The 283,941-nt window shown below is 41.5% G+C and overlaps 21 protein-coding genes, 5 long non-coding RNA genes and 1 pseudogene across 27 annotated transcripts; 16 read left to right on the forward strand and 11 right to left on the reverse strand.

The window, feature by feature from the left end:
* The first annotated feature begins 3,661 nt into the window (after positions 1-3,661).
* On the forward strand, positions 3,662-6,934 carry LOC141003615 (B-cell receptor CD22-like). Its single transcript, XM_073475010.1, has 6 exons — positions 3,662-3,740; positions 5,035-5,295; positions 5,394-5,654; positions 5,773-5,866; positions 5,980-6,046; positions 6,228-6,934. The coding sequence occupies exons 1-6, from the start codon at positions 3,662-3,664 to the stop codon at positions 6,303-6,305; spliced, it is 840 nt and encodes a 279-aa protein (XP_073331111.1). The 3' UTR covers positions 6,306-6,934.
* Positions 6,935-10,180: 3,246 nt separating this feature from the next.
* Positions 10,181-18,168, forward strand: LOC141003744 (B-cell receptor CD22-like). The gene is made up of 8 exons (XM_073475190.1): positions 10,181-10,240; positions 12,099-12,447; positions 12,577-12,795; positions 14,131-14,400; positions 14,671-14,940; positions 16,167-16,427; positions 16,526-16,786; positions 17,981-18,168. The coding sequence occupies exons 1-8, from the start codon at positions 10,181-10,183 to the stop codon at positions 18,166-18,168; spliced, it is 1,878 nt and encodes a 625-aa protein (XP_073331291.1).
* Positions 18,169-20,631: 2,463 nt separating this feature from the next.
* On the forward strand, positions 20,632-33,682 carry LOC141003788 (B-cell receptor CD22-like). The gene is made up of 8 exons (XM_073475255.1): positions 20,632-20,691; positions 21,854-22,202; positions 22,332-22,550; positions 23,785-24,054; positions 25,232-25,492; positions 32,380-32,649; positions 32,914-33,174; positions 33,618-33,682. The coding sequence occupies exons 1-8, from the start codon at positions 20,632-20,634 to the stop codon at positions 33,680-33,682; spliced, it is 1,755 nt and encodes a 584-aa protein (XP_073331356.1).
* Positions 33,683-34,600: 918 nt separating this feature from the next.
* LOC141010517 (uncharacterized) lies at positions 34,601-36,079 on the forward strand. Its single transcript, XR_012180190.1, has 3 exons — positions 34,601-34,651; positions 35,661-35,806; positions 35,997-36,079. It is a non-coding gene; the product is annotated as an uncharacterized lncRNA (long non-coding RNA).
* A 3,310-nt stretch (positions 36,080-39,389) lies between these two features.
* On the forward strand, positions 39,390-50,754 carry LOC140996521 (B-cell receptor CD22-like). Its single transcript, XM_073466949.1, has 12 exons — positions 39,390-39,577; positions 41,914-42,282; positions 42,412-42,630; positions 42,764-43,105; positions 43,338-43,565; positions 43,948-44,217; positions 44,459-44,719; positions 46,109-46,369; positions 48,839-48,920; positions 49,026-49,077; positions 49,811-50,052; positions 50,203-50,754. Exons 1-12 carry the CDS (start codon positions 39,523-39,525, stop codon positions 50,276-50,278), a joined length of 2,457 nt encoding a protein of 818 aa, XP_073323050.1. The 5' UTR covers positions 39,390-39,522; the 3' UTR covers positions 50,279-50,754.
* A 235-nt stretch (positions 50,755-50,989) lies between these two features.
* Positions 50,990-68,437, forward strand: LOC141003836 (B-cell receptor CD22-like). Its single transcript, XM_073475309.1, has 11 exons — positions 50,990-51,014; positions 53,569-53,925; positions 61,599-61,817; positions 61,895-62,248; positions 62,988-63,188; positions 63,275-63,541; positions 63,834-64,088; positions 65,880-66,140; positions 66,283-66,364; positions 66,475-66,535; positions 67,967-68,437. The coding sequence occupies exons 1-11, from the start codon at positions 50,990-50,992 to the stop codon at positions 68,165-68,167; spliced, it is 2,283 nt and encodes a 760-aa protein (XP_073331410.1). The 3' UTR covers positions 68,168-68,437.
* Positions 68,438-79,424: 10,987 nt separating this feature from the next.
* LOC141003923 (B-cell receptor CD22-like) lies at positions 79,425-82,011 on the forward strand. Its single transcript, XM_073475404.1, has 7 exons — positions 79,425-79,503; positions 79,776-80,036; positions 80,135-80,395; positions 80,764-80,845; positions 80,947-81,007; positions 81,331-81,515; positions 81,645-82,011. Exons 1-7 carry the CDS (start codon positions 79,425-79,427, stop codon positions 81,733-81,735), a joined length of 1,020 nt encoding a protein of 339 aa, XP_073331505.1. The 3' UTR covers positions 81,736-82,011.
* Positions 82,012-83,171: 1,160 nt separating this feature from the next.
* On the forward strand, positions 83,172-94,276 carry LOC141003949 (B-cell receptor CD22-like). Its single transcript, XM_073475440.1, has 11 exons — positions 83,172-83,253; positions 83,354-83,432; positions 84,289-84,637; positions 84,764-84,985; positions 85,765-86,034; positions 92,274-92,534; positions 92,772-93,032; positions 93,261-93,518; positions 93,779-93,866; positions 93,984-94,041; positions 94,190-94,276. Exons 2-11 carry the CDS (start codon positions 83,373-83,375, stop codon positions 94,274-94,276), a joined length of 1,914 nt encoding a protein of 637 aa, XP_073331541.1. The 5' UTR covers positions 83,172-83,253; positions 83,354-83,372.
* An 839-nt stretch (positions 94,277-95,115) lies between these two features.
* LOC141005532 (uncharacterized) lies at positions 95,116-96,549 on the forward strand. Its single transcript, XR_012179876.1, has 3 exons — positions 95,116-95,193; positions 95,294-95,367; positions 96,417-96,549. It is a non-coding gene; the product is annotated as an uncharacterized lncRNA (long non-coding RNA).
* A 22-nt stretch (positions 96,550-96,571) lies between these two features.
* LOC141003977 (B-cell receptor CD22-like) lies at positions 96,572-100,815 on the forward strand (the record flags this gene model as incomplete). The annotated part of the gene is made up of 8 exons (XM_073475482.1): positions 96,572-96,773; positions 96,913-97,122; positions 97,764-98,033; positions 98,214-98,474; positions 98,751-99,008; positions 100,195-100,276; positions 100,376-100,436; positions 100,732-100,815. Coding segments are annotated over exons 1-8 (1,428 nt in total), but the record flags the coding sequence as incomplete, so codon positions are not given.
* A 3,099-nt stretch (positions 100,816-103,914) lies between these two features.
* LOC141004016 (B-cell receptor CD22-like) lies at positions 103,915-119,998 on the forward strand. The gene is made up of 11 exons (XM_073475520.1): positions 103,915-103,969; positions 104,513-104,857; positions 105,009-105,236; positions 107,033-107,302; positions 107,796-108,053; positions 118,132-118,401; positions 118,582-118,839; positions 119,102-119,183; positions 119,301-119,358; positions 119,495-119,592; positions 119,690-119,998. The coding sequence occupies exons 1-10, from the start codon at positions 103,915-103,917 to the stop codon at positions 119,579-119,581; spliced, it is 1,911 nt and encodes a 636-aa protein (XP_073331621.1). The 3' UTR covers positions 119,582-119,592; positions 119,690-119,998.
* Positions 109,320-111,906, forward strand: LOC140998491 (uncharacterized). Its single transcript, XR_012179436.1, has 4 exons — positions 109,320-109,410; positions 109,529-109,583; positions 110,674-110,840; positions 110,991-111,906. It is a non-coding gene; the product is annotated as an uncharacterized lncRNA (long non-coding RNA).
* Positions 119,999-120,827: 829 nt separating the features above from the next.
* LOC141004040 (B-cell receptor CD22-like) lies at positions 120,828-129,403 on the forward strand. The gene is made up of 9 exons (XM_073475540.1): positions 120,828-120,879; positions 122,627-122,971; positions 123,170-123,400; positions 125,189-125,458; positions 125,949-126,206; positions 126,680-126,931; positions 127,868-127,947; positions 128,876-129,042; positions 129,193-129,403. Exons 1-9 carry the CDS (start codon positions 120,828-120,830, stop codon positions 129,260-129,262), a joined length of 1,725 nt encoding a protein of 574 aa, XP_073331641.1. The 3' UTR covers positions 129,263-129,403.
* Positions 129,404-131,885: 2,482 nt separating this feature from the next.
* LOC141004089 (B-cell receptor CD22-like) lies at positions 131,886-142,194 on the reverse strand. Its single transcript, XM_073475589.1, has 12 exons — positions 142,153-142,194; positions 141,772-142,108; positions 141,434-141,655; positions 138,316-138,585; positions 137,566-137,823; positions 136,823-137,092; positions 136,061-136,330; positions 134,787-134,877; positions 134,614-134,668; positions 133,515-133,634; positions 132,214-132,371; positions 131,886-132,063 (listed from the first exon to the last, which is right to left on the reverse strand). Exons 1-12 carry the CDS (start codon positions 142,192-142,194, stop codon positions 131,994-131,996), a joined length of 2,163 nt encoding a protein of 720 aa, XP_073331690.1. The 3' UTR covers positions 131,886-131,993.
* A 1,487-nt stretch (positions 142,195-143,681) lies between these two features.
* LOC141004165 (Fc receptor-like protein 5) lies at positions 143,682-151,282 on the reverse strand (annotated as a pseudogene).
* A 948-nt stretch (positions 151,283-152,230) lies between these two features.
* LOC141004175 (B-cell receptor CD22-like) lies at positions 152,231-159,817 on the reverse strand. Its single transcript, XM_073475680.1, has 10 exons — positions 159,793-159,817; positions 159,028-159,372; positions 158,680-158,898; positions 157,107-157,376; positions 156,357-156,614; positions 155,552-155,821; positions 154,080-154,331; positions 153,101-153,125; positions 152,941-152,995; positions 152,231-152,401 (listed from the first exon to the last, which is right to left on the reverse strand). Exons 1-10 carry the CDS (start codon positions 159,815-159,817, stop codon positions 152,231-152,233), a joined length of 1,890 nt encoding a protein of 629 aa, XP_073331781.1.
* A 4,211-nt stretch (positions 159,818-164,028) lies between these two features.
* Positions 164,029-164,955, reverse strand: LOC141005259 (uncharacterized). The gene is made up of 4 exons (XR_012179847.1): positions 164,882-164,955; positions 164,722-164,782; positions 164,257-164,426; positions 164,029-164,092 (listed from the first exon to the last, which is right to left on the reverse strand). It is a non-coding gene; the product is annotated as an uncharacterized lncRNA (long non-coding RNA).
* A 719-nt stretch (positions 164,956-165,674) lies between these two features.
* LOC141004249 (B-cell receptor CD22-like) lies at positions 165,675-169,418 on the reverse strand. The gene is made up of 6 exons (XM_073475688.1): positions 169,319-169,418; positions 167,934-168,203; positions 167,028-167,288; positions 166,491-166,751; positions 166,135-166,392; positions 165,675-165,703 (listed from the first exon to the last, which is right to left on the reverse strand). The coding sequence occupies exons 1-6, from the start codon at positions 169,416-169,418 to the stop codon at positions 165,675-165,677; spliced, it is 1,179 nt and encodes a 392-aa protein (XP_073331789.1).
* Positions 169,419-173,992: 4,574 nt separating this feature from the next.
* Positions 173,993-186,384, reverse strand: LOC141004275 (B-cell receptor CD22-like). The gene is made up of 11 exons (XM_073475700.1): positions 186,348-186,384; positions 185,640-185,939; positions 185,221-185,442; positions 184,570-184,839; positions 183,230-183,490; positions 177,645-177,914; positions 176,698-176,955; positions 175,630-175,711; positions 175,470-175,530; positions 175,005-175,174; positions 173,993-174,849 (listed from the first exon to the last, which is right to left on the reverse strand). Exons 1-11 carry the CDS (start codon positions 186,382-186,384, stop codon positions 174,783-174,785), a joined length of 1,998 nt encoding a protein of 665 aa, XP_073331801.1. The 3' UTR covers positions 173,993-174,782.
* LOC141006456 (uncharacterized) lies at positions 179,187-181,376 on the reverse strand. The gene is made up of 3 exons (XR_012179920.1): positions 180,642-181,376; positions 180,468-180,541; positions 179,187-179,211 (listed from the first exon to the last, which is right to left on the reverse strand). It is a non-coding gene; the product is annotated as an uncharacterized lncRNA (long non-coding RNA).
* A 5,127-nt stretch (positions 186,385-191,511) lies between the features above and the next one.
* On the reverse strand, positions 191,512-197,722 carry LOC141004348 (B-cell receptor CD22-like). Its single transcript, XM_073475787.1, has 10 exons — positions 196,695-197,722; positions 196,521-196,594; positions 194,908-195,264; positions 194,559-194,774; positions 193,633-193,920; positions 192,677-192,934; positions 192,329-192,416; positions 192,154-192,211; positions 191,918-192,015; positions 191,512-191,820 (listed from the first exon to the last, which is right to left on the reverse strand). Exons 2-9 carry the CDS (start codon positions 196,573-196,575, stop codon positions 191,929-191,931), a joined length of 1,407 nt encoding a protein of 468 aa, XP_073331888.1. The 5' UTR covers positions 196,576-196,594; positions 196,695-197,722; the 3' UTR covers positions 191,512-191,820; positions 191,918-191,928.
* A 314-nt stretch (positions 197,723-198,036) lies between these two features.
* LOC141004357 (myelin-associated glycoprotein-like) lies at positions 198,037-206,109 on the forward strand. The gene is made up of 8 exons (XM_073475799.1): positions 198,037-198,064; positions 201,714-201,820; positions 201,917-202,058; positions 202,862-203,077; positions 204,538-204,888; positions 205,081-205,308; positions 205,439-205,708; positions 205,832-206,109. Exons 1-8 carry the CDS (start codon positions 198,037-198,039, stop codon positions 206,107-206,109), a joined length of 1,620 nt encoding a protein of 539 aa, XP_073331900.1.
* A 2,653-nt stretch (positions 206,110-208,762) lies between these two features.
* On the reverse strand, positions 208,763-229,929 carry LOC140993611 (complement C3-like). 2 transcript variants are annotated; one of them, XM_073463099.1, is made up of 44 exons: positions 229,824-229,929; positions 229,725-229,742; positions 229,605-229,640; positions 229,219-229,263; positions 228,308-228,497; positions 227,854-228,019; positions 227,663-227,733; positions 227,339-227,430; positions 227,140-227,222; positions 226,956-227,040; positions 226,169-226,271; positions 225,712-225,826; positions 224,870-224,985; positions 224,583-224,726; positions 224,046-224,261; positions 223,738-223,938; positions 223,053-223,208; positions 222,675-222,804; positions 222,136-222,204; positions 221,067-221,348; positions 219,430-219,676; positions 218,526-218,611; positions 218,172-218,311; positions 217,531-217,740; positions 217,234-217,294; positions 216,897-216,980; positions 216,609-216,812; positions 215,899-215,974; positions 215,498-215,660; positions 215,039-215,152; positions 214,742-214,895; positions 214,350-214,513; positions 213,820-213,975; positions 213,594-213,653; positions 212,933-213,023; positions 212,788-212,839; positions 212,432-212,519; positions 212,190-212,279; positions 211,879-211,984; positions 211,527-211,616; positions 211,360-211,443; positions 210,705-210,785; positions 210,365-210,512; positions 208,763-209,457 (listed from the first exon to the last, which is right to left on the reverse strand). In XM_073463099.1, exons 1-44 carry the CDS (start codon positions 229,901-229,903, stop codon positions 209,313-209,315), a joined length of 5,292 nt encoding a protein of 1,763 aa, XP_073319200.1. In that variant the 5' UTR covers positions 229,904-229,929; the 3' UTR covers positions 208,763-209,312. The 2 variants fall into 2 exon arrangements, with proteins under 2 accessions (XP_073319200.1, XP_073319208.1); XM_073463107.1 differs by lacking the exon at positions 229,605-229,640.
* A 779-nt stretch (positions 229,930-230,708) lies between these two features.
* yju2b (YJU2 splicing factor homolog B) lies at positions 230,709-235,745 on the reverse strand. Its single transcript, XM_073474329.1, has 10 exons — positions 235,690-235,745; positions 234,652-234,692; positions 234,491-234,544; positions 234,309-234,391; positions 234,038-234,093; positions 233,885-233,945; positions 233,603-233,745; positions 233,058-233,230; positions 232,524-232,662; positions 230,709-232,043 (listed from the first exon to the last, which is right to left on the reverse strand). The coding sequence occupies exons 2-10, from the start codon at positions 234,652-234,654 to the stop codon at positions 231,541-231,543; spliced, it is 1,215 nt and encodes a 404-aa protein (XP_073330430.1). The 5' UTR covers positions 234,655-234,692; positions 235,690-235,745; the 3' UTR covers positions 230,709-231,540.
* Positions 235,746-235,799: 54 nt separating this feature from the next.
* LOC141002918 (transcription factor IIIA-like) lies at positions 235,800-237,035 on the forward strand. Its single transcript, XM_073474342.1, has one exon. It carries the CDS (start codon positions 235,877-235,879, stop codon positions 236,939-236,941), a length of 1,065 nt encoding a protein of 354 aa, XP_073330443.1. The 5' UTR covers positions 235,800-235,876; the 3' UTR covers positions 236,942-237,035.
* Positions 237,036-247,791: 10,756 nt separating this feature from the next.
* Positions 247,792-251,688, reverse strand: wdr83 (WD repeat domain containing 83). The gene is made up of 10 exons (XM_073470946.1): positions 251,542-251,688; positions 250,765-250,875; positions 250,295-250,415; positions 250,075-250,180; positions 249,850-249,898; positions 249,601-249,727; positions 249,415-249,482; positions 249,141-249,249; positions 248,575-248,689; positions 247,792-248,356 (listed from the first exon to the last, which is right to left on the reverse strand). Exons 2-10 carry the CDS (start codon positions 250,865-250,867, stop codon positions 248,201-248,203), a joined length of 954 nt encoding a protein of 317 aa, XP_073327047.1. The 5' UTR covers positions 250,868-250,875; positions 251,542-251,688; the 3' UTR covers positions 247,792-248,200.
* Positions 251,689-251,839: 151 nt separating this feature from the next.
* On the forward strand, positions 251,840-256,127 carry wdr83os (WD repeat domain 83 opposite strand). The gene is made up of 4 exons (XM_073478825.1): positions 251,840-251,968; positions 252,843-252,948; positions 254,013-254,110; positions 255,710-256,127. Exons 1-4 carry the CDS (start codon positions 251,916-251,918, stop codon positions 255,774-255,776), a joined length of 324 nt encoding a protein of 107 aa, XP_073334926.1. The 5' UTR covers positions 251,840-251,915; the 3' UTR covers positions 255,777-256,127.
* The last annotated feature ends 27,814 nt before the right edge of the window (positions 256,128-283,941 follow it).

Raw genomic sequence — 283,941 nt, forward strand, 5'->3', positions numbered from 1 at the left:
CAGTACTTCTCATGTATGTGATCGACCTGCTGATTTAACAGGCGTGAGGAGAAGCTATGAGTTTAACAGCAGCAGCGAGTGGATTTGTTGTCGTCCTTCTCTCTGTTCAAGGTACTGTACGTCTACATTTATACTGTAAGACTGTTAGCATGGTGGGTTTTATAGTAAAGACTTGATGTGTGATGTCATGCAGTGTGATGTGATCCCTGATACACCAGACATTCACTTGTCTTTCTTTATATTGAAGTCTTTACAGGACAACCAGCACAGAGCTGGGTCTGTTTTTTACACCTGAGACATCTCTGTACACTTCTACCTTAAACTTTATAAACTGCACAGTTAGAGACAGTAACACTGTGTTTGTGTGGATGTACAGTGACTGTACATACTGTACTTTAACAAAGGAACGAATCGCTCTGAGGAACTTCCTCAATCAAACTTCCTTCAAACTCAACTTGAGCCTGCGTTCGTATGTGTTAGAGGCTGGTCGATGTGCTGCGATAGCATAATTAACACAGGAACCAGAGTTAAAAAATAACACGAGTCGTTATCATGTCTTTCACGTCACAAGAAATTAAATACTGTTAGAGTCACAAAATGAATAATAAGTGTAAGTCACAAAAATGCACATTATTGCATAAAAAATGGGATTAAAATCAGTGTGTAAAGTGGAGGCATTACCTGCATTTCTCTACAGCTCTCATTCACACTCTGCAGCAGCCTGACCACAGGAAGATAAGCAGCCAGCAGACACTTTTTTCATGCGTCACACACTTCTTATAAGTACTTCTCTCTTAGTACTGTGTTAAAGTACACAGTGTCAATACATTGTTGCTCCTTCACTGAACTTCACTTAAAGAGAAACGTGTGATACAGAATAAGTCTAACGTACCGTTCTAGTTAAGATAACAGAGACTGCCCAAAAACCTGTTGATGAATTTTCATTCATCTGATTAACACAGGTGAGAAAGGAGATTCAGGAGACGTGATGCCTTACGTTGAAGTATTTAATGAAGCTCCATGGAGGAGAACATAGCTCAACAGTACATGTAGTGAGACAGTCTTTTGCTTCACCAGTGCTGAAGGACACTTCCTGGTCTCTGACTATTTAATCCTTCATTGAATACTGCTTGTTTAAGTCCCGTTGTAATCGATGGAAGAAGATGGATTTTGGTCGATCATGAAGCTGGTGTGTTACTCGTATGAGATGTAGTGAAGGTTAGTGAAGACCCAGGAACCTCTGCACACACAGAAGCCTGTGACCCCGAGCATGACCTCAGGGTAACTCTACCTCCTCTGTAAGCAGAGTGGGAGATGTATATAGAAAAATATACTACTATGAACCTATGAGACTGAACATGTGGTGACTGGTTTGTATGAAGAAAGCCACAGTATTTTGGGAAGTGTAGCTTCACAGACTGAAGCTCCTCCTCTACAGTGAAAATCTGTCTCCTGATGATGTTTTGAGTCTGATTGTAGTTTCTGATGTTCTCTGTGTTGCAGTGATACAGGGTCAGGATGACTGGGCAGTGACATACAGCTCTACTGAGATCTGTGCCTTAAAAGGATCAACAGTGGAAATAAGCTGCACATACACATACCCATCCAGAATAGATGGTGGTGATACTGAAGTTAAGGAAACATTCTGGTTTACTAAACTGAGTGGAAATCAACCTGTGGATCTGAGTACAGACTCAGATTATCAAGGTCGTGTTGAGTACAGTTGTTATGAGAAGAGCTGCACTCTGAGAATCACAGACCTGAGAGAGAGCGACTCAGCTGAGTACAAGTTCAGCTTCATAACAAACCAACCAGGTGGGAGATATACTGGTTCACCTGGAGTCACTTTGAGGGTCATAGGTAACATTTTCATTCATATTTTAATTATTTCCAAATGTTCAACATCTAGACAACAATAATATAAATGTGTTGTGTGTGTATGTTGACAGTTTGTCTAAAATAACATTCTTGTTCCTTCTTCACATCCAGATCTCCAGGTGAAGGTGAACGGATCCACACATTCTAGCTGGAGAGACCTGAAGTGTCACAGCAGTTGTCGTCTACCTGATCGTTCTTCCTACATCTGGTACATAAGTGGAGAGAAAATTCAGTCACAAACATCTTCTACTTATTCAGTCTACATTAATTCTACAGACAGTTTTTCCTGTGCTGTTAAAGGACACGAGGATTTCCCCTCTCCTCCAGTGTGTGAGTTTACTACACTAACATAACACCATCTGATGGAGTCTTATAACTACATGTAGTTTAATATGGAGACCCTCATTGTGACTCTTCATCAACTCTGGTTTAAAAATGATCAAAATTTTGTTTTATCTTTCAGGTGTCAATGATCGACCCTGCGACAGAGTGATTTACACTGACAGGAGCATCTGTGCCTCCAAAGGCTCATCAGTGGACATTTCTTGCACTTACAGTAGTGATGAAACTATCACATCTAAATTCTGGTTCAGTCCTGATCATAGATATCAATGGCAGAGTCCTTCACAGCCTGAGGACCTTAGTGAAGACTCCCAGTTTGCAGGTCTTGTTCAGGTCCTTGAAACAGAGAGAGGACGCTCCACTCTGAGAATCACTGACCTGACAGAGAGTGATTCAGCTCAGTATCGCTTCAAATTCAACACAACAAGCTTTGAATGGATCAGTAGTTTACCTGGTACAACTCTGACTGTCACAGGTACTGATGAACACACACTGATGTAAAACATCAACATAGTAATTTAGAAACAGTGAACATGTTGAAAATGATGGATCATCATGAGTTTGTGTAATAATGACTGTTGTGTTGGCACTAATGTTCACTGCTAGTTCTAGGAATAGTAACTGTTGTGTTGTCGTGTGTGTACATCTATCACTGATTTCTGTCAGAACCAGTGATAATAATATTGTTTCTTGTTCTCATATCCAGCTCTGCAGGTGCAGGTGACCAGAACAACAGTCCACCAGTCTTATACTGAGGCAGAGCTGAAGTGTCACAGCAGCTGCAGTCCAGCTGGTCGTCTTTCCTACGTCTGGTTCAAGAACGGACAGAAAGTCACAGGGGTGGAGACATCTTCTTTTAAAGGCCGGGTTTATCCTGGAGACATCATCTCTTGTGCTTTGAAAGGACATGAGAACTACGGCTCTCCTTCAGTGTGTGAGTTTGATCCACTGTATCAGGAAAAAGACATGCATACACACTGGCTTCTGAAAGTTGTAGATGCAGCAGAATTAAATGTATCTGGATAAAGTTAAACTGCTACAACTAGAGGAGCCTTTGTAAGAGAAGCAATATTCACACTGTCAGGACTCTGCAAACAGGACCTGAACACAACCAGCATGTACAGTATGGATAACAATGTGTAAAGGTTTTGAAAATTACAAATTATTAACAGCTTGTTATTGACTGTTCCCATTATAGTCAACAATATGGACAGCTGCTGTGATAATGGGGACAATCAAAAAGAAACAAAGACATTTTAATCAAAATAGTCGTTTTTTTGTAATATCTTAAAATAATAAATGTCCGTTTGTTCTCCAGATGCTCCAAAGCTTCCCTCTTTGTCAGTGAGTCCCTCTGCTGAGATAGTGGAGGGCAGTTCAGTGACTCTGACCTGTAGCAGTGATGCTAACCCAGCAGCTAAATACACCTGGTACAAGAAGAATGGAGATCCAGACCTTCAACCTCTCAGTAAAGAGCCACAGCTTGTCTTCAGCTCCATCCAGTCCACTGACTCTGGAGAGTATTACTGCACAGCTGAGAACGAGCTGGGGAGGAGGACGTCTGAATACTTCTCTATTAATGTGACATGTGAGTGAAACAGTTCATTTAAAAATAACAGATTAAATGTGTCCAGTCTTTGCAGGAGAAGATTTTACTGTCATGTCTACGTTCTTGTGCTCCTCATTCTCAGTCTGCTGTAATTCACTGAGCAGCTCCAGGAGACTTGAGGAGTTTTATGCTGTTTTGGGACCCAGATTCAAACAGTGCTACACACAGCTGTTCACACTTCATGGTTTAAATACTACACAATCTATTGTTGTAACACACTTAAAGGAATAGTTCACTCTAGAACAAAATTCAGTCATTATCGTCTCACCCTCATGCTGATGAGAAGTCCGGTGTAGTTTCTTATTCCTCAAAGTGCAGCTGGAGACCCGCGGGGCTACCCTCAGGCAGCAATAATCCATATAACAGGCGTAAATGGCGTCCGAGATGAAAAGGTCCATAAAACTACACAAAAACTTTGTAATATTCCTCCATACTGCTCGTCCTCTGCAATCCAAGTGTTCTGAAGTGGCGACATCCAGAGTTTACTCGAAACGATGTTATTTAGTACATTTTTCTAGCCTAAACAGTCACTATACTATATTTTCCTGGAGGCACGCTCCCGCGTGCACGTGAATCTCCCTCACAACCGATTGCACTACGGAAGCCACGCAAGACAAGATCAACGAAACTCGTGATAGATACACACGGGTATTTACTTCCAGCTGTGAGTTTCAAAGTTTCAAATCACTAGTGCAGGCAGATCCCTCTTGTGTTTGTGTGTCACTCGGTCGCTCACAGCTGGATGTAAATACCGGTGTTTATCTAATGCGAGTTCTGTTGATCTTGTCTGGCGCGGCTTTCGTAGTGCAATCGGCTGTGAGGGAGACTCGCGTGCACGCGGGAGCGTGCCTCCAGGCAAATATAGTATAGTGACTGTTTAGGCTAGAAAAATGTACTAAATGACATCGTTTCAAGTAAACTCTGGATGTCGCCACTTCAGGACACTTGGATTGCAGCGGACGAGCAGTATGGAGGAATATTACAAAGTTTTTGTGTAGTTTTATGGACCTTTTTGTCTCGGACGCCATTTACGCCTGTTATATGGATTATTGCTGCCGGAGGGTAGCCCCGCGGGTCTCCAGCTGCACTTTGAGGAATAAGAAACTACACCGGACTTCTCATCAGCATGAGGGTGAGTCGATAATGACTGAATTTCATTCTAGAGTGAACTATTCCTTTAACCTATTCTCTTAATACATCTCTAGATGCTCCAAAGCTTCCCTCTGTGTCAGTGAGTCCCCCTGCTGAGATAGTGGAGGGCAGTTCAGTGACTCTGACCTGTAGCAGTGATGCTAACCCAGCAGCTAAATACATCTGGTACAAGGAGACACAAACACTGATTCAAGGACCAGAAGGCGTCTATCATTTCTCCTCCATCAGCTCTGAGGACAGAGGGATCTACTCCTGCAAGTCTGAGAATCAGTATGGAGAGATCAACTCTTCATCTCTATTTATAGACGTCCAGTGTGAGTAACATCAGGAAGTCACTTAGACTGACAATGAAACTAAAATAAAATGTTGACTAATATTGATTAGTTGTCTCTCTGTACATGTTCTCCTCCAGATGCCCCAAAGCTTCCCTCTGTGTCAGTGAGTCCCTCTGCTGAGATATTGGAGGGCAGTTCAGTGACTCTGACCTGTAGCAGTGATGCTAACCCAGCAGCTAATTACACCTGGTACAAGGAGAATGAAGACTCACCAAAAGCATCAGGACAGATCTTCACCATCACTGACTTCAGAGCTGAACACAGTGGGAATTATTACTGTGAAGCCCAGAACAGAAGAGGATGTCATAACTCCACCTTACAGCTGACTGTTGTGGCAGGTGAGACACTAACTGGTTGATTAACAGACAATAACACCTGGGAAACTGATCAATGAATCAAACCCTACGAGTGAGGTCCACTACAGTCCATCTAATAACTGTCTATCTCCATTTCCAGGGAGCTCAACAACAACAACGATGATAAACATCATCAGGTTGACTCTGGTGGTTGTGATGTCGGTTCTGCTGCTTCTGTTTTGTCTGTGGATGAGGTGAAACTACAAACATTAATCAGTTCCATCACTGATCTGTTACTCTGAATATTTACTTTCATGTTTTTTGAATTTTTAATGAACATTTGTGTTTGTTTGTCAATTTGATTCAGGAAGAAGAAAACTCTGAGCTCCATCACTGAACCAAATGAACCCATAGAGACTATGGAGATGAGAGAGGTATTGGGCCACAGTGACGAGAAATTAGCACATTTACTGTAGATGTTTTTATAACAAAGATCAATTTCAGGAGACAGTTCTGCTTTAAACATGTCTGAGTTTGTTGTCATTTAAAATCTGATTGTATCCACGTTCCATTTATGAGGCCTTTGACTCTCATCTTGTTGTCTCTCCCCATCAGTTGGAGTCTGATCCTGATTACGCCAACATCTCACCTTTGAACAGAGAAACTGCAGCATGTGGCAGAAGTTATGAGTAGCATGCAGCTTTATGTTTACCTGTGAAGGTACATTACACATGTTAAGTATTATACTTGGTATGCAACAAGCTATTTTATCTTTTAATGCTTATAATATAACATTTTATTCTAATGCAGTAAATTGCTTTGAAGAAATACTGATTGGCCTATCACACCACACCTGTCCAGGCAGAGAAAGACATGTGGAACAGGAAGCACAGTATCTCACAGCATGTACATTATATATTAAAACACATTGAAATGTAACATGAGCCCAGCTCTATCACACTCTGTAGCTGTAACTTTTTCAAAGTATTGCAGTGGCTGATTTAAATAAACATCCAGCCTCCAACAACAACTCTGTAGTTTGAACATTGTTTCAGTTCCCTCTCTGTGCTGCAGAGGGCGACAGTGTGCAGAAAGTTTTGGATTTCAGCTTTAATCAAACTTTTTTTGTGTTTAGTCTTCAGAATAAAGGTTTTATTTACCAATAATGGACACAAATAAAATGCAAATCAGTTTGTTTTCTCTGACTTGTTCCTTACTTTCTCATTATTTGTCCATTGATGAAACTGAATGTGATAAACTTTGATGCTCACCCTGAAACAACAAGGAACTGTTTGATCAAATAAAGCTGACTTACCTTAACTAATGTCATGACCCTGAGTCATTGTGTTTGTATTTGTTGCTGATCTGTCTCTCCTCCTCAGTGTGTGTGTGTGTGTGTGTTTCTGATTGAGAGCAGGTTGGACCTGCTGATTGGCTGGCTCAGCTTGATTACTGACACAGGATTGGTCAGAGGAAGGAGACCTGCTGGCTGACTGCAATCTCCTTCTCCACCAATCTTCCACTTCCAACATGGACCAGTGTCGAGTCTGACTAGTGTTTAGTTTGTGATATGTAATCCAGTTGTGAATAACTCAGCTGCAGTACAATCTGGTACATCTGAAGTGTTTAAATAGACAGAGAGCAGTAGCATAGTAGGAGGGAGAAGCCCTTTTTTCTTTGATAACCCTTTTCTCCTGTTTATCCTGATTTTAGGAGTTAGGTTAGATTTTGTCTTTTGTTTATATTTTTGATCTGTGGCAGGAAGTTAGGGTGACAGATTCTTGTGTTTGTTGTGTTGGCCTTGTTCTCTCTCTGAAGCAAAATAAATGCTACTTTGAATGTGACTCCTCTGTGACACTGGCTTTCTCGGGAGTGAAAAGAATGGGGAGACACGCATCATGTTTTGTCTTGGGTTCCCCTGGACCAGCGGCGTAACATGATTTGGGGGCTCAACCGTTCTTTTCTTTGTCGATCGTCGTCGTGAATCGGGTGAGTTTGGTTAATCTTTATGTCCTCATCTCTGCTTGTTTGTTTGGCAGTTTTTTCTTTTGTGGGAGTTTAATTTAGAGGACTTTACTATTAATCCGTCTGATACATTGAAGAGATGTAAGAAAGCTGACGTAATTTTGATGTGTCGGTGCCTGTTAATGCTAAGAAGCAGTGATTAAAGGAGCTTCTGTGTGATAAGCTGAGTGAAAGGAGCTTGTTTGGTGAGCCAGCTCCTATAGTGGGAGCTGAACCGGGTGTACTGGCTAGTATTCCTGCCCCACTCCATGCCCTCCCTGTTTAGACTGGTATGTCTACGGAGCAGCTAAAGTTGACTCGGTGCAAAACCGGGAGTTGGAGGTGAAAGCCATGCATTGAAGGTTGGAAGCTCTTGAGATAGAGCGGCGAGCTGCTGCAGCAGCCAGTCCCTCAGCTACACAGTCACCCTCCCAGGCGCCCCAAGACAGCTTTGATGTTAGCAGGCACACTGCACTATTTCCACCTTTCAAAGAGTCCGAGGCAGACTCGTATTTCAACGCATTTGAACGCATCGCTGCTACGTTAAAGTGGCCAAAAAAATGTGTGGTCTCTGCTCTTACAATGTAAGCTAGTGGGTAAAGTCCAAGAGGTGTGCACGTCTCTGTCAATTGAGGACAGCCTGAATCACGACACTATGAAAGCCACCGTCCTTCGTGCATACCAGTTAGTCCCGGAAGCCTATAGGCAAAGATTTAGAAAGTGTGAAAAAACTGCCACCCAAACGTATGGGGAGTTCACGAGGGAAAAAGGTGCGCTGTTTGATAAATGGTGCCAAGCCTGTAAAGTTGAAACCTTTGAGGGTTTGCGTGAGCTCATACTGATGGAAGAGTTTAAAAAACGGCTTCCTGAGAAAATTGTTGACTCTTGCTGAAAAGAAAACACCTGGATGAGGAGCATTTTGTGTCATCCGAAAAATGGTGCAAACATCTGCATATCAATGTGCATTCAACAGCCTCTGTCATGGTTTCATAGTCATTTCCTGTTTTATTTTGAAGGTCTCTCCTCATGTCATATTTTGCTTTTCACTTCCTCCCTCTCAGCTTGTTTTCCTGTTCACCTGTTTTTGAATTGTTAATCAGTCCCTGTCTATTTAAAACTGTGTTCCCAGCACTTCTTTGGTTTGTACTTTATTTAGTTGTTGTATTTTTTTGTACTTCTTTAATTCTTGTATTGGCTTCTGCCTGCTCCTCCTGTTTTTCTTGCTTTTTGGATTTTGTATTCAGACTTCAGCTTCGTTATTAAAGCTCGCCTGTTGTTCTTTACCCTGCCTGCCTCCTGAGTGTCTTGTGTTTGGGTCTTCACCATTTTTACGACTCGTAACAATACCAACTGACCAACAATGGACCCAGCGGACACAGAATCTCTGGTGGAGGAGCTGAAGAGGTACTGCTTAATTTTTTAGACTGAACTCAATCACAGTTTCTGCGGACTTTAAGCTCAGGCTGTTTTCCTACAACTTAATCGAAAAAGACACTCTGCTCAAGACCAAGGCTGTTGGACCCACAATTTGCAATTACTGACTTCACTAACAGCCTGCTAACCTCCCGCCTGCTCCAGCTCCTGTCTCAGCTAGCCACCCCCTGCTAGCCTTGCTTCCTAGCACCGTGGAGGTCTCACCGTCCGGCCCCATGGAGGGTCTGCTGCCCTGTGGTTGCGAGTCTCCCCTGTTGATGCAGGTCTTGTTCCTGGGTCAGTCGACGCCTCTCCGGCCCCTGAGTTTCCAATCCCTGCTGACTCACCAACAGACCCCCCAGAACATCATTCAGCAGCCTTCTGTGACACCCAGCGACACCTGCCTCATGCCATAGTCCCGGTACCCAGTTTCCAGTCTCGGGTCCTGCTGCCATGTTGCCTGCCTCCTTCTCTGGTGTCCAGCTGCTAGGCTCTGGCGTCCAAGGGCCTTCAACGGTACCAAGACTCTGGTCCTGGTCTCCAGCTTCCCGAGGGCTTCCAACTCTGCCGCTGGTCTCGTGGCCTCCAGCCCGTCATGGTTTGATATTAAAGCTTGCCTCTTGTTCTTTACCCTGCCTGCCTCCAGGGTGTCTTACGTTTGGGTCCCCACTATTGTTGCTACACGTAACATCCAGTTTATTGTCTTAACTATACCTCACACACACTCTGATGAATGTCTGGTTTAGGCTTTTTAATTTAATCAAAGCTCAGATTAAAATCAAGGCTGACTGAACCTTTGCTGTCCTGCTGCCTCGCCTTTGGAACAATATCACATTTAGTGTTCAGTTTGCTGATACGTCCATGTTTTACCTGCATTGTTTGTAAAGCAACAGTAAGAATCATTTCTTCATTTCATCTTGAGGGTTCACAGGCGTTGTCTTTTCATACATATTAATCAGATAAAGAGGAAGGAAGCAGCCAGTTAACACCTCGATGTGTGTTTAAGACAAGTGAACCAACCAGAGAGAGACAAACTGTCTCGTGACCACGTCCACCCTCTTTATTTAGAAGTGTTTGGTGAGATGAACTGACATTCAGTACTTCTCATGTATGTGATCGACCTGCTGATTTAACAGACGTGAGGAGAAGCTATGAGTTTAACAGCAGCAGCGAGTGGATTTGTTGTCGTCCTTCTCTCTGTTCAAGGTACTGTACATCTACATTTATACTGTAAGACTGTTAGCATGGAGGGTTTTATAGTAAAGACTTGATGTGTGATGTCATGCAGTGTGATGTGATCCCTGATTCACCAGACATTCACTTGTCTTTTTTATATTGAAGTCTTTACAGGACGACCAGCACAGAGCTGGGTCTGTTTTTTACACCTGAGACATCTCTGTACACTTCTACCTTAAACTTTATAAACTGCACAGGTAGAGACAGTAAAGCTGTGTTTGTGTGGATGTACAGTGACTGTACATACTGTACATTAACAAAGGAGAAATCTGAAGAGAAAATCTGTTAAATAAAAAGAATCACTCTGAGGAACTTCCTCCATCGTTCAAACTTCCTCCAAACTCAACTTGAGCCTGCGTTGGTACGTGTTAGAGGCTGGTCGATGTGCTGCGATAGCATATTTAACACATTAACCAGAGTTCAGAAATAACACCAGTCGGTATCATGTCTTTCACGTCACAAGAAATTAAATACTGTTAGAGTCACAAAATGAATAACAAGTGTAAGTCACACAAATTAACATTTTTGTATAAAGAATGGGATTAAATGGGTTTATAAAGTGGAGGTGTTGCTTGTAGTAATGAAGCCACAGAGAATTATCACCCGACTCCAGTTCCTGTCAGCTTCACTGAGTTTTTTTGTTTTATTTTTCTAACTTAATTATTTTAGTTCACTCTCAGTTTTCTCATCAGCCTCGTTTCCTGCTGCAGCAGCTGTTTTCAGTGACAAATCCCTAAAAACCAACTGTACACTACCTGCCCAGCACCAAAAAACAAAGTTAGCATCTGGCTGGAGACCAAAGTAGAGTATTTAGCTGTTAGACAGATATTTCCCTCAGTATTTGTGAGTCTTTCTTGCTTCAGGATAAATTTGTCAGTGTTTTCTATCTGTGAGAAAAGTTGCTCACACCTCAGAGTTCTGCATTTCTCTACACATTCACACTCTGCAGCAGCCTGACCACAGGAAGATAAGCAGCCAGCAGACACTTTTTTCATGCGTCACACACTTCTTATAAGTACTTCTCTCTAAGTACTGTGTTAAAGTGCACAGTGTCAATACATTGTTGCTCCTTCACTGCAGCCTCTGTGTGATGTCCGTCCTCAGTGCTCTCAGAGATCATGTGCACATCTTTCACTGTTACTTTGCTTTAAATATTCTACGTACCGTTCTAGTTAAGATAACAGAGACTGCCCAAAAACTTGTTGATGAATTTTCATTCATCTGATTAACACAGGTGAGAAAGGAGATTCAGGAGACGTGATGCCTTACGTTGAAGTATTTAATGAAGCTCCATGGAGGAGAACATAGCTCAACAGTACATGTAGTGAGACAGTGTATTGCTTCACCAGTGCTGAAGGACACTTCCTGGTCTCTGACTATTTAACCTGCTACTGAATACTGCTTGTTTAATTCACGTTGTAATCAATGGAAGAAGATGGATTTTGGTCGATCATGAAGCTGGTGTGTTTCTCGTATGAGATATAGTGAAGGTTAGTGAAGGCACAGGAACCTCTGCACACACATGAGCCTGTGACCCCGAGCATGACCTCAGGGTAACTCTACCTCCTCTGTAAGCAGAGTGGGAGATGTATATAGACAAATGTACTACTATGAACCTATGAGACTGAACATGTGAAAATTCCTTTACAAAACCGTCTGAAGGCTGCCTTTGCTCGCCCACCCCAAACACAAGTTTGTATGAAGAGAGCCACTGTATTTTGGGAAGTGTAGCTTCACAGACTGAAGCTCCTCCACTACAGTGAAAATCTGTCTCCTGATGATGTTTTGAGTCTGATCGAAGTTTCTGATGTTCTCTGTCTTACAGTGATACAGGGTCAGGATGACTGGGGAGTGACTTACAGCTCTACTGAGATCTGTGCCTTAAAAGGATCAACAGTGGAAATAAACTGCACATACACATACCCATCCAGAATAGATGGTGGTGATACTGAAGTTAAGGAAACATTCTGGTTTACTAAACTGAGTGGAAATCAACCTGTGGATCTGAGTACAGACTCAGATTATCAAGGTCGTGTTGAGTACAGTTGTTATGAGAAGAGCTGCACTCTGAGAATCACAGACCTGAGAGAGAGCGACTCAGCTGAGTACAAGTTCAGCTTCATAACCAACCAACCAGGTGGGAGATATACTGGTTCACCTGGAGTCACTTTGAGGGTCACAGGTAACATTTTCATTCATATTTTAATTATTTCCAAATGTTCAACATCTAGACAACAATAATATAAATGTCTTGTGTGTGTATGTTGATAGTTTGTCTAAAATAACATTCTTGTTCCTTCTTCACATCCAGATCTCCAGGTGAAGGAGAGCAAATCCTCAGATCCTAGCTGGAGAGACCTGAAGTGTCACAGCAGTTGTCGTCTACCTGATCGTTCTTCCTACATCTGGTACAGAAATGGACATAAAATTCAGTCACAAACATCTTCTACTTATTTAGTCTACATTAATTCTGCAGACAGTTATTCCTGTGCTGTTGAAGGACATGAGGATTTCCCCTCTCCTCCAGTGTGTGAGTTTACTACACTAACATAACACCATCTGATGGAGTCTTATAACTACATGTATTTTAATATGGAGACCCTCATTGTGACTCTTCATCAACTCTGGTTTAAAAATGATCAAAACTTTGTTTTATCTTTCAGGTGTCAATGATCGACCCTGCGACAGAGTGATTTACACTGACAGAAGCATCTGTGCCTCCAAAGGCTCATCAGTGGACATTTCTTGCACTTACAGCAGTTTTTACATTATCAAATCTAAATTCTGGTTCAGTCCTGAACGTTCTCATCAGTGGCAGAGTCCTTCACAGCCTGAGGACCTTAGTGAAGACTCCCAGTTTGCAGGTCGTGTTCAGGTCCTTGAAACAGAGAGAGGACGCTCCACTCTGAGAATCACTGACCTGACAGAGAGTGATTCAGCTCAGTATCGCTTCAAATTCAACACAACAAGCTTTGAATGGATCAGTAGTTTACCTGGTACAACTCTGACTGTCACAGGTACTGATGAACACACACTGATGTAAAACATCAACATAGCACATTTAGAAACAGTGAACATGTTGAAAATGATGGATCATCATGAGTTTGTGTAATAATGACTGTTGTGTTGGCACTAATGTTCACTGCTAGTTCTAGGAATAGTAACTGTTGTGTTGTCGTGTGTGTACATCTATCACTGATTTCTGTCAGAACCAGTGATAATAATATTGTTTCTTGTTCTCATATCCAGCTCTGCAGGTGCAGGTGACCAGAACAACAGTCCACCAGTCTTATACTGAGGCAGAGCTGAAGTGTCACAGCAGCTGCAGTCCAGCTGGTCGTCTTTCCTACGTCTGGTTCAAGAACGGACAGAAAGTCACAGGGGTGGAGACATCTTCTTTTAAAGGCCGGGTTTATCCTGGAGACATCATCTCTTGTGCTTTGAAAGGACATGAGAACTACGGCTCTCCTTCAGAGTGTGAGTTTGATCCACTGTATCAGGAAAAAGACATACATACACACTGGCTTCTGAAAGTTGTAGATGCAGCAGAATTAAATGTATCTGGATAAAGTTAAACTGCTACAACTAGAGGAGCCTTTGTAAGAGAAGCAATATTCACACTGTCAGGACTCTGCAAACAGGACCTGAACACAACCAGCATGTACAGTATGGATAACAATGTGTAAAGGTTTTGAAAATCACAAATTATTGACAGTTTGTTATTGACTGTCAGTTCCCATTATAGTCAACAATATGGACAGCTGCTGTGATAATGGGGACAATCAAAAAGAAACAAAGACATTTTAATCAAAATAGTCGTTTTTTTGTAATATCTTAAAATAATAAATGTCCGTTTGTTCTCCAGATGCTCCAAGACTTCCCTCTGTGTCAGTGAGTCCCTCTGCTGAGATAGTGGAGGGCAGTTCAGTGACTCTGACCTGTAGCAGTGATGCTAACCCAGCAGCTAAATACACCTGGTACAAGAAGAATGGAGATCCAGACCTTCAACCTCTCAGTAAAGAACCACAGCTTGTCTTCAGCTCCATCCAGTCCACTGACTCTGGAGAGTATTACTGCACAGCTGAGAACGAGCTGGGGAGGAGGACATCTGAATACATCTCTATTAATGTGACATGTGAGTGAAACAGTTTATTTAAAAATAACAGATTAAATGTGTCCAGTCTTTGCAGGAGAAGATTTTACTGTCATGTCTACGTTCTTGTGCTCCTCATTCTCAGTCTGCTGTAATTCACTGAGCAGCTCCAGGAGACTTGAGGAGTTTTATGCTGTTTTGGGACCCAGATTCAAACAGTGCTACACACAGCTGTTCACACTTTATGGTTTAAATATGACACAATCTATTGTTGTAACACACACTTAACCTATTCTCTTAATACATCTCTAGATGCTCCAAAGCTTCCCTATTTGTCAGTGAGTCCCTCTGCTGAGATAGTGGAGGGCAGTTCAGTGACTCTGACCTGTAGCAGTGATGCTAACCCAGCAGCTAAATACACCTGGTACAAGAAGAATGGAGATCCAGACCTTCAACCTCTCAGTAAAGAACCACAGCTTGTCTTCAGCTCCATCCAGTCCTCTGACTCTGGAGAGTATTACTGCACAGCTGAGAACGAGCTGGGGAGGAGGACGTCTGAATACATCTCTATTAATGTGACATGTGAGTGAAACAGTTTATTTAAAAATAACAGATTAAATGTGTCCAGTCTTTGCAGGAGAAGATTTTACTGTCATGTCTACGTTCTTGTGCTCCACATTCTCAGTCTGCTGTAATTCACTGAGCAGCTCCAGGAGACTTGAGGAGTTTTATGCTGTTTTGGGACCCAGAATCAAACAGTGCTACACACAGCTGTTCACACTTTATGGTTTAAATACTACACAATCTATTGTTGTAACACACTTAAAGGAATAGTCCACTCTAGAACGAAATTCAATCATTATCGACTCACCTTCATGCTGATGAGAAGTCCGGTGTAGTTTCTTATTCCTCAAAGTGCAGCTGGAGACCCGCGGGGCTACCCTCCGGCAGCAATAATCCATATAACAAGCGTAAATGGCGCCAGAGACAAAAAGGTCCATAAAACTACACAAAAACTTTGTAATATTCCTCCATATTGCTCGTCCGCTGCAATCCAAGTGTCCTGAAGTGGCGACATCCAGAATTTACTTGAAACGACGTCATTTAGTACATTTTTCTAGCCTAAACAGTCACTATATTACATTTTCCTGGAGGCACGCTCCCGCGTGCACGCGAATCTCCCTCACAGCCGATTGCACTACGGAAGCCACGCAAGACAAGATCAACGAAACTTGTGATAGATACACACCGGTATTTACTTCCAGCTGTGAGTTTCAAAGTTTCAAATCACTAGTGCAGGCAGATCCCTCTTGTGTTTGTGTGTCACTCGGTCGCTCACAGCTGGATGTAAATACCGGTGTTTATCTAATGCGAGTTCTGTTGATCTTGTCTGGCGCGGCTTTCGTAGTGCAATCGGCTGTGAGGGAGACTCGCGTGCACGCGGGAGCGTGCCTCCAGGCAAATATAGTATAGTGACTGTTTAGGCTAGAAAAATGTACTAAATGACATCGTTTTGAGTAAACTCTGGATGTCGCCACTTCAGGGCACTTGGATTGCAGCGGACGAGCAGTATGGAGGAATATTACAAAGTTTTTTTGTAGTTTTATGGACCTTTTTGTCTTGGACGCCATTTACGCTTGTTATATGGATTATTGCTGCCGGAGGGTAGCCCCGCGGGTCTCCAGCTGCACTTTGAGGAATAAGAAACTACACCGGACTTCTCATCAGCATGAGGGTGAGTCGATAATGACTGAATTTCATTCTAGAGTGAACTATTCCTTTAACCTATTCTCTTAATACATCTCTAGATGCTCCAAAGCTTCCCTCTGTGTCAGTGAGTCCCCCTGCTGAGATAGTGGAGGGCAGTTCAGTGACTCTGACCTGTAGCAGTGATGCTAACCCAGCAGCTAAATACATCTGGTACAAGGAGACACAAACACTGATTCAAGGACCAGAAGGCGTCTATCATTTCTCCTCCATCAGCTCTGAGGACAGAGGGATCTACTCCTGCATGTCTGAGAATCAGTATGGAGAGATCAACTCTTCATCTCTATTTATAGACGTCCAGTGTGAGTAACATCAGGAAGTCACTTAGACTGACAATGAAACTAAAATAAAATGTTGACTAATATTGATTAGTTGTCTCTCTGTACATGTTCTCCTCCAGATGCTCCAAAGCTTCCCTCTGTGTCAGTGAGTCCCTCTGCTGAGATAGTGGAGGGCAGTTCAGTGAATCTGACCTGTAGCAGTGATGCTAACCCAGCAGCTAACTACACCTGGTACAAGGAGAATGAAGACTCACCAAAAGCATCAGGACAGATCTTCACCATCACTGACGTCAGAGCTGAATACAGTGGGAATTATTACTGTGAAGCCCAGAACAGAAGAGGACGTCATAACTCCATCTTACAGCTGATTGTTGTGGCAGGTGAGACACTAACTGGCTGATTAACAGACAATAACACCTGGGAAACTGATCAATGAATCAAACCCTACAAGTGAGGTCCACTACAGTCCATCTAATAACTGTCTATCTCCATTTCCAGGGAGCTCAACGACAACAACGATGATAAACATCAGGTTGACTCTGGTGGTTATGATGTCGGTTCAGCTGCTTCTGTTTTGTCTGTGGATGAGGTGAAACTACAAACATTAATCAGTTCCATCACTGATCTGTTACTCTGAATATTTACTTTCATGTTTTTTGAATTTTTAATGAACATTTTTGTTTATTTGTCAATTTGATTCAGGAAGAAGAAAACTCTGAGCTCCATCACTGAACCAAATGAACCCATAGAGACTATGGAGATGAGAGAGGTATTGGGCCACAGTGACGAGAAATTAGCACATTTACTGTAGATGTTTTTATAACAAAGATCAATTTCAGGAAACAGTTCTGCTTTAAACATGTCTGAGTTTGTTGTCATTTAAAATCTGATTGTATCCACGTTCCATTTATGAGGCCTTTGACTCTCATCTTGTTGTCTCTCCCCATCAGTTGGAGTCTGATCCTGATTACACCAACATCTCACCTTTGAACAGAGAAACTGCAGCATGTGGCAGAAGTTTTGAGTAGCATACAGCTTTATGTTTACCTGTGCAGGTACATTACATATGTTAAGGATTATACTTGGTATGCAACATGCTATTTTATCTTTTAATGCTTATAATATAACTTTGTATTCTAATGCAGTAAATTGCTTTGAAGAAATACTGATTGGCCTATCACATCACACCTGTCCTGCTAGAGAAAGACACGTGGAACAGGAAGCACAGTATCTCACAGCATGTACATTATATATGAAAACACATTGAAATGTAACATGAGCCCAGCTCTATCAAACTCTGTAGCTGTAACATTTTCAAAGTATTGCAGTGGCTGATTGAAATAAACATCCAGCTTCCAACAACAACTCTGTAGTTTGAACATTATTTCAGTTCCCTCTCTGTGCTGCAGAGGGCGACAGTGCAGAAAGTTTTGGATCTCACCATTTTTGCAACGTGTAACGGTACCAACTGACCAACAATGGACCTAGCGGTCCCACTGTCCAGTACCATGGAGGGTCTGCTGCCCTGTGGTTGCGAGTCTCCCCTGTTGACGCAAGTCTTGTCCCTGGTTCAGTCGACGCCTCTCCGGCCCCTGAGTTTCCAATCCCTGCTGACTCACCAACAGACCCCTCAGACCATCATTCTGCAGCCTTCTCCGACACCCAGGCAGACCTGCCTCATGCCATAGTCCTGGTGCCCAGTTTCCAGCCTCCAGCCCTGCTGCCATGTTGCCTGCCTCCTGCTCTGGTGTCCAGCTGCTAGGCTCTGGCTTCCAAGGGCCTCCAACAGTACCAGGACTCTGCCCGTCATGGTTTGATATTAAAGCTAGCCTCTTGTTCTTTACCCTGCCTGCCTCCAGAGTGTCTTATGTTTTGGTCCTCACTTTTGTTGCTACACGTAACATCCAGTTTATTGTCTAAACATTAGCTCACATACATTCTAATAATAATAATACATTTATTTTATATAGCGCTTTTCAGGATACACAAAGACACTTTACAGGTTAAAAAGCAGAATGATAAAAACAACACAGTAAAAATACAAAAAGAGAGAAGTTATACATTAAAAACAGTTTTAAAAAGGTGAGTTTTGGTTGAGTGTTTTGAAGGTAGTGAGGTCTGTACAGTCTCTGATGTGTGTGGGGAGGGAGTTGCAGAGGGAGGGGGCAGCAACTGAGAAGGCTGTGTCACCCCAGGTCCGGTGCTTGGTCCTGTGTGGTGGAGTGAGGAAGTTTGCGTCGGAGGAGCGGACGGTGCGGGACGGGTTGTGGCGGGCTTTGTAAGTGAGGAGGTGTATTTTGAATTGAATCCGTTGTGAGACAAGGAGCCAGTGGAGTTTCTGGAGGACGGGGGTGATGTGGTCACGGGTGCGGGTGAGAAGGCGAGCAGCAGAGTTCTGGACGTATTGGAGTTTATTTAGGCATTTGGATGGTGTGCATAGAGGATGCTGTTGCAGTAGTCAATTCTGGAGGTGATGAAGGCGTGGATCAGGGTTTCTGCAGCAGAGAAGGAGAGTGATGGGCGGAGACGGGCTATGTTCTTGAGGTGGAAGAAGGCAGTTCTGGTGATTTGATTTATGTGCTTTTGAAAAGAGAGGTTGCGACTGTGTGGGGAGGGAGAGAGGGTGGCGTTGTCTAGGGTGAGGCAGAAGTTGTGAGCGGTTTTGATGAGGGATTTGCGGCTGATGATGACCATGTCCAATTTGTCGCAGTTTAGTTGGAGGAAGTTTGTTTGCATCCAGGATTTGATTTCAGTGAGGCAGTTGGTGAGTGTGGAGTGGGTGGCAGTGGTGATGGATTTTGTGGAGATGTAGATTTGGATGTCGTCAGCGTAGCAGTGGAAATGGAGACCATGACGGCGTATGATGTTGCCAAGGGGAAGCATGTATAGGATGAAGAGGAGTGGACCAAGCACTGAACCCTGTGGGACACCTTGGGACAGAGGAGCAGTGGAGGCGGTGCAGTTGTTGATGTGGACGAACTGTTGTCTGTTTGTGAGATATGATTTTAACCAGGAGAGGGCAGTGCCGGTGATGTTGAGGGAGGATTCAAGGCAGGAGAGAAGAATGGAGTGGTTGATGGTGGCGAAAGCTGCAGTGAGGTCCAGGAGGATGAGGATGCTGAGGTGGCCGGAGTCTGCAGAGAGGAGGAGGTCATCAGTGACTTTAAGGAGGGCTGTCTCTGTGCTGTGTTGAGAACAGAAGCCGGATTGAAAAGGTTCAAAGAGGTCGGTGGAGATGAGGTGGGTTTTGAGTTGAGTGGCAACGGTGCGTCCCAGTGTTTTTGATAAAAAATGGAGATTGGAGATGGGCCAGAAATTTGTCATAATGTCAGGGTTGAGTCCAGGTTTTTTGAGAATGGGGGTGACAGCTGCCAGTTTGAGTGACTGAGGGACTGAACCAGAGCTGAGGGAGGAGTTGATTATTTTTGTGATGAGGGAGGAGATGGCTGGAAGACAGTTCTTGACCAGGTGGGATGGGATGGGGTCCAGGGCACAGGTGGGGCTTTTCATTTCTGCCATGATGGTGGACAGGTCCCTTGGAGACACAGGGGAGAACTGAGACAGGGGTTGAGAGGTGAGGGGGGGAGGGGGTAGGAGAGGTGGACAGGTTGCTGTAGATGTTGTCGATTTTTGTTTGGAAAAATGAAAGGACGGAGTTGCATTTATCGGTTGTGAAGGATTGGAGGCGTTGTCAATGGGAGAAGAGAGCTTTGGGGTTGGTGGAGCCAGAGGGAATGAGGTGGGAGTAGTAGGTGGAGCGGGTTTTGGTGAGAGCATCCTTGTATTGCTGAAGATAGTCTGTATGAATGTCTGGTTCAGGCTTTTTAATTTAATCAAAGCTCAGATTAAAATCAAGGCTGACTGAACCTTTGCTGTTCTGCTGCCTCGCCTTTGGAACAATATCACATTTAGTGTTCAGTTTGCTGATACGTCCATGTTTTACCTGCATTGTTTGTAAAGCAACAGTAAGAATCATTTCTTCATTTCATCTTGAGGGTTCACAGGCGTTTGTCTCTTCATACATATTAATAATATAAAGAGGAAGGAAGCAGCCGGTTAAGACCTCAATGTATGTTTAAAACAAGTGAACCAACCAGAGAGAGACAAAATGTCTCGTGACCACGTCCACCCTCTTTATTTAGAAGTGTTTGGTGAGATGAACTGACATTCAGTACTTCTCATGTATGTGATCGACCTGCTGATTTAACAGACGTGAGGAGAAGCTATGAGTTTAACAGCAGCAGCAAGTGGATTTGTTGTCGTCCTTCTCTCTGTTCAAGGTACTGTACATCTACATTTATACTGTAAGACAGTTAGCATGGTGGGTTTTATAGTAAAGATTTGATGTGCAACAGTGCACAGGTAGAGACAGTAAAGCTGTGTTTGTGTGGATGTACAGTGACTGTACATACTGTACTTTAACAAAGGAGAAATCTGAAGAGAAAATCTGTTAAATAAAATGAATCGCTCTGAGGAACTTCCTCCATCGTTCAAACTTCCTGCAAACTCATCTTGAGCCTGCGTTCGTACGTGTTAGAGGCTGGTCGATGTGCTGTGATAGCATAATTAACACAGGAACCAGAGTTCAGAAATAACACCAGACGGTATCATGTCTTTCATGTCACGAGAAATTAAATATCATTAGAGTAACAAAGTGCACATTTTTGTATAAAGAATGTGATTACAATGAGTGTGTAAAGTGGAGGTGTTGCTTGCATTTCTCTACAGCTCTCATTCACACTCTGCAGCAGCCTGACCACAGGAAGATAAGCAGCCAGCAGACACTTTTTTCATGCGCCACACACTTCTTATAAGTACTTCTAAGTACTGTGTTAAAGTGCACAGTGTCAATACATTGTTGCTCCTTCACCGCAGCCTCTGTGTGATGTCCGTCCTCAGTGCTCTCAGAGATCATGTGCACATCTTTCACTGTTCCTTTGCTTTAAATATTCTCATGTAAACCTTAATGATTTGTACATTTCTCCATACCTCTGTTGACTTTCATGAACCACAAATACCACTGAAACTTGATTTACAGTATCAACCCATTTTTAAAACAGACCTTAAGAGAAGTTAAGAGTTAAGATAACAGAGACTTAGTTAGGTTAGTGAAGACACAGGAACCTCTGCACACACAGAAGCCTGTGACCCCGAGCATGACCTCAGGGTAACTCTACCTCCTCTGTAAGCAGAGTGGGAGATGTATATAGACAAATGTACTACTATGAACCTATGAGACTGAACATGTGAAAATTCCTTAACAAAACCGTCAGAAGGCTGCCTTTGCTCACCCACCCCAAACACAGGTTTGTATGAAGAGAGCCACAGTATTTTGGGAAGTGTAACTTCACAGACTGAAGCTCCTCCACTACAGTGAAAATCTGTCTCCTGATGATGTTTTGAGTCTGATTGTAGTTTCTGATGTTCTCTGTGTTGCAGTGATACAGGGTCAGGATGACTGGGGAGTGACTTACAGCTCTACTGAGATCTGTGCCTTAAAAGGATCAACAGTGGAAATAAGATGCACATACACATACCCATCCAGAATAGATGGTGGTGATACTGAAGTTAAGGAAACATTCTGGTTTACTAAACTGAGTGGAAATCAACCTGTGGATCTGAGTACAGACTCAGATTATCAAGGTCGTGTTGAGTACAGTTGTTATGAGAAGAGCTGCACTCTGAGAATCACAGACCTGAGAGAGAGCGACTCAGCTGAGTACAAGTTCAGCTTCATAACAAACCAACCAGGTGGGAGATATACTGGTTCACCTGGAGTCACTTTGAGGGTCACAGGTAACATTTTCATTCATATTTTAATTATTTCCAATTGTTCAACATCTAGACAACAATAATATAAATGTGTTGTGTGTGTATGTTGACAGTTTGTCTAAAATAACATTCTTGTTCCTTCTTCACATCCAGATCTCCAGGTGAAGGTGAGCGGATCCTCATATTATGGCTGGAGAGAGCTGAAGTGTCACAGCAGTTGTCGTCTACCTGATCTTTCTTCCTACATCTGGTACAGAAATGGACAGAAAATTCAGTCACAAACATCTTCTTCTTATTCAGTCTACTATAATTCTGCAGACAGTTTTTCCTGTGCTGTTAAAGGACATGAGGATTTCCCCTCTCCTCCAGTGTGTGAGTTTACTACACTAACATAACACCATCTGACCATCTTATAACTACATGTATTTTAATATGGAGACCCTCAGTGTGACTCTTCATCAACTCTGGTTTAAAAATGATCAAAACTTTGTTTATCTTTCAGGTGTCAATGATCAAACCTGCGACAGACTGATTTACACTGACAGAAGCATCTGTGCCTCCAAAGGCTCATCAGTGGACATTTCTTGCACTTACAGCAGTTTTTACAATATCAGATCTAAATTCTGGTTCAGTCCTGAACGTTCTCATCAGTGGCAGAGTCCTTCACAGCCTGAGGACCTTAGTGAAGACTCCCAGTTTGCAGGTCGTGTTCAGGTCCTTGAAACAGAGACAGGACGCTCCACTCTGAGAATCACTGACCTGACAGAGAGTGATTCAGCTCAGTATCACTTTACATTCACAACACAATGGTTTGAATGGAAGAGTAGTTTACCTGGTACAACTCTGACTGTCACAGGTACTGATGAACACACACTGATTTAAAACATCAACATAGTACATTTAGAAACAGAGAACATGTTGAAAATGATGGATCATCATGAGTTTGTGTAATAATGACTGTTGTGTTGGCACTAATGTTCACTGCTAGTTCTAGGAATAGTAACTGTTGTGTTGTCGTGTGTGTACATCTATCACTGATTTCTGTCAGAACCAGTGATAATAATATTGTTTCTTGTTCTCATATCCAGCTCTGCAGGTGCAGGTGACCAGAACAACAGTCCACCAGTCTGATACTGAGGCAGAGCTGAAGTGTCACAGCAGCTGCAGTCCAGCTGGTCGTCTTTCCTACGTCTGGTTCAAGAACGGACAGAAAGTCACAGGGGTGGAGACATCTTCTTTTAAAGGCCGGGTTTATCCTGGAGACATCATCTCTTGTGCTTTGAAAGGACATGAGAACTATGACTCTCCTTCAGTCTGTGAGTTTGATCCACTGTATCAGGAAGAAACACATATACACACTGGCTGCAAATTGCAGACAGACACATGTGTAAAGTAGTAAAAGTACAAATCATATTTATTGGCTGTCAGTTTCCACCAGGAGGAGTCTGACCAGGGACCGCTCCATGATCAGCTCTCTACACAGCCACTGTGACAAATAGAGACAATTACAATAGAAACAGAGAAAGATACATTTCAAACACAACAGTCAATTGTCTGTGAAAACATATTCTAATGTTTCATTATTACATGTTCATATCTCCTCCAGATGCTCCAAAGCTTCCCTCTTTGTCAGTGAGTCCCTCTGCTGAGATAGTGGAGGGCAGTTCAGTGACTCTGACCTGTAGCAGTGATGCTAACCCAGCAGCTAAATACACCTGGTACAAGAAGAATGGAGATCCAGACCTTCAACCTCTCAGTAAAGAACCACAGCTTGTCTTCAGCTCCATCCAGTCCTCTGACTCTGGAGAGTATTACTGCACAGCTGAGAACGAGCTGGGGAGGAGGACGTCTGAATACATCTCTATTAATGTGACATGTGAGTGAAACAGTTCATTTAAAAATAACAGATTGTGTCCAGTCTTTGCAGGAGAAGATTTTACTGTCATGTCTACGTTCTTGTGCTCCACATTCTCAGTCTGCTGTAATTCACTGAGCAGCTCCAGGAGACTTGAGGAGTTTTCTGCTGTTTTGGGACCCAGAATCAAACAGTGCTACACACAGCTGTTCACACTTCATGGATTAAATACTACACAATCTATTGTTGTAACACACTTAAAGGAATAGTTCACTCTAGAACAAAATTCAGTCATTATCGACTCACCCTCATGCTGATGAGAAGTCTGGTGTAGTTTCTTATTCCTCAAAGTGCAGCTGGAGACCCACGGGGCTACCCTCAGGCAGCAATAATCCATATAACAGGCGTAAATGGTGTCCGAGACGAAAAGGTCCATAAAACTACACAAAAACTTTGTAATATTCCTCCATACTGCTCGTCCGCTGCAATCCAAGTGCCCTGAAGTGGCGACATCCAGAGTTTACTTGAAACGACGTAATTTAGTACATTTTTCTAGCCTAAACAGTCACTATACAATATTTTCCTGGAGGCACGCTCCCGCGTGCACGCGAGTCTCCCTCACACCCGCTTGCACTACGGAAGCCACGCAAGACAAGATCAACGAGACTCGCGATAGATACACACCGGTATTTACATCCAGCTGTGAGTTTCAAAGTTTCAAATCACTAGTGCAGACAGATCCCTCTTGTGTTTGTGTGTCGCGAGTCTCATTGATCTTGTCTGGCGTGGCTTCCGTAGTGCAAGCGGGTGTGAGGGAGACTCGCGTGCACGCGGGAGCGTGCCTCCAGGCAGATATAGTATAGTGACTGTTTAGGCTAGAAAAATGTACTAAATGACGTCGTTTCAAGTAACCTCTGGATGTCGCCACTTCAGGACACTTGTATTGCAGCGGACGAGCAGTATGGAGGAATATTACAAAGTTTTTGTGTAGTTTTATGGACCTTTTCGTCTCGGACGCCATTTACGCTCGTTATATGGATTATTGCTGCCTGAGGGTAGCCCCGCGGGTCTCCAGCTGCACTTTGAGGAATAAGAAACTACACCGGACTTCTCATCAGCATGAGGGTGAGTCGATAATAACTGTATTTCATTCTAGAGTGAACTATTCCTTTAACCTATTCTCTTAATACATCTCTAGATGCTCCAAAGCTTCCCTTTGTGTCAGTGAGTCCCCCTGCTGAGATAGTGGAGGGCAGTTCAGTGACTCTGACCTGTAGCAGTGATGCTAACCCAGCAGCTAAATACATCTGGTACAAGGAGACACAAACACTGATTGAAGGACCAGAAGGCGTCTATCATTTCTCCTCCATCAGCTCTGAGGACAGAGGGATCTACTCCTGCAAGTCTGAGAATCAGTATGGACAGATCAACTCTTCGTCTCTATTTATAGACGTCCAGTGTGAGTAACATCAGGAAGTCACTTAGACTGACAATGAAACTAAAATAAAATGTTGACTAATATTGATTAGTTGTCTCTCTGTACATGTTTCCTCCTCCAGATGCTCCAAAGCTTCCCTCTGTGTCAGTGAGTCCCTCTGCTGAGATAGTGGAGGGCAGTTCAGTGAATCTGACCTGTAGCAGTGATGCTAACCCAGCAGCTAACTACACCTGGTACAAGGAGAATGAAGACTCACCAAAAGCATCAGGACAGATCTTCACCATCACTGACTTCAGAGCTGAACACAGTGGGAATTATTACTGTGAAGCCCAGAACAGAAGAGGACGTCATAACTCCACCTTACAGCTGATTGTTGTGGCAGGTGAGACACTAACTGGTTGATTAACAGACAATAACACCTGGGAAACTGATCAATGAATCCAACCCTACTAGTGAGGTCCACTACAGTCTATCTAATAACTGTCTATCTCCATTTCCAGGGAGCTCAACAACAACAATGATGATAAACATCATCAGGTTGACTCTGGTGGTTGTGGTGTCGGTTCTGCTGCTTCTGTTTTGTCTGTGGATGAGGTGAAACTACAAACATTAATCAGTTCCATCACTGATCTGTTACTCTGATTATTTACTTTCATGTTTTTTGAATTTTTAATGAACATTTTTGTTTGTTTGTCAATTTGATTCAGGAAGAAGAAAACTCTGAGCTCCACCACTGAACCAAATGAACCCATAGAGACTATGGAGATGAGAGAGGTATTGGGCCACAGTGACGAGAAATTAGCACATTTACTGTAGATGTTTTTATAACAAAGATCAATTTCAGGAGACAGTTCTGCTTTAAACATGTCTGAGTTTGTTATCATTTAAAATCTGATTGTATCCACATTCCATTTATGAGGCCTTTGACTCTCATCTTGTTGTCTCTCTCCATCAGTTGGAGTCTGATCCTGATTACGCCAACATCTCACCTTTGAACAGAGAAACTGCAGCATGTGGCAGAAGTTTTGAGTAGCATGCAGCTTTATGTTTACCTGTGCAGGTACATTACATATGTTAAGTATTATACTTGGTATGCAACATGCTATTTTATCTTTTAATGCTTATAATATAACATTTTATTCTAATGCAGTAAATTGCTTTGAAGAAATACTGATTGGCCTATCACATCACACCTGTCCTGGCAGAGAAAGACACGTGGAACAGGAAGCACAGTATCTCACAGCATGTACATTATATATTAAAACACATTGAAATGTAACATGAGCCCAGCTCTATCACACTCTGTAGCTGTAACATTTTCAAAGTATTGCAGTGGCTGATTGAAATAAACATCCAGCTTCCAACAACAACTCTGTAGTTTGAACATTATTTCAGTTCCCTCTCTGTGCTGCCGAGGGCGACAGTGTGCAGAAAGTTTTGGATCTCACCATTTTTGCAACGTGTAACGGTACCAACTGACCAACAATGGACCTAGCGGTCCCACTGTCCAGTACCATAGAGGGTCTGCTGCCCTGTGGTTGCGAGTCTCCCCTGTTGTCCCTGGTTCAGTCGACGCCTCTCCGGCCCCTGAGTTTCCAATCCCTGCTGACTCACCAACAGACCCCTCAGACCATCATTCTGCAGCCTTCTCTGACACCCAGGCAGACCTGCCTCATGCCATAGTCCTGGTGCCCAGTTTCCAGCCTCCAGCCCTGCTGCCATGTTGCCTGCCTCCTGTTCTGGTGTCCAGCTGCTAGGCTCTGGCTTCCAAGGGCCTCCAACAGTACCAGGACTCTGCCCGTCATGGTTTGATATTAAAGCTAGCCTCTTGTTCTTTACCCTGCCTGCCTCCAGAGTGTCTTATGTTTTGGTCCTCACTTTTGTTGCTACACGTAACATCCAGTTTATTGTCTAAATTGTCTAATTAGCTCACATACACTCTAATAATAATAATACATTTATTTTATATAGCGCTTTTCAGGATACACAAAGACACTTTACAGGTTAAAAAGCAGAATGATAAAAACAACACAGTAAAAATACAAAAAGAGACAAGTTATACATTAAAAACAGTTTTAAAAAGGTGAGTTTTGGTTGAGTGTTTTGAAGGTAGTGAGGTCTGTACAGTCTCTGATGTGTGTGGGGAGGGAGTTCCAGAGGGAGGGGGCAGCTACTGAGAAGGCTGTGTCGCCCCAGGTCCGGTGCTTGGTCCTGTGTGGTGGAGTGAGGAAGTTTGCGTCGGAGTTGCGGACGGTGCAGGACGGGTTGTGGCGGGCTTTGTGAGTGAGGAGGTGTATTTTGAATTGAATCCGTTGTGAGACAGGGAGCCAGTTGAGTTTCTGGAGGACGGGGGTGATGTGGTCACGGGTGCGGGTGTGGGTGAGAAGGCGAGCAGCAGAGTTCTGGACGTATTGGAGTTTATTTAGGAATTTGGATGGTGTGCCATAGAGGATGCTGTTGCAGTAGTCAATTCTGGAGGTGATGAAGGCGTGGATCAGGGTTTCTGCAGCAGAGAAGGAGAGTGATGGGCGGAGACGGGCTATGTTTTTGAGGTGGAAGAAGGCAGTTCTGGTCATTTGATTTATGTGCTTTTGAAAGGAGAGGTTGCGACTGTGTGGGGAGGGAGAGAGGGTGGCATTGTCTAGGGTGAGGCAGAAGTTGTGAGCGGTTTTGATGAGGGATTTGCGGCCGATGATGACCATGTCCAATTTTTCGCAGTTTAGTTGGAGGAAGTTTGTTTGCATCCAGGATTTGATTTCAGTGAGGCAGTTGGTGAGTGTGGAGTGGGTGGCAGTGGTGATGGATTTTGTGGAGATGTAGATTTGGATGTCGTCAGCGTAGCAGTGGAAATGGAGACCATGACGGCGTATGATGTTGCCAAGGGGAAGCATGTATAGGATGAAGAGGAGTGGACCAAGCACTGAACCCTGTGGGACGCCTTGGGACAGAGGAGCAGTGGAGGAGGTGCAGTTGTTGATGTGGACGAACTGTTGTCTGTTTGTGAGATATGATTTTAACCAGGAGAGGGCAGTGCCGGTGATGTTGAGGGAGGATTCAAGGCAGGAGAGAAGAATGGAGTGGTTGATGGTGTCGAAAGCTGCAGTGAGGTCCAGGAGGATGAGGATGCTGAGGTGGCCGGAGTCTGCAGAGAGGAGGAGGTCATCAGTGACTTTAATGAGGGCTGTCTCTGTGCTGTGTTGAGAACGGAAGCCGGATTGAAAAGGTTCAAAGAGGTCGGTGGAGATGAGGTGGGTTTTGAGTTGAGTGGCAACGGTGCGTACCAGTGTTTTTGATAAAAAATGGAGGTTGGAGATGGGCCAGAAATTTGTCATAATGTCAGGGTTGAGTCCAGGTTTTTTGAGAATGGGGGTGACAGCTGCCAGTTTGAGTGACTGAGGGACTGAACCAGAGCTGAGGGAGGAGTTGATTATTTTTGTGATGAGGGAGGAGATGGCTGCAAGACAGTTCTTGACCAGGTGGGATTTCATCTTGAGGGTTCACAGGCGTTTGTCTCTTCATACATATTAATAAGATAAAGAGGAAGGAAGCAGCCGGTTAAGACCTCAATGTATGTTTAAAACAAGTGAACCAACCAGAGAGAGACAAAATGTCTCGTGACCACGTCCACCCTCTTTATTTAGAAGTGTTTGGTGAGATGACGTGACATTCAGTACTTCTCATGTATGTGATCGACCTGCTGATTTAACAGACGTCAGGAGAAGCTATGAGTACAACAGCAGCAGCGAGTGGATTTGTTGTTGTCCTTCTCTCTGTTCAAGGTACTGTACGTCTACATTTATACTGTAAGACTGTTAGCATGGTGGTTTTATAGTAAAGATTTGATGTGCAACAGTGCACAGGTAGAGACAGTAAAGCTGTGTTTGTGTGGATGTACAGTGACTGTACATACTGTACTTTAACAAAGGAGAAATCTAAAGAGAAAATCTGTTAAATAAAATTAATCGCTCTGAGGAACTTCCTCCATCGTTCAAACTTCCTGCAAACTCATCTTGAGCCTGCATTCGTACGTGTTAGAGGCTGGTCGATGTGCTGTGATAGCATAATTAACACAGGAACCAGAGTTCAGAAATAACACCAGACGGTATCATGTCTTTCATGTCACGAGAAATTAAATACCATTAGAGTAACAAAGTGCACATTTTTGTATAAAGAATGTGATTACAATGAGTGTGTAAAGTGGAGGTGTTGCTTGCATTTCTCTACAGCTCTCATTCACACTCTGCAGCAGCCTGACCACAGGAAGATAAGCAGCCAGCAGACACTTTTTTCATGCGTCACACACTTCTTATAAGTACTTCTAAGTACTGTGTTAAAGTGCACAGTGTCAATACATTGTTGCTCCTTCACCGCAGCCTCTGTGTGATGTCCGTCCTCAGTGATCTCAGAGATCATGTGCACATCTTTCACTGTTCCTTTGCTTTAAATATTCTCATGTAAACCTTAATGATTTGTACATTTCTCCAAACCTCTGTTGACTTTCATGAACCACAAATACCACTGAAACTTGATTTACAGCATCAACCCATTTTTAAAACAGACCTTAAGAGAAACGTGTGATACAGAATAAGTCTAACGTACCGTTCTAGTTAAGATAACAGAGACTTAGTTAGGTTAGTGAAGACACAGGAACCTCTGCACACACAGAAGCCTGTGACCCCGAGCATGACCTCAGGGTAACTCTACCTCCTCTGTAAGCAGAGTGGGAGATGTATATAGACAAATGTACTACTATGAACCTATGAGACTGAACATGTGAAAATTCCTTAACAAAACCGTCTGAAGGCTGCCTTTGCTCGCCCACCCCAAACACAGGTTTGTATGAAGAGAGACACAGTATTTTGGGAAGTGTAACTTCACAGACTGAAGCTCCTCCACTACAGTGAAAATCTGTCTCCTGATGATGTTTTGAGTCTGATTGTAGTTTCTGATGTTCTCTGTGTTACAGTGATACAGGGTCAGGATGACTGGGGAGTGACTTACAGCTCTACTGAGATCTGTGCCTTAAAAGGATCAACAGTGGAAATAAGATGCACATACACATACCCATCCAGAATAGATGGTGGTGATACTGAAGTTAAGGAAACATTCTGGTTTACTAAACTGAGTGGAAATCAACCTGTGGATCTGAGTACAGACTCAGATTATCAAGGTCGTGTTGAGTACAGTTGTTATGAGAAGAGCTGCACTCTGAGAATCACAGACCTGAGAGAGAGCGACTCAGCTGAGTACAAGTTCAGCTTCATAACAAACCAACCAGGTGGGAGATATACTGGTTCACCTGGAGTCACTTTGAGGGTCACAGGTAACATTTTCATTCATATTTTAATTATTTCCAATTGTTCAACATCTAGACAACAATAATATAAATGTGTTGTGTGTGTATGTTGACAGTTTGTCTAAAATAACATTCTTGTTCCTTCTTCACATCCAGATCTCCAGGTGGATGTGGGCAGATCCTCATATTATGGCTGGAGAGAGCTGAAGTGTCACAGCAGTTGTCGTCTACCTGATCTTTCTTCCTACATCTGGTACAGAAATGGACAGAAAATTCAGTCACAAACATCTTCTTCTTATTCAGTCTACTATAATTCTGCAGACAGTTTTTCCTGTGCTGTTAAAGGACATGAGGATTTCCCCTCTCCTCCAGTGTGTGAGTTTACTACACTAACATAACACCATCTGATGGAGTCTTATAACTACATGTATTTTAATATGGAGACCCTCAGTGTGACTCTTCATCAACTCTGGTTTAAAAATGATCAAAACTTTGTTTTATCTTTCAGGTGTCAATGATCAAATCTGCGACAGACTGATTTACACTGACAGAAGCATCTGTGCCTCCAAAGGCTCATCAGTGGACATTTCTTGCACTTACAGCAGTTTTTACAATATCAGATCTAAATTCTGGTTCAGTCCTGAACGTTCTCATCAGTGGCAGAGTCCTTCACAGCCTGAGGACCTTAGTGAAGACTCCCAGTTTGCAGGTCGTGTTCAGGTCCTTGAAACAGAGAGAAGACGCTCCACTCTGAGAATCACTGACCTGACAGAGAGTGATTCAGCTCAGTATCACTTTGAATTCACAACACAATGGTTTGAATGGAAGAGTAGTTTACCTGGTACAACTCTGACTGTCACAGGTACTGATGAACACACACTGATGTAAAACATCAACATAGTACATTTAGAAACAGTGAACATGTTGAAAATGATGGATCATCATGAGTTTGTGTAATAATGACTGTTGTGTTGGCACTAATGTTCACTGCTAGTTCTAGGAATAGTAACTGTTGTGTTGTCGTGTGTGTACATCTATCACTGATTTCTGTCAGAACCAGTGATAATAATATTGTTTCTTGTTCTCATATCCAGCTCTGCAGGTGCAGGTGACCAGAACAACAGTCCACCAGTCTGATACTGAGGCAGAGCTGAAGTGTCACAGCAGCTGCAGTCCAGCTGGTCGTCTTTCCTACGTCTGGTTCAAGAACGGACAGAAAGTCACAGGGGTGGAGACATCTTCTTTTAAAGGCCGGGTTTATCCTGGAGACATCATCTCTTGTGCTTTGAAAGGACATGAGAACTACGGCTCTCCTTCAGTCTGTGAGTTTGATCCACTGTATCAGGAAGAAACACATATACACACTGGCTGCAAATTGCAGACAGACACATGTGTAAAGTAGTAAAAGTACAAATCATATTTATTGGCTGTCAGTTTCCACCAGGAGGAGTCTGACCAGGGACAGCTCCACGATCAGCTCTCTACACAGTTACTGTGACAAATAGAGACAATTACAATAGAAACAGAGAAAGATACATTTCAATCACAACAGTCAATTGTCTGTGAAAACATATTCTAATGTTTCATTATTACATGTTCATATCTCCTCCAGATGCTCCAAAGCTTCCCTCTGTGTCAGTGAGTCCCTCTGCTGAGATAGTGGAGGGCAGTTCAGTGACTCTGACCTGTAGCAGTGATGCTAACCCAGCAGCTAAATACACCTGGTACAAGAAGAATGGAGATCCAGACCTTCAACCTCTCAGTAAAGAACCACAGCTTGTCTTCAGCTCCATCCAGTCCTCTGACTCTGGAGAGTATTACTGTACAGCTGAGAACGAGCTGGGGAGGAGGACGTCTGAATACATCTCTATTAATGTGACATGTGAGTGAAACAGTTCATTTAAAAATAACAGATTGTGTCCAGTCTTTGCAGGAGAAGATTTTACTGTCATGTCTACGTTCTTGTGCTCCACATGCTCAGTCTGCTGTAATTCACTGAGCAGCTCCAGGAGACTTGAGGAGTTTTCTGCTGTTTTGGGACCCAGAATCAAACAGTGCTACACACAGCTGTTCACACTTCATGGTTTAAATACTACACAATCTATTGTTGTAACACACTTAACCTGTTCTCTTAATACATCTCCAGATGCTCCAAAGCTTCCCTCTGTGTCAGTGAGTCCCTCTGCTGAGATAGTGGAGGGCAGTTCAGTGACTCTGACCTGTAGCAGTGATGCTAACCCAGCAGCTAACTACACCTGGTACAAGGAGAATGAAGACTCACCAGAAGCATCAGGACAGATCTTCACCATCACAGACTTCAGAGCTGAACACAGTGGGAATTATTCCTGTGAAGCCCAGAACAGAAGAGGACGTCATAACTCCACCTTACAGCTGATTGTTGTGGCAGGTGAGTTATTAATTCCCCAACATGATCATTTATTGTTTGTGAAACCTTTGACAAAACCAACCCAAAATCCATTGTTTTTCATGATAAGCCGTTTAGGCCAGAAATACATACTTGACGTACGTATGTAGACGCCTGTATGACTTTCTGTAAAAGTATGTTTGTATGTAAAAGTGAGTATGTATGTATGTATGTATGTATGTGTTAGGCATCAACATTGTCACAGGTCTAGGTTTTATCATGCAGGTAGTCAGAGGGCTAGGACAATGCCTCAGGACAGATGCACCAATTTTGTTAGCAACTAAACTCATGGTGCAACTCATCTTTTTCCATAACATTAACTATAGTCCATTCTAACATTTAAAAAGAACGACAACACTGAATTCTGCATAGGTAACATTAGAGTTATCTAGAACACTCTTAAATACAGTTTGTCTGGCTTTCAGCCCAAAACGCATTGCCTCAAGGCATGCTGGGGAAACTCCGCCCACCTATTCCTCAACTGAGTTGAGTGTCAATGTAACCGGATGTATGATGATTACGTTGGAGGTTATTAACCTGAACCGGTAGTTGCTGCCACAATATGGCGCTGTGGGGATTTAGCTACACGTGAAGGAGACAGCCCTCTGACTCCCTGCATGATAAAACTTAGGCCTGTGACCATGTTGATGCTGAACTATTGAGTACATATATTCTCACTTTTACTTATAGACATACTCACTCTTACATACATACATACTCAATTTTACATATATACATACTCAACTCGCACAAATATGCATTCTCACACGCATATACACTACTGAGAGTATGCATGTATGTGCAAGTGAAGTATTTATTTTTGGCCTTAACGGCTTCTCATAGATTTTGCGCAACTTACAGTCACGTTTGGATCCAATAACTCCTGTTACTTCCAGTGTTTGTGCTCTGTCACTGTTTTCCAGCTACATGGAAGTTACCAGTTGCTCTCTCAACCACTGCTGTGTTGCTGGTCTTCATATTTCTCTTGGTCTTGTTCTGCATCAGGTGAGCAGTTCAGTTTCTCTGTGATTGAATTTACTTGCATCTTAAAGGAAATACTCACATATGTACAATGAAAGAGTTATTGGCCCTCTAGTCCCTATGACATAAAGCTTGTTTTAAGAAAAACATGTGTTGAAGTACCCCAGTAGCTCAGCTGGTAGAGCGTGCGCCTCATGTACAGAGGCTGCAGTGGTCCTGGGTTTGAATCTGACCTGTGGCCCAGAGCCTTTCAAAAAGTGGGCGGTCACTGCATCGCTTGAGAACAGCGACCATTTATTCTCTCAATGTGCATTTGAGCATTATATGAATGTATGAATATGAACCTATCCTGTAAAGTCTGTGATGAGTTAAATTATTCATTTGTTTCTCTGTTCGGACCTTTTATCCTCTCGTCAGAAGAGTGAGTTCTTCACAACACCAGTCTGAGGCTGAGGAGAGACCAGACAACAGAGCACAGGTATAAACAGAAACATGCATTTAGACAGAAAAATAATCAGTCAATGAAGATCTTTCTCTTCTGATTAAAATTCCCTCCCCAAAACTACGTAGTGCTCCTTTAAAGACCATACAGGACTCCATGTATATGGTTGTAAATAATGTGTTTTGAATGAATATTGTGACCTCTGCTGGTGAGCAGCAGGTAGTGCAATAACAAAAACAAGCTTCAGGATCACACACGTCTGTGTCTCAGCAAATTAGGCTGAAAACTCTCCACTTTTTATTTTATTGAATGTTGATTTGATGCAACAGCGCAGTAAATGTTTTATTTACTACCTTAAAGGGCCAGTTCACTCCTGTAGTTGTATTTATCCATCCAGATTGTTTTGCTGTGAGTAGTTGAGTTTTGGAGTTATCAGCCGTAGAGATGTCGGCCTTCTCCCCAATATAATGGAACTAGACGGCACTTTGCCTCGACCTTGTTGTGAACAGTTTCATATGGGAAATATTTTTTTATCACCGTACAGAAGGAAGCATGCATCTACTCAAGCTATCACCAGGACACCATTAATGTTTACATCCAGCACTATCATGACCATGAACCTCTCATCCATAAGTAGCTGCCTGATTCTGTCTGCGCTGTGATTCGATTGGTGGGTGTAGTTCAGTAGAAAGAATAGAGAATAGTTCCTACATGAAACTGCTCACAACAAGGTCTGTGGATTATCTTGAGTAACCAGCTCATGATTTCTGGAAAGAGAGATTGCAGTTGTTTTTTTGTTTTTTTTTGGCACACAAGCCAATTATCTTGCTCCATTATATTGGAGAGGAGGCCGACATCTCTACAGCTGATATCTGCAAAACCCTGCAACTCACACCAAAACTATCTGGATGGATGAATAGCACTACAGGTAAGACAACAAACATGTATTTCTGATGTTGGGGTGAACTAAACTGTCCTCGTCAGCTGTACTTCAAGAGTTTTGAATACATGGAAAATATAAAAGCACTCTTGTCCCTGTGGCCAGCAGAGAGAAGAGCTTCACTACGGCAGCGTACGATTCACAAGGACCCAGGCAGACGCTCTCTACTCAAACTTCAGCCCAGCTCGGCCCCACAGGAACGAGGAGGAGAGTGTTGTATACGCGAGTCCAAACTTCATCAGTGCCTCAGGGTGAGCAGCTCCTCACACAGGAGAATCTCTGCTGCTGTTTGAGTTTTAATGAAATACACATTAAGTTTGAAGGCTGTTGCATGTGTCTGTTGTATTCTAAACTGAATTTCATGATTTTTGAGGTTTCTTGTTAATTATTTTACCATTTTTATCAACAAACTATTTTAATGTCTGTTTAATTACTTCACAGAACAAACCATCAAGCAGCTATGGAGGATCCATCTGCACTGTACAGCAGAGTTATCAAAAGCCACCGAGTGTGACGACAGCATGGATCTGTGGGTTGTATTGATGGATCTTTTCTTCACTGATGGTTTGACTAAGAACGCAGCGTTGGGGCAACATTATTTCATTTATACCTCATTTATATTAATGAGGGTAGACTGAACATTAGAAACACCTCTCAGTGTAACACATGCAGTTCCACACAATGACCACAACACCTTCCTACAACTGTTACTGCATTGAAATCTCAGCTTGTTATTATTAACTGTCTATATACTGCTGTATGTATTATCTATTTTGAAAACTGTTTGTTAAATTCATCACATTTTCGTCATCCTGCATGGAAAATAGCGAGTAAGACTCAAAGAAAAAACTCACCTCTCTGACAGTATGTTGGCTTTGGCCCTTTCACTGTTGGGGGATATCCTTGACTTTTATTGACCTCTACTGGTGATCAGTAGGGATTACAATTTCAAAAAACAGACATGAACTCAGACATTTGCAAATACTGCAAATTCCAATTATCAGTTATCGGACTCTATGATTGCTAATATTTGGTATCGGCTCTGAAAAAACTACATCAGTCGGCCCCTAGCCTCAACCCTGCAGATGTTTTACTATATTGTAATTTTGTGTTACAGGCCAATAAAATCTTACTTACCCACTCTAAGTACTTGAATACATCATTGTCTGTGCTATGTTTACTCTTCAGCCAGACGTGGGTCCAGTGTGCAACAACCCTTCAGCTGCAGCACCTTTACAAACCTGTAGTCACCTTTACTACACCAGCATAAGCTTCTCTAAAAACCAGGAAGATCTTCTCTACTCCAACATCAGCCTAGCCTTGGACCAACAGATAAAAACCTGAAGAGGATGAGGCTGGTGTGGAGTACACTGTTTTTCAACTTTACGAGTTCCAGTGCTTCCCCAGAGTGAGTCCATGAGAAGTTTGAAACGGTCATTATTGCAGCATAAAGGCACCTGTAAAAATCAAACATACATGAAAAACAACAAACTTCTCATACCACCAACGGTTTATCACAAAGGTTTAATCGGGCCGAGCTAAGGATGTTCTCCCCCGTCTCATAATACCAATTTGTGCACATTCATTTCTCTCTGTATAGTTTAACTTTAACACAGTCTTTCTTTGCTCTGCCATTTTTTGAGTTTATCTGTTTTTATCATTAAATATTGTCAATAATCCTAATACTGAGTAAGTGTTTGTTTGAATGGATTTATTTTTTTCTTATTGTTTAAACTGTGGTTTTGTGTTTTTTAAGCCTGGGACTAATTCCTAAAAGTTTTAACCCTCGGGCAATAGTCTGTTAAACTGAGGTGATTGCACTGTTTTATGTTGTTTAAATAACCTGATATTTTATTGAATAAAGATATTAAATTAAAGAATTATTTCCCCAGCTGTCAACAGGTTCATGCAACGCGTTTAATGTGTGAATTATTGGGGAACCAGCAGGGCAAAGGTCCTCTAAAGGAAACCTAAGCACCCCTGAAAACAAAAAGTTAAACTTCTGAGGTTGCGTACTGGCACATAGGGAACCAGCGAATCAGAAATATATGTGGGGCCCAAACCACAATAACATTTTAAAATCAGTTACCTCCGCTTCACTGTGTGAGAGTACAACTACAGTATGTGGTTCACATGATGTTATCTGGTGGTTAATCAGAGGTTAAAGACAGTCATGTTTACCCTGTTTTTACTTGCTAATCCTTTGTGATTTATCAACCAAATTGATTCTGATCAAAATGAGGTTTCTTACTGTTCAGATTCAGACTCACAAGACTGCTACTTTAAAACTGTTTGGGTGCTTCCAACATGCAGTGAGATGTGCCAGGTAATTACACCCAGAAAAAAAACTGAAAGGTGAAAATAATAAGTGTAAAACAGGAAAATAAAAGGTACTTGTGTACTGATGTGTAATTGGTGCTGAGTGCAGAAAACAAAGTGTGGTGCAGTTTTCAAAATGTATCATGTATACTCGGCATGATTATATGGAAGTCCCTTAACAGAAACACTGCTGCTAACGATCTAAAACAAAAAGGTCTCTTGGCAACAAGATCCAACAAACAGCAAATGTTGAAAAAAAAAAAACCCTGACTTCTTCTTCTGAGGATCTGACAGGAAATAGAAAATCTACAGCCTGCACTACTCAAATGTACCACCAGAGGCAGTATAACTAACTACCTATGACCTGAAAAGTTATTTTATGTTCACATCTTCACCTCCAGATGCTCCACAGTTGTGTCAGTGAGTCCCTCTGCTGAGATAATGGAGGACAGTTCAGTGACTCTGACCTGTAGCAGTGAAGCCATACCATCAGTGGAGCGAGGTTTTTTTTTGGTTCAAATCAATTATGTTTGTTACTGTGCAACACATACTTTACCTAAATGCTAAATCAGTCACAACAGAGGGCAGACACAGTCTAATGGACCCAAACATCCAGTAACTCCGGACTGAATTATCTAACTTTCCACGTGATCATTGTCACAGCTGCACCGAGATCAGGCGTCAGAGAAAATCGCATGGGCGGTCATGTGCGCCCTGTTCATCCTCGCCTTCATCCTCATCCTCTTACTATGGATTAGGTGAGCTGCTCTTTACCACTATATTTATGTTCACTTATATTCATAATTCAGTCATTTGTTTAATGTAAATATTAGTGGATTTGATTCTATTTTTCATCCATTCTCATATCAAGAAAATACAGGCTGGGTTAGGGTTAGAGGTTCAAGAATGTATCTAAACTTCATGCTACATGTTGTATACACCTTTTATAACATACGTTTTTTTCACTTGTGTTAGCAACATGGCAAACCTCATAATAAAGTTTGTAAATAAATCGATGCACTAGCATCAATAAAAAGCTTTTGTTAGCAGTCATAGTCATAGTGTGATAGTGAGCATGTAAGCTTGCTGTTAGCTTTAAGCTCAAAGTACAGAGGTAATACACACAGTCGTCAGCTGTCAGGCAACAGTAGTGGTGAACAATTTACAACTTGACTTTCTGAACAAGATTTTTCAAACTGGGAAGCAAAACTGTTATAAGATTTTCGCTTGCAGTCCTGCCCAGACCACAGTTATTACAAGAACTGGGGCTGTGAATAAATTTGACCTCTTTTAGTTCCCTGAAATCATCTTCTCAAAGTGAAAGAAGACCAGGCCACAAATTGACCCTCTCTGTAATTTCCATTAACTATATTTTAAGAAATGATTCCTGATTTGCGAAACAACAGTAAGAACAACAGTAAGAATCATTTCTTCATTTCAACTTGGGGACTTACAGGCATCCGTCTGTTCATGCAAATTAACGACATAAAGGGGAAGGAAGCCAGGCTGGCTTTGAACACTTCGACAATACAAACCACACAGAGGAAAACTGTCTTCAGAGACCACATCCTCCATTTTTTATTAAGAACTGTTTCTTAAGAGTTACTGCGAGTATTTCTCATGAATGTGATCGACGTGAGGAGAAGCTATGACTTTAACAGCAGCAGCGAGCGGATTTGTTGTCTTCCTCCTCTTTGTACAAGGTAATGTACGTCTACATTTATACTGTAAGACAGTTAGTACGCCCAAGACATTTAGAATACGTTTTTGAGTAAACAAAAAGATTTGATGTTTGATTTGATGTGCTGCAAACACTTGGTCTTTTTACACCAGCAGCACCTCTGTACACTTACACCTTAACTTTGTAAACTGCACCATTGAAGACAGTAAGCATGTGGATGGATGAAATGACTTTATATACATTAACAAAGAAAGAAACAACTTGTTATCTTTAACTTGTTAAAGTAAATTTAGAGGCCAGTTGCTTTAGGATGGCATAATTACTGCAGAAAATACAAATTATATAACATGAGTCGGTTTCAGGTCGAGATAAAAGACTTCCTGTTGGTGTTGAACTAATGAATATTCATTATCAGACTCAAACTAGGATGCACACGTTGATTTTCAGTTGACAACTGCGTGATATTCGGTCTGAACTGAACTCCTTTCACCCTCTTTTCAACCAGCTGACATCCAGTCACAACAACATCAACCTGTCACCAAACAAATTTGAGTAATACTGTTGATAATTAGCTCCCAATGAGATTAGGGGTGTGTTACAGTAAATTATAGACCAGATATCTTTGAATATGTCACATATTCAGTGCCAGATGCTGCAAGTTGAGTTTATTGGTTTGAGAACAGATTTGAAGCTCTGAAACTGAGGTGGATACATCTTCATCTGACTTGTGTGTGGTTGTCTCGACCTTTGACACCATAAGTCAGATGTTTAATCAATGATCTGATGCCGTTAACCTTTACCTCATACACAGCTATATATTTGTGCGCAGTATTTTAGGTCTGTTTGTGTTATCTACATGTCACAGTACATGCCCACGCCTCTGTGTTCTGCTTTCTCTACAGTTTCCCTTCACACTCTGCTGCAGCCTGACCACAGAAAGTTAAGCAACCGAGCAAACAAAAGTCTAATATTAAACCTTCAGCTTTTTTTTTAATCCTGTGTTAAAGTACATGCTGTTCCCTTACTGCACCCTCAGCATGATGTCCTGCCTCAGATTAAAGATATGATATGCAGGAATTCTGTATCAACGGTGCAATACATAAGAATTAGTCACCTTGAATTTACACTATCAGCAAATAGGGGTAGCATATCACCAGAATAACTGCTTACTGCTACTAACTGTATCCTTTTTTTAAAATACATCCATGACTGTAGCTGCTACTAGCTTGCTAGCTCAGTTAGCTGTGAAGCTAGCCGGACTACCTGCGGAGTGTTTGTGTTTACACTGCTTGCACAGGAGCTTTGAATTGATAAGAGATAGAGGTTAGCTGGTTAGCATGCTAGCTATAGTAGATATCTCTTCAACACAGTCCATAAACGTCTTTGTCAAAATGTCAAAATTTGTATTTCCTCACAAACGGTTGATAATTTTAGTTAATCTTTGATGTTTTACACTAAAATTCTTACATGTTGCACTTTTAAAATGTCTGAAAACAACTTGGTCTTTGTTTTATATTTTGCTGAATTGTATACTTAAATTATCCAAAATGTTTCTAGCAATGTTCCCAGAGACATTCACAAGTTTACCCATAGTGAGGGTGCATTTTATTAGGACGCAGTTGTTGCTTCAGGGTTAAGGAAGTCAGCTAACAAGACAAAATTTAAGGTGTATAAAACTTTAAAACATTACCTCGTCTGTGAACGTTTGTCCCTAAATCATGTCAGATAGATTTTCATCAGCAGTGATGGTTGTTTAATGTTGTGTACGCCACCTCTACCGATCACTGCTGCAGTCAGGTTGATAAACAGGAGTGAAGATAAATCCACTTTTTAATCCAAAAAAGTTAAAAAGTAATCTCTGAGCTCTCGTCCCCTCGGCGACCGTCTCTGGATCAGAGCAGAATCCGATGTGACTGTTTATTCTTCAGGTCTGGTTTGGCCTCGACTCCAGCCGGCTGTTAGAAGCTGAGCAGAAAAACTCCTCCCCACAAAACACTCTGCAAATATCTTGTTTTGTTTAGATAGCAGTGAAAATTACATATTACATGCAACTCACAACTTGATTTAAAGCATATACTCATTTTCAAAACAGACATTAGAAAGTATAAGAAAAACACGTGATACAGAAAACGTCTGAAGCTCAGTTCTAGTTAAGATCACAGAGAATAGAGTAACACAGTGCGAGTTTTTCTAAAGTTTGCTCACGCTCACTTTCCCAAACCATATTTGTACTAAAAGATTATCTTTGCCTCACACTGACTTAAAGTGTGATGGCACGAGATCCAGAGTAGTTTAGGAAGTAGTCTTCTAATGTTGTTTTGAGTCTGATTGTAGTTTCTGATGTTCTCTGTGTTACAGTGATACAGGGCTGGGATTACTATGGAGTGACTTACAGCTCTACTGAGATCTGTGCCGTAAAAGGATCAACAGTGGAAATAAACTGCACATACAGATACCCATCCAGAATAGATGGTGGTGATACTGAAGTTAAGGAAACATTCTGGTTTACTAAACTGAGTGGATATCAACCTGTGGATCTGAGTACAGACTCAGATTATCAAGGTCGTGTTGAGTACAGTTGTTATGAGAGATATTATAAGAAGAGCTGCACTCTGAGAATCACAGACCTGAGAGAGAGCGACTCAGCTGAGTACAAGTTCAGGTTCACAACAAACCAACAAGATGGGAGATATACTGGTTCACCTGGAGTCACTTTGAGGGTCACAGGTAACATTTTCCTTCATGTTTTAATTATTTCCAAATGTTCAACATCTAGACAACAATAATATAAATGTGTTGTGTGTGTATGTTGACAGTTTGTCTAAAATAACATTCTTGTTCCTTCTTCACATCCAGATCTCCAGGTGAAGGTGAGCAGATCCTCACATTCTAACCGGAGAGAGCTGAAGTGTCACAGCAGTTGTCGTCTACCTTATCGTTCTTCCTACATCTGGTACATAAGTGGAGAGAAAATTCAGTCACAAACATCTTCTACTTATTTACTCTACTATGATTATGGAGACAGTTATTCCTGTGCAGTTAAAGGACATGAGGATTTCCCCTCTCCTCCAGTGTGTGAGTTTACTACACTAACATAACACCATCTGATGGAGTCTTATAACTACATGTATTTTAATATGGAGACCCTCATTGTGACTCTTCATCAACTCTGGTTTAAAAATGATCAAAACTTTGTTTTATCTTTCAGGTATCAATGATAAAATCTGCTACACTGACAGAAGCATCTGTGCCTCCAAAGGCTCATCAGTGGACATTTCTTGCACTTACAGCAGTTATCAAACTATCAGATCTAAATTCTGGTTCAATCATGAACGTTCTCATCAGTGGCAGAGTCCTTCACAGCCTGAGGACCTTAGTGAAGACTCCCAGTTTGGAGGTCGTGTTCAGGTCCTTGAAACAGAGACAGGACGCTCCACTCTGAGAATCACTGACCTGACAGAGAGTGATTCAGCTCAGTATCACTTTAAATTCACAACACAATGGTCTGAGTTGAGGAGTAGTTTACCTGGTACAACTCTGACTGTCACAGGTACTGATGAACACACACTGATGTAAAACATCAACATAGTACATTTAGAAACAGTGAACATGTTGAAAATGATGGATCATCATGAGTTTGTGTAATAATGACTGTTGTGTTGGCACTAATGTTCACTGCTAGTTCTAGGAATAGTAACTGTTGTGTTGTCGTGTGTGTACATCTATCACTGATTTCTGTCAGAACCAGTGATAATAATATTGTTTCTTGTTCTCATATCCAGCTCTGCAGGTGCAGGTGACCAGAACAACAGTCCACCAGTCTGATACTGAGGCAGAGCTGAAGTGTCACAGCAGCTGCAGTCCAGCTGGTCGTCTTTCCTACGTCTGGTTCAAGAACGGACAGAAAGTCACAGGGGTGGAGACATCTTCTTTTAAAGGCCGGGTTTATCCTGGAGACATCATCTCTTGTGCTTTGAAAGGACATGAGAACTACGGCTCTCCTTCAGTGTGTGAGTTTAATCCACTGTATCAGGAAAAAGACATGCATACACACTGGCTTCTGAAAGTTGTAGATGCAGCAGAATTAAATGTATCTGGATAAAGTTAAACTGCTACAACTAGAGGAGCCTTTGTAAGAGAAGCAATTTTCACACTGTCAGGACTCTGCAAACAGGACCTGAACACAACCAGCATGTACAGTATGGATAACAATGTGTAAAGGTTTTGAAAATTACAAATTATTAACACCTTGTTATTGACTGTTCCCATTATAATCAACAATACGGACAGCTGCTGTGATAATGGGGACAATCAAAAAGAAACAGACATTTTAATCAAAATAGTCGTTTTTTTGTAATATCTTGAAATAATAAATGTCCGTTTGTTCTCCAGATGCTCCAAGACTTCCCTCTGTGTCAGTGAGTCCCTCTGCTGAGATAGTGGAGGGCAGTTCAGTGACTCTGACCTGTAGCAGTGATGCTAACCCAGCAGCTAAATACACCTGGTACAAGAAGAATGGAGATCCAGACCTTCAGCCTCTCAGTAAAGAACCACAGCTTGTCTTCAGCTCCATCCAGTCCTCTGACTCTGGAGAGTATTACTGCACAGCTGAGAACGAGCTGGGGAGGAGGACGTCTGAATACATCTCTATTAATGTGACATGTGAGTGTTATTTGTAAGATAACAAAGTTCTTAAATCGGTGTAATCTTTGCAGGAGAAGATGTTACTTTTTCTTGTGCTTCTAATTCTCAGCTGTAATTTACTGAGCAGCTCCAGGAGACTTCAGTTTTCAGACTGAACCAGTGCCTCACACAGCTGTTCACAGTGTATGATCCAAATAGCATATGTGCTACTGTTATAACACATTTAACCTAGAATAATCTTTCAACACATCTCCTCCAGATACTCCAAGACTTCCCTCTGTGTCAGCGAATCCCTCTGGTAGAATCATGGAGCGCACTCCAGTGACTCTGACCTGTAGCAGTGATGCTAACCCAGCAGCTAAATACACCTGGTACAAGGAGAACCGAACACTGATTCAGGGTCCAGAAGGCGTCTATCATTTCTCCAACATCAGGTCTGAGGACAGAGGGATCTACTACTGCAAGTCTGAGAATCAGTATGGAGAGATCAACTCTTCATCTCTATTTATAGACGTCCAGTGTGAGTACAAAATATTAGAAAATTATTATTAGTACTACTCAGACAAAATGTCTTGGGGCCCTTCTTTTTCTGAAAATGGGCAGAAACTTAAACCCATGCACAAACTCCTGGCACACATTTTAGCAATTTAGATAATGTATTCGTGGCACAGTGCTGCCAGTACTTCTCAGGTCTCTTAGTAGTTACTGTAGCCTGCTAGCTAGCTTTGTAGAGGCAACAATGGTCTGCCTGAAAATAATTAATCAAAATCAATGTTGTGCCCGTCCTAGCTCATGGTAGTTTGTGCCTAAAAACAGGCTTGTAAACAGAAATTCCTGATTTAGCTCTCTTTTGACCACCAGATGCTCCAAAGCTTCCCAGAGTGATTCACTCAGCTGAGATAGTGGAGGGCAGTTCAGTGACTCTGACCTGTAGCAGTGATGCTAACCCAGCAGCTACTTACACCTGGTACAAGGAGAACCAAACACTGATTCAGGGACCAGAAGGCATTTATAATTTCAAATCTATGAGCTTAAACGACAATGGGATCTACCACTGCAAGTCAGAGAATAAATATGGCTGGATCAACTCGAAATCTGTAACCATGAATGTCCAGTGTAAGTAGAAAGCATTGCAAATCACTTCTGCATTCAGTGTAATTAAGAAACATGTCACAAAGGGTTAAAAGGACACTTTAAAAAAAAAATCATAATCACCATTTTAATACAATTGTCTGTGCGTAACTTGTAAGTCACTTACCATCAGAAAAGCCAGTTTGTAAAATAAACTCTTACCGAAGCCAGACGAGAGAAAAGTGATCACAGATTTTCCATCGAAGAAAGCTTTCAGTGCCATTCTTTGCTCTTTTTTTTAATTAAACATACTCTCCAGCTCTGATATAACTGATGCTATAGCTATCGCAAAGCAAATCCAGCTGACCCACAAAGTCCATGCTGGCCGTGAAGCGATACCTCTGCAGAACAACAAGACTGTAAGAAGTACAGGGCAAAATCCAGTGTTCAGTTCTGTAAAAAATCACTTTTTGTGTTCTTCAAATCAGACAGTGATTCTTTGTTTCTGAGCTGCAGCAGAAGGATAAATCCTGTTGGTGACCACAGTTACTCTGTTACTGTGATTCGGTCACATAGTGTTCTGTTGACAAATCTCGGGGGTAAAATCAAAACATTTTTCAACCTGATATTGTAATTTTGTGTCCACATGGTGCTGAGAAAGGTAAAATGTTTTCCCAGGAGGAAAGCAACGCTTCAGTCCAGTTTCCCCCAAAGTTGAGGGTTTCAATAAATGTTAAGAATTAAAAGCCTTGCTAACTAGATGAAACAGTTGATTGTCAGTGTTAACATCTTTTAATCTTTGTAATATTTAATTAATGCATGTTCATTTCTCCTCCAGATGCTCCAAGACTTCCCTCTGTGTCAGTGAGTCCCTCTGCTGAGATAGTGGAGGGCAGTTCAGTGAATCTGACCTGTAGCAGTGATGCTAACCCAGCAGCTACTTACACCTGGTACAAGAAGAATGAGGACTCACCAAAAGCATCAGGACAGATCTTCACCATCACTGACATCAAAGCTGAACACACTGGGAATTATTACTGTGAAGCCCAGAACAGAGGAGGACGTCATAACTCCACCTTACAGCTGATTGTTGTGTCACGTAAGTCATGCTCATTAAGCTAGCAACACACCCAATAACTTCCACATTACTTTAACCATCCAGTTAAACAAGACAATATCAGTATAAGCCTGCTTTAGGTTCAATTAGTTCTGCAACTTAAACCTCCGAGCTGAGTCTAGATGAAATAGGTTTTCAACGCAGACACATTTGCAAATCAAATGCAGTATGTTTGCCCAGAAACTCTTTTCCTGTTGGTTATGGTTACCCAGATAATATTTATTAATTCAAAGGGCCCAATCCACTGTTTCTCCACTTCAGGCTTGGATATGCTGACATTCAACCATCTTAGTGCACCTTGGACATCACAAACAAATAAAGGACTATTAGGCCTTTTTCACTGGCAGTTCTGGCCATGCCGAGTCAAACCGAGCCGCGCCATTTTGCATTTCCATCACCAGCTTACCATGCTGAGTTGAGCCAAGCCGCGTCCGGGATGGGCCTTCTCCAGAGTAGATCCAAACTTGACATCTTGCGACCGTGGCTGACCAATGACGACTCCCCTTTCTCCATCAAACGAGCCTGTGTTATGAGACTCAACCGGAGACAAAGGTGGTTTGTGTTTAGTTTATCTCCAGTGTTCAGATGTCTGCTGTATGGTACTGTTTCACCGTGTTCGCTTTCAGCTGTTTCACTGTCGTGTTAAGTTGCTGCTGGTGAAAACCCAGCATTTCCTGATTGTGCTGCTTCATAATAAAAGCTTTAAAATAACCAATTAACGGAGGAGTTTCATTGTGAAGAATTAAAAGGGAATTACATGTAGTAAGTAAGTAATGGAGCTTTTTTGCTGTAGTGCTGCAGGGAGGAAAAGTGTTTACTGCCCATGCACCTTCAAGCAGGTAGCCCTGTTGTAAAGGAAATGCAAATCCCTGCCATGCTGGACTAATTTTGAGTCAAGCCGAGTAGAGCCAGGCCAGCAGAATGTAATTGAAAAATGCCAAATATCATCTGCAAAAAGCAGAGATGCAATCTTGATGTCACCATTGCAAACACTGTCCATCCCTCTCATGGGCCAAGGGATTCTGTTCATGAAAATTGCAAATTGAATCACTGACAAGGTACGACCCTGGAAGATCAACACCCCCCCCCATTTTTGCCAAGAATATGGGGTCTCATTTCTGTCATGCAAGAACCAAATGACTTGCAGAAGCAGCCCTAGCATCCCATACAACCACAGTGCCACCCAAAACTCAACCCAAGGTACAAGATCTTCTCCAGTTTCACAAAGTAGAATGAATGGGCAAACTCCTGGAACCACTTCAGAATTCCCTGCTCCTCTCTTGGGACAAAATTCTTATCACCCCGGTTTCTTACTGCTTCTCCTGAATCCAACATTCGCTGGAGGAATTGTCTTGCCAGCACCCTGCAAAGGCTTTAAGTCTGAACGCACACACGTTTTTGCTCAAAATGGGAACCGTCGTCTGCGAGGCCACAGGCAAACTGAAGTGGCTTGTCAACCAACACAGCAAAACAATATTTAAGGTAGTCCTACCCAATAAGACTTAACCACAACTACCTCACTGACCTTTACCAGAAAAATGGCTTCCCACAAGGCTTCCAATTCTGCTTTGTCTGCACATGGTGTTTTGTTTTGGTTCCTCAGAGTTTTCCACTTACCCAGTCAATGTCAGCACTTCCCCTTCACTTCTGACAGCAGCCTGGGAAAGGGCCTGCCTCCATTCAATTCCTCTGATGTTTTGCCAGAATCTCTTTGAATCCTTCTCCAGGATCCTTCCATAATCGTGCATGACCACAGAGGCCGCCGTACTACCGGCCTCCTTATACTGGTACTTGTCTGCCGATTCAGGACTCCCCTCGGCTACCAAACCGAATAAAAGGCAATTTATTTTCTGCTCTGTGACATCCTTTACTGCAGGTGTCCACTATCAGGACCTTTGCAGTTGTTGCAGCCTCAGCCAACACAGTGACCTTCTGAACAGAGCTCTTAACATCCTCTGCTTTGACGTGGCCAATTTAGATTGCATTTCCCCAACCTGTCTTAGATTCCTCTGGAGATGGGAGCCTAAAACCTCACCAAGATGTACCCAGTCTACCCTCACTACACATTTGGTTTTCCCAAGATCTGTCCAGCAGCTTCTCTTGTCAAGTGATCCCCCTCAACACCAGGGTGGCTTCAGCTGACCTCACAAGTTCAGGATACATGGTCAAAGATTTGATAATTTGGCTACAAAGTCAATCATTACTTTTTAGCCTGCCTTGCAAAATTGTTTACATCAAACATACAATTAGATGTTGTTCAAGCATTGTGGACCACCAAGATATTGGCACAAGAGTGTTTGTGGTGTTTGGCAAAAACCAAGTTCACATGAGTAATTATTGAGAGTGCTTCTGTCTAAAGATGTATTATTTTGTTTTATGATATTTATGTTTATCAGTTGCTAATCAACTCAAAAATCTGTGATTCCATAATTAATTGTCAGTCTTTCCCAGGTTCAATGAAATCAGTAGCTGCTGGATCAATCACTTCACTTTTTCTGGTTATCATATTCCTCTTTGCCTTCTTCTTGATCAGGTGAGCAGTTCAAGTTTACAGATTTACATTCAGAAATGCATCTTCAGTCCAGTCAGTTGTTTTCATTCGATGATTCATTTGCTTGTTCATAATCCCCCTATCCAGACGAAAGAGGTCTACGAAACGAATAGCGGAGGGACCAGACAACAACGCACAGGTGAGTCCAATTTCAAATCCAGCGATGATCGTGCTTTGCCTCACTTTGACTTCAAGTCTCGTCTTGTGCTACAAAAATGTTTTTGAGTTTGCATCCTTTGTGTGTTTGTCTTTGAACATGTGTCGGTATGTTTTTTGTTGGTACGGATGGATGGATGTACACTGGGTTCTGACTTGTGCGCTTTATTGTTTCTGTGAAGCACTTTGTAACTGTGCTATACAAATATAATAAAGTTGTTGTTATTATTATCATTATTATTATTATTATTATTATTATTATCAATAAACTAAACTGTCTGTCCCCATCACCCTTTCTTCTTCCATCCTGTTCATTTCCATTTGATAAACCTCTCGGCATATGTATGTGTAGCACCCTTGTTTTTCTTAACGCAGTCATTACATGTCATTAATTGTAATAACTCTGAGGGTGATGGCTGTGTGGCCTTGGCCTTTCACTGCTGGGGGATATCCTTGAATTTTATTGACCTCTAACTGTGATCAGTAGGAATTACAATTACAAAAAACAGACATGACCTCAAACATTTGGTTCACATTGAGGCTTGGTTCCAAGGCATGAATTAATGTCAACTCCAGAAATTTGTAGCCCCTGATGAAGTATTTTGTCACTAGCCACTAGCCCTACCCTGAATTAAGTGTAGACTGATTACCAGCCTGGTAATCTTTGTAGCTAAGTACTTGAATACTGAATGGTCTATGCTATGTTTACTCTTCAGCCCAACGTGGGTCCAGTGTGCGACAACCCTTCAGCTGCAGCACAGAGAAATCCATCAGAGGAGCAGGATGACCTTTACTACGCCACCGTAAGCTTCTCTAAAAACCAGGAAGATCCTCTCTACTCCAACATTGGCCTAGCTTATCCCAAAAGACAAAAACATGAAGAGGAGGAGGAAGAAGAGGATGAGGCTGGTGTGGACTACACCTTCGTCAACTTTAAGAGTTCCAGTGCTTCCCCAGAGTAAGTCCATGAGAAGAATGGTCAATGTTTTTACTGCCATCACTTTATTGCTGTTGCGTCTGTCTATTTTAAACCTGGTCTTAATTAATATTTTGAGTTAATTTATGAGTTCATAATTCATTCATAAAGTTTGTTTTTTTCCATTCACAGATTAAGATGTCAAGAAGACTCTGTTGAGGATCCATCCGCTCTGTACAGCACAGTCACCAAAAACCCAAGAGTATGAACACAACAGAATCTGTGATGTTTACTTCACAGTGTTTATGTAGGTGTCCACAGTGACATTAAAATAGTTTGTTATCGACTGTCCTGGTCATTATTGCAGCATAAAGGCACTTGTAAAAATCAAACAAACTTCTCATATTACCAATGATTTATCTCAAAGGTTTAATCAGGGGCTCATAATACCCTTCTCTCTGTATAGTTTAACTTTAACACAGTCTTTCTTTGCTCTGCCGTTTTCTGAGTTTGTTTTTATCGTAAATATTGTCAATATTTCTAATACTGAGTAAGTGTTTGTTTGAATGGATTTAATTTATTCTTATTTTTCTTACTGTGGAATTGTGTTTTTTAAGCCTGTGACTTATTTCTCAAAGTTTTAACCCTCGGGCAATAGTCTGTTAAACTGAGGTGATTGCACTGTTTTATGTTGTTTAAATAACCTGATATTTTATTAAATAAAGATATTAAGTTAAAAAATTATTCTCCCGGGCTGTTCCAGCTGTCAGCAGGTGTTCAGTGTTCAAATTATTGGGGAACCAGCAGGGCAAAGCTCCTCTAAAGGAGACCTAAGCACCCCTGAAAACACAAAAGTTAGACTTCGAGGCATCTCATAAAACAGATGAATTATCATTCATTCCCTCAGGTTTGTTAAAATCATTAAGTTGAGTGGATACATATAGCTGTGTATCATCTGCATAGCAGTGAAATTAATATTATGGTTCCTGATGATATGACCCCAGGTACGCAAAATAGAAAATCACAACGGACCCAATATGGACCCTTGGGGAATGCCACAGGAGAAAGTGTAATACATTTCTCTGAATTGTAGTGGAGTACAAGTATAAATTAGAAGAAAATGAAAATAATCAAGTAAACCACAAGCACGTACAAAAGTGTATTTAAGTTCCTTTGCACCACTGGTAGTAACCTGGGTTATTTCTAAAGACAAAGGGCGTAATCTCATTCTAAACAAATCTCAATACGTATTTTTAGACCAATCGAGTTGCCAGCTGCAGTTGTCACACCCTCTGCTCGTCTCAGCTACAGATTATATAATCAGAAACTGTGACTTGGAGGATGTGAAAGCATCTTTATTTTATTTTTGTTTATGCAAAGTTGTGGCTTGAGTACCAAAAGGCCACTCTTTTTAGTCTACAGTACATTAGGAGGTTCATGCGTAGTTAAGAAAACAGCCAAAGCAGTGATTTGATCTGGGGAAGTACAGACATCCAGCTGTTTTTGCATGTTAATAATGTAAAGAGGAAGTAAGCCGGATTGGCTAGTATCAGCTGTCTTGTACAGCTGCGGAAACCACAGAAGACCCATGTCTTCTTTCAGTACCACATCCTCAAGCAGAGCTGATGATTCAACTCGCTGATATACTGAGCAGTATCTAGATGTTGTAACAGACAGAGATGAGCGGAGCCGCTTTGAATTTAAGAGCAGCAGCAAGTGGGTTTGTTGTCTTCCTTCTCACTGTGTCAGGTACCGTACATCTACAGCTATATTTTAAGTTATCTAGCACGATTATTGTAGCTGAAAGACTTTACGGAAGGGTGTAAGCAAAATATACTGAGTGATTACCAGTAATTTGTCACTGGATTACCAATAAATTTCATGTGATATTTACTCTTCAAACCCTACAACACCGATATTTCTTCGATATAAAAATGTTATTTAAATTTTTTTATATTTGGGCGGAAATGTTTCTTATTTATCTAAGGTTTTCCGTGTATCTGAGCACACAGAAAGCTAAAATGTCATGGCAAAATCTGTCTCCCCTCTGCTCAGTTGGTTGGACTGAATGTATCTCCAACAGTGGTTAAATACATGTTCCAGCTAACTGTGGAACAGTGTAGGCTACAAACACATGGCAGCCATCTGAATACAGCACCATCTGTTAATGGTGTCATAATTGTGAAATCATGTGTAATAACCATTTATTGCATAATTATTTCTTTAATTAAATCATAGTGGAAGTGGAGCACAACATGCCCAAATATAATGTAATATTTTGCATTTGTATTTTAATAAAGTACATGATGATAAATAGTAGATTATGCTGACTTTATTTGAAGGACAACAAACAGGATGAAATAATGAAGATGTCTGCCTGTCCTTAATTAATTCTTAGTTGATTCTCTTACATTCCTGATAGTTCATGAAGTATTTACATGAATGAATCCATGCTTTTCCATGCAATAACTGTACGTGCTGGTGTCAACATCTTGTTATAAAATCTTGCAAGCAGTTAATGTGAATGTGTTGTGAACTCAGTGTGCCCCTTCTGCAACATGATGTTACCAACATGATGTCAGTGAAGAGTTTCACATCCACATTCTGCATTTCCCTATAGTTTCACACTCCTGACCTGACCACACGCAGGAAACAAACCACACTGTCTGTTTTTACACACCGCACCCTTCTCATAATTAATATTCTGTTCCTTCTTTTCTACCAGTAAAAGTGAATCGAAGTTTCGATGTATTCCTGTCCCTTCACTGCCCCTTATTTTAAGCATGATGTTGGAACTTTTCGCAGCCTTTTATCTGGTAACAGAACTGGGTTTTTTTTGGAATACATCAAAACATTTTGCCGCCATTTTTCTGGTGACAAAAGTACAAATTTTAGTAAGACGTCTGGACATTTTGCAGCCGTCTGTCAGGTGACAAAAGTGGATATTTTTAGCAAGACGTCTGGACTTTTCCTGCCATTTTTCTGGCAACTACAACAACAATTTTTTTGCGAGATATCCGGACATTTTACAACCATCTTTCTGGTGACAGAACTGTGTATTTTTCAGTAAGACATAGGGACATCGTGCAGCAGTCTTTCTATCAACAAAAGTTGGCAAGATTTGACAAGACATCGGTAAATTTTGCAGCCACCTCTCAGACGACAATAGCAGGTATTTTTTTTCATGGAGCTGTCTTTCTGGCATCAAAACCGTTATTTTAAATGAGATGTCCGGACATTTGTTTAGAGAGATGTTGAGATATTTTAAAGCTGTCTTCCTAATGACCACAGTTTCGTTAAACAAGAGGATGTAACAGTCATTTTTCTGGCGACAGGTATTTTAACCACACCCTAAACTTTTTCTAACCTTAACCAAATGGTTTTAATGCCTTAACCTAACCAGACCTTAACCATACTCTTGTCACAACATAAAATTGAACTGTAAAGATTCAACATAATCATGGTTTGTAAAAAAAAGTGCAGTGCCAACATTTATTCTGACAATTGGGTGTTGTGTTATGAGTCTGATTGTAGTTTCTGATGTTCTCTGTTTTACAGTGATACAGGGTCAGAATGACTGGGGAGTGACTTACAGCTCTACTGAGATCTGTGCCTTAAAAGGATCAACAGTGGAAATAAGATGCACATACACATACCCACCCAGAATAGATGGCTGTGATAGCACAGTTGAGGAAACATTCTGGTTTACTATATTGCAGGGAAATGTGCCTGTGGATCTGAGAACACACTCTGGGTATGCAGGTCGAGTTGAGTACAGTTGTTATGAGAAGAGCTGCACTCTGAGAATCACAGACCTGAGAGAGAGCGACTCAGCTGAGTACAAGTTTAGATTCATTATAGACCAAGAAGGTGGGAGATATACTGGTTCACCTGGAGTCACTTTGAGGGTCACAGGTAACAATTTTTTTGGAAACAATGAAAGTTAACTCCAAAAATTCAACATTAGGAAAGAAACTGTGAATCACAGTGTGTCTAAAATCACATGTGTATGTAGCCCGGGAATTAGAAGCACACAGGACACACTTACTGGGGTTCTTGTAGCCTTCTTATTTATTTCACATCAGTTGCAAAAAGGCTTATTTGACTGAATTTCTAAACTCAAAGTCATTCGTTCTCATCTGAGACTTTAGAGAGAACCGAAACCAAAAGCATAAAAAGAAACAAAATAGCATAGGGGACAAAATACGGCAGTGGGCTATGAAGGTCTACAGAAACAACAAAATACACACGTCATTAAAATCATGACACGGTCACATTAACTCGAAAATGTGCATTCAAAATATTACCACAGTCACTTACACGCCACGCAGCGTGGAACACGGGAGCTGGAGCTTCCTGAAGCTAGTCGTTAGCCCCGGTCGACGGCTGGCATGCTACCCTCTGAAATAAATCACCAATATCTCTAAATGAGACTATATTGTCACATTCTGTTATGGCGTCTCTTACAATGTGTGCGTATTTTACCTACCAATTGAACAGAACAACAGTCTCCTCTGTTCGGCGAGACATTTCAGGCACTTGTGGCTCACATTCAGCAGAAAAGACAACAATAACCCACAATGCACCTGGCGGCTAAACCAAAATGCGCCCAACTGAACCCCAAAGCAGCTCAATGCTGCCACCTTGTGACCACTTATTTAACTCACTTACATTTTGTTTACATTTACATTTGAAATATGACATTTAAAAGAAAGAACAAAAGAAAACAAAAACACATTATAGTACATTGGAATACATTCACCCTTAAGTGGAAAATTACACTTATGATTAATTTACCACCCGGCTACATGCTCCCCTGCAATTAGTCAACGTCCTCGGAGACTACAAAACATTAACTGACTCAAATGCTCCCTGCAATGCCTTTTCAAAGAGAGCAGTACCAAGACTTGTCAAAACCTGGGAGACCATGTCGGTGCTGACTGAGACAGCATTACAGGCTGACCTTGGCCAATTAAAGGGGTTTGGATGAGACCCTGCATTTGCCCGCTTGCTACGCCTAATAGCAGGTGTAGGTGCATAAGCTTTACTCCCAGCTCTGCTAGCCATGCCTGTTAGAGTGGGTCTTTTCCCATCTTCACCAATGAGCAGGTCACTGTCACTAACGTCTGAATGAACATCATTGTTTACACACTCTCTGTCACCATTTCCCATATCTGCCTGACCTCCCTCAGGTTCTTCACTGTCACTGTCATCCAAAGGTGTTGTCACAGGTAAATTAACCCTGTCGGCGACGCATGGCAGCTTTGGTATCTGCATAAACTGAGGAGGCAGGATTTCTTCAACAACAACAAACTCTGGGTCAGGGGACTCAGGAGACACGTCTTCAACTACAGGCTGTGTACTGACATGTGACCTAGTTTTGGTTCTGGGTTTGGGAACTGGTTTTGCACAAGGTCTCAACTCTGACCTATGAACTCTTTTGACGGGACCTCCTTCCAGAGGTTCAACAGTGTGTGTAGTTCCCTGAATGTCAACTACCTTGTAGACTGTTGGACTCCATGCATCTTGAATCTTATTTCTCCCTGAGGGTCTGTGACGTAGGAACACAACCTGACCAATGTCTATAGGAGGACAATACACTTTCTCATTTTGCAGCGCAATTCTCTCAGCTGCCTTCTGCTCTGAGTACTCTTTGGCTCTCTCATGTGCCTGTCGGAGTCTCTCCTGATGAACAGACAACCAGTCCTGTTTACGGTCTGACGTACACTCATGCCCTAATAATGCATCAACTGGGAGATGTGGCTGTGTACCAAAAAGCAGAAAATAGGGCGAGTACCCTGTGGTGGAATGAGGGGTAACATTATAGGCATACACTAATTCAGGAAGATGCTCTGGCCAACGCCTTTTCTTCTCCGGAGGAAGTGTCCTCAACAAGTCATGTAGGGTGCGGTTGTATCTTTCACACTGAGCATTTCCCTGTGGCCTGTATGGAGTTGTCCGTGTCTTTTTGACCCCATAGAGTTTGCACAGCTCTGCAACCACTTCACTCTCGAAATTTCTGCCCTGGTCAGAATGCAACCTCTCAGGGACACCGTACTTCATGAACCACTCTCTGAGCAGAACTTTAGCTGTTGTATCTGCTTTTTGGTCCTTGGTAGGATATGCCTGTGTGAACTTTGTAAAAACATCAGTCACAACTAGAACATTCTCACGGCCATCTGAAGCTGGTTCTAGCACTGTAAAATCAATAGCCACCACTTCAAGCGGTCGGGAGGCTAGAAATGCTTTAACTGGAGCCTGGATTTTTGGCTGAGGCATCTTTGTCAAAATGCACCGCTCACAGTTTTTAACCCAGCTCTCAACATCTTCATAAAGCCCAACCCAGAAACATCTCCCTCTGAGCAGGTTCACAGTACGTTCTATGCCCTGATGGCCCATGTGGTTGTGTACACTCTCTAAGACTTGGTCTCTTAGACAACCAGGCACGAGTAACTGCCACACTTCACCATGACGTGGATCTCTGATTACTCTGTACAACAACCCTTCCTTTTCCTGTACACGACTCCACTGTTTCAACAGTCTTTTCACTGAGCTAGATAGGACTGCTCGCTCCCTAGCAGTAGGCTTCCTCCCCTGATCCCAAAATGTCCTGAATTCTTTCAGGGTGGAGTCACTAGCCTGAAAACCTATCAGCTCCTCTCTGGTAAAACCTGGAAGTGTGGGTGTGTTACCTTGTCTCGTGCTTATCTCACCTGATCCTGACTCCATAGCACAGATCTGTCTCACCTTGTAACACTCAAGACTTTTAGTGACAAGATCAGAATCTAGAACTGTCCCTCTCTCCATCAGGTTACACACGGCAATACAACCATCAAAATCTGAATCTGGATCAGTTTCAGGCTCCCCTGCAAACTCCTGCCTAGAGAGGGCATCTGCGGCGGCGTTGCTACTACCAGGACGGTACTTCACTTCAAAGTCAAAAACAGACAGTTGAGCTACCCACCTCTGCTCGATAGCGCCTAACTTGGCTGTTTTGAGGTGGCAGAGCGGATTGTTATCAGTCAGGACAACAAATTTCGCACCCAGCAGGTAACCTCTGAACTTCTCAGCAATTGCCCATTTTAAGGCAAGCAACTCTAACTTCATACTACTGTAATTCCTGTCATTTTTCTCGGCCTGGCGTAACCGGCGGCTAGCGTATGCTATAACGCGTTTGGCGTTACCCTGCTGCTGATACAATACAGCGCCTAATCCGTGCTGACTGGCGTCTGTCTCAACTATGAAGGGCTGTGTGAAATCAGCAAAACCCAAAATGGGAGCAGAGGTAAGTTTTCCTTTTAACTGTTCAAAAGATGACTCACACTCTTGTGTCCACATAGCGCCAAAGTGGTGAACTGCTTTTTTTGTTTTCTTTTCACCTGAACATTTGTTGACTAAGTCGTGCAGCGGTGCAGCAATTTGTGAGAAACCTTGAATGAATCTCCTGTAATAACTACAGAAACCTATAAAGGACTGCAGTTCTTTCACAGTGGTTGGGACCTTCCAGTTGTTAACAGCGGAGACCTTGGACGGGTCAGTCCCCACACCTTCCGCTGACACCTGATGACCCAGAAACTTTACTGACTGCTGTAGGAAAGCACACTTTTGCAACTTCACTTTAAGGCCTGTCTCTGCCAGTCTTTTCAGCACGGTTTCCAGTCTCTCCAAATGTTGCTCAAATGTCTCTGAAAAAACCAAGATATCATCTAGGTAGACCAGGAGTATCTGAAAAATGAGATCACTCATAGTGACTTGCATAAGTCTTTGAAATGTAGCCGGCCCATTACAAACACCAAAAGGCATTCGCACATATTCATATAAGCCAAACGGTGTAGTGAAAGCTGTCTTACTCATGTCTCTCTCATGCATGGCCACCTGATGATACCCGCTTGCTAAATCTATTGTTGAGAAGAATTTCGCCCCCCTCAACGCATCAAAACTCTCATCAATCCTTGGTAGCGGGAATGCATCGCGTCTCGTCTTGGAGTTAAGTTTTCTGTAGTCGACACATAGCCTTAGACTACCATCTACCTTCCTCACAAGCACTATCGGCGAAGCATAGGCACTGGAGCTTTCTCTGATAACTCCTTTTTTCAACAGCTTGCCTATGTGTTCCCTGACTTCACTGTACTGTGTGGGTGGGATTCGTCTGTATGGCTGTGTCACAGGTATGTCGTCTGTGAGATGAATCTCATGTTGCACTTTGTCAGTGTGGCCTAGATCTACATCCTCTGTTGCGAACACAAAAGAATATTTCTCCAGCAGCAAAGCCAGTTGTGCATGCTGTTCTGGGCTACCACTTACATCAAGCTGGTCGAGGATGGACTGTACATCTGTGGGTGTTTTGGGATGTTTGTCGATGCTCACTTGTTCAGTGTCTGCTGAGATTCTCTGGAACTGTATCTCACAAAGTTCATCACTTTTTACACTGTCTACATGAGTCAAAACCCCTAGCCTGATCCTTGGCTTCAGCCAGATATCTTCATCAGACATGTTCATGACTTGGACAGGAAACACATGACTTTCAGATGAAACTAAGGTAGGTACAACAACCAAACCTCCAGGCAAGGGTGCACTCACAGGCTCCAGCAACATTAAAGGGCCATGTTCACTCACAGTCCTAAATCCCCTTGCCATGACTGTGGCAGCAGACAATGCAGGAACGTGGACCATCTCCCTACTCGCCACTCTAGCAAAGGAGAGCCTGTCTGTTACAGTTACTGCATGAAGATTATTGAAAGCCTCTCTCCAGTTCGAGTCAAGTTTACTCTGTAGTGTGGTGTCAAACTCAGTGTGTACGAGCTCTCGACATTTTTTGACAACATTCATCCCTATGAGACCTGGAACAGAGGAAGAGTGTGCAGAATCCTTGACTATCAGGAAGCCTCGCTCTGGGATAGTCAGACCCATTACCTCGACCTCAAGTTCTACATAGCCCATATAGGGTATGTCTAACCCATTTGCTGCAGTGATCTTTAACCACTCAAATGCAGGATGAATGTCTTCACTTTTATCTGACAAGTGTTCCCTGAAAAAACTCTCAGAAATTGTGCTGACCTGGCTACCAGTGTCAAGTAGGCATGATACTGAGACTCCCTGAAGTTTCACCTCGACAGTTTTGCATTCTCCGACTGCACGCTCTAGGATCCTACTTCTGTCTGGTGTTACTGCTGGTGAGCCAGTAGATCCCCCTCGAATTGCCTGGCTCATGGCAACCGAGGGTGAAAGTTTTCCTGCACTACAGAAGGTGTTGACTCATCTTGGACTCTTTTGGCCTGCAGGCACTTTTTGGCAATGTGGCCCACGCCTCGACACTTGAAACAGATAGGCTGGCCGTCTGGTGTGTACCGTGGTTGCAGTCTAGCTCGTGGCTTGGGCTCTTGGAAAGTCATTTGAGTGGTACGTCTACTCAGCTCAGTTACAGCACTTGCTAGGTCGGCGAGTGTTTTGCCTAACTCTACTAACTGTTTTCCCTGTTGAGCTACTGCTCTTTGAACATCACCTAATGCAGTAGATTGGCCATTGTTTGCCTCAGTAGTAGAAAACTGGGATTCTGAAACCTCTGACTTAACCTGGCTGCTCTTAACAACTCTGGGACGATGGGGCCTGCTTTCCTCCATTTCCCACAGGAGGGCTTCGCGCCTCACATCTAAAAGGCTACAGTCTGGTTGGTCTCTGACCATCTTTCTGAGTTCACGTCTGAGAGCTGAATCCCTTAAACCCTCAATGAACTGGTCCCGGAGAACGGCTTTCTCATTAGGTATCACGTTTGCTGACTGCTTCACTACAGAGCTCAAGATCTGGGACAGGGCATGGGAGTAGTCACGGAGGTCTTCACCCTCCACTTGTTTACGGTTGTAAAAGGTCTGCAAAAGCTGTGTGATGCTGCGTTTTTCCCCAAATGCATTCCTTAAGTAGGAGTATAAATCACTGGGCCTCACTGACTGACCCCCCATGCATAGTCGAACCTCCTCCAATGCAGGACCACGCAACAGAGATAGAATGTAGTCACACTGTCCCTCTGTTGTCTGCTCTCTGGATCTTAAAACCCTTTCAATCTCTTCAATAAACTCTTCCACAGACCTCCCATCCGTACCACCCTCCCCACTAAATGCTTGGACCTGGCGTTCTCTTGGAACATAGATGTATGAACGTGTGGGTGCGCTATTATCATTTGCCCTCTGAGCCCCTATCTCATCATTTAACCTGACAAGTTCATCTCGCAATTGGGTGAGCTCTTGCATGCGAGTCTGCATTTCTGCTGTAGCATCTGTACTTGGGCCTGCTACCTCATCTGATGCCTCGTCGAACTGGGCAGCATCATCATCAGAACCACTAGCCATGATGAAATGTTAGTTTTTACTCAGTCCAGTCTGAATGTGAATCTTAAGTTCACACAAGAATCAAGGATACGATGAACACAGTCTTGAAACACTGCTGAATCTTGCTCTTGGCAGCCGGACGAAGTGCTGGGCAGCTGGCGTCGCGGTGGAATCCTCAGCGCAGGTCTGGATGAGCCGTGTCGATCAGGAAACAGTGGCGCCACTGGAGCTCCTCAAGTCGTCTCTCACCGGTCACCGCTTCCGCTACAGGCTGGCCTCTCCGACACGTCCACCCACAGGCTTCTCCTGCAATCTTCACCACTGCCGTATTTTGTCAAATAAAAAATAAAAACAAGCTACTACTGCCAATTGCAAAAAAATGTTTTAGCTACACCCCACTCCTGGTACCAAAATGTGTAGCCCGGGAATTAGAAGCACACAGGACACACTTACTGGGGTTCTTGTAGCCTTCTTATTTATTTCACATCAGTTGCAAAAAGGCTTATTTGACTGAATTTCTAAACTCAAAGTCATTCGTTCTCATCTGAGACTTTAGAGAGAACCGAAACCAAAAGCATAAAAAGAAACAAAATAGCATAGGGGACAAAATACGGCAGTGGGCTATGAAGGTCTACAGAAACAACAAAATACACACGTCATTAAAATCATGACACGGTCACATTAACTCGAAAATGTGCATTCAAAATATTACCACAGTCACTTACACGCCACGCAGCGTGGAACACGGGAGCTGGAGCTTCCTGAAGCTAGTCGTTAGCCCCGGTCGACGGCTGGCATGCTACCCTCTGAAATAAATCACCAATATCTCTAAATGAGACTATATTGTCACATTCTGTTACGGCGTCTCTTACAATGTGTGCGTATTTTACCTACCAATTGAACAGAACAACAGTCTCCTCTGTTCGGCGAGACATTTCAGGCACTTGTGGCTCACATTCAGCAGAAAAGACAACAATAACCCACAATGCACCTGGCGGCTAAACCAAAATGCGCCCAACTGAACCCCAAAGCAGCTCAATGCTGCCACCTTGTGACCACTTATTTAACTCACTTACATTTTGTTTACATTTACATTTGAAATATGACATTTAAAAGAAAGAACAAAAGAAAACAAAAACACATTATAGTACATTGGAATACATTCACCCTTAAGTGGAAAATTACACTTATGATTAATTTACCACCCGGCTACATGTATGTTTACAGTTAACTCTAAAAATTATATTTCTTTCTTTACAAATCCAGGTCTCCAGGTGAAGACGGGCAGCTCAAAATCATATAAAACTCATACAAAGTCACAGCTAAGCTGTCACAGCAGTTGTTTACCCGATCAGACTTCCTACATCTGGTACGAGAATGGACGAAAAATTTCAAAAAGAAATTTTCTATCAGGCACCTTTTATTCTGTAAACAGTTATTCCTGTGCTGTAGAAGAACATGAGGATGTCCCGGCTCCTCCAGTTTGTGAGTTTACTTTACATTCTTCCACGACCATGATGCCGTTTTGTTCTGTGCCACTGATTAAAATATTTCATTTTCAGGTGGCCATGGTCATTCTTGCAACCGAGTGATTTACACCAACAGAAGGATCTGTGCCTTCAAAGGCTCATCAGTGAACATTTCTTGCATGTACAACAGTTATAAACCTATCAGATCTAAATTCTGGTTCAGTCCTGAACGTTCTCATCAGTGGCAGAGTCCTTCACAGCTTGAAGACCTTAGAGAAGAATCCCAGTATGCAGGTCGTGTTCAGGTCCTTGAAACAACCAGAATACGCTCCACTCTGAGAATCACTGACCTGACAGAGAGTGATTCAGCCGAATATCGTTTCAAATTCACAGCAGGAAACTTTGAATGGAGGAGTAGTTTACCTGGTACAACTCTGACTGTCACAGGTACTGATGAGCACACACTGATCATGTAATCAATGTATTAATATGTTTATTCATCATGTGATTGTGCCTTCTCATTAAAATGTACCTTTGATATAGGCATGGTGAGGGAAAAGTGAAGTTTAACACACAGGAAAGTATTAAATAATTAGTAAATGACATTTAAAGCAATTATGCTGTGTTGTAACAAGTGTGCAAAAGTCATACTTGAGTAAAAGTAAAGATACTGTCACTGTCACAACAATAAGTTTAGTACCTGAGTAAAAATCTTAAAGGTGCAATATTTAGGACTTTAGGATCCAAACATTCAAACATTCCTGGTCTGACCATGTGCACTGAGAGGCTGCTGAGCCCTTCCCGTTTCCTGCTTCCCCAGCTCTGGTTCTTGTGTCCATTCTGGCCCCTTCCCATCAGTATTCCCCGCTGGGTCCTTCTAACCTAGGCCTGAAAACCTCCTTCTCATGGCTGGTGCTCCAAGCTCCCAGGACGGACCGCTATCTACAAAGTTAACAAAGCTAACTCGCTCACTCAGCTACATTTAGCAGCAGTTTGGGGTTATTATGGTGAAATGGGCCCACTTTTTGTTCAGAGTATGACTGGACAGGTGGCCAATTCTTACATATTGTACCTTTAATGTATCTGATATTAATTGTACTAATATATCGAAGGTAATTTTCTGGCAACTCTGCATGTGATTGACGTTTTTATTTATATGACATTCCTGTTGTGTTTACAGCTCCAGATTTAAAGGTGCAGGTGATCTTGTCTCCTGCTGGTCCACAGCTGATTTGTTACAGCAGCTGTCTCACTGATCGTTCTCCCTTCATTTGGTACCAGAACGATGAGAAAATTCTAGAACAAACGTCTCCTTCTTATGCTGGATACGTCAATCCTGCAGACAGTTACTCCTGCGGCTATGAGGGTCACCGCTCTGTTCCAGTGTGTGAGTTTAATCCATTGTGTCACTGTGAGTGGTATAAAACACTCACTGAATAAATCATTGATGTATGTTCATATTATCTCCTCCAGATGCTCCAAAACTTCATTTTGTGTTTATCAGTCCCATTGGTGACATTATGAGGGACAGTTCAGTGACTCTGACCTGTAGCAGTAATGCTAACCCAGCAGCTAAATACACCTGGTACAAGGAGAATGGAGATCCAGACCTTCAACCTCTCAGTAAAGAACCACAGCTTGTCTTCAGCTCCATCCAGTCCTCTGACTCTGGAGAGTATTACTGTACAGCTGAGAACGAGCTGGGGAGGACAACCAAATCTGTCTTTGTCAATGTGCAATGTGAGTAGAAACTACTTATTTTTAGTCGATTGTTTGTTGATAGGTTGAATCTCTTTAACAAAGCGCAGCTTCCTCAGATTATGACTGCTTCCTTCACATAGCTACAGTCTGTGGTTGTAGTCAACTGAGCAGCGCAACTTGTTGTTTGAGCAGCAGTTTTAGTCATTATTAGCATTTATTTGCTTCACTGTTCGAACTAAACCCATCATGTTCATCACAAGATTTCCTCTGATGTTGAAATGCTGCAGCACACCTCAATTCATAAAGATCTCTGTTAACACATCTCCTCCAGCTGCTCCTCAGGCCTCCTCTGTGTCAGTGAGTCCCTCTGGTGAGATAGTGGAGGGCAGTTCAGTGACTCTGACCTGCAGCAGTGATGCTAACCCAGCAGCTAAATACACCTGGTACAAGGAGAACCAAGAAGTGCTTCAAGGACCAGAATTTCACTTCACTTCCATGAGCTCTGAGGACAGAGGGATCTACTCCTGCAAGTCTGAGAATCAGTATGGAGGGATCAACTCTTCATCTGTCTCTATAGACGTCCAGTGTGAGTAAAAAAAACAGCAAATCATTTAGACGCTGATCTGATGATTTCAGGCTTGTGAAAACAATGGGCACACCAAGTCGTTTGTTCCTGACTTTCTGAACTTCCAGTTTTTTGGTCCTTTCAATTATTTTACCAAGAGGATGAGAGAGAGAGTAATTGAAGTGAATTGATGTCAAACACATGCCCATCTAATAAAAACCAATCAATCGCAAGGTTGGGAGAAGCATCTCACCTCCCTAGGTATGTCATGTATAGTTCCTACAACACATCCTAAAACAAGATTTATTACTGTTCCCAAAACAACACAACCTTTCTTTCTGGTCCATCACCATAATTGGCAGTTTGTATGGTTAAGACAAGAAAACTACTCAGTGAGGTTTAGGGAAGTTTGGTTTGATTTTAAATAACTCAGTTTCTTCGAATGTGACGTCACTTAACTATATCAGTGAGAAAAAACAACTCCTGTGGTTTCACACTGGACAGGGACAGCAGTCTCCTGGATGTAAATCTCTACTTATTTGTGCTGACCGTCCACCCCAACCTCCTCCATATGTGGACCTCTTTATACTGCATCCCCTGTCTTCCTCTTTTGCTGCTGTAATAAGTACTGGCCACTAGAGGTCGCAGCTGAACAAGAAACGTAGTTATAGGTTGTCACCATGATAAAATGTCACCAGGTATTTTGTATTCTTTAAACCACAGATACATTCAAATTCGTACGTCATAGGCTACACACCGTATTGACATGTCTACAAAACATGTGAAATCACTGGATAGTTTTAAGGAGACCTCGGTACTCTTCAGTCGTGTTCATGGTGTCAAATCCAGGTGTTTTTAACAAGACCTTGGGAAATCTCCAGCTGTGTTTGTGGTGAGCAAATCAGATCAATTTAAGCATTTTCCTTACACTTGCCAAGTGGTTTTGATGCCTAAACCTAACCAGAGCATAAGCACAGCGTTGTCACAACATAACATTGAAAATTTTACCTCAAGAAATGTAAAAATGCAACATAAAGAAATGCAAAGTTTTTCAGCTTTTGCAGAAATGTACTAACTATGTGCTAACAATTATTCTGGTGATTGGGTTGCGTAATAAGCTGATTTCAAACCCTACCAATGTGGTTGTTTTTCTGATGAGGATGCATGCAGTGTGCTTCCATTTCTGCAGTGTATAACCAAAAGAAATGTAAACCCTGGTTTGTGCAAAGGACTTAAGACTTTAATAGTCGTATCAGCTGCAGACTTAAAGGGCAGCTGTAGAAAGCTTACAGTTACTTCCTTTCACATGTAGCAGAGCTTGTGGTTGATTTTGGATCAGTTATAATGGATTTTGATTTTTTTTAAAAAGAGTAGATCAAAATGTTTCAAAACAGTGACAGTTTTTTCTTCTTGTTCCTGTAATTGAATGTTTGAGCTTCACTTTGTTCATTGAAGACGGTGAAAACATTTCCTTTGTGCTCAATGAAAATCTGATTTTAAGAGGTGGGGCTATGATGAATGACGTCACAAGTTTGGAAGCCAATCCTGCTTGTGTGTGATGTGGAAACTCGAAGCCTCCAGTGCACAGACACTGAGAATGGACTTTACAGTGAAGGTGGAGACGTCTTGTGTCCAGCAGTTAAACTTGCGAAATAAAAAATATGTGCATTTCCTGGAATGAATAGTTTCCTTTAAAAGGGATTTTAATGGGGTAATTATCTTTTTTTTTCTGCAAAAACCATGTCAGAAACACTTTAGAGAATGTCTTGTGTGGATGGCATCTTTAATCATTTCATGCATACTTTTCTCCAGATACTCCAAAGCTTCCCTCTGTGTCAGTGAGTCCCTCTGCTGAGATAGTGGAGGGCAGTTCAGTGACTCTGACCTGTAGCAGTGATGCTAACCCAGCAGCTAAATACACCTGGTACAAGGAGAATGAAGACTCACCGAAAGCATCAGGACAGATCTTCACCATCACTGACTTCAGAGCCAAACACAGTGGGAATTATTACTGTGAAGCCGAGAACAGAAGAGGACGTCATAACTCCACCTTACAGCTGATTGTTGTAGCAGGTCAGTTACGTACATTCAACTACATACACATCTTTGCCAAGAAGTCACTTAATGGTTTGATGGGTTTGAAAAATACACAATGGGACACCTAGGAAAGATTTTTGACCTTAACCAATTGTCAGGACGTCCTCCTGTTATCCAGGTGCTGGGAAATCAGCAGCTATAGGAACGATCACTGTCATTCTCCTGCTTATCGTACTTCTCGCTGTCTTCATATGGATTAGGTGAGTAATAGTGTGTCACTATGATTATGTTCACCAATGCATCTAAAATGTTGTCACCTGTTCCCTAACTCTATTAGTTGATTCATTCAATTGCTCTCTCTCCTATACAGAAGAAAAAAGTCCTTCACACAGCAGTCTAATGGTGATAAGAGACCCGACAACGGAGGACAGGTGAGAAAGGAACATCTCTGAAAAGTGCTTTGTTTATCTTTCTTTTCTTTATTTGCCACTCTTTGTTCAAATGAAAACTGTGCTCTGTGGATTATCCTAAATAATGTGGACACTGTTTTACATTTCAACATCACAATCACATTCAACTCCATCGCAGCTGCACGGTGGTTAAAAAAAAATCCCACAGTAGAAATATCGGCCGAAAATCTGGAGTCTGTGAAGTTTAAGTTACTGAATTGTATTTATGTGGGCTACACTGGATTGGGAGCAAAATTGAAGTGACGTGGAAGTAAAAAAAAAATCAGGTATTCTTCGAGAATCGTAAAGTAAAAGTAAAAAAAAACTGTGACTGTCGAGCTCACCTGTGATGGAAGTCCACTGTCTTTGTTGGCAGACGAACAAAGAATCCAAAGCACTCTGATAATAATAAAATCCTATATTGATTAACTAATGGATGAACTGAGCTGTTTCAACTGTGAAGAGCACTCATCAGGGAATAACTGTATTAATATACTGTAGCACAAATCACATATCACAGTGCCTCAGGGGGCTCTACAATCTGCACACGTGTGACTCAAGTCAGTTAATCCAAGTCTGCAGCAAGTCCTGGGTCATTTTTCTTGGGCAAGTCAAGTAAAGTCACAGTTTGTCTCAAGTCAAATTGAGTCAATTCTGGAAAGTCAAGAAACTTCAGTCTAACCTGCAGGAGCCAGAGAGAAAAGTACTACCACCTGTCAAATAATAGTGACCAATTTATCTAACCTGTCCAGAAAGTATGACAAAGAACTGAATGAGTTTATTAATTGAGATTCAGGGAAAAGTAAATGTATTCAAACAAAAAACTAAAAAACAATTTCAAAGCTTTTTACATTTTTTCTTAATCAACAAATATATCCTCCTCATCACTTTTAAGGAGTGAAATACTGACAGCCTGGCAGCAATAAAGTTCTGTTGAGTCAAGTTGCAAGTCATCCAAATCGTGACTGCGGTCAACTCGAGTCCAAATCACAGTGACTCAAGTTCACATCTCTGATGATTTCAACATGGAATAAAACGGAAGAAAAATTCAATTCAAGCTCCATCTACTTGACCACTTCATACTTGTATTTATTTAGTTCTGTCAACTTTATTCATGTAACTCAATATCACATACATCATCACTATGGATTCACAGGCCCACTTCAGTGTTTCCTCTTTACCCAGCTTCAAAAGATAAGGAATTATAGACCCCTGCTGGTGACAGCAGGGATTGCAGCAGCACTTTATGATCAGATTCAGGATCAAAGTATTATTACAGACCATCAAGTATTGTGACCAGTAACTCACCAGAGCCTGATGAAGAAACTGGAAAAAAAAGTGGAACAACCTCCCTGATCCCTGTTACTGTACAATACAAATGTAGTTATGCTTGAATTCTGTTTGTCCTGTCAGGTAAACCTGAGCCAAGTGTCTGCCAACCTGTCACAGAGACAGCCAGCAGAGCAGGAGGGTGACCTTCACTACGCCAGCGTCCACCTCTCTGTGAACCAGGAAGAAGCTCTCTACTCCAACATCAGACCAGCTCGGCTCCACAGACGAACAGAGGAAGAGGATGAGGAGGACGGTGTTGACTACACTGTTGTCAAAACTTAAGTTCTTATAATAAAGAAAGGATCAGTGTGAATGTGTTATTTTTCCTTCACAGAACAAGAGTTCAAGAAGATGGGAAGGGTTTATTTGCACTGTACAGCACAGTCAACAATGACTGTGTGATCACAACATGAACCCGTTGTCCGTTATTTATACATGGATTTTTCTGCGCACCTTGTCTGAAAAGGTAGAAGTGTTGTGCATTCCTCATGTCAGACATGTACAAGTACAACATCAAGTCACCTGTCAAAAATAAAGACATGCTGGTTATGTGAAGTCTTGTTTGTTATGTCTTAAAGGGTTGGTTGACTGAAATAAATAAAAAAACAACAACAACTACATATTTTGTCACTAGTGGACAACCATAAACGTGAAATGAGGAAAAACTTAAGGAAGACAGTGCAAACAAACTTTGTTTTTCGATGCCCTGTGTATATTCAGACGTGTTAAAAATTCTTACTGCCACAAGACTACATTATACCAGCAATACTACTGTGTGTAATTTTCATATATTATATATATAATATAATATATTTCATGTATTGTATATGTTGTTATTTATTTAAAACAGCAGTATTTTACCCTTTTTTTGTAAGTATGCTAGGACACGCCAATTCTGTGGAAGCTCATATCTGCCAGTTAAAGAAAAAATAATAAGATGAAGAGTAATGATGAACAAAAATTCCCATCTTAAGTTGGAATCATAAAAAGTCATAAATATAAGATTAAAAAGTCAAAACTATGAGATACAAAGTTAAAACTGAGACAGAGTCATAATTATCAAATAAAAATCCAAGAATATGAGATGAAAGTCAAAATTATGAGACAGTCGAAATTATTAGATAAAAAATTGAAATTGTGACATTAAAAGTAATAATTTTAAAACATAAAGTCAAAACTATGAGAGAAAGTCACAATTATCACATAAAAAGCCATAATTATGTGACTAAAGTCATAATTACAAGATTAAAAAAATGAAAATTAAGCGATATAAAGTCGACATTTAGTTTTATAATTTTGACGCTGTTTCTCATAATTTCAACCATCTTTCCCATTATTTTGACTTTACCTCATAATTTCAGCTTTTTCAAATCTTATTTTCGTGATTTACCATGGGAATATATGTATTTTTGCGTAATAAAGGCTCCTTTGATGATTTAATTTTCTTTAACTGGCGACACTGGGTTTCCCCAGGCTCCCTGAACTACTCAGGTAACGTTTCAAGCCATGACGTAAGACGTAAGCGACGAATTAGCGTCAAAACAGTTAAACGAGGTCAGAGGTCAAAAGGTCAAAAGGTCAGAACGGTGGCGGGCTCTGATGTGACGTATGCATAGCAACAGAACTGTAAGTCGGTGACGTCCAGTTGCTGGTTAAGTTGCTGAAAGTTCAGCTGACTACGAGTTAAAATGACGAGAAACAGTTTTTTAAGACGAATGAAGACAGAAATACGGCTTCTGTTGTTTTCGCCTGTGGTAAGTTGTGATGACACGAGCTAGATATTTCCTGACATACCTCGAAAATGCTAATTTTAATGCTAATGCTAGCTTACGGTCTTAGCAGAAAATCCAGCTGTATGCTAGCTGCGCAGTATCAAGTGGTGGAAAGCAGCTAGCTTTATTTTAACATTAATTAACGTAATCAAGTACTGTATTGTGTCATATTCTGCTTTAACATCACTTGGCTATGTCTACCAATGCTGCTTCTACTTGACTACAATTCAGACAAGCATATTTTTTACTCAAATCCTGACCTGATTCCTTTAGTATCGGTTTTCTGTCGATACCAACCTGATGAGATTAAACGTGTATCAATAATGCATCAATACTAAAAGAATATAATAGGTGTAATATAAACTTTTTTAAGGGGTTCATTGTGCATTATGAAGACGTAATGATAATTAAAGAGCATGTTGTTGCTAATGCTTTTACCTAACTGATCCGAGGATCTTCTTCCAATACTGCAAAAGGCAGGAAAAGTTTGCTTCTACCTCATAAAGTTACCTGAATATCTAGAAGCTGAAGACCGGTGTAGTGCCGAGAAGAGACTGCTTGCCGAAAAACGACTGCCCCCGACGGGAACGCGCATCAGTTCAGAGGAAGTGGGCGTAGGTCTACTACGGGTCAGCTGGCAGACGCAGCACCGAGAGAAATGTTTTTTTTTTACTGTGCAGTCCTGCAGCCCAAGTGAAGAGGCTACGGAAAAAGAACGGCGCAGATAAAAAAAAGTAACCTGATGTTTCCATAATGTAGCAATCCAGAGTTACAGGGTGCAGGGTGCAGTCACTTTTCGGCAGGCCCTGCCGAAAAGTGACTGCACCCTGTAACTCTGGATTGCAAGGAGTGATATTGACCAAATTCACTGTACATGCACCTGGTTTCCTCTACTATTAATGCTGAAAAGACAGAGAATGTAACCCCTCCCAATCCAGAGTTATAGGGTGCAGTCACTTTTCGGCAGGCATTGCCGAAAAGTGACTGCACCCTGTAACTCTGGATTGCAAGGAGTGATATTGACCAAATTCACTGTACATGCACCTGGTTTCCTCTACTATTAATGCTGAAAAGACAGAGAATGTAACCCCTCCCAATCCAGAGTTACAGGGTGCAGTCACTTTTCGGCAGGCATTGCCGAAAAGTGACTGCACCCTGTAACTCTGGATTGCAAGGAGTGATATTGACCAAATTCACTGTACATGCACCTGGTTTCCTCTACTATTAATGCTGAAAAGACAGAGAATGTAACCGCTCCCAATCCAGAGTTACAGGGTGCAGTCACTTTTCGGCAGGGCCTGCCAAAAAGTGACTGCACCCTGTAAGTCCTTATTGCAAGGAGTGATATTGACCAAATTCACTGTACATGCACCTGGTTTCCTCTACTATTGATGCTGAAAAGACAGAGAATGTAACCCCTCCCAATCCAGAGTTACAGGGTGCAGTCACTTTTCGGCAGGGCCTGCCGAAAAGTGACTGCACCCTGTAAGTCCTTATTGCAAGGAGTGATATTGACCAAATTCACTGTACATGCACCTGGTTTCCTCTACTATTGATGCTGAAAAGACAGAGAATGTAACCCCTCCCAATCCAGAGTTACAGGGTGCAGTCACTTTTCGGCAGGCCCTGCCGAAAAGTGACTGCACCCTGTAACTCTGGATTGCAAGGAGTGATATTGACCAAATTCACTGTACATGCACCTGGTTTCCTCTACTATTAATACTAAAAAAACAGAGAATGTAACCCCTCCCAATCCAGAGTTACAGGGTGCAGTCACTTTTCGGCAGGGCCTGCCGAAAAGTGACTGCACCCTGTAAGTCCTTATTGCAAGGAGTGATATTGACCAAATTCACTGTACATGCACCTGGTTTCCTCTACTATTGATGCTGAAAAGACAGAGAATGTAACCCCTCCCAATCCAGAGTTACAGGGTGCAGTCACTTTTCGGCAGGCCCTGCCGAAAAGTGACTGCACCCTGTAAGTCCTTATTGCAAGGAGTGATATTGACCAAATTCACTGTACATGCACCTGGTTTCCTCTACTATTAATGCTGAAAAGACAGAGAATGTAACCCCTCCCAATCCAGAGTTACAGGGTGCAGTCACTTTTCGGCAGGCCCTGCCGAAAAGTGACTGCACCCTGTAAGTCCTTATTGCAAGGAGTGATATTGATCAAATTCACTGTACATGCACCTGGTTTCCTCTACTATTAATGCTGAAAAGACAGAGAATGTAACCCCTCCCAACCCAGAGTTACAGGGTGCAGTCACTTTTCGGCAGGCCCTGCCGAAAAGTGACTGCACCCTGTAAGTCCTTATTGCAAGGAGTGATATTGACCAAATTCACTGTACATGCACCTGGTTTCCTCTACTATTAATGCTGAAAAGACAGAGAATGTAACCCCTCCCAATCCAGAGTTACAGGGTGCAGTCACTTTTCGGCAGGCCCTGCCGAAAAGTGACTGCACCCTGTAACTCTGGATTGCAAGGAGTGATATTGACCAAATTCACTGTACATGCACCTGGTTTCCTCTACTATTAATGCTGAAAAGACAGAGAATGTAACCCCTCCCAACCCAGAGTTACAGGGTGCAGTCACTTTTCGGCAGGCCCTGCCGAAAAGTGACTGCACCCTGTAAGTCCTTATTGCAAGGAGTGATATTGACCAAATTCACTGTACATGCACCTGGTTTCCTCTACTATTAATGCTGAAAAGACAGAGAATGTAACCCCTCCCAATCCAGAGTTACAGGGTGCAGTCACTTTTCGGCAGGCCCTGCCGCACAGTGACACAGTGATATTGACCAAATTCACTGTACATGCACCTGGCAAACAGAGAATGTTATGCAGAATGTAAAGGCAATCCGTTACAGTTAGCCTACAGTTCTATATATACTGCATTATTGTATTCATAATTATGCTCTTAAAAGTACAAGTTATCCAAAAAGTTACTTAAGTAAATGTAATGAAGTAAATGTAAATCGTTATTACCCACCTCTGATAGCACTTACTAATTTCTCAGTATGTGTTATATGATTGCTATCTAATGTGACGTGGAAACACTCCTGCATTCTTTTCTGCATTGATTTCCTAATCCTCGTTATAAAATCACTGAAACAGGGATATTGAATTATGACTTTATTTATAGATCAAAGCGGTGTAAAATCATATTGCAACAACCATAACAACAACAACAACAATAAAAGTGGCAAGGTAAAGCATCTACCCTCATCAATTGTTGACAACTAGCCTACATCATGGAAACATCAGGTTACTTTTTTTATCTGCGCCGTTCTTTTTCCGTAGCCTCTTCACTTGGGCTACAGGACTGCACAGTAAAAAAAACATTTCTCTCGGTGCTGCGTCTGCCAGCTGACCCGTAGTAGACCTACACCCCACTTCCTCTGAACTGATGCGCGTTCCCGTCGGGGGCAGTCGTTTTTCGGCAAGCAGTCTCTTCTCGGCACTACACCGGGACATTTTGCAGAGGAATAGGTGATGAGCAAAGCGGAGCTAAATCTACCAAGAAGCCAGACAGACAACTCCAGTGTTGCCTCATGTCTGCTGGATGTGTAAGTAAGCACTTATTTTCTAACTTGAGCCATAATAACTTGAGTTAAATGGTGATGTCACAGTAGTCTCTTGTAAGCTAATTGTTAAGCCTCTAATTCTGTGGTGGGCAGATGAGAGTATGTGCCTGTGTAAAATGTGTTGTTTGGTGAGGGCGATAGCAGGCAAGAGTACTTACTTAGCTAACAAATAATAAGCTTTTCATTTGAAGTATCTGCCAATTAGGAAAATCATGGAGGGGTTTGAAGAATGTAGTTTGCTGATTTAGTTGTAGTTTCTACTGCTGCTGCTAGATGGCAGTGAAGAGCCATATTTGACTTGTAGATGGAAGATAGTATTTACAATATATCAAACCATGTTGTGTTTATGTACATGCTTTCCTTTTTCTTGTGTGTTTTTCATCTCGTTTCTTGTTTATTTGTCAAAACACTGTTATAGTTGTAATATTATTTGATTGTTTGTGTCAACAGCTGCAGCCCCACCCTCAACATTCAAGATTCAGGATGTTTATTGTCACCCCGGTTTTACAAGTACACTCGTGTGAAAATCACACATGCGTAGAGACTCCGCTACAGAAATGGCCCCGCCCCGCAGGAACAAGGTCAAAGGTAGGTATGTTTAATTTTGCGATTATCCTGATAATCATCAGTCTATTCTTAAATATATTTATTGCATCGCAGATGGGACACATCTTTTCTAACTGCAAAACAATCAATCACAGAATCTTAAATAGGCAATCGTAAACTCTTCCTGCACAAATAAAGGGTTAATTGATGGTGGTAAGTTTGGAATCCAAGTGTTTTGGACTCTTGTAAAGTTATAAGATACAAAGCTAGTCCACTCCTCTGTGAACAGAAGCGATACTAGTCATTCTGAAACTTTAAGTTGTTAATCAACACCCTGGTGTTGGCCTTTCCAGTGAGGCTAAGAAGTATGACAGGCCATTAACTGCAGCCCACCCTCATCATGCATATTAATAATGTGAAAAGGAAGGAAGACAGGCTTGTCTTAACAGCTTGATCTGTGTCATGCTCTCACTCACTCTGATGACCACAGAGGAACGTTGTCTTTTAAGAACACATCCTTCTCCATTGAAAGATGTTTATATATGTTGTCTACACGATTTATCTGCTGATTTAACATCTCTGAAGCCTTAAAGAAAGATAAGAGAAGCAGCAGCAAGTGAATTTATTGTCTCCCTTCTCTCCGTGCCAAGGTAGAGTATATCTTCATTTAAACTGTAAAGCATTTAGCGCTCTTATCCAGAGCAACCTAAAGTGGATTTGTATCAATATATACAGTGTAAAATTACCAGATTAACAGTTTCTGTAAATTTCATGTTTGATGTGATGCACAACTTTAAAACTTGCAGTAAAAATCACCTGTTTCTTTCAAAGTGCATGCCTTAAAACTGTAATGTTTTGTCAGAGATGCCACACTGTGACTTTTTTTCTCATGTTTCCACATAAAATCTAACAGTCTTTGAACCTTGAAAATGTATATTAAATTGTTGCGTATCCTTAAAGGCACGGTTAGTTATGGTGAATTTTAAAGCTATAATAATGTTAGCAGTTCGTCTGAAATAACCCTCCCCCTCACAGTGTGACTTGCTGAACTTAGTGTGATATTTCCATGCACTCTGTGGTTAACAGTATTGTCCGCTTTTGTTATCTGTATATCACTTTGCTGCTATAAGTAGTTGGTGTGAACAGAGAGGAAACTATGAATAGCACATTGATACTGTATCTTGTACAGTGCTCTGCAAAATTGCATTAAGGTTAAAAAATATAACGCATTGTTGTGTCTTCTTTGCACCAGGTTTAAAACAGAGCAACCGGCAGGGGGGGCTTACCAGTTAGCCTGGAGCCAATCTTTCCTGCCACAGGTAACATTTTCATTTGAGATTGTATTGATTAATTAGTATTCACTCGGAACATCTGTGCATATATTTGCATGAGTGTTTTTGAAGGTTTACTCTGAATCAGCAGTCTATCAGAGCTGAAGTGTCACAGTAAGTTTGGTCCTCCTGCTCCTGGTTTGAGAATAGACAGGAAATAAAGGCAGACACGTCTTACAAAGACCGCTTTTATTCTGAAGGCATCTATTCCTGTGTTGTGTGTGAGTTTACCACACAGTCTTCCACTGACATACTGCCATCCTGTGGAGACTGTAAACCATTGCACTACACATTGTTGCCCGTCTTGACATGGAGCGCTGTCCCCCTTCAACACTGCAGCTGCTGATTGAAGACATTTCTTTTGTTTCTCTCTTACATGGTTTATCATGACTTTTTCATGTGACTTTTTTGCTGTAGCGATTGCATCTTGAAATGAAGTAAAGCACCAGGGGTCGACCGATGTGGCTTTTTCAGGGCCGACAGCAGTTATTTGAAATCAAGGAGACTGAAAAATGATATTTGGGACTGATATTTATTGGCAGTAAAAATTAAACTCTTTGTGTCAAAATTTAGAACAACCAGTGATGGAATGAGCCAAATAGTACAATTTACAGTAAAGTATCCAGGTACTTGAATATTTGAATGTTCTTCCACTTAATACTCTTTCTCCACTACATTTACTTGATACATTTAGTTACTAGTTACTTTGCAGATTCAAATTATTCAGTGTCTATACACTTCTAATTGTGACGTGTTACCGATCAGATGTTGTTGTGGGGCGGGACATTAAGTGAGAGGATGTTGCATCAGAGCCAAAGTAGCACATTTTTAAATTAGTTTATTTTATCAGCAATCAAGTACCAGTAAAACAGAAAACAAGTACCAAGTAAATGCAATCGTTACCTCTACCCTGTTAGAAACCCACAGAACAAGTCTCTCATTCTTAAATAATCAGCTTTAAGAGGTCCATATACAGTTTACAAAGCAATACAATTACTCGTTAAGTCAGAGAGTTACTGACTACATGCAGATTAAATAGTCTAGTTTAACAGCTTCACATCTGTCTGCTGCCTACTGTGCTGACCACAGAGGGACATTATCTTTAAAGAGGAAATGTTTCTCTTATACAAGCAGAATTATTTATTGATATCTTTAGTGTGATGATTAATGTGATATGATTGATCTTTCATACATTGACCTGCTGATGTGCTTTAATTTCTCAGAAGTCACACTGAGATGAGAGGAGCAGCTATGAGTTTAAAAGTGACAGCGAGTGGATTCCTTATCTTCCTTCTCTCTGTGCCAGGTAATGTATGTGTTTATTTACATTGTTGGGTATTTAGTTACTCAGAGCAAGCTAAAAGCAATTTTTTAGAATTATATAAAAATAAATGATTACCTGACTAATCATTTTCTAGATTGTTTGTGTGATATGATGCCAAATGTTGCAGACCATTAAAACACAGACAGTTCTGTTTTCTGTTTCCATTTTTGTGTAGTAAATGTTAAAGAATAAGAGTAGTGCTGTGTCAGTCATCTATAATTGGAGCTGTTAGTGGTTCATCTGGCGCTGGTACTCCGTAGCAGGATTTGTTGTTAGCAATGTAATTTCAGGGTTAACTCTGTGTTACGAAGCAGGTTCACTTTGTCTTTCGTCTGTTGTGAATCTGATTGTAGTTTCTGATGTTCTCTGTGTTACAGTGGTACAGGGTCAGAAGGGCTGGGGAATAACTTACAGCTCTACTGAAATCTGTGCCGTTAAAGGATCGACAGTGGACTTACACTGCACCTGCACATACCCGTCCAGCATAAATGACCGTAATACAACAGTAGATAAAACATTATGGTTTATCAAAGGGCCGAATAATGACCCAGAGGATCTGTCAACAGATCCAAACTACTCTGGTCGTGTGGAGTATCTTCGTCATGACGACAACAATTATACTCTGAGAATCACAGACCTGAGAGAGAGCGACTCAGCTAAGTACAAGTTCAGGTTCATAACAAACCAACCAGATGGGACTTATACTGGTTTACCTGGAGTCGCTTTGAGGGTCATAGGTAAGATTTTCATCTGAATATTGGTTCCAAATGTTCAGTATCTTGGTAACACAATGAATCTTTGTGTATCTGTTTGCATGCATGCAACTGATCGTCTTGTAAAATGTACATTTTGGTTCTATCTTGACTTATCCAGACTTCCAGGTGCCGGTGGAAAGATCATCCAACCAGTTAGCGGTTAAGTGTCGGACCACTTGTGATTTACCTGATCAGTCTTTATATATCTGGTACAATAATGGACAGAAAATGGATGAGGAAACATCTTCTCATCCAGTCTCTGTTAATGATAACGGCAGCTATTCCTGTGCTTTTAGACGGCAAGAGGATTACCGCTCTCCTCCAGTGTGTGAGTTTGCTTCACAGTGTCACTAATAAAAAGCTAAACTGGCAAGACAATGTACTATAATATGTCAAAATAATGGAAGGCGTCTCTGAATACCTTCACATGTGTGTGCATGTCTCTTGTGCTAGTCAGGCACAGACACCTTTTCATACTTGAAATAATTAATTTATGTTCATATATCCTCCTCCAGATATGCCAAAGGTTCCCTCTGTGTCAGTGTGTCCCAGTGGTGAGATAGTGAATGGCAGTTCAGTCACTCTGAGCTGTAGCAGTGATGCTAACCCAGCAGCTACTTATACCTGGTACAAGAAGAATCAACACCGTCAGTCTCTCAGTAGAGAACCACAGCTTTATTTCAGGTCCATCCAGTCATTTGACTCTGGAGAATATTACTGTAAGGTTGAGAACCAGCTTGGGAGTAAAACATCTGAATCCATTTCTGTCGACGTGAAATGTGAGTGAAACATCATTCTATAGTCAGTTTATGTTACTAAATGTTTGTCATCGCTTCATAGCTGCCCTCTGTGTCAGCGAGTCCCTCTAGTGAGAAAGTGAAGGGAGTCCATTGACTCTGACCTCTAGCTGGTGATTCAAAAATCTTCCTCACTCCAAAATTAACCTGTAAATAGTTGACATTTTACAGCAGATGCAGTCTGATTGAATCTGCAGTATGGTCAGATAATGTTACAGGAGGCTAACACTTAAAGGACATGAGCATTTCCTCTTTCGTTCATTGTGCGTTTACTTCACTGTGTGAATGTCCAACTTTTACTCTGGGTAACTTAAACACCATACCGCTCATGAAATGTAATTTTAACTTAATACATTAGACTTGAATACATTAGAATGCTACTGTAGGAACATCAGTCATGTCAAGTCAGTGTGTAAATGAGTGCAATATATAATGTGGGTTGCTAAAAGGCACAATCTGAACCCAGAAGTAGCAGGAGGAGACCTGGGAGGAAATGAAGGTATTCAGATAGGCAGTTAATTTATGTTTGTTTATTTATATATGCATCTCCAGATACTCTAAAGCTTCCCTCTGTGTCACAATGAAATCTTACAATTTTATACCTAAAGATAACAAGACAGTGACGAGTGCTTAAATGTGTGTTTGCCAAGGGGCTGATCAAACTGCACCTATTTTATTGAACCTTTTAAATATGTCATTCTTCTTCTGAATACTTAATCCGCACCTTGAAATGAAATGTAAAATGTGTTCATGTTTTCTCCTCCAGATGCTCCAAAGCTTCCCTCTGTGTCAGTGAGTCCCTCTGGTGAAATAATGGAAGGTAGTTCAGTGACTCTGAACTGTAGCAGTGATGCTAACCCAGCAGCTAACTACACCTGGTACAAGAAGAATGGAGATCCAGACCTTCAACCTCTCAGTAAAGAACCACAGCTTGTCTTCAGCTCCATCCAGTCCTCTGACTCTGGAGAGTATTACTGTACAGCTGAGAACGAGCTGGGGAGGAGGACGTCTGAATACATCTCTATTAATGTGACATGTGAGTGAAACATTTTATTTAAAATAACAGATTAAATGTGTCCAGTCTTTGCAGGAGAAGATTTTACTGTCATGTCTACGTTCTTGTGCTCCTCATTCTCAGTCTGCTGTAATTCACTGAGCAGCTCCAGGAGACTTGAGGAGTTTTCTGCTGTTTTGGGACCCAGATTCAAACAGTGCTACACACAGCTGTTCACACTTTATGGTTTAAATACTACACAATCTATTGTTGTAACACACTTAACCTATTCTCTTAATACATCTCTAGATGCTCCAAAGCTTCCCTCTGTGTCAGTGAGTCCCTCTGCTGAGATAGTGGAGGGCAGTTCAGTGACTCTGACCTGTAGCAGTGATGCTAACCCAGCAGCTAATTACACCTGGTACAAGAAGAATGGAGATCCAGACCTTCATCCTCTCAGTAAAGAACCACAGCTTGTCTTCAGCTCCATCCAGTCCTCTGACTCTGGAGAGTATAACTGCACAGCTGAGAATGAGCTGGGGAGGAGGACGTCTGAATACATCTCTATTAATGTGACATGTGAGTGAAACAGTTTATTTAAAAATAACAGATTAAATGTGTCCAGTCTTTGCAGGAGAAGATTTTACTGTCATGTCTACGTTCTTGTGCTCCACATCCTCAGTCTGCTGTAATTCACTGAGCAGCTCCAGGAGACTTGAGGAGTTTTCTGCACAATCTATTGTTGTAACACACACTTAACCTATTCTCTTAATACATCTCCAGATGCTCCAAAGCTTCCCTCTGTGTCAGTGAGTCCCTCTGCTGAGATAGTGGAGGGCAGTTCAGTGACTCTGACCTGTAGCAGTGATGCTAACCCAGCAGCTAAATACACCTGGTACAAGGAGAACCAAACACTGATTCAAGGACCAGAAGGCAGCTATCATTTCTCCTCCATCAGCTCTGAGGACAGAGGGATCTACTACTGCAAGTCTGAGAATCAGTGTGGAGAGAGCAACTCTTCATCTCTAATTATAGACGTCAACTGTGAGTAACATCAGGAAGTCACTTAGACTGACAATGGAACTAAAATAAAATGTTGACTAATATTGATTAATTGTCTCTCTGTACATGTTCTCCTCCAGATGCTCCAAAGCTTCCCTCTGTGTCCGTGAGCCCCTCTGGTGAAATAATTGAAGGTAGTACAGTGAATCTGACCTGTAGCAGTGATGCTAACCCAGCAGCTAATTACACCTGGTACAAGGAGAATGAAGACTCACCAAAAGCTTCAGGACAGATCTTCACCATCACTGACGTCGGATTTGAGCACAGTGGGAATTACTATTGTAAAGCCCAGAACAGAAGAGGAGATTATAACGCCACCTTGGATCTGAATGTCGTGGCTGGTAAGTTATCATCAGAAGTCACACCGCACCATCAGTTCTTGTGAAACTTCTGTGTCCATTAGAAGGAGTTGCTAGCTGCTCCATTTGTGATGGAGGAAGCACACTGTTGACCCTAAAAGTCCAGTTTTAGCAACATAATTTACTGAAACTTTCGTACAGATTCAGTGGTGTGCAGATATTCATAGCTGTACCCTCAATGATGTAAATCAACAGTTTAACATAATTGAGGACATGCTTCATTTGTCTCTTAGGCTGGCCACAGTTATTAAATTTTTATGAACAAAGAACATTATTTTTAAGGTCATTGCTATTTTATTTGTTACACTCTAATTAATCGTCAGTCTTTACGTTTGATCTCTGTTTTCTAGGAGCATGGAGATCAATAGTTGCTGCCACAGTTCCTGCCATTTCCCTCGTAATCCTACTCACCTCTGTCTTTCTATGGATCACGTGAGCTGTTTTGTTTCACAAATAATTGTTGATAAAGTAATTCATTTTAGCAGTGAGTGTAGCATTTTAGTTTAACTTTTATCTTGAATTCTCCTGACCAGAAAGAAGAGGGCTCCCAAGCAAACCTCTGAGGCTGGAGAGAGACCAGACAACAGGGAGCAGGTGAGGAAGTAGAGTCAAAATACTTCATTGAAAAATAAAAACACCATTCTGGCTTTAAAGTTTAGTTGAGACTGCCAAGCTGTCTAGATTCAGGTGGCCGGAAAACCAAAGATACGACACAACATTGAAAATCTGGCCCAAGTTTGGAGAGTTCCTAAGAAATTCATGCTTCACTGCTTTAAAGAGGAATTAGGCCATTTATAAACTGCACCATCTGCTGTTAGTAACCAGGAAATACAACAACAAATTGTGTCTGATTGTCTTTGTGGAGTAAAACCCCAATCCTGCCCACATAATTCATCTTATTTGCCCGTTGTCCACAGATACAACCAGCAGAGCAGCAGGTTGAATTAGACTATACCACTGTCTACTTCTCAAATAAACAAGCAGATCCCATCTACTCCAACATCAGACCAGCTAAGCCCCGAAGATACAAGGATAAAAATAATGAGGGAGAATCGGTCGAATATGCTGCTGTGACATTTAACAGTGCCAGTGGAGGCTCGAGGTAAGCAGCTCCTCAAACAAAAACATTATCTATTAGGCGCAAATTAAAGTTGGAAACAATTGATGATGATTTTATTCTAATAATTTAGCCACTGTGTTTATCGCTTCTTTTAATGTATTTTCCTCCCAGAACCAGAGGTCTGGAAGCTACAGATGAGCCAGCTGCAGTGTACAGCCAAATCAACAGATTCCACAAAAAACATGGACAGAGGAATCTGTAGTCTACTTTGTTGATGAAGGTTCTCAGTCATCCAGGTCATGTTAATTCAAAGTGCTTCGAATGCACTTAGTACTTAGAATGTAGTCTACTTTCCATCCAGGGTATTTCTTATTAATCTTTGTGAAAGAAAAACGCATTGAGCTTTTAAACATATTCCTTATGTCAGGCTTATCCAAGAATGCAGGGAGAACATACGTGTACATATACATTTAAGCAGAACACACAAGAGAATTAAGCTTTGTACATGGCTTAGCATAAGTTTAAAAAAAAAAGTAAAATTTTCACGAATCATAGCAATAGAAAATGTGATTAGTGTAACATGTTTTAGCATGGATTGATCTCCTCCTCCTAGCTGGAGCACCTGCATGGAGGCAGGTGGGAGAAGTTGGATGAAACATCATTCCTGACTGGCTTCCTACCCACGGACACAGACAGGTTTCAAGTCCTCATGGTTGTAGTAAAACGACTGTGTCTGTGGTGCATGACAATTTTGGCGAGCACAGTTTTCTGTACAGTACGCTGGGCACCTCCGCTTCACCCTCTTGTTGTTTGACACAATGCAGCATTTCAGTTCAGCTAAAAGCAAACATGTATGATGTGTAAATTCCCCTGTGAGAACAGTGAGACGTACGAGTTGTTGTCATGGATTTTGAGAAAATCTTGATGCCTCAAGCAGGAGAACAAAAAAATATGAACATTGTTGCCAGAGAAAGACACCCTGCAACTAGAGAGCTACATAGAGCGATCACCTCCTATTCCTTTTCTATATACAAAGCTGTGAACTCCAAGTTCAAATCAATGGACTCTACCTGGATGGGCTGGAAAACCATTGTGTCACTTGATTTGACCAAAGTAAACTGCAGACAATGCCGATATTGCTGCCATTAGGTGTTGATAAAGAGATATGTGATTGCAAAATCATTTCATTAACTGTGACTTACAGATGTATAACTCACTGCTTTAACTATGAGAGCTTACTTTACTTAAGAGGACCTGAACATATATTTGAGCTGTGAATCTCCATTGAGTCCATTTCAGTTTTTTGGGGTCATTCATTGAAGCAAAGAATGTGAAGTTCACTAAATTTAAAGTCTTTTCAGAATAAAATTTTGTGTAGCACACGACATTTGAGCCTTTGTTCAACTAAAACAAGAGTTTGTTGTAATATGTTAAAGACTTTGTGACGCTCTGCCTCAGTTCACACAGAGTTTACATGTAGAGAGCAGGTGTAAATATTTACAATCAAAATGAAAAGGTTTGACTTAATGCATCTCATACTGCTGCAGTAGCAAAGAGATTAAATGTGTCTGTTGTCTCATCTGTTTTTGAATGGTCTTTTCTGGTGTCAGTGGGATGTTGGCAGTGAAACAGGTTTCGAACCAACAGGTTGCGATTTCAGTTTCATGTCTGTTAATAACCTGAAGAGGAAGTAAATGTAGTCGTTTAAGAGGCTGATATCTGTTTTCTGCTCACTGACAACTGAGGAACGGTTTCTTTCAAGACGACGTCCGTCTTCATTGTAAGTAGAATTGTTTGTTGATGTGACTGATACTGTAAACCTCCTGTGTGCATCATTATTTTACCTGCTGACATGTTTTATTGTCTCTGAAACCTCACAGAGAGATCAGAGGAGCAGATATGAGTTTAACTGCAGCAGCGAGTGGATTTGTGGTCGTCCTTCTCTCTGTGTCAGGTACAGTTACATTTACTGCATTTAAAGAGGGAATCTTGTCTTTTGCATGAAGCAGCTGTGTGCTCAGCACTTTTACACGCTGTAAACTGAGAATATTTTGGGTTTTCAGAACTTTTCCCTTCTCATCCTGTTTAATCTGTTCTGAAGTCGACCCTGGCTGCAGAAGCACCAGCTCATGTGGAGGACGATTAGTTTGTATCTGCAGCTACTTTTATCACAGTGAAGTTTTTTGGAGGGATATTGTTCTCACAGTAAAACCCCAAAAACTGACTGTACTTCTTGTATATGATCGTACATCTGCACCACTGCCTGCTAGTTCTGTTTGTGCTGTCTGACGTCAGTGTGATGTTTCCATGCTATATGCAGACAGCTTATCATTACATCATCGCAGCTTGAAGCAGTTTCCCACACTTCAGTGTTCTGCTTGTATTTTTTAGTCTTCACACTTTCTTCACACTATCCTGGTCAGTAAACTGCATTAAAGGTCACAGGTTCAATACATTCCTGTTCACTTCACTGCACCTTCAGACTGGGTGCACATTGAGTTTAACTGTAGAAAGCATGTTCACATCTTCCACTCTTCCTTTGTTTGTGTTCATCCTGGTGTCATTCAGAAATAACATACAAAAGTCATGAAGTGTTATTTATTTAAAGCATTAGTTAGAAAGTGCCTATTAAAGGGAAGTTAACATGTGGGTGGGGTAACATGAGTATTTTGTACAACTTTTGAAGCATGTCCATGTTACCTGTCCTCCACATCATATTGGTAGTATGCTCACCTTTGTCTTATTGACTGATTTTTATCTCAAGTTATTTATTTTGATTGTGTTTTCTGATGTGCTCTGTGTTACAGTGATACAGGGTCAGGATGACTGGGGAGTGACTTATACTTCTACTGAGATCTGTGCCTTAAAAGGATCAACAGTGGACATGAGCTGCACCTACAAATACCCATCCAGAACACTTTCCGGTTATACTACAGTTGTGAAAGCATTCTGGTTTGCTAAAATGAATGGAAATGAACATGTGGATCTGAGAACAGACCCAGAGTATTCAGGTCGTGTTCAGTATATCTGTGGTAACAACGACTGCACTCTGAGAATCACAGACCTGAGAGAGAGCGACTCAGCTAAGTACAAGTTCAGATTCATAACAAACCAACCAGATGGGAAATATACTGGTTCACCTGGAGTCACTTTGTCTGTCAAAGGTAACATTTTCAGCTGAATATTTATTAAGTTCGTGTTACAATATCTTTGTGTGTGTGTGTGTGTATGTGTGTGTGTTTCATATTCAGTCTAAAATGAAGACTTCTGTTTCTTATTCACATATTCAGATCTGCAGGTGAGGGTGAGCATCTTACAGGCCTCTACACGCTGGGCAGCGCTGATGTGTCACAGCAGTTGTCGTCTACCTGGTCGTCTTCGCTACGTCTGGTACAAGAATGGACGGATCGTTCAGGGACAATCATCTTACTATTATTCAGGCTCCTTCAATCCTGCAGACAGCTTTTCCTGTGCTGTAGAAGGACATGAGAACTCCCGCTCTCCTCCACTGTGTGAGTTTACTTACAGTCGTCCACTGAAATAACACCTGGTGGAGCCTTTTGAGCCTACCTTTTGTACTGTACCTTAACTACATGTAATTCATTGGTATTTGGTGGTTCATTGTGCAGAATTGGGAGACAACCAAATCACAGCCCCATGAGATTGTAGACATGATGCATGAATATCTTTCATTGTCTGCACTGCAACATTAAACAGTTAAATATCAGCTCACACTGGAGATCATGCAAAACAAGATTTACCTTCATGTCTTTAGCTTGTCAATTCTTTTTGATTTACAAAAACTTCACAGTGATTCCATGTTTATCTGTTCTCATCTTTTGTTGATACTTTCATTAATGAATTTGTTATTAACCAATCTCTAATTTCTGATACAAAACACTTGATGGTTTCAGGTTTGAACTGTTTTGATTCTGGTTAGTTCACAAAACATGAATGAAGACAATGAAGTATCTCACTTCATTCTTTCCACTCATGTTCTTTTGCCAACTTGTGAAAAGATTTCACGTGCACTCCTCTTATTTAACTACTAGAGTTGATGAGTAAACATGAAACTGTCCAAAGACACTGAACCAGGATCATTTCCTTGATCTGCTTCCTTCAGCACTGATGAACTGTGAGACACTTTGAGTCTTTGTGTGCTTTATGTTTTCAATTTGAATTAAAAGTAAGATGAACTAGCTTTAGTTTTTCTGACGTGTGCCTTATGTGGATCCTAATGCCAACAAACATTGAAATTAAATGTACAATGTGTTCATGTTTTCTCCTGCAGATGCTCCAAAGCTTCCCTCTGTGTCAGTGAGTCCCTCTGCTGAGATAGTGGAGGGCAGTTCAGTGACTCTGACCTGTAGCAGTGATGCTAACCCAGCAGCTAAATACACCTGGTACAAGAAGAACAGAGATCCAGACCTTCAACCTCTCAGTAAAGAACCACAGCTTGTCTTCAGCTCCATCCCGTCCTCTGACTCTGGAGAGTATTACTGCACAGCTGAGAACGAGCTATGGTGGAGGACGTCTGAATACATCTCTATTAATGTGACATGTGAGTGAAGCAGTTTATTTAAAAATAACAGATTAAATGTGTCCAGTCTTTGCAGGAGAAGATTTTACTGTCATGTCTACGTTCTTGTGCTCCACATCCTCAGTCTGCTGTAATTCACTGAGCAGCTCCAGGAGACTTGAGGAGTTTTCTGCTGTTTTGGGACCCAGATTCAAACAGTGCTACACGCAGCTGTTCACACTTTATGGTCTAAATATGACACAATCTATTGTTGTAGCACACTTAACCTATTCTCTTAATACATCTCTAGATGCTCCAAAGCTTCCCTCTGTGTCAGTGAGTCCCTCTGCTGAGATAGTGGAGGGCAGTTCAGTGAATCTGACCTGTAGCAGTGATGCTAACCCAGCAGCTAACTACACCTGGTACAAGGAGAATGAAGACTCACCAAAAGCATCTGTGCAAATCTTCACCATCACTGACTTAAGAGCTGAACACAGTGGGAATTATTCCTGTGAAGCCCAGAACAGAAGAGGAAGAAATAAAACCACCGTACATCTGACTGTTGCAGGTAAGTTATCCTCATTCACCTGCACACACACCTGTTTACTGCACCAGACCTGATTAACATGTTAATATGTAACAAGTCATAACTGGTGCAAAGAAAACAACATTTCCTGTCTGTGTTCAGAGACAGTTTTTCTGTAGCTGTGTTCAGGGAGGAACCTCCATCATGTCAGAGGTGGATGACTCTGACTGACTGATTAACAGACAGCATCACCTGGAAAAGTGATTTATTCATTTTCATCACATATCTCTGTGTTTGTTTCTAGTTAATTCAACAATGATAATTAACATCATCAGGGTGACTGTGGTGGTCTTGATGCTGATTCCTCTTCTTCTCCTGAGTCTGTGGATCAGGTAAAACAATCCAAATCCATCTGCTCTTTTATTTTCTTCTTCAGACTTCATTTAGTTTTAGTGATATGAGTTTCTCAATGTTGAATTTTGTATTTGTTGTTGTTGGACTCAAACCAGGAAGAAGAAAACTCTGAGCTCCACCACTGAACCACAAGAACCTGTCGAGATGATAGAGGTGAGAGAGAGAGAGAGAGAGAGAGAGAGGCCACCTTGACAAAACTTCCCCTATATCACAATTATAATAACCTGGCTGATCTGATTTTATGCTGGTTCATGAATGAGGTCCTTTGAGCCTCATTTTGTCATCTCTCCTCATCAGCTGGACTCTTGTCCTGAGTATGAGAACATCTCAGACTTCACTGCAGCAGAGACAGAAGACACAGAGCAGCAGGAAGACATGCTGTGAAGTCCAGTCAGGTTAGAGACTCCTGCATGGAATAAAACATCCCGACTTTAGATTCACAGTCACAGTCACAACTAAAACTTTACACATGTTTTGTGTGATTCTCTTCAGATGCAGCTGAACCAGAGGCAGGACTCACCTGATGGACACAAAGAAGTACCACATTGAAACATCACAGAGGAGAGCGAGGCTGTGGAGGATGTGGGGGAAGTGGACACATTTATCTTCAGCTCCAAAAGTTTTCATGTTCAGTTTTCAGTAGCAGCAGCAGGTAGGAGGCAGCAGCACAGACAGTCAGCAGCAGCATGTAGCAGGAAGTTTAGAAGAATGTGGAGTCGGCAGCTTCAACTGAATCACGTCGAGGTGTCAGACATGATTTATTGTTCAGATCAGCTTACTGCTTCAACTATGAGAGCTTATTTTTACCTGTACAGTCAGTTATATTATAGAAATTGATGAGTTGTTAAACAAAATGTATTTTCAAATTCTCCAGAATAATAAATAATATTTGAAAAATCTCTGATCAGCTTCTGGGTTTTCACCTGTCCTGGCTGACAAAGCCAATAAAGTGTGTTCAAAGTGAGAGAGTGAGCTGAGAGCATCACATTTTACTTCATGTACAGTTTATATTTTCACACATTAAAGCCAAACATAAGTCCAGTAGTAAAACACTTTGTAAATATTTACAATCACAATCAAAAATGTGACTTAATGCATCCGATACTGAATTTATTATTGAATTTATACTTTGCAAGACAACACAGCTTTAGTATGATGTGGGTGTTGACTGGCATTTGGCACATCATGTATGTTAATAAGCTAAAGAGGAAGGAAATGTAGTCATTTAAGAGCCTGATATCTGTCTTCTGCTCACTGACAACTGAGGAACGGCTTCTTTCAAGACGACGTCCGTCTTCATTGTAAGTAGAATTGTTTGTTGATGTGACTGATACTGTAAACCTCCTGTGTGCATCATTATTTTACCTGCTGACATGTTTTATTGTCTCTGAAACCTCACAGAGAGATCAGAGGAGCAGATATGAGTTTAACTGCAGCGGCGAGTGGATTTGTGGTCTTCCTTCTCTCTGTGTCAGGTACAGTTACATTTACTGCATTTAAAGAGGGAATCTTGTCTTTTGCATGAAGTAGCTGTGTGCTCAGCACTTTTACACGCTGCAAACTGAGAATATTTTGGGTTTTCAGAACTTTTCCCTTCTCATCCTGTTTAATCTGTTCTGAAGTCGACCCTGGCTGCAGAAGCACCAGCTCATGTGGAGGACGATTAGTTTGTATCTGCAGCTACTTTTATCACAGTGAAGTTTTTTGGAGGGATATTGTTCTCACAGTAAAACCCCAAAAACTGACTGTACTTCTTGTATATGATCGTACATCTGCGCCACTGCCTGCTAGTTCTGTTTGTGCTGTCTGACGTCAGTGTGATGTTTCCATGCTATATGCAGACAGCTTAACATTACATCATCGCCGCTTGAAGCAGTTTCACACACTTCAGTGTTCTGCTTTTATTTTTAGTTTTCACACTTAAAGGGACTTGGGGCAGTATCAAGAAATGACATCAGACAAGCCGGTGCGGGAGCGCGCATTAACTCTTCACAGCAGTGCAGCTGATGCCTTATCCCCTACACACACGAAGTAGCCGGGAAGCCGGCTCGCTGTGTGTAGCAACACACAAGCGCTGCAATTTACCGTTACGGTTGATGCAGTCTGAAAGGCACGGGCGAAAGCAAAGACGGCACAGTGAAGGACAGAAATATCGTCTCTGATACGGGATTGCTGTGTGTTAGCGGCTAACGTTACTACACAGACACAAACAAACTGTTAGCCTGTGGCTACAGCCAGCTGCTAACGTCACCTCCCGGATAACAGGTTGGGATTTCGGTCCCATATATAAAGGGACATATTTCTAACTATTCAGTTTCAGACTAAAAGACCATGGAAAATGCGCAGTCTGTAACTATTCAGTGTTACACAGCGGTAGACCAAGTTACATGTTTGCAGCTAACGCTACTTTGCACGTTATGATCATATGATTTTCAAATCAAGCTCTAAACATGACCTGTAATGTTTTCTTACCTGGTTACTAGGAAATGAGCCATGTCAGCATCTGTTTTCAGTCCCAATTCAAGTTGAAGCTGCCTCCATTAGTTGAACGCGTATCCGATGTGTATTCAGGTGCCAGCCCGGCTTTGGTCGTAATTTCGTTTCGACTCACGACATGCTGCTGATAAAACCTTCGTTTTCTTCTAAGTCTGACTTTTTAGTGGACTTTGTGTGGTGGTGGGTCGTTTGCTGGCTGTAGCAGAATCCATTACTACCCAAACACTAGTTTGGGTCCACCGCGCTCGTCTTCTTCGCGTATCCAAGTCGAAAGCTGTCGAGAATACGCATTCGGCGTCATCTTACGTCACGTCCGCAGGACACAGCCTGTTCAAGGCAATGGAGAGATACTTGGGTGGGCTCATTCTTTTTGGTTTTGAACGCTTCATCACCCATTAGCATTAAAAACCTTAAAATGCATGTTTATCTTTTCACAAATCCTGCCCCAAGTTCCTTTAACTCAGCAGCATCCTGACCACAGAGTGAACAGAGAGAACTGACCAAGAACAGCACAGACTCTGATAAATAATATTTCTCCTCTTATCCTGGTCAGTAAACTGCATTAAAGGTCACAGGTTCAATACCTTCCTGTTCACTTCACTGCACCTTCAGACTGGGTGCACGTTGAGTTTAACTGCAGAAAGCATGTTCACATCTTCCACTCTTCATTTGTTTGTGTTCATCCTGGTGTCGTTCAGAAATAACATACAAAAGTCATAAAGTGTTATTTATTTAAAGCATTAGTTAGAAAGTGCCTATTAAAGGGAAGTCAACATGTGGGTGGGGTAACATGAGTGTTTTGGACAACTTTTCTTCAGCATCTCAGAAAAGTGTGTAAAACATGTTTTTATTAATTTTCTGCGTGGAGGACTTTTTGTTGACGCACGATTAAGAACTTTTGATGACAGTAATTAGTCTGATAATCGAGGATTTTGAAGCATGTCAATGTTACCTTTCCCCCACATCATATTGGTAGTATGCTCACCTTTGTCTTATTAACTGATTGTTAACTGAAGTTATTCAGTTTCATTGTGTTTTCTGATGTGCTCTGTGTTACAGTGATACAGGGTCAGGATGGCTGGGGAGTGACTTACAGCTCTACTGAGATCTGTGCCTTAAAAGGATCAACAGTGGACATAAGCTGCACCTACAGATACCCATCCACTGTAAAGAGAGTTGAGAATAGATTTTGGTTCAGGACAGTGCGGAATAAGAATTATACAGATCTGAACAATGAACCAGAGTATTCACGTCGTGTGCAGTATGTTAACTGTGTTAACAAGGCCTGCACTCTGAGAATCACAGACCTGAGAGAGAGCGACTCAGCTAAGTACAAGTTCAGATTCATTACAGACCTACCAGATGGGACATATTCTGGTTCACCTGGAGTCACTTTGTCTGTCACAGGTAACATTTTCATCTGAATATTTATTAATTAAGTTCAAAGTGTTTAATTTCCTGAAATCACTGTAAATGTTTGTATACATCTTATGTATGTATTTAGAAACATTATTGACATTGTTGTTCATTATGCACATATTTACAGAGCCTCTCAAGGTGCAGGTGCATCGTTCACGTTCAACAACTTACCTGATATGTGTCAGCAGTTGTTATGGTCATTCTTCCTTCATCTGGTTCAAGAATGGAGAGAAAATCCCTGAAAATTCCTGGTATTACTATCCAGGCGAGGGTGGTCATGCAGACAAGTACACCTGTGCTGTCAGAGGTTATGAGAAGTTCCCGTCTCCTCCAGTGTGTGAGTTTACTTTCTGTTCCATCTCAGGGAGTCTTTAACATGTTAATGTAACTCAGTGGTATTTGGTGATTTGTTGTGCAGAAGTGGTCGACAACCAAATAGCTGCACTAAGATTCTAGACTTGTTGAATAAATATGTATTTTTTGTGTCTTCACTCCAAATTAAGCTGTAAAATAACAGATCACAGTGGAAATTTAGTCAAACAAGATCTGTCTGTATCTTTAGTTGACACTTAAAGATGCAAAAACAATTTTATTTAAGGACTTTTTTAAGTCTGGTCCATCCAAGAGTGAACAGAATGTAGTCATATGATTGCTCAGATGTGAGGAGTTACAAGTTGTTAGTCTTACTTGTGTTTTGAGTGTTAGTATGCACACCTTTAGCTAACTTACCTACTAGAGTTCATTAGTAACATGAAAGTGTCCAAAGACACTGAACCAGGATCATTTCCTTGATCACTGATGAACTGCGAGGCATTTTGTCTGTGATGTTTATGTGCATTTGGATTTATGTTGATTAGGTTGAAGTAAGATTAATTAGTTTGGTATTTCTGATGTCTGTCTATTTCTTACATGGACCTCCATTGCCGACACACATATTAAAATTGAATCTAAAAATGTCAATGTTTTCTCCTCCAGATGCTCCGATACGTCCCTCTGTGTCAGTGAGTCCCTCTGCTGAGATAGTGGAGGGAAGTTCAGTGAATCTGACCTGTAGCAGTGATGCTAACCCAGCAGCTACTTACACCTGGTACAACAATAATCAAAATTGGCACATTCATGCTTCAAGTAAAGATCCAAAGCTTTACTTCAGCTCCATCCAGTCCTCTGACTCTGGAGAGTATCACTGTACAGCTGAGAACGAGCTGGGGAGGAGGATGTCTGAAATCATCTCTATTAATGTGACATGTGAGTAAAATTCAGCTTGTTTAAAAAGCATCAAGCCACTAATGACAACTCTTTAAAGCTTTATCACCCAGTCCAATGTTTCACTGATCACTCACACTCATTCACTATTGCTCAGTCAAATTATTGTCTCATCTGCAATTTTATAATTAAATGTAAAATGTGTTCATGTTTTCTCCTCCAGATGCTCCAAAGCTTCCCTCTGTGTCAGTGAGTCCCTCTGCTGAGATAGTGGAGGGCAGTTCAGTGACTCTGACCTGTAACAGTGATGCTAACCCAGCAGCTAACTACACCTGGTACAAAGAGAAACAAAAAGTGATTCAAGGACCAGAAGGCATCTATCATTTCTCCTCCATAAGCTCTGAGGACAGAGGGAACTACTCCTGCAAGTCTGAGAATCAGTATGGAGAGATCATGTCATCATCTGTATCAGTCGATGTCCAGTGTGAGTACAAAATATAAGCAGCACTGGTGTCCTGCTGACTCAGCGTTAAGGGACATGTGACTTGTAGCCACAGCAAACCTGCTTCACATGTTTATTAATACTTACTGACTATCTCCAGAGATATAATGTGAATTTACTATTAACTGTGGTCTATTTTTATTTTCTTTATCCAAATTGTAAATGTGACGAGGCCATCTTCTGATGTGAATGACATGAGTCTCTTTAAATCTCCTGCAGATGCTCCAAAGCTTCCCTCTGTGTCAGTGAGTCCCTCTGCTGAGATAGTGGAGGGCAGTTCAGTGACTCTGACCTGTAGCAGTGATGCTAACCCAGCAGCTAACTACACCTGGTACAAGGAGAAACAAAATCTGCTTCGAGGACAGACACAGATCTATCATTTCTCCTCCATCAGCTCTGAGGACAGAGGGAACTACTCCTGCAAGTCTGAGAATCAATATGGAGAGATCATGTCCTCGTCTGTATCAGTCGATGTCCAGTGTGAGTACAAAATATAAGCAACAATGGTGTCCTGCTGACTCAGCGTTAAGGGACATATGGCTTGTAGCCACAGTGAACCTGCTTCACATATTGACACACATATCTCCAGAGATATAATGTGAATTTACTGTTAACTGTGGTCTATTTTTATTTTCTTTATCCAAAATGTAAATGTGACGAGGCCATCATCTGATGTGAATGACATGAGTCTCTTTAAATCTCCTCCAGATGCTCCAAAGCTTCCCTCTGTGTCAGTGAGTCCCTCTGCTGAGATAGTGGAGGGCAGTTCAGTGAATCTGACCTGTAGCAGTGATGCTAACCCAGCAGCTAACTACACCTGGTACAAGGAGAGTGAAGACTCACCAAAAGCATCAGGACAGATCTTCACCATCACTGACTTCAGAGCTGAACACAGTGGGAATTATTCCTGTGAAGCCCAGAACAGAAGAGGAAGAAATAAAACCACCGTACATCTGACTGTGGCAGGTGAGTTATCCTCATTCACCTGCACACACACCTGTTTACTGCACTAGACCTGATTAACATGTTAATATGTAACGAGTCATAACTGGTGCAAAGAAAACAACATTTCCTGTCTGCGTTCAGAGACAGTTTTTCTGTAGCTGTGTTCAGGGAGGAACCTCCATCATGTCAGAGGTGGATGACTCTGACTGACTGATTATCAGACAGCATCACCTGGAAAAGTGATTTATTCATTTTCCTCACATATCTGTGTGTATTTCTAGTGAATTCAGCAATGATAATGAACATCATCAGGGTGACTGTGGTGGTCTTGATGCTGATTCTTCTTCTTCTCCTGAGTCTGTGGATCAGGTAAAACAATCAGAATCCATCTGCTCTTTTATTTTCTTCTTCGGACTTCATTTAGTTTTAGTGATATGAGTTTCTCAGTGTTGAATTTTGTATTTGTTGTTGTTGGACTCAAACCAGGAAGAAGAAAACTCTGAGCTCCACCACTGAACCACAAGAACCTGTTGAGATGATAGAGGTGAGAGAGAGAGAGAGAGAGAGAGAGAGAGAGGCCACCTTGACAAAACTTCCTCTATATCACAGTTATAATAACCTGGCTGATCTGATTTTATGCCGGTTCATGAATGAGGTCCTTTGAGCCTCATTTTGTCATCTCTCCTCATCAGCTGGACTCTTGTCCTGTGTATGAGAACGTCTCAGACTTCACTGCAGCAAAGACAGAAGACACAGAGCAGCAGGAAGACATGCTGTGAAGTCCAGACAGGTTAGAGACTCCTGCATGGAATAAAACATCCCAACTTTAGATTCACAGTCACAGTCACAACTAAAACTTTACACATGTTTTGTGTGATTCTCTTCAGATGCAGCTGAACCAGAGGCAGGACTCACCTGATGGACACAAAGAAGTACCACATTGAAACATCACAGAGGAGAGCGAGGCTGTGGAGGATGTGGGGGAAGTGGACACATTTACCTTCAGCTCCAAAAGTTTTCATGTTCAGTTTTCAGTAGCAGCAGCAGGTAGGAGGCAGCAGCACAGACAGTCAGCAGCAGCATGTAGCAGGAAGTTTAGAAGAATGTGGAGTCGGCAGCTTCAACTGAATCACGTCGAGGTGTCAGACATGATTTATTGTTCAGATCAGCTTACTGCTTAAACTATGAGAGCTTATTTTTACCTGTACAGTCAGTTATATTATAGAAATTGATGAGTCGTTAAACAAAATGTATTTTGAAATTCTGCAGAATAATAAATAATATTTGAAAAATCTCTGATCAGCTTCTGGGTTTTCACCTGTCCTGGCTGACAAAGCCAATAAAGTGTGTTCAAAGTGAGACAGTGGGCTGAGAGCATCACATTTGACTTCATGTACAGTTTATATTTTCACACATTAAAGCCAAACATAAGTCCAGTAGTAAAACACTTTGTAAATATTTACAATCACAATCAAAAATGTGACTTAATGCATCCGATACTGAATTTATTATTGAATTTATACTTTGCAAGACAACACAGCTTTAGTATGATGTGGGTGTTGACTGGCATTTGGCACATCATGTATGTTAATAAGCTAAAGAGGAAGGAAATGTAGTTGTTTAAGAGCCTGATATCTGTCTTCTGCTCACTGACAACTGAGGAACGGCTTCTTTCAAGACGACGTCCGTCTTCATTGTAAGTAGAATTGTTTGTTGATGTGACTGATACTGTAAACCTCCTGTGTGCATCATTATTTTATCTGCTGACATGTTTTATTGTCTCTGAAACCTCACAGAGAGATCAGAGGAGCAGATATGAGTTTAACTGCAGCAGCGAGTGGATTTGTGGTCTTCCTTCTCTCTGTGTCAGGTACAGTTACATTTACTGCATTTAAAGTGGGAATCTTGTCTTTTGCATGAAGTAGCTGTGTGCTCAGCACTTTTACACGCTGTAAACTGAGAATATTTTGGGTTTTCAGAACTTTTCCCTTCTCATCCTGTTTAATCTGTTCTGAAGTCGACCCTGGCTGCAGAAGCACCAGCTCATGTGGAGGACGATTAGTTTGTATCTGCAGCTACTTTTATCACAGTGAAGTTTTTTGGAGGGATATTGTTCTCACAGTAAAACCCCAAAAACTGACTGTACTTCTTGCTTATGATCGTACATCTGCGCCACTGCCTGCTAGTTCTGTTTGTGCTGTCTGACGTCAGTGTGATGTGTCCATGCTATATGCAGACAGCTTATCTTTACATCATCGCTGCTTGAAGGTGTTTCACACACTTCAGTATTCTGCTTTTATTTTTAGTTTTCACACTTAACTCAGCAGCATCCTGACCACAGTGTGAACAGAGAGAACTGACCAAGAACAGCACAGACTCTAATGAATAATATTTCTCCTCTTATCCTGGTCAGTAAACTGCATTAAAGGTCACAGGTTCAATACATTCCTGTTCACTTCACTGCACCTTCAGACTGGGTGCACATTGAGTTTAACTGTAGAAAGCATGTTCACATCTTCCACTCTTCCTTTGTTTGTGTTCATCCTGGTGTCATTCAGAAATAACATACAAAAGTCATGAAGTGTTATTTATTTAAAGCATTAGTTAGAAAGTGCCTATTAAAGGGAAGTCAACATGTGGGTGGGGTAACATGAGTATTTTGTACAACTTTTCTTCAGCATCTCAGAAAAGTGTGTAAAACATGTTTTTATTAATTTTCTGTGTGGAGGACTTTTTGTTGACGCATGATTAAGAACTTTTGATGACAGTAATTAGTCTGATAAGCAAGGATTTTGAAGCATGTCCATGTTACCTTTCCCCCACATCATATTGGTAGTATGCTCACCTTTGTCTTATTAGCTGATTTTTATCTCAAGTTATTTATTTTGATTGTGTTTTCTGATGTTCTCTGTGTTACAGTGATACAGGGTCAGGATGACTGGGGAGTGACTTACAGCTCTACTGAGATCTGTGCCTTAAAAGGATCAACAGTGGACATAAGCTGCACCTACAGATACCCATCCAGAACACTTTCCGGTTATACTACAGTTGTGAAAGCATTCTGGTTTGCTAAAATGAATGGGAATGAACATGTGGATCTGACAACAGACCCAGAGTGTTCAAATCGTGTGGAGTATAAAGGTGTTGACAAGGACTGCACTCTGAGAATCACAGCCCTGAGAGAGAGCGACTCAGCTGAGTACAAGTTCAGATTCATTACTAACGTAGAAGGTGGGAAATATACTGGTTCACCTGGAGTCACTTTGAGGGTCACAGGTAACATTTTCAGCTGAATATTTATTAATTTAGTTCAAAGTGTTTAATTTCCTGAAATCACTATAAATGTTTGTATACATCTTATGTATGTATTTATAAACATTATTGACATTATTGTTCATTATGCACATATTTACAGAGCCTCCCAAGGTGCAGGTGCATCGATCACGTTCAACCACTTACCTGAAGTGTGTCAGCAGTAATGATGGTCATACTTCCTTCATCTGGTTCAAGAATGGACGGAAAATCCATGAAAATTACCGGTATAACTATCCAGGTGACGGTGGTCATGCAGACAAGTACACCTGTGCTGTCAGAGGTTGTGAGAAGTTCCCGTCTCCACCAGTGTGTGAGTTTACTTTCTGTTCCATCTCAGGGAGCCTTTAACATGTTAATGTAACTCAGTGGTATTTGGTGATTTGTTGTGCAGAAGTGGTCGACAACCAAATAGCTGCACTAAGATTCTAGACTTGTTGAATAAATATAAATTTTTTGTGTCTTCACTCCAAATTAAGCCGTAAAATAACAGATCACAGTGGAAATTTAGTCCAACAAGATCTGTCTGTATCTTTAGTTGACACTTAAACATGCAAAACACTTTTTATTATTCAAGGACTTTTTTAAGTCTGGTCCATCCAAGAGTGAACAGAATGTAGTCATATGATTGTTCAGATGTGAGGAGTTACAAGTTGTTAGTCTTACTTGTGTTTTGAGTGTTAGTATGCACACCTTTAGCTAACTTACCTACTAGAGTTCATTAGTAACATGAAAGTGTCCAAAGACACTGAACCAGGATCATTTCCTTGATCACTGATGAACTGCGAGACATTTTGTCTGTGATGGTTATGTTCATTTGGATTTATGTTGATTAGGTTGAAATAAGATTAATTAGTTTGGTATTTCTGATGTCTGTCTGTTTCTTACATGGACCTCCATTGCCGACACACATATTAAAACTGAATGTAAAAATGTCAATCTTTTCTCCTCCAGATGCTCCGATACGTCCCTCAGTGTCAGTGAGTCCCTCTGCTGAGATAGTGGAGGGCAGTTCAGTGACTCTGACCTGTAGCAGTGATGCTAACCCAGCAGCTACTTACACCTGGTACAACAATAATCAAAATTGGCACATTCATGCTCCAAGTAAAGATCCAAAGCTTTACTTCAGCTCCATCCAGTCCTCTGATTCTCGAAAGTATCACTGTACAGCTGAGAACGAGCTGGGGAGGAGGACGTCTGAAATCATCTCTCTTGATGTGAAATGTGAGTAAAATTCAGCTTGTTTAAAAAGCATCAAGCCACTAATGACAACTCTTTAAAGCTTCATCATCCAGTCCAATGTTTCAATGATCATTCACACTCATTCACTATTGCTCAGCAAATTATTGTCTCATCTGCAATTTTGTAATTAAATGTAAAATGTGTTCATGTTTTCTCCTCCAGATGCTCCAAAGCTTCCCTCTGTGTCAGTGAGTCCCTCTGCTGAGATAGTGGAGGGCAGTTCAGTGACTCTGACCTGTAGCAGTGATGCTAACCCAGTAGCTAAATACACCTGGTACAAGGAGAAACAAAATCTGCTTCGAGGACAGACACGCATCTATCATTTCTCCCCCATCAGCTCTGAGGACAGAGGGAACTACTCCTGCAAGTCTGAGAATCAGTATGGAGAGATCATGTCCTCGTCTGTATCAGTCGATGTCCAGTGTGAGTACAAAATATAAGCAAATCTGGTGTCCTGCTGACTCAGCGTTAAGGGACATATGACATGTAGCCACAGTGAACCTGCTTCACATGTTTACACACATATCTCCAGAGATTAACTCTTAACTTTGGTCTACTTGTGTAGGTTGAAAGACGATAGCTCTGAAAAGGCACAATACAAGTTTATGTTCACAAAACACATGACCTTTATCCAAATTGTAAATGTGACTAAGCCATCATCTGATGTGAATGACATGAGTCTCTTTAAATCTCCTCCAGATGCTCCAAAGCTTCCCTCTGTGTCAGTGAGTCCCTCTGCTGAGATAGTGGAGGGCAGTTCAGTGACTCTGACCTGTAGCAGTGATGCTAACCCAGCAGCTAACTACACCTGGCACAAGGAGAATGAAGACTCACCAAAAGCATCAGGACAGATCTTCACCATCACTGACTTCAGAGCTGAACACAGTGGGAATTATTACTGTGAAGCCCAGAACAGAAGAGGAAGAAATAAAACCACCGTACATCTGACTGTGGCAGGTGAGTTTTTGACGGTAGTACAGATGATATACGTAGGTGATAGAATGGGAAATTACATTTTTTAAAATTTTACTCAGCATAATAATTAATAATACATTTTTCTTAAAGTAAAAAAATCAAGGAATGTATCAGCTTGAATGTTTTCAGTAAGAGGAGACAATTGTTGACCTCACCTGGGGACACTGTAGGAGAGGAAGCACTCTGTGAGGCTTCTTAACCTGACAGTCACATCCTCCAAAACAGGAGTGTGTCACAGATATTTGGGAGTCAGCCTCAGGAAGTAAGATCAGATTTTATTTTACATGAAACAGTGGTCAGAGTCTTTGCACTCTGTTACATAATGAAGGGCTCATAGGAATATAATAATCTTGTTTACATGTGTCTACCTTTAAAATGGTCAAGAACGTGTTCCCTGATGTTTCTGTGGGTGTCCTGCAGCAGTTTCTAGTGCAGTTATTGCTTCTTGAGAGTCTTAATTCCCTGTGCACTCAGAGCGAGAGTTCTGTCTTTATTGTTGGGCTCCTGCCAAGCACATCCAATGTGGCTGTTGGCGTTTGTCTTGTGATCTCTCCTGCTCATAATACATGTGGAAAGAATGTCAGTTTGGAGCCCAGGTGTGAAAACTGCCCATTTATTGGTTTGTTAGGATGGCGTATTGTTGTTTGCAGATGATACTGTCCTATTGGCTTCTTTAGACCTTGACTGCCGAAACTGATGATAATGAGAAAAGCTCTGAGATACTCATTTTACTGATGTGCATTTACAGCAGTGAAACATGGCATTGTTGTTCTCACTTGAACTAGATTGTACATTTGGACTCAAATACCACCTTGGTCTAAATATTTAACCATATCAGTTTATTGTCATTATGTCAGGGATGTAATCCAATGTAATTTAGAAAGTGTGCATGTTTCATTTTTTGTCCTGCAGAGGGCACTGAGGAGTTTATTTTTCAACCTAATCTCTATGTCATGTACTTTACTACATGTGTCCACAGCCTGACAGACAGTCCACCTGTATTGAGCAGGACATTAATTGATTTAATACACACACGTTCACTATTATACTGGACATGTTTTGTTTTTTCCCCTTGTTTTATCATATATCACTCTGTGGGACCAACAGACCAAAACATGCTGTAACAGCCTGATTAACGGTCTGTTTTCTTTTGATCACCATTTCTTAGGATCAGGGAAATCAGTGGCTGCTGGAACCATCACTGTCGTTCTCCTGGCTATCATATCCCTCTCTGTCTTCCTGTGGATCAGGTGAGCAGTTCTGTTCTACTGAATCATTGAATGTTCAATCACAGCAATTCAGAATTAAAACATTCAGTCGTTTATGTTTTAATTAACTCTCCTAACCAGGAAGAAGAGGGCTTCCAGGGAATCTACTGAGGCTGAAGAGAGAGCAGACGACAGGGAACAGGTGAGGATAGTTATGTATTTCACTCTAGAAGAAATAAAACCCAGTCTGGCTCCTGTTTATTCATACTGCCGAGTCACTCAGTGTCTTTAAGGGCTTCTAGTAAACTCATCTGACAGAGGAGGACTTCATGTTGCACTTTTGACAACAGGGATATTAGCTCCATTATTACCACAGCTGCTTCTGCTTCAGCTGTTTTCGTGCTGGTTTCAATCCTCTGCAAGAATGCACTGTTCAAATGAAAGACTCATTTAAAATATGTAGCTGAAAATAATTCTGTTTATGTCTACCTGACCAGGGACAGCCGGAGGAGCAGGACGACTTTCAGTACGCCAGCGTCCACTTCTCCAACAACCAGGCAGATAATCTGTACTCCAACATCAGACCAGCTCAGCCTCAAAGACACGTGGAGCAACAGGAAGTCGTGTACGCTGCTGTCAGATGTACCAGTGCCAGTACCGCCCCGAGGTGAGCGGCTCTTCACACAGGACCACTGTGCACTGTGTGTTGGGATGTGATGAGAATTGTTTTATTTCATACAATATCTTTTTTTTTTCTCAGAGCCAGTGGTCAGGGAGCTGCAGAGGATCCAGCTGTGTTGTACAGCACCATCAACAAAACCCGCTGACCTGCATTTATAGTCTGATATTTCTGTTTCTTCATAACATTTGTATTAAAGCAGGAATATGCAATAGAGACAATTATATATCTTAGAGAAGCTTAGATTCATGAACTTAATATACACCAGTGTTCAGCTTAGTGGAAGAACGTGTGAAGTATTTTATGACTTTATTATCCATTTAATTGTAAATATAACTTGTAACATGCTTTTTACAGCAACTTGATTAATGAAAGTTCAACTTTTATCTTTGAATAAGTCTCTGACAACTGTTCTTCCTCCCAAGTCTCCCCCTGCAGCCGCAAAAACATACCTGAAGTAGTTGTACAACAAGTGATGTGATGCCTCTCAGGCGTTGGAGCTAATGATAGGGATAAAATACTTTGTGAATTACTCTCAGACCAAACCGTAGGAGTCTAAGACCCAATCCCAATTAGAAGTGTTGCGATATAACAATATTGACAATAATCAGGATATTTAAAAATGAAATACTAATAGTGTTAATATTGCAAATATGATAGAAGCTTGTAAATAATACATTGCCTCTTTCCGTTTCTTTCCCTTCCCACTTTGTCATGGTAGGTGATGGTTATGCACCTTAACGCTGGCTGAGTGTAATTGTTCTTTTTGTACACATTTGTACAGTTATGGTAAGAGGCTCTCTCTCCTCCTCCCTACACTCGTATTTTGAGTGTAATTCATTTGCCAAAAAAGAGACAAAACACACAGTAAACAAAGTTAAAGATGAATTTGACTGAGCATTATTGTTTCCTAATTCTCTATAGATATTGTGATAATATTGTTATTTGGGCCGCGATAACTGTGTTGTTAAAATCTGATATTGTGACAGCCCTAATCCCAATACACCCCTTGCCCCGACCACTTAGCCCTACCCCTCTGTTATGCACGTTCACATCTACAGTAGTGTGTCCTGACTTTTGTTGCGACAGAGGAGTATGACAAAGATCTCTCCAAACTGAGGCTTTTTTTAGAGGCACACTTCAAACCGAGGGTTATCAGAACTCTCTGCTGTTTCAATGTATTATGGTCCTTTTCTTTAAAACCAGCTTAAAATAACTGCTACTAGATCACTGATGTCTCAGTAGCTCGCTAATGTTACATCACATTATTTTTTTTGTTGTATATATTACTTTTAAAGTTCAAAGTTCTTTATCTGTTTTCCTGCAGCTCAGTCACCAGAATAAAATGTTGTCATTTTACGTTTCTGCAAAATACGGATATCCTAAAATTTGTGTCATACGTACTATATCAACATCTCTACAATACGTGTCATATCATGTTCATATTACCTGTTTATGAGCTGACTTTCATATCAGGAAGTGGAGGGTAATGTGGTGGCGTTTCAGCATTTGTAAGCATGAAACCACTTCATTTTTTAACGTCCAGACATTTCCAAACATGATCTTTTCCTAACCCTAGCAAGTGTTTTTCTTTCCTAAACCTTATCAGACCATTAGCACAGCGTTGCTACAACATAAAATTTAATATTGTACTTAAAGAGTCATACAGAACAGATGCAACATAAAAAAGTTTCAACATATTTGTGGTTTTGAAAAGCGTACAGTGCCAACTTATTTGGTGGTGATTGGGTTGTTTATCCTGACCTCTCAGTCTGACTCTTGTGCTTTTGTAACATGTTTATTTTACCCTGGAGATCAATAAAGTATCATACTTACTGAATTAATTGATTGGTAGATGAACTGTGGTAGATTTATTCAATATTTCAGACCATACTTACAAGGTGACCTTTTAACACAACATTAAACATCTCTTAACATAATGTCTTAGAGTGGTTGGATGATTGAAACTGGACTTCAGTGACCCAGCACTTAAAACAAATGTGGGTCATGGGCAAAAAGAGGGCCAACTGCCCCTTCCTCTACTTCAGGTGTTTGGCCCACACCCATCTTTGAACTCGGCCTTCATTTTGATCTAAACTCCACACCTGTAAAGTTTTGTTACTGCATCTTGCATGATTAGCGTGATAGCGTGGTGACAAAATCCGTCCACAGAAAGACAGAGACATAAAAAAACACCTGGCAATGTTCTCAAAACTGCCTCTGTGGTAGTTCTTGCTACAGTAGGTGTCCCCAGGACCACGTTTTGCCATGGTGACACACACACACACACAGTCATGTAAAAATAGACAGCCATGGTGTGAGGGCAGTTTTTCATGCGTCAACATACAGTAAAGTTGTGGAGTGATGTGTCAAACTGTCAGAAGGCTGTTACACCCTTTTTTAAGCCTGAATCTTGACTGTAGCTGCTGATCGAAGCACAGGTTTGACCACATGCGAAGGGCGAAAATGACGTCTTTTCAAACCATTTTGTGATCTTGGGGCTTCTGGAGGCCTGGTTTACACCTGACTATCTGTATGGAGCCTTTTTATGTTGGGTTTTCTGGTAGTTTTTTAACTTTTAAAACAAGTCTTCAGTTGTTTAGGAGAACGCTGCGACACTGTTTCCCTGTGAAGCTCCTGAAATGATTTGTGGACCACAAAACTTCACCCCGATTTCCATCAGCATGAGGCTGAGCAGATACCGACTGAACATTTACTTTAAGAAGTTCATTGTTTGCAAAAAAAAAAAAAAAGTTAAATCTTCTGCCATCTGGCTCATCATATATTTAAATGATGTAAAGAGGAAGGAAGTTGGGTGTGTTTTTAACAACTCTACTTCTGTCTACTGCTTTCAGAGCAGAGCAGACAAGTTATCGAGACAGCCTCCTTCCACGCAGGTTAAAGTCTTACTTCTTGTACTACTAATACTGCTCCTGGACATTATTTACCTGCAGGCATCTTATTGACGCTGAAGCTCCACAGAGAGATGAGAGGAGCAGCTATGAGTTTACTTGCAGCAGCGAGTGGAATAGTGGTCCTTCTCCTCACTGTACCAGGTACTGTATATCTACATTTATGTTGCAGATTTACACTACAGGTATTTACAGTCAGACGACCCAAGGTAAAGAAGATTTAATTGATTTAGTCATTCTTAGATGACTTTGTTCTAAGATTTTAACTGTAAGTTGATGCACTTCTATAACGAGGAAGTAACATTTACATAAGGAAGTGTGGGGAAGTCAGACGAGACGTGCAAATCAGCAGGAACGCGCTTCCCCCTTCATCTTGTTGAGTGAAGTCTCGCTGTGGGCTTTAATCACACGTATTTCTGTGTCTGTTGGGTGTTTTTTAAATCAAAGTCTTTCTGGGATGTATTACACCATTCTGACAAATTGTGTCTGATCCTGTTCATCCCCTTAAAATTGCCCTCATGGAGACACTATAGAGCTGCTGCAGCAACCATTTACAGTAAGTTATCAAATTCAACAAGTAGAGACAAGTTAAAGTTTTTCAGGTGTACTTCAGTTAAGATCTAGAAAAGCAAAAAAAAAAAAAGTGTTTTCTTTGCTGTTATGAGTCTGATGTTCTCTGTGTTACAGTGATACAGGGTCAGGATGACTGGGGAGTGACTTACAGCTCTACTGAGATCTGTGCCTTAAAAGGATCAACAGTGGACATGAGCTGCACCTACAGATACCCATCCACAGTGAAGACAGTTGAGAATAAATTCTGGTTCACAAAAGAGAGTAATGGTGTTTATGTGGATCTGAGAACAGACCCAGAGTATTCACGTCGTGTGCAGTATAACTGTGTTAACAAGAACTGCACTCTGAGAATCACAGACCTGAGAGAGAGCGACTCAGCTGAGTACAAGTTCAGGTTCATAACAACTCAACCAGATGGGAGATATACTGGTTCACCTGGAGTCACTTTGAGGGTCACAGGTAACATTTTCATCTGAATATTTCAAGTGTTCAACATCTTGTCTGTGTGTGATTATACAGTGTGTGTGTGTGTGTGTGTGTGTGTGTGTGTGTGTGTGTGTTGACACTTAAGTCTAAAATAAAGCCTTCTGTTCCTTATTCCCAAATTCAGATCTCCAGGTGCAGGTGAGCACATTGGTGACATACACATATCCTTACCGAGCAGAGCTGAAGTGTCACAGCAGTTGTCCTCTTCCTGGTCATCTTCACTACGTCTGGTACAAGAATGGACAGATCGTTCAGGGAGAAACATCTGATTCTTATTCAGGCTCCTTCAAATACTCAGACAGCTTTTCCTGTGCTGTAGAAGGACATGAGAACTCCTGCTCTCCTTCACTGTGTGAGTGTTTCACAGTCTTCCAGTCGCTTAACGCCATCTGGTGGAGCATTTTAGCTAGTGCGCTGTACCACGACTGCATGTGTCTTTTACATGCAGACAATACCTGGCTTGTATTTTGTGGCTCATCGCACAACCTATGTGGTAACTCTGACAGGGTGTGAGATGTTTCAGAGATCCTTTATTATATTTCTCTGAGAAGAGGTTTTACTCGTGGAGGCAAAACTGAAGCGAAGTGACAATTTTGCCAAAGATCCTTTATTGATTTTCGTGGGAAGATGGTTTACTCGTTTGAGAAATCAAACTTTGTGGCAAACTGTATTTCTATCTTTTGTTGTTTATTGTTGAATCAATGACGGGTGGTGTCTGTTGTCTGTTGACAGTAAAATAGCCCCATCTCTTAGAAGAAGAATTTGATCATGTAAAAGACAGTTGTCAGGGCTTAAATCGAAAGTCAAGAATCGAGAATCACGACACCAGGACTGTACTGTATGTGGTTGTGTGTATAGTCAGCTTCATAATCCAATGGTCAAGCCTCAGTCTGAGGTAACTTAAGGGACGACACTCAGTTCTTCAGCAGATTTACATAAAACTAAAGACTCTTTAACTCTTTCCTTTGATGTTATGTATCTGATTGTGTTTTTTGATGTGGTCTGTGTTACAGTGGTGAAGAGTCTTTGGGATGTGACTTATACTTCTACTGAGATCTGTGCCTTCAAAGGATCAACAGTGAACATAAGCTGCACCTACAGATACCCATCCACCATAAAGAGAGTTGAGAATACATTCTGGTTTACAAAAGAGAGTAATGATGTTTATGTGTATCTGACAACAGACCCAGAGTATTCAGGTCGTGTTCAGTATATCTGTGGTAACAACGACTGCACTCTAAGAATCAGAGATCTGAGAGAGAGCGACTCAGCTGAGTACAAGTTCAGATTCATAACAACTCAACCAGAATGGAAATATACTGGTTCACCTGGAGTCACTTTGAGGGTCACAGGTAACATTTTCAATCCAAAGTCACTCATTTTGAAGTTTTTAATAGAAAACATTACTTTCTGCACGTGTATTTGTTTATGCGTATGTTGACAGCTGATCCTAAAATAACATTTCCGTTTGTCGATCACAGATCCGCAGCTCCAGGTACACGTGAGGAGATCGACAGTCAACCAGTATTCGACCTGGACGGAGCTGACGTGTCACAACAACTGTCAGCTGTCTGAGCATCTGTCCTACGTCTGGTACAAGAATGAACAGATAGTTGGAGGACAGAAATATTTTCACCCACACCCAGTGAATCCTGAGGACAGATATCACTGTGCTGTATCAGGATATGAACATTTCTCATCTGGTTCAGTGTGTAAGTTTAGTTCCCTTTATACACAATACAATACGTGTTTGCTTTTATCCCATGGCTCTCCAATTAAATTTTTTTTGTAATCATTCATATTCACACAAGCAGGAATGAGAGATAGTCGTACCCTGAAATGAAATAATAAAACTGTTTGGAAACAAATTATAAAATATTGTCACCATTCTGCTGCTATAACGGCATGACTGATATGCAGAAAACACCACGAGCAACAGTCTCCAGAAACGTTATGACCACAGCAGGTTTATTTATAGAAAAAAGAATTACAACATCTGAAACTGTAACAATAACAGTTACAAATTAGCTCTTTTCTTTACATTCTTCCTCAAAGAGGGATTCACTTAGATAAAAACTATTAGATAAAGAAAGATGTTTATAATAACATTCTCATCTCAAAGTTAAAGTGTGTTCATATCTCCTCCAGATGCTCCACAGCTTCCCGCTGTGTCAGTGAGTCCCTCTGCTGAGATAGTGGAGGGCAGTTCAGTGACTCTGAACTGTAGCAGTGATGCTAATCCAGCAGCTAATTACACCTGGTACAAGAAGAATGGAGATCCAGACCTTCAACCTCTCAGTAAAGAACCACAGCTTGTCTTCAGCTCCATCCAGTCCTCTGACTCTGGAGAGTATTACTGCACAGCTGAGAACGAGCTGGGGAGGAGGACGTCTGAATACATCTCTATTGATGTGACATGTGAGTGAAACACAGGACAGGAGATTAAATGTCACATTCATTGTTTTTTTATGTTGTCAGGCCTTTAATACAAACTGGGCTGTGGGGTTTGTTTTCTGTTTTTGTCCAACTCTTTAATTTCTTGGATTCTTCTTGTTGACTTTTTGTTGCTTGCTTTTTTGAATTTTGGACTTTGGTTAACAGCATTAAAGTTCGCTTTGTGTTCCTTTACCTGCCTGTCTCTGTGAGCTTCTTGCGTTTGGGTCCATTTTTGCATAATTGTGACATTTTTTGTGACTCCCCAAAGTTGTGGAAGTGTAACATTTCACTTCTGGATTTTCTTTTTAACTCGGCAACAACAAGACTTCACCTCCTGTTTCAGTGTCAGTCACCTGCTGTAGTTCACTGAGCAACTGCAGCAGATTTATACTTCTTTCTTCCTCCTGACCTGCCTACGAAATAAAGTATTTAAAATGCTCTTTCAAGTGATAATAATCTGTATTCATCTTTACAGATGCTCCAAAGCCTCCCTCTGTGTCAGTGAGTCCCTCTGCTGAGATAGTGGAGGGCAGTTCAGTGACTCTGACCTGTAGCAGTGATGCTAACCCAGCAGCTAACTACACCTGGTACAAGGAGAACTACAAGCTGCTTCAAAGTCCAGAAGGAAGTTATTATTTCACCTCCATCAGCTCTGAGGACGGAGGGAACTACTCATGCAAAGCTCAGAACCAGTATGGACAGAACTCTTCATCTTTGTTCATAGATGTTCAGTGTAAGTCACACATCCCTCCCAGATCATGCATGCTACTATTAAAGCTAATATCAATGGTATACACCGATCAGGCATAACATTATGAAATAATCAGTGTTATTCACTTCACCTGTCAGTGGTCATAATGTTATGCCTGATTGGTGTATGTCTCCAGACTTGCTCCAAAAATGTTTTTGTGTCTGTTGTTGGATATAAAGTGTCTCTGCTTTGCACATCAGGGTCACTAGATCTGTTCTTGGAAACATTTCATCAAACAAACTCTTTTCTTTACAATAATTTACTCTATTACAATAATAACATATAATAAGCAATCTCTTACCACTTAGTAAACTAACATCCTTTCATGCCCTTACTGCCAAGTTTTAAATTTGCCTTTCCAGATGCTCCAAGACTTCCCTCTGTGTCAGTGAGTCCCTCTGCTGAGATAGTGGAGGGCAGTTCAGTGACTCTGAACTGTAGCAGTGATGCTAACCCAGCAGCTAACTACACCTGGTACAAGGAGAATGAAGACTCACCAAAAGCATCAGGACAGATCTTCACCATCACTGACATCAGAGCTGAACACAGTGGGAATTATTACTGTGAAACCCAGAACAGAAGAGGACGTCACAACGCCATCTTACAGCTAATAGGTTTGTTTCAGATTTTTTTTTTTCACTTACACTTACACATGGTGATTTATCGTATAGATGTATGTATGTCCTCAGATATTCATGACAACTGTTCATCCCATTTAGCTGCATGCATAAATATTGGAGTCCAAGCAGTCGACCGTTCTGAACAGACATTTTTTTTATTGAGACTCCACTGGTCATTTCTAAAAACAAAAAGATTGCAGTCTTTAATCTCAGAATATGGTGACATCACTACAAAGGAGTCAGATGGGGCACGAAACACGAGCAGTCACATGATCAGACACAATTTAAACAAACCCAGACTCAGTCAGACTTATTTGGAAGAGAAAGCAGAATCCATCGGTACAATAATGACTCATACTGTCCTTTATAAACATCCGTCTATTTTCAGACTGACTTCTCTGTTTCACTGTGACCTACTGTTCTTGCTGTGATTGAGCACTTCTACAGTTTTACCTGCACTATTAGGGATTTTTACTGACTAATTTTGTCCTGTTAGGACTTTGTTGTTGTCGTTGTCGTGTTTTCATTGTGCTCTCAGATCTCTGCAATTAACTTGATAGTGCAATGTTACAAAACTAATTAAAGGAGACCCCCTAACCCTAACCACAAGGTTTTTATATTATAACAGTTTTACCACTACTGTGGAAATCAGCAGTCGTTGGAACAACACCTGCTGTTATCCTGGCTGTCATAGGACTCGCTCTCTTCCTCCTGATAAGGTGAGTAGATAAGAATAATATAGCTATGAACATAAATATCTGAAAATCAGGCTATTTAGCATTAAGTTTGCAAACTAAGTTGTTAATTTGTTTGTAATTAATTTATTCTTTTGACCAGAAAAAACAGGGCTGCAAAGCAATCACCTCAGCCTGACCCGGACAACAGGACACAGGTGAGGGTTTAAAATTTCAATGTAAATTCCCGCTCTGGTTCTTAGTTACTATCATGAAGTGCAACTGAAACACTGTGACCGAGAAGCACTCAGTGTCGATCTTATGTCAACAGTCTTCAAATCACTACAGAAGCCATGAGGGGCAAGTGAGAAATAGTTTTTTTCTGGTGCTCCATTTTCTAAGTTCTAAAAAAATGTTTTTTCACACATGAAAAAACAAATGTTTTGTCTTGTGTGAAGCCGAGTGAAAAAGTTTTTCCACCTTTATGTTGCCAGTGTTCCCCATGTCTCCACAATGTTTGTATGCAGCCTCTTGTGGTCAAAATGAGTATTACAGAAAAGAGGCACTTTGACAAATTAGCCTTACTTTCCTTTTGAAAAGTATTTTTTTTCACTTTCCTGAGGGGCAAGTGAGAAATAGTTTTTTCATTTGTGAGAGAACAGAGAGAAAAAAAAAATTCACTCTGTTACACACATGAACAAAAAATGTTGAACTTAGAAAATGGCAGACTAGAAAAAAGCTTGCGAAAAGATAGTGAAAAAAATATGGTCTGTGGTCAAAATGAGTATTACAGAAAGAAACACTTGAGCCTTAGCTTCCTCTTGAAAAATATTCTTTTTCATTGAGTTTCACACACAGAGAGAAAAAATCAAAAACTCCTGTAGGGGTCAAGTGACAAAGACGAATGAGATTCACCCACAGATGTTTGTCAAGTCATTTCAATATCATACGGAGAAATGCAGATGAACTGGTTCTCATCTTCAATAAAAGGCGACCAAAGATTGTCCTGCTCAGTCTAACCAGGACAACATCGTTCGAGATTTGAATGATGTGTGTTATGGACTAACACTGGTAAAAAGTATTGTTGTTTTGTCTTCTGGAGTTGGATGACCAATAAGCTTTATGCCCGTACCAGCCACTAACAGGCACCAACATACACTGAATGCCAATAAGCCACTTTGTCTGCCACAAGGACAAGTTAAGGACAGAGGATGAATGAAGATGACTTTCTACCAAAGTTCAACATTGCCGCAGTTATGAAATATAAAAGCAACTTTGTGTTTGCTGTGTCGACTCAATCATTCGTAGGAGCAGGATGACCTTCACTATGCCAGTGTCCGCTTCTCTAAGAGCCAGACAGATCCTGTGTACTCCAACATCAGACCAGCCGGACACCACAGACACAAGGAGGGAGAAGAAGAAGAAGAAGTTGAGTACGCCGCTGTCAAATTTACCAGCGCAAGTGCTGCACCGAGGTAAGCAGCTCTTCTCAAAAGGAACATTATCCTCAGTAAAACCTCAAATTGACATGGATTTGTTCATTTTTACAGTCACCATTAAGACTTCGAATCAGTTAATTTTATCTCAAGATCCTTTGATTTGTTTTTGTTTTTTTGTCATCTTAGAAGCAGAGGTCCAGAAACTGGGGAGGATCCATCTGCTCTGTACAGTACAGTCAACACACAAAACCGTTGAATGCAACAGGAATCTCTCGACTGCCTGTTTTTTCATTTTTCATTCCCACCTGTGCTAGCAGCATCAGTCTCAGGATGGCAAAGCTAGTCGTTTGGTTGGACCACCACTTTCCAGACTTTCCAGACTGAAACAGCTCAACGTCTACTCGATGGAAAATTTGGCTCTTGGCTAGAATCTAGTGGCAGTAGTATGAAACTACAATTAGATCACCTCATGCAAGTTCCTCTTCAATACAGCACTTCAATGTGCTGATAAAGAGCAAATTTTATACATGGGTAGAATAAAACAATATTATATACATTATTATACATTATATATACACATTACATTACACTGCAGAGATACAGCATGTCCAAAGCCTCAGGAGATTCTGTCTATCTATCTATCTATCTATCTATCTATCTATCTATCTATCTATCTATCTATCTATCTATCTATCTATCTATCTATCTATCTATCTATCTATGGATTAGGTGAGTAATAGTGTGTCACTATGATTATGTTCACAAATGCATCCAAAATTTTGTCACCTGTTCCCTAAGTCTATTAGTTGATTCATTCAATCGCTCGTAAAAAGCCAAAATTATGTAACTAAAGTCATAATTATAAGCTAAAAAAATTAAATTAAGAGATATAAAGTCAACATTTATATTATAATTTTGACCCTGTTTCTCATAATTTCGACTATCTATCCCATCAGTTTGACTTTACCTCATAACTTCAGCTTTTTATCTCATAATTGTTACTTTTTAAAAAAAATTCCTCACAATTTCTACTTTTTTAAATCTCATTTTCATGATTTACCACGGGATTATATGTATTTTTGTGTAATAAAGGCTCGTTTTCATCATTTTCTTTTCTTTAACTGGCGACATTGGGTTTCCCCAGGCTCCCTGAACTACTCAGGTGACGTTTCAAGCCATGACGTAAGACGTAAGCGACGAATTAGCGTCAAAACAGTTAAACGAGGTCAGAGGTCAAATGTCAAAGGTCAAAAGGTCAAAGAACGGTGGCGGGCTCTGATGTGACGTATGCATAGCAACAGAACTAAGTCGGTGACGTCCAGTTGCTGTTTAAGTTGCTGAAAGTTCAGCTGACTACGAGTTAAAATGACGAGAAACAGTTTTAAGACGAATGAAGACAGAAATACGGCTTCTGTTGTTTTCGCCTGTGGTAAGTTGTGATGACACGAGCAAGATATTTCCTGACATACCTCGAAAATGCTAATTTAAATGCTAATGCTAGCTCACGGTCTTAGCAGAAAATCCAGCTGTATGCTAGCTGCGCAGTATCAAGTGGTGGAAAGCAGCTAGCGTTATTTTAACATTAATTAACTTAATCAAGTACTGTATTGTGTCATATTCTGCTTTAACATCACTTGACTATGTCTACCAATGCCAACTCTACTTGACTACAATTCAGACAAACATATTTTTTACTCCGCTACATTTATTTGAAAGCTATAGTTGAGTAGATTTGTTAAGAAATGCTCATATGAAATATAATGACGACATAAAAGAAGATAGATGAGATAGTAGGAGAAATTAAATGTGGCACAGCAGCAAAAGGGAACAAACAGTGTGCAGTGGGGCGGCTGAAGCTCAGGAGGTCGTCTAGTAATCGGAAGGTCTCTGGTTTGAATCCCCTGCTCCCCCAAGTGTCCTTGAGCAAGATACTGAACCTCTGATTGCTCCTGATGAGCGGTTGGCACCTTGCATGGCAGCCTCTGAATGTGTGTGTGTGAATGGGTGACTGACAACAGAGGAACGTTGACATCCTTCTCCATTGAAAGATGTTTATTGAGGTGTGCTATATTTGTTGTCTACATGACAACTTGAAATGAAGTAAAGCACCAGGGGTCGACCGATGTGGCTTTTTCAGGGCTGACGGCGGTTATTCGAAATCAAGGAGACTGAAAAGTGATATTTATTTGCAGTAAAAATGAAACTCTTTGTGTCAAAATTTAGAACAACCAGTGATGGAATGAGCCAATTAGTACAATTTTCAGGTGCTTGAGTATTTTAATTTTCTGAATGAAGACTCACCAAAAGCATCAGGACAGATCTTCACCATCACTGACTTCAGAGCTGAACACAGTGGGAATTATTCCTGTGAAGCCCAGAACAGAAGAGGAAGAAATAAAACCACTGTACATCTGACTGTTGCAGGTGAGTTATCCTCATTCACCTGCACACACACCTGTTTACTGCACCAGACCAGATTAACATGTTAATATGTAACAACTCATAACTGGTGCAAAGAAAACAACATTTCCTGTCTGCGTTCAGAGACAGTTTTTCTGTAGCTGTGTTCAGGGAGGAACCTCCATCATGTCAGAGGTGGATGACTCTGACTGACTGATTAACAGACAGCATCACCTGGAAAAGTGATTTATGAATGTTCATCACATATCTGTGTGTGTTTCTAGTGAATTCAACAATGATAATGAACATCATCAGGGTGACTGAGGTGGTCTTGATGCTGATTCCTCTTCTTCTCCTGAGTCTGTGGACGAGGTCAACGACTGATGTTTCTCTGCCCTCTAGTGGGGAAGTTTAAGTGTGGCACATTCAGGCTTCATCACTGTGAGTGCTTCCTCCTCTGTCTGCTTTAAAGGGTCAGTTCACCCAAATTACAAAGAGACACTTTCTCTCTTACCTTCAGTGGTATGTAGCCATGCAGATAGTTTTGTTGTGTTTCTCTGCACATTGTGAGGTTTGGGTGTTTTTTTCAAATATTAGGTGACACCTTTTTCTACATGTTGGACATCTCTGCACAGTTCATCAATCTGAACCACCTGAATGACCCAAAGTCATTAAAAACCATTGTGTGTCCTCACCAGATCCTACCAGTCTTCTTGAACTGTGTGTGTTACATGTTCATGGGTTGTTAACACTAACAGATGTGGGAGTTTCTCACAGCTCAGTGTTCTGCTTTTCTCTGCACACAGCAGCAACCTGACCGCAGAGTGAACAGAGAAGAAACAAACCAAGAAACATCAATCACATGTCATTCTCCATCCTCTCTTATAATGAACCCTCTGCTCTTCATCCTCTTCAGTCAAACTGCCTCGTGGTTCACAGGTACAATGCATTCCTGTTCCTTCACTACACCTGCAGACTGTGTGACATCCTGCCTCAGAGCACATAGAGATGAACTGTAGAGGGCAGGTGTAAATATTTACAATCACAATCAAAAATGTGACTTAATGCATCCCATACTGCATTTATTATTGAATTTATACTTTGCAAGACAACACAGCTTTAGTACGATGTGGGTGTTGACTGGCATTTGGCACATCATGTATGTTAATAAGCTAAAGAGGAAGTACAGCTAGTGGTTTAAGAGCCTGATATCTGACTTCTGCTCACTGACAACTGAGGAACGGCTTCTTTCAAGACGACGTCCGTCTTCATTGTAAGTAGAATTGTTTGTTGATGTGACTGATACTGTAAACCTCCTGTGTGCATCATTATTTTATCTGCTGACATGTTTTATTGTCTCTGAAACCTCACAGAGAGATCAGAGGAGCAGATATGAGTTTAACTGCAGCAGCGAGTGGATTTGTGGTCTTCCTTCTCTCTGTGTCAGGTACAGTTACATTTACTGCATTTAAAGAGGGAATCTTGACTTTTGCATGAAGTAGCTGTGTGCTCAGCACTTTTACACGCTGTAAACTGAGAATATTTTGGGTTTTCAGAACTTTTCCCTTCTCATCCTGTTTAATCTGTTCTGAAGTCGACCCTGGCTGCAGAAGCACCAGCTCATGTGGAGGACGATTAGTTTGTATCTGCAGCTACTTTTATCACAGTGAAGTTTTTTGGAGGGATATTGTTCTCACAGTAAAACCCCAAAAACTGACTGTACTTCTTGTATATGATCGTACATCTACGCCACTGCCTGCTAGTTCTGTTTGTGCTGTCTGACGTCAGTGTGATGTTTCCATGCTATATGCAGACAGCTTAACATTACATCATCGCCGCTTGAAGCAGTTTCACACACTTCAGTGTTCTGCTTTTATTTTTAGTTTTCACACTTAAAGGGACTTGGGGCAGTATCAAGAAATGACATCAGACAAGCCGGTGCGGGAGCGTGCATTAACTCTTCACAGCAGTGCAGCTGATGCCTTATCCCCTACACACACGAAGTAGCCGGGAAGCTGCTCGCTGTGTGTAGCAACACACAAGCGCTGCAATTTACCGTTACGGTTGATGCAGTCTGAAAGGCACAGGCGAAAGCAAAGACGGCACAGTGAAGGCCAGAAATATCGTCTCTGATACGGGATTGCTGTGTGTTAGCAGCTAATGTTGCTACACAGACACAAACAAACCGTTAGCCTGTGGCTACAGCCAGCTGCTAACGTCACCTCCCGGATAACAGGTTGGGATTTCGGTCCCATATATAAAGGGCCATATTTCTAACTATTCAGTTTCAGACTAAAAGACCATGGAAAATGCGCAGTCTGTAACTATTCAGTGTTACACAGCGGTGGACCAAGTTACATGTTTGCAGCTAACGCTACTTTGCACGTTAGGTCACTCGAGTCCTCGGTGATCTCATATGATTTTCAAATCAAGCTCTAAACATGACCTGTAATGTTTTCTTACCTGGTTACTAGGAAATGAGCCATGTCAGCATCTGTTTTCAGTCCCAATTCAAGTTGAAGCTGCCTCCATTAGTTGAACACGTATCCGATGTGTATTCAGGTGCCAGCCCGGCTTTGGTCGTAATTTTGTTTTGACTCACGACATGCCGTTGATAAAACCTTCGTTTTCTTCTAAGTCTGACTTTTTAGTGGACTTTGTGTGGTGGTGGGTCGTTTGCTGGCTGTAGCAGAATCCATTACTACCCAAACACTAGTTTGGGTCCACCGCGCTCGTCTTCTTCGTGTATCCAAGTCGAAAGCTGTCGAGGATACGCATTCAGTGTCATCTTACGTCACGTCCGCAGGACTGCGTGGGAAATTCGGACACAGAATTGCAGTACATTATGCAGCACACAGCCTGTTCAAGGCAATGGAGAGATACGTGGGTGGGCTCATTCTTTTTGGTTTTGAACGCTTCATCACCCATTAGCATTAAAAACCTTAAAATGCATGTTTATCTTTTCACAAATCCTGCCCCAAGTTCCTTTAACTCAGCAGCATCCTGACCACAGAGTGAACAGAGAGAACTGACCAAGAACAGCACAGACTCTAATGAATAATATTTCTCCTCTTATCCTGGTCAGTAAACTGCATTAAAGGTCACAGGTTCAATACATTCCTGTTCACTTCACTGCACCTTCAGACTGGGTGCACATTGAGTTTAACTGTAGAAAGCATGTTCACATCTTCCACTCTTCCTTTGTTTGTGTTCATCCTGGTGTCGTTCAGAAATAACATACAAAAGTCATGAAGTGTTATTTATTTAAAGCATTAGTTAGAAAGTGCCTATTAAAGGGAAGTCAACATGTGGGTGGGGTAACATGAGTATTTTGGTCAACTTTTCTTCAGCAGCTCAGAAAAGTGTGTAAAACATGTTTTTATGAATTTTCTGTGTGGAGGAGTTTTTGTTGACGCATGATTAAGAACTTTTGATGACAGTAATTAGTCTGATAATCGAGGATTTTGAAGCATGTCCATGTTTATCTTTCCCCCACATCATATTGGTAGTATGCTCACCTTTGTCTTATTAACTGATTGTTAACTGAAGTTATTCAGTTTCATTGTGTTTTCTGATGTGCTCTGTGTTACAGTGATACAGGGTCAGGATGGCTGGGGAGTGACTTACAGTTCTACTGAGATCTGTGCCTTAAAAGGATCAACACTGGACATGAGCTGCACCTACAGATACTCATCCAGAGTAAAGACAGTTGAGAATAAATTTTGGTTCAGGACAGTGCGGAATGAGAATTATACAGATCTGAAAAATGAACCAGGGTATTCAGGTCGTGTGCAGTATATCTGTGGTAACAACGACTGCACTCTGAGAATCACAGACCTGAGAGAGAGCGACTCAGCTAAGTACAAGTTCAGATTCATTACAGACCAACCAGACGGGAAATATTCTGGTTCACCTGGAGTCACTTTGTCTGTCAGAGGTAACATGTTCAGCTGAATATTTATTAATTTAGTTCAAAGTGTTTAATTTCCTGAAATCACTGTAAATGTTTGTATACATCTTATGTATGTATTCATGAACATTATTGACATTGTTGTTCATTATGCACATATTTACAGAGCCTCCCAAGGTGCAGGTGCATCGATCACATTCAACCCATTACCTGATGTGTGTCAGCAGTTGTTATGGTCATTCTTCCTTCATCTGGTTCAAGAATGGAGAGAAAATCCATGAAAATTCCTGGTATTACTATCCAGGCGAGGGTGGTCATGCAGACAAGTACACCTGTGCTGTCAGAGGTTGTGAGAAGTTCCCATCTCCTCCAGTGTGTGAGTTTACTTTCTGTTCCATCTCAGGGAGCCTTTAACATGTTAATGTAACTCAGTGGTATTTGGTGATTTGTTGTGCAGAAGTGGTCGACAACCAAATAGCTTCACTAAGATTCTAGACTTGTTGAATAAATATAAATTTTTTGTGTCTTCACTCCAAATTAAGCCATAAAATAACAGATCACAGTGGAAATTTAGTCAAACAAGATCTGTCTGTATCTTTAGTTGACACTTAAAGATGCAAAACACTTTTTATTATTCAAGGACTTTTTTAAGTCTGGTCCATCCAAGAGTGAACAGAATGTAGTTATATGATTGTTCAGATGTGAAGAGTTACAAGTTGTTAGTCTTACTTGTGTTTTGAGTGCTAGTATGCACACCTTTAGCTAACTTACCTACTAGAGTTCATTAGTAACATGAAAGTGTCCAAAGACACTGAACCAGGATCATTTCCTTGATCACTGATGAACTGCGAGACATTTTGTCTGTGATGTTTATGTGCATTTGGATTTATGTTGATTAGGTTGAAGTAAGATTAGTTAGTTTGGTATTTCTGATGTCTGTCTATTTCTTACATGGACCTCCATTGCCGACACACATATTAAAATTGAATCTAAAAATGTCAATCTTTTCTCCTCCAGATGCTCCAAAGCTTCCCTCTGTGTCAGTGAGTCCCTCTGCTGAGATACTGGAGGGAAGTTCAGTGACTCTGACCTGTAGCAGTGATGCTAACCCAGCAGCTAATTACACCTGGTACAAGAAGAATGGAGATCCAGACCTTCAACCTCTCAGTAAAGATCCAAAGCTTTATTTCAGCTCCATCCAGTCCTCTGACTCTGGAGAGTATCACTGTACAGCTGAGAACGAGCTGGGGAGGAGGACGTCTGAAATCATCTCTATTGATATGACATGTGAGTAAAATTCAGCTTGTTTAAAAAGCATCAAGCCACTAATGACAACTCTTTAAAGTTTTATCATCCAGTCCAATGTTTCACTGATCATTCACACTCATTCACTACCGCTCAGCAAATTATTGTCTCATCTGCAATTTTATAATTAAATGTAAAATGTGTTCATGTTTTCTCCTCCAGATGCTCCAAAGCTTCCCTCTGTGTCAGTGAGTCCCTCTGCTGAGATAGTGGAGGGCAGTTCAGTGACTCTGACCTGTAGCAGTGATGCTAACCCAGCAGCTAATTACACCTGGTACAAGGAGAGTGAAGACTCACCAAAAGCATCAGGACAGATCTTCACCATCACTGACTTCAGAGCTGAACACAGTGGGAGTTATTCCTGTGAAGTCCAGAACAGAAGAGGAAGAAAAAAAACTACCGTACATCTGACTGTGGCAGGTGAGTTATCCTCATTCACCTGCACACACACCTGTTTACTGCACCAGACCAGATTAACATGTTAATATGTTACCAGTCATAACTGGTGCAAAGAAAACAACATTTCCTGTCTGCGTTCAGAGACAGTTTTTCTGTAGCTGTGTTCAGGGAGGAACCTCCATCATGTCAGAGGTGGATGACTCTGACTGACTGATTAACAGACAGCATCACCTGGAAAAGTGATTTATTCATTTTCATCACATATCTCTGTGTTTGTTTCTAGTGAATTCAACAATGATAATGAACATCATCAGGGTGACTGTGGTGGTCTTGATTCCTCTTCTTCTCCTGAGTCTGTGGATCAGGTAAAACAATCAGAATCCATCCGCTCTTTTATTTTCTTCTTCAGACTTCATTTAGTTTTAGTGATATGAGTTTCTCAGTGTTGAATTTTGTATTTGTTGTTGTTGGACTCAATCCAGGAAGAAGAAAACTCTGAGCTCCACCACTGAACCACAAGAACCTGTCGAGATGATAGAGGTGAGACAGAGACAGAGAGAGGCCACCTTGACAAAACTTCCTCTATATCACAGTTATAATAACCTGATTGATCTGATTTTATGCCGGTTCATGAATGAGATCCTTTGAGCCTCATTTTGTCGTCTCTCCTCATCAGCTGGACTCTTGTCTTGAGTATGAGAACGTCTCAGACTTCACTGCAGCACAGACAGAAGACACAGAGCAGCAGGAAGACATGCTGTGAAGTCCAGTCAGGTTAGAGACTCCTGCATGGAATAAAACATCCCGACTTTAGATTAATAGTCACAGTCACAACTAAAACTTTACACATGTTTTGTGTGATTCTCTTCAGATGCAGCTGAACCAGAGGCAGGACTCACCTGATGAACACAAAGAAGTACCACATTGAAACATCACAGAGGAGAGCGAGGCTGTGGAGGATGTGGGGGAAGTGGACACATTTACCTTCAGCTCCAAAAGTTTTCATGTTCAGTTTTCAGTAGCAGCAGCAGGTAGGAGGCAGCAGCACAGACAGTCAGCAGCAGCATGTAGCAGGAAGTTTAGAAGAATGTGGAGTCGGCAGCTTCAACTGAATCACGTCGAGGTGTCAGACATGATTTATTGTTCAGATCAGCTTACTGCTTCAACTATGAGAGCTTATTTTTACCTGTACAGTCAGTTATATTATAGAAATTGGTGAGTTGTTAAACAAAATGTATTTTCAAATTCTCCAGAATAATAAATAATATTTGAAAAATCTCCGATCAGCTTCTGGGTTTTCACCTGTCCTGGCTGACAAAGCCAATAAAGTGTATTCAAAGTGAGACAGTGGGCTGAGAGCATCACATTTGACTTCATGTACAGTTTATATTTTCACACATTAAAACCAAACATAAGTCCAGTAGTAAAACACTTTGACAGATGTTACATTTTCCAATTATTTCTGCTGCTGAGTCAAATCAACAGCCAGCTTCCACAACAAGTGAAGGACCTGTTGGACGGCTCTGTAGCTGGAAACATTAGTGTGCAAAACCTTTAAATTTCAGCTTTAAACTCATTATTTTTCTGTTAATTTTTGAGATTATTATTTGTTCACCAGATATCAAAATATTTACATTCAAATCTGTCCTTTAGCTTTGGCTTATTTCTCACATTCTCACATTTTGTGTCCATAAGAATGAAATGTGCAACAGTTTAATGGATCATTATGATTTGGGATGTTGGACATCTCTGCACAGTTTATCAATCTGAACCACCTGAATGAGCCAAAGTCAATAAAAACCATTGTGTGTCCTCACCAGATCCTACCAGTCTTCTTGAACTGTGTGTGTTACATGTTCATGGGTTGTTAACACTAACAGATGTGTGAGTTTCTCACAGCTCAGTGTTCTGCTTTTCTCTGCACACAGCAGCAACCTGACTGCAGAGTGAACAGAGAAGAAACAAACCAAGAAACATCAATAACATGTCATTCTCCATCCTCTCTTATAATGAATCCTCTGCTCTTCATCCTCTTCAGTCAAACTGCCTCGTGGTTCACAGGTACAATGCATTCCTGTTCCTTCACTACACCTGCAGACTGTGTGACATCCTGCCTCAGAGCACATAGAGATGAACTGTAGAGGGCAGGTGTAAATATTTACAATCACAATCAAAAATGTGACTTAATGCATCCGATACTGCATTTATTATTGAATTTATACTTTGTAAGACAACACAGCTTTAGTACGATGTGGGTGTTGACTGGCATTTGGCACGTCAAGTATGTTAATAAGCTAAAGAGGAAGTACATCTAGTGGTTTAAGAGCCTGATATCTGACTTCTGCTCACTGACAACTGAGGAACGGCTTCTTTCAAGACGACGTCCGTCTTCATTGTAAGTAGAATTGTTTGTTGATGTGACTGATACTGTAAACCTCCTGTGTGCATCATTATTTTATCTGCTGACATGTTTTATTGTCTCTGAAACCTCACAGAGAGATCAGAGGCGCAGATATGAGTTTGACTGCAGCAGCGAGTGGATTTGTGGTCTTCCTTCTCTCTGTGTCAGGTACAGTTACATTTACTGCATTTAAAGTGGGAATCTTGTCTTTTGCATGAAGTAGCTGTGTGCTCAGCACTTTTACACGCTGTAAACTGAGAATATTTTGGGTTTTCAGAACTTTTCCCTTCTCATCCTGTTTAATCTGTTCTGAAGTCGACCCTGGCTGCAGAAGCACCAGCTCATGTGGAGGACGATTAGTTTGTATCTGCAGCTACTTTTATCACAGTGAAGTTTTTTGGAGGGATATTGTTCTCACAGTAAAACCCCAAAAACTGACTGTACTTCTTGTATATGATCGTACATCTGAACCACTCCCTACTAGTTTGTGCTGTCTGACCTCAGTGTGATGTGTCCATGCTATATGCACACAGCTTATCTTTACATCATCGCTGCTTGAAGCAGTTTCACACACTTCAGTGTTCTGCTTTTATTTTTAGTTTTCACACTTAACTCTGCAGCATCGTGACCACAGAGTGAACAGAGAGAACTGACCAAGAACAGCACAGACTCTGATAAATAATATTTCTCCTCTTATCCTGGTCAGTAAACTGCATTAAAGGTCACAGGTTCAATACCTTCCTGTTCACTTCACTGCACCTTCAGACTGGGTGCACGTTGAGTTTAACTGTAGAAAGCATGTTCACATCTTCCACTCCTCCTTTGTTTGTGTTCATCCTGGTGTCCTTCAGAAATAACATACAAAAGTCATGAAGTGTTATTTATTTAAAGCATTAGTTAGAAAGTGCCTATTAAAGGGAAGTTAACATGTGGGTGGCGGCGCCGTTTAGCTCAGTTGGTGGAGCTGGCGTCCCATGTACAGAGGCTCTGTCCTCGCCACAGTGGCCCCGGGTTCGAGTCCCGGCCTGGGGCTCCCTGCTGCGTGTCGCTTCCCCTCTCTCTCATCCTGTTTCCTGTCATGTCTTCAGCTGCTCTATCAATAAAGCCGTATGAAGTCCAAAAAAAACAAAAATATGTGGGTGGGGTAACATGAGTATTTCATACAACTTTTCTTCAGCATCTCAGAAAAGTGTGTAAAACATGTTTTTATTAATTTTCTGTGTGGAGGACTTTTTGTTGACACATGATTAAGAACTTTGGATGACAGTAGAAGAAGGATTTTGAAGCATGTCCATGTTACCTTTCCCCCACATCATATTGGTAGTATGATCACCTTTGTCTTATTAACTGATTGTTAACTGAAGTTATTCAGTTTCACTGTGTTTTCTGATGTGCTCTGTGTTACAGTGATACAGGGTCAGTATGACTGGGGAGTGACTTACAGCTCTACTGAGATCTGTGCCTTAAAAGGATCAACAGTGGACATGAGCTGCACCTACAGATACCCATCCACAGTAAAGAGAGTTGAGAATAAATTCTGGTTCACAAAAGAGAGTAATGGTGTTTATGTGGATCTGAGAACAGACCCAGAGTATTCAGGTCGTGTGCAGTATAACTGTGGTAACAACGACTGCACTCTGAGAATCACAGACCTGAGAGAGAGCGACTCAAGTGAGTACAAGTTCAGGTTCATAACAACTCAACCAGAATGGAAATATACTGGTTCACCTGGAGTCACTTTGAGGGTCACAGGTAACATTTTCATCTGAATATTTCAATTTAGTGACAAGTGTTCAACATCTTGTCTGTGTGTGATTATACAGTGTGTGTGTGTGTGTGTGTGTGTGTGTGTGTGTGTGTGTGTGTCTGTGTCTGTGTGTGTCTGTGTGTGTGTGTGTGTTGACAGTTCAGTCTAAAATGAAGCCTCCTTTTCCTTATTCACAAATTCAGATCTCCAGGTGCAGGTGAGCACATCGGTGACGTACACATATTCTTACCAAGCAGAGCTGAAGTGTCACAGCAGTTGTCTTCTACCTGGTCGTCTTCGCTACGTCTGGTACAAGAATGGACAGATCATTCAGGGACAAACATCTGATTCTTATTATTCAGACTCCTTCACTCCTACAATCAGCTTTTCCTGTGCTGTAGAAGGACATGAGAACTCCCGCTCTCCTCCACTGTGTGAGTGTTTCACAGTCTTCCACTCGCTTAACGCCATCTGGTGGAGCATTTTAGCTAGTGCGCTGTACCACGACTGCATGTGTCTTTTACATGCAGACAATACCTGGCTTGTATTTTGTGGCTCATCGCACAACCTATGTGGTAACTCTGATGGGGTGTGAGATGTTTCAGAGATCCTTTATTATATTTCTCTGAGAAGAGGCTTTACTCGTGGAGGCAAAACTGAAGCAAAGTGACAATTTTGCCAAAGATCCTTTATTGATTTTCGTGGGAAGATGGTTTACTCGTTTGAGAAATCAAACTTTGTGGCAAACTGTATTTCTATCTTTTGTTGTTTATTGTTGAATCAATGACGGGTGGTGTCTGTTGTCTGTTGACAGTAAAATAGCCCTATCTCTTAGAAGAAGAATTTGATCATGTAAATGACAGTTGTCAGGGCTTAAATCAAAAGTCAAATCAGAACATGGATTTGGAGAATCACGACACCAGGACTGTACTGTATGTGGTTGTGTGTATAGTCAGCTTCATAATCCAATGGTCAAGCCTCACTCTGAGGTAACTTAAGGGACGACACTCAGTTCTTCAGCAGATTTACATAAAACTAAAGACTCTTTCCTTCGATGTTATGTATCTGATTGTGTTTTTTGATGTGGTCTGTGTTACAGTGGTGAAGAGTCTTTGGGATGTGACTTATACTTCTACTGAGATCTGTGCCTTCAAAGGATCAACAGTGAACATAAGCTGCACCTACAGATACCCATCCACCATAAAGAGAGTTGAGAATACATTCTGGTTTACAAAAGAGAGTAATGATGTTTATGTGGATCTGACAACAGACCCAGAGTATTCAGGTCGTGTTCAGTATATCTGTGGTAACAACGACTGCACTCTAAGAATCAGAGATCTGAGAGAGAGCGACTCAGCTGAGTACAAGTTCAGATTCATAACAACTCAACCAGAATGGAAATATACTGGTTCACCTGGAGTCACTTTGAGGGTCACAGGTAACATTTTCAATCCAAAGTCACTCATTTTGAAGTTTTTAATAGAAAACATTACTTTCTGCACGTGTATTTGTTTATGCGTATGTTGACAGCTGATCCTAAAATAACATTTCCGTTTGTCGATCACAGATCCACAGCTCCAGGTACACGTGAGGAGATCGAAAGTCAACCAGTATTCAACCTGGACGGAGCTGACGTGTCACAGCAACTGTCAGCTGTCTGAGCATCTGTCCTACGTCTGGTACAAGAATGAACAGATAGTTGGAGGACAGAAATATTTTCACCCACACCCAGTGAATCCTGAGGACAGATATCACTGTGCTGTATCAGGATATGAACATTTCTCATCTGGTTCAGTGTGTGAGTTTAGTTCCCTTTATACACAATACAATACGTGCTTGCTTTTATCCCGTGGCTCTCCAATTAAATTTTTTTGTAATCATTCATATTCACACAAGCAGGAATAAGAGATAGTCGTACCCTGAAATGAAATAATAAAACTGTTTGGAAACCAATTATAACATATTGTCACCATTCTGCTGCTATAACAGCATGACTGATATGCAGAAAACACCACGAGCAACAGTCTCCAGAAACTTTATGACCACAGCAGGTTTATTTATAGAAAAAAGAGATACAACATCTGAAACTGTAACAATAACAGTTACAAATTAGCTCTCTTCTTTTCTTTACAATCTTCCTCAAAGAGGGATTCACTTAGATAAAAATATTTTTATAATAACATTCTCATCTCAAAGTTAAAGTGTGTTCATATCTCCTGCAGATGCTCCACAGCTTCCCTCTGTGTCAGTGAGTCCCTCTGCTGAGATCGTGGAGGGCAGTTCAGTGACTCTGACCTGTAGCAGTGATGCTAACCCAGCAGCTAACTACACCTGGTACAAGAAGAATGGAGATCCAGACCTTCAACCTCTCAGTAAAGAACCACAGCTTGTCTTCAGCTCCATCCAGTCCTCTGACTCTGGAGAGTATTACTGCACAGCTGAGAACGAGCTGGGGACGAGGACGTCTGAATACATCTCTATTGATGTGACATGTGAGTGAAACACAGGACAGGAGATTAAATGTCACGTTCATTGTTTTTTATGTTGTCAGGCCTGTAATACAAACTGGGCTGTGGGGTTTGTTTTCTGTTTTTGTCCAACTCTTTAATTTCTTGGATTCTTCTTGTTGACTTTTTGTTGCTTGCTTTTTTGAATTTTGGACTTTGGTTAACAGCATTAAAGCTCGCTTTGTGTTCCTTTACCTGCCTGTCTCTGTGAGCGTCTTGTGTTTGGGCCATTTTTGCATAATTGTGACATTTTTGTGAATCCCAAACTTTGTGGAAGTGTAACATTTCACTTCTGGATTTTCTTTTTAACTCGGCAACAACAAGACTTCACCTCCTGTTTCAGTGTCAGTCACCTGCTGTAGTTCACTGAGCAACTGCAGCAGATTTATACTTCTTTCTTCCTCCTGACCTGCCTACGAAATAAAGTATTTAAAATGCTCTTTCAAGTGATAATAATCTGTATTCATCTCTACAGATGCTCCAAGACTTCCCTCTGTGTCAGTGAGTCCCTCTGCTGAGATAGTGGAGGGCAGTTCAGTGACTCTGACCTGTAGCAGTGATGCTAACCCAGCAGCTAACTACACCTGGTACAAGGAGAACTACAAGCTGCTTCAAAGTCCAGAAGGAAGTTATTATTTCACCTCCATCAGCTCTGAGGACGGAGGGAACTACTCATGCAAAGCTCAGAACCAGTATGGACAGAACTCTTCATCTTTGTTTATAGATGTTCAGTGTAAGTCACACAGATCATGCATGCTACTATTAAAGCTAATATCAATGGTATACACCGATCAGGCATAACATTATGAAATAATCAGTGTTATTCACTTCACCTGTCAGTGGTCATAATGTTATGCCTGATCGGTGTATGTCTCCAGAGTTGCTCCACAAATGTTCTTGTGTCTGTTGTTGGATATAAAGTGTCTCTGCTTTGCACATCAGGGTCACTCGATCTGTTCTTGGAAACATTTCATCAAACAAACTCTTTTCATTACAATAATTTACTCTATTACAATAATAACATATAATAAGCAGTCTCTTACTACTTAGTAAACTAACATCCTTTCATGCCCTTGCTACCAAGTTTTAAATTTGCCCAGATATTGACTGAATGCTCCTCCTTCTTTGAGGCCCCGTCCTGAAGTTCATGGCCTAGTTTTCCTCTGTGTGAAAGTAACCCAACAAATCTGTACATCTCTCCTCCAGATGCTCCAAGACTTCCCTCTGTGTCAGTGAGTCCCTCTGCTGAGATAGTGGAGGGCAGTTCAGTGACTCTGACCTGTAGCAGTGATGCTAACCCAGCAGCTAACTACACCTGGTACAAGGAGAATGAAGACTCACCAAAAGCATCAGGACAGATCTTCACCATCACTGACATCAGAGCTGAACACAGTGGGAATTATTACTGTGAAGCCCAGAACAGAAGAGGACGTCACAACGCCACCTTACAGCTAATAGGTTTGTTTCAGATGTATTTTTTCACTTACACATGGTGATTTATCGTATAGATGTATGTATGTCCTCAGATATTCATGACAACTGTTCATCCCATTTAGCTGCATGTATAAATATTGGAGTCCAAGCAGTCGACCGTTCTGAACAGACATTTTTTTTATTGAGACTACACTGATCATTTCTAAAAACAAAAAGATTGCAGTCTTTAATCTCAGAATATGGTGACATCACTACAAAGGAGTCAGATCGGGCACGAAACACGAGCAGTCACATGATCAGACACAATTTAAACAAACCCAGACTCAGTCAGACTCACTTGGAAGAGAAAGCAGAATCCATCGGTACAATAATGACTCATACTGTCCTTTATAAACATCCGTCTATCTTTAGACTGACTTCTTTGTTTCACTGTGACCTACTGTTCTTGCTGTGATTGAGCACTTCTACAGTTTTACCTGCGCTATTAATGATTTTTACTGACTAATTTTGCCCTGTTAGGACTTTGTTGTTGTCGTTGTCGTGTTTTCATTGTGCTCTCAGATCTCTGCAATTAACTTGATAGTGCAATGTTACAAAACTGATTAAAGGAGACCCCCTAACCCTAACCACAAGGTTTTCATATTATAACAGTTTTACCACTACTGTGGAAATCAGCAGTCGTTGGAACAACACCTGCTGTTATCCTGGCTGTCATAGGGCTCGCTCTCTTCCTCCTGATAAGGTGAGTAGATAAGAATAATATAGCTATGAACATAAATATCTGAAAACCAGGCTATTTAGCATTAAGTTTGCAAACTAAGTTGTTAATTTGTTTGTAATTAATTTATTCTTTTGACCAGAAAAAACAGGGCTGCAAAGCAATCACCTCAGCCTGACCCAGACAACAGGACACAGGTGAGGGTTAAACAGTTCACTGTAAATTCCCGCTCTGGTTTTTAGTTACTATCATGAAGTGCAACTTAAACACTGTGACTGAGAAGCACTCAGTGTCTCAGACTTTTCAAATCACGACTGAAGCTGTGAGGGGCAAGTGAGAAATAGTTTTTTTCTGGTGCTCCATTTTCTAAGTCCTAAAAAAATGTTTTTTCACACATGAAAAAACAAATGTTTTGTCATGTGTCAAGCCGAGTAAAAAAGCTTTTCCACCTTTATGTTGCCAGTGTCCCCCATGTCTCCACAATGTTTGTATGCAGCCTCTTGTGGTCAAAATGAGTATTACAGAAAAGAGGCACTTTGACAAATTAGCCTTACTTTCCTTTTGAAAAGTATTTTTTTTCACTTCCCTGAGGGGCAAGTGAGAAATAGTTTTTTCATTTGTGTAACAGAGAAAAAAATAAATTTTCACTGTGTTACACACATGAAACTTGAACACATGAACACATGAACTTAGAAAAAAACTTGTCTGTGGTCAAAATGAGTATTACAGAAAGAAACACTTCAAAAAATGAGCCCTAGTTTCCTCTTGAAAAATATTTTTTTCATTGAGTTTCACACACAAAGAAAAAATCAAAAACTCCTGTAGGGGTCAAGTGACAAAGACGAATGAGATTCACCCACAGATGTTTGTCAAGTCATTTCAATATCATACGGAGAAATGCAGATGAACTGGTTCTCATCTTCAATAAAAGGCGACCAAAGATTGTCCTGCTCAGTCTAACCAGGACAACATACACTCGAGATTTGAATGATGTGTGTTATGGACTAACACTGGTAAAAAGTATTGTTGTTTTGTCTTCTGGAGCTGGATGACCAATAAGCTTTATGCCCGTACCAGCCACTAACAGGCACCAACATACACTGAATGCCAATAAGCCACTTTGTCTGCCACAAGGACAAGTTAAGGACAGAGGATGAATGAAGATGACTTTCTACCAAAGTTCAACAATGCCGCAGTTATGAAATGTAAAAGCAATTTTGTGTTTGCTGTGTCGACCCAATCATTCGTAGGAGCAGGATGACCTTCACTATGCCAGTGTTCGCTTCTCTAAGAGCCAGACAGATCCTGTGTACTCCAACATCAGACCAGCCGGACACCACAGACACAAGGAGGGAGAAGAAGAAGAAGAAGTTGAGTACACCGCTGTCAAATTTACCAGCGCAAGTGCTGCACCGAGGTAAGCAGCTCTTCTCAAAAGGAACATTATCCTCAGTAAAACCTCAAATTGACATGGATTTGTTCATTTTTACTGTCACCATTAAGACTTTGAATCAGTTAATTTTATCTCAAGATCCTTTGATTTGTTTTTGTTTTTTTGTCATCTTAGAAGCAGAGGTCCAGAAACTGGGGAGGATTCATCTGCTCTGTACAGTACAGTCAACACACAAAACCGTTGAATGCAACAGGAATCTCTCGACTGCATTTTTCATTTTTCATTCCCACCCGTGCCAGCAGCATCAGTCTCAGGATGGCAAAGCTAGTCGTTTGGTTGGACCACCACTTTCCAGACTTTCCAGACTGAAACAGCTCAACGTCTACTCGATGGATTTCTATGAATATTTCGTAGTGACATTCATGGTCAGGGAGGAGACTGTAGATCCCCTGACTTTAGCTCTACTGCCAAAGCAAGGTGACTTTTTTGGTGTTTTTTTGCAACATGTATTAACAACTATTGGATGGATTTTCACAACATTTGGTACACATAAACATCAGTCCGTTAAAATAACTAACACCTGAACTTTGGTTTCAAACTTGGACCAGAACTGCAGTCTCCTTCCTTCTGTGGACTTAGTTGCCCTTTAAACAACTTCACCTGGATTCAGGATTTTAACCCTTTAAATACCAGTTTGTTTACATGATGCCACTGTTTTTATAAATTTTAAAAAAACACAAAATGAGTGATTTTCTACATACTTAATATATAATATATATTTTTTTGTACTAAATGTGGTCTGAGTAATTTTTTAAAAAAAATTTTTTTATCAGTTACATGAGGGTTAAACAACATCCAGTCACAAAACAAAAGTTTGGATTTACTTTGAATCTAATCAAGTCCAAGAAAAGAGGAGGATCACACAAAATGTTCATAGAAGCAAGCACAGGAGTGATTTACTGAAGCCCTGAGGGGTGTGTTTCACGTGTGAAACAGAGTGGACTTTTTCTTTCTCTGTGTGTGAAACCAAGAGCAAAAAGTGTTTCTTTCTGTGATACTCATTTTGACCACAAGAGGCAGAAGTGCACCACTACTCATGCCCTAAATAAGATGAAAATCATCCATGGTACTCCAGGAGAGTTTTCATTTAAAAAAAATAAAATAAATGTTTTCACTGGGTTTCACACACAGATAAAAAAAATGTTTGTGAAATTTTTTTTGGTACTTGTCTTGACAAGTGAAATAAAAAAAACTTCCCTCATGAAAAGAATATTTTTCACTCGGCTCAACAATTGAAAAAGAAATGTTACCGAGTGAAAACATTTTTTTTTCACTCTGTTTCACACATGAAAAAAACAAATTTTGAACTTCTCACTTTGTGTTTGCATATAACTAACCATCTTCTATAACCTGGCATCACATCACATGCACACAAACTCCTTCAGCCTGGAGCACATCACACCCACATGCGATATCAGTGAGCACATGATGTGCATTGTTTCTTTGTTCTTCCAAACACACACACACACACACACACACACACACACACACACACACACACACACACACACACACCTGTATATGGTACATGTTAGTTAGATTGTGTGTTTTCATCTTTGTGTTAAATAAAAGACTTTTGAACCTTCGTGCTGTCTATTTAATATTATACAAGAGTGAATGACGGCTCCAAAATCCTTCAACCATTACAGCTGTTGTGGTAATTTTGGTTGTTATTATTTAATTATTAATTAGAGTTACAAACACTTTAGTACCTTTCTCTGAGACTGATTTGGTGAATTGGCTTTTGGTGCCCCAAGGTGATCTAATGTAAATTGGGTCTTATTATTGATCACAATGAATAATTATCCCTTATAATCATTAATCACCATTGGTAGTCAAATTTAACCCAAAACTCCCTATTAATGTTGCGTGAAGCATATGGTGCCCCGTGTGAGGAACAGTGTATTTCTTACTGTAAGTGTCGGCACTATTCGGTATCTAACAGGGCATTTAGTCAATTCTCTCAACAGTGAAGTGAAGTGGAAAACGGAAACATCACTTCTGTACATGATGAGACATCGCAACTGCCTTGACACCATAACTTAAAAGATGTACCACATTAATAAGGGCTGCAGAAAGTCATATGATGATGGGTTATAACTCTCACTAAACTTTGAACAGAGCTTAACTATTTGTATGTTTCACAGCGGAGAGCAGGAGTGCGTTTGTAGTCACTTTCTCCTCACTCACTCAGTATAACTGTATTAGCAATCTGTCTGCAGTCTGCCGACACTGTGTTAATCCTGGACAACTGGAGCTTCTCTGGCCTGTTCTCAGTGGAAACAAATGCAATACAGAACAGACGGGATGGAGAACAATGACAGGTATGAAAATGAACACAAATAATTATAATTAGCTGTGATGGTAATGTGGTGTAAATAACTAGACGTTGAGCTGTTTCAGTCTTGTCACAACCTGACTCAAAGGCTGTGCCAAAGTAGGGAGACAAACACGAGTTGGCTACTAGCAAGCGGTATTTATTGGTCCCACAAGCATGAATCAACAAAGGAAAACGTGCGAAGATCAGTATCAGTAATGAAAGCGTGTATGGGTGTGTGACAATGTATGTGCAGATCAAAAGGAACAAGGAAAACGTGCTGCCATCAGGACTGCCGGTGAGCAGGGATCAGTCCCCCAGAGAGAGCGTCCGCAGAATGAGGGAGGTCATTATAGGCAGAGCACACTGGCCCAGGTGTTACTCATGCAGCTGACGAGCCTCCATTCAGCACCTGCAAAACACAACCCAAAAGAAACAGGGACACCTAGTGCCTGGTTGGAGGGATCGTCACAGTCTGGAAAGTCTGGAAAGTGGTGGTCCAACCAAACGACTAGCTTTGCCATCCTGAGACTGATGCTGCTAGCATGGGTGGGAATGAAAAATGAAAAAACAGGCAGTCGAGAGATTCCTGTTGCATTCAACGGTTTTGTTTGTTGACTGTACTGTACAGAGCAGATGGATCCTCCCCAGTTTCTGGACCTCTGCTTCTAAGATGACAAAAAAACAAAAACAAATCAAAGGATCTTGAGATAAAATTAACTGATTCAAAATCTTAATGGTGACTGTAAAAATGAACAAATACATGTCAATTTGAGGTTTTACTGAGGATAATGTTCCTTTTGAGAAGAGCTGCTTACCTCGGGGCAGCACTTGCTCTGGTAAATTTGACAGCGGCGTACTCAACTTCTTCTTCTTCTCCCTCCTTGTGTCTGTGGTGTCTGGCTGGTCTGATGTTGGAGTACACAGGATCGGTCTGGCTCTTAGAGAAGCGGACACTGGCATAGTGAAGGTCATCCTGCTCCAACGAATGATTGGGTAGACACAGCAAACACAAAGTTGCTTTTACATTTACAGAAAGTCATCTTCATTCATCCTCTGTCCTTAACTTATCCTTGTGGCAGACAAAGTGACTATATATTAAGTACGTGGAAAATCACTCTTTTTGTGTGTGTTTACATGATGCCAGTGTTTTTATAAATGAAAAAACAAACAAACTGGTATTTAAAGGACTGACATCCTGAAAATGAATGGATATTTGGCCGTTATTATCCGGATCAGTTACATGAGGGTTAAACAACATCCAGTCAGAAAACAAAGGTTTGGATTTACTTTGAATCTAATCACGTCCAAGAGAAGAGGAGGATCACACAAAATGTTCATAGAAGCAAGCACAGGAGTGATTTACGGAAACAGAGTGAACAATTTTTGTTCATGTGTCAAGCAAACTTTTTTAAAAAGTTTTTTTTGGCTTTTATTGATAGAACAGCTCAAGATAGACAGGAAACAGGGTGTGACATGTAGCAAAGAGCCACAGGCCGGGACTCGGACCCTGGGCTGCTGCAGCGAGGACAAAGCCTCTGTACATGGGACGCCTGCTCTACCAACTGAGCTAAACGGCACCCGAGTGAACATTTTTTTTTCTCTCTGTGTGTGAAACCAAGTGAAAAAAGTGTTTCTTTCTGTAATACTCATTTTGACCACAAGAGGCAGAAGTGCACCACTACTCATGCCCATAAATAAGATGAAAAGCATCCATGGTACTCCAGGGGAGTTTTCATTTAAATGTTTTGTTTTCAAATGGGTTTCACACACAGACAAATAAAAAAAACATTTGTTTGTGAAAATCTCGACACATGAAAAAAAAAAAATCACTCATGAAAAAATTATTTTTGACTTCATTTGAAAAAAAAAAAAATTTAACGAGGGAATTTTTTTTTTTTTCACTCTGTTTCACACATGAAAAAAATAAATTTTGAACTTAGAAAATGAAGCACCAGAAAAAAAAAAAAAAATCTCACTTGCCCCTCAGGGCTTCCTTCATGATTTGAAGACTGTTGACATAAGATACTGAGTGCTTCTCAGTCACAGTGTTTAAGTTGCACTTCATGATAGTGACTAAGAACCTTGCGCTGGTAAATTCGACAGCGGTGTACTCAACTTCTTCTTCTTCTTCTCCCTCCTTGTGTCTGTGGTGTCCGGCTGGTCTGATGTTGGAGTACACAGGATCTGTCTGGCTCTTAGAGAAGCGGACACTGGCATAGTGAAGGTCATCCTGCTCCTACGAATGATTGGGTCGACACAGCAAACACAAAGTTGCTTTTACATTTCATAACTGCGGCAATGTTGAACTTTGGTAGAAAGTCATCTTCATTCATCCTCTGTCCTTAACTTGTCCTTGTGGCAGACAAAGTGGCTTATTGGCATTCAGTGTATGTTGGTGCATGTTAGTGGCTGGTAAGGACACAAAGCTTATTGGTCATCCAACTCCAGACGACAAAACAACAATACTTTTTACCAGTGTTAGTCCATAACACACATCATTCAAATCTCGAGTGTATGTTGTCCTGGTGAGACTGAGCAGGACAATCTTTGGTCGCCTTTTATTGAAGATGAGAACCAGTTCATCTGCATTTCTCCGTATGATATTGAAATGACTTGACAAACATCTGTGGGTGAATCTCATTCGTCTTTGTCACTTGACCCCTACAGGAGTTTTTGATATTTTTCCTTTGTGTGTGAAACTCAATGAAAAAAATATTTTTCAAGAGGAAACTAAGGCTCATTTTTTGAAGTGTTTCTTTCTGTCACCACAGACCATATTTTTTTCATTTTTTTTTTTCTCTGTTACACAAATGAAAAAACTATTTCTCACTTGCCCCTCAGGGAAGTGAAAAAAAATATTTTTCAAAAGGAAAGTAAGGCTAATTTGTCAAAGTGCCTCTTTTCTGTAATACTCATTTTGACCACAAGAGGCTGCATACATGGGGAACACTGGCAACATAAAGGTGGAAAAGCTTTTTTACTCGGCTTGACACGTGACAAAACATTTGTTTTTTCGTGTGTCAAAAAACATTTTTTTAGGACTTAGAAAATGGAGCACCAGAAAAAAACTATTTTTCACTTGCCCCTCACAGCTTCAGTCGTGATTTGAAAAGTCTGAGACACTGAGTGCTTCTCAGTCACAGTGTTTAAGTTGCACTTCATGATAGTAACTAAGAACCAGAGCGGGAATTTACATTGAAATTTTTAACCCTCACCTGTGTCCTAATGTCCAGGTAAGGCTGAGGTGATTGCTTTGCAGCCCTGTTTTTTCTGGTCAAAAGAATACATTAGTTACAAACAAATTAACAACTTAGTTTGCAAACTTAATGCTAAATAGCCTGATTTTCAGATATTTATGTTCATAGCTATATTAATCTGATCTACTCACCTTTTCAGGAGGAAGAGAGCGAGCCCTATGACAGCCAGGATAACAGCAGGTGTTGTTCCAATGGCCGCAGTTTTCCATAATCGTGGTAAAACTGTAATAACATAAAAACCTTAATCAGGGATGGATGGGGACTCTGGGACTGGGAAAATGGACTCTCAGTAGAGACATAAAGCACGAGAGGAGCAAAAATAATAACCAGTGTGGAATAGCAGAATCATTTCGACCAAACCAGGGGTGATTATTGGAACGGTGGAAAAGACAAACTCAGACTGTTTTGGCTTGTTTTCTTTTGTTTATGTCAACTTTGAAGAAAATGTGTTTAACCATGAGTTAACAAGGCAATTCATCTCGTTTTAGTTTGGTAAAAGACAGAAAGAAACTTGACTTCCGAGAGTGTACAGATTTTTTCTTAAGTGAGGAAACAGGTGTAAAAATATTTCCATTCTCGACAATTTGTGAGATAGTTTTGTTTAGTTTATTTGACAAGAAATAGAGAGAGTTTGTGAAATGAGTGAATTAGCGACCTGCATATGTCTCCATTACTCCATTATGAGTCATTATTGTACCGATGGATTCTGCTTTTTCTTCCAAGTGAGTCTGTCTGAGTCTGGGTTTGTTTAAATTGTGTCTGATCATGTGACTACTCGTGTTTCGTGCCCAATCTGACTCCTTTGTAGTGATGTCACCATATTCTGATATTAAAGACTGCAATCTTTTTGTTTTTAGAAATGATCAGTGTAGTCTCAATAAAAAAAATATCTGTTCAGAACGGTCGACTGCTTGGACTCCAATATTTCTGCATGCAGCTAAATGGGATGAACAGTTGTCATGAATATCTGAGGACATACATACATCTATACAATAAATCACCATGTGTAAGTGAAAAAAACAATCTGAAACAAACCTATTAGCTGTAAGGTGGCTTTATGACGTCTTGTTGTTGCCAAGTTAAAAAGAAAATCCAGAAGTGAAATGTTACACTTCCACAACTTTGGGGATTCACAAAAAATGTCACAATTATGCAAAAACGGACCCAAACGCAAGACGCTCACAGAGACAGGCAGGTAAAGGAACACAAAGCGAGCTTTAATGCTGTTAACCAAAGTCCAAAATTCAAAAAAGCAAGCAACAAAAAGTCAACAAGAAGAATCCAAGAAATTAAAGAGTTGGACAAAAACAGAAAACAAACCCCACAGCCCAGTTTGTATTACAGGCCTGACAACATAAAAAACAATGAACGTGACATTTAATCTCCTGTCCTGTGTTTCACTCACATGTCACATTAATAGAGATGTATTCAGACGTCCTCCTCCCCAGCTCGTTCTCAGCTGTGCAGTAATACTCTCCAGAGTCAGAGGACTGGATGGAGCTGAAGACAAGCTGTGGTTCTTTACTGAGAGGTTGAAGGTCTGGATCTCCATTCTTCTTGTACCAGGTGTAGTTAGCTGCTGGGTTAGCATCACTGCTACAGGTCAGATTCACTGAACTGCCCTCCACTATCTCAGCAGAGGGACTCACTGACACAGAGGGAAGCTTTGGAGCATCTGTAGAGATGAATACAGATTATTATCACTTGAAAGAGCATTTTAAATACTTAATTTCGTAGGCAGGTCAGGAGGAAGAAAGAAGTATAAATCTGCTGCAGTTGCTCAGTGAACTACAGCAGGTGACTGACACTGAAACAGGAGGTGAAGTCTTGTTGTTGCCGAGTTAAAAAGAAAATCCAGAAGTGAAATGTTACACTTCCACAAAGTTTGGGATTCACCAAAAATGTCACAATTATGCAAAAATGGACCCAAACGCAAGACGCTCACAGAGACAGGCAGGTAAAGGAACACAAAGCGAGCTTTAATGCTGTTAACCAAAGTCCAAAATTCAAAAAAGCAAGCAACAAAAAGTCAACAAGAAGAATCCAAGAAATTAAAGAGTTGGACAAAAACAGAAAACAAACCCCACAGCCCAGTTTGTATTACAGGCCTGACAACATAAAAAACAATGAATGTGACATTTAATCTCCTGTCCTGTGTTTCACTCACATGTCACATCAATAGAGATGTTTTCAGACGTCCTCCTCCCCAGCTCGTTCTCAGCTGTGCAGTAATACTCTCCAGAGTCAGAGGACTGGATGGAGCTGAAGACAAGCTGTGGTTCTTTACTGAGAGGTTGAAGGTCTGGATCTCCATTCTTCTTGTACCAGGTGTAGTTAGCTGCTGGGTTAGCATCACTGCTACAGGTCAGAGTCACTGAACTGCCCTCCACTATCTCAGCAGAGGGACTCACTGACACTGAGGGAAGTCTTGGAGCATCTGGAGGAGAGGTGTACAGATTTGTTGGGTTACTTTCACACAGAGGAAAACTAGGCCATGAACTTCAGGACGGGGCCTCAAAGAAGGAGGAGCATTCAGTCAATATCTGGGCAAATTTAAAACTTGGCAGTAAGGGCATGAAAAGATGTTAGTTTACTAAGTAGTAAGAGATTGCTTATTATATGTTATTATTGTAATAGAGCAAATTATTGTAATGAAAAGAGTTTGTTTGATGAAATGTTTGCAAGAACAGATCGAGTGACCCTGATGTGCAAAGCAGAGACACTTTATATCCAACAACAGACACAAAAACATTTTTGGAGCAACTCTGGACACATACACCGATCAGGCATAACATTATGACCACTGACAGGTGAAGTGAATAACACTGATTATTTCATAATGTTATGCCTGATGGGTGTATACCATTGATATTAGCTTTAATAGTAGCATGCATGATCTGTGTGACTTACACTGAACATCTATAAACAAAGATGAAGAGTTCTGTCCATACTGGTTCTGAGCTTTGCATGAGTAGTTCCCTCCGTCCTCAGAGCTGATGGAGGTGAAATAATAACTTCCTTCTGGACTTTGAAGCAGCTTGTAGTTCTCCTTGTACCAGGTGTAATTAGCTGCTGGGTTAGCATCACTGCTACAGGTCAGAGTCACTGAACTGCCCTCCACTATCTCAGCAGAGGGACTCACTGACACAGAGGGAAGCTTTGGAGCATCTGTAAAGATGAATACAGATTATTATCACTTGAAAGAGCATTTTAAATACTTAATTTCGTAGGCAGGTCAGGAGGAAGAAAGAAGTATAAATCTGCTGCAGTTGCTCAGTGAACTACAGCAGGTGACTGACACTGAAACAGGAGGTGAAGTCTTGTTGTTGCCGAGTTAAAAAGAAAATCCAGAAGTGAAATGTTACACTTCCACAAAGTTTGGGATTCACCAAAAATGTCACAATTATGCAAAAATGGACCCAAACACAAGATGCTCACAGAGACAGGCAGGTAAAGGAACACAAAGCGAGCTTTAATGCTGTTAAGCAAAGTCCAAAATTCAAAAAAGCAAGCAACAAAAAGTCAACAAGAAGAATCCAAGAAATTAAAGAGTTGGACAAAAACAGAAAACAAACCCCACAGCCCAGTTTGTATTACAGGCCTGACAACATAAAAAACAATGAATGTGACATTTAATCTCCTGTCCTGTGTTTCACTCACATGTCACATCAATAGAGATGTTTTCAGACGTCCTCCTCCCCAGCTCGTTCTCAGCTGTACAGTAATACTCTCCAGAGTCAGAGGACTGGATGGAGCTGAAGACAAGCTGTGGTTCTTTACTGAGAGGTTGAAGGTCTGGATCTCCATTCTCCTTGTACCAGGTGTAGTTAGCTGCTGGGTTAGCATCACTGCTACAGGTCAGAGTCACTGAACTGCCCTCCACTATCTCAGCAGAGGGACTCACTGACACTGAGGGAAGTCTTGGAGCATCTGGAGGAGAGGTGTACAGATTTTGTTGGGTTACTTTCACACAGAGGAAAACTAGGCCATGAACTTCAGGACGGGGCCTCAAAGAAAGAGGAGAACATTAATTCTGGTAAGGCAAAAATTATCTTGCAAATCACTTGAACCCAAAGCATTCAGTCAATATCTGGGCAAATTTAAAACTTGGCAGTAAGGGCATGAAAGGATGTTAGTTTACTAAGTGGTAAGAGATTGCTTATTATATGTTATTATTGTAATAGAGTAAATTACTGTAATGAAAAGAGTTTGTTTGATGAAATGTTTCCAAGAACAGATCTAGTGACCCTGATGTGCAAAGCAGAGACACTTTATATCCAACAACAAACACAAGAACATTTTTGGAGCAACTCTGGAGACATACACCGATCAGGCATAACATTATGACCACTGACAGGTGAAGTGAATAACACTGATTATTTCATAATGTTATGCCTGATCGGTGTATACCATTGATATTAGCTTTAATAGTAGCATGCATGATCTGTGTGACTTACACTGAACATCTATGAACAAAGATGAAGAGTTCTGTCCATACTGGTTCTGAGCTTTGCATGAGTAGTTCCCTCCGTCCTCAGAGCTGATGGAGGTGAAATAATAACTTCCATCTGGACTTTGAAGCAGCTTGTAGTTCTCCTTGTACCAGGTGTAGTTAGCTGCTGGGTTAGCATCACTGCTACAGGTCAGAGTCACTGAACTGCCCTCCACGATCTCAGCAGAGGGACTCACTGACACAGAGGGAGGCTTTGGAGCATCTGTAAAGATGAATACAGATTATTATCACTTGAAAGAGCATTTTAAATACTTTATTTCGTAGGCAGGTCAGGAGGAAGAAAGAAGTATAAATCTGCTGCAGTTGCTCAGTGAACTACAGCAGGTGACTGACACTGAAACAGGAGGTGAAGTCTTGTTGTTGCCGAGTTGAAAAGAAAATCCAGAAGTGAAATGTTACACTTCCACAAAGTTTGGGATTCACCAAAAATGTCACAATTATGCAAAAATGGACCCAAACACAAGACGCTCACAGAGACAGGCAGGTAAAGGAACACAAAGCGAGCTTTAATGCTGTTAACCAAAATCCAAAATTCAAAAAAGCAAGCAACAAAAAGTCAACAAGAAGAATCCAAGAAATTAAAGAGTTGGACAAAAACAGAAAACAAGACCATATATGTATATATATGTATATATATATATATATATATATATATATATATATATATATATATATATATATATATATATATATATATATATATATATATATACAAATATATAATATAAAAAAGGTGGCTCTGTATAATTATTGATATTATATTCCTGGTTAGCACAAGTTACAAAATCAATATACTTGATATTTCCTGTGCTGCAGTCAAAGCTTCCTCTACATTGGTGCAATCAAACACAGTCAGCAATTTTGTTGTCATGTATCTGGTGAAACAAACTACTGATATATAAACATCATGTCTCAGAGACAGGGTTGATAACAGGACTGAAGTCTTTGGCCACTTTAGATGTTGGATGTGTATTTATGTGTGGGAGCATCTGAAACTTTAGTTGTTAACTTTACTTTTCTGGATCAATGAACATCTGTGCAGATCTGGAAACAATTTGTAAATAAAATATCACTTCATCATCTACTGTAGCTGCTCAGTGAACAACAGCAGCAGACTGTGAAGGTGAAACAGGCAGAGCTGGAGAAAGTGCACGATCAGCAAAACACCTGACTGGGTGATAAAGTTTTAAAAAGTTGTCATTAGTTGATTTAAATCAGCTGCGTTTCACTCACGTTTCACAGTAATAGAGATGTATTCAGACTTCCTCCCCCACAGCTCGTTCATAGCTGTACAGTAATACTCTCCAGAGTCAGAGGACTGGATGGAGCTGAAGTGAAGCTGTGGTTCTTTACTGAGAGGATGACGGTCTGCATTTCCATTCTTCTTGTACCAGGTGTATTTAGCTGCTGGGTTAGCATCACTGCTACAGGTCAGAGTCACTGATCTGCCCTCCACTATCTCAGCAGAGGGACTCACTGACACAGAGGGAAGCTTTGGAGCATCTGGAGGAGAAAACATGAACACATTTTACATTTAATTTCAATATGTGTGTTAGTATTAGGATCCACATAAGGCACATGTCAGAAAAACTAAAGCTAGTTCATCTTACTTTTAATTCAAATTGAAAACATAAAGCACACAAAGACTCAAAGTGTCTCACAGTTCATCAGTGCTGAAGGAAGCAGATCAAGGAAATGATCCTGGTTCAGTGTCTTTGGACAGTTTCATGTTTACTCATCAACTCTAGTAGTTAAATAAGAGGAGTGCTCATGAAATCTTTTCACAAGTTGGCAAAAGAATATGAGTGGAAAGAATGAAGTGAGATACTTCATTGTCTTCATTCATGTTTTAACAGTTAAAACCTGAAACCATCAAGTGTTTTGTGTCAGAAATTAGAGATTGGTTAATAACAAATTAATTAATAAAAGTGTCAACAAAAGATGAGAACAGATAAACATGGAATCACTGTGAAGTTTTTGTAAATCAAAAAGAATTGACAAGCTAAAGACATGAAGGTAAATCTTGTTTTGCATGATCTCCAGTGTGAGCTGATATTTAACTGTTTAATGTTGCAGCGCAGACAATGAAAGATATTCATGCATCATGTCTACAATCTCATGGGGCTGTGATTTGGTTGTCTCCCAATTCTGCATAATGAATCACCAAATACCACTGAATTACATGTAGTTAAGGTACAGTACAAAAGGTAGGCTCAAAAGGCTCCACCAGGTGTTATTTCAGTGGACGACTGTAAGTAAACTCACACAGTGGAGGAGAGCGGGAGTTCTCATGTCCTTCTACAGCACAGGAAAAGCTGTCTGCAGGATTGAAGGAGCCTGAATAATAGTAAGATGATTGTCCCTGAACGATCCGTCCATTCTTGTACCAGACGTAGCGAAGACGACCAGGTAGACGACAACTGCTGTGACACATCAGCCATACCCAGCGTGTAGAGGCCTGTAATCTGTTCACCCTCACCTGCAGATCTGAATGTGAATAAGAAACAGAAGTCTTCATTTTAGACAGAATGTCAACACACACACACACACACACAAAGATACTGAAACCCAGAACTTAATTAATATTCAGATGAAAATGTTACCTGTGACAGACAAAGTGACTCCAGGTGAACCAGTATATTTCCCACCTTCTTGGTCCGTAATGAATCCGAACTTGTACTCAGCTGAGTCGCTCTCTCTCAGGTCTGTGATTCTCAGAGTGCAGTCGTTGTTACCACAGATATACTGAACACGACGTGAATACCCTGGGTCTGTTCTCAGATCCACATAAACACCATTACTCACTTTTGTGAACCAGAATTTTTTCTCAACTCTCTTCACTGTGGATGGGTATCTGTAGGTGCATCTTATGGCCACTGTTGATCCTTTTAAGGCACAGATCTCAGTAGAGCTGTAAGTCACTCCCCAGTCATTCTGACCCTGTATCACTGTAACACAGAGAACATCAGAAAACACAACGACACCAGGATGAACACAAACAAAGGAAGAGTGGAAGATGTGAACATGCTTTCTACAGTTAAACTCAACGTGCACCCAGTCTGAAGGTGCAGTGAAGTGAACAGGAATGTATTGAACCTGTGACCTTTAATGCAGTTTACTGACCAGGATAAGAGGAGAAATATTATTTATTAGAGTCTGTGCTGTTCTTGGTCAGTTCTCTCTGTTCACTCTGTGGTCAGGATGCTGCTGAGTTAAGTGTGAAAACTCAAAAATACAAGTAAGAACACTGAAGTGTGTGAAACTGCTTCAAGCAGCTATGACGTGAGATAAGCTGTCTGCATATATCATAAGTGCTGAGCACACAGCTACTTTATGCAAAAGTCAAGATTCCCTCTTTAAATGCAGTAAATGTAACTGTACCTGACACAGAGAGAAGGAAGACCACAAATCCACTCGCTGCTGCAGTTAAACTCATATCTGCTCCTCTGATCTCTCTGTGAGGTTTCAGAGACAATAAAACATGTCAGCAGATAAAATAATGATGCACACAGGAGGTTTACAGTATCAGTCACATCAACAAACAATTCTACTTACAATGAAGACGGACGTCGTCTTGAAAGAAGCCGTTCCTCAGTTGTCAGTGAGCAGAAGTCAGATATCAGGCTCTTAAACGACTACATTTACTTCCTCTTTAGCTTATTAACATACATGACGTGCCACATGCCAGTCAACACCCACATCATACTAAAGCTGTGTTTTACACACATAGATCAAGAAGACCAGTAGGATCTGGTGAGGACACACAGTGGTTTTTAATGACTTTGGCTCGTTCAGGTGGTTCAGATTGATAAACTGTGCAGAGATGTCCAACATGTAGAAAAAAGTGTCACCTAACATTTGAAAAAAACACCCAAACCTCACAGTGTGCAGAGAAACACAACAAAACTATCTGCATGGCTACATACCACTGAAAGTAAGAGAGAAAGTGTCTTTTTGTAATTTGGGTGAACTGACCCTTTAAAGCAGACAGAGGAGGAAGCACTCACAGTGATGAAGCCTGAATGTGCCACACTTAAACTTTCCCACTAGAGGGAAGAGAAACATCAGAGATACTGAATCAGGAGCCTGAAACAACATTTTATCCTCCATCACTGAATGTTACATTACATGCAGATTTACTTTATTTTCACATTTTATGACTAAAACTTCTTTCATTTTGACTTGTTTACACTGGACATTTAATTTATTAAGCATCACAGGTTGACTCAGTAGCAGAAATAATTGGAAAATGTAACATCTGTCAAAGTGTTTTACTACTGGACTTATGTTTGGCTTTAATGTGTGAAAATATTAACTGTACATGAAGTCAAATGTGATGCTCTCAGCCCACTGTCTCACTTTGAACACACTTTATTGGCTTTGTCAGCCAGGACAGGTGAAAACCCAGAAGCTGATCAGAGATTTTTCAAATGTTATTTATTATTCTGCAGAATTTCAAAACACATTTTGTTTAACGACTCATCAATTTCTATAATATAACTGACTGTACAGGTAAAAATAAGCTCTCATAGTTGAAGCAGTAAGCTGATCTGAACAATAAATCATGTCTGACACCTCGACGTGATTCAGTTGAAGCTGCCGACTCCACATTCTTCTAAACTTCCTGCTACATGCTGCTGCTGACTGTCTGTGCTGCTGCCTCCTACCTGCTGCTGCTACTGAAAACTGAACATGAAAACTTTTGGAGCTGAAGGTAAATGTGTCCACTTCCCCCACATCCTCCACAGCCTCGCTCTCCTCTGTGATGTTTCAATGTGGTACTTCTTTGTGTCCATCAGGTGAGTCCTGCCTCTGGTTCAGCTGCATCTGAAGAGAATCACACAAAACATGTGTAAAGTTTTAGTTGTGACTGTGAATCTAAAGTCGGGATGTTTTATTCCATGCAGGAGTCTCTAACCTGACTGGACTTCACAGCATGTCTTCCTGCTGCTCTGTGTCTTCTGTCTCTGCTGCAGTGAAGTCTGAGACGTCCTCATACGCAGGACAAGAGTCCAGCTGATGAGGAGAGACGACAAAATGAGGCTCAAAGGATCTCATTCATGAACCGGCATAAAATCAGATCAGCCAAGTTATTATAACTGTGATATAGAGGAAGTTTTGTCAAGGTGGCCTCTCTCTCTCTCTGTCTCACCTCTATCATCTCGACAGGTTCTTGTGGTTCAGTGGTGGAGCTCAGAGTTTTCTTCTTCCTGGATTGAGTCCAACAACAACAAATACAAAATTCAACACTGAGAAACTCATATCACCAAAACTAAATGAAGTCTGAAGAAGAAAATAAAAGAGCAGATGGATTCTGATTGTTTTACCTGATCCACAGACTCAGGAGAAGAAGAGGAATCAGCATCAAGACCACCACAATCACCCTGATGATGTTCATTATTATTGTTGAATTCACTAGAAATACACACAGATATGTGATGAAAATGAATAAATCACTTTTTCAGGTGATGCTGTCTGTTAATCAGTCAGTCAGAGTCATCCACCTCTGACATGATGGAGGTTCCTCCCTGAACACAGCTACAGAAAAACTGTCTCTGAACGCAGACAGGAAATGTTGTTTTCTTTGCACCAGTTATGACTTGTTACATATTAACATGTTAATCTGGTCTGGTGCAGTAAACAGGTGTGTGTGCAGGTGAATGAGGATAACTTACCTGCCACAGTCAGATGTACGGTGGTTTTATTTCTTCCTCTTCTGTTCTGGGCTTCACAGGAATAATTCCCACTGTGTTCAGCTCTGAAGTCAGTGATGGTGAAGATCTGTCCTGATGCTTTTGGTGAGTCTTCATTCTTCTTGTACCAGGTGTATTTAGCTGCTGGGTTAGCATCACTGCTACAGGTCAGATTCACTGAACTGCCCTCCACTATCTCAGCAGAGGGACTCACTGACACAGAGGGAAGCTTTGGAGCATCTGGAGGAGAGTATACACAAAGAGAGTTCATTATGTAACATGTTGTGTACTAGGACAGGCTTTGTAAGTGTTAACTCAAATGTAAAAAAGACATCCTGTGTCCCTCTGTCTCTGTCATGAAATAAATAAAACTGACTCGTACAAATGAATTACCACTTTTGTCCTTGGTTTTCTAGAATTAACAGATGGCTTCACTTCTCCAACAGAACAACTCAACCCACTGGTCCCTTCTTGTAAATCCATCATTGGACTAACAGAAGCACTCATGTTTCATACTTACACTGGACATCAATAAATACAGACTCAGAGCCTAAACGGCCGTGTTGATTCTCAGACATGCAGGAGTAGTTCCCTCTGTCCTCAGAGCTGATGGAGGAGAAATGATAACTTCCTTCTTGTCCTTGAATAACTTCTTGGTTCTTCTTGTACCAGGTGTAGTTAGCTGCTGGGTTAGCATCACTGCTACAGGTCAGAGTCACTGAACTGCCCTCCACTATCTCAGCAGAGGGACTCACTGACACAGAGGGAAGTCTTGGAGCATCTGGAGGAGATGATTTAACAAGTTAACTATAAAATCAGCCACACATTGTGAATATACAGTGAACTATAGCATCAGATTGTTACTGTGAAGCAGACAGAGCTTTCAATCATGATTATCACTCACATGTCACATCAATAGAGATGTATTCAGACGTCCTCCTCCCCAGCTCGTTCTCAGCTGTACAGTAATACTCTCCAGAGTCAGAGGACTGGATGGAGCTGAAGACAAGCTGTGGTTCTTTACTGAGAGGTTGAAGGTCTGGATCTCCATTCTTCTTGTACCAGGTGTAGTTAGCTGCTGGGTTAGCATCACTGCTACAGGTCAGAGTCACTGAACTGCCCTCCACTATCTCAGCAGAGGGACTCACTGACACAGAGGGAAGCTTCAGAGCATCTGGAGGAGGAAACATGAATTTGTTTAATAGCTGGAGAAGCAAATATTAGATGCAAAGTGAGAAACAGAGGGTGATTTCTTTGTGAGCAGCCCTGATTGTTACTTTTGATAGAAACCAGAGCAAACTCACACACTAAGGGGGAGCTGTACGTCTCGTGTCCCTTCAAAGCACAAGAGATGATGTCTCCAGGATAAACCCGGCCTTTAAAAGAAGATGTCTCCACCCCTGTGACTTTCTGTCCGTTCTTGAACCAGACGTAGGAAAGACGACCAGCTGGACTGCAGCTGCTGTGACACTTCAGCTCTGCCTCAGTATCAGACTGGTGGACTGTTGTTCTGGTCACCTGCACCTGCAGAGCTGGATATGAACCCAAAAATGTATTCGTATTAATGCTGATTCACTAATCTACAAAGCATTCATAAATGATTGTTTAAATGTTGATAAAGCCTTTAGTTACAGTCTATAATCTCTTTAAGGTCACCGTATAAGAAAGTGGTACAAAAGGTTTTAAGTAAAGTGCTGTCAATATCAGTGTGTGTTCATCAGTACCTGTGACAGTCAGAGTTGTAGCAGGTAAACTACTGATCCATTCAAAGCTTGTTGTGTTGAATTTAAAGTGATACTGAGCTGAATCACTCTCTGTCAGGTCAGTGATTCTCAGAGTGGAGCGTCCTGTCTCTGTTTCAAGGACCTGAACACGACCTGCAAACTGGGAGTCTTCACTAAGGTCCTCAGGCTGTGAAGGACTCTGCCACTGATGAGAACGTTCAGGACTGAACCAGAATTTAGATGTGATATTGTAATAACTGCTGTAAGTACAAGAAATGTCCACTGATGAGCCCTTGGAGGCACAGATGCTTCTGTCAGTGTAAATCACTCTGTTGCAGGTTTGACCTTTGACACCTGAAAGATAAAAAGATTTAAAACAAATGTTGGCAAAAAGTGATCCGTTTAAGGCATCAATTTAAAAATACAAAACAACTGAAAGGAAAATGGAAACACTATTTGACACGAACAAGAAGAAAGCATATAAACTAATAATGAGTGGATTCATAAAATTAATGTATAGGTTTTCCATTTTGTGGTATATATATTTATTTATTTTGACATCATTTCCAAAAGGAAACTTGATTCAGATCTACTGACTCTAGGTTGACCGAGTGAGCAGGAAAAGGAAAAGTAAAGGATATAGGAACAGATGGACAGTGGCTGTTGGGTTGAAACATTAGGTCTAGAGATCAGTTCAAGGCTTTTGTGATCCAAAAAACTGAAACAGAAAGACGAACTGAATACTCAGTCACAAATCAGGCTGTTACGTCTTGAATTGTAAGCGCTTTACTTTCTAATCATGTGATGAAGATGTAAACTCACAGACTGAAGGAGAGGGGGAATCCTCATTTCCTTCAAAGGCACAGGAATAACTGTTGACTGGATCAGTGGAGACTGGGTAAGAAGAAGAAGTTGTCCTCCAAGAGAACTGTCCACTTGTGTACCAGATGTAGGAAGAACGATCAGGTAGACAACTGCTGTGACACTTCAGCTCTGCCCGGGAAGAATCTAAAGGCCTCACTAGCACCTGCACATCTGCATCTAGGAAGGAAGGAAGGAAGGAAGGAAGGAAGGAAGGAAGGAAAACGCTCACATAATTTGTTTAAGTTGGAGCAAAAAGAAAGCGGTATCTGAACACACGCTCAGATCAAACTGTTACATTTGGCTCAAATATGAATAAAGATCCTGTGACTGCATAGAGTTAACCCTAACCCTAACACACACATACGTATATGTAGTATTGATAACATCAGTGTGTGTTCATCAGTACCTGTGACAGTCAAAGTTGTAGCAGGTAAACTACTCCTCCATTCAAAGCTTGTTGTGTTGAATTTGAAGTGATACTGAGCTGAATCACTCTCTGTCAGGTCAGTGATTCTCAGAGTAGAGAATACTCTCCATGTTTCAACCTGAACACGACCTGCAAACTGGGAGTCTTCACTAAGGTCCTCAGGCTGTGAAGGACTCTGCCACTGATGAGAACGTTCAGGACTGAACCAGAAATTTGATCTGATAGGTTCATAACTGTTGTACATGCAAGAAATGTCCACTGATGAGCCTTTGAAGGCACAGATGCTTCTGTCCATGTAAGCCACTCTGTTGCAGGATTGCCCATAGACACCTGAAACATAAACAAATGAAGGAACATGAAAGTTAAATCTTTCACAGCTGTGACACAGAGAGAAGTGATTCTGTAGAGCTCAATGCTGAACGGTCGGTGTTTATATAGAAAGGGGAAGTGGGATCAACCGTGTTTAAAATGCTTGTGGTCATTGTACAATAAGTTAAATGTGCCGGCACAGTAGTAAACTCACACACTGAAGGAGAAGGAAAATCCTCGCGTCCTTTAAGGGCACAGGAGTAGCTGTCTGTGGGATAAATGTTGCCTGAATATGAAGATATTCCTTCCTGAATTTTCTGTCCATTCTTGTACCAGATGTAGGAAGAAATGTCAGGCAGACAACTACTGCGACACTTCAGCACAGTCCTGCGAAAACCCTGCTGGACTTCCACCACCTGCACCTGTAGATCTGGATTTGTGAAGAAGGAACAGAAATGAGATTTTTATTCATACACATGTTAATACCGAAACACATTCACAGTATCTATGCACTGATGTTCTGTTGGCCCCTTGGGGACAATATATAGTGAAGAGAATTTAGTCTAAAGAGACTTTTACTTACAATTCAGAGCTTTCACTCACATTAACCTGTCTTCACTCAGCAATCAGAGCTGGCTCAGGTATCGTGACATAACCGAAATGTGCACTTTAGGTCATGTGATCACACAGCCCAGTCGCCCAGATAAAATGTTTGCAGTTATCCTTTCTGCAAACCACAGATTTGTTCACATGTGTACATGTTATAGGCCGATGCACCATATTGTCCTCTCTACAAAACATGCCTGACTACATTCACATTACAAGCGTATGACCTCACTCTCCACTGGAGGTGGAGAGGATGGTGGTGGAGTTACATGCGAGAAGGCGACCAAGCCAGTGACCACAGTTCGAGACTGTGTTTCAACAAACCACTGGAGATTTTAAGGCGAACTCGGGACAATTTCCAGCCATATTTGTGGTAACATAAGGGTGATGTTTTTGATGAGAATTTGGAGCATCTCCAAAACATGATCTTTTCCTCACCCTAACCAAGTGGGTTTTGTTCCTAAACCTAACCAGAACATAAGACAGCGTTGTCACAACATAAAATTAAACCTAAATTACTGTAAAATTGCAACATAAGGAATTTTAAACTTTCAACATACCTGTGGTTTGCAGAAAAAGAAATATAACAAATATAAATCTTACCTGTGACAGACAAAAAGACTCCAGGTGAACCAGTATATGTCCCACCTGGTTGGTTTGTTATGAAGCTGAACCTGTACTCAGCTGAGTCGCTCTCTCTCAGGTTTTTGATTCTCAGAGTGCAGTTGTTGTTACCACAGATATACTGCACACGACTCACATAACTTGAGTCCTTTCTCAGATCCACGGATTGACGAGAAATTCCTCTAGTAAACCATATCACTTGTTCAACTCTAATCACAGTTGGTGGGTATCTGTAGGTGCAGTGTATGTCCACTGTCGATCCTCCTAAGGCACAGATCTGAGTAGAGCTGTAAGTCACTCCCCAGTCATCCTCACCTCGTATCACTGTAACACAGAGAACACCAGAAACCAGATCAGATTCATGACATCAAACAACAGATTTTAATATACATGATTGTACTATGAACTCCTTTTGAAAGATATATTTTGGTTTAAAATATGAAATCTCATATTTGTTGCCACCATGTTAGCTTGTCCGACAGTAAAAATAAGATTCGGGAGCTCTGCCTCTATGGACTTTGGGGTCCTTGTATGTACAGATCTCACAACAAATTATAAATACATTCAAATCATAACAAATAAATGCAGTCAGATCTATAACAAATGTATATTTATTTTGATTATACATTAAATATTGAGCAGGTATCTTTTGACTGCGTCTCAGAGTCAATTGGGGGAAAAGCTCCACCCAAAACATTGTACCAAGTGTGAGTGTACTCCCACCCAGAGGGGTTTGGACTCCTGAGTTGAACTAGCCATGTCGAACTGACAAACGACCGGCGTCTACCCGTACTGTCTTTGATGAGACAACAAATAATCTTCCATAATTCATGTAAAAGGAGACAGAGGGACGTTTCATGCGTGAAGAGGAGGACTTTAGTTGCCACCACTATGAAACCACGAGTGCTAAATATGCAATGCTACAGAAAAAGAGGGCGTCAGTAAAGACACACACTTAAAAAATGGTCATCTTGGGATTTATTTTAATTCTAAATCCCACTTAAGGCTAAAAGTCCTGCAGGGTAAATGTAGATATACATTACCTGGCATAGAGAGAAGGAAGACAACAAATCCACCTGCTGCTGCCGTTAAACTCATTACTGCTCCTCTCATCTCTGTGTGGCTTCAGCAAAAATAAAACACATCCAAAAGTGATTTACACTAGATTTTGTTGGATCAAACACTTCTGCTTATAATGTGGAAAGAAGTTGTCTCGAACGGCAACGTTCCCCGTGTGGTCAGGACTGTGAGCTGAAGACCAGAAGCAGCTGGTTATGTTACAGACTTCCTTCCTCTTCACACTTTTAGTGTGCATTGTGAACCAGATGCCAAAAAATGGCTTGTTTGTTGCTATGCAGACTTTCTCAACCTCATGATGAGTGAGAGACCAGTTCTGGTACCAAACCGGTTTCATCCACACTACAATACTTCACTTACAATATGGAAAGAGAAGATTATTTTTCACGTCTTTGTCACTCTAAGTGTCGGCACTATTCAGTATCTAAAAGGGCATTAAGTCAACTCTCTCTTTCAGTGAACTGAAAAACGGAAACATCACTTCAGTACATGATGAGACATCGAACCTGCCTTGACATCATAACTTAAAAGATGTACCACATTAATAAGGGCTGCAGAACGTCATATGATGATGGGTTGTAACTCACACTAAACTTTGAACAGAGCTTAACTATTTGTATGTTTCACAGCGGAGAGCAGGAGTGCGGTTGTAGTCACTTTCCCCTCACTCACTCAGTATAACTGTATTAGCAATCTGTCTGCAGTCTGCCGACACTGTGTTAATCCTGGACAACTGGAGCTTCTCTGGCCTGTTCTCAGTGTTGTCTGGCTGTGGCCTTAGTGTGGACATGAGCCGTGAGGATTTTAACCAAACTTTTATTTAAGCAAAATAGAACTAATACAGAGCAGAACAAGGAAAAGTGGAAACAAATGCAATACAGAACAGACAATTATAATTAGCTGTGATGGTAATGTGGTATAAATAACTGGAAATAAAACCAATTGTGATATTGAAACTGGTAAAAAAAAAAAAAAAAAAAGAAAGAGTGAGAGAGAAAAACAATGCAAAATCTATCTATCTATCTATGTAATTATAACCCATATTTATATTTTCCTGTTATGCGGTGACCTCTAGTGGCTGTACAAGTAATTACAGCAGCAACGGAAGAAATCAGGTGAAGTTGTTTAAAGGGCAACTAAGTCCACAGAAGGAAGGAGACTGCAGTTCTGGTCCAAGTTTGAAACCAAAGTTCAGGTGTTAGTTATTTTAACGGACTGATGTTTATGTGTGAAAATCCATCCAATAGTTGTTAATACATGTTGCAAAAAAACACCAAAAAAGTCACCTTGCTTTGGCAGTAGAGCTAAAGTCAGGGGATCTACAGTCTCCTCCCTGACCATGAATGTCACTACGAAATATTCGTAGAAATCCATCGAGTAGACGTTGAGCTGTTTCAGTCTGGAAAGTCTGGAAAGTGGTGGTCCAACCAAACGACTAGCTTTGCCATCCTGAGACTGATGCTGCTGGCACGGGTGGGAATGAAAAATGAAAAAACAGGCAGTCGAGAGGTTCCTGTTGCATTCAACGGTTTTGTTTGTTGACTGTACTGTACAGAGCAGATGGATCCTCCCCAGTTTCTGCACCTCTGCTTCTAAGATGACAAAAAACCAAAAACAAATCAAAGGATCTTGAGATAAAATTAACTGATTCAAAGTCTTAATGGTGACAGTAAAAATGAACAAATACATGTCAATTTGAGGTTTTACTGAGGATAATGTTCCTCTTGAGAAGAGCTGCTTACCTCGGTGCAGCACTTGCGCTGGTAAATTTGACAGCGGTGTACTCAACTTCTTCTTCTTCTTCTCCCTCCTTGTGTCTGTGGTGTCCGGCTGGTCTGATGTTGGAGTACACAGGATCTGTCTGGCTCTTAGAGAAGTGGACACTGGCATAGTGGAGGTCATCCTGCTCCTACGAATGATTGGGTCGACACAGCAAACACAAAATTGCTTTTACATTTCATAACTGCGGCAATGTTGAACTTTGGTAGAACATCATCTTCATTCATCCTCTGTCCTTAACTTGTCCTTGTGGCAGACAAAGTGGCTTATTGGCATTCAGTGTATGTTGGTGCCTGTTAGTGGCTGGTAAGGACATAAAGCTTATTGGTCATCCAACTCCAACTAACTGGGTTTCACACACAGACAAAAAAAAAAAAAGTATTTTTTGCTCAGCTCGACTTTTGAAAAAAAAAAAAATTTTACCAAGTGAAAATTTTTTTTTTTTTCACTCTGTTTCACACATGAAAAAAAAAATTTAGAAATTAGAAAATGGAGCACCAGAAAAAAATAAAATAAATCTCACTTGCCCCTCATGGCTTCTGTAGTGATTTGAAAACTGTTGACATAAGATCAACACTGAGTGCTTCTCGGTCACAGTGTTTAAGTTGCACTTCATGATAGTAACTAAGAACCAGAGCGGGAATTTACATTGAACTGTTTAACTCTCACCTGTGTCCTGTTGTCCGGGTCAGGCTGAGGTGATTGCTTTGCAGCTCTGTTTTTTCTAGTCAAAAGAATAAATTGGTTACAAACAAATTAAAAACTTAATGCTAAATAGCCTGATTATCAGATATTTATGTTCATAGCTATATTAATCTGATCTACTCACCTTATCAGGAGGAAGAGAGCGAGCCCTACGACAGCCAGGATAACAGCAGGTGTTGTTCCAATGACTGCAGTTTTCCATAATCGTGGTAAAACTGTAATATGAAAACCTTAATCAGGGATGGATGGGGACTCTAGGACTGGGAAAATGGACTCTCAGTAGACACATAAAGCTTGTGAAATGAGCGAATTAGCCATCTGCATATGTCTCCATTACAGGGGCAATCAGACTATCATTTCCTGAGGAACAAAGTGGGATTAGGAGACAGGATGGGCGGAGATATCTCTGCAAAACATCGGTGTCATTGACATAATGTCAACACTGTTATTTTTTTTTTTACGTTATGTTGATAATGTTAGTTCATTTGTTGGATGTTTACAACTTGGATCTCCTTTAATTAGTTTTGTAACATTGCACTATCAAGTTAATTGCAGAGAACTGGGAGCACAATGAAAACACGACAACGACAACAACAAAGTCCTAACAGAGCAAAATGAGTCAATAAAAATTTCCTAATAGTGCAGGTAAAACTGGAGAAGTGCTCAATCACAGCAAGAACAGTAGGTCACAGTGAAACAGAGAAGTCAGTCTGAAAATAGACAAATGTTTATAAAGGACAGTATGAGTCATTATTGTACCGATGGATTCTGCTTTCTCTTCCAAGTGAGTCTGTCTGAGTCTGGGTCTGTTTAAATTGTGTCTGATCATGTGACTGCTCGTGTTTCGTGCCCCATCTGACTTCTTTGTAGTGATGTCACCATATTCTGAGATTAAAGACTGCAATCTTTTTGTTTTTAGAAATGACCAGTGGAGTCTCAATAAAAAAAATGTCTGTTCAGAACGGTCGACTGCCTGGACTCCAATATTTATGCATGCAGCTAAATGGGATGAAAAGTTGTCATGAATATCTGAGGACACACATACATCTATACAATAAATCACCATGTGTAAGTGTAAGTGAAAAAAAAAATCTGAAACAAACCTATTAGCTGTAAGGTGGCTTTATGACGTCCTCTTCTGTTCTGGGCTTCACAGGAATAATTTCCACTGTGTTCAGCTCTGATGTCAGTGATGGTGAAGATCTGTCCTGATGCTTTTGGTGAGTCTCCATTCTCCTTGTACCAGGTGTATTTAGCTGCTGGGTTAGCATCACTGCTACAGGTCAGAGTCACTGAACTGCCCTCCACTATCTCAGCAGAGGGACTCACTGACACAGAGGGAAGTCTTGGAGCATCTGGAGGAGAGGTGTACAGATTTGTTGGGTTACTTTCACACAGAGGAAAACTAGGCCATGAACTTCAGGACGGGGCCTCAAAGAAGGAGGAGCATTCAGTCAATATCTGGGCAAATTTAAAGGGCATGAAAAGATGTTAGTTTACTAAGTAGTAAGAGATTGCTTATTATATGTTATTATTGTAATAGAGTAAATTATTGTAATGAAAAGAGTTTGTTTGATGAAATGTTTGCAAGAACAGATCTAGTGACCCTGATGTGCAAAGCAGAGACACTTTATATCCAACAACAGACACAAGAACATTTTTGGAGCAACTCTGGACACATACACCGATCAGGCATAACATTATGACCACTGACAGGTGAAGTGAATAACACTGATTATTTCATAATGTTATGCCTGATCGGTGTATACCATTGATATTAGCTTTAATAGTAGCATGCATGATCTGGGAGGGATGTGTGACTTACACTGAACATCTATAAACAAAGATGAAGAGTTCTGTCCATACTGGTTCTGAGCTTTGCATGAGTAGTTCCCTCCATCCTCAGAGCTGATGGAGGTGAAATTATAACTTCCTTCTGGACTTTGAAGCAGCTTGTAGTTCTCCTTGTACCAGGTGTAATTAGCTGCTGGGTTAGCATCACTGCTACAGGTCAGAGTCACTGAACTGCCCTCCACTATCTCAGCAGAGGGACTCACTGACACAGAGGGAAGCTTTGGAGCGTCTGTAAAGATGAATACAGATTATTATCACTTGAAAGAGCATTTTAAATACTTTATTTCGTAGGCAGGTCAGGAGGAAGAAAGAAGTATAAATCTGCTGCAGTTGCTCAGTGAACTACAGCAGGTGACTGACACTGAAACAGGAGGTGAAGTCTTGTTTTTGCCGAGTTAAAAAGAAAATCCAGAAGTGAAATGTTACACTTCCACAAAGTTTAGGATTCACCAAAAATGTCACAATTATGCAAAAATGGACCCAAACGCAAGACGCTCACAGAGACAGGCAGGTAAAGGAACACAAAGCGAGCTTTAATGCTGTTAACCAAAGTCCAAAATTCAAAAAAGCAAGCAACAAAAAGTCAACAAGAAGAATCCAAGAAATTAAAGAGTTGGACAAAAACAGAAAACAAAGCCCACAGCCCAGTTTGTATTACAGGCCTGACAACATAAAAAACAATGAATGTGACATTTAATCTCCTGTCCTGTGTTTCACTCACATGTCACATTAATAGAGATGTATTCAGACGTCCTCCTCCCCAGCTCGTTCTCAGCTGTACAGTAATACTCTCCAGAGTCAGAGGACTGGATGGAGCTGAAGACGAGCTGTGGTTCTTTACTGAGAGGTTGAAGGTCTGGATCTCCATTCTTCTTGTACCAGCAGTAGTTAGCTGCTGGGTTAGCATCACTGCTACAGGTCAGAGTCACTGAACTGCCCTCCACGATCTCAGCAGAGGGACTCACTGACACAGAGGGAAGCTTTGGAGCATCTGGAGGAGAGGTGTACAGATTTGTTGGGTTACTTTCACACAGAGGAAAACTAGGCCATGAACTTCAGGACGGGGCCTCAAAGAAAGAGGAGAACATTAATTCTGGTGAGGCAAAAATTATCTTGTAAATCACTTGAACCCAAAGCATTCAGTCAATATCTGGGCAAATTTAAAACTTGGCAGTAAGGGCATGAAAGGATGTTAGTTTACTAAGTAGTAAGAGATTGCCTTTTATATGTTATTATTGTAATAGAGTAAATTACTGTAATGAAAAGAGCTTGTTTGATGAAATGTTTCCAAGAACAGATCTAGTGACCCTGATGTGCAAAGCAGAGACACTTTATATCCAACAACAGACACAAAAACATTTTTGGAGCAAGTCTGGAGACATACACCGATCAGGCATAACATTATGACCACTGACAGGTGAAGTGAATAACACTGATTATTTCATAATGTTATGCCTGATCGGTGTATACCATTGATATTAGCTTTAATAGTAGCATGCATGATCTGGGAGGGATGTGTGACTTACACTGAACATCTATGAACAAAGATGAAGAGTTCTGTCCATACTGGTTCTGAGCTTTGCATGAGTAGTTCCCTCCGTCCTCAGAGCTGATGGAGGTGAAATAATAACTTCCATCTGGACTTTGAAGCAGCTTGTAGTTCTCCTTGTACCAGGTGTAATTAGCTGCTGGGTTAGCATCACTGCTACAGGTCAGAGTCACTGAACTGCCCTCCACTATCTCAGCAGAGGGACTCACTGACACAGAGGGAGGCTTTGGAGCATCTGTAGAGATGAATACAGATCATTATCACTTGAAAGAGCATTTTAAATACTTTATTTCGTAGGCAGGTCAGGAGGAAGAAAGAAGTATAAATCTGCTGCAGTTGCTCAGTGAACTACAGCAGGTGACTGACACTGAAACAGGAGGTGAAGTCTTGTTGTTGCCAAGTTAAAAAGAAAATCCAGAAGTGAAATGTTACACTTCCACAAAGTTTGGGATTCACCAAAAATGTCACAATTATGCAAAAATGGACCCAAACACAAGACGCTCACAGAGACAGGCAGGTAAAGGAACACAAAGCGAGCTTTAATGCTGTTAACCAAAGTCCAAAATTCAAAAAAGCAAGCAACAAAAAGTCAACAAGAAGACTCCAAGAAATTTAAGAATTGGACAAAAACAGAAAACAAACCCCACAGCCCAGTTTGTATTACAGGCCTGACAACATAAAAAACAATGAATGTGACATTTAATCTCCTGTCCTGTGTTTCACTCACATGTCACATCAATAGAGATGTATTCAGACGTCCTCCTCCCCAGCTCGTTCTCAGCTGTGCAGTAATACTCTCCAGAGTCAGAGGACTGGATGGAGCTGAAGACAAGCTGTGGTTCTTTACTGAGAGGTTGAAGGTCTGGATCTCCATTCTTCTTGTACCAGGTGTAGTTAGCTGCTGGGTTAGCATCACTGCTACAGGTCAGAGTCACTGAACTGCCCTCCACTATCTCAGCAGAGGGACTCACTGACACAGAGGGAAGCTTTGGAGCATCTGGAGGAGATATGAACATGTATTATTTAAAGATATCACAAAAAATTATGAAAATGTCTTTGTTTCTTTTTGATTGTCTCCATTATCACAGCAGCTGTCCATATTGTTAAATATAAAGGGAACTGACACATTTGTGGTTTTCAAAACCTTTACACATTGTTATCCATACTGTACACGCTGGTTGTGTTCAGGTCCTGTTTGCAGAGTCCTGACAGTGTGAATATTGCTTCTCTTACAAAGGCTCCTCTAGTTGTAGCAGTTTAACTTTATCCAGATACATTTAATTCTGCTGCATCTACAACTTTCAGAAGCCAGTGTGTATGCATGTCTTTTTCCTGATACAGTGGATCAAACTCACAGATTGAAGGAGAGCCGTAGCTCTCATGTCCTTTCAAAGCACAAGAGATGATGTCTCCAGGATAAACCCGGCCTTTAAAAGAAGATGTCTCCACCCCTGTGACTTTCTGTCCGTTCCTGAACCAGACGTAGGAAAGACGACCAGCTGGACTGCAGCTGCTGTGACACTTCAGCTCTGCCTCAGTATCAGACTGGTGGACTGTTGTTCTGGTGACCTGCACCTGCAGAGCTGGATATGAGAACAAGAAACAATATTATTATCACTGGTTCTGACAGAAATCAGTGATAGATGTACACACACGGCAACACAACAGTTACTATTCCTAGAACTAGCAGTGAACATTAGTGCCAACACAACAGTCATTATTACACAAACTCATGATGATCCATCATTTTCAACATGTTCTGTTTCTAAATGTACTATGTTGATGTTTTACATCAGTGTGTGTTCATCAGTACCTGTGACAGTCAGAGTTGTACCAGGTAAACTACTGCTCCACTCAGACCATTGTGTCGTGAATTTGAAGCGATACTGAGCTGAATCACTCTCTGTCAGGTCAGTGATTCTCAGAGTGGAGCGTCTTCTCTTTGTTTCAAGGACCTGAACACGACCTGCAAACTGGGAGTCTTCACTAAGGTCCTCAGGCTGTGAAGGACTCTGCCACTGATGAGAACGTTCAGGACTGAACCAGAATTTAGATCCGATAGTGTCATAACTGCTGTAAGTGCAAGAAATGTCCACTGATGAGCCTTTGGAGGCACAGATGCTTCTGTCAGTGTAAATCACTCTGTAGCAGGGTCGATCATAGACACCTGAAAGATAAAACAAAGTTTTGATGGTTTTTAAACCAGAGTTGATGAAGAGTCACAATGAGGGTCTCCATATTAAAATACATGTAGTTATAAGACTCCATCAGATGGTGTTATGTTAGTGTAGTAAACTCACACACTGGAGGAGAGGGGAAATCCTCATGTCCTTTAACAGCACAGGAATAACTGTCTGCATAATTGAAGTAGTTTGAATAAGTAGAAGATGTTTGTGACTGAATTTTCTGTCCACGTTTGTACCAGATGTAGGAAGAACGATCAGGTAGATGACAACTGCTGTGACACTTCAGGTCTCTCCAGCTAGAATGTGTGGATCCGCTCACCTTCACCTGGAGATCTGGATGTGAAGAAGGAACAAGAATGTTATTTTAGACAAACTGTCAACATACACACACAACACATTTATATTATTGTTGTCTAGATGTTGAACATTTAGAAATAATTAAAATATGAATGAAAATGTTACCTGTGACCCTCAAAGTGACTCCAGGTGAACCAGTATATCTCCCACCTTCTTGATTTGTTATGAAGCTGAACTTGTACTCAGCTGAGTCGCTCTCTCTCAGGTCTGTGATTCTCAGAGTGCAGTCGTTGTTACCACAGATATACTGAACACGACCTGAATACTCTGGGTCTGTTCTCTGATCCACATAAACACCATTACTCTCTTTTGTGAACCAGAATTTATTCTGAACTCTCTTTACTGTGGATGAGTATCTGTAGGTGCAGCTCATGTCCACTGTTGATCCTTTGAAGGCACAGATCTCAGTAGAGCTGTAAGTCACTCCCCAGCCATCCTGACCCTGTATCACTGTAATACAGAGCACATCAGACTCATAACAACAACAAAGACAATATTTGTTCTTTTGCTTTTCTAGATCTTAACTGAAGTACACCTGAAAAACTTTAACTTGTCTCTACTTGTTGAATTTGATAACTTACTGTAAGTGGTTGCTGCAGCAGCTCTATAGTGTCTCCATGAGGGCAATTTTAAGGGGATGAACAGGATCAGACACAATTTGTCAGAATGGTGTAATACATCCCAGAAAGACTTTGATTTAAAAAACACCCAACAGACACAGAAATACACGTGATTAAAAGCCCAAAGCGAGACTTCACTCAACAAGATGAAGGGGGAAGCGCGTTCCTGCTGATTTGCACGTCTCATCTGACTTCCCCACACTTCCTTATGTAAATGTTACTTCCTCGTTATAGAAGTGCATCAACTTACAGGTCAAATCTAAGAACGTAGTCATCTAAGAATGACTAAATCAATTAAATCTGCTTTACCTTGGGTTGCTCTGACTGTAAATACCTGTAGTCAGTAGGTGATTTGTTAATTTTTAACAGGGGGGATGGCTCAATGGGAGCACCACCCTGCCCCGACACACCTATGTAGGGATGCTCCGATCAGGGTTTTTTGCCCCCGATACGAGTCCGAGTCCTTTGATTTTTGAGTATCTGCCGATACCGAGTCCCGATCCGATACACTTATAATACATTTAAAAAATTAAAAAGATCGAAGAAAACTATCCAAGGTGTCCCTTATTTTTTATTATATTTTACCACCCCTCGATATCCCAAATTTACATATCTGACAGTTTGCAACTGCATCGTTCTCGTCACTCACTTTAAAATACTTCCACACAGCAGACATGGTGCGCCACAACTCGCCACTCCGCTTCAAAACAAACTGGCGTGCTGGTCTTCTGCGCATGCGCATGTCGTAAACGGTGGTAGTAAATACTCATTTTATTTTTTTTATTTTGAATCACCAATAGCCCATATATCAACAATCTCATACAAATAATGACTAAATAAATATATATAAAACCGATCTCTGATCGGGTCGTAACGTCCGAGTCCCGATCGAGTCTTCAGTGGCGTGATCGGCCCCGATTTCCGAGTCACGTGATCGGATCGGTACAACCCTACACCTATGTACACCTCCCAAAGAACATTGTTGACGCCTTAACCATAACTGTGGCCTTTCTAATTCTACAACTCCATTTTATCCAGTTATCTTCCTTCTCTCCCTACTACAATTGTCTTTTCATAACTGTATTAAAGTAATGAGTAATACACCTTTAAATTTTATGCAGTGGACTGAGTTTATTCAGGCAGGGTTTTCTCATGTTTTTCAAAATACACTACAAGCAGGGTCATTTTAAGTTACATGACCCCTTGGAGTTTTTTACCATCTAAATTCCTTGAAGGACACACAATGAACATTGTGCAAAATAGTAGAGCCCAACCAATTTATCGGTAGGCCGATTTTATCGGCCGATATGAGCCTATCACAGATATATCGGTAGCGGTGTATGTATTGTCCGATATGCACCGATATGAAAACCCTATATTTAAAAACTATAATGCAGAAAAACATGCTTGGGTTAATTTATAATTGGTGTAATGACATAGTTTGTCCAGCAGAGAGCGCTTCAATGGGAGATAAAACAGCTGGGGTCAGGAAATGTAACAGCTACCTCACTAATGATTAAACTATAAACCAGCACAAAAATGACAATTACCAACAGAACATAAGCCACCATGTTCTGAACAGACACTGAAAACACTTACAATAAGTAACATTTTAGTTTGAGAACAAGCAAACTTGTTGTGCTCCTCCTCTACACGAGAGACGCACTGGGAATCCACCGGAAGCTGCTCTATGACGTCGCGTCTGCTCCGGGTTTTGTTCCGCCCTCCGCACGACGTCATTCCATGAATGTATGAAGAGAACCCAGCGGGAACGTTTCAGAACCGAGCCTTTTGTCTGCCCGATTTTGTTGACCTGGTCATTTTTCGTTTTTTTTTCAATTTGTAACATACTTTTCTGCTACTAGGGGATGGAGAGTGATGGCAGGTTAACAAGGGGGACGGCATCCCCCCTCATCCCCCCTCAAATCGCCTACTGCCTGTAGTGTAAATCTGCAACATAAATGTAGATATACAGTACCTGGTACAGTGAGGAGAAGGACCACTAATCCACTCGCTGCTGCAGGTAAACTCATAGCTGCTCTTCTCATCTCTCTGTGGAGCTTCAGCGTCAATAAGATGCCTGCAGGTAAATAAGGTGCAGGAGCAGTATTAGTAGTACAAGAAGTAAGACTTTAACCTGCGTGGAAGGACGCTGTCTCGATAACTTGTCTGCTCTGCTCTGAAAGCAGTAGACAGAAGTAGAGTTGTTAAAAACACAACCAACGTCCTTCCTCTTTACATCATTTAAATACATGATGAGCCGGATGGCAGAAGATTTAACTTGTTCTGTTGTTTTTGCAAACAATGAACTTCTTAAAGTAAATGTTCACATAAAAATGCAGTCATTATCTACTCAGCCTCATGTCCTGGGGACACCTACTGTACCAAGAACTACCACAGAGGCAGTTTTGAGAACATTGCCAGGTGTTTTTTTATGTCTCTGTCTTTCTGTGGACGGATTTTGTCACCACGCTGTCGTCACAATCATGCAAGATGCAGTAATAAAACTTTACAGGTGTGGAGTTGAGATCATAATGAAGGCTGAGTTCAAAGATGGGTGTGGGCCAAACACCTGAAGTAGAGGAAGGGGCAGTTTGTGCCCCTCTTTTTGCCCATGACCCACATTTGTTTTAAGTGCTGGGTCACTGAAGCCCAGTTTCAATCATCTGTCCACTCTAAGACATTATGTTAAGAGATGTTTAATGTTGTGTTAAAAGGTCACTTTGTAAGAATGGTCTGAAATATCGAATAAATCTACCACAGTTCATCTACCAATCAATTAATTCAGTAAGTATGATACTTTATTGATCTCCAGGGTAAAATAAACATGTTACAAAAGCACAAGAGTCATGCTGAGAGGTCAGGATAAACAACCCAATCACCAGGAAATAAGTTGCCACTGTACGCTTTTCAAAACTGCAAATATGTTGAAACTTTTTTATGTTGCATCTGTTCTGTATGACTCTTTAAGTACAATATTACATTTTATGCTGTAGCAACGCTGTGCTGATGGTCTGATAAGGTTTAGGCAAGAAAAACACTTGGTAGGGTTAGGAAAAGATCATGTTTGGAAATGTCTGGACGTTAAAAAATGAAGTGGTTTCATGCTTACAAATGCTGAAATGCCACCACATTACCCTCCACTTCCTGATATGAAAGTCAGCTCATAAACAGGTAATATGAACATGATATGACACGTATTGTAGAGATGTTGATATAGTACGTATGACACAAATTTTAGGATATCTGTATTTTGCAGAAACGTAAAATGACAACATTTTATTCTGGCGACTGAGCTGCAGGAAAACAGATAAAGAACTTTGAACTTTAAAAGTAATATATACAACAAAACAACAACGTGATGTAACATTAGCGAGCTACTGAGACATCAGTGATCTAGTAGCGATAATTTTAAGCTGGTTATAAAGAAAAGGACCATAATACATTGAAACAGCAGAGAGTTCTGATAACCCTCGGTTTGAAGTGTGCCTCTAAACAACATCTCAGTTTGGAGAGATCTTTGTCACACTCCTCTGTCCCAACAAGAGTCAGGACACACTACTGTAGATGTGAAGGCACAAAACAGAGGGGTAGGGCTAAGTGGTCGGGGCAAGGGGTGTATTGGGATTAGGGCTGTCACAATATCAGATTTTAACAACACAGTTATCGTGGCCCAAATAACGATATTATCACAATATCTATAGAGAATTAGGAAACGATAATGCTCAGTCAAATTCATCTTTAACTTTGTTTACTGTGTGTTTTGTCTCTTTTTTGGCAAATGAATTACACTCAAAATACGAGTGTAGGGAGGAGGAGAGAGAGCCTCTTACCATAACTGTACAAATGTGTACAAAAAGAACAATTACACTCAGCCAGCGTTAAGGCGCATTACCACCACCTACCATGACAAAGTGGGAAGGGAAAGAAACGGAAAGAGGCAATGTATTATTTACAAGCTACTATCATATTTGCAATATTAACACTATTAGTATTTCATTTTTAAATATCCTGATTATTGATAATTCTGTTATATCGTAACACTTCTAACTTTTTAGACTCCTACGGTTTGGTCTGAGAGTAATTCACAAAGTATTTTATCCCTATCATTAGCTCCAACGCCTGAGAGGCATCACATCACTTGTTGTACAACTACTTCAGGTATGTTTTTGCGGTTGCAGGGGGAGATTTGGGAGGAAGAACAGTTGTCAGAGACTAATTCAAAGATAAAGAATAAAAGTTCACTGAATATTGAACTTTCATTAATCAAGTTGCTGTAAAAAGCATGTTACAAGTTATATTTACAATTAAATGGATAATAAAGTCATAAAATACTTCACACGTTCTTCCACTAAGCTGAACACTGGTGTATGTTAAGTTCATGAATCTAAGCTTCTCCAAGATATATAATTGTCTCTATTGCATATTCCTGCTTTAATACAAATGTTATGAAGAAACAGAAATATCAGACTATAAATGCAGGTCAGCGGGTTTTGTTGATGGTGCTGTACAACGCAGCTGGATCCTCTGCAGCTCCCTGACCTCTGGCTCTGAGAAGAAAACAAAAGATATTGTATGAAATAAAATAACTCCCATCACATCCCAACAGTGGCAATAATGAAGACAGATCAGGAAAATCCAAAAGCAATTCATGTATCTTTAAAGTGAAGTCATTTTAATCTTGCACAGTGTTCCTGTGTGAAGAGCCGCTCACCTCGGGGCGGTACTGGCACTGGTACATCTGACAGCAGCGTACTCGACTTCCTGTTGCTCCACGTGTCTTCGAGGCTGAGCTGGTCTGATGTTGGAGTACAGATTATCTGCCTGGTTGTTGGAGAAGTGGATGCTGGCGTACTGAAAGTCGTCCTGCTCCTCCGGCTGTCCCTGGTCAGGTAGACGTGAACAGAATTACTTTCAGCTACATATTTTAAATGAGTCTTTCATTTGAACAGTGCATTCTTGCAGAGGATTGAAACCAGGATGAAAACAGCCGAAGCAGAAGCAGCTGTGGTAATAATGGAGCTAATATCCCTGTTGTCAAAAGTGCAACATGAAGTCCTCCTCTGTCAGATGAGTTTTCTAGAAGCCCTTAAAGACACTGAGTCACTCGGCAGTATGAATAAACAGGAGCCAGACTGGGTTTTATTTCTTCCAGAGTGAAATACATAACTATCCTCACCTGTTCCCTGTCGTCTGGTCTCTCTTCAGCCTCAGTAGATTCCCTGGAAGCCCTCTTCTTCCTGGTTAGGAGAGATAATTAAAACATAAACGACTGAATGTTTTAATTCTGAATTGCTGTGATTGAACGTTCAATGATTCAGAAAAACAGAACTGCTCACCTGATCCACAGGAAGACAGAGAGGGATATGATAGCCAGGAGAACGACAGTGATGGTTCCAGCAGCCACTGATTTCCCCGATCCTAAGAAATGGTGATCAAAAGAAAACAGACAGTTAATCAGGCTGTTACAGCATGTTTTGGTCTGTTGGTCCCACAGAGTGATATATGATAAAACACGGGGAAAAAACAAACATATCCTGAATAATAGTGCACGTGTGTTTATTAAATCAATTAATGTCCTGCTCAATACAGGTGGACTGTCTGTCAGGCTGTGGACACATGTAGTAAAGTACATGACAAAGAGATTAGGTTGAAAAATAAACTCCTCAGTGCCCTCTGCAGGACGAAAAATGAAACGCACACTTTCTAAATTACATTGGATCCCTGACATAATGGCAAGAAACTGATATGGTTAAATATTTAGACCAAGGTGGTATTTGATTCCAAATGTAAAATCTAGATCAAGTGAAAACAACCATGCCATGTTTCACTGCTGTAAATGCACAGCAGTAAAATGAGTATGTCAGAGCTTTTCTCATTATCATCAGTTTCAGCAGTCAAGGTCTAAAGAAGCCAATAGGACAGTATCATCTGCAAACAACAATACGCCATCCTAACAAACCAATAAATGGGCAGTTTTCACACCTGGGCTCCAAACTGACATTCTTTCCACATGTATTATGAGCAGGAGAGATCACAAGACAAAAGCCAACAGCCACATTGGATGTGTTTGGCAGGAGCCCAACAATAAAGACAAAACTCTCGCTCTGAGTGCACAGGGAATTAAGACTCTCAAGAAGCAATAACTGCACTAGAAACTGCTGCAGGACACCCACAGAAACATCAGGGAACATGTTCTTGAACATTTTAAAGGCAGACACATGTAAACAAGATTATCATATTCCTATGAGCCCTTCATTATGTAACAGAGTGCAAAGACTCTGACCACTGTTCCATGTAAAATAAAATCTGATCTTCCTTCCTGAGGCTGACTCCCAGATAACTGGAACACACTCCTGTTTTCTGCCTCCTATCCAGAGGGTGTGACTGTCAGGTTAAGAAGCCTCACAAAGTGCTTCCTCTCCTACAGTATCCCCAGGTGGGGTCAACAATGTTCTCCTCTTACTGAAAACATTCAAGCTGATAAATTCCTTGTTTTTTACGTTAAGAAAAATGTATTATTAATTATTAAAAATGGCATTTTCTGTACTATCGACTACGTATATTATCTGTACTACCATCAAAAACTCACCTGCCACAGTCAGATGTACGGTGGTTTTATTTCTTCCTCTTCTGTTCTGGGCTTCACAATAATAATTCCCACTGTGTTCAGCTCTGAAGTCAGTGATGGTGAAGATCTGTCCTGATGCTTTTGGTGAGTCTTCATTCTTCTTGTACCAGGTGTATTTAGCTGCTGGGTTAGCATCACTGCTACAGGTCAGAGTCACTGAACTGCCCTCCACTATCTCAGCAGAGAGACTCACTGACACAGAGGGAAGCTTTGGAGCATCTGGAGGAAAACATGTACAGAGAGACAACTAATCAATATTAGTCAACATTTTACTTTAGAGTCATTGTCAGTCTAAGTCACTTCCTGATGTTACTCACACTGGACGTCTATAAATAGAGATGAAGAGTTGATCTCTCCATACTGATTCTCAGACTTGCAGTAGTAGATCCCTCTGTCCTCAGAGCTGATGGAGGAGAAATGATAGATCTGTGTCTGTCCTCGAAGCAATTTTTGTTTCTCTTTGTGCCAGGTGTATTTAGCTGCTGGGTTAGCATCACTGCTACAGGTCAGAGTCACTGAACTGCCCTCCACTATCTCAGCAGAGGGACTCACTGACACAGAGGGAAGCTTTGGAGCATCTAGTGGAGATTTAAAGAGACTCATGTCATTCACATCAGATGATGGCTTTGTCACATTTACAATTTGGATTAAGGTCATGTGTTTTGTGAACATAAACTTGTATTTTGCCTTTTTAGAGCTATCGTCTTTCAACCTACACAAGTAGACCAAAGTTAAGAGTTAATCTCTGGAGATATGTGTGTAAACATGTGAAGCAGGTTCACTGTGGCTACATGTCATATGTCCCTTAACGCTGAGTCAGCAGGACACCAGAGTTGCTTGTATTTTGTACTCACACTGGACATCGACTGATACAGACGAGGACATGATCTCTCCATACTGATTCTCAGACTTGCAGGAGTAGTTCCCTCTGTCCTCAGAGCTGATGGAGGAGAAATAATAACTTCCTTCTCGTCCCTGAAGCAGTGTTTGTTTCTCCTTGTACCAGGTGTAATTAGCTGCTGGGTTAGCATCACTGCTACAGGTCAGAGTCACTGAACTGCCCTCCACTATCTCAGCAGAGGGACTCACTGACACAGAGGGAAGCTTTGGAGCATCTGGAGGAGATATGAACATATTTAACATTAATTTTATATACTAATTAATACATTTTATATATATAATATAAAAAAGGTGGCTCTGTATAATTATTGATATTATATTCCTGGTTAGCACAAGATAGAAAATCAATATATTTGATATTTCCTGTACTGCAGTCAAAGCTTCCTCTACATTGGTGTCCTCCAGTGAATGTATGGTACAAACTGATGATGTTGGTCCTGTAATTTAATCACTTTCTACAACAATAAAAAAGCTGCCTTGTAATCAAACCCAGTCAGCAATTTTGTTTTCATGTAGATGGTGAAACAAACTACTGATATATAAACATCATGTCTCAGAGACAGGGTTGATAACAGGACTCTGGCCACTTTAGATGTCGGATGTGTATTTATGTGTGGGAGCATCGGAAACTTTAGAGCTGGTTTTCTGGATCAATGAACATCTGTGCAGATCTGAAAACAATTTGTAAATAAAACATTATTTCATCATCTACTGTAGCTGCTCAGTGAACAACAGCAGCAGACTGTGAAGGTCAAACAGGCAGAGCTGGAGAAAGTGCATGATCAGCAAAACACCTGACTGGGTGATAAAGTTTTAAAAAGTTGTCATTAGTTGATGTAAATCAGCTGCGTTTTACTCACATTTCACATTAATAGAGATGTATTCAGACGTCCTCCCCCACAGCTCGTTCTCAGCTGTACAGTAATACTCTCCAGAGTCAGAGGACTGGATGGAGCTGAAGTGAAGCTGTGGATCTTTACTGAGAGGTTGAAGGTCTGCATTTCCATTCTTCTTGTACCAGGTGTATTTAGCTGGTGGGTTAGCATCACTGCTACAGGTCAGAGTCACTGAACTGCCCTCCACTATCTCAGCAGAAGAACTCTCTGACAAAAGATCAACCCTCAGGAGATCTGGAGGAGAAAACATGAACACATTGTACATTTAATTTCAATATGTGTGTTAGTATTAGGATCCACATAAGGCATACGTCAGAAAAACTAAAGCTAGTTCATCTTACTTTTAATTAAAAATTGAAACCATAAATCACACAAAGACTTAAAGTGTCTCACAGTTCATCAGTGCTGAAGGAAGCAGATCAAGGAAATGATCCTGGTTCAGTGTCTTTGGACAGTTTCATGTTTACTCATCAACTCTGAGAGTTAAATAAGAGGAGTGCTCATGAAATCTTTTCACAAGTTGGCAAAAGAACATGAGTGGAAAGAATGAAGTGAGAAACTTCATTGTCTTCATTCATGTTTTAACAGTTAAAACCTGAAACCATCAAGTGTTTTGTGTCAGAAAACATGGAATCACTGTGAAGTTTTTGTAAATCAAAAAGAATTGACATGCTAAAGACATGAAGGTAAATCTTGTTTTGCATGATCTCCAGTGTGAGCTGATATTTAACTGTTTAATGTTGCAGCGCAGACATCCATCCATCCATTTTCTTCCGCTTATCCGGGGCCGGGTTGCGGGGGCAGCTGCCTGAGCAGGGACACCCAGACTTCCCTCTCCCCGGACACTTCCTCCAGCTCCTCCGGGAGGATCCCAAGGCGTTCCCAGGCCAGCCGGGCGACATAGTCACTCCAGCGTGTCCTGGGTCTTCCTCGGGGTCTCCTCCTCCCGGTGCGGCATGCCTGGAACACCTCCCGAGGGAGGCGTCCAGGGGGCATCCGATACAGATGCCCGAGCCACCTCAGCTGGCTCCTCTCGATGTGGAGGAGCAGCGGCTCTACTCCGAGCTCCTCCCGTGTGACAGAGCTCCTCACCCTATCTCTAAGGGAGCGCCCCGCCACCCTGCGAAGGAAACTCATTTCGGCTGCTTGTATCCGGGATCTTATTCTTTCGGTCATGACCCAAAGTTCATGACCATAGGTGAGGGTAGGAACGTAGATTGACCGGTAAATCGAGAGCTTCACCTTTCGGCTCAGCTCTCTCTTCACCACGACAGACCGATACAACGACTGCATTACTGCGGTCGCCGCACCGATCCACCTATCAATCTCGCGCTCCATCCTTCCCTCACTCGTGAACAGGACCCCAAGATACTTGAACTCCTCCACTTGAGGCAGTAACTCTCCCCCAACCCGGAGGGAGCAAACCACCTTTCTCCGGTCGAGAACCATGGCCTCAGACTTGGAGGTGATGATTCTCATCCCAGCTGCTTCACACTCAGCTGCAAACCGCCCCAGGACATGCTGGAGGTCCTGGCTTGAAGGAGCCAACAAGACAACATCATCTGCTAAAAGCAGAGATGAAATCCAGTGGCTCCCAAACCAGAGCCCCTCTGGTCCATGACTGCGCCTAGAAATTCTGTCCATAAAAATAATGAACAGAACCGGTGACAAAGGGCAGCCCTGCCGGAGTCCAACATGCACCGGGAACAGGTCTGACTTACTGCCGGCAAGGCTCCTGCTCCGGTCATACAGGGACCGTACAGCCCTTAGCAGAGGGCCCCCGACCCCGTACTCCCGAAGCACCTCCCACAGAATGCCACGAGGGACACGGTCGAATGCCTTCTCCAAGTCCACAAAACACATGAGGACTGGTTGGGCAAACTCCCATGAACCCTCGAGCACCCTGCGGAGGGTATAGAGCTGGTCCAGTGTTCCACGGCCAGGACGAAAACCACATTGTTCCTCCTGAATCCGAGGTTCGACTATCGGCCGAATTCTCCTCTCCAGTACCCTGGAATAGACTTTACCAGGGAGGCTGAGGAGTGTGATCCCCCGATAGTTGGAACACACCCTCCGGTCCCCCTTTTTGAATAGAGGGACCACCACCCCGGTCTGCCAGTCCAGAGGCACTGTCCCCGACTGCCACGCGATGTTGTAGAGACGTGTCAGCCAAGACAGCTCCGCAACATCCAGAGACTTGAGGTACTCAGGGCGGATCTCATCCACCCCCGGTGCCTTGCCACCGGGCAGCTTCCGGACTACCTCGGTGACTTCGGCTTGGTAGATGAATGGCTCAACCTCCGAGTCCCCAGCCTCTGCTTCCTCTATGGAAGGCGTGTCAGTGGGATTGAGGAGATCCTCGAAGTACTCCTTCCACCGCCCGACGATATCCCCAGTCGAGGTCAACAGCTCCCCGCCTCCACCGTAAACAGTGTTGGCGGGGTGCTGCTTCCCCTTCCTAAGGCGCCGGATGGTTTGCCAGAATTTCCTCAAGGCCGACCGGTAGTCCTCCTCCATGGCCTCCCCGAACTTTTCCCAGACCCGAGCCTTTGCTTCTGCGACCGCCTGCGCTGCAGCACGCTTGGCCTGCCGGTACCCGTCAGCTGCCTCAGGAGTCCCCCGAGCCAACCAGGCTCGATAGGACTCCTTCTTCAGCTTGACAGCATCCCTTACTTTCAGTGTCCACCACCGGGTTCGGGGATTGCCGCCACGACCTTACGGCCACAGCTTCGAACAGCCGCGTCAACAATGGAAGCGGAGAACAAGGTCCATTCGGACTCAATGTCCCCAGCCTCCCTCGGGATCTGGTCAAAGCTCTCCCGGAGGTGAGAGTTGAAGACCTCCCCGACAGAGGGTTCCACCAGACGTTCCCAGCAGACTCTCACAGTATGTTTGGGCAGCGCAGACAATGAAAGATATTCATGCATCATGTCTACAATCTCATTGGGCTGTGATTTGGTTGTCACCCAATTCTGCACAATGAACCACCAAATACCACTGAATTACATGTAGTTAAGGTACAGTACAAAAGGTAGGCTCAAAAGGCTCCACCAGGTGTCATTTCAGTGGACGACTGTAAGAAACTCACACAGTGGAGGAGAGCAGGAGTTCTCATGTCCTTCTACAGCACAGGAAAAGCTGTCTGTAGGATTGAAGGAGCCTGAATAATAATAAGATGTTTGTCCCTGAACGATCCATCCATTCTTGTACCAGATGTAGCGAAGACGACCAGGTAGACGACAACTGCTGTGACACTTCAGCCATGCCCTGCGTGTAGAGGCCTGTAATCTGTTCACCCTCACCTGCAGATCTGAATATGAGACAGAAGTCTTCATTTTAGGCTGAATGTCAACACACAGACACACAGAGACAGAGACAGACAGACAGACAGACACACACACACACACAAAGATATTGAAACCCAGAACTTAATTAATATTCAGATGAAAATGTTACCTGTGACAGACAAAGTGACTCCAGGTGAACCAGTATATCTCCCACCTTCTTGGTCTGTAATGAATCCGAACTTGTACTCACTTGAGTCGCTCTCTCTCAGGTCTGTGATTCTCAGAGTGCAGTCGTTGTTACCACAGATATACTGAACACGACCTGAATACTCTGGGTCTGTTCTCAGATCCACATAAACACCATTACTCACTTTTGTGAACCAGAATTTTTTCTCAACTCTCTTTACTGTGGATGGGTATCTGTAGGTGCAGCTCATGTCCACTGTTGATCCTTTTAAGGCACAGATCTCAGTAGAGCTGTAAGTCACTCCCCAGCCATCCTGACCCTGTATCACTGTAACACAGAGCACATCAGAAAACACAATGAAACTGAATAACTTCAGTTAACAATCAGTTAATAAGGCAAAGGTGATCATACTACCAATATGATGTGGGGGAAAGGTAACATGGACATGCTTCAAAATCCTCGATTATCAGACTAATTACTGTCATCAAAAGTTCTTAATCATGCATCAACAAAAAGTCCTCCACACAGAAAATTAATAACAAGATATTTTACACACTTTTCTGAGATGCTGAAAAAAAGTTTTATAAAATACTCATGTTACCCCACCCACATGTTAACTTCCCTTTAATAGGCACTTTCTAACTAATGCTTTAAATAAATAACACTTCATGATTTTTGTATGTTATTTCTGAAGGACACCAGGATGATCACAAACAAAGGAAGAGTGGAAGATGTGAACATGCTTTCTACAGTTAAACTCAACGTGCACCCAGTCTGAAGGTGCAGTGAAGTGAACAGGAATGTATTGAACCTGTGACCTTTAATGCAGTTTACTGACCAGGATAGTGTGAAGAAAGTGTGAAAAATAAAAAATAAAAGCAGAACACTGAAGTGTGTGAAACTGCTTCAAGCAGCGATGATGTAAAGATAAGCTGTCTGCATATAGCATGGAAACATCTCACTGAGGTCCGACAGCACAAACAGAACTAGCAGGAAGTGGTGCAGATGTACGATCATATACAAGAAGTACAGTCAGTTTTTGGGGTTTTACTGTGAGAACAATATCCCTCCAAAAAACTTCACTGTGATAAAAGTAGCTGCAGATACAAACTAATCGTCCTCCACATGAGCTGGTGCTTCTGCAGCCAGGGTCGACTTCAGAACAGATTAAACAGGATGAGAAGGGAAAAGTTCTGAAAACCCAAAATATTCTCAGTTTACAGCGTGTAAAAGTGCTGAGCACACAGCTACTTCATGCAAAAGTCAAGATTCCCTCTTTAAATGCAGTAAATGTAACTGTACCTGACACAGAGAGAAGGAAGACCACAAATCCACTCGCTGCTGCAGTTAAACTCATATCTGCTCCTCTGATCTCTCTGTGAGGTTTCAGAGACAATAAAACATGTCAGCAGATAAAATAATGATGCACACAGGAGGTTTACAGTATCAGTCACATCAACAAACAATTCTACTTACAATGAAGACGGACGTCGTCTCGAAAGAAGCTGTTCCTCAGTCAGTGAGCAGAAGTCAGATATCAGGCTCTGAAACGACTACATTTCCTTCCTCTTTAGGTTATTAACAGACGTGAACCTGACATCACAACCTGTTGGTTCGAAACCTGTTTCACTGCCAACATCCCACTGACACCAGAAAAGACCATTCAAAAACAGATGAGACAACAGACACATTTAATCTCTTTGCTACTGCAGCAGTATGAGATGCATTAAGTCAAACCTTTTCATTTTGATTGTAAATATTTACACCTGCCCTCTACATGTAAACTCTGTGTGAACTGAGGCAGAGCGTCACAAAGTCTTTAACATATTACAACAAACTCTTGTTTCAGTTCAACAAAGCCTCAAATGTCGTGTGCTACACAAACTTTTATTCTGAAAAGACATTTAGTTCAGATTGATAAACTGTGCAGAGATGTCCAACATGTTGATTGAGATTAAATTAAAAAAGTGTCACCTAACATTTGAAGAAAACACCCAAACCTCACAGTGTGCAGAGAAACACAACAAAACTATCTGCATGGCTACATACCACTGAAAGTAAGAGAGAAAGTGTCTTTTTGTAATTTGGGTGAACTGACTCTTTAAAGCAGACAGAGGAGGAAGCACTCACAGTGATGAAGCCTGAAGGTGCCACACTTAAACTTCCCCAATAGAGGGCAGAGAAACATCAGAGATACTGAATCAGGAGCCTGAAACAACATTTTATCCTCCATCACTGAATGTTACATTACATTCAGATTTACCTTATTTCACATTTTATGACTAAAACTTTTATTTTGACTTGTTTACACTGGACATTTAATTTATTAAGCATCGCAGGTAGTGAATGAGTTCAGGAGTCCATAGTTCAGAGTAGAGATAAAAAACTTTAACATATTACAACAAACTCTTCAGCACAAAGGTTTAAAATATAAACTGTACATGAAGTAAAATGAAGCTGATCAGAGATTTTTCAAATATTATTTATTATTCTGGAGAATTTGAAAATACATTTTGTTTAACGACTCATCAACTTCTATAATATAACTGACTGTACAGGTAAATATAAGCTCTCATAGTTGAAGCAGTAAGCTGATCTGAACAATAAATCATGTCTGACACCTCGACGTGATTCAGTTGAAGCTGCCGACTCCACATTCTTCTAAACTTCCTGCTACATGCTGCTGCTGACTGTCTGTGCTGCTGCCTCCTACCTGCTGCTGCTACTGAAAACTGAACATGAAAACTTTTGGAGCTGAAGGTAAATGTGTGTGTATGTTGTGGCAACACTGTGGTAATGGTCTGATAAGGTTAAGAGAGGAAGAGGCAATGTATTATTTACAAGCTACTATCATATTTGTAATATTAACACTATTAGTATTTCATTTTTAAATATCCTGATTATTGTCAATATCGTTATATCGCAACACTTCTAATTGGGATTGGGTCTTAGACTCCTACGGTTTGGTCTGAGAGTAATTCACAAAGTATTTTATCCCTATCATTAGCTCCAACGCCTGAGAGGCATCACATCACTTGTTGTACAACTACTTTAGGTACGTTTTGGCGGCTGCAGGAGGAGATTTGAGACTAATTCAAAGATAAAAGTTGAACTTTCATTTATCAAGTTGCTGTAAAAAGGATGTTACAAGTTATATTTACAATTAAATGGATAATAAAGTCATAAAATACTTCACACGTTCTTCCACTAAGCTGAACACTGGTGTATGTTAAGTTCATGAATCTAAGCTTCTCTAAGATATATAATTGTCTCTATTGCATATTCCTGCTTTAATACAAATGTTATGAAGAAACAGAAATATCAGACTATAAATGCAGGTCAGCGGGTTTTGTTGACGGTGCTGTACAACACAGCTGGATCCTCTGCAGCTCCCTGACCTCTGGCTCTGAGAAAAAAAGAAAAAGATATTGTATGAAATAAAATTACTGCCATCACATCCCAACAGTGACATTAATGAAGACAGATCAGGAAAATCCAAAAGCATTTCAAAGTGAAGTCATTTTAATCTTGCACAGTGTTCCTGTGTGAAGAGCCGCTCACCTCGGGGCGGTACTGGCACTGTTATATCTGACAGCAGCGTACTCGACTTCCTGTTGCTCCACGTGTCTTCGAGGCTGAGCTGGTCTGATGTTGGAGTACAGATTATCTGCCTGGTTGTTGGAGAAGTGGACGCTGGCGTACTGAAAGTCGTCCTGCTCCTCCGGCTGTCCCTGGTCAGGTAGACGTGAACAGAATTACTTTCAGCTACATATTTTAAATGAGTCTTTCATTTGAACAGTGCATTCTAGCAGAGGATTGAAACCAGGATGAAAACAGCCGAAGCAGAAGCAGCTGTGGTAATAATGGAGCTAATATCCCTGTTGTCAAAAGTGCAACATGAAGTCCTCCTCTGTCAGATGAGTTTTCTAGAAGCCCTTAAAGACACTGAGTGACTCGGCAGTATGAATAAACAGGAGCCAGACTGGGTTTTATTTCTTCTAGAGTGAAATACATAACTATCCTCACCTGTTCCCTGTCGTCTGGTCTCTCTTCAGCCTCAGTAGATTCCCTGGAAGCCCTCTTCTTCCTGGTTAGGAGAGTTAATTAAAACATAAACGACTGAATGTTTTAATTGTAAATTGCTGTGATTGAACATTCAATGATTCAGTAGAACAGAACTGCTCACCTGATCCACAGGAAGACAGAGAGGGATATGATAGCCAGGAGAACGACAGTGATGGTTCCAGCAGCCACTGATTTCCCTGATCCTAAGAAATGGTGATCAAAAGAAAACAGACAGTTAATCAGGCTGTTACAGCATGTTTTGGCATGTTGGTCCCACAGAGTGATATATGATAAAACAAGGGGAAAAAACAAACATATCCTGAATAATAGTGCACGTGTGTGTATTAAATCAATTAATGTCCTGCTCAATACAGGTGGACTGTCTGGACAAAAAATGAAACATGCACACTTTCTAAATTACATTGGATTACATCCCTGACATAATGGCAATAAACTGATATGGTTAAATATTTAGACTAAGGTGGTATTTGATTCCAAATGTACAATCTAGATCAAGTGAAAACAAACATGCCATGTTTCACTGCTGTAAATGCACAGCAGTAAAATGAGTATGTCAGAGCTTTTCTCATTATCATCAGTTTTGGCAGTCAAGGTCTAAAGAAGCCAATAGGACAGTATCATCTGCAAACAACAATACGCCATCCTAACAAACCAATAAATGGGCAGTTTTCACACCTGGGCTCCAAACTGACATTCTTTCCACATGTATTATGAGCAGGAGAGATCACAAGACAAAAGCCAACAGCCACATTGGATGTGCTTGGCAGGAGCCCAACAATAAAGACAGAACTCTCGCTCTGAGTGCACAGGGAATTAAGACTCTCAAGAAGCAATAACTGCACTAGAAACTGCTGCAGGACACCCACAGAAACATCAGGGAACACATTCTTGACCATTTTAAAGGTAGACACATGTAAACAAGATTATTATATTCCTATGAGCCCTTCATTATGTAACAGAGTGCAAAGACTCTGACCACTGTTTCACTGTTTTCACAGAGTGCTTCTTCTCCTACTGCTTCTATCCCCAGGTGAGGTCAACAATGTTCTCCTCTTACTGAAAACATTCAAGCTGATACATTCCTTGATTTTACTTTAAGAAAAATGTAGTATTAATTATTATGCTTATAACTTTAATGCAATAACATTTTTAAAAATCAAAAACGTACCTGCCACAGTCAGATGTACGGTGGTTTTATTTCTTCCTCTTCTGTTCTGGACTTCACAGGAATAATTCCCACTGTGTTCAGCTCTGATGTCAGTGAGGGTGAAGATCTGTCCTGATGCTTTTGGTGAGTCTTCATTCTCCTTGTACCAGGTGTAATTAGCTGCTGGGTTAGCATCACTGCTACAGGTCAGATTCACTGAACTGCCCTCCACTATCTCAGCAGAGGGACTCACTGACACAGAGGGAAGCTTTGGAGCATCTGGAGGAGAAAACATGAAGACATTTCACATTTAATTTTAAAATTGCGGATGACTTTCAGATGAATAACAGATGAAATACAACAAGGAAATATTAATCATAAAGTAGGTGATTCAGTTTGATTCAACCCTTTGCAACATATATTAAATAAAACTAGTGGCTGTCTTCTTAGGTTTGGTATAAAATTGTAAGATTTCATTTGTGACACAAGGTGAAAATTCTTCCACCATTTGTTCATATATTTTTAGTCCTCTTCCTACAATCCTAAAAATGTGGTCATGTTACCAAATCAAGACAGCAATTTTGTTTCCATCAAAATGTTTGTGGCAATACAAACTAGTATATAATATATAATATAATATATAAGTACTAAACATCATGTCTCAGAGACAGGGTTGATAACAGGACTCTGGCCACATTAGATGTTGGATGTGTATTTATGTGTGGGAGCATCTGAAACTTTAGAGCTGGTTTTCTGGATCAATGAACATCTGTGCAGATCTGGAAACAATTTGTACATAAAACATCATTTCATCATCTACTGTAGCTGCTCAGTGAACAACAGCAGCAGACTGTGAAGGTCAAACAGGCAGAGCTGGAGAAAGTGCACGATCAGCAAAACACCTGACTGGGTGACAAGGTTTTAAAAAGTTGTCATTAGTTGATTTAAATCAGCTGCGTTTTACTCACATTTCACATCAACAGAGATGTATTCAGACGTCCTCCCCCACAGCTCGTTCTCAGCTGTACAGTAATACTCTCCAGAGTCAGAGGACTGGATGGAGCTGAAGACAAGCTGTGGTTCTTTACTGAGAGGTTGAAGGTCTGGATCTCCATTCTCCTTGTACCAGGTGTATTTAGCTGCTGGGTTAGCATCACTGCTACAGGTCAGAGTCACTGAACTGCCCTCCACTATCTCAGCAGAGGGACTCACTGACACAGAGGGAAGCTTTGGAGCATCTGGAGGAGAAAAGATTGACATTTTTACATTCAGTTTTAATATGTGTGTTGGCAATGGAGGTCCATGTAAGAAATAGACAGACATCAGAAATACCAAACTAACTAATCTTACTTGAACCTAATCAACATAAATCCAAATGCACATAAACATCACAGACAAAATGTCTCGCAGTTCATCAGTGATCAAGGAAATTATCCTGGTTCAGTGTCTTTGGACACTTTCATGTTACTAATGAACTCTAGTAGGTAAGTTAGCTAAAGGTGTGCATACTAACACTCAAAACACAAGTAAGACTAACAACTTGTAACTCCTCACATCTGAACAATCATATGACTAGATTCTGTTCACTCTTGGATGGACCAGACTTAAAAAAGTCCTTGAATAAAAGTGTTTTTGCATGTTTAAGTGTCAACTAAAGATCCAGACAGATCTTGTTGGACTGTGAGTGAAGTGACACAAAAAATACATATTTATTCAACAAGTCTAGAATCTTAGTGCAGCTATTTGGTTGTCGACCACTTCTGCACAACAAATCACCAAATACCACTGAGTTACATTAACATGTTAAAGGCTCCCTGAGATGGAACAGAAAGTAAACTCACACACTGGAGGAGACGGGAACTTCTCATAACCTCTGACAGCACAGGTGTACTTGTCTGCATGACCACCGTCACCTGGATAATAATACCGGTAATTTTCATGTCTTTTCTGTCCATTCTTGAACCAGATGAAGGAAGTATGACCATAACAACTGCTGATACATATCAGGTAAGTGGTTGAAAGTGATCGATGCACCTGCACCTTGGGAGGCTCTGTAAATATGTGCATAATGAACAACAATGTCAATTATGTTCATGAATACATACATAAGATGTATACAAACATTTACAGTGATTTCAAGAAATTAAACACTTTGAACTAAATTAATAAATATTCAGCTGAAAATGTTACCTGTGACAGACAAAGTGACTCCAGGTGAACCAGAATATTTCCCACGTTCTTGGTCTGTAATGAATCTGAACTTGTACTCAGCTGAGTCGCTCTCTCTCAGGTCTGTGATTCTCAGAGTGCAGGCCTTGTTAACACAGTTAAACTGCACACGACCTGAATACCCTGGGTCTGTTCTCAGATCCACATGAACACCATTACTCACTTTTGTAAACCAGAATTGATTCTCAACTCTCTTTACAGTGGATGGGTATCTGTAGGTGCAGCTCATGTCCACGGTTGATCCTTTTAAGGCACAGATCTTAGTAGACCTGTAAGTCACTCCCCAGCCATACTGACCCTGTATCACTGTAACACAGAGCACATCAGAAAACACAATGAAACTGAATAACTTCAGTTAACAATCACTTAATAAGACAAAGGTGATCATACTACCATTATGATGTGGGGGAAAGGTAACATGGACATGCTTCAAAATCCTCGATTATCAGACTAATTACTGTCATCAAAAGTTCTTAATCATGCGTCAACAAAAAGTCCTCCACACAGAAAATTCATAAAAACATGTTTTACACACTTTTCTGAGATGCTGAAGAATAGTTGTATGAAATACTCATGTTACCCCACCCACATGTTTTTGGGTTTTTTTGGACTTCATACGGCTTTATTGATAGAGCAGCTGAAGACATGACAGGAAACAGGATGAGAGAGAGGGGAAGCGACACGCAGCAGGGAGCCCCAGGCCGGGACTCGAACCCGGGGCCACTGTGGCGAGGACAGAGCCTCTGTACATGGGACGCCAGCTCCACCAACTGAGCTAAACAGCGCCGCCACACACATGTTAACTTCCCTTTAATAGGCACTTTCTGACTAATGCTTTAAATAAATAACACTTCATGACTTTTGTATGTTATTTCTGAACGACACCAGGATGAACACAAACAAAGGAGGAGTGGAAGATGTGAACATGCTTTCTACAGTTAAACTCAATGTGCACCCAGTCTGAAGGTGCAGTGAAGTGAACAGGAAGGTATTGAACCTGTGACCTTTAATGCAGTTTACTGACCAGGATAAGAGGAGAAATATTATTTATTAGAGTCTGTGCTGTTCTTGGTCAGTTCTCTCTGTTCACTCTGTGGTCAGGATGCTGCTGAGTTAAGTGTGAAAACTAAAAATAAAAGCAGAACACTGAAGTGTGGGAAACTGCTTCAAGCTGCGATGATGTAATGATAAGCTGTCTGCATATAGCATGGAAACATCACACTGACGTCAGACAGCACAAACAGAACTAGCAGGCAGTGGTTCAGATGTACGATCATATACAAGAAGTACAGTCAGTTTTTGGGGTTTTACTGTGAGAACAATATCCCTCCAAAAAACTTCACTGTGATAAAAGTAGCTGCAGATACAAACTAATCGTCCTCCACATGAGCTGGTGCTTCTGCAGCCAGGGTCGACTTCAGAACAGATTAAACAGGATGAGAAGGGAAAAGTTCTGAAAACCCAAAATATTCTCAGTTTACAGCGTGTAAAAGTGCTGAGCACACAGCTACTTCATGCAAAAGTCAAGATTCCCTCTTTAAATGCAGTAAATGTAACTGTACCTGACACAGAGAGAAGGACGACCACAAATCCACTCGCTGCTGCAGTTAAACTCATATCTGCTCCTCTGATCTCTCTGTGAGGTTTCAGAGACAATCAAACATGTCAGCAGATAAAATAATGATGCACACAGGAGGTTTACAGTATCAGTCACATCAACAAACAATTCTACTTACAATGAAGACGGACGTCGTCTTGAAAGAAGCCGTTCCTCAGTTGTCAGTGAGCAGAAGTCAGATATCAGGCTCTTAAACCACTAGATGTACTTCCTCTTTAGTTCATACATGACGTGCCAAATGCCAGTCAACACCCACATCGTACTAAAGCTGTGTTGTCTTGCAAAGTATAAATTCAATAATAAATGCAGTATCGGATGCATTAAGTCACATTTTTGATTAAGATTGTAAATATTTACACCTGCCCTCTACAGTTCATCTCTATGTGCTCTGAGGCAGGATGTCACACAGTCTGCAGGTGTAGTGAAGGAGCAGGAATGCATTGTACCTGTGAACCACAAGGCAGTTTGACTGAAGAGGATGAAGAGCAGAGGGTTCATTATAAGAGAGGATGGAGAATGACATGTTATTGATGTTTCTTGGTTTGTTTCTTCTCTGTTCACTCTGCAGTCAGGTTGCTGCTGTGTGCAGAGAAAAGCAGAACACTGAGCTGTGAGAAACTCCCACGTCTGTTAGTGTTAACAACCCATGAACATGTAACACACACAGTTCAAGAAGACTGGTAGGATCTGGTGAGGACACACAATGGTTTTTAATGACGTTGGCTCGTTTAGGTGGTTCAGATTGATAAACTGTGCAGAGATGTCCAACATGTAGAAAAAAGTGTCACCTAACATTTGAAAAAAACACCCAAACCTCACAGTGTGCAGAGAAACACAACACAACTATCTGCATGGCTACATACCACTGAAGGATGCTCTCAGCCCACTGTCTCACTTTGAACACACTTTATTGGCTTTGTCAGCCAGGACAGGTGAAAACCCAGAAGCTGATCAGAGATTTTTCAATTATTATTTATTATTCTGGAGAATTTGAAAATACATTTTGTTTAACGACTCATCAATTTCTATAATATAACTGACTGTACAGGTAAAAATAAGCTCTCATAGTTGAAGCAGTAAGCTGATCTGAACAATAAATCATGTCTGACACCTCGACGCGATTCAGTTGAAGCTGCCGACTCCACATTCTTCTAAACTTCCTGCTACATGCTGCTGCTGACTGTCTGTGCTGCTGCCTCCTACCTGCTGCTGCTACTGAAAACTGAACATGAAAACTTTTGGAGCTGAAGGTAAATGTGTCCACTTCCCCCACATCCTCCACAGCCTCGCTCTCCTCTGTGATGTTTCAATGTGGTACTTCTTTGTGTCCATCAGGTGAGTCCTGCCTCTGGTTCAGCTGCATCTGAAGAGAATCACACAAAACATGTGTAAAGTTTTAGTTGTGACTGTGACTGTGAATCTAAAGTCGGGATGTTTTATCTGATGCAGGCGTCTCTAACCTGACTGGACTTCACAGCATGTCTTCCTGCTGCTCTGTGTCTTCTGTCTGTGCTGCAGTGAAGTCTGACACGTTCTCATACTCAGGACAAGAGTCCAGCTGATGAGGAGAGATGACAAAATGAGGCTCAAAGGACCTCATTCATGAACCGGCATAAAATCAGATCAGCCAGGTTATTATAACTGTGATATAGGGGAAGTTTTGTCAAGATGGCCTCTCTCTCTCTCTCCGTCTCACCTCTATCATCTCGACAGGTTCTTGTGGTTCAGTGGTGGAGCTCAGAGTTTTCTTCTTCCTGGATTGAGTCCAACAACAACAAATACAAAATTCAACACTGAGAAACTCATATCACTAAAACTAAATGAAGTCTGAAGAAGAAAATAAAAGAGCAGATGGATTCTGATTGTTTCACCTCGTCCACAGACTCAGGAGAAGAAGAGGAATCAAGACCACCACAGTCACCCTGATGATGTTCATTATCATTGCTGAATTCACTAGAAACACACACAGATCTGTCATGAAAATGAATAAATCACTTTTCCAGGTGATGCTGTCTGTTAATCAGTCAGTCAGAGTCATCCACCTCTGACATGATGGAGGTTCCTCCCTGAACACAGCTACAGAAGAACTGTCTCTGAACGCAGACAGGAAATGTTGTTTTCTTTGCACCAGTTATGACTTGTTACATATTAACATGTTAATCTGGTCTGGTGCAGTAAACAGGTGTGTGTGCAGGTGAATGAGGATAACTCACCTGCCACAGTCAGATGTACGGTGGTTTTATTTCTTCCTCTTCTGTTCTGGGCTTCACAGGAATAATTCCCACTGTGTTCAGCTCTGAAGTCAGTGATGGTGAAGATCTGTCCTGATGCTTTTGGTGAGTCTTCATTCTCCTTGTACCAGGTGTATTTAGCTGCTGGGTTAGCATCACTGCTACAGGTCAGAGTCACTGAACTGCCCTCCACTATCTCAGCAGAGGGACTCACTGACACAGAGGGAAGCTTTGGAGCATCTGGAGGAGATTTGAAGAGACTCATGTCATTCACATCAGATAATGGCTTAGTCACATTTACAATTTGGATAAAGAAAATAAAAATAGACCACAGTTAACAGTTAATACACATTATATATCTGCAGATGGTCAGTAAATGTTTACAAACATGTGAAGCAGATTTGCTGTCTACAAGTCATATGTCCCTTAACGCTGAGTCAGCAGGACACCAGTGCTGCTTATATTTTGTACTCACACTGGACATCGACTGATACAGACGAGGACATGATCTCTCCATACTGATTCTCAGACTTGCAGGAGTAGTTCCCTCTGTCCTCAGAGCTGATGGAGGAGAAATGATAGATGCGTGTCTGTCCTCGAAGCAGATTTTGTTTCTCCTTGTACCAGGTGTATTTAGCTGCTGGGTTAGCATCACTGCTACAGGTCAGAGTCACTGAACTGCCCTCCAGTATCTCAGCAGAGGGGCTCACTGACACAGAGGGAAGTCTTGGAGCATCTGGAGGAGAAAACAAACACATTTTATATTCAATTTTAATATTGCAGATGAGTTTCAGATGAATAACAGATGAAATACAATAAGGAAATATTTGTCATAAAGTAGGTGGTGCAGTTGATTTAACCCTTTGCAACATCTATTGAATAAAACTAGTGGCTGTCTTCTTAAGTTTGGTATAAAATTGTCAGATTTCATTTGTGACACAAGGTGAAAATTCTTCCACCATTTGTTGATTCTGTCATGACTCACGTCACGCCAGCCACTCATCGCCAGATCGTACTATCAGCAAGAGCGTTTGCTTCAGCCGTTCCTGCCTGCTTGACTGTCGCCAGTCCCAGACGTGAGTTCCTTGCCCCCTGAACAAATCTCCCAGTTGGACGCGGACCACGGACGCATTTCACGTGGGGACGCCAAACAAAGACACTGATTCACTTGCCACCTTCGCCAAACCACGCGGGATTCCAGGATTCTCCAACACCCCTCCCCCTCTGCACATTTATTCACTGTGTCACAAATAAATATTCAACTTTAACTGTTTTTCTGAGTTCTGTGTCTTGCATTTGGGTCTGGTCCCTGTTATCACTAACAGATTCTTTAAAAAGACTGCAGCTGGTGCCACAACATGTGTGTAATTTAACTGTGTGGGGAACAAAACGTTTTTCCTTCCTACAATCCTAAAAATGTGCCCATGAAACGAAATAAAACATCAATTATGTTTCCATCAAAATGTTTGTGGCACTACAAACTAGCACTAAACATCATGTCTCAGAGACAGGGTTGATAACAGGACTCTGGCCACATTAGATGTTGGATGTGTATTTATGTGTGGGAGCATCTGAAACTTTAGTTGTTAACTTTACTTTTCTGGATCAATGAACATCTGTGCAGATCTGGAAACAATTTGTAAATAAAACATCATTTCATCATCTACTGTAGCTGCTCAGTGAACAACAGCAGCAGACTGTGAAGGTCAAACAGGCAGAGCTGGAGAAAGTGCACGATCAGCAAAACACCTGACTGGGTGATAAAGTTTTAAAAAGTTGTCATTAGTTGATTTAAATCAGCTGCGTTTTACTCACATTTCACATTAATATAGATGTATTTAGACGTCCTCCCCCACAGCTCGTTCTCAGCTGTACAGTAATACTGTCCAGAGTCAGAGGACTGGATGGAGCTGAAGTGAAGCTGTGGATCTTTACTGAGAGGATGACGGTCCGGATTTCCATTCTCCTTGTACCAGGTGTATTTAGCTGCTGGGTTAGCATCACTGCTACAGGTCAGAGTCACTGAACTGCCCTCCACTATCTCAGCAGAGGGACTCACTGACACAGAGGGAAGCTTCGGAGCATCTGGAGGAGAAAACATGAACACATTTTACATTTAATTTCAATATGTGTGTTGGCATTAGGATCCACATACAGCACACATCAGAAAAACTAAAGCTAGTTCATCTTACTTTTGATTCAAATTGAAAACATAAAGCACACAAAGACATGAAATCTTTTCACAAGTTGGCAAAGAAACATGAGTGGAAAGAATGAAGTGAGATACTTCATTGTCTTCACTCATGTTTTGTGAACTAACCAGAATCAAAACAGTCAAAACCTGAAACCATCAAGTGTTTTGTATCAGAAATTAGAGATTGGTTAATAACAAATTAATTAGTACAAATGGTGGCTCAAAAGGCTCCACCAGGTGTTATTTCAGTGGACGACTGTAAGTAAACTCACACAGTGGAGGAGAGCGGGAGTTCTCATGTCCTTCTACAGCACAGGAAAAGCTGTCTGCAGGATTGAAGTAGTCTGAATAATAATAAGATGATTGTCCCTGACCGATCCGTCCATTCTTGTACCAGACGTAGTGAAGACGACCAGATAGATGACAACTGCTGTGACACATCAGCACTACCCAGCGTGTAGAGGCCTGTAAGCTGTTCACCATCACCTGCAGATCTGAATGTGAATAAGAAACAGAAGTCTTCATTTTAGGCTGAATGTCAACACACACACACACACACACACACACACACACACACACACACACACACACACACACACACACACACACACACACACACACACACACACACACACACACACAAAATGTGTGACAGACAAAGTGACTCCAGGTGAACCAGAATATCTCCCACCTTCTTGGTATGTAATGAATCTGAACTTGTACTCAGCTGAGTCGCTCTCTCTCAGGTCTGTGATTCTCAGAGTGCAGTCCTTGTTAACACAGTTATACTGCACACGACCTGAATACTGTGGGTCTGTTCTCAGATCCACATGAACACCATTACTCACTTTTGTAAACCAGAATTGATTCTCAACTCTCTTTACAGTGGATGGGTATCTGTAGGTGCAGCTCATGTCCACGGTTGATCCTTTTAAGGCACAGATCTTAGTAGACCTGTAAGTCACTCTCCAGCCATCCTGACCCTGTATCACTGTAACACAGAGCACATCAGAAAACACAATGAAACTGAATAACTTCAGTTAACAATCACTTAATAAGACAAAGGTGATCATACTACCATTATGATGTGGGGGAAAGGTAACATGGACATGCTTCAAAATCCTCGATTATCAGACTAATTACTGTCATCAAAAGTTCTTAATCATGCGTCAACAAAAAGTCCTCCACACAGAAAATTAATAAAAACATATTTTACACACTTTTCTGAGATGCTGAAGAAAAGTTGTATGAAATACTCATGTTACCCCACCCACATGATTTTGGTTTTTTTTGGACTTCATACGGCTTTATTGATAGAGCAGCTGAAGACATGACAGGAAACAGGATGAGAGAGAGGGGAAGCGACACGCAGCAGGGAGCCCCAGGCCGGGACTCGAACCCGGGGCCACTGTGGCGAGGACAGAGCCTCTGTACATGGGACGCCAGCTCCACCAACTGAGCTAAACGGCGCCGCCACACACATGTTAACTTCCCTTTAATAGGCACTTTCTAACTAATGCTTTAAATAAATAACACGTTATGACTTTTGTATGTTATTTCTGAAGGACACCAGGATGAACACAAACAAAGGAAGAGTGGAAGATGTGAACATGCTTTCTACAGTTAAACTCAATGTGCACCCAGTCTGAAGGTGCAGTGAAGTGAACAGGAAGGTATTGAACCTGTGACCTTTAATGCAGTTTACTGACCAGGATAAGAGGAGAAATATCATTTATTAGAGTCTGTGCTGTTCTTGGTCAGTTCTCTCTGTTCACTCTGTGGTCAGGATGCTGCTGAGTTAAGTGTGAAAACTCCAAATAAAAGCAGAACACTGAAGTGTGTGAAACTGCTTCAAGCGGCGATGATGTAAAGATAAGCTGTCTGCATATAGCATGGAAACATCACACTGACGTCAGACAGCACAAACAGAACTAGCAGGCAGTGGCGCAGATGTACGATCATATACAAGAAGTACAGTCAGTTTTTGGGGTTTTACTGTGAGAACAATATCCCTCCAAAAAACTTCACTGTGATAAAAGTAGCTGCAGATACAAACTAATCGTCCTCCACATGAGCTGGTGCTTCTGCAGCCAGGGTCGACTTCAGAACAGATTAAACAGGGTGAGAAGGGAAAAGTTCTGAAAACCCAAAATATTCTCAGTTTACAGCGTGTAAAAGTGCTGAGCACACAGCTATTTCATGCAAAAGTCAAGATTCCCTCTTTAAATGCAGTAAATGTAACTGTACCTGACACAGAGAGAAGGACGACAGCAAATCCACTCGCTGCTGCAGTTAAACTCATATCTGCTCCTCTGATCTCTCTGTGAGGTTTCAGAGACAATAAAACATGTCAGCAGATAAAATAATGATGCACACAGGAGGTTTACAGTATCAGTCACATCAACAAACAATTCTACTTACAATGAAGACGGACGTCGTCTTGAAAGAAGCCGTTCCTCAGTTGTCAGTGAGCAGAAGACAGATATCATGCTCTTAAATGACTACATTTCCTTCCTCTTTAGCTTATTAACATACATGACGTGCCAAATGCCAGTCAACACCCACATCGTACTAAAGCTGTGTTGTCTTGCAAAGTATAAATTCAATAATAAATGCTGTATGGGATGCATTAAGTCACATTGTTGATTGTGATTGTAAATATTTACACCTGCCCTCTACAGTTGATCTCTATGTGCTCTGAGGCAGGATGTCACACAGTCTGCAGGTGTAGTGAAGGAACAGGAATGCATTGTACCTGTGAACCACGAGGCAGTTTGACTGAAGAGGATGAAGAGCAGAGGGTTCATTATAAAAGAGGATGGAGAATGACATGTGATTGATGTTTCTTGGTTTGTTTCTTCTCTGTTCACTCTGCAGTCAGGTTGCTGCTGTGTGCAGAGAAAAGCAGAACACTGAGCTGTGAGAAACTCACACGTCTGTTAGTATTAACAACCCATGAACATGTAACACACACAGTTCAAGAAGACTGGTAGGATCTGATAAGGACACACAATGGTTTTTATTGACTTTGGCTCATTCAGGTGGTTCAGATTGATAAACTGTGCAGAGATGTCCAACATGTAGAAAAAAGTGTCACCTAACATTTGAAAAAAACACCCAAACCTCAGAACACAACAAAACTATCTGCATGGCTACATACCACTGAAGGTAAGAGAGAAAGTGTCTTTTTGTAATTTGGGTGAACTGACCCTTTAAAGCAGACAGAGGAGGAAGCACTCAGTGATGAAGCCTGAATGTGCCACACTTAAACTTTCCCACTAGAGGGCAGAGAAACATCAGAGATACTGAATAAGGAGCCTGAAACATTTTATCCTCCATCACTGAATGTTACATTACATTCAAATTTACTTTATTTTCACATTTTAGGACTAAAACTTCTTTCATTTTGACTTGTTTACACTGGACATTTAATTTATTAAGCATCACAGGTAGTGATTAATAATAATAATAATAATAATACATTTTATTTGGAAGGCGCCTTTCTAGACACTCAAGGACACCGTACACAAATGAGATAAAAGAATACATCAAGAATAAACATCAATATCAATAAATGAAAAAAATAAATAAAAAACACACAAAATAAGAACAATTACAATAGATTGAAGGGCTGGGACAGGGCAATCAGAGGGAATAGGCAGTTTTAAACAGGTGTGTTTTGAGTTGTGATTTGAAGTGGGGGAGTGATTCAATGTTTCTGAGTTGGGGTGGAAGTGAGTTCCAGAGGGCAGAGCGGCTGAATGCTCTGCTCCCCATGGTGGTGAGACGGGCGGAGGGGACAGACAGGTGTATGGAGGAGGAGGATCTGAGGGAGCGGGAGGGAGTGGGAACATGGAGGAGGTCTGACAGATATGGGGGGGCGAGGTTGTGAATGGCCTTGAATGTTACCAGGAGGACTTTGTATTGGATACGGAAATGAACCGGGAGCCAGTGGAGCCGCTGAAGGACAGGGGTGATGTGGTGGATAGAGGGGGTTCTTGTTATGATGCGGGCAGCTGAATTCTGGACCAGTTGAAGTTTATGGAGTGATTTGTGAGGGAGGCCAAAGAGTAGAGAGTCGCAGTAGTCCAGGCGGGAGGTGACAAGGCTGTGGACAAGGATGGCGGCAGTGTGGGGGGTGAGGGAGGGGCGGAGGCGGTTGATGTTTCGTAGGTGGAAGTAGGCAGACCGGGTAATGTTATTGATATGGGATTGAAAGGATAGTGTACTGTCAAGGATGACACCCAGACTCTTAACCTGGGGGGAGGGTGAAACGGAGGAACTGTCAATAGTGAGTGAAAAGCTGTCGGTTTTGGATAGAGTGGATTTAGTGCCAATGAGGAGAACCTCTGTTTTGTTGCTGTTTAGTTTAAGGAAGTTTTGGGTGAACCAGGTTTTTATTTCAGAGATGCAGTCGGTGAGGGAGGTGGGCGGGAGAGAGGATGAAGGTTTAGTGGTGAGGTAGAGCTGGGTGTCATCGGCATAGCAGTGCAAGTGAATGTTAAATTTGCGGAAGATGTTGCCGAGGGGAAGGAGGTAGATGATGAAGAGGAGGGGCCCCAGGACAGAGCCCTGGGAGACACCTGAGGTGACAGAGGAGGGGGTGGATTTGAGGGACTTGAGTTGGATGAATTGAGTGCGGCCAGAAAAGTAGGATGTGAACCAGTCCAGGGGAGTGTGGGTGATGCCAATGGAGGATAGCCTGCTGAGGAGGGTGGTGTGAGAGATGGTGTCAAAAGCTGCACTCAGGTCGAGGAGGATGAGGATGGTGAGGAGTCCAGAGTCAGATGCCATAAGTAGGTCGTTGGTGATTTTGATGAGTGCTGTTTCCGTGCTGTGGAGTGGGCGGAAACCGGACTGGAACTGTTCATACAGATTATTGTGGGATAGGTGAGAATGGAGCTGGGAGGCAACTGTTTTTTCAAGGATTTTTGAGATGAAGGGTAGATTGGAGATAGGACGGAGGTTGTCGAAGTTGGAGGGGTCGGCGCCAGGTTTTTTCACAATTGGGGTAATGGCAGCTGTTTTGAAGGGTGTAGGGACAGTTCCAGTGGTGAGGGAGGAGTGGATGATAGCAGAAATGAGGGGGGCCAGAGAAGGGAGGCAGGTTTTAACAAGTTGGGTGGGGAGGGGGTCCAATTGACAGGTGGATGGTTTGGATTTCCGGATGAGTTCTGAGATTTCTGAGAGAGTGGGGAGCTGGAAGGAGGAAAATGAGTGTGAGGGTGGGGGAAGGTCAGCTGAGGTGCTGGGGTGAGGCAGTGATCCAAGGTTCAGGTGGATGTTCTTGATTTTATCAGTGAAAAATGACATAATGGCGTTGCAAAAGGAGGTTGTGTATAAGTGAGGGGGGAGAGAGTCCTGGGGTTTGGTGGTATTGTTGAGGAGGGAGAACAGTGACTTGGAGTTTCCTTCATTGGCAGTGATTAAACTGGAGTAGTAGTGGGTTTTGGTGCTGGCAATGGAGTCCTTATAGCGTAAGATGTGGTTATTGTACATTTCTTTGTGTATAGTGAGACCAGTTTTTCTATGGAGACGTTCAAGTTGCCGACCTTTGCTTTTCATGAGACGAAGATCAGGGGTGAACCCATGGGGCGGAGACGGCGAAAGAGACCGATCTGTTTTTTAGCGGAGCAAGAGAATCTAAAATATTACGGAGTCCAGTGTTGTAATGAGAAACCAGATCATCGGGGGTGGACAGATTATGGATGTCAAGGTGGCAGAAGGACTGGCTGATTGAGTTCAGGAGTCCATAATTCAGAGTAGAGATCAAAAACTTTAACATATTACAACAAACTGTTCAGCTCAAAGGTTTATCATCAGGGTGTTGCATAAACTTGGACTTTTATTCTGGAAAGGCTTCACATTTATTGAACCTGGATCTACTCTGCTTCGTTCAATCACCCCACAAGAATTTAATCGAACCTAATGGAGATTTACCGCTCAAATATAAGTTCAGGTCCTCCTCAGTAAAAACTTTCTCTGTGCATCTTCATATCAGGAACATCCCAAATCATAATGTTCCATTAAACTGTTGAACATTTCATTCTTATGGACACAAAATGTGACAATGTGAGAAATAAGCCAAAGCTAAAGGACAGATTTGAATTTAAATGTTTTGATATCTGGTGAACAAATAATAATCTCAAAAATTAACAGAAAAATAATTAGTTTAAAGCTGATATTTAAAGGTTTTGCACACTAATGTTTCCACCTACAGAGCTGTCCAACAGTTCCTTCACTTGTTGTGGAAGCTGGCTGTTGATTTGACTCAGCAGCAGAAATAATTGGAAAATGTAACATCTGTCAAAGTGTTTTACTACTGGACTTATGTTTGTTTTTAATGTGTGACAATATAAACTGCACGTGAAGTAAAATGTGATGCTCTCAGCCCACTGTCTCACTTTGAACACACTTTATTGGCTTTGTCAGCCAGGACAGGTGAAAACCCAGAAGCTGATCAGAGATTTTTCAAATATTATTTATTATTCTGCAGAATTTCAAAATACATTTTGTTTAACAACTCATCAACTTCTATAATATAACTGACTGTTCAGGTAAAAATAAGCTCTCATAGTTGAAGCAGTAAGCTGATCTGAACAATAAATCATGTCTGACACCTCGACGTGATTCAGTTGAAGCTGCCGACTCCACATTCTTCTAAACTTCCTGCTACATGCTGCTGCTGACTGTCTGTGCTGCTGCCTCCTACCTGCTGCTGCTACTGAAAACTGAACATGAAAACTTTTGGAGCTGAAGGTAAATGTGTCCACTTCCCCCACATCCTCCACAGCCTCGCTCTCCTCTGTGATGTTTCAATGTGGTACTTCTTTGTGTCCATCAGGTGAGTCCTGCCTCTGGTTCAGCTGCATCTGAAGAGAATCACACAAAACACGTGTAAAGTTTTAGTTGTGACTGTGACTGTGAATCTAAAGTCGGGATGTTTTATTCCATGCAGGAGTCTCTAACCTGACTGGACTTCACAGCATGTCTTCCTGCTGCTCTGTGTCTTCTGTCTGTGCTGCAGTGAAGTCTGAGACGTCCTCATACGCAGGACAAGAGTCCAGCTGATGAGGAGAGATGACAAAATGAGGCTCAAAGGACCTCATTCATGAACCGGCATAAAATCAGATCAGCCAAGTTATTATAACTGTGATATAGAGGAAGTTTTGTCAAGGTGGCCTCTCTCTCTCTCTCTGTCTCACCTCTGTCATCTCGACAGGTTCTTGTGGTTCAGTGGTGGAGCTCAGAGTTTTCTTCTTCCTGGTTTGAGTCCAACAACAACAAATACAAAATTCAACACTGAGAAACTCATATCACTAAAACTAAATGAAGTCTGAAGAAGAAAATAAAAGAGCAGATGGATTCTGATTGTTTTACCTGATCCACAGATTCAGGACAAGAAGAGGAATCAGCATCAAGACCACCACAGTCACCCTGATGATGTTCATTATCATTGTTGAATTCACTAGAAACACACAGAGATATGTGATGAAAGTTAATAAATCACTTTTCCAGGTGATGCTGTCTGTTAATCAGTCAGTCAGAGTCATCCACCTCTGACATGATGGAGGTTCCTCCCTGAACACAGCTACAGAAAAACTGTCTCTGAACGCAGACAGGAAATGTTGTTTTCTTTGCACCAGTTATGACTTGTTACATATTAACATGTTAATCTGGTCTGGTGCAGTAAACAGGTGTGTGTGCAGGTGAATGAGGATAACTCACCTGCCACAGTCAGATGTACGGTGGTTTTATTTCTTCCTCTTCTGTTCTGGGCTTCACAGGAATAATTCCCACTGTGTTCAGCTCTGAAGTCAGTGATGGTGAAGATCTGTCCTGATGTTTTTGGTGAGTCTTCATTCTTCTTGTACCAGGTGTAGTTAGCTGCTGGGTTAGCATCACTGCTACAGGTCAGAGTCACTGAACTGCCCTCCACTATCTCAGCAGAGGGACTCAGTGACACAGAGGGAAGCTTTGGAGCATCTGGAGGAGAAAACATGAACACATTTCACATTTAATTTTAAAATTGCGGATGACTTTCAGATGAATAACAGATGAAATACAACAAGGAAATATTAATCATAAAGTAGGTGATTCAGTTTGATTCAACCCTTTGCAACATATATTAAATAAAACTAGTGGCTGTCTTCTTAGGTTTGGTATAAAATTGCAAGATTTCATTTGTGACACAAGGTGAAAATTCTTCCACCATTTGTTCATATATTTTTAGTCCTCTTCCTACAATCCTAAAAATGTGGTCATGTTACCAAATCAAGACAGCAATTTTGTTTCCATCAAAATGTTTGTGGCAATACAAACTAGTATATAATATATAATATAATATATAAGTACTAAACATCATGTCTCAGAGACAGGGTTGATAACAGGACTCTGGCCACATTAGATGTTGGATGTGTATTTGTGTGTGGGAGCATCTGAAACTTTAGAGCTGGTTTTCTGGATCAATGAACATCTGTGCAGATCTGGAAACAATTTGTACATAAAACATCATTTCATTATCTACTGTAGCTGCTCAGTGAACAACAGCAGCAGACTGTGAAGGTCAAACAGGCAGAGCTGGAGAAAGTGCACGATCAGCAAAACACCTGACTGGGTGATAAGGTTTTAAAAAGTTGTCATTAGTGGTTTAGTGCTTTTTAAACAAGCTGCATTTTACTCACATGTCACATTAATAGAGATGTATTCAGACGTCCTCCTCCCCAGCTCGTTCTCAGCTGTACAGTGATACTCTCCAGAGTCAGAGGACTGGATGGAGCTGAAGACAAGCTGTGTTTTTTTACTGAGAGGTTGAAGGTCTGGATCTCCATTCTTCTTGTACCAGGTGTAAGTAGCTGCTGGGTTAGCATCACTGCTACAGGTCAGAGTCACTGAACTGCCCTCCAGTATCTCAGCAGAGGGACTCACTGACACTGAGGGACTCACTGACACAGAGGGACGTATCGGAGCATCTGGAGGAGAAAAGATTGACATTTTTAGATTCAATTTTAATATGTGTGTCGGCAATGGAGGTCCATGTAAGAAATAGACAGACATCAGAAATACCAAACTAATTAATCTTACTTCAACCTAATCAATATAAATCCAAATGCACATAAACATCACAGACAAAATGTCTTGCAGTTCATCAGTGATCAAGGAAATGATCCTGGTTCAGTGTCTTTGGACACTTTCATGTTACTGATGAACTCTAGTAGGTAAGTAAGCTAAAGGTGTGCATACTAACACTCAAAACACAAGTTAGACTAACAACTTGTAACTCCTCACATCTGAACAATCATATGACTACATTCTGTTCACTCTTGGATGGACCAGACTTAAAAAAGTCCTTGAATAAAAGTGTTTTTGCATGTTTAAGTGTCAACTAAAGATACAGACAGATCTTGTTGGACTAAATTTCCACTGTGATCTGTTATTTTACGGCTTAATTTGGAGTGAAGACACAAAAAATACATATTTATTCAACAAGTCTAGAATCTTAGTGCAGCTATTTGGTTGTCGACCACTTCTGCACAACAAATCACCAAATACCACTGAGTTACATTAACATGTTAAAGGCTCCCTGAGATGGAACAGAAAGTAAACTCACACACTGGAGGAGATGGGAACTTCTCACAACCTCTGACAGCACAGGTGTACTTGTCTGCATGACCACCGTCACCTGGATAGCGATACCAGGAATTTTCATGGATTTTCTCTCCATTCTTGAACCAGATGAAGGAAGTGGGACCATAACAACTGCTGACACACATCAGGGAAGTGGTTGAAAGTGATCGATGCACCTGCACCTTGGGAGGCTCTGTAACTATGTGCATAATGAACAACAATGTCAATTATGTTCATGAATACATACATAAGATGTATACAAACATTTACAGTGATTTCAAGAAATTAAACACTTTGAACTAAATTAATAAATATTCAGCTGAAAATGTTACCTGTGACAGACAAAGTGACTCCAGGTGAACCAGTATATTTCCCACGTTCTTGGTCTGTAATGAATCTGAACGTGTACTTAGCTGAGTCGCTCTCTCTCAGGTGTGTGATTCTCAGAGTGCAGTCGTTGTTACTACAGATATACTGCACACGACCTGAATACTCTGGGTCTGTTTTCAGATCCACCGGTTCATTTCTATTCATTTTAGCAAACCAGAATGCTTTCACAACTGTAGTATAACCGGAAAGTGTTCTGGGTGGGTATCTGTAGGTGCATCTTATGTCCACTGTTGATCCTTTTAAGGCACAGATCTCAGTAGACCTGTAAGTCACTCCCCAGCCATACTGACCCTGTATCACTGTAACACAGAGCACATCAGAAAACACAATGAAACTGAATAACTTCAGTTAACAATCAGTTAATAAGACAAAGGTGAGCATACCACCAATATGATGTGGGGGAAAGGTAACATGGACATGCTTCAAAATCCTCGATTATCAGACTAATTACTGTCATAAAAAGTTCTTAATCATGCGTCAACAAAAAGTCCTCCACACAGAAAATTAATAAAAACATGTTTTACACACTTTTCTGAGATGCTGAAGAATAGTTGTATGAAATACTCATGTTACCCCACCCACATGTTTTTGGGTTTTTTTGGACTTCATACGGCTTTATTGATAGAGCAGCTGAAGACATGACAGGAAACAGGATGAGAGAGAGGGGAAGCGACACGCAGCAGGGAGCCCCAGGCCGGGACTCGAACCCGGGGCCACTGTGGCGAGGACAGAGCCTCTGTACATGGGACGCCAGCTCCACCAACTGAGCTAAACAGCGCCGCCACACACATGTTAACTTCCCTTTAATAGGCACTTTCTAACTAATGCTTTAAATAAATAACACTTCATGACTTTTGTATGTTATTTCTGAATTACACCAGGATGAACACAAACAAAGGAAGAGTGGAAGATGTGAACATGCTTTCTACAGTTAAACTCAACGTGCACCCAGTCTGAAGGTGCAGTGAAGTGAACAGGAAGGTATTGAACCTGTGACCTTTAATGCAGTTTACTGACCAGGATAAGAGAAGAAATATTATTTATTAGAGTCTGTGCTGTTCTTGGTCAGTTCTCTCTGTTCACTCTGTGGTCAGGATGCTGCTGAGTTAAGTGTGAAAACTAAAAATAAAAGCAGAACACTGAGGTGTGTGAAACTGCTTCAAGCAGCGATGATGTAATGATAAGCTGTCAGCATATAGCATGGAAACATCACACTGACGTCAGACAGCACAAACAGAACTAGCAGGCAGTGGTGCAGATGTACGATCATATACAAGAAGTACAGTCAGTTTTTGGGGTTTTACTGTGAGAACAATATCCCTCCAAAAAACGTCACTGTGATAAAAGTAGCTGCAGATACAAACTAATTGTCCTCCACATGAGCTGGTGCTTCTGCAGCCAGGGTCGACTTCAGAACAGATTAAACAGGATGAGAAGGGAAAAGTTCTGAAAACCCAAAATATTCTCAGTTTACAGCGTGTAAAAGTGCTGAGCACACAGCTACTTCATGCAAAAGTCAAGATTCCCTCTTTAAATGCAGTAAATGTAACTGTACCTGACACAGAGAGAAGGACGACCACAAATCCACTCGCTGCTGCAGTTAAACTCATATCTGCTCCTCTGATCTCTCTGTGAGGTTTCAGAGACAATAAAACATGTCAGCAGGTAAAATAATGATGCACACAGGAGGTTTACAGTATCAGTCACATCAACAAACAATTCTACTTACAATGAAGACGGACGTCGTCTTGAAAGAAGCCGTTCCTCAGTTGTCAGTGAGCAGAAGTCAGATATCAGGCTCTTAAACCACTAGATGTACTTCCTCTTTAGCTTATTAACATACATGACGTGCCAAATGCCAGTCAACACCCACATCGTACTAAAGCTGTGTTGTCTTGCAAAGTATAAATTCAATAATAAATGCAGTATCGGATGCATTAAGTCACATTTTTGATTGTGATTGTAAATATTTACACCTGCCCTCTACAGTTGATCTCTATGTGCTCTGAGGCAGGATGTCACACAGTCTGCAGGTGTAGTGAAGGAACAGGAATGCATTGTACCTGTGAACCACAAGGCAGTTTGACTGAAGAGGATGAAGAGCAGAGGGTTCATTATAAGAGAGGATGGAGAATGACATGTTATTGCTGTTTCTTGGTTTGTTTCTTCTCTGTTCACTCTGCGGTCAGGTTGCTGCTGTGTGCAGAGAAAAGCAGAACACTGAGCTGTGAGAAACTCACACATCTGTTAGTGTTAACAACCCATGAACATGTAACACACACAGTTCAAGAAGACTGGTAGGATCTGGTGAGGACACACAATGGTTTTTATTGACTTTGGCTCATTCAGGTGGTTCAGATTGATGAACTGTGCAGAGATGTCCAACATGTAGAAAAAAGTGTCACCTAACATTTGAAAAAAACACCCAAACCTCACAGTGTGCAGAGAAACACAACAAAACTATCTGCATGGCTACATACCACTGAAGGTAAGAGAGAAAGTGTCTTTTTGTAATTTGGGTGAACTGACCCTTTAAAGCAGACAGAGGAGGAAGCACTCACAGTGATGAAGCCTGAATGTGCCACACTTAAACTTCCCCACTAGAGGGCAGAGAAACATCAGTCATTGACCTCGTCCACAGACTCAGGAGAAGAAGAGGAATCAGCATCAAGACCACCACAGTCACCCTGATGATGTTCATTATCATTGTTGAATTCACTAGAAACACACACAGATATGTGATGAACATTAATAAATCACTTTTCCAGGTGATGCTGTCTGTTAATCAGTCAGTGAGTCATCCACCGCTGACATGATGGAGGTTCCTCCCTGAACACAGCTACAGAAAAACTGTCTCTGAACGCAGACAGGAAATGTTGTTTTCTTTGCACCAGTTATGACTTGTTACATATTAACATGTTAATCTGGTCTGGTGCAGTAAACAGGTGTGTGTGCAGGTGAATGAGGATAACTCACCTGCAACAGTCAGATGTACGGTGGTTTTATTTCTTCCTCTTCTGTGCTGGGCTTCACAGGAATAATTCCCACTGTGTTCAGCTCTGAAGTCGGTGATGGTGAAGATCTGTCCTGATGCTTTTGGTGAGTCTTCATTCAGAAAATTAAAATACTCAAGCACCTGAAAATTGTACTAATTGGCTCATTCCATCACTGGTTGTTCTAAATTTTGAATTCGAATCGAATTTACAGAAACTGTTAATCTGGTAATTTTACACTGTACGAATTGATACAAATCCACCTTAGGTTGCTCTGAATAAGAGCGCTAAATGCTTTACAGTTTAAATGAAGATATACTCTACCTTGGCACAGAGAGAAGGGAGACAATAAATCCACTTGCTGCTGCTTCTCTTATCTTTCTTTAAGGCTTCAGAGATGTTAAATCAGCAGATAAATCATGTAGACAACAAATATAGCACACCTCAATAAACATCTTTCAATGGAGAAGGATGTCAACGTTCCTCTGTTGTCATTCACCCATTCACACACACACATTCAGAGGCTGCCATGCAAGGTGCCAACCGCTCATCAGGAGCAATCAGGGGTTCAGTATCTTGCTCAAGGACACTTCGACATGCAGCTGGGGGAGCAGGGGATTCGAACCAGAGACCTTCCGATTACCTGACCCGCTCTACCTCCTGAGCTTCAGCCGCCCCACTGCACACTGTTTGTTCCCTTTTGCTGCTGTGCCACATTTAATTTCTCCTACTATCTCTTATCTCATCTATCTTCTTTTATGTCGTCATTATATTTCATATGAGCATTTCTTAACAAATCTACTCAACTATAGCTTTCAAATAAATGTAGCGGAGTAAAAAATATGTTTGTCTGAATTGTAGTCAAGTAGAAGCAGCATTGGTAGACATAGCCAAGTGATGTTAAAGCAGAATATGACACAATACAGTACTTGATTAAGTTAATTAATGTTAAAATAAGGCTAGCTGCTTTCCACCACTTGATACTGCGCAGCTAGCATACAGCTGGATTTTCTGCTAAGACCGTGAGCTAGCATTAGCATTTAAATTAGCATTTTCGACGTATGTCAGGAAATATCTTGCTCGTGTCATCACAACTTACCACAGGCGAAAACAACAGAAGCCGTATTTCTGTCTTCATTCGTCTTAAAACTGTTTCTCGTCATTTTAACTCGTAGTCAGCTGAACTTTCAGCAACTTAAACAGCAACTGGACGTCACCGACTTACAGTTCTGTTGCTATGCATACGTCACATCAGAGCCCGCCACGTTCTTTGACCTTTTGACCTTTTGACCTTTGACCTCGTTTAACTGTTTTGACGCTAATTCGTCGCTTACGTCTTACGTCATGGCTTGAAACGTTACCTGAGTAGTTCAGGGAGCCTGGGGAAACCCAGTGTCGCCAGTTGAAGAAAATAAAATCATGAAAACGAGCCTTGATTACACAAAAATACATATAATCCCGTGGTAAGTCATGAAAATAAGATTTAAAAAAGGAGAAATTGTGAGGAATTTTTTTTAAAAAAAAGTAACAATTATGAGATAAAACGCTGAAGTTATGAGGTAAAGTCAAACTGATGGGATAGATAGTCGAAATTATGAGAAACAGGGTCAAAATTATAAGATAAATGTTGACTTTATACCTCTTAATTTAAATTTTTTAGCTTATAATTATGCCTTTAGTTTCATAATTTGGGCTTTTTATGAGCGATTGAATGAATCAACTAATAGATTTAGGGAACAGGTGACAACATTTTAGATGCATTTGTGAACATAATCATAGTGACACACTATTACTCACCTAATCCATAGATAGATAGATAGATAGATAGATAGATAGATAGACAGAATCTCCTGAGGCTTTGGACATGCTGTATCTCTGCAGTGTAATGTAATGTGTATATATAATGTATAATAATGTATATAATATTATTTTATTCTACCTATGTATAAAATTTGCTCTTTATAAGCACATTAAAGTGCTGTATTGAAGAGGAACTTGCATGAGGTGATCTAATTGTAGTTTCATACTGCTGCCACTAGATTTTAGCCAAGAGCCAAATTTTACTGATAGAAAACCTCCTCAAAGATCCAGTCACGTACAAAGTGTCATCTTTCTGTCCATACAGTTTGTTTCCACTGCATTGTTTCTGCAGTTTCAATATCATAATTGTTTTTATTTCCAGTTATTTCCACCACATTACCATCACAGCTATTTATAATTATTTGTCTTCATTTTCATACCTATCATTGCTCTCCATCCCTTCTGTTCTGGCCAGAGGAGCTCCAGCTGTGAAGGTCCAGGATTAACACAGTGTCGGCAGACTGCAGACAGATTGCTAATACAGTTATACTGAGTGAGTGAGGGGAAAGTGACTACAAACGCACTCCTGCTCTCCGCTGTGAAACATACAAATGGTTAAGCTCTGTTCAAAGTTTAGTGTGAGTTACAACCCATCATCATCATGTGACTTTCTGCAGCCCTTATTAATGTGGTACATCTTTTAGGTTATGCTGTCAAGGCAGTTTCAATGTCTCATCATGTACTGAAGTGATGTTTCCGTTTTTCAGTTCACTGAAAGAGAGAGTTGACTTAATGCCCTTTTAGATACTGAATAGTGCCAACACTTACAGTGAGAAAGACATGAAAAATAATCTTCTCTTTCCATATTGTAAGTGAAGTATTGTAGTGTGGATGAAACCGGTTTGGTACCAGAACTGGTCTCTCACTCATCATGAGGTTGAGAAAGTCTGCATAGCAACAAACAAGCCATTTTTTGGCATCTGGTTCACAATGCACACTAAAAATGTGAAGAGGAAGGAAGTCTGTAACATAACCAGCTGCTTCTGGTCTTCAGCTCACAGTCCTGACCACACGGGGAACGTTGCCGTTCGAGACAACTTCTTTCCACATTATAAGCAGAAGTGTTTGATCCGACATTATCTAGTGTAAATCACTTTTGGATGTCTTTTATTTTTGCTGAAGCCACACAGAGATGAGAGGAGCAGTAATGAGTTTAACAGCAGCAGCAGGTGGATTTGTTGTCTTCCTTCTCTCTATGCCAGGTAATGTATATCTACATTTACCCTGCAGGACTTTTAGCCTTAAGTGGGATTTAGAATTAAAATAAATCCCAAGGTGACCATTTTTTAAGTGTGTGTCTTTACTGACGCCCTCTTTTTCTGTAGCATTGCATATTTAGCACTCGCGGTTTCATAGTGGTGGCAACTAAAGTCCTCCTCTTCACGCATGAAACGTCTCTCTGTCTCCTTTTACATGAATTATGGAAGATTATTTGTTGTCTCATCAAAGACAGTACGGGTAGACGCCGGTCATTTGTCAGTTCGACATGGCTTGTTCAACTCAGGAGTCCAGACCCCTCTGGGTGGGAGTACACTCACACTTGGTACAATGTTTTGGGTGGAGCTTTTCACCCAATTGACTCTTGTCGTCTCGTCCAGAGGCTTCTTCAGTTCTAACTGACTAGTGAAGAGTCGCAGGTTTTAAACCCTGTCAGGGCGTTAACCCTTCGGTGAGGTCACATGTGAGTTCTGAGCTGCAGGGTTGTTTAGGTCACATGTGAGTCGTTTGAGTCAGCTGATGTTGATTTGATGAAGGTTAAAAATAATAAATGCCTGAATAAATATCATGTTAAGTTTGACTGTGATGGTACATGTTCATAGTACAATCATGTATATTAAAATCTGTTGTTTGATGTCATGAATCTGATCTGGTTTCTGGTGTTCTCTGTGTTACAGTGATACGAGGTGAGGATGACTGGGGAGTGACTTACAGCACTACTCAGATCTGTGCCATAGGAGGATCGACAGTGGACATACACTGCACCTACAGATACCCACCAACTGTGATTAGAGTTGAACAAGTGATATGGTTTACTAGAGGAAGTTCTCATCAACCCGTGGATCTGAGAAAGGACTCAAGTTATGTGGGTCGTGTGCAGTATATCTGTGGTAACAACAACTGCACTCTGAGAATCACAAACCTGAGAGAGAGCGACTCAGCTGAGTACAAGTTCAGATTTATAACAAACCAACCAGGTGGGACATATACTGGTTCACGTGGAGTCACTTTGAGGGTCACAGGTAAGATTTATATTTGTTATATTTCTTTTCTGCAAACCACAGGTATGTTGAAAGTTTAAAATTCCTTATGTTGCAATTTTACAGTAATTTAGGTTTAATTTTATGTTGTGACAACGCTGTCTTATGTTCTGGTTAGGTTTAGGAACAAAACCCACTTGGTTAGGGTGAGGAAAAGATCATGTTTTGGATTAAAAGACCACAAACACAGCTGGAGATGCTCCAAATTCTCATCAAAAACATCACCCTTATGTTACCACAAATATGGTTGGAAATTGTCCAGAGTTCGCCTTAAAATCTCCAGTGGTTTGTTGAAACACAGTCTCGAACTGTGGTCACTGGCTTGGTCGCCTTCTCGCATGTAACTCCACCACCATCCTCTCCACCTCCAGTGGAGAGTGAGGTCATACGCTTGTAATGTGAATGTAGTCAGGCATGTTTTGTAGAGAGGACAATATGGTGCATCGGCCTATAACATGCACACATGTGAACAAATCTGCGGTTTGCAGAAAGGATAACTGCAAACATTTTATCTGGGCGACTGGGCTGTGTGATCACATGACCTAAAGTGCACATTTCGGTTATGTCACGGTACCTGAGCCAGCTCTGATTGCTGAGTGAAGACAGGTTAATGTGAGTGAAAGCTCTGAATTGTAAGTAAAAGTCTCTTTAGACTAAATTCTCTTCACTATATGTTGTTCCCAAGGGGCCAACAGAACATCAGTGCATAGATACTGTGAATGTGTTTCGGTATTAACATGTGTATGAATAAAAATATCATTTCTGTTCCTTCTTCACAAATCCAGATCTACGGGTGCAGGTGGTGGAAGTCAAGCAGGGTTTTCGCAGGACTGTGCTGAAGTGTCAGGGTAGTTGTCTGCCTGACATTTCTTCCTACATCTGGTACAAGAATGGACAGAAAATTCAGGAAGGAACATCTTCATATTCAGGCAACATTCATCCCACAGACAGCTACTCCTGTGCCCTTAAAGGACGCGAGGATTTTCCTTCTCCTCCAGTGTGTGAGTTTACTACTGTGCCGGCACATTTAACTTATTGTACAATGACCGCAAGCATTTTAAACATGGTTGATCCCACTTCCCCTTTCTATATAAACACCGACCGTTCAGCATTGAGCTCTACAGAATCACTTCTCTCTGTGTTACAGCTGTGAAAGATTTAACTTTCATGTTCCTTCATTTGTTTATGTTTCAGGTGCCAATGGGCAAACCTGCAATAGAGTGACTTACATGGACAGAAGCATCTGTGCCTTCAAAGGCTCATCAGTGCACATTTCTTGCATGTATAACAGTCATGAACCTATCAGATCAAAATTCTGGTTCAGTCCTGAACGTTCTCATCAGTGGCAGAGTCCTTCACAGCCTGAGGACCTTAGTGAAGACTCCCAGTTTGCAGGTCGTGTTCAGGTTGAAACATGGAGAGTATTCTCTACTCTGAGAATCACTGACCTGACAGAGAGTGATTCAGCTCAGTATCACTTCAAATTCAACACAACAAGCTTTGAATGGAGGAGTAGTTTACCTGCTACAACTCTGACTGTCACAGGTACTGATGAACACACACTGATGTTATCAATACTACATATACGTATGTGTGTGTTAGGGTTAGGGTTAACTCTATGCAGTCACAGGATCTTTATTCATATTTGAGCCAAATGTAACAGTTTGATCTGAGCGTGTTTCCTTCCTTCCTTCCTTCCTTCCTTCCTTCCTTCCTTCCTTCCTTCCTTCCTTCCTTCCTTCCTTCCTTCCTTCCTTCCTATCTTCCTTCCTAGATGCAGATGTGCAGGTGCTAGTGAGGCCTTTAGATTCTTCCCGGGCAGAGCTGAAGTGTCACAGCAGTTGTCTACCTGATCGTTCTTCCTACATCTGGTACACAAGTGGACAGTTCTCTTGGAGGACAACTTCTTCTTTTTACTTCGTCTCCACTGATCCAGTCAACAGTTATTCCTGTGCCTTTGGAGGAAATGAGGATTCCCCCTCTCCTCCAGTCTGTGAGTTTACATCTTCATCACATGATTAGAAAGTAAAGCGCTTACAATTCAAGACGTAACAGTCTGATTTGTGACTGAGTATTCAGTTCGTCTTTCTGTTTCAGTTTTTTGGATCACAAAAGCCTTGAACTGATCTCTAGACCTAGTGTTTCAACCCAACAGCCACTGTCCATCTGTTCCTATATCCTTTACTTTTCCTTTTCTTGCTCACTCGGTCAACCTAGAGTCAGTAGATCTGAATCAAGTTTCCTTTTGGAAATGATGTCAAAATAAATAAATATATATACCACAAAATGGAAAACCTATACATTAATTTTATGAATCCACTCATTATTAGTTTATATGCTTTCTTCTTGTTTGTGTAAAATAGTGTTTTCATTTTCCTTTCAGTTGTTTTGTATTTTTAAATTGATGCCTTAAACTGATCACTTTTTGCCAACATTTGTTTTAAATCTTTTTATCTTTCAGGTGTCAAAGGTCAAACCTGCAACAGAGTGATTTACACTGACAGAAGCATCTGTGCCTCCAAAGGCTCATCAGTGGACATTTCTTGCACTTACAGCAGTTATGAAACTATCACATCTAAATTCTGGTTCAGTCCTGAACGTTCTCAGTGGCAGAGTCCTTCACAGCCTGAGGACCTTAGTGAAGACTCCCAGTTTGCAGGTCGTGTTCAGGTCCTTGAAACAGAGAGAAGACGCTCCACTCTGAGAATCACTGACCTGACAGAGAGTGATTCAGCTCAGTATCACTTTAAATTCACAGCAGGAAGGTTTGAATGGAGGAGTTATTTACCTGCTACAACTCTGACTGTCACAGGTACTGATGAACACACACTGATATTGACAGCACTTTACTTAAAACCTTTTGTACCACTTTCTTATACGGTGACCTTAAAGAGATTATAGACTGTAACTAAAGGCTTTATCAACATTTAAACAATCATTTATGAATGCTTTGTAGATTAGTGAATCAGCATTAATACGAATACACTTTTGGGTTCATATCCAGCTCTGCAGGTGCAGGTGATCAGAACAACAGTCCACCAGTCTGATACTGAGGCAGAGCTGAAGTGTCACAGCAGCTGCAGTCCAGCTGGTCGTCTTTCCTACGTCTGGTTCAAGAACGGACAGAAAGTCATGAAGGAGGAAAGTTCTGTGTATAAAGACAGATTTTATCCTGGAGACGACATCTCCTGTGCTTTGAAGGGACACGAGACGTATGGCTCCCCCTTAGTGTGTGAGTTTGCTTTGATTTCTATCAAAAGTAACAATCTGGGCTGCTCACAAAGAAATCACCCTCTGTTTCTCACTTTGCATCTAATATTTGCTTCTCCAGCTATTAAACAAATTCATGTTTCATCCTCCAGATGCTCTGAAGCCTCCTTCTGTGTCAGCGAGTCCCTCTGCTGAGATAGTGGAGGGCAGTTCAGTGACTCTGACCTGTAGCAGTGATGCTAACCCACCAGCTAACTACACCTGGTACAAGAAGAATGGAGATCCAGACCTTCAACCTCTCAGTAAAGAAACACAGCTTGTCTTCAGCTCCATCCAGTCCTCTGACTCTGGAGAGTATTACTGTACAGCTGAGAACGAGCTGGGGAGGAGGACGTCTGAATACATCTCTGTTAATGTGACATGTGAGTGATAATCATGATTGAAAGCTCTGTCTGCTTCACAGTAACAATCTGATGCTATAGTTCACTGTATATTCACAATGTGTGGCTGATTTTATAGTTAACTTGTTAAATCATCTCCTCCAGATGCTCCAAAGACCTCCTCTGTGTCAGTGAGCCCCCCTGGTGAGATAGTGGAGGGCAGTTCAGTGACTCTGACCTGTAGCAGTGATGCTAACCCAGCAGCTAAATACACCTGGTACAAGGAGAACCAGGAAGTTTTTCAAGGACAAGAAGGAAGTTATCATTTCTCCTCCATCAGCTCTGAGGACAGAGGGAACTACTCCTGCAAGTCTGAGAATCAACACGGCCGTTTAGGCTCTGAGTCTGTATTTATTGATGTCCAGTGTAAGTATGAAACATGAGTGCTTCTGTTAGTCCAATGATGGATTTACAAGAAGGGACCAGTGGGTTGAGTTGTGTCGTTGGAGAATGGGAATTCATGAGAGACAGAGGGACACAGAGGATGTCTTGACATTTAAGTTAACACTTACAAAACCTGTCCTAGTACACAACATGTTACATAATGAACTGTCTCTTTGTGTATACTCTCCTCCAGATGCTCCAAAGCTTCCCTCTGTGTCAGTGAGTCCCTCTGCTGAGATAGTGGAGGGCCGTTCAGTGAATCTGACCTGTAGCAGTGATGCTAACCCAGCAGCTAACTACACCTGGTACAAGGAGAATGAAGACTCACCAAAAGCATCAGGACAGATCTTCACCATCACTGACTTCAGAGCTGAACACAGTGGGAATTATTACTGTGAAGCCCAGAACAGAAGAGGAAGAAGTAAAACCACCGTACATCTGACTGTGGCAGGTAAGTTTCCATTCACTTACACAAACACTGCAGCAGATATACAATATTACAGGTGGTGGGAACCTCACGACTGAACCTTTCTTGTGAAACTCATCAGAAAAAATGTGCACGGGACCACTAGTAATGTGACGTGACTGCGATCTTAATCTTGACAAATGGCTATAATTTGCCAAACACAGAGGTCATGTTACAATTAAAACCCAGTGCAAATCTGCATCTCTATCATTTGGAGTCATATTTTTTTAAAATGTTTTTTTTCTTTTTCAGTTTACAGAAAACTCAGCAATAATGAAATTTGATCGCAGCTCAGAATATGTTGCACAGCAGTCAGCATCTGTGCAGTGAGATCAGCTATAGTGACGTTTAACTGCAGCCCAATAAGCATCCATTACTTAATATACAGTTTTTGACGAGTGATGATCTTGACTCAAAAGATAAACGTGGATTGTTTCATATTGTTGCTCTTTGAGGCCCGAAACATCCTGAACAGCCTGATTAATTGTCAGCGTTGTCATTTCATCACCACTAACTAGGGACATGGAAATCAACAGCTGCTGGAACGACAGCTCTACTCCTGGCTGGCATAGTCCTCTCTGTCTTGTTATCGATCAGGTAAGCGGTCCTCTTTCACCGAGTCAGATTACATTGAATTACAATATGAATGTTAGTATTTGTTTTTTTATTTCTGCCATCAGTACTGTCAACACCCTAGTCACCAAAGTAATCTGGAAACACTGGTGAGGATTTTTTGAAACCATTTTTTGGAGGTTAAACTAAAAGTGAGCACAACCTAAATGTCAGTGAATTTCATCATCGTATGGTAGGCCAAAGTTTAAAACAGAAGTCAGTCTCCTATCTGTGATGGATGTTTATTTACAGTTTGGTTGATGGTTCCAATAAAATAATCATTAATTTCTTCTTTAATTCTCCTAACCAGAAAACATAAGGCCTCTAAAGAATCACCTGAGCCCAGAGAGAGAGCAGACAACAGGGAACAGGTGAGGAAGAGGAGCGAAACAATTCTGTTCAGAGGGCTGGATCTACATCCAAAAGCTTTCTTACTTTTAGTATTTTACTGGCCCTGTCTTGCTTGCTCGTCATTTTGGTGTTACCTGATCAACTTCAAGAACTTGGACAGTTTCTTACCAAGTATAAAGTGTCATTTTGTCGCAGCCTGCTGAACCAGCCTGTCTGTTTTCATGCCCAAAGCGCGCCCTGTTTGCTTCCGTGTCAGGAGTCCGTCGCATCTCCCAACAGCTGTTTGAACGAACCATTTCGACTGATTTCGCCATTTTCACCAAATGTTTTAAAGTGTATAACAACAAATGTGTCTAAATTTACAAATACAGTAAACCGTAAACAATAAATAAAACTTCTTTGTCACCCGTGGAGAAAGTCCCCAGACTCCCTTAAGAAATCACTCATTTTTGAGACTTGTTGCATTATGAGAAACTGCATACTTTGTGAAACGCTGTTTATAACAAATTCTTAACAATTCTGGCCTAATTGTTAATTTGGCAAATGTTATACATGAAGATTTGTCTTTCTTAGTGAAAAAACATTGTTTAAAAACTACATTAATCTTGCTTATGCAGTATCTACCCACTCGGAGGCAGCCGGATGACCGTGAGGATGACCTTCACTACGCCAGCGTCCAGTTTACCAAGAAACCCGCAAATTCTCTCTACTCCAGCGTCCATCCAGCTCCGCCCGACAGACACGAGGAGGAAGAACACGCAAGTGTTGATTACGCTGCCGTCAAATTTAATCGTGGCAGTAACTACCCAAGGTGAGCAGCATCTCTAACAGGAACATTACCCTGACTTTAAGAACAAAATAGTATTAGCTTTGAATAGTTAAAGGTCCAGTGTGCAGGATTAAGGGGCAGAAAAAGGAATATAATTTTCATTGTTATGTTTTTATTTGTGAATCGTCGTCCTCGGAATGAGCCTCTTCCGTGGTGTCCACCAATCTTACACACTGGTCTTTTAATAATAACATTTTTATTTGAATTATTTCATAAATGTTGTATAATCACTCTTTGGCCATGTGCATGATTTTAATATCTCGTCTGCAGAAGTCCCTAACTCATTTTTATCTCTGAAAACCAGAAATCAGAAGTCGGCCGGGGAGGATTCAGATCCATTGTACGGCACAATCAACAAACTCCGCTGAACACAAAGGGACTCAACAGCCTGGTATTTATATTAGGTAGTTAATTTATTTAGATAACCATTGATATAAGATAAGACATGTTTGTTAGGACAGACCAGTCAAAGAGACAGAAATTTGTAAGACAATTGTACATTTATAAACTTAAACAGAAATATTAGAGAAGTTTGGCTCATTATTTTTAGTATGGCGCTACAGAATGTAAATGACCTAAAGCCTTTTACTGTATATAATACATGTTTAGCCTATTCAAATTCATAGCAGCACAGACTCAAGCTTTTTTCTCATGTTTCTCATTGTTGCCCTGTTCTGTGGTATTATATTTAACCCTCTACAGCTGCTTGTTACAAGGTAAAAATAGTCAGCAGGTATTGTGACAGTTTGACTATTTCCTTTCGCTACAGTACAGTACCCTTGAGGAGGCAGTTGTCTTTAGTTCTTCCTCTTTCTTATTATCATCATAGTAGCATAAAACCTCATGTTTCTATAAATAGCTCCACTTTCAGTTCTTCTTTCCACAATGACAACTCATCTTGTTTTCCTGTCCGTACTCAGAGTTAAAAATGATCGCTGACGCCTCTACTGGCTGCAGGCGTTGACAGACAGTTCATAAGCGGCGTCTTCCAGGCTGTTGCATTTAGCTTCCAGGGGTGAGTTGCTGGAGCACTCTGCAGACGAGGGCCAGCGCTCCACCCAGGTGTCCTTCCCTAACATGTAGATGAATCTGACAGAGAGGGAGCGACAAGGGAGAAAAGACAGGACGGTTTAATTCAGTTGCACTAAATTATTTTATACAAGACCAAATAACTTCTAGATACAATAGAACTATATTAACATTACACAGAATTACATTTGGTCACAACAAAGTGTAAACGAGTGTAAAATGGAAGATTTGGAAGAACATTCGGTTAAAGAAATTATTCATTGATTTTAAAGGGGCACTATGTAGTTTTGACAATATTAAAGAGCTAATGATACGAACTAAACAAGCTGTTCTCAGAGGAAATGTTTCAGATAAGGCAATTTACCTGTATTTTGGCCCATAGGCCATGTATATGTTATTTCCCTTGTGTCCTACAGGGGGCATTGCCTCATAATAAAACCGATAAAAGACCACATTTAATACAAATAAAATGTTTCGTGCCAAAAACTACTATACTATACTACTACTACTATAAATACTAAATATTAACTATATATAAAATAACTTATTTTGTGTTTTTTGATTTATAAAAACAGTGGCATCATGTAAACAAACTGGTATCTAAAGGGTTAAAATCCTGAAAATTAATGAATATCTGGTCGTTATTATCAGGACTGATGTTGGTTGATAAATGTAACCCAGTGAAAGTTGAATTAATATCAATATATAGTATTTTTATGGCAGTTTTTATACATGGAACATTTTTTGTACTAAATGGGGTCTGAGTAAAATTTTAGGGTTTAGTACGTTTAATTTCAAGTATAACGTTTGGGTTCTTTTTACAACACTGTACTGTAGAATAACTGGTAATAAAAACTCATCTTTGTCCAACTCAGAACCTACAATTATCTTTTGTACTGCAATAAACCTGACCTCCCAGAATTACAGACATTATTTTGTGCCTTTCTGTTTTCCTTGCTCTCCCCACCTGTTGGTGTCGCTGTCAATGGTCCACTGGTCCTCTTTGGGCCCGATGATGAGGTACTGGGAGCCCTGCTCCAGCTTGAGTCCATCTCTGCAGTTTCCATGAGACATGAAAAACCTTGTCTGGCCCACTTCAACTCCGGCCTCCACACCTGATGGTCGGAGGAAGGGATTCAGATAATATGTAGCTGCAACGGAGCCTCAAATCTAACAAGTGTGACTCCGTCTGATACGTTTTTAGATGACATACTTGGCTGTCTGTTTAGAAACCTTCATTGTGAGGCCTTAAGTATCTTTAGGGTTTCAATCTATCATTTTGAAAAAGAGCGATTGAAAGGACTCACCCAGCTTGATAACTTGTGTGATCTCCATTTCGTATTTGTCGTAATAACTCTGGCTGACACTCAGCACCTTCACCTGGAAAACTGAAGCACGAGAAAACATTTTTGTACGAGCATGTGATGACTCTTGCAGTGATGACACCATCAGATTTGTTGGTGATGTTTTTTTTGATGACCTTTCTTCTATCGCCACAGCGAGGTCAAAATTTTCACATGAATATAAAACATAATGTATGGAAGCACATTGCTGCCACACTAAAAAAAGAAAAATGGATCAGTATCACATTAAAATGTGAAAAGTTTGCTGTAACATGAAACTTTCATTGTTAAAACAGTAAATTATTTATCTTTTTATAACATAGAACATTTCCCATTTCTGTTGATATTTTCCTGGACAGATTTCTTAATAATTTCTGGATCCAGTTTGTCATTTTTGTGTAATATTGAAGTTACTGTTGATCTTTTTCTCTGCATATTGTTCCAAACATTGCAAATAATTCATCTTAATGTTATCTTCTAACTTCTGTGTCTGTGATCAATCAAGATAACATACTGAAGGTGAAGTTTTTGTGGTTTTGGCCACTCTTTCTGTATCAGTACATTCATGTTCAGCTGTGTGTGTGTTGAAGTTGTGAGTGTGTGTGGCAGTGTATCGTACCGTGGTGTAAAGTCGCGCAGGCAAACGTCTCTCTGTCTTTGTTGGGGAAGTTTTCACTGTCGGTTTTGGAGACACAGCAGTCACCTGGAGATTATAAGTGAATGAATAATACATTTAAAATACTATCAACACACACGTCGACTCATGCTCTGTTGCAGACACTTTACCCTGCGTGCAGCGGCAGACGTTGTCACTGCAGATCTTAGTGAGCTCCTCTTTGTCCTCGCTGGGAGTGTAGGTACGACTGCAGCGGTGATCTGTGAGCAGAACAGAGAGCAGAGATACAGTATGACACCTGTCAAATCTGTTAAGGCTAAAATATTATTTTTGAATATGACAATGAATACACAGGATGACTTCTACATTGTCAACATGCGTGGTAAAGAGATGATCTTTATAAACACCACATCTGACTCCACCCAAATACACAAATGTATTTAAATGGATGTCTACAAGCCAGTCAAAGCTGTATTATGACCTGAGCTGTATGTATGTGATGTTCAGGATGTGCTCTCCTACCTGGGTTGTAATACTCGTAGACGGTAACTGAGGACGGCTGGAGGAGGCCGACTTTGAAGTTCTGCTGAAGCCTGAAGATCAGGATCTCTGGCTCTTTGTGAGACACCTGAGAGGAGGACAGGGGGAGGATAATTCAGTGTACAGAGAGACAGCGAGAAGATTCATTTAGCAACCCTGAGCTCCAAGGCTGAATCAACAGAGTTATCTGTGTAAAACGTGCAGGCCAATTGGATAATGATCACATTAAGCAGCCAGAAAAAACTCCCCGTGGTGTAAACAAGTTAATCCGACTGCTGTCTACAGTGTTTTACCTTGAACAGGTGGATGATCAGAGAGCCTCTGTCACTCAGGTTATCGACAATCTGGAAGTTATTGATGTAACGGTCCACTGAGTTGGACAACTGGACAGAAACACACAGAATCAGAGTTAGACGTCATTATCCTGATGTAGTAAACTTTCATAAACTTTTATTGGGTTGGATGTTGCTCCTCCTGGATCATCTCTATCCTTTCGATTTATTTTTTTTGGGCACTAGTTGTAGAAGCTGATTACCATCTCCAGGTCTGAGTTTTCAGGGGTGAAGCCAGTGGGCAGACTTATATCCAGAACAACCATCCTGACATCTCTCGGTCCTAAAGCCCTGTGGGGATAGAAAGAGACCAGCACTGATAAATGATACTAAACCTGAGAGGATGTCAACACAAAGACAGTCTCCAGTTTGGTTGACATTCATCAGACATGAACGATGGATGGACCACGATGAGATACATCATCATTCAATTAACATCTAAACTGGACCTGAAATTAAAGTTACAGTGTTGTGACTATGAACATTTTTTTGGGTCTTTTATTCACTTTCTTCAGCTTTAATAAAAGTAAAAAAACATACATGTCGGACAATAACTGACCTCACTTTGATGGTGATCTGGTAGGATTTTTCTACATCTGCTGGAGGCTTTTCTGTCACGGAGCGGAGAGTAAACATTATTTCATGTACAGAGGTTGGAAGTACTACGTCATGCATATAAAAGAAAGCGTGAAAACTTGACTCACCACTGGATTCTTCAATGGTGACGTTGAGCTCAAAGTGGTTGCAGGGAGCTTTCTCATCAACCTCGTGCAGCTGGTTGTAGTAGGTCACAACCTTTAGTCAAGGTTACAGGAAGGGAGAGGAGAGAGATAATAGAGACAAAATAAAAGCTTTGTGTAGGAAAACAAACCACTTACAAACCAAATCCTGCTGTGTTTCTGTATTATGTTTTGAACGTTTTAAATCCCGTTGTTAAAGTTGTACTGATGTTTGGTGCGTGTGTGGACTGCTGGTCCTTTTGTGGGAAAGTGTGCCCCCTGGTGTTGTAACTAAAAGTCAGATGTAAAGCTTCAGCAGTCAGTGAAGGACGGAGGCTGCCTGAGAATAGTTAGTTTGGCTTAATCCAACTCTATCGACCATTAATTTTGAAGTACTCCTCTGGATCATAAGTGTGTACAGAGGGGTTTTACTTTGCGAGGAGACAAATAAAGTCATCAAGCAAAATTCTCCTGACTCTGTGTGGTTTGTCTGTAAGTAACTACTATTGAGATGGATGCAGAGGAATGTTAATAAATAGAAAGGCATCAAAACAGTGGCTTAAACTGAAATGATAAGAACTGCCATTACAATATGTACTATATTTATATATTTATGCATATATGTTGATCATAGATGTGATCGTACCTCCAGTATCCCCTGTCCGTTCCCTCGGGCCACCACTTCCAATTCAAGATTTGCAGGCAACTATGGAACAAAAACACCAGAGAAGAAGACATTTTCAAATCCAGTAACACTTTCAAATCGGCTCTAAGCTCACTGTTTCATATTATGTAGCTCAACTGTGAGCTGTGTTCAGTTTCTCGTGTCTCCTGATCCCCCTGGATTTTACATTGGGTTTCACGTCTCTCACCCTGGAGCTGCGAGCAGCGTAGGCGGTCTGGGGGTTGAAGTGGTAGCGGATTTCCTTGCGTCCTGTCAGCCTGACGTCCACATCCAGACTGAGGTCATTAGACGGAGGATTGCGAATCAGGTACTCTGACAGCGCATGGAGCACCACCATGGTGGACTGGGAGAGGACAGAGAGCAAAAACATCAGAAATGTGACTTTCTTGCAGAAGACCTTAACTCATTTTGACACAAATAAATGATCTATTGGATAAATGAAATAGGATACATGTTTTGCAATGATTAGGATCTCAAAAATTCAAAAGTAAGACTATCTAGTGACTTTTAAGGCCTAAAATGTATAAACATTGATTTATCAAAACTTTGGGACCTGCAGACACCGTGTTATTTAATTGATGGCTCTTTGTTTTCTTTTGTCTTCGTTTGCAGTATTCACATATTGTGCATGCAACAGATAGGGAGGTGAATGCCTTTGAAAAGACAATCAATTGTTGGATTTGCACATCACAGCTCCCGGACTCGCCTCGCTGTTACCTGAGTGGAGCCGAAGCCTCCCCCTCTCCTCCGCTGGCTGTTCAGCCATTTAAACGGCGCTGCAGCTGCCTCCATTTGTCCCAACTTGACCAGAGCCAGCAGGGCGTAGCCGGTCGCCTCGAGAGTGAACAAGGTGTTGTGACTGTCGGGCCAGTGGCTGCCACCTGGAGGGCAGAGACGGAGGGAGGTAAAGGTGAGTTAACCGTTTGCTTACTTACTCTGAATAAGAACGTCTGCTATGTGCCTGAACTGTACACTGACTGAACAGACAAAAAAACGAACGTAATGAACTGAGGTAGGTTTTAAAGGGACAGTGAGTAACTAGACGTCTTTGCAAGTACGATTCTCTGTGCTGTCCAAATGAAACAGGGCCACAACAGTGTCCAGGATACCTCCAACTGACGCTCTCAGCAGATAATCTGTCGGGTTGTACTGTTGAGGGTTCCCCATCAGAGCCAGCGCGTACGAGGCGATGGCCACAGTGTAAGGTCTCCTCGGCTCCACCAGAGCTCTCTTCAGGTAATCAGCCGTCGTACGCATTACTAACTACAGCAGACACACATGGGAGACAATTGATACAAGTACAGCTACTGATAATACCTCATGAGCGAAGTAACAGAGAGGAAACACATCGCGGTGAAATATGTGACACCAACCAACTCTGCAGGTTGTTTCCTTGTGTGATTTACCTCTACGTCCACATTTGGATCAGCGCAGAGGATCCCGGCCTGTTTGGCCTCGGCGAGCGCTATGAGGACGAAGGCCGTCAGAGTCGTCTCTGGGTCGTCACCACGGAGACCGCCCTGGAGAGACACACGCAGAAAAATACATAAGTTTTAGTTTAGTACTGTAATATGTCTACTGTGAAACTGAAATAATAAGAAATAAGACAGAACCACCATCAAGCAACAAAAATGACAAGATGACATTTTTCTTTAACAATGAGACCGAGTACGAAATAAATAATGAATGAGTCATCAGCGTATACAGCACCTACATACAGTGGGTGTTTGATTGTGGATGTTTATATCATTACATTTAAATTAATTAATAAGAGAACAGGAAAGAAAGGCCAAGGGAAGGAAAAGAGAAAAAGCACGTGGAAGAGATAAATTCAGCAGGTGATGTTCTGCGTTTAAGTGTCTCACAGTCATGGTCGTGCTGTAAACGGGGTTTTCCTCTATGAACTTCCCTGGAACATGCCGGTGTTTGTTCTTCACCAGGTACAGCAGAGGGTCACACACTTGCATCTTGTTGATGCCGGTGATGGAGTTAGCCATGGAGAAAACTTTCACCACGTACGCTGTGATCCTGACATACAGAGGGACTGTCATCAGCCGACATTTGGTCACTTTTAAACACACTATATCCAACTTTTTATTAAGGTATTGAATACTAGCATGCATACAAGCCTCTCGAATATTAAATTGGCTATCTAAATACCTCATACATGCCTGTCTTTATACAGAACTCATTCACCAGATTTTCTTGGAAATCAGGTCATGGGATTCAGAGATAAATAACAGAAAATGGAAAATGTTGACGGTACCATGTACTTGCACCCTCCCTCCTGTATGGGGGGTAAGAGCCATCACTCTTTCTGTAAGCCAGCTGGTTCTCATAGCCTGAAAACACAAAACAACACGGAAGAAATTAAAGATGTCTCAATCTACTTATGAAAACAAAGCTTGTACCAAAATATCCATCAGCCATCCATCACCTGTCCACCAAGGAGGCACGTCATCCATCAACCATCCTGATCATCCTCATTCACACATCCATCAGTGTATCCAACTATCTATGTATCCCTTTGTCTATTTATTCATCCATCCATCAATGTGTCCATCCAACCACGCCTCCATCCATCCTTGTATCCAACCATCTATTCCTCATCCATCCATCCATCCATCCATCCATCCACCAATCCATCCATCCATCCATCCATCAATATGTCCATCCAACCACGTGTCCATCCATCCCTCCAATCCTTGTATGCAACCATCTATTCCTCATCCATCCATCCATCCATCCATTGCTCCATCCTTGTATCTAACCATCTATTACTCATCCATCCATCCATCCATCCATTGCTCCATCCTTGTATCTAACCATCTATTACTCATCCATCCATCCATCCATCCTCACAGATTTAGATCGGTCTTTCCATCATCAGTTCATCCATTTAACCTCTGTCTTTACATTTCTGGAAACCCTTCAACCATCCATCCATTTATCCATGTGGTTTTCCTCCTGGCTCACCTCTCCTGATGTATCGGAGAGCCTCAGCCTTGCGCTCCACCCCTACACTCTCCCAGTTGTCGGTCCTCTCCAGGTAGAGGTAGGCGATGAGTGGCAGAGTGATGCTGGCCAGGTTCTGCTCCACACAGCCGCCGGGCATCCGGATCAGAGAGGCCAGAGAGTCCTCACTGATGGAGTTATCAATACTGTCGGCCAACACGTTGCCTGGAGGGGAGAGGAGGAGTCAGGAGTCAGTCCATTCTCCGAGGTTCATTAATAATCTTTATCACCACTCTGTACGTGTCTGACCTCTGATGTTGATGAATGTCTCTGGCATAGAGTTCGGCACAACTGACTCCAGTTCGACTTTGCCCACACGAATCGTCTGCGTTCCTGTGGTGGACGGATACAGAGATGCAAAGTTAAAATTCATAAATATCCCAAACCTGACGTCCATTCCTTGCACAAACACAAACCTTAACCTGCACAGACCACTCGTGTGATTATCTTATCAATGTATGAACCAATATGGAAAAGCTACGATTAAAAATAACTAACTGGAGCATTCAAAAATATGCATTACCTTTGTTTAAGCAAAATAAAAATTAACCATTAAAGAGAAGAGGCACCACTGCGATCTTCTTACCTCCCTCAGCAGATGGGTTCAACACTTTACTCCAAGCTTCAGTCTTCTGCACTCCATCCAGCTGTTTGGGTTAAGAGCACAGTTATGATAAAAGATCTTTACTCAAGTAAATCTGTGTTATCTTTGATTCCCTTCTTAATTTGTTGTATATTAATGTGTGTTTTGTAAACTGTCTATAAATCTTTTTTTTTAATAATCCAGACCATCAACTGTCATTCTGTTCACTCAAAAGTCTGATGTAGCTGACAAACTTTTAAATTAACACCACCGCCATCTTCATCATTAAGGGTGACTCACCACCACCCGTAGGAATTTCTGGACGCGGTCTCCTCCCATCATGTCTCTGCCGACCACCATCACCTCCAGAGGAAGTTTCCCCACCGCCAGCGGCACGATGGTGTAAGGCACCATAACGGAAGCGCCGGCCCGCAGCGTCACTTCCTGTGTGTGTCTGTCCTTGAAGGCAATGCTGCACATGTTTTCTGTCTTCATCAGCACCACCCTCACCTGAACAGAAACCAGTCACAGCAGAATCACTGATGCTCAAGATTTATTTAAAGATGGCTGCAATGTTCAGGTTGATTTTGATGATTCTGGTGTTGAATTTAAATCTATACATCAGAAATCATTTGAACTTCTTTCCTGTTTGAAATATTTTCCTGCAAAAATGCAATTAGCTGCTTCACTACAATCTATATTTAGTTAATTCACAGACTAAATAAGATTAAAGTGTTTCTAAGTGCTGTATCGTAGGCAACTGGACTTGTTTCAGTTTCATGAAGACGTTTCACCTCTCATCCAAGAGGCGGAGAGGAGTTGCAGGATTTTAAACTCTTACAGAGTCGTTAAGGACACATGTGGGTCGTTGACTTAACCGGCCTTCATGAGGGTTGCTCTAGGGCTAAAGTGGCTGTGTAGTGTTGAGGCGGTGGTCTTACATGCAGGTCTTCAGAGCCGTAGTTATGGACCACAGCTTTAATCTGGACCTGTTCGTTCCTCGCCACTGAATACGGCAGCTTCAGGTCCACAAAGAAATGCTTCCACGCTCTGACGTTGTACGGCTCGGCAACACAGAAACCTAAAAACATTCAGAGGCACGTTAGTGATGGGTCTGCTACAAGAGTACATGTTGTAATTCTGCTTTGGACCTTCAGACTTTTTTTTGCTCATTGAGGACAGTTTGGTCAGCATTTGCTTTTTCAGTAAATTGTAGCGTTTAGAATAAGGCTTGCTGTGCTTTTACACTTTGATTAGTAACCTTGACTACCACCTACACCTCCTCCTCCTCCTACCTGTGTGAGGTGATGCACTGATGGCCAGAACTCCCCACTCTGTGATGCTGTCAGGTAAGGGATTATCCACCCTCTTAGAGGCCAGCCTGTGGATCAGAATCATGTCTGTGTTATCACCAACAGGAAGGTCGAAATCACAAAAAAATGTATAATATAGCTGAAAATTTTTTAATTTACATCACATTCTGTTGTCTTCATGTTTATTTTTTGGGAATCGGGGTTGTAAATGTTAACACACGACTCTTCATTAGTGCAGAACACGAGTTTATGTGCACATGACACTGTTGTACAGGACAGAGTAACAGCGATCAATGCTGTGTTTGTGTAATACGGGAAACAGAGTCAGCGTTGTTGATTCTGAGCTGTTTTATCAGCTGTTATCACTGTCCAAACAACATGATGCAACCCAGGGAATTCACAGAGCTGCTACATGTTTTGTCTGACATGATCAAACAGCTTTGGATCGTCCCTGATCCATTTTTTAAGCATGGTGCATCACTTTGGATAAGACTTTTGGGGATCTAGTCACAGGTTAAGTCCAGCATTTTCAAATGCAAGTCCAGCAGCGGAATATTCCACATGTTAATTTGTAACCATGGTGATAACACAGCATTCACAGAGTATCACCAGGAAAGATCAAGATTTCAAGAGGAAGAAGCTCTTAGCTCTTAATTTCTTCCTGGGTAAAGAGCTGACCCGGTAAAGGCCATGTTGCTGACAGAAAAAGCGAAGGTAAGAGCATCTTGAAACGATACTTGACTTACTACGATCTCGTCGTATTGAATCAATCTCTGTCACCTCTACGTGAGTCACATACTCCCAGAACACACCGCTGTTAAATTAAACTGCTGTACTTCAAGTCAGGTCTTCTCACTGACCAAATACTATAATATATTTCACTCACCCGTCCTTGTCTACCTGGCTGGGCAGGTTAACATCCATCCACAGCCAGGACTCGTAGAACTTGGACCGCAGATACACTTGAGTCTCATCCAGGTACTCTTCCTCCTCCTCATACTCCTCTTCCTCCTCATCCTCCACAACCCGTGCCAACGACGGAAGGGCTACATCTTCTTTTGCTGGCCTTGCCATTGCATAGAGAACTCTTTCTTCAGGTTGTCGATGTACATTAACTTCGCGTACTCTCGCAACTATATGAAAACATTTAGAAAAGATTAGCAGGTCTTGATCTCTCATAAATATCAACAACAATCAACAATTAAAGATGCCCTGTGTAGTTTAATTTATGTTTACATGCGTGTGCATGTGTATCCATGAGGTGTGACATACTGTATGTGTTAAATGCATTTCCTTCCTCATTCTGTAGGAATATTTTATGCTGACAGTGTTAGATCCAACGTAACGCAGCTACCTAGCATCCGGGCATCACCTGATATGTTGTTCCTCAAACATCATATTTAATGTTGCTCAAGGACCATCGTTAAAATTAACCAATCACACCTTTGCAATGTTATAGCTTTGTGTCTTTGGAACAAGATTAGGGGGCAGTTATCCTTTCTAACACATGCTTAATGTTGTGAAAGGGTCTATTTTCAACCCATATCATGTCTTCCTAACCCTGACCAAGTATTTTTGTTGGTTGAACCTAATTAAAAAGTGATAGAAAGCTACAAAAAAAAAACAGGTTAGTGTGACTAGAGGTATAGCCTCACCGTTGTTTGCCTCCCCACACCAGACAAACTGCTGTTACTGAGCAATGCATTGAATAATTTATCATAATTATCATATGAATTCTTGAATTATGGCCAAAACTGTGTTTTGTGTGGTCACTGTGACCTTTGGCCACCAAAATATGTTAGAGAAATAAAGTGTGTGTGTGATGGTGAGTAATGGAGTTAGCAGGTGGCTAACGGTATAGTGGTGAACGTAGCAGTTCAGTGTGTCTGAGCTACTTGTCGGTGAATAAATGCTAAACTCTGAAACACCTGAACCTTGTTTCAGTGTCATGCTTGCCACCTGCTGATTAAAGTGAAGCGGGTTAGCCACCGACTTAGCGACAACATCAACCCAGGCTCACTTGAGGTGGACTGACCTTAACGTAGACCAGCTGTAACTCATGCACGTATTTACATAAACATAGTGCATACTAACATATGCTAATTACTAATCGCTAATTTGCTAAACACAAAGTACAGGTTTTAGTGACAATTAGCAACACATTGAATAACTAACACATTAAACCAACACTATGATATGGTTAAATCATACCGAGAAATTTCAAAGCAACGTGTTAAAGAGGTTCAAAAGATCCTGCTAACTATGGGCGCCACAGTAGCTCAGTTGGTAGAGCGTGCGTCCCATGTACAGAGGCTGCGTCCTCGATGCAGGTAGATCGAGTCGGGTTCGAGTCTGACCTGCGGCCCTTTGCTGCATGTCATCCCCCCTTCTCTCTCATCCCATTTCCTGTCATCTCTCAAGCTATCCTATCAGATAAAGCCATGCAAGGCCAAAGAAACGAAAAAGATTTAAAAAATCCTACTAACTAAAAATCAGACAGTAGGTTTGAGGAACAGTAATTACAAGTGGAAAACCGCATAGATGATTCCCGTGATGGCCAACGGAATGGAAAAGTGGGCGGAGCAGAGGTGGTGTAGGGAGCTGTGGTCGTGGGTGGTGGGGTGGTGGGAATCTCGGTGTCGAACACTTGGTTCCTGTAGCTGGCGCAGCAGTAGCGGAAGGCCCGGATGCACTCCCAGCCCTCTGTGATGTAGAGGGAGCGTCGTGTACAGGAGTACGGCATGGGGACCTCCCTGAGGCCGTCCTTACAGCAGCGATTCAGGAGCTTCTCCTTGTAATGACTCTCTGGAGGCAGAAAGGGGGACGTGAGGAAACCAGTCATCAGTGCTGCTAACGGATAATGAATATTTTTTATTTCAACAATTAATTAAATGACTTTAGGCAATTAAATGTTTTAGGCAGCTGTTTTGCTTTTAATAACATATTTATTGTTCATTGATTCAGCCCTCTCACTGCCCTGCCCTTTCATTTACAGCAGCAGGCAGCTGTTTTAATCTGTGGTCTGTTTGTTGTACCTGCCTAGCACCAAACGTGAGACAAGGTTAGGGACTAGGTGATGAAGAGAGCGGATAATTTAGCAGCTATGCAGCCAGATATTTTCCTTAAAAGTTGATGGAGACCTGAGCAGAGCTTAAAAGAGTCAGTACTGAACTTGCATAAGTCAGGTAGACAGAAACACAACTCCAATGGGAGTTTTTTGTTGCTCTATGTCTGCTGCATGTAGCACCTGACAGAAGTTGCTCTTAGGAACTGGTGAAAAGGTGAATGGACCAACTGTCTGTCTGTCCGTCACCATCTCTCATGGGGATCAGATCAACAGTGGACGAGCACCACGAAAACCAGAGTCATTTTGTAAATCAAACTCTTACTGAAGCTAGGAAAACATCTTTTCCCACTTTTTGCTCACGGCTTGTTGTGCAGTTCTTCTTTCCCCAAGTGGCTAATTAATTCACCGGGAAATTAGTTAAATTGAGAGAGAGATGAGCAGATGATGGACATAAAATTTAATCCGAGCCAACCTCAGTTGAACATTATTCAGCTCTGATCTCCAAAGTGATGAGAGGACACTCACCCAGCTGGGCTTTACGCTGCAACAGTTCAGCAGAGCGCCTCCTTCTGGCACTGGCTGGACACTTGAGCTCTGAGGAGAAGAGAGGGGGAAAAACATCTTTACTCTGATGTACAATCAGTTATTATCTCCAGTAAGAGCTCCAGTATTGCTTAACTTTGAGCAAACATGGCCTTCAGCAGCTACAAACAGCACACACAGTTTGTTTGACAGCAACTACTTTGTGTATTTGACATTTCATAATTGATTTTTGTATTGTTTTCATTATGGTATAACTTTGCATATATGATTATATTTTAATATTATCAGTCAACAAGAGAGAAGAAAAACTGAGTTCATATCAGGTGGAAATCAACAATCTTGCAGAGGTGCACAGAGAACAATCTACTGCTCAATGTCAGCAAAACCAAGGAGGAGATTGTTGATATCAGAAAAAAAAAGGAGGCAAAGACACCTGTCTACATCGGTGGAGCTACGTTTCTGGGAACCAACATCATAGAGAACCACAAACGGCTCCATTTCTTAAGGAAACTCGTAGCTACCTTGTCTGCTCGGGGTTTTGAAACTGGCGCTTGAAGCGTAGAGCAATCCTGCGCCAGAGAACACAGCTCGGGCATCTCTGCCTCCGCCTCGAGTGCAGCCGATGTCTCCGTGCTCCACCACGTCCCAAATCTGAGTAAAAGACATTGCAACATTGCTCAGATTCCACATTTCGCTATGAATTGTTCTTGCTTCATCCAGCACCAGGTCTCTTTTCAATGTAACATTCTTTCTGTTTGATTGGTAAAAAAAAAAATAAGTTAGAAAGGTCAGTAATTGTTTTCTTTGCTTAAGTTAGTTCCTGCAGTTTTGATGCTACATTACTCAAACACATCCCTGCTCTTATATATACCCACAAACACACACACACACACACACACCTTCCTCTGTGTAAGTCTGTCCCCTTTGAGTAGATACACAGCGTTGTCCACAGCCACCAGGCTGACCTTCGCTCCTGGATCCCCTCTGACCTGAAAGCTAAAGCTCTTTCCCGGCGAGTAGTCTCGACGTATACCGTCCACCGGCCCGACTGTCAGCTGCCAGAGAGAACGTATAAAGGTACATCAACACAACGATGAACAAAAGTCTGAAGAATAGAGAATATTAACCAACAATCAAACCAAAAAACAAAAGGAGGGGGATAGATGTGAGGAGTCAGAGACTATTTTTGGATGTGGATTAACACATTCAGTGCTCTAGTTAGTATTTGGGGCAGTAGGACGATGTACATGGGATTGAGCCAAAGCCAAAACAACACTGTTGTGTGTTCATGGTAGCTCTTTTTTACACGGTTTGTCAAAATTGAATAAAAATATGTAATATTGCCGGTGTTTTTTATGCTTTAAAGCCCCACTTCAGTGTATTTCAGCATTTTTATGATATTTCATATCCTCTCCTGACATTGTTGAATAGCCACACAGGTCGCCAAATATTTTTGACAAATAACTGTCCAAATAACTGAGTCACGTGAATAAACTCTGCAGCTCCTCAATAACCAATAAGACCTTATGTTAGAGTGACTTCTATCGTTATTAATTCATTCATGCTATTATTAAAAACGCTCACCCCTCCAGTGCAGGAATCAGCCACGTCCACCCAGATGGAGTCTGGTACCACCTCCTCCCTTCTCCTCCAGTGAATATTGTAGAAGGCCACAATACGGAACGACGGCATCATCTCTGGGGTGACTGTCAGTCCGATGCTGGTAACCAGCTGACCGGTCACATCCACACGCTCAGCATCAATGATTTTGCCTTTATTCAGCACCTGAGAGAGTTTGGGGGGGAAAAGTCATTATCAGTACTTTACTTTTGTCTTTTCCTTTTTCTTCTTTGATTTTGTGTTGAAATTGTGATGTAGTGTTCTTGACTCACCAGGTAGGTGATGTGTTTAATGAAATCTCTGTGTGTCGGGTCTGAAGTAACGATGCTCAGGTCCACAGACAGTCTGTCTCCGACGGACACCCTGTTGGTCCTCGTAGAGATGTACAGGTAGTTCTGTCGGCGCCGGTCAAAGGGGATGTAGGGCTGAACAGTGATCTGTTGATTGGCCTGCTGCTCTGGTCTCAGGTCAGCCTGTGTGGTCTGAGCCTGGGAAACGGAGAAGATTAAAAAACAAATGACCTGCCTGATCTCCAAATTCAATAATGGCCTGAACTACTCATCTAAAGTTATCATCCTATTTCAGTCGTTGCGGGGGTATATCTGCTGCAGTCGAGGTAAAAAAAGACACCACATTAATCAGATTAAATGCAGCTTCCTTGAAACAACTTCTTTTCACATAGGACTGTCGTACTCCCCAAGACCTGTTAGCACACTTTAATGTGTAAAATCAGTGCAGTTACGCTTTAAGGTACAAGTGAAGGTACATTAGACACTGAGTCAGTAAAAGAAACAGCCCGTCATACTAACAGTGATGATTTGTGCATTACGAATGTTTGGCATGTTGATGCTGGCTCGGGCAGTGCCGGAGGAGACGACCAGGGGCGTGTCCAGGAGATTCAGCTTGACCAGGACATTGCGGGCCATGGAGCCGTCATGGTGGCTCACCTGAATCTGGAGAGGATGGGGGAAAATCGCTCAATGACTTTAAACACTTAACAGTTTTTCACTCTCAGTGATGGAGCTGAAGGACACGTTAACACAAGACACAGAGGATCAAGGTTATAGTTTTACTAAACACTGAGGATGGGCCTTACTGTAAAGTCGAAGGGCAGACCGGGCTTGAAGTACTTTGCTATGTCTTTGAAGGATAGGACATAAGGAGACTCTACAATTTTGATGCCAGTCTTCTCGGCTTCAACCAAATCACTGCCTGTACATGAGAAAAAACAACAGCGTCATTTCATCAATCTTACCTCTGATGGTTGGACTTTTTGATACCATGTCACCTTAGAAACTTTTTTAATGGATCTTTTACGGTTCATGAAGGGAAATTCAGGATTATTTTTCTCTTATGGGGTAAAAATTAATATTTTCAATGCAGTGTCTTGTTTTTTGTACCACTGATTTAATCTGGAGTCTTTCATGTCTGTAAGAGATTTGTCTAACATCAGTGCTCTCAGTTTCAAACTCATCGCACTCTGGTGTTTTCTCCTATCAGTGTCCTACATTTCCCAAAAGCTGACACACACAGGACAGAGTCAATGTTTTTGAGTTTGTTCAGAGTGCAAAGGTCATGTGATACACATCTGACCCCAGGCTACATTTCAGAAGTGGAATTGTTTGCATGATCCATCAGTCTGTCCTGTACAGGGGAAAAAAAACAAGCTGATTGTCTGATTACAGCATTTTTTGAAGATTTCGGTGCTAAAGGCTACAAGGAACAATGCAAACACATTTGACTGAGTCTCAGCAGATAGGATGACATGCAGCAACATGTTTGAGATCGTGTGACAGCTTCTTGTATAGTCTGAGCACATGAAAGGTAATCAAACCTTTTTAAAGCGCAGTGACGATGACCATATTGATGGAAAACGACTTGTCAAATGGTTGGCATCCTGTTAATATTCCTGTGTACCCACTGACATGAGGGTCTTACCGGTGCTGGTGAGCACAGAGGCCTTGACGTACACAGAGTTGCCGACCAAACTCCTGATGTTTGGGTAAGCTTTCTTGATCTCGTCCATGCTCAGTGTGACGACTCCACCCTCCAGCTGCAGGAGAACAAGAACACAGAGAGTATTTTTCAAAAGCATCTGACAGAAATAGAGGCTATTTTGCCAGCTGTTGAGTCCGATTTAAAGAAATGGCAACCAATATTTATAATCTTGACAATAAAGTCTTGGCTGAAGGTCCAATTACAAGCTGTACAGAATATATGAATTCAAGCACTCATTCAATGCCCTGTGTCTATTTATGTCTATTTTCACAAGCTTTCACGGCCTTTCCCCCTCAAATTCACAAACTTGCAAGGATTTCAAGTGGAAGGAAAATCTCATACCAGCACCGATAAATCAGAGAAAAGAGCTGGTGATTTTTTGTATTGAGCGACTTACATCTGACACCTGCTTCACTGAAGACAACCGTATCATGTCTTGGTTGATCTTCACTCCGAACACCACGTAGGCCGTCCCCTGGACTGGCTCCCCATACAGGTACCTGAAACACAATCGCAACAACTTCAGGTCGACAGTCAGCGGGTTTCGTTCTTGAGAAAAGGAACAAGATCCTCATCAGATATCCTACAGACAAGGTTTATGTACTCATGGGTACATTAATGGGATTTCAGTATTAGGATCAATGGCCCTCGTAACAAAAGATTTGCATCTCCTGACTTCTTCAGGGATTAGTTTGGGGTTAGGACTTGGTTTTAGAGTTCAGAGGCCTCATTTATAAAACGGACTTATGATCAATTTTGATCTCAAGTACGACCAAAGCAGAAAACCATCTATGAGTAGTTATTTATCAAAGCGTGTTGTCTGGCTTCTATCTCTTCTACCACTGCTGTTATCTTGTCTTTTGGTACGTGGCTGTTACTGACTAAACTATTATTTGTGCTGCTCTATTATTATTATTATTATTATTAAGGGTAAATCACAAGACAGGTACCTTCAATTTAAGTTGAGATAAGATCATGAGTGCACAAGTTGCAAATGGGATTCTTAAAACCGGCTTGAGCAAGGTTACAACTGGGTTAAACTAAGTGCAGGGTTGGTATGAGTAGAGAGTCGTTTGCCAACAGGAGTAACAGCTAAAGTTCAATCAGTGGTAATGTGGGTTAATGAATAAGGCAGAATGATGTTGCAAGCATGTATTTGGTTTGTATGAGTGTGTTAGACCGACCTGGCTGAGATCTCGGCCAGTTCACTGTCATCCAAGTTGAGAAATGACTTCCTGGGCGATAATGTGACATTGAAGGCAGGAAGCACTGAAACACAACAAGCCATAAAAATATAGCATAACAGCTAGAGAGACTCAACTAACAGTGAGGCCAACCCAACGGAAAGCACGGTTTCACCCGACCTACCATATTTCTTCACCTCGAACTGGGTGGTGAAGGTGTTCTGCTGCCAGTGGTCGAACTTTGCAATCACTTTCCATGTTCCTTCACTGCCACAGAGATGAAGTCATATCAGAGAAAGCATATAAAACAGATTTTTTTGGGGGGGGGTTGGGGTTTAGGTTCGCAGTCAAAAAGGGTGAGAAAAATGAGTCAAAAGTCTTACTTGACCATTTCAGAGAGAGGAAACGTGTCTCCAAAGATGCCATCAATAGCTCTAGTCCTGTCGATCTGTTTAACCACCACACCTTCTGGATTCTGGAACACACAGCACAATAGGCTAGCAGAACCTTTAATTTAACAGGATATCACATAAATAATATCAGATATTTATAGGTTATGTTTTCAAAGGTCTTCTTGTATTCTGACCTAGAGCTATTAATGTTACAGTGAGATAATACAGAGAAGTTTGAGTTTCTATTAAAAGAAATGAAGTAGTTGCTGATTCATTCTCCATCGATGGCCCTAATCAATTCATTTATTTGTTTACCTGGATGTCTATTGTGACGGACGTCCCGAGGGCCTTAAAGAACGGAGAGGATGTGAAGGCTCTGAACCGAACTGGAGGGGGACAGAGAGACAGGAAGAGAAACTGAATCAGCTGTTACAATCCAAACTCTACAGGTGGTCTGTTACATTAATGCACCACTATCTGTTTTCATCAGTGTCTGCAGTTCTCACCAGTGTCTCCGGGGTTATAGATGGGTTTGTCTGTCTGGATGAAGATGTATCCGGAGTGAAAGGACACCATCAGTATCGTCTCCTCAGAGTGGAGGCCACCGAAGTCCACCTTCAGATACACAAACTTTTTCTTCTTCTCGTCGCGATTCAAACGGTCTGAGGGAAGCTGGGATGACGTGAGATTCAGACACAGGAGAGTTTTTAGACTCATCATGATAAGGGAGCGTCTCTTCTTATTGTTTTGTGTTTCAGTACCACTTCAGATTGAACTTCTTAGTTCTGCTCTTGTCTAGATTGAGTACACATGGCAGCAAATTGGATCCTGAGTTCGATCCCAAATTCGATGATGTATTTGTCAGACAGTAAGTAGCAACAACTTGGGAAAACTGGGTTGGTTGTTGTCTTGTTTACTTCATATAAAACCATCAGTATCAAACTGAGACTGTTGTGTCACCTGTATTGTTTTAAGAGCGTGGAATCCATTTTCCAGGTTGAGTATTACAGAGTCCTGGAGGAGCAGGGTGGACTTTGAGAAGTCCCGGATGGTAATGGATACGGTGACGGGGTTGGACACACCATCTGCCTGCAGGTAGATGTTCTCCTGGCTGTCTGCCCTCAGCAGGTCTGGAGCCAGCAGGGTGAACCTGCAGGAAAACCCCAGGACATGAGGCAGCGGAGAAATGTATTGACAGTTTAATTACTGCCAGAACTTTAAGTACTAATTACACAATTGTTATGAGCGCCATTAGTGCTACTTCATTTGGTCCATCTGTCAGACTGCCCCAACCTCTGCTACTACTACAACTACAAATAACAACAATAATATTAAGTTGTGCTTGATTTTAGAGGTCCTACTGTAATACCACACTGCTAATATTCATGTTTTAGATATTATAAGAATAATATAAAATGAAAATTATATTCTGGGACATAACAGTCACAGGAAATACATCTAAACAGTTGAATAAATGAATTAAATCGATAAATGAATTTGTCTGAGTTCTGAATTTGAGACAATTTGTGGTATCTGGTCAAAATCTTCAAGGTGAGTAGGGACTTGGACTCATCATCTCTGAGCCTACATACTGCTACGATAACCCCACTGCTACATTTTCTGTACCACCACTAAAAACAAAAAAACAAAACATGTCATATTAAATACAATGGGACACTACAACGCCTGTAAGAGACAAGTAAAGACAGATAATTTATGAGTGATGAGAAGTCAGAGGAGAATAAAAAAAATGAAAACACTAAACCTACTATAGAGCTTAGATAATACATGAAGTAGAACAGAACCATCCTTTAATTAGTAGTCGTTTGACCCTTTTATTAATGGTTGTGAGATCAGGCATCCAACTGTACCTCGGTGAAGGGTTAAGTGTGGCTGTACCCGTTAGGTCTTGTCTTCTGCAAAAAAGAAACGGTGCAAATATTAATTTAGGTCATGGCACAGCACTGCCAACAAGGGCAGAGATAAAATAAACAACATGTGGTAATTTAAGTCATTAAGCTTTAGTTTGGTACCTGTGAAAATTAATTAATTAAAAATATTTTGGGGTGGGAAGATGTTGGACGACGACACTTAGGGTATAATCGATATGTGAATTGATATATAATTGTTGTTCATATACGTTTTCATTTTTTCATTGGGTTGAAAAACAATATTTCCATTAATGGAAAGGTGCAGTAAGAACATAACATAAATTTCACTTTTTAAACTGGATTTATGTCCAGATTTGGCTACTTACTCGTGCAATTCCCAGAATCTGTCTATTGATGTAAATCTGAGGAGCAGATTCAAAATAAATAATGACTTCTGCTGTCAGAAACTAAGACTTGAAACTGTGTATATTATTGCACACACATACCTGTCAGGCCAGCGGAGTCTATAAAGAACAAAACACCATTAGTAAAAATAACTTCAAAGATATAAACTGTCCCAACAGCAGCAGAAAACAGAAACGTACCTCCCAACAGAATCAAACTGTCCATTCGAGTTGCTGAAAAGCACGAGAAATAAAATGTTGTGTAGCGTCCACCGACCCATGTTGACTGACTGGGAGCTTCAGTGGACTGTGGCCGCAGGAGAGACGGACAACTACTATATCAGACCCCGAACCCCCCTCCTATAACCAAACAGACACTGTACAGTCAATAGGAGGAGGAGGAGCTTGGGTTTCTGATCAATGACAAGTCACAAAAACTACCGCAGGCCCGGTCGGGAAGCGTTCACACTCCAACTACTCCTAAACTACGAGGGGGGCATGAAGAATCAGCGTTAAAACGCGGGGAACTTTCATCTCTGGTTCGAGTTAATCCTTCAATACAGCCTGGTGTTCTGAATATTGAAGGATGAAGGAGATTTCTGACCATCGTTTAAGAAACAGAGAGGTCCTAAAGTCTGGGAACACACTGAAAATCTCTAATGGAAATGATCAGACAGCTAGAGGATTCAGAATATAAGTGAAAGTGTCAGAAGTCAAATCATGGCTACACTAAAGGTTTCCAAGGGGGCAACTGGAACTGGATCAGTTGTTTCAGAGGACGAGCTGCAGTTTCTAAACCACTTCTCATGAGGTGAAACAAGTCTTAAACACTTGAGATGGGTAAAAGAACATCAGACTTTCTCAGAGGATGGCTGGAAAAAGTCCTGAATCCAAGTTAGAGATGCATGGCAGTAACAGAACGGTGTGTGTAAGGAGATGAACAGTTTTTATTTATGTTTTACACAGCGTCCCAACTTTTATAGAACCAGCTTGGCAGCTTCACTCTTTGATTCTGCGTCTGGATTCTCACTACTCGTTTGCAACAATGTGTAATGTTCAGGCAACAAACTCGACAACAGTTAAACGGTATTTTACACTTTTGCATTTTATTCTACCAAGTGCCAGACAAGTTTGTCATCTGATCACACGTATGTGGGAATCAGATTACAAGTTAAGATGGGTCTGTAGAGTCTGCACAAAGGCCTAATTATTAACAGGTCGTACGATGTATCACTCTTCTCCAAATCAATGATAGAATTTCACGGTTCCAATTTCTAATTTATGGACCTTTTTTTTCAGCACCGACAGCTATGCCATGGTGAGACCAACCAGTAAGGATGTGTAAAGATCAACAGATCGTTGGTTTCATTTACATTTTCAAGTTCTTCTTTAAAAAGGATGCAACCTGGTATCAAGTGTGAGATGTTTGTCCATATGGTCAAATTTAAATAATTTATTTACAATGTAATGACAACATTTTACTGTTAAACACAAAAATAGAAGGAAGATGGCAGAAACAACATGAGTTTCCTCACCAGCAAAACATCAGCATCATTTTTGTTTTTCTTCCGCAGGCAAGTGTGGAAAGGAGAAAAAACCTTGCCTTTGACTTTAATAACCGAATCCTCATTTTGATTTGAAGTTTTTACACTCCTAACAGGTTTGCTCATCAATATAACACATTCATGACGTTACATTCTGCAAAGAACTAAGCTTCAAATTAAAATCTGAGTTATTTCACACATTTCAGAAATCAGAATATTTCCATTGTGAGCAGACAGGTGAGTTAACCACCACAGGTTACAGCAGATCTCTGCAGCTGTGACAATCTCATGTTTGTGCTTCACTCTCACAAAATGACACAATGACCTCCATTCATTGAAAACAGAAACAGTCCCATTCATCTTCTCACCCAGCCTCATTGTCCTGAGTCTGAATCTGAGTCGCTGTAGTCCGCCACAAGAGATGTGACAGCTCCTAAACTTTTGTCCTGCTCCTTCTCTTTCCCAGAGTCCTTTCCGTTTGTCAGTCCTTCCTCTGTACTTCTGACATGTGCCTCCATGGAGCCTCTGTCATGTGTCCCTGTTACCTCCTGTTCCACCTGTCTTGGTAATAAACTTTGGTCTTCCTCCTTCTGAGAGACCTTAGAAAGTTCTCCATTACATGTGTTGGTTTCAGGATGCGAATGTCTGCGAGTGATGGTGGCACAGGGCTCAGATTTGACTCCCGGTCCTCCTGTGCGTTTGCGGATCAGGGGGCTCGGTGAGGAGCCCAGTGCTTTGGCCACTGCTGCTTCTTTCCCCTGCATGCCGAGCTTCTGGAGCAGACTGCCTGCAGCACCTCCAGGTGAGGCTGAGGGGGCGCTGAACCACGAACGAGTGGAGATCTCTTTCCTCTTGCTGTGCTGCTTGTCGTCGTAGGCTGAATTGGGGAGGAGAATAGTGAGAAGCAACCACAATATTAGAATTCAAACTTTACGTTTACAGGATTATTCCAGTATTTTTAAAACATAAATTCCTACTTATATACTCTGGGCACATCCAATCCACCTAACTTAATGAGGGAGCATTTGTCTGACATCACACAAAGGCAGCACTCATGGGGAGGGTGTAGGATATTTTTGTTAATGCAGTATTAGTATTAGGCGAGTGACTGGAATATTTAGATACATTTTCGAGCAAGTGCCGTAAAAAAAACCCATAATGATGTCTGTTACCTCCTGTTTTGTTTATATGTGCAGCTGCACTTCTGAGGGTTCGCGTGTGTGTACACTTGCCAAATAAATATCAATTTATTACTGTCAGCCAAGTTTTTTTTAACTCGTGGCATCTTGCACCTGGAACACTTTGAGGTCAAATTTGGAAATTTCAACTAGGAAAAGGGCCTGTTTCTGATCCTTACAGTCAGGTGCCTGGTAGGTGAGCAGTGCTGCCAGTCTCTTGTCCTCCTCCTTCTCTGGTAGAAGTGGGATGGACAGGTTGGTCCTCATCCTCACTGCGTTGTCCGTCTCCTCCTGCTCAGCCAGAACTTTCTTCTCTGTCTGCACAGCCATTTAAAGCAGAGCCGTCAGTTCAGTGGCACAATGCAAATACAATCTCAAAACAGGGTTATAACTGAATCTGGTATAACTGCTTCATGTCATTTTCTCATTATTATTTGGTCGTCTTTGGAACTAATTCTGTGTCACTGGTGTTTGCATTGACATGACAGGAGGAGGTAATGACAAAACTGTAGTTGTTGCATTAACTTCTCTTCACTAATATACAGTGTAGATCAATACACAAAGAAAGACAGTGATGCTGCAGTTTATGAAAGTCTTCTCAACAACATTTGGAGAAAATCTGAAAACAAAAACTGTCAATGTACTCCTTACTGATGATGAACATTTAACTGCATTAATACAGCAGTTACTAACACACACGGTCACTATCCTACCCTGAACTTCCTGCGGAGGCTGCTGTTGAGCTGGAAGTCGTCCTTCCAGGTGGACTGGTATTCTTGGATCTCCGACAGAGAGGGCAGAGCCTTCTTAAGCTTCTCCTTGTCTTTCCCACCGTGGTCAAGTTTGAACATGGCATCAGTCTCCAGTTTCTCCTTCTCTGTTCGCTCTGTGAATACGTTCAGTCAGGTGGCAAAAAACGGATGTTAGACAATAATATTGAACCTGAACAGAAAAGCCTCAAAGCAGTGAGGACATAAAGACATCTTCAGTTTGAGATGTTCTGTGCATGATCCAAACAAAAACCTTTAATGTCACTGTCATGTAGCTGTTTTGAGCTGCAATGATTAATCGACAAGTTGTCAACCATTAAAGTAATTGACAATATTTTCATAATCAATCAGTTTTAGTTTTTCTTTAATAAATAAAAAAGTCAAAATTCTCCGATTTCAGTTTCCTGGAGCTGATCTCCAGCCTAAATCATGTACAGAACTGAGCAAGTCATTTATCTTTTGATTGATATCCAACATGGATCCTTTACCTGTGGTGAGGATCTGCTCATTGTCAGCCATGTCCCAGCGTTCCTCCTTCCTGTTTGCCCCGCTTACGATCACATAGTCGCAGGTCGCTGGGTCTGTCTGCATCTCGATGTAGTTGACGCACAGATGACACTTCATCCTAAACCTGGTTGAGGAGACAGAATAAGGTGTATAAATATTTTACATTTTTTCACCTTTTCATCGAGTTTCATGATGATTCTCTTTTGTTTAAGGACATACTGTAAAGTTCACATCGGCGGTCAGCCCAGGCTGTCTGTGATTACCTGTAGATTGGCGTGGTGTAGTAGTTTCCCACTTTTTTCTTCTCAGCATTGTAACGGACCCCTGTGCAAGAAGAACATTAGTGCAATAAAAATTAAATTACACTATATGAGACTGAAACTAACTAAATGGGTCGTGTTGTTCTTCAAACTTACCCATGCCAATGTGATTTTTGCAGCCATCACACCAGATGTTGTAGGGCATCTCAAACCTTAACGGACAAAAACAGTCACATACACTTAGGTTTGGGTGTCAATAACAAAACACCAGTTCTTACCATTACTTCATGTCTTGACCTTTCAAGGTCTAGGATTATTTGTTTTATAATAGTAATCTTACATGTCCCCATGTTTATTAGATCTGTGAAACGTTCACACTCATATTCATCAATGTCACTTCATCATTTCAGTTTTCGTGTCTACTGACCTGATGATGAGGATGCCCTGGGACAGTTTCCTGGCCCTCTCCCGCAGAGCGTGAGTTCCATGGTAGCCATTGAGGGATCCATGCTAAAGTGAAAACATTATGGAAATGCTGTTCAGCATCTAGACGCAAAAGGTAAACTAAAAATGACTTAAACACACACTTGTGTGTGTGATCATACACACCTTGGCTGGATCAAAATCTGGAGGGTAGTATTTGTTTGTTCCTTTCCTTTCACCCTGTCAAGAAAAACAGTGCAATAAAGAAAACTGAGTATTTGAACGTATATCCTTCTGATTTTTTGTATCTTGACACACGCAGGTAAATTCTGCATTTTATAGCTCACCATGGTGACAACTGGATATCTGCACCAGTAATGGATTCACCCTTTACAAAAGGAAAACAAAGTTAGGATGCATGTAACAGACAGTTATATACACTCAGCTGTCAGTTTAAGTCCATCTAGATAAAGCTATGGTCAGAGGTTGAATTGTTTTTAATAACAGACATAATGCAACACAACCGCCTCTCTGTGTAATACAATATAGTTAAGAGCACCACAAAAAAACATACAGCTGTATTGAAAACCTCTCTGAAACGGTTTTGACAGAAAACTGAACATTACAACCTTCATTAAAGCAACGTTATGATTTATAGCAGGACTGTTTTAGTAGACTCTGTTAGTTTTAGCTGGAAAATTAACATTAGCTTCAGCTTCAACGTTTGCTAACATTAGCTAGCTTATTAATGGCAGCTGCTTGCAAACTAGCCTAGCTTCTGAGGAAAACGTATGGCCAATTAGCAACATTTTTTAAGATTGGTGAAAACTTGAAACAAGACTATATTTGAAAAATGTGCCGATAGATTTAGCAAGATAAGTTATTTGTCTGTCTTTAACAAAATCAGTACGGACCTAAACCTAACAAGTACAGACCAAGGACGTTATAATTAGGTGCAGACCTTCACCAAACTTTATTAGCAAAGTGTAAACACACAACGTTATGCGGTGTAAACAATTAGCTAGCGTTGCAACTTTCTTTGGCTTGATAGCTAACATACGGTCACTACGTTTCTGACAGATGAGCGAGCAAGCGGTATATGTCGACGGGGAAACGCTTAACTTACATTGTTTCACAGGGTAAATAAAAACATTAAATTGGCAGATTTTTGCACAGAGTTTGGTGCAGCGTTCCGTCATTAAGCTAGCTGGCGTTAGCATAAGCTAACTAGCTATAACGTTAACTGTGTAACGTCAGCGCCCGCTTCGGTTAAACACGAACGACGTGTCGCTAAATGATGACCGCAAACAAAAGCATTTTTTATTTTGTTTTAATGCGCTGCTGTCATATTTACACTACAGTTCAAACTTTAACAAAATACTTACTCTTGTAGCAGGCGGCAGAAACAGCTACCTACCAAACACCCAGAGGGCCTGATGGGTAACGGAAGTGGCGTCACGGCGCAGAGGATTCTGGGAAGTACCGGTGGCAAGAAGGAAAACGTGCTCAGAGCAGAGCACAGCGAGATATTTCTGATCTTTTAAAGCTGTTTTTCGCCATCGATGCCGCAAAATGCAAACGGAGCCGCACAAACGTTACATTTGCTCGTTTCCGGACTGCTCGGCGGCTTATAACAAGCAGTGGAAACTGGACGCGCACTTGTGTAAACACACCGGACTGAAGCCGCACACATGTGACCGCGATGGCTGCGGGAAGTCCTTCTGCAGCAGCTACCACCTGGCCCGACACGAGCTCAGTCACAGCGGCGTGAAGCCTTTTCAGTGCACCGTGGACGGCTGTCGGGAGGCCTTCACCACCAACACGAACCGGGCCAGACACGTCGGCCGCGTTCACGCCCAGGAGCAGAAGAAGTACGTGTGCAAATACGACGCCTGCGGCCTGGAGTTCAAGAAGAACAAGCAGCTCAAGTCCCACATGTGTGAGCAGCACACCCAGCTGCCCCCCTACCAGTGCACCTATGAAGGGTGCCAGATGAGATTCAGCTTCCCCAGCAAACTGAAGCGTCACGAGAAGGTGCACAGAGGCTACCCCTGCAAGGACGAGGGCTGCAGCTTCACCGGGAAGACCTGGACAGAGTATCTGAAGCACAGAAAGGAGCAGCACAGGGTCACCTTGGAGTGTGACCAGTGCAGCAAGGTGTTCAGGGACTCCTGGTTCCTGCAGCAGCATCAGCGAGTCCACGCTGAGACACGGGTGGTCTACAGGTGCCCGAGGAATGACTGTGACAGGTCATTCACCACGCTCTTCAACATGGAGAGCCACATCAGCTCCTTCCACGAGGAGCTGCGTCCCTTCACCTGCACCCACGCAGGCTGCAGGAAGACCTTTGCGATGAGGCAGAGCCTCCAGCGTCACAGCATCGTCCACGACCCAGAGAGGAAGAAGCTGAAGAAGCCGAGACCCAAAAGGTCTCTCGCCTCCAGGTTGAGTGGCTACAGCGAAAAGAAGAAAGTGGATTGTAAAAAGCGCAGAGAGCCTGAATCCACACAAAACAAGCCGGATCCACCGGGTCCTGTGGAGTTGGTGTCCCTCCTGCAGGACACGTCTTTGCTGTGCAACCCTGCTGTAGACATACATGGACTGACTACTGCCCTGACTACACCTCTGACAGTCTAATGAAGGACTTTACAGCAACATTTTGGGGACAGCAGGCGCTTGATAAGAGCATTTATGAAGTATTATCATTTCTAACTTTACATACATTTAGTCCTCGACTGTTTATCCATCAGCAAAAAGCATCAAGTCTGTTTATTTTGGGCACGGCTGGTTGTTTGGTTGTTTCAGGCTGGAACCTAAAGGACCAGACAGCCAGCTGAGTTGATGTATTTCTAGGTTTATTTCAGGTATTTCTGAAAATGGGAAGAAGGAAGAAGTCATTTCTCTTTTGCGTTACGTCCTGGGTGCACTATTTCTCTGTCTTTTGTCTTTCAATGAATTTTATTTTTGCTATTTCTGGAGCCATTAAGTCCTCTGTATCTGTGCTGCTTATATTTAAAAAAATATATTTTTCCATATTGAAAAAAAGTGTTTTTGGAAAATGTCAGAAAAATCTAACTTTGCAGAAAGACAGTGTTTGCAGAAATAAAACCCGCAGCGGTTGTCTTCATGAATTGACTCTGTGTCTGATGTATTTATTGCTGTGAGGCCTGATGTGGTATCCTGTCTGAGAGCCCACTACGAGGATTTTGTGCTTATTACTCAGAAAAACTTGTAAATCACTTATAAACCCTGTCTGTGTAGGAGTTTAAACCCGTCAACTGTAAAATCTGGCTGTTTGAAAGTTGTCTGTAGGATAATCTTTCACTAGCGCTTCTTTTTTAGACATTTATACAGAATATACACCCATTTTCTTACCTACATATACATACATAGTAACATAGACATAGAACTATCTTTTCATATCAACACTGGTCTACATGAACACTGCTTGAATTTCTCTGTTCTGCTGTGATTCCCATTTTTTACAGTTTATATTGGAGTTGCAACAATTAGTTGATCTAAAGAAAACTTATTTTCAAAATGACATCATCTGTGTCATTATTGGGTTTTTGGGGCTATTGGTTGGACGAGAGAAGCAATTTGAAGACCTCACTTTGGGCTCTGTGAAGTATCTGTCACAATTTATGATATTTCATAGACTAAACCACTCAAAAATTAATCAATAATGAAAATAATCATTAGTCGCAGCCCTAGTTTATATCTTCAGCTAAGTCTTTTAAAATGGCAGCTACAAATGACCAGCGAGTGTGTGTCTTGTCACTGAACCCTTATCTGTACTGAGCCGATTATATTTCACTGTGACAGCACAGTTACGCCATTTGGCCAAAAGTATGTGGACACCCTGCCCCACTTAGTGTTGGTGTACTTTTGGTCTGTTGTTGTTTTTTTATTCAGGATTTGTTTTATACCAGTTTGGTGTGGGAAAGTGCTGTAAGAAGCACCCGTAAGTCGTATTTGATTAAAAGTAGAGATATTGTGTTAAAATATTACTTTATTAAAAGTATAAAGTACTCTAAAAAGTAACAGGAAAATGGAAATTCCCAAGCAAAGTAAAAATATCTAATTTGATTACAGTAAGTAGAGTACTTGAGTAATTGTTCTTGGTTACATTCCATCACCGGGTGTAGAGGAACTTGACATCAACCTCATCCAACACCTATGGGACGAACTGGCGTGTTCAACAACATCACATAAGGGTGAGATGTTTCCACACACTCTTCTTTGTTTGGGTGTCCGCATACTTTTGGTCACGTTGTGCATGTTTCCCGACTCTGTGTCATCGTGGCCCAGGAGTCTGCTGCTGATGTCACTGACTTGCGCATCTTCAACCAAAGAAGGGGTGTGCGTGTTGTCAGTGAAAATAACCTTCAGATTCTTGTGCCATGATGACACACGGTGGAGAATCTCAGCTCTGACCAGCAGATTTACAGCGTAAACAGGAGCAGCTCCGTGCGAGTTTGAGATTCCGGGGCTAAATCCTCCTCCCGATATTTCCCGTTACAGGAAGGCTGCTCCCTACATTCCTGCCCCGCTCAGCTCAGACGAGCCCTATATGGACTGACTGTCTGACCAGCTCATCCAGGAATGCACGGCAGACCTCATCCAATTAGTATTCTTACAGTCTGAATGTAACATGTCGTGTCTTCAAATCATTTCCTCCTTTAAAAAAGCTTCCTACATGACCTGTTGGAGTGATACAACCTGGATTCATCATGTGAAACGAATGCTCAGATTTGATCGCTGTGTTCTTATCCGTCACATTTGGGTTAAAAGGCATAACTCTTCTTCATAACTTCTGCTTATTTTTAGCCTTTTAATCTCACAGTTATTCCACATTCAAATTCTTAATGTATATTTATATTTCATGCTCTATTTTTACCTCTCCATGTCAGTTTTGGCGTTGACTCAGGCTACATTTAGCCCAGTCTGGAGTCGTGCCTGAGCCTCTGTAGTCTGGAGACAGAGACAGAAGCTGACTGTGATGGGTTCAAAGGTAGCTACTGATAAACCCGTACATGTTATCTCTAAATGTAAGTACTTCAACAGAAAAAATTCTCACAGACATCTTAAAATGTTTTTTTTTTTCAGGTTATTTTATGTCCTATAAATTCTCCGAAGTAGAGGATTAGTTTTCATATTTTCTAATAGAAGGCATAGACGTACAGGAAGCTGTACAGCATGAAAAATATAGATTTTTGACGTACGTCTGGATCATGACGCAACAAAATAAATGTGCTCAACGTGCAGGAATGCACCAAAGCAGACAGAGCACCGGGAGGAGGGATTTTCCCCTTAAAGATCTATGATGCTTTGAAAAAGATTTAAAAGTAGACCGGTACAAACCAGACGATTGTGACATTTATATAGGGAGCTGAAAGTAGCCCAGTACGGAGGACCACAAGTGTCACGGAAATAGTAATAAAGCATTTAACTAACTGTACAATAAATATAGGCATTATTAAATTACTTTACTTTACAAATGTAAAGAAATGACTCGTTTCACTGTCATGACTGGAGCCATTCGGTCCAATAACAATTGGAAAGTCTAGTAGAGCCGCACGATTAAATTATTGAATTATTCAAATATCAAATAATGAATTACTTTGTAATTTAGTCTTTTTATTAATAGATTAATAAATTAATTTGTAAACTAATTTATCAATGCCTATATTTACTGTACAATTAGTTAAATGCCTTATTACTATTTCCGTGACACTTGTTGTCCTCCATAGTGTCTGTGTGAGAGAGAGGGGGACAAAATGGCCGACTCAATGAGTTGGCAGCCATGGATATCAGACTGACCCTTAGTAGTACTCATTAACTACAAAATACTTAGTGAAAACAAAGATGGGGAACATTAATATTTGAAAGGAGTCTCTGGCTTGATGAATTAAAGAATGTTTGTGAGTTTCGCTTAATTTCCTAAGAAAATACCTCCCAAACTCCTGCTCGTATTAAAATGACCATAACTGTTGATGAGGGAACGACAGCGAGTTAGAAAACTGGTACTGTCTGCTCTCCCAGACATTTAGGCTCAAATTTAACAAGGGAGCTTCAGAGGCTTGGTTGGAGTGTAAGTGTCCTGGGCCGTGCATGAACCATACAGTTATGTTTCCAGTCAGGGCGCTTTCTATTGCTCCTCTGTAAAAGCTGACGAGAAGTTGGCTTGAATAAAAAAACAGAGTCAATGTCTCTGAGCAGGTGAAGCCGTAGTCCACAAAGACCTGTCCACAAAACTCCCAGAGCCCTGCTCACCTGCTCGTTCTGGAGAAACAAACAGTGACCATCAGTACGCTGCAGATATGTCACCCAGATGTGATAGATACTCACACTTCTCCTGCCACTTCAGGCTCCTGTGGTGGCTCGTCTCTGACTCGTCTTGTTCCTCTTAGTGATTCATCCATTCGACTCGTCCATCACCTGCAGGATGAGAGAGAGGAGCAGTGGTAGTTTCATGTCTCTTTGTGGAGGTTTTGTGTCTATTTGTGGAGGTTTGTAGAGATTTTGTGCGTAATCGTGGATTTATGTGTATTTGTGTAGGTTTTGTGTGTATTTGTGGAGATTGTGTGTGTATTTGAGGATGTTTTGTGTGTATTTCAGGAGGTTTTGTGTGTATTTGTGTAGGTTTTGTGTGTATTTGTGGAGGTTTAGTGTGTATTTGTGGGGGATTTGTGTGTATTTGTGTAGGTTTTGTATGTATTTGTGGAGATTGTGTGTGTATTTGAGGATGTTTTGTGTGTATTTCAGGAGGTTTTGTGTGTATTTGTGGAGGTTTTGTGTGTCTCTGTAGAGGTTTTGTGTGAATTTGTGGACATTTTGCGTGTATTAGTGGAGGTTTTGGGTTGGGGTTAGGGTTTGTGGTGATTTGTGTCTTTGTGGTGATTTTGTGTATCTGTGGGGGTTTTGTCTGTAGCTGTGGAGATGTTGCATGTATCTGAAGAGGTTTTGTGTGTATTTGTGGAGGTTTGTGTGTCTATTTGTGGAGGTTTTGTGTGTATCTGTGGAGGTTTTGTGTCTCTTTGTGGAGGTTTGTGTGTCACTACCTCAGGTGTATTTAACCTGCTATCACTAAATTTTATATGAAGCTTCTAAAACCAGTCAGCAACATAAATGTTTGAACACTGATGTAAAGTTACTCTGTATATTCACACATTACTGTCCTTTCTATTCTTTTTAAAAAATATCTTTATTTTCCGCAACTTTAAACTGATTTATTTGTTGTTGACAGTTAGCAGACGTGTATTTTCATATGTTTATTTTTATATACATTTTATTTCAAGACATATTTATGTATATATTCTTTTATGTTTATCCAGTAGCTGTAGAAACACTCCTTGAATCCTGTGGGTTTTGAGCCGGGGCCTGAGTCTTTGTAATGATCTTTGTACGGTGTTATCAAGTTGGATGCAGTCTGCTTATCAAAGTTGCACACGGTTGCAAAGCAAATGAATTCCTGCAGTTTGATCATTTCACCACAGAGCTTCAACATATCTTCAAGGCAAAGGCGTCCACATAACCCTGTTACTGGTTAACTTCTTTTGCAATTAAAAGTTGCAGTTGATTTGCTGAAAGAAAATATATACTGAGAGAGTTTAAATGAAAAATCTAATTGATAATATTTTTTCAGTGGAGAATTTAATTAAGAATCGAATTGGCATGTGTAGATTAAGCTGATTTAGGCTTTTTAAAGACTAATACAAGTGTCCCAGATTATCACATTTTGCAGAAATGTATTTTTTTGCACAAAGAGCACTAATAGGTGTGTCATGTCTCCTCTGGGTATGATATCTACATTCTTTCTTCTGGTGTGGTTAGAAAACATCTCAGGGATTTCAGAAAGGTATAATGTATGCACGTAGCCTGTTGGTAAATAGTTAAAAATAAGCTCCACTTAAACTAACAGAACATAATGGACAGATTATCAAATAATAATGAGAATAAACATAACTCAGTCTCCATGATAAAAGCTTGTATACATAAAACTTACAGTCTCAGGTTTACAGTTGGGTTGAAAAGCTTACAAATCTCCCTCGACGTCATCAACATAACCAACATAATACACTCAAAAAACAAGACATAAAATACAAAACAATCAAGGCAAAGACATATTGACAACACACGGCATGACACTTGATCCAACAGCTTTTGAGATATTTCCCTCAAAACCATAAAAGCCAACATCAGGGTGGCACAAGAGGAAAAGTCACCAAGGTTATTACGACACATTGTCTGGTTGGCATCAATATCTGCACCAAGTTTTGCATCAATCCATCCAGTAGACGAGTAGAAGTTAAGTAAAAACTTTGGTAGCTGTCGAGGAAAAGTCATCATGAGCGGTGGACCGACTGACCAACCAACCGATACAGCTGTTACTAGATCCATGGCTGAAAACCCTCACAAATTGGATGTGTACACATTAATATAATCCCCTGTGATATCAACTCTGGCATAAAGAACAGGCGACAGCGGCACATTTTTAAATAACAGACATCAGTTTTCAGATCTGGGCAGGTTTTTACCACTGAATAAAATGTTTAGTGTATTTGCATAAAGCGATGCCACGTTCTTTTCATTCCTGCCTTCTGACGGCCCTGAATTCCAGACTGGTTATTTAGGCCATAATCCAAAGGGGATTGCTCTATCTCCACTGTATTTCTCCCACCACCTCCTCCGTTTTCCTTCTGTCTCTTCATCTCTCACTTGGCCTTCATCCTCCCGTCTCTCTTTGAGAAGGGGAAGGAATGTGTCAGCCCCCTTTGCCCTTTACGTGTTCTTGTTTCTGTTCAATTTACCGGGAAATAGAGGCTCTGCGTGAGAATCGCTTCACATGCCTGTAGACAGCCGAGTGAAGCAGAGCTCTTATTGTTTACCTCAGTTGACACACGCTTGACATCGTCTGCTCTTTGTACATTTTTCAGCTTTTGTTGTGTATCGTTTCCATTCTTGTTGTGACGGCGACACATTTGCATGAAAAAAATGCCAACATTTTATTCTGGCGACTGGGCCGGGTCGTTCTTTCTGAGGCAACTACTCCAAAATCATGATGTCAAACAATAAATGGGACCCAGACAAACAGACAAAGGCACACTAGTAAATTCAAAACGGGAAAAGGTGAGCAGAACATGAAAGTTAGTAAAAACAATAATGAACAAAAGCTAAATAATCAGAGAAAAGTGGAGTAAATAGGAATCTGGAACTAATAATCAAAACAAAGCACATGACCTCGACTGACTCCTGGCTTCACTTAGTTATTGTAGTGTAAAATTAGATAAAGATTTTAATTATAATTGAGTTGTAGCTTAATTAATCACCTTGAACAAACAATTTTCAATGGCATTCCTGTTTGTTTTTGTTTAAGTTGTGTTGAAGCAATAAAATAAAGTATGATAATATATATGTATATGTATCAGTAGCCTATAAACAAGTATTTGGGGTCAGATTAACTCAAGTTATAGTCAGACGTTTTGAGTGGACTAGGCTGTAAGTGAGGAAGAGCTCACTTAAAAATACATGGCCATTTATTATTTTAATGTCTGATTTATCGCCGTCTCAAAGACCTGATCCTCGAAAGAATTACTGAAATTCCTGGCAGTAAATTTCATGCAGCGTTATTAGTTCAAGATTTAGGAGTTGATTCCTTTGTAATTCATATCAACAGAGCTATAATACATGAGAAATGGGTCTGTTTAAATACAATAAATAAACTTAAAAATCTCATTGGACACACTCCCCCGTGTCTAAATGTGACTGAGTGAAGCCAGGAGTCAGGCATTAACAAAGTGCAGTCGAGGGAACGTGCTTTGTTTTGACTATTGTATTAATTGGCCAAAATTGCAGGTTGTATTCCTTCACATACATATTGTTTGACTCGCTCCTATTTACTCGGCCCCATTCATTGTTTGATATCACGAGTTTGGAGAAATTGCCAGTCGCCGGAATAAAATGTTGGCACTTTACATTTCTGCAAACTACAGACATGTTCAAATCTGTACCTGTTACACGTACCACAACAACATTTCTACATTACTTATCATATCACATTAACATTACATGTGTATGCTACTTGGCCACACGTAACGTAACGTAAGGGGCAGCAATAGCTCAGTCAGAATTTCCCCTTGTGGGATTAAAATAGTATAATAAATTAAAAATTAAAATTAAAAAAACAGATGACTTTCAACATTTGTAATTGTGAAACCTCTGGATGATGTAACGAGACATCACAACATTTCCAGCCTTGTTTGTTGCAACAAAACTGGATATTTTGACGAGACATTGGGTACCTACCGCCGGAGACCACTGTTCAAGACTTTGTGTCAACATTTGTATGCGTGAAACCTCTGGATACTTTTAAATGTGATGTCAGGCTATTTTCCAGCCTTGTTTATGTCAAAAAATTCAATATTTGTGACGAGATCGTTGTTTAATAAGGCTTTTCAGCATGTGTAAGCATTAAACCACTGGCTATTAACAGTCATTGAGACGTCAGGCCATTTTCCAGTCTTGTTTGTGACGGTGGTGGTTTGCAGAAATGTACATTGCCAGAGAAGTGCAGGTCAGACTGATATAGAATTAACTTAAAATGTTCAGGTACTCACAATTTAATTCAGATTCAGTAAATAGTTTCACAGCAGTTGCTCAATAAGCTGCACTGTGGTGCTTGACCTGCTCCGGGATGGCAGAATCAGGGTCCAAACGCACCCTTCCTGCAAACTCAAAATTCCATTCACTGCCTGTTTGGGCCCTGTAACCATTACATAATGCATATTCTACATATTCTACATGTCAGCCACACATTGCTGATGAAATCCCTCAATTTATGGACCAGCTCAGGACCAGTCACCCATTGTGGAATGTCTGCTGAAACAGGCCCCGTTTTGTTCTAATTATAACCTGACTTCCATTTCTTCTTTGGTTTTTAACCATTTAAAGTTTTTCTTTTGGCTTTTTTTCCCGAATCGATCCTTAAACGCAACATTTACGGTAAGAAAAGTGACGAATTAATACATCAGGGGCCGATTTTAAGACATTCCTCAATGACTCATCTTGCCCTCTTTTTTTTAACTTTCACCACACTACTCACTTAACATTTCCTACATCGTTTCTGCATTGATAAAGGTCCGTCTACGAGTTTATCTCTTGGCTGCCGTTCCACTTCCGTATCTGTCTAGCTACCAATCTACTGATTCATTTATGACACATACTTCTCAGCATCATCAATGTGACATCACTGTCCAGCATTTAAGACGCCGTCAAACCTCTGGGAATCCATATTGCCAGGGGCCAACATCCTCTGGAAAAACATCTGGGGAAAACTCAACAATAAGCCAGTGATTTACACCAATTAGATAATCCAACAGGACAAATTCTGGGTCAAACGCCCATCTGCCCTCCTACGCTCCCTGTCAGGCTCAGGTGAACGGGATAGTCTGTTGGCAAGTAACGGGTTAGTGTCTGTCTCGCCCCTACACCTCCTCACCTCATCCCTTCACCCCCCTTCATCTCCGAGGGCTATATATTGGAGGTTGTGACTCGTCTGCATCTTAAGCATCACTCGCAGACATACAAACACACACGTGTCTGGTTCACTTTGAGCGACGGTTCAGACGAAGAGCAGACTCCAGCGATGAGGTCCCTGTTGAAGCTGGTTGTGGTTCTGTTCTGCGTCCAGAGAGGAGAGAGCCACTGGCTGAGGTCACTGATTGGTAAGTAGTGGCTGAAGGGAAGGTCGTGACCTATGACCTTTGGGATGAAATCTAATTTTTGTTGTTATTTGAGAGATGTGTTAAATATTGTGTCTAGACTTGGATATATATCACTTTCAATTCTGTTTTTCTGCTTCTTAGAAGTTGAACTAGTGTGCAAAGTTTGAAATTAGTTGCATTTTGCTGTCAATTAAGAGTATTTTTATAGATTTTTTAATAACAATTTTGTACTTTAGATGTGTAGATAACCCTTTCTGCCTTTTCCAGGTGAAAAACAAGAAGCAGCATCTCCACACACGTCACCAAATGATGCCAAGAGAAACAGAGTTCCAGCTGCAGAGGACGGCCCGACAGAAGCTTCTGGATTTGGACCATCACCCGACCCAATCATCCCAATCCCAATCCGTTCACGTCGCTCTACTCTAGACTCCGGGTGCAGCCTGCGCTCCATCCTGCTGCAGGTTCGAGACCTCGGGCTGGGCTACGACTCAGACGAGACCGTCCTCTTCAAGTACTGCAGTGGGTCGTGTCCACGCGTCCGCTCCAACCACGACCTCACCCTCACCAACCTGCTGCTGAGCGGGGTGCTCCCTCAACCGGCACCTGGGGAGCTGTGGCACAACGCGCCCTGCTGCAGGCCCACCCACCACGAAGACATGGCCTTCCTCGATAACTCGCACCGCTGGCACAAGGTGGAGAAGCTGTCAGCCGCGGGCTGCAGCTGTGTGGGCTAGACAGCTGAGTGTAGCGAGGGTAGGGGTGGATGATGGTTTGCGAGGACAAGTACGTTGGCAGGTTCTCATGTAATGACTGTAAAAGAAGAGTTTCATTCCAAAATGACTTACCGGCGAGGAAGCTGAAACCTGTTCTTATAAAGTAATTTATGTCAAAATCAATGAGCACAAAATGAAGCTATTTTCCTTTTCACTGTTGGGTGAAAACCTCATGAATCCTGTTTTGTTGATTTAAATGTTTTGACTTTAGCAAGTGATCTCATGAGCTTAAACAGGATTAGAATTTTATTACTTTATGTATTTAAGAGCTTTGGGAGAAAAAAAAAAAATCAGGTTTCTATTCACAGTTCATGAACAGTTTGCATAGTTTTTCAACTGTTGTTCGCAAGTTCCAACATAAAGACATGTAAAGTTTTAACGTGTGCATGGTTTGCAGAAATGTACATTGCCAACATTTATTCTGGCGATTAGGCGGCTGCTTGCAAGACCATCTAATTTCTAGTTTTTCATCTGTTCTTAGCAATAAATAGATGTAGGAAATTAGAAATTAGATCTTCAAATGTAAGTACTTTGCTGAAAATGAAAGCATTGCATCTGTCCGATTCTGCCCTAAACTGACAAAACAGTCTAAAGGGCTCAAACTGCGCAGAGACACGATTTGAACACAAACTACTTGACTATTTTTGTAAATAAGCTGACGTGTATTTATTTGAAATCTTCAGTGCAATTTTGGGGTTAATAAGTAAAAACGGATCATATGTACGAAGCTGCGTAGATTCACTTTGTGGTTTGACAAACACAGCTGAGTTAAGTTCTTCGCATTCATTCATCTACAGACAAGCTACAGTTTCAGAAAATGTATTTATGTAAGATAAGTTATTTATTTATTTGCTGCCATTCTTTTGTCATGCTGGTTAACTTATTTTGTAATGTGCCTGTCTTTGTGTTCATTGTGTGTATATTTCTGAATAAAGACAAACTTCTACAGAACTAAACAGTGCTGTGTTGGAGAAAATACATGATGTGGTGAAACTTTTACAAGAAAACATTTATTGAAGGTTTTGTACAAAAATATATGTTTTGCACACGTACAAAAATTCAAGTCCTAAAACATTTACTTTACTGTTTTGATTCACATCCAGATCATGTACTCTGTACATCTGTACATTAAAATGAAACATCATATTTTTGACTTTCTGTTATTTGTGTCGGCTGGTATGTTCAGCATTTGCTTTCCTGTCCAGAGAACTAAATCTCTGTAAGCTAACAGTCATAACAACAGACTGATAATCAAGCTGGTAAGTCAGCTGTACATTAATGGCTGCTGTTTATCTATGTATTCCAGTGACAAACCTCCGACACAGATTGTATGCTATTGTTGTCAGAAAAATGGATCCTCTCTGCATGTAACTGAGACTTGACTACTTTCACCGTCTCTACGTGGCCATCTCTTCCTCCTCTGTCTCCTCTGGCTCGGCCCCCCACACCTGGACACGGCCCTCCATGGCTGTGACGAGGCAGGTCTCTGTGGGGTGGAAGGACAGCGACTGGACGACAGCTTTACCCACGGGCAGTTTCAAGGTTAAAGATCCCTGGAGGTCAGAAAAACAAAAAATCATCATCATCCTCTGTTCATGTGCTGGTGAGAGGAAACCCAGAGGCTACACACCACTGGTCTGTATAGTGTTGTTGGAAGTTTGCATTGAGTTTCAACAATCTCCCTCTTTTCGTCTGTGTTTCTGTCCAAGTTGCTCAAGGTGAACCCATCATGTTAAGTGCACTATGAACATGAACGTAAGCAGACACTTACTTCCACCAGGTCCCAGCAGTAGACGTGTCCGTCCTCAGAGCAGCTCAGGACGTGGGTATCTTTACTGGACAGGCAGCAGTCCAGCTTATAGCCCTTCATCTTGTGTCCTTTATACCTGAGTGAATCAAACAAACAAACATCATCACAATTTAAGTATTAATATGCAGAACTGTGTCAATTAATGCAGGGCTAAATGCATCACTGTTTTTTTGTGATGATAATAAAATTGTGAATATGATTGTGTAAGTGATGAAACTGTAGTAAAAACCAAGAAAAAAAAATGCACTAAGTTGATTAGTCCTTGAAGGTAATTTAAAAGCAGTACGCTGTAAAAACTGATTTTAGTTGAATCAGTTTTTCACTTGGATTTCTGGATTACCTATTTTTATAATCCAATTTTCAGATGTTTTACAATATTAAAAAATATTTGCCAACATTTTTACATCACAAACTCTAAAGTAGTACAGTGTGCCATGTCTTGAAAACAAAAAACTGCTTCATGGATTAGCTGACAGGTGAGTGAAGCCATGATGGGAGCGCTGTAAATGAGACTGAGCGTCACTCACTCTCCCAGCATCTCCCCTGTGCTCTTGTCCAGCAGCCTGACTGTTGAATCCAGACTGGAGCTCAGAGTGCACTGACCATCCTGACTGAAACACACACATGTAATGGGACCTGGAACACACACACAGACATATACACAAGTTACAGCGTTCTGCAATTTCACTGTTACTAACAGTACCAATGTTTCATTTCCGTGGCTGTAAATAAATGTTTGGAAAAATCTTTACTACAACAACCAGTCGTACTGCTACTTGACATTATGAAATCATTACTAACTGCTGATGAAGTCAACATGCAGCTGTCCCATTCTCAGGTCGTAGCGCCTCACTCTGCCGTCCACAGACCTAAAACACAAGATAATTGTTTTCACACAGTGTTGCAGTGAAATCTAAAAATCAAACCTCTGATCACTGCAGATCAATTAAGTTGAGATTCATGACAAAAAATGTCTAAATTGCTGACCCGGTAAGCAGCTCGTGTTGAACCACTTTCAGGCTGCTGACGCCATCAGTAGCCTCGTCTAGAATCTGGATGGGTTCAAATCTTCTGGACCTGGTGTCCCAGCACCGAACTGTCCCATCTATGGACCCTTTAGAAGGAGAAAACACACACACACCCAGGCCAAAATTAAATTAATATGCACATTTTAGTACACAATGTATACTGAATAATATTGTGCATTAAAGGCATTTTATATGAGTGACGACTCACCAGACAGGATGACAGTTGCCTCCTCATTGAACTGGACACAGTTGACTTTCTGTGAGCAGAAAATATGAGAGACGGATAAAAAAAAATGAAAGTAAGAACAAATGAAAGAATGAAGACAAAGGAAAAAAGGGAAGAGTGAAACTATACAGGTGCAGCAACAAAACTTTAAATGTGGACATAAACACAACAGAATCGTGTCACAGAGTTACAACCAGCAGAACTGACCCCGGCGTGACCTCTGAGCTTGCGTGTGACCTGGCCTGTGGCGACGTCCCAAAGGATCACTGTCTTATCAGAGCTGCAGGAGCAAAGCTGGCTGTTGTCATAGGAACTGTTGAAACAGCCAAAGAGAAACAAGCACTTCTTTATAATGCATTTTGATCCTGAATCCTATTTATTTAACCTTCCTGACACAGTGTGGAGGAGGCTTTGACAACTCTCTCACCCATCAGCATCCAGAACCTCGTATCCATGGCCGCTGTATGCCTTCAGCAGGGTCCCTCGGCTCACGCTCCACAGCTTCAGAGATTTGTCGCTGCCACAAGACAGCAGGTAGTTCCCATCGGCTGAGCGAGCAGGGAGACATGAGATAGAGGCAGGTATGAGAGAGCAATATTTCATGGATGACTCGTGACTCAGCAGGGCTCAACACTTACTTCTGAAAGCATCAACTATTGCCATTTTCAGTCACCTTATATTTTGAATAAATATTATATGAAGCAATATGTCAGCTTAGTAATGAAAAGGTGAAATTAAGTGTTATTTGAGGGTAAAAACACACATGACGTTGCTTCAAGTTAACTGGACTACTGAATGTTTTCGTGTCTTAAACATGAGCTTAAACTAGATTTCTACTTATACTAACACCTCAGCAGTCTCAACGATAGGATGATAAATATGTTGTCTCAGTCTCACCGTTGAAGCGAACAGCCCTGACAGCTGCTTGCTGACAGTCTATGGTCCTGAGCAGATGTTGAGGGAGCTGTGGAGCCTGAGGTCTGGGCTGAGGGAACGACATGACGCAACCTGTGTGGTAAAAAAACACAAACATGTGAGCCACACTCACAACTTCCTCCTCATTACAGTTCTCTGTGATCTGGTTTCAGACGCTGTTTGAATGTGGCTCAACAAAGCTTTAAAGGGGCACTGTGTAGTTTTGGGGAGGAAATTCAAACTGAGAATTTTAATATTTACAAGTGAATAAACAAGCTGTTCTCGGAGGAAAACAAGGTCCCCACAACACTGTTTAAAGCTAAAAAGGTGGCAGGGTCCCCCACATATAAACGAAGCAAAACAGTATGAAATTGTGTTGTCCTTTAAGGTCAGCTTGTTTATTCAGTAATGAAAGCAAAGATAGTTTGTTTAGGCTCTCTTCTGATTAAAATTTCTTCCCTAAAACTACAAAGTGCACCTTTAAGTAACTTGCTGCTACACAAACTCTAAGCTAGGCTACTACTGTTACATGCCACATGAGATGAATGCACTTCATTAGCTTCCTCAAAGGAAACTCCGAGGATGAAGGGGAATCTATAGCATACATTTGTTATAATAACTAGCATAAACACTGGATTATTTAGACAGAACTAGCGTGTTTTACTGAACAGCACATAGGTTTATGTAGTCATATATAGCTATAGCTAACAGTTTCTGTTAATTATTTACTACTTATTTCAGTTTTTCCGCGCTACTTACTTCGTTTTACCAGAGCTTAATTTCTGGAGAGTACCATGTTGATATTCCTGGTGCTACTAGCATAATAATAATAATAATAACAATAATATGTTTATGGTTTATCCCCAATAACCATCAACAACTTCTTCCATTCATTTTACCAAACATGTTAGCTAGTACGCGCAATGCACACTGGGATAACCAACTCCTGTCAAAATAAAAGCTCAAAACCTCTCCCCCCTGTTTCATCTTCGGCTTCGGATTACTCTATGCTTTTATTTTGAAATTCACCGGACATAGCTACCCCCTTTTACTCCATCCATGACGAGGCCGATCAGCTGTCCGTCGTTCACCGGAGTTTAAATTTCTTAGCTGTAAATTAGTAAATTGCGAAAATGATGTCCTCCAACAATATGGCAGACCCGAGGAGACAAAATAAGATTTTAAGGTGAGTGTTTCATACAGAAAAAGCACGTTTTCTTGACGGAATTAGCTGACCATATTAGCTCGGTTGTTAGCTAGCAGCTAACTAGCTAACACCAGTCATGAGTGTAGTGTAAAGAGATTAACGTCAGCGATTAACTAGTTGATTTAGCTGTGGGATTTATACACTACCAAACACACAACACATAATTATAGTTGCTTAATGTTACTATCGGCTGACAGCTGTACAGTGGTCACTGAAGAGCTCATATTAAAGCTAATGAGCTAATGTTTCCCCACCTGTGTTGGTATTTGCCCTTGTTTCTGTCATGAACAAGTCATTTCCCTGGGCCTCTCTTCGCCACTCCATGCTTGAGTCGTTGTGAGAGGCTGCAGGACACTTAAAAAGACAGTCATGGTTCATTTTCCTGGTCCTCGAGCTGCTGACAGCTTCACATGAGCAAAGGCAACTGTACTTAATCAGGTATCTTAACACTGTCTGGCCAAAACTAAGTGGACACTTCAATATTCTTTGGTCTGGAGGCTCATACTTTGGGACTAGTCTCCTTTGTTCCGGTGAAGGGAAATTTTAGACAATAGTTTGCCTCTAACAATGTGCATTAATGCCCTCATGCACAGTGTCCGTAAAGAAAGGGCCCTCCTAGTTTGGCGTGGAGGAACATCACTAATGCTGCTGAGGCTGATTAGCAGCAAATCCCTGTAGCTAGTTTCCAAAACCAGTAGATAAATGCCCATGTTTTTTTTAATGAGATGACCTATATGAGTTCAACTGTCACATGTAGGTGTAATGTGATATGTATTAAGACCAGTGGTGAAACAGTGGATCTTGCATAAAAAGTTAAATGCTGTTATGTTCTGTGTTCGTGGTGTTGCTGCAGGTACAAGCCGCCCAGCACAGAGACCAACCCCACACTGGAGGACCCCACGCCTGACTACATGAACCTGCTTGGCATGATCTTCAGCATGTGTGGACTGATGCTCAAGGTGACCTAGGACACGCACACACTGACACACACAAACACACACATTTATTCTCTGACTCCCACCGCTCCCTCGTCCTTTGCTTCTGTGTATGCGCATGTTTGTGTGTCCACAACAAAGGGGTGTTGCCCCTGAATGGTGGACCTTGGTCCAGCCCAGGCGGTCCATTTAGAAGATTAAAGGTAAACTCACCTTTTTAGATGAAAGGATGAAGGGCAGCTTTTGACTTTCAGCACTAAGGACACAATAAAGAAAACAAAGAGGGCTGTCCCCTAAGCAGGCTCATGTGGCCTCCCAGTCCAATAGAAGATAATTGGTTTAATTGATTGTCTTTGCTTCAGCAAAGAACAGTTTTCACTTGTTGTTAAATGTGTTTTTGTTTCCCCTTAAATGAATAGCATAAATCATTTCCTTATACTTTATTAATCCTTTTACAGAGACATTCAGTCTTTTCTTTTATGTACACAGGCCTGAAATACACACACACACAAACAGGACCTCTACACATGTATTAACGGAAGGGTCAAGAAGGGGGGCTGCCCCGTTGAGGCACCAGGAGCAGTTAGGGGTTCTGCACCTTGCTCAACCAGTACACACTCCGTATAGACTGGTACAAGGAGGTCTTGAACCGGCAACCCTCCAGTCGCCAAGCCAAGTCCCTGCGAATTGAGCTACTGCTGCCCCCAAATTTGAATTTTACTGAGAGTGAACAAAATAATGGCAACACCTAACAACTTTTGTGACGATCATGCACATACAGAGGAGTATGAGGGTCACCTCTTACCTTCCAAATACCTTGGGAATTGTATTTGGGGGATTCACCACTTTATGGCCAGGATTTGGGCAGTTTCCAAGTGACAACACCAAATTGAAGGTCATCATGTGCTTATTAATCAGTGTCATTGCCACCTATCTCCTCAGTGTTTATCTGTCTCCCTAGTACTTCTGTCTGTCCGTCTGTCTCCAAACAAATGTCTGTTACCTCTCAGAACATCTGATGTCTCATTATATAAATAAAGGTTTAGTGTAGCTAACCTTTATAATATGTCTGTTGTTGTGTGTTTCAGCTGAAGTGGTGTGCCTGGATCGCAGTCTACTGCTCTTTCATCAGCTTTGCAAACTCCAGAAGCTCAGAGGACACTAAACAGATGATGAGTAGTTTCATGTGAGTATAGACCACCATCCCCAAAGAGCAATGTATTCAAAATAACAGGACTATGTTATATGAGGAAAATGAACCTCCCCTTGGATCTCCTTGGCTGGCGACTCCACGTCCTTGTGGAAAGTCTTGCAGTTAGTATCCTGATATTGAGCTCTTCCATTTTGTCTAGCCCAAGGCTCCCACTGCATTTAGCAGAGAAGTGTGCTCACTCACAAAACGTACATTTGTACAAACTGTGAGAATCTTTACTGTCTCAGTAATAATGGATAAGGCCCTCTTCTCTGCTGCAGCTCACAGTCATGAAAAGGGCTAATGAAGGTACTATGTGCTTACATCAAAGTCTTGAATTATGCTGCTTTAAAGCTGTAGGTTAGACCCGCTTCTGTCTGCCACTGAGACTTGAGATGAGCCAAGTCTAATGTCCAAAAGCTTTTAACTGTCTGACCTCCAGGGGTGGTACATTTCCATTTGCTTATAAAAGAGTACTACAGTAGGGCACCTGTCCAGGCCTCGCAGACACATTTGCAATAAGGAAAAACCTTCTGGTCCATCGTCTAGATGAGGTTGTGTTAAAGACAAGCTTGATGCGCTCATAGATTAGTAACGCAAAATGTTTGGCTCAGCAAATAATGTCAGACGCTGAACTTAATGCACCGGCCCCGTGTGCGTGCAGAAGCTGGTTCAAGGCCAGTTTTAGGACATTTGTCAATAACCGAGATATGATGTAAGTATCGCTGTGTTATTAAACAAAGGTGAGTGCCTGCGCAGGATGAACGAGCTGTGGAGGGCACGTATGTCATTGGTATTATCAAGTGACGCTGCCTTCATTAATCCCACAGTGGCTTCACAAACATGGCTCAGGGATACATTCTCTATACCTGCATCAGTACTAATCAGACCTGTGCCGTTTTATAGTATGCAAACTTGTCAGCAAAATATCTTGTTAAATAATTGAAAGACAGCTGGAGCGTGTTTTTGCTTTACAGGCAATAAGTAAAAAATTACTTCTTTTTTTTTTTTTTTAATTTACACAAACAAATGTGCTTAAGGACCGCAAATGCAAACAAGAAAGAAAAGGTAGCAGAATCATTCATCCAGACCTCAGTGAAGGCTTTGTAGAGGTGTCAGCCGTTTATTGTGAAAGGTTTTTCTTGATTCTCCAGACTGTCTCTGAGTCATTCTTGATTCATATATTCTTTACTCTTTGAAATTATATTTAAACGTCCTACAGGGAACTTTTAACTGGTTATGAAACCGTCTACATGAGCAATGAGACCATCTGTGAGTAGATCAGCTATTTCTATATAATTATTATAGTTCTCTTTAATGCTGGTCAGCGGTTCAGATTCAGACTTATCTCGGTTGGATAAGTTGGAAAATATTATAACATTTTTATGACAGAGTGGTTAGGCTGAATTGAGGAGTCTCACAGCCTGAGGAAAGAAGCTGCTCTGTAGTCTGGTCGTACGATACAGAACTACGCCATCTTTTGTCCACAGTGGCTGCGAGAATCAACCAAAGTTACTTTAACTGGGAAAAAAGTTGTTTCCACGTCAAGTGAGCAACATGATGATGACGATGTTTTCTCTTTGCCGTCTGCAGGCTCTCCATCTCAGCCGTCGTGATGTCCTACCTCCAGAACCCACAGCCAATGTCGCCGCCATGGTAACCAACGGCCAATCACAGAAGAGCGTGGAAGTAAATTGCAGTTGCTGGAGTTGTTGACCAAACAGCTGATTGGACCTCCTGGCTGTTTGTGGGAATAACAAACAGACAGGAAGAAAGATAATGTGATAGGAAGAGAAGAAGAGAGAAAACAGATGACCAGGAAGGAGTGGACAGTGACGAGGAAGCTCTGTCAAGATGAGGAGATCACATGGTGTTTTGACGGCGTTCTCACATCGTTCTCTTTTTAACCTTTTCTAAGTTTGTTTGTTGATGAAAACTGAAATTTTACTGTTTGACTGATCTGATCTGTTGCAGGATTTCGTAAATAAAGTTGTACGGTTTTAAAAAGGAACTGCTTGCTTTTATTTAAAGACGATGTTAATGCCACGCTCATGTCACATTATTTATCTGTGAGTCTAACTTGAATACTGTTCATGTCAACAACCTTGTGCTAATTACATGTGTGAGTGATTTTTTTTTTTTTTTTTTTTTTTTTTTTTTCTGAAAACTCCAATACAACTTTGTGCTTAATGAACCTGAACCTGAAGAGTCATTTGGTTTTAATTTAAGCTTCTTTATTTCACCAGGATAATTCACTCAGTGTCAGTCTTGCTTTCCAGGGAGTCCTCAGTACTTATATTAAAACAATAAGCCAGGTGAACCCCTTTGGACAGTTGATAAAGCCTGTTAATTAACTTCCATTCAATTATTAAAACCTTCTCAATCAACTGCTTGTCGTGCATCGACCTGGCCTCCAAATTTCCCAGATCCCTATCTGATCGAGCAACAGCGGGGTGACCCAGAACAGGCTCTTGGCACCCCTTGATGCGTGGACAGTGGACACAGTGGGGGTGTCCAGGGGGTTGCGAGTTGGAGCTCCCATAGATCAGACTTTTGGCACGTCCAACAGAAGAACAAAGAAGATAAAGAAAATAGCAATAGCACACACACTCTGGTGAGAAGTTTCTCTCACCTCATCTGTTCAGGAGCTGTTACATCTGCTAATCAACCACACACATACTTCAGTCTATCCACCTCCAGCGTCTCATCCAGTAAAGGCACTCTACTCTTTCTTCCTCTCCAACACATGCAGAAACAGACAGCATTAACAACTTGTGTATGTGTGCTGATGACGGACAGGGGAGTCAGCTAGATTTGAGACTGATTTAGTGGCCATATAACTCGTGTCTCTCCACCGGTCCTGGCTCTGCTGCAGCCACACAGCAGAGTGGCTGCAGCTCAGACTGCTTGGCTCGCAGCCATCGTTTCAGCAAACTCCACTGGATTTCCTCCTGATTTTTGACTCACACTCCTTTTCTGGAGCACTAACAAATCCCACCTTTATGCCATTATTGTGGGTTTTTTTTAATATTCTGTCTGCCCCCAGTCATAACGGTGCATTTGTTGTTTGATTGCTATCAGAGGAGAGGATATTGAATTTGTCCAAGTCAGCAGTTATCGTTCACATTGATCGGTGGGCTGCGTAATTTGGATATTAAAAACTGTCACAGTTTGCTGAATGCAGATCTGAAGTTCAGCGGGTGACGGGCTGGAGGCGATTTTTTAATTAAATCTAATCTCCATATTCTGCTCTGCTGGAAGTGACCAATGAGAGCAGAGAAGGAGAGAGAGACTCCCTCCTTCTCACTCTGTGACACTAGAGGGCACAACAGCATCACAAATGAGTGAGTCTCTAATGAATCATGAGGAAATAACATGAGTTCAGCCTCTCTGGCTTCCACTAATTAGTTGATTTATTGATGATGTCATTAAAACTCTGCAAGAATAATGTCCTCTCGCATAAATGTTTCAATGGTCCTGATAATTATTTTATTCATGTCTTTGTCATGTTTCCTGGCAGGTAGTCTCGAGTTTAAACCCCTAAAAGCAGACGCCCTTTATCATTCTGGAGTTTGTTTTTGTCCCTTCAGGAGAAGACATTCATCTGCTGATCAAATGACTTCTGCAGATTTGAAACTTACAGAATACCATCATGTTGTTCATGTCTCTTTCTTTCTTTCTTTCTTTCTTTCTTTCTGTCGGTTGAGGGATTTCATATTAGTGAGTAGGTGTATTATGCTGTATTAATCACAGGGAGGATATCAACTTAATAGATTGTAACTCAAGATAGTTCTTTATTGAATTAAGTTTTAGTGTTTAGATTAGGCTCATTTCCTGCCTTACAAGCTGGCTTTGGCTGTAGAAGACATCACTCTACCTTGCACATTGTCTCTTTGCTCTCTTGCTGCTGTCTCCTGGTCATTTCTCCAGTTAAAATAACCCTGACCTGCCTTTATAAACTTCATTACAACCTACACTAGAGCTTGGAACATAGTCTCGTTCACCCAAAAATGAAAATTCAGTATTTTATCTACTCATCCTCACGCCGATCAAACATTTCGTCGTCCACAGAACATTTCTGGAGCTTCACAGCAAAAACAGCGTTGCAGCATTCATCTAAAGAGCTGACGAAACTGGAGACTGGTTTTAAAATGTAAAGAAACAACAACGTAAATGGCTTCGTACAGCTCGTCCGGCATGATCCGGATGTCTCTGGAAGCCCAGAGATCCCAAACTGATTTGAAAAAAGAGTTATCTAACCCCCTTTTTTAAGGTGAAATCTTCACTGTAGCTGCTAAACTAAAAGCGTTAGTGCACACCCCGTCTGAAGATGCACCAGCTTGCCCACGCGTCGAGGGCGTAACGATGACTTTTCAAATCTCCGGGGCTGAACGAGCTGTATGGTCCCCATTTACTTCAGTTATGCAACGCTGCTTTTTGTTTGTGAGGCTCCAGACACATTTTGCAGATAACAAAACTTCCCCCAGCTTTTCATCAGGATGAGGGTCAGTAGATAATGACCAAATTTCCACACGGGTGAACTTTTCCCTGAGCTTTTACACAAGTCAAATCATGTCACTGACCTCTGTGACTTAACAGGGGTCAAGGGTCAAAATCTTCAAGGTAAAAAGCATCATAAACAACAACTAATTCAAGCAACTACATGTATTCAGCCTGTTCTCTTCTACTTTACAAGTAGCTTCAGAGCTAACGCAGTAGTTTAACCTTCAGGCGGTGTCCTCCCCTGTCTATCATCATTATACCACCATCGAAGATCTGGAGTGTTTACTGTACGAGATCTGATCTGCATTATGGCACTGCAGCCTGTGTCATTTATGAGTGTGTGTACTTTTGCCTGTGTGTCCTGTGTGTGTGTGTCCTGTGTGTGTGTGTGTTTGTGCATGTTTTCCGATCCCCAGTGAGTCTCTGCGGTATAACAGCCAGGTTGTTTCTCTGTCCTTAAATGAGGTTAAACTGTGTTGCACCTCTGCAATGTTTGAATCCCCAGTGTGCATGTGTGTGTGTGTGTGCAATGCATGTGTGTGTGTGTGTGTGTGTGTGTGTGTTTGTGAGAAAGAAGGTGTATGTATGGCTACAGGCTTTAATTTTCAGGAGCAAGGTGTTATTATTGGATGTGAACACCGGCACTGTTGGTGGGAAGATGCTGAGTCGGACATCCTCCGTCGTGAGGCTTTTTCGCCACACACACACACACACACACACACACACACACACACACACACACACTCACACACACTAGAGACTCTTGATACACAACACGATACACAAAGACTTAAGAGCCATACAGAAATGCTAACACACGCACACAATGTTAGTGTGCATCAGCAGTGTCAGTGGTATTAAGAGGTTCCAGGCGGCATCACAGCTTGACGTGGATGTTTTTTTAAAACAGGAACAAAGTGAGATCTCTGTGACATTGGTCCTGCAGCTTCAACCTAGCGGCTTAAAATTATCTCAATATTTCTCTATCGACCTCTTAATCTCCTTTCTGTCTCTCTTAAAGACACACAGCTGAGAAAGGAGGAGGAGAAACAGAGAGCTGAAGAACTGAGAGGGGGAAGCCTGAACAAGCAGTCAATCTCTGTCTATACTGTGAGGGTTAAAGGAAAAGTTCACCCAAAAGTCATTATCTGCTCACCTCCATGTCACTGGAAAGTCAGGTGAAGTTTTGTTTCTTCTTCTTCTGGAGCTTCACAGCAAAACAACTGAAGTAGAGACTTGTTTTAAACAAACAATTGGAAGAAATCACAACATAAAATGACCCCAGCTACGTCAGTTGTTTAGGAGACTGACCTTAAAGGACAACACAATTTCATACTGTTTTACTTTGTATATATGTGGCGGACCCTGCCACCTTTCTAGCCTCAAACAGTGTTCTGGGGACCTTATTTTCCTCCGAGAACAGCTTGTTTATTCACTTATGGAGCTTGTATTATTGCCTCATTAATTAGAGTTTTAATTTCTTCTCCAAAACTTCGTAGTGCCCCTTTAAAGGACAAAACCATTTCATACTGCTTTTTTAAATTTAGTTTATACACACATATATATATATATATATGGCGGACCCCGCCTCCTTTCTAGCTTCAAACAGTGTGCTGGGGACCTCATATATTATTTTTCTCTGAGAACACTTTGTATTATAACCTCATTAATATTGTAAATATTAAAATTCTGACTTTGAATTTCTTCTCCAAAAACTATGTACTGCCCCTTTAAGTGGAACTTATATAAAATCATAGGATATGTATTAATATATTAAGTCACCATGAGGGATGCATTATTATATTATTTTTACCTTCTATTATGAATTACCTATAACACTGTACATGAGCTCATATCGAGTCATCAGCAAAAGTACAAATAGTGCAGATACTGACAAAAACCTACAACCTCTGACTGAAGCTCATCTGACAAACATGTGTGAGGGTGACACTGGAGAGAGGGAGGGAGTGAAGGGGGGAGAGAGGGAGACCTGAAGACAGGGGAGGAGAGGTGGAGGGAGAGAGACGGAGAGACAGATGTGGAGGGAGAGAGACAGATGTGGAGAGGTGGAGGGAGAGAGAGAGAGAGAGACAGATGAGGAGGGTGGATGTTGGAGGGGGAGGACAGAGAGAGAGAGAGAGAGAGAGAGAGAGAGAGAGAGAGAGAGAGAGAGAGAGAGTCCAGTGTGGTGGATGAGCAGCAGCAGCAGCAGCAGCAGCACAGACACGTCCTCTACAGATCTACAGAGCAGCGGAACCGGATCCACACATGCACTGACTGGATCCACAGCTCAGTGTCACCGAACAGAACACCGGATCCTCAGCTGACATCATCGTGACATTCACTGACCGGCGGACATCACTTGGGTTCGGGATGTTCTGGATGTGAAACATGGAGTTTTCCTCCCCTCCGCTGCTGGATACGTTACCGCTCCGTCTCCGCTCCTCCAGTCCTCCCAGCGCCGCCGACTGGTTCCCAGCCGCCACCGCCCGACAGGTGAGCAGGTCGGGGACACCGGAGAGCGAGAGCCGGTGGGCGGGTCTGGAGTCCCCGGAGCCCGCAGGCTTGGTACCAGCCGGACAGCAGAGCACCTGACAGACAGGTGAGCTGAGCTGCACGGAGCAGATGGGCTGGAGGGGAAATTCACTCAAACTTTATGTTCTTTATTCACTAATAGGCCAACCAAATGTTAATTTAATGTATCATATGCCATAAAAAAAATGAAATGGACACATTTTTGGGGGCTTTAGCTGCAGTAGATCACCTGAGTCTGTGGATAAGCCATTCTCTCGATTCATTGATTAGTTGTTTGGCAGGTAAAATGTCAGAAAATGGTGAAAATGTTGATTAGCTTTTCCCAAAAAGCCCAACAGGACGTCCTCTAATGTCTTGTTCTGTCCACAACCCAAATATATTCAGTCTACTGTCATAGAAGAGGAGAGAAACCAGAAAATATCCACATACAGGAAGCTGAGTCAGAGAATTTAGACTTTTTTGTTCATAAAAAAAAAGACTCAAGCTGAATAATTAACAAAATAGTTGTAAATGACAACAAATCAAAATATTAGTAGGGCCCTTGTGAGTATAGAGTAGTAGCCTATTAAGTCTCTATGCTCCTTAAAGTTGCTCCAAACAATATGACCTTCATACTTCTACGTGTCCTTCACGTTAGCATGGATGTTAAGCACTAGATCCACTAGAGGGCGCCACTCAGAGTCAAGTTGTCTTGCACTTTTCCATCGTCACCATCCAATCTTTGTCTCTGTGCCGATCAAAGTAACCTTTTCTCACCAACTCGCAAAATCCTCTCCTCAAAAAGTTCAACCATTTTTAGCTTCTTCCTCTTCGTCCTGCGGTCGTGTCGCTTCAACTATTAGCTACACTGGCCCCCAACGACTACCGGAGGGGCTCTGTTGGTCCGTCCCCGTAAGCATTCAGAAAATGTGCAGAAATACGGTCAGACAGAGGCTCCATCTGTATTTAACGTTAAGCATAAATGAGCCTAAAATTTTCTAGTATTAGCCCGTTAAGATCTGGTCTGTATTTTTTATTTTTTTTGTCTGAATGCACAATTAAACTTCTGATTTTACCTCTGTGATGATACTTAAAGGGGAACCAGACAACTTTTCAGCAGCCTGGCTACTGTCGAAAGCAAAAAAACAAGAATCCCGATCTGACCTCTAAATCCCGACCTCAGTGCTACTAAATTGTTGTATAAATAAGTAGGCAGGTTTTGTAACTTGCTGATCAAGTAGAAATAATCCCGATTGCAAACCGTATTGAATCCCGGTGGTGAGACGAAACACAAATCAGCGGGGGAACAGACTTTGACACAACACCGGAGCTCTCCATCGAGTGAATGCTCCTCCGTTCCCTCGTTTCACTTCAATTTCTATCGCTCTCCTTCTTCACCTTCTTCGCCTCCTCCATCAGCAGGGTTTCTCTTTCTCTTGCAGTGTAGAGTGACCGGGGAAGACAACGTCTCTCTCCGTTTTGACTGCATGCTTTCCTTTGTGCTGTAATGCGACCTTCATTTTTGTGGGAAGAATCCAGCCTGGTGGGCCGGGCCAACGAGCACAGGGAAAGTGAGGCTTACAGGGAACCAAAACATGAATGGTGTCATTTTTAAAGTCATTGCTTGAAAAAGTTGTCTAATTCCAGTATAAATGTTTTTGGCCAATTTGACAAAAGACCAGACAAAACCAGCGTGATTTCATTTGTTGTTTAGTCATCCTGAATGAATAATAGATGGATGATTGTTAATGTAATGTCGTTATTGGATAAATAAACTGAACCAACAGGCAAGTCATCCAACTGGGCAGTGGCCCTGCATTTGAAATGCTTTATTTGTCATGATTTTTTGTCCAACTTTGCTTCAGTTCTCCAAAAATGATCCATCAATCATCACAAATGACACATTTGGCCAATCGACAGCATCTCAAAGTTGGATTGGTTATGGCAGATCTGCAATTGGCTAAAAGTTAGTGAGTAGTCGGTGATGACTACACAACTAAGTCCTTTTTAGGCAAAGTCTTACCACTTGGTAACCATCTTGGCGATGCCCCCGGGTAGTCATTTTGGCACCAAGCTGCCATCTAAATGAAAGGGAAGAGAGCCATGACTTCACTTTCAACGATCTACAGGACTTAAAACCTGCGTTTATAGAATAACTTGTCAAATCTGATGAGAAACCCGTTGAAAGATTTGTCGACTTTTCCCCAAAACAAGATTTAAAACACTTCTACACTTCTTCTACGAATCTGCTACACAAGAACAGCTGCTAATATTAAGCAGTAAGAAGGTTCAGAAATCAATAAAGAATTGATCCTTGAATGTGTTTGATGGATTTTTAAGTTTAAACATTTGACATTTAATCATAGCGCCTTCTCACAGACTATCGGTGTGTTTTTCTAAAGGGCCAAACATCGCTACGGATTCAAAATGTCTTAACATGGGACAGCTGGTGTTTGAGATACTGCAGTCTGAGTCAGACGAGCTCTTGACCACGACTTTTTAAATCTCTCCAATAAGCCAACTATTGTAAACTGTAAGGACGAGATTCGATTTGTGGCCAGTTTCGTCTGAATTTGCAGCGTAGGAGTAAAACCTAATTAGCCTTTCAAATGTGCCTAATGAAAATTAATTTGGGTAATTCCCGAGTCATTAAAAGGTTTAGGTCTGATAGTTTAACTCCTCTCCGGTCCCCATCAGGCCTCCCCCCCATCAGATTGGCTGATTACTGAGATTTTACATCATACGACTTGACGTTTGAGTGACGGACGAGGCTCAAACACAGAACAGCGAGCCTCTCAGGCCCCCGAGCTTCTTCATCTCAATGTAATAATAACTGTGTTTGCCTTTGCTCAGTCACTGTTGATAAAGGACCTACAGAGGATGGACGGCGGTTTGTTTACCGTAGCCTGCTGAGACTGAGACCTTAGCACTCTTTATTAGTTCCCAGTTCAGTGGATCAGGGAAAATGAAGCTTTTTTTTCCACCTCTGAAAGTCTTTGTAAGTTGCCTTTAAGCAGTAAAACAGCTGAATGTTTAAATATGAAACGCAAACATAAGAGAAGCAGGTGCAAGAAGCTTTTTATGACCCGTATTCACGTTTATTGTTTGTTGGCGACCTTTAGTAGCTGTTATTAATTATGATGGGAGCAAAGAAGGAAGTCAGGTGACAAAGTATGAGGAGCAAACAAGTCCACACATGGAGGAGGATGGAGTGGATCTGATCTCACCAAACTGCGACCATTTCACAACGTTAACTATACTACAAAGGTCGATACATGCAGGTCCGGTATGCCATAAATACATGCCGTTTTTAGAAAAGTAAGCTTTTCTTACTGACTCTGGACACAATACAGTGAAGTTGCAGTTAGTAAACCGAAAACAACTCAAAAAAGATCTTGAAAAGTGCAGCTTTAACCTAAAAACCTATTATAACAAAGCAACCAAAGTGAATAGAAGAACAACAGCAGGCTCACACTGCGTCCTTACAAGAAGAACAAACACAAGAACTTTAGATTGTTTTTGCTCATTGATGAAGCTGAGAAGCGGCACATCTTATACAGTATGATCCTCATCCTTTATCGTCAGAAAGGATGATGTTTGGGAGGAGATCGGGCAGCTGTCGGGAGTAAAAATTAAGTAAACCGTCCACCAACTAGAGACGAGGCTGGCAAAAGATAACTTACCTAATAAAAAATGTATACATCTGCAGAAATCAGAAGCAGCGGCAAAATAAAAAGCTCATCTCCTCCACACTAGCAGTAAACCTGGACACTTAATGAAATATGTTTGGATGAGGTGTCGGTGAACTTCATTATGCATCTTAAATAAGTTTCAGCTGAAGCACCAGAAACGACGGCTACTACGTAACCGATGGCTAAATTAACCTCACAGCATCATAACATTTTCAGATAAGACGTTGCATAAGGTTTGTCTTACCTTTCCTCAGCCACTGTGGGCGGACAGAGGGGAACGTTTGAACTTCTTCAGATCCTTCAGGGCTGCTGTGCAGGTCTGAGAAACACTGAAAATTGATTTGATGACTCCTGGCTCACTAAGAGTTTTGGACAGAAAGTCCTTAAAGGGGATAACAGAGTGAGAAATGATAATTCTGTACACTTGTTGACTCGAGGTATTGACCCCTAACTAAAACTCAGTATTTCTGATGAAGGACCTCAAAGGTGGGGGTCGGACTGACTCGTCTCCGACTGCAGCTATTGAATAAAAGAAATGCCTCCACTCTTCTCCTGAGGGAGTCAAGGTCGTGATAAGACACCGAGGCTATTATTGTACACATTCAGCTACAGCTGGATGTGTGCTTGAGTTATGTAAAATCTCTATATACAGACCTCTCGAAAGTACTACTCTACTCTCGTGGCCAAAAATACTCTCTGTTCCTTTACTATTTTGGCTCGTGCTGGCCCGGAGCTGACATCAACGTAACATCATCGGATCTAAATGTTATCGAATCTTCACAGGGAGCAGGCTCTCCTCCTGCTTCAACACCCGTTGTAGAAAATGACCAGAGTCGTTATGACAGCTGTGTTTACCAACTTGCAATCTCACACCTGAACTCTTGCCTGTTGCTTCTGGGTCGTCTCTCTCCTGACCCCTCTCCGTCTCATTTATCCATCAATCCATCTCGGCGTTCTCCGTCCCTCTTGTTTTGTCGGCTTCACCCCGCCGAAGAGAGAGCGTTATTGGCATGAGACAAAACAGTGGCGCTGTCAGAGTGTGTAGCTGTCAAACTGAACCAACAATAAGCAGAAGCTGCCAAAGATGAAAAGTCAACAATGTCCAGCAACGGGGGACAAACGGAGATAAACAAGACACACAAAGACAATAAAAACGATGGACAGTGCAGATAGTGGGTGCGGTGCTTCCAGTCGCATCATCTGACAGGAAGGTGATCGAGTCAGTGCCATGTTGGCCTATATTTAATATGAGTGATGTGACAACTGATACCAGAGGCTTGTTTCTGTTCTCAGTGATGTCCACAGCACAGTGTTGATGTTTGCTGTGGACAGATGAAGCAGTTTGGATGGTTTGAACCGGTCTCAACCACAGCCAAAAGTTCAGACCATCACACCTTTTTTTGGGTTGTAGCAGCAGTGGACACTGGCCAAAACAACCCACTGACACCAGCTGACGTTCGGCTTTTGTCTGTGTTCAATCAGCATTTAGTCCCGCGTCAATTGACTCTGCAGTAGTCACGAGTATTTATCGCCTCCAGCTACGATTTAAACACACCCGGGTGAGCACGCTAATTTACTCCACCGTCAGGCTTTCTTTCTCCATTGACTGAATTTTTCTGCCTAAACAAACTAAACAAACAAACTCTCTTCGTTTTCATGACTGAATAAACTGAATAAACAAACTACTGTTTTACTTTGTTTATATGTGGCGGACCCTGCCACCTTTCTAGCAGAAAAAAATAGATATTTCTGAGATTGTATTATTACCTCATTAATATTATAGATTTCATCTCCAAAACAACATAGAGTCCCTTTAAGGTCGTTGACTTGTTAATATCTCGAACATCACTCAGTCAGCGCCAAGTTTTGAGAGAGACAGAAGTGAAAGATATTTAGAAAGTACGTGTTGTTTGTGGCTTCAGTGTCTGAGCTTCAAAACGTCCATCAGCAGCTCTGGAAAAAAAGAAACAAACTATGTGTCTAATTCAGAAAATTATTAGACTAATAATAAATTCAAGACTTTTTTCCTGTTTTTGTGGCGCATTCGTGATGATGACACACGAGAGGCAAACAAAAAGCTCTCTCCTGTGTCTCTCTCTACTCTTTAAGTATAATCTGTGAATTCGACTAAATTATACAGAAAGAAGATTAAATCTAGACTTTTAAGTGGTCTGAAGACAAAACTCAGCTCTGTTTCCTCTCTGCTGTTCTCATGAATCGATCTTTTTACTTTCTATCAGAGCATTTCCTCTCATATTATCAGATAACATTCATTACCCTCAGATTTGAGAAACAACAGAAGATGCATTTTTAGTGTTGGTCGCAAAAGCTCTTACCGCTGAGATATTTGTACCACGCCATGTTAGGGATGGCTTCCTTTCAAATGTACAACTTTACAGCACAGTTATTTGAACAGAAGGCAAGATGCAATATTTCACACCAAACTGCAAATAATTCACCTACTGACACGGTGTGTTGGGAACTCTCAGTGCTTCTGAAAGCTTAATTTTGCCATCTGTAAGTACAGAAGTTGTCATTGTCTCATTGTGCATTAACGTGAGAGAACCGCAGCAACAACATCCACCTCCTTATAAACTCTATTTGGGCTCGTTCAGCCCTGACGAATACTAACAAAACGTTTATTTATGCCCGAAACTTACGTTGAACAATTTTTTGGCTATATCTTGATATACAATATATATCTCCATGTGTTTAAATCTCAGAAACGAACATGACAATATGTTTGACCAACCAACCTCTCTGATGCAACTTTTGTAGGGATGACTATCGATTCTTTCACAAAATATGAACACAAATGAGATTTATGATCAATAATCATCAATAATGGGGATATGATGACGATATGAAGTGGGTAAATGCAAGTATTAAAACTCAGAAAACATCTGGTAAGTTCAGAAAATTTCATCACTTGTAGCCTTTAAAAGCAGGAAAACCCCCCATTTATGTTATATCAATATAACGAAATCCAAAATGTAACATATATGTAAGATAAAAATAGTCTCATATATCGATAATGATATAATATGTTTACATTGCCAAGCCCTATTTATAAGGAAACACTGGTGCTGTGTTGAATACCCCATGGTCCATTGTGCACACTGCCTTTTAAATATGGTGTGTGTTTAAATATCCTGCTCGCACTCTTTTGACTGTGGACCACAAAGCAGGTGAGTGACAAGGCAAAAAAAGTGACGCTTGAAAGGGCTTAGTGTGACATCCTAATGGGTTATGTGAATGTGGTAGAGACAAATTCACATGAATAACATTGATGGAAATACATTTTAAGACATTATTAGGTTTCTTTGTTTGCCTCCGTTGCCCCCAGTAATTATCACAGTTCCCAAACACAGGCACAGGCACAGGCAGGCAGGTCGAACAACAAAGAGCGAGCTTTAATAATGACAGCTGTCGTCCAAAAAATCCAAAATACAAGTAATAAAAGGACAGGCAACAAAAAAAGCTGGCAACTAAAAGGCAACAAGGAGAATCCAGACAACTAACATATAATCTTCACTACAATTTAAATTTAAATGCACCCACACAGGTGTTTTCACTTTCACCTGCATGATCACACCTCTCCTCAGTACTGACTGACATCTCATTCACAAGCCTGTTAGTGTTGATGTGTCATATTATTTTGATCATAATGTCTGTGGAGGACTGAAACTGACAAAATCTAAAATAAATAAAGAATTAAATAAGTATCTCAATAAATTAATTATATGCTATTAAATTCACCAAAAATGATTTTTCAAGTAAATGTAGGCACAAATTATTTTATAAAACGTGACATGAATTGATATTTCTGTATTTATTTACATATTTATTTCACTATTTTTTCCCTTTGCATTTTGCAAAATATTAGAAAATAAATACATAAATAAAAATGTTTAATAATAAAAAATAAATGTAAGAATTAATTAAAAATGTATAAATAAAATGGTGAAACAAGGGAATCCATTCAAAGGTAAATAAATGCAAGAATTATCAATAATTTATTAATGCCTACATTTATTTTAAGTGTTATTTTTGGTGCATTTAATGGCATATTTACTTATTTATTGAGAACACATAATAAACACACGATGGTGGGAGCTAGAAAAATGTCCCAGTAAAAGTCTTCCTCCGCCTCAACTCCACCCTGTAGCAACAGAGCTACCACAGGGCACCACACTTTCAGTAAACAAGGTGTCACCTCGCTCTACAAGACAAAAAAAAAGTAATTCCCCGGGCAACACAAAACAACAAGCCGAAAAGAAACATCACGTCATATCCATGAAACACACAACAGAGAGAAATAAAGCTAGAACGCTCCAAACACGACAAAATCCTGAAGGTGTAAAGGAGGCCGCGACGTCAAAACACACCATGTAGACGTGACATGGCAGGCCCCATGACGATCAGCTCCATGATGCGTTCAAAGACGGAGGCCCGAACGTACGTCACTGCTACAAGCCCTCTGCCTGTCCTGAAGGCTGTTTTCTCCCGCTCCTCCTCGGCCACGTCCACCTGCCACGAGTCATTTGGAAAAAGTCAAGTGTACTAAACCAGGACGAGCCGGGCCAGGACGTCCAACCGTGGGAGGGGGTGTGAACCCTTCTTTGTCACAGAGTTGAGATGACGATAGTCGCTGCAGAATCTTCACTGTCTCACTTTCTCTCCGTCTAACACCACTGGGGACACCCAGGGGCTGCAGCTGTCTCCCACCTCCCATCAGCCAGTAGACCGGCTACCTGACATTTAATCTCAGCCCGTTTCTCTGGAGAGGCTCGGCAGGCGCGCTGTTTGACAGCGAGGATGTTCGCCAGTCCTAATGCGGTGTTACTGCTAGACAGGCTGAAAACACCACAACTCTGCAGCAAGTGCATGTCCTGCTACAAGGGCAATTTATTTAGGTTTACTTTTATTTTTGTATACAATATTTAGGTAGTAGTCCCAGTTCCCAGTGTTTAGTTCTGTGGTGCTATCCCAGAGTGCAAACCACAAAAACTACATGGTGAGGTTTAACATCATCATCAAAAATAGCCAGCTTAACAATTAAAAGTATTATTTACTTACTGGTTTATGTCATGTCGTTGACTTTTTTTTTGACTGCGTGCCACCACCTGTCAGGTGCTAGCACTGTTTGAATGTTTGGGAACGAGGTGCGCGAGCAAGGGGAATTTCAAAATAAAGGTGAAACTTTAAGATGGTGATATAGATTGATGTTTTCACGTTTAATCGCAACCCTGTGAAAGAACCGTTAACCTTTCGACAGGAAGAAACACTGGCTGGATTGGTGAATTATTCTTACATAGCTACAACTTGATACGTTAACTAATCACTATATATCCTGCAAAACATGTTACGTCTTCTTCTACTTGAATGGATGCGCTAGCGAGATCAAGATCTTTATGACAGGAGGTAGTTGGGCTCATACCACTTTTGTCCACAGGGGCCGCCAGAATCAACAACAAATGAAAGTTCCTCGTAGCCACTTTAAGTATAAATTCAAAATGCAGTAGTTTAACTTGTGTGGTTTAATTAATCATATCTTTTACATGTACTATCTCATGCCTGGTTGAGTTGTCCTCTGTTTACATATCGCTCTCTGTGATGCAGGTCGGTCTATCCACCCAGAGGATGACGTAAATCAAACGTGGTTGTCATGGTGTGTACCGGGCTCAGCGGAGTAAACAACATCCTGTGTTCTGGCTTTTATGCAGTAGTTGGGATGAAAGCGGGAGTGAGTCAGTGTGTGTCGTGGCACCCTTGGGTGAAACCCAAAGTAAATACTTCCACTGCGAAACACAGGCAGGGTTCAGAAGAGCACTGAGGCGGACAGCAGCCGTTTGCCTGTCTTTGTACTTTGGTGAAAAAGAGGCACCTAGCTACCAAATCTACTTTGTCTGCCTTTGTCATGGCTGTCTGTCTCTGTTTGCCCATCACTAACTCAGATTTATAAGCTCCAGTAATACCTCTTGTCTCCTCCGCCGCCCCATCATTTTGGCCACCTCTCTTAGAATAATGGGTCTCAGCATGTTGCCAGCTGATTTTATTCATGTCCTGAGCTTGTGTGGTGACTCACTGAGACAGTTTACAATTTAATAGCGTTTTCCCCAAGCCAAAATCACTTGATCTCCATTTGCTAATTAGACGCAGCTTTTTTTTTTTTTTTTTTAAGCAGCACATGGCGGTGGGGTGATCTTCTTCCGTTGACGTACTTGGACTGAAGATGGGGACGTCATAGTATTTGGTGTCCGAACTAGAACAGAACTGTGTGATCATCTTTGCTGGGAGGTTTCCATTTGATAACTTCAATGACACACTGCTCATTACATGTTTTGGTAAACTGTGTGCGTATGGTCGTCAGTTTGTCTGTAGTCCTAATGGTTTGTCTTTATTGACTCTTAAACCTCTGCCCACCTAGCACAACGAGGAGGTTAAAGAAGTCTGGACAACACACACACACACACACACACACACACACACACACACACACACACACACTATAAATGTGCACTGGTCTTTTCACAGTTCAGTGGTCCAAGAAAAAACACTCTCACACTTCATTTAGCTCAGTGCGTTTACTCCTCTACGTCCCCACCTGGGACATTACTGCAGACATGAGATGTACACTTTCTGGCACAAATGACATAACTTACCCACCTGCTGAGGCTCACATACAGATGTCCCAGGACGCCATGTCAGGGCTTTTTCTTCATACTATATATTACATATGTTACAGGAAACACACGCATGGGGTTTTGATAGCTGATATATGTAACTTTCTACAGCACCGAGAGTTAACTGACACTACAACGAGGATGGCAAACATCCAGAGTCCTCCTTGTGATATCATTTCACCTTGGCGAGGTTATTGAAAATGTCATCAACCAATAATTTATTACACCCTTCCACAAAATGCAGAATATTATATTCTCGCAGAAGCAGAAGGCTTCTACGGACTGACACAGACAGGACTGCATGATCCAATATAACAGTAGCTATTTTTACACGGACATTGTTTCTTCATTCTGATTGAAGTAAATCAGGATGGGACGGGATTAATAGGATCTGGTGTTTACGTGCAACAAAGAATTTAATCGGAAAAGCTGTGTGACGTGCAAAAATGATGCTACGCCATGTATCCCTCTTCCTTGTTGGATATTTTGGCACATGTTTGATCAGCTCCCTGTCCTGAAGATGAATATCTCTAGTCCAAGCGTCCTACGTTACGTTAAGTTTTCTAATAGACCAGTTCATCTTTGGTTGGGGGAGAAAGGTACGTCATTACGCATTTACGTTATGGTAATGGTCATGTGCAGATTCAATATATTGATCAGTTTGTGACAAGGTTTAAACTACCCTTCTACAACCGATTCAAATTTTGTTCGGTTTGGGTTGTTGTTTGTTCTGATTGAGGGGTTTATGCTGAGCCTTTTTATTTTGTTTGGCCTTTAAAACTGATTATAACTGGAATATTAGGCTCAGTGTAAAAGCAGGTAGTGATTGTTGTTGGATAAAGGTGACCAGCGGTGTGACTAACATCGAGTCAAAGAGATTTCTGTGTTGATATTGACCTCAATGGTTTGTTTGGTGTTTCCCTAGTGACACTTCTGACCACGCTGAATCAAACTGATTTGTTTCCGTTGTCAGTTTAAATGCGAGGCCTGGGCAATATGGATGAAAGGTCTATCAGGATAGTGAAGTTTCATACCAGTCGATATAGATAATTATTGATCATTTTTATCGACCTGTCGCTGCCTGAATTTAAAAAAAACTGCCATACCAGCGAGCCGACCTGTCCTTCTTTTGTTCTCTATGTGCAGCCTTTATGTAAGTGTGTGTCTGCTCAGCTCTGAGGAATAAAACACCAGCGACACTATTTCTAATAGTTTATCAGCGTGTTTTCTTTGCCAGATTTGCTCGTGGCACGTGAAGAAAATAGAACAGATGCAAAAAACGATCACTACAGACTGCGAACCAGCTGGGAGCCCCGAGCCAACAGGGCTGCCAAGCGGCCGACAGCAATTCGAGTCACAACACTGGATATTTTTAAAAAGACACTTCAGGACATTTCCAGCCGTGTTTGTGGCTTCCAAAACCAGACCATTTTCCATCTGTGATCGTGTCCCCGCTGAAGACAGCGTCGTGAGAAGAGAGAAAGAAAAATTTAACCTAAACAGACAGATTCTGGCGATTGGGTTACGAGATAACGGGGGACTTTTAATGCAAATCCCTGCCGTGCTGAGTCAAACCGAGACAAGCCGAGCCAGCACATGTGTATGGAAAAGCTCCCCTGATAGATCATGTTGACCGGACTTCTGAGACCAAAGCAAGCTCACCCAAACTGCACTGGGGACCACAATTCTGGCAACTGTCTTAATCAAATTCAAAATGTATGACACATCAGTGAAGTCCTGCATCAAAATGAGAAACTGTGTCTCGAGGCAGCCGTTTAGCTTTCAGCTGTTTTTAAAAACATCAAGTGCGAGGGGAGAAAGATCATTTTTCGGTTTCAGTTTGAGCCTCGGAGCTGATGTGAGAGATGAAACATTGTGGCTTGTTAGCATTCACCTGCTTCTTGATGGATGCAGCAGTCGGAGAGCTGTGACCTGAGAGGTCAGAGCGTTTGGGGGGGTTGACAGGCAGAAAGAGGTCAGCGGCAGTCAGACAGTCAGAACACCAGGAGCCCAGGAGCTGTGTTTGGCTGCTAAGTGGAAGGCTGGACCACTTTTATACCTGCTGGATGAGTGATTGGTCCAGAGGCTGCCTGTTCGGAGTGACTCATGAGCGAATATTGAATGACACGATTGTTATGAACAATTGTATCTTGAATTTAGGATTTTTCTAATGTGTTCATCACACAACGTTCATTTATTTTTCCAACCTAACTTCTACGTCTTTTCTGTGGGGAACGGAGTTGATTGCCTGACGTGTCCCGCTGCTCGGACACAATTTTCCAGTCATTGTACACAGAGCAACACAAAATGACTGACTGTCGAAACTATTAGCCTATTCATGGCCTCCGCCCAGTTACAGCACAGTTCAGCGAGCCAACACAGCAGCCACCGAACACAAAACTCCTCTAACAGCCCACTGAGTCTCACACTTTACATGCAAGACTTGCATTTTAGTGCCTTTTTTCATCATCTGTGAAGTAAAAATATCAGATTTTGACGCAGTCAGAGACTTAAAACGTATCAGATCAAATCAATTTTATGTACATAGCCCAAAGCACAATCACATTGCCTCAGTGGCCTTTACAATCTGTACAGTGAGCGACATCCTCTGTCCTCAGACCCTCGATTCAAGTGAGGAAAAACTCGTCATATTAGAGATGAAAGAAACCTCAGGAAGAGCCACAGAGGAGGGATGGACAGACATGCAATAGATGTCGCATTTACAGAACAGAACAACAAAATCACAATTTACAAATTACACTGACAGAATATCTGATACAGTCTATATACTATATGTAAAGCGTGTGGATCCAGGAGGTCGACTGAGCAGGCCAAGGCATCGCCACGTGGTGCCCGAGCCACACGACCTCCTCTCCACCTTGGTGACCTGGATGAGGGCAGGCCACACGAGATAATTAGCAGTAAAAACGAAAAGATCGAAATGATATTGGCATCACATTTTACAGTAGCAGACATATAGGAGATAGTTAAACAGAGGAGAGCAATGATCCAGCGGACCCCAGGGTATGACGATCCAGATCTGTCAATATGTGAGGCAGCAGGAGCCAGGAGAGAGAGAGAGACGTTCCCAGGGGTCCATCAGTACGCGTCCTGTTCATAGTTCATAGTAATAAGTATTGTGCACTACAGAGCATCGCTCCTGATTGGCTGCTGACAGTGCTGTCAGCTGCCGGCACATTCAATCACACAGGACGACAGTGGATGAGGTCGTCAGCATCTGGTTTCTAAAAGGAGTCGAGCTGCTGAGAGCTGAGAGCGAACAGAAAACAGTTACGGTGCTTTTCAATTTCAATCAGTAGAAATTGTTTTGTAATTCTGTCCCCACCTTCATCAGGACGGAGGTCCAGTAGATCTTTGCGGACTTCATGTTCCCAGAGATCCTTTACACCTTCCAGCACAGCTCTGTTTAACAGATCCGTGCGACATGGACGTGTGTGTCACTTGCATTTTGGTTTATTTAATACTTTATTGTCGGTGATGAAGTGAAGCACTTTTGTTTGACAGTTGCTACAGACACAAATAGACTTTAGATTATTGTGTTGCTCTGTGTGCATGACGCAGCTCAAATAAATCCCTGTTAGGCCTATAAGATGGCTGCTTCCTTACCAAACAAAGGACCGTAGGCTGTAAGATTTTTGACAGACGGGGGACATGACGACTGTAATGGTTGCTAACATAGGCAACCAGCGTGCCAGCATAGAGTGCTGCAGAAATGAAACCCTGAAATCAGTTTGCATTTTTGCACTTCTGGTTCCCTTATCTCAAAGTTAGCAGGTTTTTTAGCGTTTTTTGGGGGGAAATGCCTGAAATAAGGTTTGTGTTTAACACAAGCATAATTTATTTTCATGTTTTGTTCTACGACATAAAACACGGCAGTAAATATCCCACCTTTGAATTAAAAAGTCAGTTTACATGTCGTAAAAATGGCGGTTGCAGTTGTCGTGGACTTCTAACTCTAACTTTACAACTCGTAGATTGATCAGTTTATAGTATAGTTAGTAAGTGTGTCTAGTATGGTGTAGGAGAAGCTTCATGGTGGTGACGTTGAAGCTGTGATGTAGCTCGTTTATAGCCTAACGTTAGCTTTTTACTTCTGGTGTAAGCATCATAAACTTGTGTTTGCCACAGAGCTTATTTTCAGCAATTATCCAAAATCCAATTGAAAAACGTCATTGGGGAACCAGGGCGATGCTAACTTCTGGGTTAGCCGACAGAAAGACATCATCCCTGCAGCGCTCTGTAGTCAGGCTGTCGTAGTTGGTGTGTGTCTGCCAATAACGACACAATGACAAACTTATCTTACAAAAACTGAAATTATGTTCATGTTCATTTTCCAACATTTGTCCCTTGGATGATTTTGGTCCATTATTGAGTCCCTGTGATCCCACAGTCTCACACCATTGGTACTAATCAGTCCTCATTGTTGGCTGTGTGGGCGATTCAGCTGGAGGCTGTCGCTCTGTAATTAACTTGAGTTTAGACCACCAGAAATTCATGATGGGAACTGTTGTATTGCTGTTATTACCTGGCAGAAAGAAGCAGAACGCACGCTATAATAAACATCATTAAGTTTGTGTTTGACTTTTATTATCTCACTTGTTGTAAACGCATCGTTAGAATCAGTTTTGTCACATTTATGAGCCGATATCTGCTAATAGGATTTAACAAACATATCGTGGGCTATTATGTCGTAAAGATAGGGCTTGTGCACTTAAATGCAGCTGTCATATAAAACATCCTCTCTTGACCTTACACATGCAAAAATAACTTGACCAGTCAGCTCTACCCCGGCTGAATTCCCACTGCTTACTGTACTGATGAAAAGGTGTTTTTCAGAGTGAATTTAGAAAAAATTACGGTCTGAGTAGCTGCTCAGGAACGCTTCAGGGGGAAGGAAAAGGTTTTACTCATCCACTTTCTCTGGCCAGATTTTTCCCAGTGCTGCCCAGGGATTCAGTTTAGTGACCTTCCAATCAAAATCCTGCTTCTGTGACATTGAGGCATTGCTCCCTGTTTCACTCCTCTGTCCGTCTTAAACGCACCAAACATATGCTGCCTTTTCTGAAGCGTCAGTGAATATGCACACATTGCAGTAAGACATACACATCTAATCATTCAAGGACCGCTACCTTTATTTATGTTCCCCCCCAACTCAGCGGGAGAGGACGGAGTACAGGAAACACCCGGTGAAAAATAACTTAAATCACAATAACAAATTCAGAGTGAGTCATGTTCAATTTAGTGAGCTGAGTCAGGCCGTTCGTCTCCCACTGTTGTTTTTTATTAGTGTCACGCTGGAAACTAAAGGTTCTGACGTCAGTGATGTTTCAGGAGCCAGCAGGATGAATACATTTGTTCAGTTTAGTGTGTGATTACAGCTCCTTCCACAATTACCAGCTGAGCAGTTTTGTTATTTTGTGACTTGAGTGCAGACTGTAGAACAAAGAACTGAAAACAGCATTTGTGTAAAACATGTACTTTTCGGCAACTGTGTGACAATGTTTGTAATTTCACCTGTTATCACAACATATTTTTGCTTTCTGCTTGTTATTTAGAGAGAAAAACATGTAAGGTGATGAAGCATAAAGAGCGAGAAAGTCTGCATACGGAGGTGGATGGGTGGTTCAAACACAGGATATTCAAATAGGAGACCACTGTGGTCGCAATCCAAATGTCATCGCTGACTTGTTTTAACTTACGTTCATAAGTTAATACATAACGTCACGTAGATATCTTAAAGGAGACCTATTATGCTTTTTCTGTTTTCCTTTCCTTCAGTGTTTTATAAATGTTTCCGTGCATGTAAAAGATCTTAAAAGTTAAAAAGAAAGAAACTATGTCAGTTGTCCCGCCTTTAGTTTCATGACTTCTTGACATGACTTCCTCCTTTGCTTCTGTCTTTACTAATACAGCCACTAGAGGTCACCACCTAACAATAAATGTAAAAACTGGTCGTAATAAGCTGCTTGTACAGACGACCTGTACGGCCATTTTTCTTGGGAGGCAACTTGTTCTCATTGGATGATGTATAAATAGCACAACACAATTTTGCTTGTCCTGTTATTTATTTCAAGCTTTTCGCATGTCATTTAACGCAATTCTGGCTTTTTAAAAGTTTTTTTAAATGTCACTTGACATTTTTTCTCTGACATTAGCCACTATAATGACACCAAAATTCATAAGCAGGGTTGAGATAACACCATTATTGTTATTATATTACACCAAAGATAACCCTGCCACGGTGGTTAGTAGTTTCCCAGATGGATGATTGATATCCCCGGTTGTAGCAGCAGCGTGTGGCTGCGAGGCAGGTTGTCACTGGTACTCTGCTCCGTATATCTACAGCATGTAGAGCTGTCGTAGTACGCTGCTAAGCCAGACGTCCAGAAGCCTCCTTGTCCTCTCTGCTGTCAATCCCCCGGGGGGAGAAAGAGAGACACAATGACTGAGAGCGAGAAAGGATTTTGCTTCATCTGCATGGCTCTGCCCCGTCTTTCTCTCTCAGCAATTAGTCATTCTTCCACTCATCTGTCATTTCCCCTAATCTCTCCCGCTCTTTCACTCTCATCCTGCTGGTTTCTGCTGCCTCTGTACCTTTTATTAAAGGGCTCTATGCATCATGCCTTCAGGGTAAATGCTGGTTACATGTGTCCTGTTAACCCTGTGCCCCCTCTTTTTCCTCTCCTCTATTACTGTCTTCCTCTTTCTCCATCATCTGTTCAACCCTGCTCACCGTCTTCTTCCTTCTCTATCCGTCCATCAACCTCACCGTCTCCCCTCACGATCTCGCCACCTCTTTGAGTCCTCCGTGTTTCGTGTTAGCTCTGTAGTTTGCCCTTGCTCTGTGTTTTAACGTGCACAGTCCTGAGTTTGTGCGCTCTCTGCTGCTACCACTAATACAACCAGACCTGTGTTATTCAAGCCCTGCAGCTCTCTCTCTCTCACACACACACACATACTCTCAATCACCCAACAAAGTCCTTACCATAGCAGTATGTCTCATCATTGTACCTGCAGTGTGTGAGCGTAAATCTGTGTGTGTGCGCCTGTCGCTGTGAATTAGTTTTCACTTTACACCATGTCAGGGAGAAATAATGTGTAATGCACGCTCAGCAGATAACTGGTGAGGAAAAATGCTGTTTGCCATACGCCCTGTGCACACACACACACACGAGCACACACACACACGTAGACCGGGAGCAGTTAGTTTACGTAGTTAAATTGAAATGCCAGGTTAGTGTCATTAGTCCTTGCAGGCGTTTAATTAGGAGTGTTTCCTCCTTTTATCTTCCTGTCCACTCGTCTTTTCTCTCCTCTGTTTTCTCTCTCTGCCTCTCATTGTTGTTTGTCCTCTGGACTTTTATTGAATGTCTGGTTTATTAATGTGCCCCCCGTCGTCTCCATGTGGATTCATATTCTTCACCTTCCTCACTATTTTTTCTTTTCTTCTTAACCAAGGGCAAAAAACATTTTTTAAGTTTTATTTTTTACCTTCTGGCTTATATCTAACATATAAAGTTGAGAAAAAGCTGCCTGGAAAAAAAACAAGCCCTCGTTTTTTAGTAAAAACACCCAAATATTGGTTGAAAACTGCAACTGAATCGACTTGCTGTCCGAATCCTGCGTCAAGTCATCACTGCAAACTACACAAGAAATGGGAGATAAAGGAACCTCGGTCATGACAAAAGAGGATCCCTCACACTGCTCTTGCTCAGCATCACAATTTATTAATTTCACTGACGTTTCAGTCCCTCCGGACCTTACTCAAGAGTGTTGAGAGAAAGGTCAAGAGGGACTGAAACGTCAGTGAAATTAATAAATTGTGATGCTGAGCAAGAGCAGTGTGAGGGATCCTCTTTTTTCAAGACTGAAGTGACACTTGCAGCCACCTGCATTTGAGTCATTTGGATGTCTGAATATCTTCCTTGATTATGATAGAGGATCAGTGTTTCTCAAGCTTTTTACAGGCTCACCAAGTACCTTTATTATTAAAGTACGGTAACGTGGACCTCCCCTTACATACCACTAATAACATTTTATTGATTCCTCTGCATACTGTCATGGTCCGTTCATTTTAGTTTCACTGTATCTGTGTTTTATGTGTTGTGTATTTGTGTTTCCTTCCTGTTTTCTTGTGCTCCTCACCTGTCTTGTATCTGTTTAATTAGCCCCGCCCTGTTACCTGAGTTCCTCCCCTCCACACCTGCACTGTATCTCCCTCATTAGCTCCTCCCACCCTCCAGTGTTTTTTCCCAGCCTATCAGCCCCTTCTTTGTTTCTAGTGTTTGTTCGGTTCACTCCACCTGCACCTCATCCCCTCGTTAGATTAGTTTGTATTTAAGCCAGTGTTTTGTTCAGTCATTGTGGACTCATCTGTTCAGTTTCCGTGATCCTGCTGTCGAGTTTCCCTGGTGATGCTGTTCCTCGTGTTACCTTAATCCTGGATAAACTTCAACCAATGATCCAAATGCAAGAGACGGCAGGCCGGCAGATCGGTTGCAGAACGTTTACTCAAGATAAACCGCAGGAACAGGATAGATGAACAGCAGGATCAGGTAAACACAACAGATGACTCGACAAAGGCTCAACAAATGACTGGATTTAAACACAGACTAATGAGGGGTAGGTGGAGAGAGGTGGAGAAACACAGGTGAGGGGAATTAGTGGAGGAAACAATGATCAGGGGAGGAGCTGATAGGCTGGGATGAACACTGGGAAGAAGAAGCTGTTTCTAATGTTGCCATCTTCCAGGATATTTCCATGAGATTTTCATCCCCAGATTAATTCCCACATTCCTACTGAGTCTCTTTGTGACTGGCAGTGACTTTGCTCTGGGGGGCCGATCACTGTATGAAGTGTTCATGCTCATCCATTTATTGGTTTCAGTGAGTTACAAAAACAGTTGGACTTAAGTTCCCTATTTTCTTCCCTCTCCCGTCTCTTCTCTCTCCATCTCCTCTTCCAGCTCCATGCTGTCCCCCCTCTATCAGGACCATGGCGGCTCGGTGGTGTGGCCCCAGACCTCATCCTGCTCCTCCTCCTCTCAGGGCGTCCACCGGCCGCTACGCTGCCCCCCTCCCCCAATCAGCGGGAGCAGCGTGGGCCCCAACCCCACCTACTATCACGCTGTCTACGACGTCCGGGTCGACCAGTACAGAGATGTGCCCTTTCTCGGTGGAGGCGGTGGCTACGGGGTTCGCTCCGGCCGGTGCTCCTTGTCCCTGGTCACCAGCAGCAATGACCCCACAGTCCCGCTGATCCGCAGGAGGGGAGGACTGGTGGACCACCGGGATGTCATCCTGGCTCACCAGGCACACAAGCGGCACAACACGCCGCAGGCCAGGAGGAAACAGTGGGAGTGAGTACAGATCACTTTTTACTACTCAAAATAGCAGTGTGGGAGTCTCCTGGGTGAGTTGATTATGTTATAGGTTTACATTTTGCCATATCAGTTAACGGTATTTGAATTTTTCTGATGTTTCTGAAAACTGAACAGTTATTTTAGCCACATCTCGCCACTCAGCAGCCATTTGGCAACACCCCTGGACAGCAACAAAACCAGGCCCCTATTTGAATGAATGGGAAGAGAGCCGTAACTTCACTTTCAACGCTCACCGGGACTTAAATCTGAAGAAAAACGCTTAAAAAGTTCAGTGACTTTGCCCCAAATTTCGATTTCTGTAGGAAGAACGATTACTTCCTACAGGTTATACTTCTGTTACACACAGTTTCACGACACCAGTGTCTCTCATGTCTCAATCCAGAGCATCATAATGCGATGCCATCAGCTCACCCCACCACAGCACCTGTCTGCAACTGCACCAAATTGTTTGAATCGTCGTGAAGCTCAACTGTACGCTCTTGTCGGCGCTACAACATGATCCGCGTCTGAAATCTGTTTGAATATTTTTTTCACCTCCATTTCTCTGTCTGTCTGTCACTCACTGAGGAGAACCAGGTGCGGCAGTACATCAGACTACATGCTGCACAGTGCCAGAAACTGGTTATGATCACTAAAAGGGTAAAAATGTCATAAAATGGGAGAAGTTGAGGAGAATTTTGATGCCAGGAGGAAACCAGGAAAGGGCGATGACATAAAACTAGGAGGGTTGGCAGTCATGAAAACAATTTTAAAATTCATGTCCATGTACATGAATGCTGTAGATTATACGCCGTGATGATTTCATGAACTGCTGTGATACAGAATTGGGAGGGAAACCCGGGCCAGGTGGCATATGGTAGGTTTATCAGAGCTTGTTTGTTGAAACAGCTGCCTGCTGCTGCTGCTGCTGCTGGAAACTCTGGATGATGAACGAAAACAGTAAATGTGCAGTAAAAACCAAAACTGAAAGCGCCTAAAATGCCCGGAGGAATATAAATACATCGGAGGAGCTTTAAAACTGCAGTGAAGTTGGTAAACGATGTGTAATCAACATCGATGGAAGTGTTTTTATCATCAAATCAGCTTGTGTCAGAGCACCAGGGAGCGCTTTACCTCCACCTCTCTATCTATACGTTCATCCCTCCACCTGCCCCTCACCCTCCTCACCCTCCTCACCCTCCTCTCCAGTTGTTTCCTGTAGAGACACTATTCATTATCCTGCATGCCTCATATCTTACGTGTGCAAAAACTCCTTCAGCTTATCTGTTACCTACCAAACACAGGCCCCCCCTGCACAGGTTACCTAGAGACAGCGGAGGAGCCATAAAACATAATTACTATTGTTCAACACTAATTGCGGTAATCATATCTGGCATCTAGCGGTCCTAACAAGGTCCCAGTTTATCCAATCAGTAATTATCAAATACAGGGTGTGGACAAAGTCTCAGAGGAAAAATACTTCTACTTAATAAGAAAGAGCTGCGAGGGAGAATCATATCGGGTTGCACATCAAGTAGAAGTGTTTGAAAGCTGTTTTAATGTTACATCAGTCGAATGTTTATGCCAAAATTCTCATGTTATAGTCACATTTTTGGAAACGACCCTCCAAAGATCTAATGTAGAAGACAAGTCAGCGCCACACAGTTTGTGTTGTTAGAAAGAACAAAGAAGAACAGATGGACGGATGAAACCAAAAACTTCATGCCCAGTTCACACTACAGGATTACAGCCATGATTTCCATTTGCACACAACAGTTTTTTGTGGATCCCCGACAAAAAGCCTCCAGATCAGAGGCAAACTGGCGCTCGATGGGCTGAGCGTGAATTGTTCAAAGACACAATATCCGGGAACTCTGCCGAGAAGACGTCCGGAAGATATCAAGCAGGCTAAATAGTCTGGTCGTGTCGGGGAGCCATGCGACGAGCTGCAGCCAATGAGAGCACACACTCGCTTCTCATCCACCGTTCTGAATCCAGTCTTATCGTGCCTCTATTTGTAAGAGGGTTGGAGAGGTTGGGTGGTTTGGCAGGGCCGCCAACAGGGGGATGAAGACGCTAGGTCAATAATCCTGAGCTTTGGGCCTAGCTCTTAAAATAATCTGCCTATCATTGCTGCCTCTGTATCATAGCTTGTGGACCAGACAGACTCGTAGGGAAGTCCTCCTGGTGAAAGATCTTTAAGATTCATGTTATTTGACCAACGCATTAATTATTTTACTCAACATTAGGCCTTTTCAGTGGTTCTTCATCGATTCCAATCCAAGAGTGGAGAACAGACTCAACTTTTCCAGCCGTGGGTTCATCAGAAGGCAATTTGGCCCCTCAGAATCGGAAGCTATAAGATGTATTGCAAAATCAATACATCGTGTCCAAATAGTGCGAGAGCTTTTTAGTACAGAAGGGATTCAAACAAGTGAGGAAATCAATAGCTGTGTGTCTTCATTGATTGTACGTCTCAGGAAGATGGCTCAGAAAAGGGAATGTTTTCTTTAATAACACGAGCTGTATCTGTAGATTTAACAAGTACATACTGTCGACATCGTCGCCAGCTCGGCAAGAAAAAGCCTTGAAACAGCATTTAAGAATCCGGTTTGGTTTAAAGCATCAAGAATCAGAAAACAAGAAATTGTAATATGATTATCTGGGCGCCACCAAAGAAAACTTGTCACTTTATAGTTGCCGTAAATATTTTTTAGAATGGAAATGAACTCTTCTCGCCGTGTCTCTCGATAGTGACTCACAGAAGACGGAGAGTCTGCAGGTTTTTTCGAGCAATCAAACTCCTCAGCAGTGGATTTTGACTAACACACCTTCAAACAGAGAAGAGGAAGTAATCAGCGGAAAGTGACAACATGCAGACTATTCACTCACGATGCCACACGGCTGCTCTAAACCTGAGTTCACTCGCCAACCAGCCTTCTGATGAAACCAGGCTTTTCCCGCCACAGGGCGCCATGTCCTTGAGCCGGCCGAGTCCCGGGCTCTGTGACAGAAACATCGGGTGGTGGCTGAGGGAGACTTTCACAT

This window comes from Pagrus major, chromosome 1, assembly GCF_040436345.1.
Source record: "Pagrus major chromosome 1, Pma_NU_1.0".
In the NCBI taxonomy this organism is placed as follows: domain Eukaryota; kingdom Metazoa; phylum Chordata; class Actinopteri; order Spariformes; family Sparidae; genus Pagrus; species Pagrus major.

Coding starts and splice junctions, on each gene's coding strand:
- wdr83 (XM_073470946.1), bottom strand. CDS start 250,867: ATGTCGTTCCCTCAGCCCAGACCTCAGGCTCCACAGCTCCCTCAACAT. Junction 250,181..250,294: donor GAGGTTCTGGATGCTGATGG/GTGAGAGAGTTG, acceptor CTGTTTCAACAG/TTCCTATGACAACAGCCAGC. Junction 249,728..249,849: donor GGCAACTGTCATCCTGTCTG/GTGAGTCGTCAC, acceptor CTCCTTCTAAAG/GGTCCATAGATGGGACAGTT.
- LOC141004348 (XM_073475787.1), bottom strand. CDS start 196,575: ATGAGTTTAACTGCAGCAGCGAGTGGATTTGTGGTCGTCCTTCTCTCT. Junction 192,417..192,676: donor CGTACATCTGACTGTGGCAG/GTGAGTTATCCT, acceptor GTGTGTTTCTAG/TGAATTCAACAATGATAATG. Junction 192,212..192,328: donor GTCCTGAATCTGTGGATCAG/GTAAAACAATCA, acceptor GACTCAAACCAG/GAAGAAGAAAACTCTGAGCT.
- LOC141003615 (XM_073475010.1), top strand. CDS start 3,662: ATGGAGATCCAGACCTTCAACCTCTCAGTAAAGAGCCACAGCTTGTCT. Junction 5,655..5,772: donor ACAGCTGACTGTTGTGGCAG/GTGAGACACTAA, acceptor CTCCATTTCCAG/GGAGCTCAACAACAACAACG. Junction 5,867..5,979: donor CTGTTTTGTCTGTGGATGAG/GTGAAACTACAA, acceptor AATTTGATTCAG/GAAGAAGAAAACTCTGAGCT.
- LOC141004357 (XM_073475799.1), top strand. CDS start 198,037: ATGGTGAAGATCTGTCCTGATGCTTTTG. Junction 205,309..205,438: donor GTATGGCTCCCCCTTAGTGT/GTGAGTTTGCTT, acceptor TTCATCCTCCAG/ATGCTCTGAAGCCTCCTTCT. Junction 205,709..205,831: donor CATCTCTGTTAATGTGACAT/GTGAGTGATAAT, acceptor CATCTCCTCCAG/ATGCTCCAAAGACCTCCTCT.
- LOC141004040 (XM_073475540.1), top strand. CDS start 120,828: ATGAATCCTCTGCTCTTCATCCTCTTCAGTCAAACTGCCTCGTGGTTC. Junction 123,401..125,188: donor CTCCCGCTCTCCTCCACTGT/GTGAGTGTTTCA, acceptor TATCTCCTGCAG/ATGCTCCACAGCTTCCCTCT. Junction 129,043..129,192: donor AGCGCAAGTGCTGCACCGAG/GTAAGCAGCTCT, acceptor TTGTCATCTTAG/AAGCAGAGGTCCAGAAACTG.
- LOC141004249 (XM_073475688.1), bottom strand. CDS start 169,418: ATGGTTCTCGACCGGAGAAAGGTGGTTTGCTCCCTCCGGGTTGGGGGA. Junction 166,752..167,027: donor TGTATCAGTCGATGTCCAGT/GTGAGTACAAAA, acceptor AATCTCCACTAG/ATGCTCCAAAGCTTCCCTCT. Junction 166,393..166,490: donor TCTATTTATAGACGTCCAGT/GTGAGTAACATC, acceptor GTTTTCCTCCAG/ATGCTCCAAAGCTTCCCTCT.
- LOC141003836 (XM_073475309.1), top strand. CDS start 50,990: ATGGTTCCTGATGATATGACCCCAG. Junction 63,189..63,274: donor TCACCGCTCTGTTCCAGTGT/GTGAGTTTAATC, acceptor TATCTCCTCCAG/ATGCTCCAAAACTTCATTTT. Junction 66,141..66,282: donor ACAGCTGATTGTTGTAGCAG/GTCAGTTACGTA, acceptor CCTGTTATCCAG/GTGCTGGGAAATCAGCAGCT.
- LOC141004089 (XM_073475589.1), bottom strand. CDS start 142,194: ATGTTCACATCTTCCACTCTTCCTTTGTTTGTGTTCATCCTG. Junction 142,109..142,152: donor CTTTGTTTGTGTTCATCCTG/GTGTCGTTGTGT, acceptor ACAGTGATACAG/GGTCAGAATGACTGGGGAGT. Junction 137,093..137,565: donor TTTGTTTATAGATGTTCAGT/GTAAGTCACACA, acceptor CCTCTCCTCCAG/ATGCTCCAAGACTTCCCTCA.
- wdr83os (XM_073478825.1), top strand. CDS start 251,916: ATGATGTCCTCCAACAATATGGCAGACCCGAGGAGACAAAATAAGATT. Junction 251,969..252,842: donor AGACAAAATAAGATTTTAAG/GTGAGTGTTTCA, acceptor GTGTTGCTGCAG/GTACAAGCCGCCCAGCACAG. Junction 254,111..255,709: donor CAGATGATGAGTAGTTTCAT/GTGAGTATAGAC, acceptor TGCCGTCTGCAG/GCTCTCCATCTCAGCCGTCG.
- LOC141003788 (XM_073475255.1), top strand. CDS start 20,632: ATGAGTTTAACAGCAGCAGCAAGTGGATTTGTTGTCGTCCTTCTCTCT. Junction 24,055..25,231: donor CATCTCTATTAATGTGACAT/GTGAGTGAAACA, acceptor ATACATCTCTAG/ATGCTCCAAAGCTTCCCTTT. Junction 25,493..32,379: donor TCTATTTATAGACGTCCAGT/GTGAGTAACATC, acceptor TATCTCCTCCAG/ATGCTCCAAAGCTTCCCTCT.
- yju2b (XM_073474329.1), bottom strand. Junction 234,094..234,308: donor CAGGGCATCCTCATCATCAG/GTCAGTAGACAC, acceptor TTGTCCGTTAAG/GTTTGAGATGCCCTACAACA. Junction 232,044..232,523: donor CACCTACCAGGCACCTGACT/GTAAGGATCAGA, acceptor TCCCCAATTCAG/CCTACGACGACAAGCAGCAC.
- LOC140993611 (XM_073463099.1), bottom strand. CDS start 229,903: ATGGGTCGGTGGACGCTACACAACATTTTATTTCTCGTGCTTTTCAGC. Junction 224,262..224,582: donor GTAATGCACAAATCATCACT/GTTAGTATGACG, acceptor TCCGTTTCCCAG/GCTCAGACCACACAGGCTGA. Junction 210,513..210,704: donor CACACAAGTTATCAAGCTGG/GTGAGTCCTTTC, acceptor TCCGACCATCAG/GTGTGGAGGCCGGAGTTGAA.
- LOC141004175 (XM_073475680.1), bottom strand. CDS start 159,817: ATGACTACGTTCTTAGATTTGACCT. Junction 157,377..158,679: donor TTTCCCCTCTCCTCCAGTGT/GTGAGTTTACTA, acceptor TATCTCCTCCAG/ATGCTCCAAAGCTTCCCTCT. Junction 152,996..153,100: donor GCTCTCTTCCTCCTGATAAG/GTGAGTAGATCA, acceptor TCTTTTGACTAG/AAAAAACAGAGCTGCAAAGC.
- LOC141004016 (XM_073475520.1), top strand. CDS start 103,915: ATGAGTTTACTTGCAGCAGCGAGTGGAATAGTGGTCCTTCTCCTCACT. Junction 103,970..104,512: donor CCTTCTCCTCACTGTACCAG/GTACTGTATATC, acceptor TCTGTGTTACAG/TGATACAGGGTCAGGATGAC. Junction 118,840..119,101: donor CGTACATCTGACTGTGGCAG/GTGAGTTATCCT, acceptor GTTTGTTTCTAG/TGAATTCAACAATGATAATG.
- LOC141002918 (XM_073474342.1), top strand. CDS start 235,877: ATGCAAACGGAGCCGCACAAACGTTACATTTGCTCGTTTCCGGACTGC.
- LOC141003744 (XM_073475190.1), top strand. CDS start 10,181: ATGAGTTTAACAGCAGCAGCGAGTGGATTTGTTGTCGTCCTTCTCTCT. Junction 12,796..14,130: donor TTTCCCCTCTCCTCCAGTGT/GTGAGTTTACTA, acceptor TTTGTTCTCCAG/ATGCTCCAAGACTTCCCTCT. Junction 16,787..17,980: donor ACAGCTGATTGTTGTGGCAG/GTGAGACACTAA, acceptor TCCCTGGTTCAG/TCGACGCCTCTCCGGCCCCT.
- LOC141004275 (XM_073475700.1), bottom strand. CDS start 186,384: ATGTACAGAGGCTCTGTCCTCGCCACAGTGGCCCCGG. Junction 184,840..185,220: donor CTCCCGCTCTCCTCCACTGT/GTGAGTTTACTT, acceptor TTTCTCCTCCAG/ATGCTCCGAAGCTTCCCTCT. Junction 175,175..175,469: donor GACCAGACGACAGGGAACAG/GTGAGGATAGTT, acceptor CTACCTGACCAG/GGACAGCCGGAGGAGCAGGA.
- LOC140996521 (XM_073466949.1), top strand. CDS start 39,523: ATGACTTTAACAGCAGCAGCGAGCGGATTTGTTGTCTTCCTCCTCTTT. Junction 43,566..43,947: donor CTACGGCTCTCCTTCAGTGT/GTGAGTTTAATC, acceptor TTTGTTCTCCAG/ATGCTCCAAGACTTCCCTCT. Junction 44,218..44,458: donor CATCTCTATTAATGTGACAT/GTGAGTGTTATT, acceptor CATCTCCTCCAG/ATACTCCAAGACTTCCCTCT.
- LOC141003923 (XM_073475404.1), top strand. CDS start 79,425: ATGGAGATCCAGACCTTCATCCTCTCAGTAAAGAACCACAGCTTGTCT. Junction 79,504..79,775: donor CAGTCCTCTGACTCTGGAGA/GTATAACTGCAC, acceptor ATACATCTCCAG/ATGCTCCAAAGCTTCCCTCT. Junction 81,008..81,330: donor GACCAGACAACAGGGAGCAG/GTGAGGAAGTAG, acceptor CGTTGTCCACAG/ATACAACCAGCAGAGCAGCA.
- LOC141003949 (XM_073475440.1), top strand. CDS start 83,373: ATGAGTTTAACTGCAGCAGCGAGTGGATTTGTGGTCGTCCTTCTCTCT. Junction 84,638..84,763: donor AGTCACTTTGTCTGTCAAAG/GTAACATTTTCA, acceptor TCACATATTCAG/ATCTGCAGGTGAGGGTGAGC. Junction 84,986..85,764: donor CTCCCGCTCTCCTCCACTGT/GTGAGTTTACTT, acceptor TTTCTCCTGCAG/ATGCTCCAAAGCTTCCCTCT.